A 240034-nucleotide genomic window follows, 5' to 3' on the forward strand; every position below is an offset into this window, starting at 1 on the left:
GGGGTATTTCATTATGTTGTACAAGTTGTTGTTAGAGTCAGATTTCATCAACAATTTATGTGGCATTTTAAGATAATTAATACCCCACAGATATTAAGTATAACATCAAAGACTGGAGCACAATATGCAATCTGGCACTCCAGTGCAATACTGAGGGAGCATGGTACCATTGGAGGCACCATCCTTCAGATGAGACTTTCTCAAGTGAATGTAAAAGACCTCATGGCATGATATTTGAAGAAGAAAAGGCAATTTTCCCCCAGTGTTCTGGAACAACACCCCTCAATCAACTGCAAAAACCTTTGAGATTATTTGGTAATTCTCACCTTGTGAAAATTGGCTTCAATGACAAAAGTGGTTGTGCTTCATAAGTACTTAATTGTGGTTATAAATTGTTCTGGAATGCCCTGTGAAAGGCAATTTATTTTTGACCCTTAATACCATTCCATCTCTTGCCACCAAAATGTAAATGTCTTGCACATATCAGAAGCAGGTTAAAGTAAACAAAAAAAAAGACACAAAGTCAAAGTGATAAATTTTGCCTTTAATTCGATCCTGGTCCAGTCACCAGACCAATACCAACAAGGCCAGTACAGTAATAACAAAAAGCTCCTAATTACATCTGCCTTTTATTCAAAATAAATTAATTGACAGCCAAGAATGCAATTAAGACTACTCAGCAAAAAGAATTAAGGTACACTTATTAACAGCATATAGACAGTGTAGAATTCCAAAAGTGTAAATAAGTCAAAGCAAAATGAAATTTCCAGTGTCTTTATTTCATTACTGGTCTGGTGTTAACCCCTTGTATAAAACACCATTTGCAAATAGATTCTCCTCTGAGCATTTCTGGAAAGTGAAACAAAAACAGAAATTGCTATAAAAGCTCAGCAGGTCTGGCAGCATCTGTGGAGAGAAATCAGAGTTAACGTTTTGGGTCTGGTGACCCTTCCTCAATGAGGAAGCAGTTCTGAGGAAGGGTTACTAGACCTGAAATGTTAACTGATTTCTCTTCACAGATGCTGCCAGACCTGTTCAGCTTTTCCAGCAATTTCTGTTATTGTTTCAGATTCATAGCATCTGCAGTTTTTTCGGTTTTTATCTGGAAAGAGAACTGTTGTTCTTAAGTGCCATACAAAATCAGTGATAAAATATTACATAATGTAAATGCAAATGGAATAAAACCAAAATGCTGGAGAATCTCAGTAGGTCAGGCAGCATCTGTGAGGAGAGAGAGAGTGAGTTGTGAAGAAAAAAATCATTTTGGATTCAAAATGTTAACTCAGTTTACCTCTCCACAGATGGTGCCAAACATACTAAGTTTCACCAGCAATTTCTGTCTTTACTTCAGATATCCTGAATCTGCAATACTTCACTTTTAAAGATGTAAATTGACTCTGCCTCTTCTTCACTTCCAAAGAAATAAATTAAAATCAGTTCTAATGAATCAGTTGCTTTCTTAAACAAATCATTTTTGTCAAATTGCCTTTTCAGAAATTACTAAAGTGAAGTTTTATTTAGGAAAAGAATCAGAGTTACAAATGCTATTTTATCCCACTTGTTCTGAAGAGTTAAATTTGATTTGAACATTACCTTCCATTTTTTTTCTCCACAGAATTTGAACATTTCTGGTAGTTTATTCTTTATTTCAGGCTTTCATTATCTGCAGTAATTTGCTTTAACTTATCCCAAACATTTCCATGCAAAATGTAGCTTGTCAGCTGGTTTTGAAATTTGAGAAGAAAATGAACAAGGTCCCAATGTAAGTGCAAACAGATCGATAAAACATGCATTGAAACTTGGCTTTTCTTAAAAAGGAAGTTAATGCAAATATATAATAATCTAAGAATGTTCACATTGGGTTATGGCACAAACAAGGGAATTCATGTCATTGTACATCTGCCCTTAGGGAACCAGTCTTGAACTGGAGTCACCAGGATAATCTCCTAGACTGGGGGTGAACTGCCTTAAACAAAATCGTGCAGTTGTCTTCAAGCAACATCAGCAATTTAAAAAGCCATTTGACTGACAGTTGGACGACAGGAGTCTGTTCCCTCTGATTTGAGGTGAGATGCCACAAGGTTGGACAATTAATGGTCAGAGATTGGGAAGGGAGGTCTGGATGGGTACAGGATACATGATTAAAACCTCTAGCAATACATCAAACCAGAGTTGGTAAGCACCCCCCATCCCAGTCTGGACACCAATAACATTAAGGTTCGAGATAAAGATACACAGCTTTAGCCCTAATACTATCTATTAATCCCCTCTTTCTTTACTTCTTCTCTCAGGCAATGAGACTGTAAATCCAGCTTTTAAGCAACAAATCAAAGGCTTGACAAAAAGTAAAATAATTCATAAACTGCTCTTATTACACCACAAATTATTATAATTTCATTCTAACATGAATCAACAAAGCATTAAAATGACTAGAAATTGCAGGAGAAACTCAACAGGTCTGGCAGCATTTGTGAAGAGAAAACAGTGTTAGCATCTTGACTTCAGTGACCCTCTGAAGAATGGTCACAAGACTCTCAACATTAATGCTGTTTTCTCTCCTCAGCTGCTGCCAGACTTGCTGAGCTTCTCCAGCAATGTATGTTTTTGTTTATTTCAGGTCTCCAGCATCAACAATTCTTTGTGCTATTACATTAAAAAGACTACCTGACTCAAGTACTTTGTAAAAAAAACCATACTTAACAGGTTTTGAAATTCACAAGATGCAAAAACCAAAACATGTTGTGAACCTTTAGCCCCCCACACTCTTGAAATTCTTATTCATATATTGCACACAGTGGGATATGTAGTAAAATACAATTAAGAGGTGGATACTGTACTTGACAACATAAGCATTTAAAATATTGACGTAATCCTAGTGTTTATATTAAAGTGCAAAGAAGTATTTGAAAATAAAAAAAATCTCTCTACTGCTATTTTGATTGCAAGGGAGTCAGTGGACTAACCCATTTGAAAGGCAAGTGGAGATGCTCAGTGAATGAAGGATGGGGCTATGGAAACCCCAATCCAAATACTGTTGAAGCAAGCGCACAATCAAAATAGCAAAGGGGGCACAGGCAGTTCTATATTCTGAAATAAATCTCCCAAGCAGAGAACCCCATGTTAACATGAGCTACACAATTTGGAAAATGAGAATAAGAAACTGGAAAGTGGGGAACCAATGTTTTCATTATACTAAAGTGACTGCCTTTTTAAGTACCTTTAATGTTGCACACTTCTTGCTGTCCCCAGCACCTCATGCTAGTATGGTACCTGCTTATTCTCACTTAAACTTTTTAAGAAAAAAAAGAGCCCATCTTCACAGATGATGAAGAACGGTCACATGCAATTTCAGCATTTTGTGTGCTCAGACAATGCTATAATACTGTTTTCATAGGGCGTGAAATAGAAATAGGAAGCACTTCCAGTTCTATATCCATCGCTTTATAATCCCTTAAGAATACGTATGCTGGAATTGCAGAATGACTGACAGCTGCCACCCTACGGTGAATTAACTTTCAAGGGTAGATATGGCACTAAGAAAGGAAGCTAATTTAATCAGAGAATAATTTAGAACGGGGCACTGTTCAGGAAGGTCATCCAAAACAGACCAGCTCCCAAATATACATTTCTGAATATATGAATCATTAGTTCTGGATAAAGTCTCAAGAAGAGAGTCAGTACAGGCATGATGGAGCCAAGGGTTCTCCCTATGTCATTGTAGGACTAGAAACCAATGAACTCCCGGTGGACAGATGCTTCAAGTACAGTTAAGCAGGGTAGAGCCTATAAGTTACTGAATAACAATGTATAGAAAAGCAAGAGATACACAGATCAGGGATAAAACCTGCCTCAGTGTCTTCAGCTCAGGACATGGCTCTAATGTTCCACTCTTCTTGCTATCCCCAGAACCTCGTGCGTGTATGGTGCTTGCTTATTCTCACTTAAACAAAGTGGTGTTTAAAATTTAACTGGAAGAACTCTAGTAAACATCTTTCCCTTTCATCTTTAACAGTCAATGCTCATTTCACCAGGTCCGGATTCCAAATCTTACATTTCTCAATAAAATTCTAGACTATCCCAAATAAATTAAAACCTAATAAAAGTAAAATATTACTTACCCAGCTTGTGTTAACCCCTCTCTTACGCACAATTAATTACAATAAAAACCTATAGGGTCAAAATTAACAAATATTTATTCTGAAATTATTTTGCTTTTGATTTGAAGTTTCACCCTTTCTGATCCATAATGTTTGAATGGAAAGCGCTGGGAGATCTTGAATCTGAATTCATTTAATTAATGCTGGACTCCCAACCTGTAAATACTGAAAATTTAAGGACTCAAATTCCGTGTCCCCACCGACCTGACCCTTTACAAAATACTGCTCTGGTTACTTCTTCACAGCTTTGTTCAGTGTTAAAACTCAGATCATTCAACCTTCCCTTTTGTTTCCATCCCAGGTTCATCCAGAGTAATTCACTCTGTCCATGAAGTGTATGTGCGCACAGGTTCCTGACTTCTGACTACTGGAAGGCAACTTATTAGTTTTTGTCATTTAAGAGGTTATTTCAAACGTGCAACAGATTTAGGCACAAATGATGTTTATAACTAAAGTCTGCTCTACAAGCCATTAGAAGCAAGCAATCTTTCAGTGTGGCTATACGTGGGCAAATAATATAACCATAGTAATAGAATGGATTCTCTTTTGATTCTATATTCAGTTCCTGTTGCTTATAGATACAGCACGTTGACTTTAAAAATAAGAACACTGAGCCTGTGCCAGTGACTTGCCTTTGCTTCTATTCTGGGTTAAGATGTGCTTTAGGATATTTGCTGTAAGGTAGATGAACATATAGGGGCCGCAATGAAGACAGAAATCAGCTTGATCCAAAAGTTTCATCAATGGCTGAATCTCTAGCTTCAGTAGGACTTGCACTCTGGCTTGGAAAGGGAAAGATTTACTTACAGGCCACTGGAAACCAATCGAGATCACGGCCGTGAAATCTCTTCCTGGAAAGAATACAAACTTCCAACACATGGTAGTTACACTGGTTGATAAAGCATGGTCCAGGTAGGACAGCAACGTCAATACTAAGCTCCTCTCCGTGTCAGTTCACAGGCTGGGGGTAGCTTTGAGTCAGCTGGACGTTGGCGAAAGTTCCTGGTCACTGGACGAGCTGACCTGCTGCTCCAGTGCCCTTTGACTCTTGCACTTTGCAATCTTGGGACCCACGTCCACCCGCTTCTCGAAGAATCCGACAAGGGCCGGTTCAGTCAGCACGGAGGCCAGAATCTGCTCGAAGGAGATGGACCAATCCATGTCAATGGCACTGGGCCGCCCCTGGACTGCCGCTGCCTGCTCACAGCCAACCAGGACTGTGTCATCGGAGATGTCTTCACACAGGAGGGAACCAGAGCTCACCATGGAGTAAGAGGACATTGAAGTGTCATCCCTTACCTCCTCGTCAGTTAGCAACTGTGCTGCCGAGGCCTCCCTCTTTGTAGCCACACACCCGGCCAGCTCCATGCGTTCCATCTGGATCTTCAAGGTGTCACTCAATACATCTGACTCACAGTCTGCTTTGAGTTTGGTCCGAGCTACTTCAACCGTTGCCTCTTCCAGGGCGGAGACCCCCTCCTTACCCTGGATGCCTAAGCCCTTGTGATCCCCCATGTCATTTGCCCTCCTAGACACTGGGCTGGAGAACTGTTTGCCGACTTCTCCGATCTGGAGCAGCAGTGTGGCAACGGTTGCTATGGCGTGGTACAGCTCTCCCTCGGCTGGGTCCTCACTGAACATGTTGTACAGGGTCTTACACATCTCTATAAACTGTTCCTGCAGCAGAGGAAGTAAACAGAGTGAAAAAAGGAGTGAAAAAAGGAAAGCTCTCAGGTAATAGAGAACAGCGTTAAGAGCAGGAGGGGCAGATAGCATTGAGGAGACAGGGAGGCTGCAGAAGGATTTGGACAGGTTAGGAGTGTGGACAAACAAGTGGCAGGTGGAGTACAATGTGGGGGGAGTGTGAAATCATGCACCTTGGTAGGAAGAACAGAGGCATAGACTATTTTCTAAATGGGGAGAAAATTCAGAAGTCTGAAGTGCAAAGAAACTTGGGAGTTCTAGAACAGGATACTCTCAAGGTAAACTTGAAGGTTGAGTCAGTACTGGATGTAGGTTTGCTCGCTGAGCTGCAAGGTTCATTTTTAGATGTTTCATCAACATATTAGGTACGATCTTCAGTGAGCCTCCGGACGAAGCCTTTGTGTAGCGTCTTTCAAGTTCATTAGCTGCTGTTTTAGTATGTTGGTGGGTTGTGGTCAACCACGATGCCAAAGGGTCTGAGTAGTCTGGCAGTCACTTCCGAGATGTCTTTGATGTAGGAGAGAGTGGCTAGAGTTTCTGAACGTGTTTTGTCTGTTTGTTTAGGTTTGTTGCTGAGAAATCTGCGGACTGTATTCATTTTTGAATGCACTGTAAAGGTGATTTTCCTCTGCTCTGCGTAGTTCCTCTGTGCTACTGGAGGCTCACTGAAGATATTACCTAGTATGATGATGAAATGTCTGAAAATGAACCTTCCAGTTCAGTGAGCAAACCTACACCCAGAACCTCAACCTGAGCTACAAATCTTCTCAAAACTCAATCAGTCTGTAGTTAGGAAGGCAAATGCAATGATGGCATTTATTTCAAGAGGACTTGAATAAAAAGCAGGGATGTACTTCTGAGGCTCTAGAAGGCTCTGGTCAGACCACATTTGGAGTATTGTGTGCAGTTTTGGGCCCCATATCTCAGGAAGGATGTACTGGCTCTGGAGTGTGTTCAGAGGAGATTCACAAGAATGGTACCAGGAATGAACAGCTTAACATATCAGGAATATTTGAAGACCCTGGAACTATACTCAATGGAGTTTGGAAAGATATGGGGGGGATCTAATTGAAACTTAGAAAACTGAATGGCCTGGACAGAGTGAATGTTGAAAAGATGTTTCCATTGGTAGGAGAGACTAGGACCCGAGGGCACAGCCTTAGAGTGAAGGGAAGACATTTTAGATCAGAGACAAGGAGAAACTTCTTCAGCCAGACAGCGGTGAATCTGTAGAATTCATTGCCACAGAAGGCTGCGGAGGCCAGGTCATGGAATATATTTAAGATTGAGATAGATAGGTTCTTGAGGATCAAGGATTATGGGGAGAAAGCAGGAGAATGGAGTTGAGAAACTCATCAGCCATGATTGAATGGCGGAGCAGACTTGATGGGCTGAATGGCCTAATTTCTGCTCCTATGTCTTATGGTCAGGAGGCAGCCATTCAGTATCTCGAACCTTTTGCATCAAAGAACAAGGAGGTTATTCAACTTTTTAAACAACATCTCAGATGATTTGAGCCAAATTTTGATGTCTTACACCCATGAAATGAAATCACATTGAAACTTCTTGATAGCTTTAAAAGTTCTGTATAAATGGAACAATTTTAGAATGTTAACCATATAAAAACAGCTCAGTCAGACCATTGTGACTGTGCTGGTTCTCTGAAGGAGCAAGTCATCTCCTGCCATCCCGACAATTGATCCCCATGTCCTACATTCTTTGCCTTTTCAGATAAGGATCCAATTTACTTTGAATGTCTTCATCGAACATCTGGCATCTCTCAGACAGTTTGCCACTGCTGCTGTTGCCAACTTCCTTCAATCTGTGCCCTCCAATTCTCAATCTTTCCAATAATGGAAACAGTTTGTCCACATCTACTCTGCCGAGATCTCCTATGATTTTGATACTCTTCATTAGATCTCCTTTCAACTTCCTCCTCTCAAAGTACAGTGCCAAATGCTCCAGGTGCTTCTATGTCACTGAAGGTTCCTCATCCCTGGAATCATTTTCTTAAAATATTTTCTGCACTCTCTCTAATGCTTGCACATCTTTCCCAAAGTCCAACACCCAGAACTGGACACAGTACTCCAACAGAGGCGGAACCGTTGTTTTACACAGGATTAATGCTTTTATACTCATTGCAACTTATCAGTGAGGCCCAGAATGGCACACATTTGATGAGTTACGAAGATGTGGGTGTACTGTACCATTAAGAAAATTAAAAGTTTGGGTGTACTGTATTTTTAATAGTTAAAAGCTAGCAGAACTACCTGACAGCACCAAGTGTTCTGAACAAGATTGGTTCAGCAGCTAGTGTAGCTGGTTGCCTACAAACAAAAACAAATTTAAATTAAGTCAATCAGTTTAAATTAAACCAAAACCAAACTTGGAGTTTTTTTTGGTATAATTTAAACTGATTTGCCTAACTTGAATTTGTTTTTTGTCTCCAGGCAACCAGTTACACTAGCTACTGGACCAAAATGTTACATTGTATCTTGTTCAGAACACTTGGTGCTGTCAGGTAGTTCTGTTAGCTTTTAGCTATTAAAAATACAGTATACCCAAATCTTCATAAGAATGAACCATGTTCCCTGTCCTGCTACCTGCAAAAATTTATGCAGATATACAGTCAGACCCCTCTGCTCCTTTACTTTACATGTCTATGTTCTTCATACCAAAGTTACCAAATCCTAGCAGGAAGAGTGGAGATCCTAACACCAATCCCTCGGGAACTCCACCACAAACCTTCACATTAACATTGCTACTGTATCTTTTATTCCATTGAGCTCTAACTTTTCTAACAGGTCTGTTGTGTGCCACTGTATCAATTGCTTTTTGATAGTTCACATTTGCTTGTAACAAATCCACATTGGCTTTCTTTAAATCACTGGCATATGCTCAACTGTCTATTAAATTTATCCCATACTTTTATTCTAAAAGTTTGCCCATCTCGGAGGTCAAAGCAATTGCCTCACAGTTGCTGAGCTTATCTTTGTTTTTGAACAAGGGCGTAGATCTAGTGCTCTCAGGTCAAATGAAGATTGGAAAATTGTGGCTAATGCCTCTACAATTTCCACATTCAGTCCCTTCAGCATCCCCCTTCTCACAGTCAGTTCTGCTGACCTGCCAACTTTTCCATAGCCAACATAAACCTTATGACACAATGATCACTGTATCCTTAAAATTACCCAGCTCACACTGATCCAATTATCCCACTTTATTCCCAAGAACTAGGTCCATCAATGTCTCCTTTAAGTTGTGATTTGTAGGGTAACAATGAGAAAAAAAAAAATTGGCTTCTCAATCATTGAACTTTATTATAGATTAGATTAGATTCCTTACAGTGTGGAAACAGGCCCTTCGGCCCAACAAGTCCACACCAAAGAGCAACCCACCCAGACCCATTCCCCTACATTTACCCCTGACTAATGAACCTAACACTACGGGCAATTTAGGGTGGCCAATTCACCTGACCTGCACATCTTTGGGCTGTGGGAGGAAACCGGAGGACCCAGAGGAAACCCACGCAGACACTGGGAGAATGTGCAAACTCCACACAGACAGTCGCCCAAGGCAGGAATCGAACTTGGGACCATGGTGCTGTGAGGCAGCAGTGCTAACCACAACAGTAATTAATGGCTGCATCAATATTGCTATTGGGGCATGAAAGAAACCCACCTCCTTCCTTTACCCATATCATCAGACCTTGTACCTGGTTCATTTTGGTCAACTCTTTGACGTTGTCCTTTGGGTCTTCTTTCTCATGAGCCCATAGCCTCAGGTGATATTTGTAATCTTGTGAGCCAGTCTTCTCATCTACACAGAGATAAAACTGCTTATAGAGAGAATAGACTTTGACCACAACTACCCTTTCAACAGTGAAGGTAAAACACAACTGTCTACAGGGCAAGGACTTAGTCTCATTCTGTTACTTAGAGGCTTTGACCACATCAACATTTGTCAAAATAAAACAAATTATCTACATTACCCACAAACCAGCCAATGTTTTAAAAAACTAATGCATTGGAATTTGGGCTGAGCATCCCATGTTGCCCTCAATGACTGCCCTGCTGCAGTCCATGTGATGTAGGTAGATCCATTAGGGAGGGATTTCCAGGATTTTGACCCAGCGACAGTAAAGAAACAGTGGTATATTTCCAAGTCAGGATGGTGAGTGGCTCAGAAGGGAACATATAGCTGGTGGCATTCCTATTTCTTTGCTGTCCTTGTCCTTCTAGAAGGTAGTGGTTGTGGTTTGGAAGGCGCTGTCTAAAGAGGCTTGTTGAATTTCTGCAGTGCATCATGTAAATCGTACATACTAGTGCTACTGACCATCGGTGGTGAGGGACTGAATGTTTGTGGATGAGACACCAATTGAGCAGCAGCTTTTTCTTGAATGGTGTCAAGCTTCTTGACTGTTATTGAAGGTCCATTCATCCAGGCAGATTAGGAGTAGTCCATGACACTCTTAACATGTGCCTTTTAGATGGTGGGCAGACATTGGAGAATCAGTAAGTGAGTTACTTTCTACAAGATACCTAGCTTCTGACCTGCTCTTATAGCCATATTATTTGTATGACTAGTCCAGTTGAGTTTCAGGTCAGTGGAACTCAAGGATATTTATAGTGAGTGATTCAGTGATGTTGATGACACGGAATAGTTCTCTCTTTTTGAAAATAGCCATTGCCTCGTATTTATGTGACATGAATATTTCTTGCCACTTTTCATCCCAAACCCAGATATTGTTCAGGTCATGCTGCATTTGGACATGGAATAGCATCTGTGGAGTCCTAAAAGGAGCTGAACATTCTGCAGCCAGTGACCATTTCCATTCTAACCTTACAACGGAGGGGAAATTAATGAAGCAGCTGAAAGATGGTTAGGGCTAGGACACTATCCTGAGGAACTCCTGTAGAGATACCCAGGACTGCCCTCCAACAACCACAATCATCTTCTGGTGTACTTAGGCATTGTGGGTCATTGTGCACATGGACTGCAGCGGTTCAAGAAGGCAGTTCACCACCATCCTCTCAAGGGCACTGAGAGATGGACAATAAATGCTGGGTGAGGCAGTGATGCCCACATCTCACATGTATATTAAAACAAAGCTGACTCCAACCAACACAAAACTTTACCCCTGATACCCAACGACTCCAGTTTTGCTACAGCCCCTTAGTGACACACCCAGTCAAGTGTGAAATTGATGTCAAGGACAATCACCCTCACTTCAAACTTGAAATTCCACTGTTTGGTTCATATTTGAATTAAGGCTGTAATGAGGTCAGAAGCCTGTTGGCTCAGATGGAAGCTAAACTACAGATGCTGGAGCACAGGTTTACAATAATACTGTCAGGACCCACAGTCTGTGCAGTATCCAGTGCCTCCAGTCATTTATTGATATCACATGGAATTAATCAAATTGGCTGAAGACTGCCATCTTTGGTCCCGAGGAGGGAAATTCCTCTCCCGGCTATATTTCTTTCTTAAACTCAAGATTAGATGGAACATCATTTCATAACAGACAACATTTTAATTGAATCATTGATTTAATTTACATACTTGGCTTGTATCATGCTTCAGTGGGGACTTTGTCGTGAGTGAACTGTGCTCTGCATAGTTCCATTTTCTTAATTGGCTATAAAGCACCATAGGATATTCCCAGGATATGCAAGGTGCTATAGAAATGTAGGTCAATCATTTAAAAATAACACTGATATTTAAACAGCCCAGGAACATGCAAAGCTAATGAACAGAGTATCAGCTGATGTGAAATCTGGGGCAATGTACACTCATCAAGTGTTAATGAGGACAAATTCTCAGAATTACTGGGGATTTCCAGAGCTTGGGACTCAGTGATTAGTTGCTGAATCCAACTAACCAATCACCTCTCTCCCAGTGTTAGTCCTTTGTGTGCCAATCCCAACTTGACTCAACCATTCACAATCAATTATTAGCAACACAGGACAGGCTGAGAGGTAGAAAAAAGAAAAATAGCACAAAAATGCCTCTCAACCTCTTGGTTTTATTGTCAGTGACTCCCAACAACACTTCAATTTTACAATTCTACTTTTTGTAATTCATTCCCTTCAGGGTCTCCCCTCCTTTCCAAATCTCTTTAAACCTCCTCCAACCTAACACTATCAAATCAGTGTTCACCTAATTCTAGCCTCTTCATCCCTCAATTTATTCACTAGACTGATCCTTGGAATGGCGGGATTATCCTATGCAAATGTTCCCACTAAGCTGCACAGCAGTGGAGCCATACTAAGGGTCAGTGTAAACTGGATGCATTGACTTTCAGTTTCAGATGTTGCTGCCGCGCATCGTCCTTGGAGGTGGAAAGGTTAAAGGGAACATAGAATGTATGGGAGAGATTGAGGAGACTGGGTCTATATTCTTTCATGTTTAGAAGAAAGAGTGTCGATCGTACTTAAATTCTAAAATCTGGGCACATAAAAATGAAGACAAAGATGAATTTCATTATTCTGGGTGAAATAACTCCAAGGAGGCATTTATCCCACCATTAAAGTCACCCTTTATTTACACGTACACAGTACATAGGGACTGACCAGACAGCTCAAAGCCAGTCCTTAGAATGAAGGGACTCTTGGTCTGCGGTTTATATAATTTTTTTCTTTTTTTTTATCGATAATTGTGTACATCTTATTTATATTCCACCATCAGGAAGAAAGGAGACACCTGGGTGGCCAGTGACAAGCAGTGCCCTTCTCAAAGGGCAATGCTGCGTGATCAAACAGTGAAGGGAGATCTCCTGTTTATCTCTGTCAGCCAGGGCTCCCTGATTGGCCCCAGGTTAACAACCTGACCATGGTTCCAGTCACAGCACAGAAAAAGGTGAATCTCTGAATTTTCTACCCCAGAAGGCTGGGAGGCTCAGTCATTGATTATATTTGAGGCAAATGTCAAGACATTTCCAAGGATTTCCTAGAATCACGTGAAATGGGGAGAGTGCACGGAGGTAGGAAATCAGCCATTTAGCAGAATAGCAGGGCAAGTTTGTTTGGCCAACCCCTCTCATTTCCACTGATTCTATTGCTCTACAAATGGCTTTCATGGCTACGGCTACCTGAGTCCCAAGCTCTGGAAATCCCCAGTAACAACTCTCCTCTTCTCAACCTCATTCTCCTTTTTAAAATCTATCTCTTTGATGAAGCTTTTGGTGATCTCGCCTAACATATCCTTGGATGACTCTTGTAATATTTCGATTTTGTTTTAAACCTCTTGTACAGGTGACTGAAAGATTAGAAGACTCCGAAATAAAATCTTCTTTGCTATCTTTCTTCCAAGTTCAATTGTCCAGCATTGAGATGGATTAGATCATATTGGCCGGGTCAGACCAGAACCTACTCTGAACATCTCCAATGGCAATAGGGCTCAAATGGAATAGAACACTTGTCAATGGCACTCATTTTGTGTGTGTGTGTGTGTGTGTATGAGAAAGAGAGACAGAGAGAGAGAGAGAGAGAGAGAGAGAAAGAGCATGCACATGGGCGTTGGGGGGGATAGAAATGTGCCCAGGAGCGTGGGGGGAGGGCATGTGTAAGCGAAGGCACGCGCGCGGGGGAGACAGACAGACAGCAAGCGAGCCAGACAGCACGAGATTGTGCGTGTGTGTGTTTGTGTGAGCGAGAGAGAGTGAGAGATTCTGTCTGTGTGTTTGAGAGTGAGTGTGTGTGTTAGAAAAGCACAGCAGATTAGGCAGCATCCGAGGAGCAGGAGAATCAATGTTTCGGCTAGAAGTCCTTCATCAGGGGGATAGTGTGAGAGATAGTGTGTCTAACAGGAATAGATAGTGTAAACACAGGAAGGCTGTTCCCAGGGACAGTGAAACCCATAAACAGGGGTCACATGGGATAGGATTATGTCAATGAGAAATATCTTCACTCAGAGAGTGGGAAGGCTGAGGAATTCTCTGCCACTGAAAGCAACTGAAGCCAAAATATTGAATGATTTCAAGAAGGACATAGATAAAGTTCAGAGGACTGAAAGAATTGAAGGTTAGTGGGCGAAAGCACGAAGAGATCAACCATGATCATATTAAATGGTGAAACAGGCTCAAACAGCCAAATGTCCTACCTTGCTCCTATTTTCTACATTTTCAAAAACAATTCACTGTCATAAAATGGCTAGTGAATGTCTTGTCACTGCAGCCGAGATGCTAGGTAAATGCAAGTCCATTCCTGTGTTACCTTTATTTTGTTTACTGTTCCCATTTCCAGTCCCACCTTGCACCTGTTGTCCAGTCACCTCCGCTCCTGCAGCCGCACCTAGAAGTAGTAGTGGTAATAAAAACAATTTTTAAAAAATCACTGATGAGGTCTCAACTAAAACACTGTGGCCAATTCTGGGTGTTACGCTTTAAGATGGATGTCAAGGCCTTAGAGGAGTTGCAGAGAGGGTTTACTAGAATACTCCCAGAAGCAAGGAGCTCTCATTCACTGGTGTGTAGGAGGTTGAGAGGTGATCTTGTAGAAGTTTTATAAAATGAGGGGCCAGGAATAAGGTGAATAGCAAAGGTCCTTTCCTTATGGTGGTTTGAGGTGAGGGGAGGAAGATTTAAAAAGGATATGAAGGGCAACTTATTTCTTTTTTTTAAAACACAGAGGGTGGTTCATGTTTGGAAAGAGCTGCCAGAGGAAGTGGGGGATGCAGGTCCAGTTACAACATTTAAAAGTCATTTGGATAAGTAGATGAATGGGAAAGATTTGGAACGATATGGGCCAAACTCAGGCATGTGGACTAGTTTAGTTTTGGAACATGCTTGGAATGGACTAGTTGGGCTGAAGGGTCTGTGGTCATGATCTATTATATGTACAGACTGGATGAGCTCAGGTTGTTCCCCTTCAGGAGGAGGAAGAGGAGAAATTTGACAAGAATTTTCAAAGCCTTTAAGGGTTGTGATAGAGTAGCTAAGGAGATACTGTTTCAAGTAACAGGTGGATTGGTGATAATGGGGGGGGTCAGATATGACCAAAGAACTTGTGGGCGGGGGGGGGGGGGGGGTGTTGGGACAGAAGAAAGAAGAGAGAAGTTTTATTTTACACAGAATGTTGCCACGATGGAGAATGCACTAGCTGCAAGTGCAGTGGAAGCAGATTCAATCTTATGTTCAATTCCTTTTTGAAAGTTATATTTGAAAAGCGAAAATTTACAAAGCTACAGGGAAAGAACAGGGAGTAGGATCAGTTGGATAGGTTTTCCAAAGAGCTGGCATGGGCAGAAGGAATCAAATGACCTCCTCCTACACTGTCTCACTGTGATTCACTGAAATAAAAATCTAAATACTCCAAAGGCAAATAGCTTTCGCTTCAAATGTGCCATTAAACACTGGGGTGCTAAAACACTAAAACAGTGGGACACAAATGCCTCTGGGAATCGATGTAGACAATAATGAATTGGTAGCCAGCCTCTCTGCTCCCTGAAGTTGCTGCTCAAGATCAATTTATATAGTGTTTCAAATGAAATTGGTTTGGGAGCCGTGAAGTAAAGGTCAGCATCCTGTGACAGAGGTTGTATGGATAAGCCACTCCCCCTCAATCGATGTCTCATCCCTAGAGACGCTTCAGTGTCTCAGACCCACCACAGTGAGTGAACATCACATTTTCCCTACACAACCGATCGCACTGATTCTCCAGCAATGGGTGGGGAGGGGGTTGATCCAACAGGGGCACCCTCCATTCTGTGTAATGCTTTTAATGTAGTGACATACCCCAAGGGGCTTCATGGGGGCACCATCCAACAAGAGTTAACCGTGCCACAGCAAGAGATATCAGAACAACGAACCAAAAACTCGGTCAAAATCCTGGATTTTAAAAGGAACTTCAAAAGGAGAAGAGGGTATAGAATGGCAAAAGTTTCAATCATAAGACAAAGGATTGATAATGGGAATTAGACCAAAAGACAATTAAATGTAGGAGCAGAAGTAAGTTATTTAGCCCATCGAGTTTGCTCTGTTGTTCAATGGGTTCATGGCAGATCTGATAATCCTCAACTTCACTTTCCTACCTATTCTCCATAACCCTCAATTCACTTATTGATTAAAACATTTTATCTCGAGCTTTGAATATACTTAACAAGTCATCCTCAATAGCTCCCCGCAATCAATAATTCCCAAGATTGACTACCCTCAAGGAGATAAGGAGGTAGAATTCCAAAGCTTAGAACCCTGGCAGCTGAGGACACAACACAAGATGAAGCATGGTTCGTTGGTTTGTTGTGAGGCTGGAGGAAGTTAGAAATGGAAGGGGTGGTTAGTGGGTGGTGGTGAGGAAGTGGAGGGATTCTAATAGTTTTAAGAGATGAGAGTTTTAAAGCAAGGTGGTCCCAAATTAAAACCAAATGGAGGTGAACAATTACTGGTGGTGACAGGTGGCTGGGTCTCAAAGTAAATTAAGCCATTGGCAACAGAAATTAGAGCATGTGCAACCTCATGGAGGTGCAGAGCGGGAAGCTGGCCAGGAGACCATTAGAATAATCAAAGTAACAAGGGCACGGATAAGGGTTTCAGCAACACATGAGCCAAGGCAGGGACAGAGCCCGGTAATACAAAATAAGTTACTGGCTAAGGTGGAAAGCTGTTTAATTCTGGGTACTACCCTTTAGGAAGGATGTGAAAGCCTCAAAGAAGCTGCAAAAGATACTTCTCAGAATTGAAACAGGGTTCAGAGACTGAGCTGATTAAGAAGATTTTGAAAAAAGTGTTCAAACTGTGAAGTGTTTTGATAAAATAAGAAGAACCTACTTATGATTAGATTCCCTACATTATGGAAACAGGCCTTTTGGCCCAACAAGTCCACGTCAACCCACTGAAGGGCAACCCACCCAGACCCATTCCCCTACCCTATATTTACCCCTGACTAATGCACCTAACACTATGGGCAATTTAACATGGCCAATTCACCTGACCTGCACATCATTTGGATTGTGGGAAGAAACCGGAGCACCCAGAGGTAATCCACAGAGACACATGGAGAATGTGCAAAGTCCACACAGACAGTTCCCTGAGGAATTGAACCCAGGTCTCTAGCGTTATAAGGCAGCAATGCTAACCACTGAGCCACTGTGCCACCCTTTATGGTGGCAGAAGGGATAAGTAACAAGGTTTAAACATAATTTGCAAAATAATAGAGGCAAACTGTAAAGGCTATTTGAAATGTAGCATTGATTTATTTGAAAGAGAAAGAATAGGGAGTGGGATGAATGGGATCACTGCACCAGGCAAAATGACCCATGTTCATCTGCCCTTCAAGCATTCTAGGATGGAGCTGGAAGTAGGTGGGAATGTGAATGATATCAGAAGCTCAGCTCTGGCTCACAGGATATAGCATTCACTGGATTGCCTGCCAGTGACAGGACAAAATGCCTTTCTTAAATAAAACAAAGAACTGAAGATCTGAAACGAAAACATAAGTGGCTGGAGAAACTCAGCCTGGGTTTCTGGGTCACTGGGCTCGAAAGGCTGACTGCTTTCTCTCCATGGATGCTGGCATTCCCGCTGTGTTTCTCCAGCAATTTCTACGTGTATCTTTCTTGCTGGTCAGGAGATGGCAGTTTGTCACAGATAAGCCCCGAGTAGTGCTGGAGAAGCACAGCAGGTCAGGCAGCATCCGAGGAGCAGGATGTTCATTCCCGATGAAGGGCTTTTGCCCAAAACATCGATTTTCCTGCTCCTCGGATGCTGCCTGACCTGCTCTGCTTTTCCAGCACCACACTCTAATCTTGACTCTAATCTCCAGCATCTGTAGTACTCACTTTCGTACATATGAGCCCTGAGTCAGGTCTGCAAAAGCATATTGCCCAGTATGGCACCCATCAGTATCCAGGTTAGGATAGAAAGGAAGACAAGTTGACATTTACTGTGTAGAACTCCCATTCAAGGTGAAACTCTGTTCCTGGCTACCCGAATCCCTGTTTTTTCCCTTTTTTTTCTGGGGAGGGGAAGGAGTGCAGGAATCTGTTATATTGATATGTCCGTCTCTGCATCTTCAGGTGACAAGCTCTACTCAATTTACACCAGCTTATCTTTGTTTACATCCCTGCATGAATTCTTGGTGGCGGTCACCCATGTGCTTGACAATCTACATTGGTTTTTAAACTTTTCTTGTGTACGAATCCCCCCATTGCCTCAACCACCCTCTCCTTCTAACATTTCCCATCTGTCTGACCAGAGATTTCTACATTCCTGCAGTTTTAGCCTCTTGCATATCCCTCACCTCCTTGCTGCATTATTCAGCCATCCACACTCCAAGCTTGGCAATCCTTTCCTGTGGCTTCTCTCATTAACATTAAGGCTGTCTTATTCGAGAAGACGTAATTACACACTTTTAGAACATAACCTATCCAATTAATTTAACCTTTTAAGCCTGACACCATCTGAACTTCCCAAGGCCAATGCAGCATTCCTGAGATGCAGTGTCCATATTTGAATAGGGCTGCAGCTGGGTTCTCATTAAGGATCTTGTAAAACTGAAGTATCACTTTCTCACTTCTTTACCCTAGCTCCATTGAGATAAAAGGCCAATACTCCTTTTAGATTTGTTGTATCCATTAGCTTTTAGTGCAAGGACACCCAAATCCCTTTGGCCCTTCACAGCTAAACAATTCTCTTTCAACTAACACTACAAAAACGTTTCATTCCCATCCAATCTTGGTCTGATTGGGTGTGAGGTAGACTGCAGAAGCCAAGTAGACGAATGCTGCTTCAAATTCATATGTTCACATTAAAATCTGCTCTCACAATGCAGAGCTGAAGTTAACTAATCTTCAGCATTAATTGGCCAAGGAAAAAACGAACAATCAAAAATTACTTGTGTTACATATGAGAAGGAGCTTGCTTTTGCAATAATATGACTCCAAAGTATCACCAAAATATCACCACTCTCATTTCTCTTGCTGTGTGAAAATTGGGTGTCATGTGTGAGTGGACTACAATAGGGAACAGTCATTTGTTGGTTGTGAAGCACACTGTGACATTGAGGACGTGAAAGGGATTATGTAACTGTTACCCCTTTAACAAAGGTGTTCCATGAATTAAAACCGCTTAAGCTTTCAACACTCCAGCAGATGACTCACTGAGGGAAATAAAAGCATGATCTACAAGATAGCATGGGAAGAATATTCAATGCGCTGGATGGCCTACGTCTCCTTCTGTGTCTTATTGCCTAAAAGGTCGGAAAGTTAAAAAAAAATAAAAATGCAGGACTGACACAGCATACTTGTGTTCACAAACCTGATGCCCCATGGCTGAGGAGGAAATCCATGTCTGACAAAAGGTATGTTGCTGTATTGTGGAAGAGAGGAAAAGAGACTAGAGGTGAGCCATTTAGAGACAAGCGACAGGCAGCTTTTAGATCAAACAGTAATGGAGGACAGAATCAGGAGTCTTAACATTATCCAGTACACTTTATGAAACAGCCACTGCATTCTCACACACCATTCACAAATGCACAGGCAACAGGGAAAGTTTGAAAAACAATTCTTATTTCATTTCTTTCGAAAAATGTCTGTTTTACAGAGGAGCAAGTGCTGGATGTCTTGAAATGCATAAAACTGGATAAATCCCCAGGACCTGATCAGGTGCACCCGAGAACTCTGTGGGAAGTGATTGCTGGGCCTCTTACTGAGATATTTGGATCACCAATAATCACAGGTGAGGTACCGGAAGACTGGAGGTTGGCAAACGTGGTGCCACTGTTTAAGAAAGATAGTAGGACAAGCCAGGGAACTATAGTCCAGTGAGTTCAATGTCGGTGGTGGGCAAGTTGATGGAGGGAATCCTGAGGGACAGGATGTACATGTATTTGGAAAGGCAAGAACTGGTTAGGGATAGTCAACATGGCTTTATGCACAGGAAATTATGTCTCACAAACTTGATTGAGTTTTTTGAAGAAGTAAAAAGAGGATTGATGAGGGCAGAATGGTAGATGTGATCTATATGGACTTCAGTAAGGCATTCGACAAGGTTCCCCAAGGGAGACTGGTTAGCAAGGTTAGATCTCATGGAATACAGGGAGAACTCGCTATTTGGATACAGAACTGGCTCAAAGGTACAAGACAGAGGGTGGTGGTGGAGGGTTATTTTTCAGACTGGAGGCCTGTGACCAGTGGAGTGCCACAAGGACTGCTGCTGGGTTCACTACTTTTCATCATTCATATAAATGATTTGGATGTGAACATAAAAGGTATAGCTAATAAGTTTGCTGATGACACCAAAATTGGAGATGTAGTGGACAGCAAAGAAGGTTACCTCAGTTTACAACAGGATCTTGACCAGATGGGCTGATGGGCTGAGAAGTGGCAGATGGAGTTTAATTTAGATAATTAGTGTGAGGTGCTGCATTTTGGGAAAGCAAACCTGAGCAGGACTTATACACTTAATGGTAAGGTCTTAGGGAATGTTGCTGAACAAAGAGACCTTGGAGTGCAGATTCATTGTTCCTTGAAAGTGGAGTCACAGGTAGATAGGATAGTGAAGGCAGTGTTTGGTATGCTTTCCTTTATTGGTCAGAGTATTGAGTACAGGATTTGGGAGATTATGTTGCAGTTGTACAGGACATTCGTTAGGCCACTGTTGGAATATTGTGTGCAATTCTGGTCTCCTTCCCATCAGAAACTTGAAAGGGTTCAGAAAAGACTTACAAGGATGTTGCCAGAGTTGGGGGATTTGAGCTATAGGGAGAGATTGAATAGGTTAGGGCTGTTTTCCCTGGAGCGTCGGAGGCTGAGGGGTGACCTTATAGAGGTTTATAAAATTATGAGGGGCATGGATAGGATAAATAGACAAAGTATTTTCCCTGGGGTCAGGGAGTCCAGAACTAGAGGGCATAGGTTTAGGGTGAGAGGGGAAATATATAAAAGAGACAAAGGGGCAACTTTTTCACGCAGAGGGTGGTACGTGTATGGAATGAGCTGCCAGAGGAAGTGGTGCAGGCTGGTACAATTGCAACATTTAAAAGGCATCTGGATGGAGATATGAATAAGGGTTTAGAGGGATATGGCTGGGTGGCAGGTGGGACTAGATTGTGTTGGCATATCTGGTCGGCATGGATGAGTTGGACCGAAGGGTCTGTTTCCATGCTGTACATCTCTATGATTCTAAGTCCAATCTTTTGAATCCTTTTTAAGATTGCAAAACTGCCTTTCTCCTGGCATTCCTATCGCACACCAGCTGCGCTAACATTCTGGTAATCCTGCTTTGTCCTCAAACTCAAACAATAATTACATCTTCAAGGAAGAAGACTCTGCACATTTAAGTTAATTCTCAGGGGCAGAGATGATGGTTAGCAATGGTTAAGACTCATCATATCATTGGAAATTTCAATACACTGGAATGAATCAGCTGAAGTTTTCCTTGGCAGTTTAGTAGGTTTCTATTACCTGGATAGCAATTTCACCTTCTTTCACATCTTTCATTGTGGAGTCCCTCAGCAGGATATTGTTACAAGGAACATCCCGATTATCCCATTTAACTGCATATTTGCAGTCACTGAAAGGCTTTGGAAGATTTACTCTTTAATGAGCAGAGAGTAGCAATAGCTCCAATCTTATACCTACTACAAAATCCAAATCTTTAAAGAAAATGTGCAGCTGAAGCATACCTCTTACACAATACAATATATCGTCACCAATTCTGAAACGAGCTACTGTTCCATCATCATTACCCTTTTAAAAAGGAGTAAAGTTCACTCAGAATCTGAATGACAATTGTGCTTATAATAATTAGAAAATCAAACGCAAAATAAGAATAATACTGAAGATGGGAAAGAGTCTCACTGGATAGTTCTTTCAAAGAATTAGCATTGAGTATTGGGCTGAATGGCCAGGTTTTGTGCTTTAAGATCCTAGGATTCCAATTTTTTGATCCATATTAAAATATCTCACAGATAAAAGAAAATGTTTTCTATATAGAGTTCTTTTTTTCTTGAAAACAAAATTATAGTCCTTCCCTGTTCAATAAATTTCAAGTGCTTCCTTTAACCATATCATTACTGCAGATAACTTATTTAACCAAAGTTGGGTCAGAGGAACTCAACGCTGAGACATCTCCAATTCATATTATCGTCCCTGTAACTCAACTACTACTCCTATAGTAGTAGCTCTCTCTAGTTCGAGCGTTGCCACTGAATTGAAAGCATTTTAATGACTCAAAAGGTACTGAGGAAGCCAAGGTCTCAAAAGGCCACTGGGGACAGAATGAAGGAAGCATTGCTTCACTATCAAACAGTAAATTGTGCAAGAGAAGTTGATTCATTTTTCTTAAGAGTTCCGATGGTTGACGATTATCTGATCAATGTCATTAAAATGGTAATGGGATCCAGCAAGGTAACTAGAGAGAGAAACTATTTCCTCTGTTGAGGGAACACAAAACAAAGGGACAGTGTCTTAAAAACATTAGAGTTGGGGTATGAGAGAGTGAAATCAGTAAGCATGCTTTCACATCAAAAGCAGAAGTAGTTTGGAACTCCCTCCCCCAAAAATCTGCAGACGATCGGGGTCAAGAGAGATTTTCAGATTGAGATTGCTGGCTTTATTCCTGGATAAAAGGATATATAAAGCAGAACAGGGGAAGTAGACTTAGGGCATGAATCAGTCACGATCTGATTGAACCGTGGAACAGGATGCATAAATGGTTTCCTCCTGTTCCAGTGATTCTACCACCAGACTTGCACAAGTAAAGGTTAAGGGCAGAATCTGTATTTGATACTGGAGCTTTTCCAGAGCTCCAACGGTTAAGTATTACACTAAATCCTGAGCAGAAACTATAAGTCAAAAGGTATGTTCTCATGGAAGGTGTTTTTTTAAACGGTTACATGACAAACAATGTTGCACTGTTAGAGATCTTCCACTTTTTGGTCATAATGAAGCCTGAAAGAAAGAGTTGCTACAATGTGAATAGCATCCACAGAAAGAGTGGAAATATAATGGGTAGGAATTTTTAAGAGGTGACCAGACACATTCTAGAAGACGACTATAGAGCTGCAGGGGCAAAAGTTGGGGATACGGTACTAAATTTGACAAATCCAACCAGAATTCAGACACAGTCTCATAAGCTGAATGGTCTCTTTCAGCTTAAAATTCTAACCACTTGTTTGTAGTTAATCCCTCAGGGAAAAATGAAACATATGATTTGTGAAAAGTACAACCAAAGGAAGAACTCTGCACACATACCATGAGACACGTCAGCCAAGGGATCTTCAGTGAAGTATTGAGCAGCTTCCAGCGCTGGTTCCTCCTCTGGCCAAAGAGCTGCAAAAGAAATGGGGACATTGAAACCGAGTCACAACTGTCCATAAAAATCCCACGCAGCAAAGAGTTGCACCACAGAGCTCCAGGTTTTTTTAAAAATGACACATTTAACCACATGATCTAAATAATTCTGAAAATTCCTTCCCTAACTGCAACAAGGGGAAAACTAAGAAGCATGTGACTGCAGTCCCATATTGATCAGAGTCCCCAAATTGGAGATTATTCAGAAAACAATTCTGATTCTAATCTTCCCCCATCTTCACCACTCCAACTGAATCGCAATGTATTTCACAATTTGCAGAATTTTTTTTTTATTCATGAGATTCTCAGTGCTAAACCTCTGTTTGAGTTCTTTCCACAAAATAGGACTGAGCCACACAAGTTCATTCTGGATTCACTGCCAGCACTTTTCCATCTTAGCTGAGATGCAGCTAAAGCTTACTCAGGAGTTTGAGAACAAGTGTTCTACCAATGCTTTTCCTGATCACTAGCCCATATTTCCAAACTGGGATCAGATAGGATCTAGGCAAAAGTGAGGATTGCAGATACTGGAAATCAGAGTCTAGATTAGAGTGGTGCTGAAAAAGCACAGCAGGTCAGGCAGCATCCGAGGAGCAGGAAAATCAACGTTTCGAGCAAAAGCCCTTCATCATTCCCGACCTGCTGTGTTTTTCCAGCACTATTCTAATCTAGACTCAGATGGGATCTAACTCAGCTCTGGTGCCTTTTACAGTCAACAATCTGTCTTGCATTCACTGACCAGGGATATTTTTTTTCCATTCATTCACAGGATAAAGGCATCGCTAGCTAGGCCAGCATTCATTGTCCATCCCTAATCTCCCAGATGGCGTTAGAGACTCAACCACATTTTTGTGAATCTGGAGTTGCACGTAAGCCAGACCAGCTAAGGATGGCAGTTTCTTTCCTTAAAGGATATTAGTGAACCTGGGTTTTTTTTCCTGACGATCAACAATGATTTCCTGGTTATCATTAGACTTTAAAGTACATATTTTTAAATTGAATTCACATTCCATCATCTGTTATTGCAGGATTTGAACCCAGGTTCCCAGAACATTACCTGGGTCTCCGGATTAATAGTATAGTGATAATACTACTAGGCCATCATCTCCCTCATGTATAAAAATTAAGTACGTGTGGAATCTAGCACATTCCAGAGGGGAACTGACTAAAGTGGGAAAATACAGCCTTGCAACTGATAAATCAAAGGTGAGTAGGGAAGAAGCATGCATGAGAAAGTTTATTGCTCGTGATCTTACCTGGTGGCAGGTGCAATCTGTACAACAGTTTCAGCTTCTCCACAAGATCCCCATGGTACATTCCACCTAGCAAATAAAATCCAAGTTACATGAAACCTGACTTTCAATCACCCATCATCTCACATTTCAATTGCAGTCAACTCTGAGGGTTCTGAGGAAGGATCACTCAACCCAAAACATTAACTCTGATTTTTCTCCACAGATACTGCCAGACCTGCTGAGCTTTTCCAGCAATTTCTGTTTTTATTTGTGAGGGTTTGAGCATAAAATCTTGGATGAGACTAGGGTGCAATGCTGACAGAGTGCAACACTGTCAGATTTGTCGCATTTTCAATCTGACATTAAGCAGACCTCTACACCTCCTGCCTTGGATAAATGTGGAAAAAAAGAAACGACACAACCTTTATTTTGGAGAATTTCAGAGGAATCCTCTGGATTGGCTAATATCCATTCCTCACCAACATTAGTAAAACAGATCACCAGACCATTCTGGGAGTTCATTGTGTGCTAATTGATAGCTAGGGTTTCTAGCACAAGGACATTTCATAATTGTTTCATCAGCTGTACAGCTATGTGCAGTCTTTGGGACATTGTGAGACTGTGAAAAGTTGCTATAGAAGTGAAAGGTTCTTTTCCTTGGATAGGCTTGAGCTGCTACTGAACTCTACCAACCAGATTCAGCCTCTACTACAAGATGTATTAGTTGAGCTGAGTTACAGAAGGAATCTATTGCAATTGGCTCAATGTTTACATCATTTATATAGGTCAGAGTCAGGTAACAAACTTAAATCCCTGAGTTTGGCCATGACATAAGGACACTTGAGCTAAGATGCCAAATGCCCCAGGAATTCAAGGAATGCCAAAAGTAAGAGAGACAGAGACAGCTGAACATTCCAGTTCAAGACCTTTCATTAGAACAGATGTGACTATTGACCTGTAAAGTTCTCCTTATTAATATCTGGGATGAGTACCAAAATTGGGAACGCAGTCTCACAGACTTGTTAAAAAACAGCCTGACAGTCATACTCATGGAATCATACATACAGACAAAAATTGCCAGTGACACCCACATCCCCAAATTAACTTGTGTTAAGTTCCAATTCATATGAGCCTTACAATTTAGGTTGGATTAGAGCCAATATCAGCACCAAAGACTCCCCAGATACAATAACCTTCTGTTAGTTCATTTTGTTTCTAAAATGTTCATATAGGTACAGTGATAGGAGTTGTCTCCACTTCAAGAATACCCACTTTAAAAGTCTCATCCCCATTGGCAAATGTCATGTTCTTGTCTCTACCCATTTTGTAATTTTCCCTATCCCCACAACCACCTAAACAGCGATGTTGGAGGGGAGATAAATACAGCCAAGACATCACAGAGAACTCCCCTGCCCTTCTTTGATTAGATCCATGGGATATTTCACTCCCACAGGACAGACAGGGTCATTGTTAAACATTTCAGTTCAAAGAAAACACCTGAACAGTGAGATCTTCATTCTGTATTGTCACTGGGAGGCTAACACTCCGATAGACACTCAAATGTTTAGATTGGGCCTTGAACCCATGAACTACTAACTCAGAGGCAATTGTGTTACCCTCTGAACCACGGCTGACACTTCAGTAACAGGATACACACTTACCCCTTACCTAATAGATTGATTGTATTGGTGTCTCCCTCCGCCTCCATGTCAGCTGACATTCACCAAACTCATAGGAATGCAAAGCAGGAGTAGGTCATACACAAGCCTGTTTTGCGATTTAGAAGACCATGTGCTTCTACCAATCTCCACTTCCTGCCCTGCCCTTGTATCTGTTGATTCCTCAGTTTCCACAAATCTTGGACTTGAATTGATTCACCAATTGACCTTCTGCAGCCTTGTTGTTAGGTAGAGAATTCCAAAGACTCCTAACCTTCCCAAGTGAGAACATTTTCCATTTCAGCCCTAAATGTTTAAATCTTAACCTGATATTGATGGCCCCTAGTTCTAGACTAGCATCAAAAAGAACACCCAGTCAATGAGTTATCAGGAACTGTTTGATGTTTCTGTGGGATTGGAAAATGAACACTTACTCAGTCCGGTGACAAATTCCTTAAAGCTGATAAGCGAGTCCCTGTTTTGATCCAAGAGGCGGAACATGCGCCCAGCGAGGACCTGAGAATGTGGTCCACAGGTCCATGGTGATAGCACCACAAACAGCTCCTTGAACTGCTCTGAATCAATGCGATACTGCTCCAGGTAAGGCTGGCTGAGGTCATGTCTCTCTGCTGCACTGCTGCTCCCACCCCAGTAACAGCTCATCAAGTGTTTGGCCTGAGGGGGAAAAGGAAAAAAAAAACATGGATATTTTTATATAGTGGCTTTAACAATGAGAAACATCCCAAGATGCTTCACAGGAGCAGATAGTAAAATTAACACTGGCGTCAGAGGATAGTACTTTAGGGTTGGTAACTTAAAAACTCTCTCTTTGGCGAGGTCTTTGTAACAGAGCACCTTAAAGGAGAAGGGGCAGTCAAAGAGGAATAAAGTTTTTTAAAAAAAGCAAGCCTTGGGACTTAGACAGCTGAAGATGTGTCGGCCAATTCTGTTGTAATTAAAGTTGGGGGTGTGCAAGAATTGGAGTCGTAGTATCAGGGGCTGGAGTAGATTACAGAGTTGGGAGGGGGAGGGTCATGGGATTTGCAGACAATGATGAGATTCTGAAAGGCAAGTGTTGCTGGACCCATGGAGTTCTCGGTGAAGAGGAGACACAGAAGTGTGCTAAATCTCCATTTTCCCATATCAAAATTTATGTTTAAAAGAACTTTTCATCTTGTGACTCATCAGGACATTCGCAAGAATACCAATGCAAAGGGGATGTAAGAACAGCGTTTTTATTTATTTGCAAGTGAATTCCAATTGGTAGAGATGTTGCCATGTAGAATGTACCAGTTTGATGATGACTGACAGTTAACTGCCAATCTTTGTTTAAATTTAAACCATGCAGATTAGAAACACAAACCAGGAGGAACAGATTATGGAGTCCATTAAGTTCACCCCACATGTTTACGGCTGATTCTCCATCTCAATTTCATATTCCCAACTCTCACCCCATACTGCTTCATAGCTTTAGCCTCTAGAAATCTTTTTCAATCTGAAACATATTTAGTAACTTGGCCTTCACAGCATTTTGTGGTAAAGTATTCCTCACGTTCGCCAATGAAGCAAGTTCTCCTCATCTGTCCAAAACAGCCTACGTTTTATCCAGCGACTGTGACCCCCCCCCACCCATTCTATAACCACCTCAAACACCCCTACCACCACCCAGCCAGGGAACAAAAGCCATCCCTGCACCTAGTCTGTTCAGGCCTGTGACAATGAGATCCTCCCTCATTCTTCTAAACTCTAATCTCTCCTCATCCAACAAACCTGCCATCCCAGGAATGAGTCTAGTGGACCTTAGCTGCACTCCCTCGCTGGCAAGTAAATCTTATCTTAGGTAAGGACACCAAAAACTGTACACAATACTGTTGGTACGGTCTCATTGAGTCCTGTAAAGCTGCAGTAAGACTTCCTTGCTCCTCCACATCTTTCTAACTGCTTGCTGCACTTGCACGTTTGCTTTCAGTGGCCAGTGTTTACTCCGATTAGTCAAGGCATAGCTCTGAGGAATGAGCCAGAGAATGTTTTTGTTATTTTGTTACAATGAAACAGGCACAATAGGTCTTCATTCTTACTGACTGCAAACAAACAACTCGACTGAACATCTATTTGTACTAAAGGATACGGAGCAAAGCAGATATATGGAGTTAGGTCACAGCTCAACCATAATCTCAATGGATGGCGGAAAAGGCACACTGAAATAAAAGGGCCGACTCCTTATTCCTGTTCCCAAAGCTCCCTTCATGACAGCATCGTGGTCTATCTAATCCCCCACCCCTTACATGCACAGTTCAAGAAAGCAGCACACCACTACCTTCCCAAGGTGAACCAAGGATGGACAATGAAAGCTGGTCTAACCAGTGACAAACACAACCTGCAAATTAATTTAAAGCATCTCCAATAAGTAACCTGCTACTCTCTCCATATTCTTTAGAGCTTTCTAGTAGTGGGTTACCCAGGATTGCTTGCCATACTCCAAACAAGACCCAACCAGCACTTTATAAATTTTAAATCTCACAGTGTAATCTGTGATTGATTTATCGCGTTGCACATCCACTGACCTTGAACAGTAAATAAAGCTCCTCCAGTTCCTCGATACTGAAGGCAGTTTCCGTCAGGATAGCACGCACCTGGAAAAAAACATGTCATGTGGGAGATAAAGAAAAATTGACAGCGAAAGATCACAACAATTTTGCACAGTGGTTTCACCCAAGATCAAAATGTTCTTGCAAACTATTGTTCTTGTAACTCAGTCTCACTCAGAGGAGAATCTAAATGAAAAGCAAATGCAGAATGTTGACTATTATAACTGTGTTCATTCAGCTGCATCTGATTGAAAGGGTTCAGAAAAGATTTACAAAGATGTTGCCAGGGTTGGAGGATTTAAGCTATAGGGAGAGGCTGAATAGGCTGGAGCTGTTTCCCTGGATCGTCAGAGGCTAAGGGGTAACCTTATAGCGGTTTATAAAATCATGAGGGGCATGGATAAGATAAATAGACAAAGTCTTTACTCTGAGGTGGGGGAGTCCAGAACGAGGGGGCATAGGTGTAGGGTGAGACAGGAAAGATATAAAAGAGACCTAAGGGGCAACTTTTTCTACACAGAGGGTTGTGCATGTATGAAGTGAGCTGCCAGAGGAAGTGGTGGAGGCTGGGACAAGTGGTGGAGGCATCTGGAAGGATTTAGAGCGATATGGGCCAAGTGCTGGCAAATGGGACTTGATTAAGTTAGGATATCTGGTCGACATGGATGCATTGGACTGAAGGGTCTGTTTCCGCAGGACTTATACACTTAATGGGTAAGGTCTTGGGAAATTTTGCTGAACAAAGAGGCCTTGGAGTGCAGGTTCATAGCTCCTTAAAAGTGGAGTCGCAGGTAGATAGTGAGGAAGGTGTTTGGTACATTTGTCTTTATTGGTCAGAGCATTGAGTACAGGGGTTGGGAGGTCATGTTGAGGCTGCACAAGACATTGGTTAGGTCACTACAGGAATACCGCATGCAATTCTGGTCTCCTTCCTATCAGAAGGATGATATTAAATTTGAAAGGGTTCAGAAAAATATTTACAAGGATGTTGCCAGAGTTGGAGGGTTTGAGCTATAGAGAGAGGCTGATTAGACTGGGCTGTTTTCCCTGGAACGTCGGAGGCTGTGGGGTGACCTTATAAAATCATGAGGGACACGTATAGGGTAAATAGACAAGGTCTTTTCCCCAGGGTGGGGTAGTCCAAAACTAGAGGTCACGGGATTAAGGTGAGAGGGGAAAGATTTAAGAAGGATCTAAGGGGCAATTCTTTCACACAGAGGGTGGTATGTGTATGGAATGAGCTGCCGGGGAAGTGGTGGAGGCTGGTACAATTACAACATTTAAAAAGGCATCTGGATGGGTAAATGAATAGGAAGGGTTTAGAGGGATATGGGCCAAAAATTGGCAAATGGAACTAGATTTATTTAGGATAAAAACAGAAGTTGCTGAAAAAGTTCAGCAGATCTGGCAGCTTCTGTGAAGAGAAATCAGAGGTTAACATTTTGGGTCTGGTGACCCTGCCTCAGAAGGTTCTGAGGAAGAGTTACTGGACCAAAACATTAACTCTGATCTCTCTTCACAGATGCTACCAGACCTGCTGAACTTTTCCAGCAACTTCTGTTTTTGTTTCTGATTTACAGCACCTGCAATTCTCTCAGTTTTTACTTATTTAGGATATCTTGGTCAGCAAGGACAAGTTGGACCGAAGGGTCTGTTTCCATGCTGTACATCTCTATTACTTATGACTCTATAACTGGAAAATTTGAGTTGATGATAAACTACGAGGACAGAACGCTACATACTCAGACATATAAATGAGTTCACTGGTGTCACTTTATTTTGGCAAATGTTTAAGGAGCTCGAAAGTTATGGGGAACAAGTCATTACAAAAGGGATGATCTTGCAAAGCAATTGTCATATTGAAGAACAAATTCAGGAAACAGTAGGATATGATGTCACAAGTTGACCATCACTTCTGAGAAAAGCAATCAGGAATTGGACAGAAACTACCACCCAATAAAAGACTGACTATGAACTGTCCATGCACCAAAAAGTCAGTTAGAGTTCAGGATGTCTGTAATTGTGCACAGAGGATAGTAAAAAGCAAGAGTTAATAAGGTCTGATTCTTGAAAAGTAGTAAAAAATTAAAGGTCTGATTCTTAGTGACTTTATGTGCAAGGAAAACTGAAAACAGAAGAATTTCAGTCAACAAAATTGAGAGGTTGTAAAATGTTTTTAATTAAGTTTTTCCTTTCTACTTGTTATGAAAGATTTAATGTGTCCTTTACAACTGTGAAAAAATATTTTTGTAACTAATCAGGGCTAGTAAACATTTAGATTGGTCCTCTGAGACTCAACCAATTATTGAAGTTGACTTGGGCCTGAAGTGAAACCTTAAACTGCACTCCAAAATGTAAGGAATATGGGATCAAATCCGTTTCAGAAACCCAAGCACAATATCCAGGCTGACTCTCCATTCACTCAGTACTGAGAGGTGGTTGCACCACTGGAGTTGAAAAGAAGGATGACACATTAAACAGAAGCTTATTCAGCAGCCTTGAATAAGTTGTGGAAGGGAACCTCCCTCATATCCCAGCCAATATTTACCTCCAAACCAATATCACTAATAGAGACAGGATTCAGTGGGTCATTATCATATTGCTGTTTGCTGGAGCTATTTTGTAAATAATTAATCAGAGTGTAAATTGACTGCTGTGTTTCCTGCATTACAATGTTAACATCAAAAGTACTACATTGGATATTTGAGAGCTTTATAGCCAGAGATGATGCAAGATGCTCCATAAATAAGCACAAGTATATTGTTTATTTCTCTTTGGTAGCTCTTAGCAGAGCAATTTTAAAATCAGGCCATAATGACCAGCCTGTAATTATCTATTTCTGTCAATGATAATGCTGACTTTATAAATACATTAAACTGAAACCAGGAATAAAAATGAAGAATATACACAATTTGAAATTTGCTGATGTCAAACTCAAAGGCATGACAGACATATTAAAAATTATGCCATAGGACGTGGGATGGATAGCAGAAGGGCAAACAAGTGGGAGATGGAATTTAACACAGTGTGAGGTGATGAATCTTGGGCAGTTGGGATAGGGAGATATAATAATTCCATAATGGCAGTGTGTGCGCAGGGACAGAGAACCAAAAGTTCAGGTACATTTGTCTTCAAAAGTGGGAGTTTATAACAGAAGCACGGTTGGAATCTTGACTTCCTACAAAGAGGCATTGAATACATGAGCAGAGATTTTAGCTGAACCTCAGTACAGCACTAGTTAGGCTCCAACTAGACTACCATTTTCAGTTCTGGTCACTGCAATTTATTAAGGATTCAATGAGCTTTGAGGGTACAGAGGAGGTTTATCAGTACGACTTGAAGGATGAGGGAGTTTAACTACAAAGGTTGTGTTGGAGAAGCTGAATCCACTTGCAACAAGAGGGGTTGAGACTATAGGAGATTTGATGGAGATCTAGAAGAATATGACACTTTGAAAAAGGCAGACAAAGAAATGTTCCCGATAACTGATGGTATTTGGACTGGGACCACACACTTAAGGGTTTGGGCAAAGAGAAGCAGGAGTGATGCGAGAAAGACCGTTTTCTTTTAATGTAGTATCCAGTCTGGAACTTGTTCTCCCTGCTTCCATCATCCTCATGAACAATGAATGATCTCAAGAGAATTAGATGAACATTTGAGGGAAATAAACTTACAGAGCTACAGGCATGGAGAACTGGACTGGGGTCTACATAAAAAGGTGGATCAAATGGCTTCCTTTAACAGAACAATAAGAATGTGCTTCTACCAAATTGCCCAGACCAGAATGCAGCATCGAGTGCACATGCGCGGACACAGAACTGAGCAACATCCCCAAGCTTGTTCCACTGGCCTGTGTGGAATTGGTGAATGTCGCCAACCTCAGAGAAAGAATAAGGAACCATGAGAGAGGTAGGGGAAAATAAACAAACACTGCTCTCACATCCAATTCACGGTACCTCTCAAAAAGAACTGATGGATCAAACATGGAGTCAGACTAGCACATGGCAGACAGAGGAAGCAACAGCAAACCTCCCGTTGTTTGTGGAATTGTATTTTTACTGCATCGTGAGGCTTGATCTTCAGTTTCATGGGAATCAAATGTTGGTCTTACCAGCGTCCCTCACACCACATGAATGCTCTAATCTTCCAACAGCCTTTTTTGTGACAAGACAATAGTGAGATGAACTACTTGTTTTCAGGATGGTGCAAGAACTATTTTCCCTTACCACGCTCCGCTTGGCTGTGTCCTCTAGAGTCTGTATAACCTTCAGTCGCTGTTTGAATCGCATCTGCTCAATCACATCCGCTCTGATTGACCCAAATTTCTAAATATAGAGAAAAAAAGATTTGCTCCTGAAAGAGTTGACCTCACCTGATAATTCTGCTCCCATAACTATTCGAAAACACACCTCTTCTGAGGTCACTGCCAGTTGATGTAAGATTTCCAAGGGCTGACATTGAATCCTTTGGTGTCTCCAACAAGACTCCCTCACCATCCCATGCTCAACAACTCTTTAAATGCCGATATCAAATGGGGTTGATGGTGGAGGGCTCAAAAGCAAGGTCAGCAGTAAGTACAACTTCTGCTCCAACATGCCTACACAGGCATAGCAAGCTCCCATTAATTTCAGGGATCGCCAGGTCAGTTTAAAAAAAATACATCAGGGACTGGAGGAGGAGGGAGCCCAGTGAAAGGCAGGAGATGAAGTTGTTGACCAGCCTCTGTCAACTGGCCCCTTAAAGTTTTTTTGCAGAACAAGTCATTATCTTCGAGAAATCAGTCCCAAAGTAAACAATTTAAATATGACGGGATCTTTTGTTTAAGGACTTACCTCATACGATGATTTAATCAGTTCAAAGATGTCTATTTGTTGTGGAAGATCATCACTACTGGTGAGCAAAGCATGTAGATGTGGGATTGGCTGTGATGTACACTGCTTGTTGCAAACATTGTCCAGGTACCTGAATTAGGTTAAAAAAAATTCAAGGGACAATTAATGCACAGGTACAAGAACCAAAATTTGACAGCATTTTACAGCAAACGTATACTCTAGGTTAGGACAGAATTATTTGTAAATTCAAGCAGCTAGTTTCAGTATTAAGTTTAAAGAGTAAAGCTTTCTGCACCATCCCCATCAAATATCCCCAATGGAGTTAGATATCGAGTAAAACTTCTTCTACACTGTCCCCATCAAACACTTACAAGACAGATGCAGCATGGGGTTATACACGGAGTAAAGCTCCTTCCACACTGTCCCAATCAAACACTCCCAGGACAGGTACAGCACAGAGATAAATTCTTTTAAACTGATATTGAAGCTCCTTCAACATCTCCAGGACAAGGATAACATTGGGCTAGGTACAACGCTCCCTTTACTCTTTTAAACTGAAAACTCTCTCTTTTAAAGTAAAACTCCTCGACACTGTCCCCATCAAACACTCCCAAGGACAGGTATAGCACATGGACCAGACAGAATAAAATTCTCTCTTTTAAATTGAAAATAAAACTGCCTCTACACTGTTCCCATAAAACATTCCCAGAACAGGTAAAGTAGGAGGTTAGATACAGAATTATTTCTCTTTATACTGTCCCTGTTAAACACTGCTGGGGTGGGGACAGCACTTTAGATACACAGTAAAATTCCTTATAGGCTGTTCCCATCAAACACTTCCAGGTCAGATGCAGTGCTCTCCCTGCACTACCTGGTCCATCTCAATAATAAATGATATGAAATTCAAAAATCTAACAGTCAAGTTTGATCTTGTGATGTAGAGTGCATCATTTATTAGGAAGTTGATGGCAGTGGAAGCAGATACAATAATGACATTCAAAAGGGAATTGAATAGATACTTGAAAACGATATATTTACAGCGCAATGAAAGGGAAGTAGGGTTAATTGGATAGCTTTTTCAAAGATCTGAACAAAATGATCTGCTACACTAAGAATCTACCAAAGTCTGACAATTCTTCCAGGGTGGAACATGACTGAGTTTGGATTTGGCCAAGCACAGATGGTATTGGTCAGTTAATCACCTGCCAAGAATGGTCATGGCTTCTCCCTCGTCAGAACAATTCAGCAGCTTCTCCATGTTGGCCTCCAATACAGCAAGAGACACCTGGAAGATAACTTTGATGCCCTCATAGAAAAAGCAGTCAACCACTACCACGGCGCTTTCAAATGGCATAACGCTGAGGAACAGCGTCAGGAACCAGGAGAGAGAGATGGTGCTGATGACACCCAGCTCCTGCATCCACTCGTAGAGGAGGGGAAGGTGCTCCCGTGTCAGATCTTCAAACACACCTTGATCCACCAGTGCACCTGCAAGAAAATAAGTTTATTGGACTTATTTCATTAATTTTCTTGACAGTAAAGGATGTGTGGATGGTGCAGGAAATTAGTGTTGACGTAGGTCACATTGGATGGCAGGGCAGGGTCGATAGGCTGAATGGCCTCCTCCTGCCCCTCCTTCTGATGTAACAAGAACACCGAATACACTGGCTTGTTGCATTGGGTTTGGACTCTAACACCACTCCCCAAATATAAACAAACCAATCAAATTCATGGCCCCTATTACCAGACTATCAGTGTTATTCCCACAGCACTATGGGTTAGACGCAACATAACACTTCCTCCAGATGTTCCTATCAGACACACCAGGGCAGGTACATCACACATTAGGCAAGGACTGTCAATTAGGCACTCCCGGGATTGAATATAATGTGATAGACGCATGGTATAGAAGGGGATTCACTGCCATGCAACAGATCAGACATTGTGTTTCTTCATTAATTGTCACTCAAAGGTTCAAGTCCCCCTGCAGGCTTTATTCAGCCAAGTTTCATCCTGAAATTTCCAAACAGGTAACTTGTGTCTGGAAGGGTAGGGTATGGGTGTGCTTCTTAATCAATACTTTGGGTGGAATTTAATGGAGACAATGACTGGAGAGTTTTTTGGGAAGGCCCAATACAAGAGTTGCTAAGTGGGCAGCAACAGATTTTCCCTTGGACCAAGGACCCCAGGAGCAAAGGTCAATCAGAGGTAGACAGCTCATACTGCACCATCAGAAAGGCAGTGGCCTCTGTTGGTAATATATCCATGAGAGGGCAAGCACTGCCCAGGCACAGTCAAGTGATGGTAGGATTTGCAATGGGTTCAGCAGCGAAAGTAGGTGTTAGCCCTCAGTAAAACACTCACTTTCTGATGCCAGGCACTAAGTGCTTGTGAATGAGATATCCTCATTTGGAAACCCACAAGTAACATGAAAAGACCTTTAAGTAGACAGTAAATGCCTTGAGGGCTTCAACTGCCAACAGCCTAAGAAGGTCACCCACAGGCCTTCCTACCATGGGCTTAGCTAAAGCAGAAGGCACTCTATCTCCCCAAAATGCCCTGAAGAATAAGGAACACACAGGATCTAAGAATTGTCATGGTGCAGGAGGAGGCCATTTGGCCCATTGTGTTTGCACATTCTTCAAATGAGCATCATTATCTCGTGTCAATCTCCTGCATTTTCTCCCCATATTTCTTACATGTTATTTCTATCCAAATGATCGTCCAGTGCCGTCTTGAATGTTTTAGCTGAACCTGGCTGGCAGTGCATTCTATACTCTAATTACTCACTGTATGTAAAGGATTGTTCATATGCTTCAGTTCCATTTCTGGTCAATTGTAAATGCCAGGATGTTAATGATTACCAAGTGTATTCAGATACAGCAATGGTACTGAATGACAAGGGATGATGGTTAGATTCTCTTTTGTCTAGGATGGTCATTGCCTGGCTCCCATGTGGCACAAATGTTCATTGTCACATGCTAGCCCAAACTCTCACATTGTCCAGGCCTTGCTGCATTCATACCCAAGGCGGCACGGTGGCACAGTGGTTAGCACTGCTGCCGCACAGCGCCAGAGACCCGGGTTCAATTCCCGCCTCAGGTAACTGACTGTCTGGAGTTTGCACATTCTCCCCGTGTCTGCGTGGGTTTCCTCCTACAGTCCAAAAATGTGCAGGTTAGGTAAATTGGCCATGCTAAATTGCTCGTAGTGTTGGGTGCAGGGTAAATGTAGGGGTATGGGTGTGGGTGGGTGCGCTTCGGCGGGTCGGTGTGGACTTGTTGGGCCGAAGGGCCTGTTTCCACACTGTTGGTAATCTAATCTAATCTAATCATGAATGAGCAAGGTTCAGCACCAGTGAACAACCCCATTTCTGACTTTACAATGGAGGGAAGGTCATTGATGAAGCAGTTGAAGATAGTTGGACCTAGGACATTAAACCTGAGGAAAACCTGCAGAGATGTCCTGGAGCTATGATGACTAACCTCCAACAGCCATAACCATCTCTTCCCTGTTTCCCTGGCAAACAGAAAGCTGTCGAGGTTAGGGAGGACCATCTCAAGCTTAAGATGGAGGTTAATTTATAATTAGCTTATAAAGGTGCATTAATCACAGGCAGACAGAAGAGAGTTACTGATCAGTTTAACTTGTTGCTCCTGTATAACAGACTCGAGGGCTGAATGGCCTCCTCCTGATCCTGTGCAATGGGCTCAGTGGTTGAGTGACCACCTGTTGTTATTCAGCAGGCTTGAGGGAAGCTGAGTAGTTCTGCCTACCTCTAGGCTACAGCTTCATGTTCCAATGCAAATGCCTTGTGTGCATAAAAGAGATTATCTTGGCCATCTGCCCCAAGCAGACCAGTGAGAATTTTTTAAAAATCCAGAAGTGTTATCTGAACTGAACAGTTTTTCTCACCACCATCGAAACACTGAGATCTTTTGTGTCTCAATTTTCAGAACTGATGACGTTTGTGAGCTGTATGAAAACAAAAGTGATCAGACTCTCTCTTCAGAACCGTTTACGTACAGATACCACCAACATCAGCAAGAACACAGGTAAAAGAAACATTAAATTAGCATAGTTAATCAAACCAGTCCCAGTCTTTTAGTGGAAAGAACTCAAGACTACATTGGATGCAGTGTAGCTGATATCAAGATTGAGTATGTAGAATAAAGTTGATTACTTTAGTGCCAAGAGTCAGAGTAAGATTTCCTATTATAGTTTTACTGATTCCCATTAATGTACTAACTACTTATTAGAGCTGTTAGTGAGGCCTCTTCTGGACTACTGTGCGCAGTTCTGGTTGACCTGCTTTAGAAAGGATATCATTAAATTGGAGAGTGTTCAGAAAAGGTTTACCAGATGTTGCCAGGAATGGAGGGTTCAAGTTAGAAAAGTAGGCTGGGACTTTTTCCACTGCAGCATGGGAGGTAGAGGGGTGACCTTTCAGGGGTTTACAAAATCATGAGGGGCATAGATAAGGCGAATAGCAAGGGTTTTTTACTTAGGGAGAGGGAGTCCAAAACTCTCTCATATTTTTCAGGTGAGAAAAGAAAATTTTAACAAGGACACAAGGTGCAACTTTTCCACACAGAGAACGGTTCGTGTGTGGATTGAACTGCCAGAGGAAGTTCATGAATAGGAAATGTTTGGAGGGTTATGGGCCAAAAGCAGGCAAGTGGGAGTAGTTTGGAAACATGGACTAATTGGACCAAAGGGTCTGTTTCTGAGCTGTAAGACTCTAAGATTTTCTACTAACCACCATCAGTAATCACCCATGCAGCCAATTAGATATTTATATGCAAAGTTCATTATGGACAATGCAAAACATCAAAGGTGAAGAGGCGTGGAGAGCGTGGGAAAGGGGTAATCAAAACAGAGTCGGAGGGAGGAATAAAGCACTGTATCCCCCACGGTGCCCACCTCCCTCTAAAGGCATCGAGAACACTGATGGACATTGCATGCTCCCTCTCCAAGGACACCCAGGAAAAATCGTATCCGTGGAAAAGGGGCAGATAGTCAGATTTTACCTCCATGGCCCTGGACCTGTTAAAAAAAACAGCTATAATGTGAAAGGGTGCTTGAATCTTATCCCATCCGAGAAAGTAGAATATCTCCATCTCCCTGATCAACCTAGTTAATTGCCTTAAACATCTCAATTAGATCATTCCTTAATCTCTTATAATTGAGGGAGTACAAGTCTCATCTCAGTAACCTGTCCATGGACCTGGCTGGATGCATGCCTACTCCCTCCAAGGCCTGAAGTACAATGCCCAAAACTGAAGGGAAAAAGACTGTTTCAACTCACCAACTACCCTGGTGTTGTAGTAATCAGGCAGCATCCTCTCACACAGAGCAGTCAGGAGCCAGAACGCTTCCTCCTCATTGCAGTACAGCAACAGGACAGAGGTGACAATATTCATGGCCTATAAGGAATGTGGAAACAGGTGGTCAGTATCTGCCCTGTCAGAGAAGGACACAAGGTTCACAAAATGGGAATGTTTCCCTGCAATGAAGCAGGGAGGGGTGAAGAAGGGAAGAGAGTGGAAGAAAGAGAGAGAGAGAAAGAGAGAGCAAGAGAGACAGAGCAAGAGAGAGACAGAGCGCGAGAGACGAGAGCGCGAGAGACGAGAGCGCGAGAGACGAGAGCGCGAGAGACGAGAGCGCGAGAGACGAGAGCGCGAGAGACGAGAGCGCGAGAGACGAGAGCGCGAGAGACGAGAGCGCGAGAGACGAGAGCGCGAGAGACGAGAGCGCGAGAGACGAGAGCGCGAGAGACGAGAGCGCGAGAGACGAGAGCGCGAGAGACGAGAGCGCGAGAGACGAGAGCGCGAGAGACGAGACAGAGAGAGAGAGTGACGAGAGAGGGACAGAGAGGGACAGAGAGAGAAACAAAGCGAGAGAGAGAGAGAGAGAGAGACACACACACACAGAGAAACAAAGTGAGAGAGAGAGACACAGACAGAGAGGGCGAGAGAGAGGGCGGGGGAGAGGGGCGGGGAGAGAGGGGCGGGGAGAGAGGGGCGGGGAGAGAGGGGCGGGGAGAGAGGGGCGGGGAGAGAGGGGCGGGGAGAGAGGGGCGGGGAGAGAGGGGCGGGGAGAGAGGGGCGGGGAGAGAGGGGCGGGGAGAGAGGGGCGGGGAGAGAGGGGCGGGGAGAGAGGGGCGGGGAGAGAGGGGCGGGGAGAGAGGGGCGGGGAGAGAGGGGCGGGGAGAGAGGGGCGGGGAGAGAGGGGCGGGGAGAGAGGGGCGGGGAGGGGGTGGGGTAAGGGGGTAGAGGAGGGAGGGAGGAGGGAGGGAGGGGGGAGGGAGGGGAGAGACAGAGCTGGGGGAGAGAGAGAGAGAGGGGGGAGAGAGAGAGAGAGAGAGAGGGGGGGAGAGAGAGGGGGGAGAGAGAGAGAGGGGGGAGAGAGAGAGGGGAAAGAGGGGGTGGGGGGGAAGAGAGTGGGGGAGAGAGTTGGGGAGAGAGTTAGGGAAAGAGAGAGATATATAGGGAAGGGGGGAAGAGAGGGAGAAAGACAGAGACAGACAGACAGATGGACAGAGAGACAGAGAGAGAGAGTGAGTTAGGGAAAGAGAAAGATATATGGGGGGGAAAGAGTGGGAGAGAGACAGAGAGAGAGAGAGAGAGATTCACAGAGACAGAGACAAAGACAGAGACAGGGAGAGAGAGAAAAGAGAAAGTGGGAGGGAAAGAAAAAGACAGAGAGGGATGAAAGAGAGAGGAAAAAAGAAAGAAAGAGGGAGAGGTGGAGGGGTGCCAATGAACTCCCCATTAACCAAAAGATAGAGGAGGGGATCTTCCTTGAAAATATCTCACCAAACAATTTACTGCAAGGACATCAGTAATATTATCATAATCCTCAAGAGTGGATAACCCTCTCTTCAAAAACATATTAGACTTCCCTGAATGCTCCCTGCAGAAGCTACTATAAATCACTCTTATTTTAAAAAGATTACTGAGCCAGATAGATTCATGTATCACCAAATGCCAAAGAGACTCCCTTCTCTGCTTGGCAGGAAGAGAGCTTGGTTTGGGAGGATAATCACCTGACAGTACCCAATGTTGGGGTTGCGGAATGCATAGGCTGTGAGCACCCTCCGCAGGGCAGCAATGCCCATCTCGTTCTGAAAGGCTGGGTGTTCAGGCATCGAGCGGTGCAGATCCCTCTCAATCTCCTCAGTCGCCAGGTTATACTTGCCCATAGACTCCTGCACCAGTTCCGAATAGTACCCTGCGTGTGTCACCATCTCATTCAGAGCACCTAAAGGGACCAAAGAAGAAGAGGGACAATGAAGGAGGTGACTCTAATTCATGCAGCCAGTCTTACTGTCAGGTACAATTACTTCCCAATTTTGAAGGCTATGGGAGAGATGAAGACCATGAGTGGTGGGAATGAGATAGGTGGCCTTTAAAAGCAAAAAGACAAAACTGCATTTATATAACCATTTTACTAGGTGCAGGATGTCCCAAATTGCTTTATAATCAATCAATTAAATACCTTTTTATTACAGTGAACATGTGAAGGCAAAGTTGTCATAGTCCCAGAGGATCATAGGGCCACTCTCTCCAATTCCTGCAGATTTTCTCTTTTAATCCACTCAGAATTTTCTTCCGTCTGCCCTATTCAGGAAACTGCCAAACTGCACTGGTGTTACAGGTCTTTTTTCCTTGAAAAATCTGCTTCCCTCTCTCTCACCTGCCCATTAATGGACCTTCTAGATAGTTCTCTCACTCTTTCTAAAACAATAATTGTTTGTCTTTCTCTCTGTGTCACTGTACAGCTTACTGCTATGCAATTGCCCTATTTATTCTCTCTGCCATCTTGTTTTCTTAAGCATTAAACTGTTTACCTCAAGGTTTCTTTCAAAAATACAACTCATTTTAACAGATGTAAATAAATTTCCAGACAACCCAGGATTAGTCACAGAACTAAGTTAAAATGAAACTAAAATTATGCCCTTCCCTCCATAACCTACACAAGTACAAATCAAACAAACCCACACATTATTCTCTTCACTGTAGAACTCTGAGTAATAATTAGAATTAAAAGATCAAATACTTTCAGCATAAGAAAAACCCTTACACATATGCACAATTATTGATTCTGGAAGTTAAGCTTTCTTGATGAAGATTGATGGATATTATTGGGACATAGGTTTTAAGGATGTGGAAGAAAATGACAGGTAAATGGAGTTAATGTTCAAATGGCTATCTGACTATCAGAAGAGGTTATATACACTCCTTCCATTCCCATGTTCTGTTTAGTTTGGTGAATAATGCAGATGACTTATGAACATCTAGAGATTTTCAAAATTAGCCAGAAGAACTCACACAACATAATCCTAATCCTATTACAATTTCAAGGAGATGCAATCATCTAACACTTCATTTTCCCCAAACACGTCAATACCTGAGAATAGCAGCCACAGCTCTCCCCTCAGGGACTCCGGCATCCCCTTCAGCACTAGATCACGAGTTTTTGATGTGCGATACATACAAACCCCACGGCCAAATTCAAAGAAGTGAATGTTCCAGGATTCCTCTTTCATCTTCTCCTTAGCCTGCCCGAAAATAGAGACATTCAGTAGGAAACAATAAGGAACATCTGTAATTCTCCACAGGTGAAGTGTGGAGTTGTGACATGTTGCTTCCACCTGCATCACACCCAACACTAATCCCCACCTCAAGAAGATTTGCATATGTTTTTCTTTAACGTATCAAATAAACACACAAGTTTCAGTGGTCTATTCCAAAGCATTTTCACAGGTTGCCTCTGATTCTTTTGCCAATTGCCTGTAATCTGTGTCCTCTCATTACCCTTTGTCACTAGAAGATGGTTCTGTTTGCTTCACAAAGCATGTTCATGATTTTGAACACCTCTGTCAAATTCCCCTTTACCCTGCTTTGCTCCAGAGAGAACCACCCCATCTTTGTGGGTAACTTCATAAATCTAAAGTCACCCAACCCTCATACCAACATTGGGGAACGTGTGGAATTGCTATCGGTCCATCTAGTTTGCCCTTTTTGGTATTTGGTAATTGTGTGGTACAGCACCAATATAATGTTATTGATTAATCACAGCAACCAATCTGGATCAAGGACGCTACAAAAGATCCAAGTACATGGTGAAGAAATCCCTCTGCCGTTGAGTTTTTTGAAAACCACAGATTCAAAATCAACCATTGCCTAACTGGTATAATCTCTTGGCTCTGCCATCTTTCTCACCAATCCTTCCTGCATCCTCTCCGCGACCTCTACTTTGTTTTTAAGGTACAGAGACTACAACTGTTGGCTGACCAAGGCTCTAACAAAATTTAGAATTGAAAAGCAAAGAGGTATTTGGTCACTTTGGAAATAAACTTTTGTGCTTGGTTTGTTTTTCTTTTAAGGATTATTAACATGCACTGTTAAGTCTTCCCCTCCAATCCACCCTGCTCTTTGGCCCTGACCCACACCTGAACAGGCTGTTCCAGCATCAACTAGTCACTGTTAATCATCGTACCATCTTCGGACTGAGTTCCTCTGATGGCTCTTTTCGGAAGATGGTCATCAGCGCATGGGTGGTGGTGGGTGCGGCTTCGGTGTTGTCCAAGATGACCCCTGGACTTGGTGTGGATGGACTGGGTGAGGACACTTTGCGCTGCTCCGGGACAACCTGAAACAAAAACCAACAGAAAGCTCACCAGAAACTTTGGGTACCCTCATCATCACTTCTCCCTGTCATTAGCACAAGCTCCTTAGTGCCTCAAGGTTCTCTTCAAAAGGTTTAACGTTCTTAGAATGGGGTCTTCTGATTGGGTCAGAGGTCAGGGAAAGGAGTGTGAGACTGCACGTAGGCATTCAGGCCTTCTGGGTCCCCTTGCCTGCCTCATAAACAGTCACACACTCCTTTTCTTGATCAAACTAGAGTAACCAACAGTCAAGGCTATGTTATAAAGATAACAAAACAAAGACTCTCTATCTGAATATGCAAAACACTAATGAAGTAACATTTTGATAGTGCACATTGAAACAAATTTGATATGATCTGAAACAATATAGAGATGTGGCTACCCAGGGTAGTGGAGTTCAAAACTAAAGAGGGCATAGGTTAAGGTGAGAGGAAAAAATTTAAAGGGGACCTAAGGGGCAACTTTTTCATGCAGAGGGTAGGTGCGTGTATGGAATGAGCTGCCAGAGGAAGTGGTGGAGGCTGGTACAATTGCAACATTTAAAAGGCATCTGGATGGATATATGAATAGGAAGGGTTTGGAGGAGTACGGCCTGAATGCTGACAAATGGACTAGATTAAGATTAATGTAGAAAACCTGGTCAGCATAGACGGGTTAGACCGAAAGGTCTGTTTCCAGGCTGTACATCTCTATGACTCTTTGACAGTGTGGGTCCTGAATATAAGGACATTCAAGAAGAATAGGAAGCCGGGTAAAGATGAAGGGACAAGTGGACTGTTCATCAAGAATGGCACTGGTGCCATCACAGTGAGGGACCACACAACAAGCTCTGTGGAAAATCACTGGAAACTGCCTTCCATTTGCAATAACAGCAGTCCATCAATACCCTTTATATCCAGTCACAGACAATTTTGAACCTAGCGTGCCACATTCCACCATATCCCATGGGCTCTAATTTTTCTGATCTAGCTGCCATATAGAAACTTGTAAAATGCTTTACTAAAGGCCATGTAGGTAACATTTACTACATTACCCCCAATCATCTTCGTTACTTCTTCAAAAAATTGAAGTTAGTATCCATGGTTTTCCCTTTAACAAAAAGGATACTGACTGTCCCTGATCAATCCATGCTTTTCCAAGTGACAGAATCAATATTGATTCCAATAACTTGTCCACCGAGGTTAGACTGACCGGCCTAGAATTATTTGTCTTAATCGTCACACCATGTCTTGAACATAGTACAATTTTAACAGATCTCCAATCCTCTTGTACCTTGTCTTTATCTAGAAAGGATTGTAAAATGATCCCCAGAGTAATTGTTACTCTCTCCCTGGTTTCCTAACAGCCTAGAATATAATTCATCTGACCTCAAGTGATTTGCCTTTAAGGACATCAGTCCCTCTAGTATTTTGCCTTACATCATATTTATTTTACCTAATATTTCACATTCTTCTTTTTTAACTAGAATATCTGCAATATCCTTCTTGTTTGTGATACTAATGAATACTAAGTTGAAGTTGCCTGAAGAATGGTACAAGGCAATGTGTGAGAGCAGAACTGGGAAAGGGAAATAAACAGCTTTAAAAACTGTTAAAAATGTATTTGCTTGTCGTACACCACATACACACAGCCAAACAGAGAGACAAACAAATCTTTTCATCAGAAGAAAACCAAATTCAGGAAGAGAATAATTTATGCAGCGATAAAAAAGGAGGGTGCTGATTGGATGGATTATGGTTAGCATGGAGTTGAAGCAGGAACTATTAATCTTAGTTAACTATCTTTGTAAACTATCCCAAGGAGTAACTATCAAACAATTTTATGCTAAACTACGTCAGGATGTATTTGGGCAGATGACTAAAAGTTTGGTCAAACAAGCATTTAAAGGAGAGAGACGGGTGGAGAGATTCATAAAGAAAATTCCAGGGGTTAGGGCGAAAGCAGCAGACACCAAAACTGCAGTGATTCAAAACTGGGGATGTAACGAAAAGGTTAAAGAAATGGAAAGGGGGCAAGATAATGAAGGGATTTGAAAAAAAGTGATAAGAATATCGAATGAAAGAAAGCAGATTCTGATTTACCTCATTCTCCGTGCATTTGGAGTTTTGCAGCTCTTCCTTGATGGAACGTCGCCTCGATGGTGTTCGTTGTAGGAAGTCAGAGATTCTCTGCACCAGAAAATCCCTGTCCTTTAGGTTAGCAAAAAGGAAAGTCATTTTGTTCCTGGTACTGATGGACAAAGGACTGGGTAAAACACTGGAGCTATCTGCTTTCTCCACAATAGTCACCTAACAAAATACACAAAATAAAAAATCATCTTGTACTCATCATAAGATCAAGTCTTGGACACATTAAGATTGAGTACAACTTGGGGTGTAAAGTTTTTAATTCACTCAGCATTTTACCTCATTAAACTGTCAGTATCATCAAAACTTCCCTCGCCCCACAGAGAAGATTCCCAGCATCTTCGAGTTTCTGAATACATTAAGTGGTGTCATTGTTGTATTTCCTTATCGTACCATCTACAATGTCTTTGGTTTTGGTTTAACAGCATGATGATCAGAACCCCACACAAGCGTTGGTCTACCATTTAATACAAATTCAAAATGGATTGTTCTGGAAATAAACTCAGTTCTCACCTTTTTAAAAAAAATGATCTTGGTAATCTGTGTTGTTAAGTTTTACATGAGGTGTATCTGTACTCCCAAATTCTTCTTTTCCACTTCCATATTTAGACAATTATCTCAGCCATGTGTGATTTTCCTACCCTTTCTAAATTACCTTGAATGAAACTCATTTTATGTTTATTTCACAAAATAATACAGAAATTAGATGACAGTCTGCACCTGAAGTTGGGAAAATAACCAGTGCCGGGTCACCTAGAGAGCAAGTGCCTATCTCACCTCACGTAGCGGTATAATTAGATTGCAGACATCCTCCTCTTTACTTGCAAAGCAGATATAATTGTTGGAGACGAACATCTGTCCCATGATGTGCATTTTGTTGAAGGGAGTCCAGAGAGTGCATTCTGTGTGACCGTCTAATCTCTCATCTTTTGGGAGCTGAAACATGGATCTATATCGTTCACTCTTGGCCCGAGCATCTAGGTCCCTACAGGTAAAGGGGAGAATCAGAGAAAAGGAGAATTTTTAAAAAAACATTCTGAAGAGATGACTGAAAAATGAAAGACTAGGAAAATGGCAAGTGGAAAAGTTGCTTATCAGTCTGTATTATAACTTAACACCCTGAACTCTACTTCTGTTTCAAAGCCCAAAACTCATCATGTCTATATTAAAACCAACTTACACCATTAAAGGAAAAAATAAATTGCATTTGTACCTTTCACCACCTCATGATTTCTTTTAGAGATAATAACATACCCGCTGAAGTGTGGTCATTGTCATGCAGGAAGCTCAGTATCCAACTCGCACACAGCAAACTTTCAATGTGATAAATCAGCAGATGAAAATCTATTTATTTTAGCTAAAGGATGAATATTTGATCAGGCACTTTCCCCTGCTCCTCCTCAAAACAGCAGGATTCCCTTTTTTTACATCCACCTGAGGGAGCAGGCAGGTTAGTGCTTCATTTGAAAGTCACCACTTCCAGTGCTTCCCCAGCGATGCTCTGGGATTGTCAGCGATGATCAATGTTATACAAATGATTGAGAGCTTGAACCCATAAAAAGTCACTTTTGAATTGTATGACTCCAACATTAAGAATCTGAACAATGGCTCTTTTAACCCCTCTCACTTTCTTCAGGTCAGAGGGATGGCCATGGGTGTGCACACTGGCTCCAATTGGGCCTGTCTCTTTGTGGGGTACGTGGAACATTCCTTATTCCAGTCCTATTCCAGCCTCCACCCACAACTCTTTCTATGGTATATTGATGATATCATCAGTGTTGCTTCCCTCTCTCATCTGGAATTGGAAAAGTTTATTAAATTCACTTGGAATTTTCACCCCACTCCCACCTTCACCTGGTCCATCTCAGACTCCTCGCTTCCTCGACACTGCTTCCATTTCTGGGGATAGACTGGCCACCAACATCCACTACAAACCCACTGACTCCCACAGTTACCTGGACTTTACATCCTCAAAACTCTGGTTCTTGTAAAGATTCACCCAATTCCTCTGATTCTTCACATCTGTTCTGATGATGGCGAAAGTGAGGACGGCAGATGCTGGAGATTAGAGCCGAGAGTGTGGTATTGGAAAAGCACAGCAGGTCAGGCAGCATCCGAGGCAGCAGAGTTGATGTTTTGGGCAAAAGCCCTTCATCAGGAATGAGGTTTTGAACCGAGAGGGCGGTGAGATAAACGGGAGGGGAGTGGGGCTGGGGGGACGGTAGCTGAGAGTGCGTTAGGTCGATGGAGGTGGGGGTAATGGTGACAGATTGGAGAGGAGGGTGGGGCAGACAGGTGGGAAAGAAAATGGGCAGGTAGGACAGGTCATGAGGGTGGTGTCAAGGTGGAAGGTTGGATCTGGAATAACGTGGTTACTGGTCGTCCAGTTCAGATCCAAATTGTGATGGTCTGAATGTAGTCCGGAGTCTATGTGAGATCAGTCGATTCTGTAGGCAGGAAGGAGATGTGGCTGTGCTGTTCTGTTCAGTATTTTATCCCAGATCCAACCTTCCAGCTCAGCACTGCCCTCATGACCTGTCCATCTTCCTTTCCACCTATCTGCTCCACCCTGCTCTCTGACCTATCACCTTTACCCCCACCTTCATTTACATATTGCACTCTCAGCTCCCTTCCCCCAGCCCCACCCCCCTCCCATTTATTCACCAGACCCTCGGCCCTCAGCCTCATTCCTGATGAAGAGCACTTGCCCAAAATGTCGACTCTCCTGCTCTGCGGATGCTGCCTGACCTGCTGTGCTTTTCCAGCACCACACTCTCAACTCTGTTCTGATGATCTTAACTTCGGGGACTTCCAAAGTGTCCACCTTCTTCCTCAACCGAGGAGTCCCCAGCAGCATAGTTTACAGGAGGCCTCCGCTGGGTCCGACCCATCTCTCACACTTCAGCCCTCATGCCTCTCTTCCCTTCTACAACAGCAATAGGATTGTCCTCATCTACCATCCTCCCAGCATCCACATCCAAAGAATCACTAGCCACGATTTCTGTCACCTCCAGCAGGATGTCACCACCAGTCACATATTCTCCTCCCCTCCCTGGTCAGCCTTCCACAGGGTCCTCTGGATCATCCTGGTACACTCGCCCTTTGCTCCCAACACCCCCCCAACAGCACCTTCCCCTGCAACCACAAAAGTGTAACACTTGCCCATTTACCTCTTCCCTCCTCAGCATTCAAGGGCTCAAACACACCTTCCAGGTGAAGCAGCATGTTACCTGCACTTCACACAATCTAGTCAAATGCATTCGCTGCTCACCATGTGGTCTCCTCTACATCGGAGAAATGAAGCATAGACTGGGTGACTGCTTCACAGGACATCTACATTCTGCCCACAAGAAAGACCCTGAGCTTCCAGTTGCCTGCCACTTTAACACCCCACCCTGCTCCCTGGCCAACATCTCTGTCTCAGGTTTGCTGCAGTGCTCCAGCAAAGCTCAGCGCAGACTGGAAGAACAGCACCTCATTTTCCACTTGGGGAACTGACAGACTTGCTATCGAGTTCAACAGTTTTAAGGCTTGAGGCCCCTCTCCCCATCCCTATACACCATTCCTTGTTATCACATAGTCTGCTGTTACACAAAACCCAATGTTAGCCTCGAATTGTTAATTAATAACTATTCTTTTTCCCAGCCTTATCTACTCCTTTGTTTGTCTAAGTGTTCTTCTCTCTGTTTGGGCTCCATCCCCACCTCTCGTTTACTCCTTACTCCCTCCCCCCACTCTATCTTCTACATATAAACCAACATTTTCCTAGCTACCCATCAGTGCTGAGGAAGGATCACTCGACCCGAAACGTTAACACCGAGATTTCTCCCCACAGATGCTGCCAGACTTGCTGAGCCTTTCTAACAATTTCTGTTTTGTTTCTGATTTCCAGCATCCGCAGTTCTTTCGGTTTTTTTTACAAAGACTTTGCCCCCTTCTCCCACAAGAAGAAATAGTTTCTCCAGGTTGTGCCATGATTGGTACCCTCCAGGAGTGAGGGAAACAGGAATGATAACAGCATCATTAGAACATTCGCAACTCCAAGTGACAGAACATTCGAGGCTCAAGGTGCTCTTCCACTTCCCCAGGAAGGGAGAGGAGAGAAGGCATGAAATAGTGACAAAAAGAAATGGAGACAACCAAAAAATATTTTGAAGATGAGACCAAAGAGCCAGTGACCATATATTCAGATAACCACATGATTGAGACAGGTTTTGTATACAAAAATTACTTTGAAAGACAGTGACTGATGTTATTTAGACAAAAGTGTCAAACCTTTTGTACACAGCCACAGAGGTGATGGATCAGTTTAATTATTTGGGTCTGCAGGTTGAGGAGCCCTAAAACACTGAGGTAAAGTTCCCTCGCTGCTCCAGAAAAGTTGAGCGTTCTCCAACATTTCAGTTCTGATAGTAACAACCTCATGAAAGCTATCAGCTGAGCTAATGGAGCTGTTAACCTAAGAGCTGCAAACTCAGCTCAGATTAGACTGAAGTTGTTATTTCATCAGAGACGGACAGTGAGAAATATTATCACCTCCACCACGAGCACTCAGCTATGGGCTGGCTGCGGTCACCAAACCACATCAAAAGCACCAAAGAATAAAGAATAAACAAACCGTTTAAGCATGGAGACATTTTTGAGCGACTTCTTGAGCTTGGGCAGACACTTGTCTTCGGAGAAGCCCTCATTGTCTAGCAGTTGCCTCATAGCTATGTTGGCCAGTTGCTCCATTAGCTTGAAGGTCTCATTGATGTTGAGGAACATGGAGAGGTAATGTTCCCGGTCTCTAGTGCTCACCTTGATGCATTCAGGGAAGAGAAGGGTGGCATTTTTTTCCAGCTGGGTCACATCAACCCAGCGGATTACCAACTTCACTGGAACAAGAGGAGCAGATTCGTTAGTCAAAATAATTCCTTGTTACTCGATTGATATCTCAAACCTGATTAATATCTCAATCTTCACCACTGCACAACCTTGTAAAGCTGTATCCAAAAAGGACAAGCACAAAAAAATGCTGGAGAAACTCAGCAGGGGGTCTGGCAGCATCTGTGGAGTGAGATACAAAGTTAACGTTTCTGAACTGCAAAAGTGAGCACTTGAGGATTCAAATTTTGGATCCTAGCTGTTGTCAGAAGCAACAAGTGTTTGTAGGCTTTTTATTAACAACAAAATGGCCTTTCAATTTAAAATAACACAACAAAATGGCTGCAAATGATGATTTGACTTTTTGAACCTGTACTGCTGCTTTGTAGAATTAGCTGAAATAGAAGATAAGGCAAACAATGGAGTTTTCATAAAATGAATACTGACACATTAATTGGCCATTCGAACTAACCTTGAACTCCTAGCATAAGATGATGATTTACGTAAAACAAGAACCCTTTCCCAGGAAATATCATTGGATTAGCCTGCTGTCAATTATGTCACCATATTACAGTTGATTGGACTTTTCTTGTAATTAAGGCTGTACTGCCTTTCAAAAGACATATAAAAATGCATAATGTTCAATGTTAATTGTGCAATTTCGCCACGGAGAACAGAAGCTTTAACCTCTGTGTTGCTGGACAGAATTGTGCCAGGCTGCCTTACTTTATTAAACCGATAACCTTGCTTTGTACAGACCATATTCCGTTGATTCTTTTGTCCGATCTCGAAGCCGAGGGGTCCCGTTTAGGATCCAAATCTTCACACTCACTGTATGACTTTGGTAAATCCAACTCCTCCTCCTGTGCCTCTGTAATGACCATATCAACTGGAAACTAGAGCTGTTCAGAGTAACTCCAGGTGTGGTCTCACCAAGGTGCTGGATTTACCACTATAATACAGTAAGTGCTAACCTCTGAAGGAGAGTCAAACTGAGCTTGAAACATTAACTCTGTTCGTCACTCCATAAATGCTGCCAGATCTGGAGTGTGTAGGAGCGGTGTGGTTGTAGGGGCACTGTGAGAGTGCAGGAGCACTATGGTTGTAGGGGCATTTTCTGTGTTTCAAGATTGTACAGTAGTGAACACTGACCTCACGAACATTCAATATGAATTTAACTGAACTAGCCTGCTGTTCAATTTCATCCCTCTAGAATACAAGCCCAGTGCTTTGCTTTGTGACTGTGTCATCGTCACTCACCCGGACTGAAAGGACAATTACGGAATTTCTCACCTTCCTTTCCCAGCAGGAAGGAGTAGAAGCAAAGGTGATTGACACTGAGGTAAATCCATCCCTGACGGGGTACTCTGCCTTTCCAATAACTACACGAGTAGTAGTTCACCAACTTCTCCACCTCTGGCATTCCGAACAGCTTCCGCATTTTCAGTTCCGCCTCCTTGAACTTTCCGGAATCCTCATCTTCCTTCGCCTCTTTGTTTTTGTTTTCCTCAGCGAGGATACCCTGCAATTAGTTGAGAAGATTATGGGGAGATCTAATCAAGGCAGCGCAGATGGTTCAAGGACTAGATGGGGTGGACAGGGAGAAACTCTGCCCTTCAGCGGTGGTGCTGGTGCTGGTGCTGTTGGTCTGGGAAAAACAGTAAAACAGAATGAGGGGGCATGGCCTGACAATCAGGGCTAGAGCAGTCAGGGTGAGGTTGTGGCTGAAAGCATCTCTTCCACAAAAGGAGAGTGAATATCTGCAACACCCTTACAAAACAAAACCGTTGATATTGGGAGAGAAGCAGATGAAAGTATCAAAACGAAGATGACTATTTTAATACTGCAGAGATCGTAATGGAATCAAGATGGATAAATTAATTCAGGATACAAGTTAGCCATGATTTCACACGTACAGCCCAATGGCCTTTCCTGCTCCTACAACAACGAACATTAATCTTGCTGCTCACCAGTACAACGAGGACGAGTTCAGGCTTAAACTCCCTCACTGAAGAACCCAAGCTCAATTTCAACTCCGTTTGTGTGAAGACTGAGCAAAGCACACAACAAATACAGCTCCTAAAAAGCCTATATACAGTGGATGCTGTAAATCTGAAATAAACAGAACGCTGGAAAAACTCAGCAGGTCTGACAGCATTTGGGGAGAAGAGTCATACCAGACTCAAAAATGGTTCTCTCCACAAATGCTAACAGACTTGCTGCGTTTCTCCAGCGTTCTCTGTCTTTTTTAAATACAGATCTGAGGCAATTATTCTCTCAGGGACCTAAAGATATTCCTGTCCTGCCTGGGCACTTAAAGCATCCAAACATAAGGAGACCATTCAGTCCCTATAGCTGCTTCCATAACTAAATCAGATCATGGCTGATCTGCACCTCATTCTTATTTATCAATGTTTGCCCCTTATCACTGAATATACTTAATCAATTAAAATCTGAACAATAATAAGGAAACACAGTCTGCATACAAACCGTGCAGAATGCTATTTGGCTCATTATGTCTCTCTGCTGGCTCTCAATGACCTGTCCAATTAGTCCACTTTTTTGTTCAGCATTTCTTTTCCAGCATTTATTCAATTCTCTTTTCAAAGTTACAACTGAACAGACTTCCATCACCACATCAGCAACAAATTCCAGATCACAACAACCCCAACTTGCTCCTGACAGAAACAAAACCAGAAATTGCTGGAAATGCTCAGCAGGTCTGGCAGCACCTGTGGAGAGAAATCAGAGTTAACGTTTCGTGTCAGAACATAACTGAGGAAGGGTCACTCAACCCGAAACATTACCTCTGATTTCTCTCCCACAGATGCTGCCAGACCTGCTGAGCTTTTCCAGCAATTTCTGTTTTTGTTTCTGATTTACAGCATTCACAGTTTTTACGGTTTCATTTTGCTCATGATAGGAACTTGCACCAGTCTCAGCAATTTAACTCTGCACTCAAATTGTTCCAACCTCTCCCGATCTCTGCAGAACCCTGCACACCCCCAATCCTGGCCTCTTGCACATTTTCAAGTTTTCATCACCCAAGCAGAGATGGCTTTGTTTACAGCAGCGTGGACCCCAAGATCTAGAATTTTCTCTGCGATCTATCATATTATGCTTTCTGAAAGACACTCCCCAAAAATCTACCTCACTGGCCAGGCTTTTGGTCACCAGTCATAACATCACGGGAGGGGGGGGGGTCCAAAAGTGCGGCGTGAGAAAAGCACAGCAGGTCAGGCTGCATCCAAGGAGCAGGAGAGTTGACATTTCAGGCACAAGTCCTTCATAACTACAGCCACGTCTCCTTCCTGAGCACCTGCCTATGCAACCAACCTATCCCACATGGACTCAAGACTACATTCAGACCATCATAATTTGGGCCTGACCAGGAAATAAAGCTCTATCACCTGATGTGGCTCATCATCAAATTTGTTTGATGTGATTCCTGTGAGGTGCCTTGGGACTTTTTTAATAAAGCAGTAAAGGTGCTGCATAAATTTAAGTTGTTGTTGTTGAGTTCATAATGTAACCAGAGGGCATTCCATGACACCCCAGCTGCATTACTGAAATTATGCTTTTATCAGCTGAGTGATAAGGGTAGAGTTTAGTATCAGCATGTAGTTGGATTCCCAAACACATTTTTCAAAAATTCTTTAATGGAGTGTGATCAGCATTTGTTGCTCATCCCTAATTACCCTTGAAATGAGGGGCTTCCCAAGCCATTTCATAGGGCAGGTAAGAGTTAACCACACTCCCTTGTAGGCCATAACAATGGCAGATTTCCCTCCCTAAATGCCATTAATGCAACAGATACATTTTTTGTGCCACCTGACAATAGTGTCATGGTCACCTTAATTGTAACTAGCTTTCAGCTCCATACTTTTTCTGAAGAAATTGATAGAACCGCAGGAGGATTATAGTACAAAGAGAGACCATTCGTGTCTTTACCAGCTGAGAAAAAAAACTGAACTGAAACTAAATTCCACATGGATCTGAATCCATGTGTCCAGATCACTAGCATGGGCCTCTGAATCTCTAGTCCAGTGACATTACCATTATGCCACCATCCCACCTTCACAAGAAAGTACATTTTTTTCAAAGTGCAATTGGAAGGGGGCCAGTAGGGGGCCAAACTGCTGGCCAGCGCCCAGAATTTACATCAATCATTTTGCCACTAACCTGAACTTTCCCCTTGACAAAGGTCGTCACATCATCTTCATTCTCAAAGACCGATAGCGTCTGCAGGAGATTGAGCTCCAGCCATTCCCAGTGTCCTGTGATCTCCTTCCTGGAGGTACCTAAACCATTGGGCAACACACACAAGAAAACATACAAATCATCGCCCTGGATACAGAACCGAAACTAATACAAGATTAGTTACAGGTCACATGAGATGATTTTACATTTATTTTAAAATGTCACAGAGTTGAGCTATGATGATCTGGATTGCTCTGCCTGAAGGGATAATGGAAACAGATTCAACATAAATTCTCTAAAAGGAACTGGATAAATACTTGTAGTGGGAAATTCTGTGTGACTATGGGGAAAGAGCGCAGAGGTGTAGGATTGATTCGATAGCTCTTTCAAACAGTCGGCATGCATATGGCAAACCGAATGGCCTCCTACATTAGTGCTCCTCAAACCAACATTTTGATATTGCGACAATTGACAATAGTTAGCTGAGACAGCTAATGGGCTCCAACCAAAGTTAACCGCTGCACGGCCCCTTCAAATTTTAATAATAGTGGACGTGGTCTAACTGGCCAATCCTCAAGGCCCAACTCCTTCCCTGACAAGCCCAAGTAAAAGGCAGATTCCCTTCACTCAAATTCTCCACAGTGTGACAGCTTCAAAATCCATATTCCCAGCCTCACAGGACACCATCACCACAACCTTAGTCCTTCAATACACTGGTGAGGCCTCTTCTGGAGTGCTGTGTCCAGTTCTGGTCTCCCCGTTATAGGAGGCGTATTACTAAGCTGGACAGGGTTCAGAAGTGATTTACCAGGAATGGAGGAGAGGCTGGACAGGCTGGGACTTTTTTCACTGGAGTTTAGGAGGTTTATAAAATCATGAGGGGTATAAATAAGGTGAGTGGCAGGTGTTTTTTTTCCCCTAGGGTAGAGGATTTCAAGACTGGGGGCATATTTTTAAGGAGAGAGGAAAAGATTTTAAAAATGACACAGGGCAATCTTTTTTAAAAAACAGATGGTGGTTGTGTGGAATAAACTTCTACAGGAATTGGTGGATGCAGGTACAGTTACATTTAAAAGGCATTTGGATAAGCCTATGAATAGGAAAGGTTTGGAGGGATATGGACCAAACGCAGATGTAGTTTAGTTTGGGATTATGGTCAGCATGGACTGGTTGGACCCAATGGTCTGTCTACAAGATGGAGGACTCTATATCTCTCAATTCAGGGGGTCACAGCAACTGACAAGTACCATGTAGTGCAATTCTACGACTGAGGAAGATTACACCAGGGTGGATAGATGGTGGGTGCCGGATAGACAAGGGAAACAAAGGAATAAACTAGAGTTGAGTACATAACCAGATCCAACCATGATCTTATTCAGAGGCAGGGCAGGGTTGAGGGGCTGAATGGCCTCATGCTGCTTCTTTGTTCCCATACAGGATCCTGCTTTTTGTTATTTTCACAGGGTGCCCACTCATTCTTGTTGCTTACCACATGCAATGTTCCAGTACACCTGGGAGTCCTGAGTCTGATGGAGAATTCTATACGGAGCGACGCGTGCGCTCGAGTCCAAAACAACATCCAGGGTGCCCACCAGTAGCCCTATCCAACAGAGAAAGCAGGGGTAAATAATCTAACACAGTCAGCAACCACAACTCACATCAACAAGAGTCAGAGTGCTGGTTGTGGACCACAAAGCAATTGTTTAACATAACCAGGAAAGAGTAATAACTGTTGGTCTTGCCAGCAAAACCCATAATTCATCAAAGGCTGCAGGTTCAAATCCCATCCAGAAACTGGAGCACACAATTTAAAAGGTGACACTTTGAGCACAATTCCATATAACTTTCTCACCAGCTAGGTGGGCATCTGAGGCATGTGATTGGCAGGAACTTCCAGGACCAGACATCACTGCCACGGTTGGCATGCTGGCACCCATTACTACGTGCATGTGAGTGCATCACCACAACACAGCAAAAGTAATTGATTGTGTCCAGCCTTCTGGAGAATCAGAATAGCAGTAATTGCAACTGAATATCTTACTTTAGTTCAGTTTGTTCCATTAAAGAAGAACATCAAGGGTAGAGATCCAAAACTGCTGCATCACCTCTGAACACCTACACTTAGACTTCTAGACCAGGATGGACCCTGACATTCACAGGACTTTTTTTCTCTAGAATACAGCAAACCAAGGCAAGATTCAATAGAGGTCTTTAAGATTACCAAAGGGTTTGATAAATTAGATGTGGAGAAGAAGATTCCATTTGCAGATAGAAACCAGAACTCTTTACATAGTGAATGGTGAAAATATGGGGCTCACTCCTAAAGAAGTCCTTGTGAAGAACAGTGTAGGTACACACAAGGTAAATAGGCTGGAGAATTCGGCAATGCTGCATAACAGCTATTAATAAAGCCGAGAACACTATATGCTTCACTTAGTGCTCTCCCGATCTATCCTGCTATTTCAGTGACCTGTGCACATTTACATCCAGGTCCCTCTGCTCCTGCATCCCCTTAGAAATGGACCCCTATTTTGTATTGTCTGCCAAAATTCTTCCTACAAAAATGCGTCACCTCACACTTCTCTGCAATTAAACTCATCTGGTACCTAATTGGTCATACTGTAGCAAATGGATTTCGAGGCACTTTGCTCTGAAAAGGAGAGAACAGAATACTCACTCCATCGTCAACAGTCTGAGAGTCACCACTGATCAGAAATTTACTCAAACCAGCTATACAATTATGATGGCTACAAAAGCAGATCAGAGGCTAGGAACGTTCTCACAAGTATCTTGTCTCCCAACTCTGCAGTGCCTGTCTACCATCTACAAAGGCTCAAGTGTGTTGGAATACATTCTACAATCCATAACACTCAATACCATCCAAGACAAAGCAGTCTGCTGAATTGGTGCCACCTCCACCCAACTTTAACTGTCACTCGCTCCACAACTGACATACAGTGGCATCAGTGTGTACCACCCACAAGATACATTGCCATAATTTCCCAAGGTTATTTTAACTGCAACTCCCCAATTCATTACCGCTTGTATGTAAAAGCACAACAACAGCAAATACATGAGATCACCGTCAGCACCTGCAAGCCCCCCTCAAAACCAAACACCAGCCTAATTTGGAAATGCATAAATGTTCCACTGCTGTCACTGAGTCTAAATCCCAGAACACCCTCCCTAAGTCACTGTGGGTATAACTACATCACATGGACTGCAGCAGTTCAAGGAAATGGCTCAACCATTACCCCTTCTCATGGGTACTTAGGGATAGAATCATAGGATTCCTACAGAGCGAAAACAAGTCCTTTGGCCCAACAAGTCCACACCGACCCACCGAAGAGTAACCCACCCAGACCCATTCCCTTACTACTCTACATTTACCCCTGATTAATGCACCCGAACTACACATCCCTGAACATTGTGGGCAATTTAGCACGGCCAATTCACCTGACCCGCACATCTTTGGATTGTGGGAGGAACCCGGAGGAAACCCACGCAGATGGGCAACTAATTTCAGCCCAGTCAACAACACTCATTAATGAGTATGATTAAAAAAAATAGACTATAGCACCTAGAGCACAGAATGATGAATTATTGATGTCATGCAGTCTACACCCCTGACAATACCAGGCGCACTGCCTTCACCCTATAACACATTTTTGAATAACCAACCTCAATAACAATGGTCTATTATACAGGGGGGGGTGGTTATGAAATCAATGTGGGAACTGTAAAATAAATAACATTGCATCCTTGCTGGTGGAAACCCAGGCAGAGGCAACGATGTACTGAATAACATATCCCTGAGAAAGGATCTCACTGTGAAAAACACTTTTTAGATTGCTGCAAGTATAAGAGGAGTGTTTCCTGTCTTTTTCAACTTTCCAGTATTTCCAAATATTGTGCTTTCTTTTTACTAATTTTCATCATTCACACATTTCTCTATGGAACTAGTTCTCCTCCTCAGTCTTGCTGACTCTATTCCCTCCTGTGCTCCCACCCAATCCCCACACCTTCCCTCAAACCACCACCCTTGTTCATTGCCCTTTCTCTCATGAACAATGTCAGCTTCTGGTGAGGAACTTCCAACATTCACAGGACGGGTTGGTGAATGGCTGATTCACTGCAGGGTGAGTCACTGGCTAATTTTCACAGGTTGTTTACAAACAAGTTCCAAATCCCCATCTGGCCACTCACTGGTTTGCCAGTGTTGTTTTCACAACTCCCTCCCTCTGAGAGGATTTGTTTCAGCAGCACCTAACAGTATTTTGCCCCAGTGATCATCTTGATAGCGAGTACATCATGGCTATTCCACCGTGGGAGGCATCACAATCAAACTTCCTTATCCCTCATTTGTGGGATGTGGGCATTGCTGGCTGGCCAGCATTTATTACTCATCCCTAGTTGCCATTGGAAGTCCAAATCATTGATTATACAAGGCACTACTTGGGTCAGACCTGGAATACCGTGAGCAGTTTTGGCCACCTTACCTCAAGAAAGATATACTGGCATTGGACAAAGTCAGAGAAGATTCACTAGGTTAATTTGTGGTACTGACAGGTTTTCTTATGAAGAGAGGTTCAGTAGACTGATCCTGTACTCGCCACAGTTTCGAAGAATGAGAGGAGTCCTTACTGAACCTTATTTCATTCTTAGAGGACATGACACTGTTGATGTGGAAGCTTATTTTCCCTTGTGGAAGAGTCAAAGACTTAAGAGTTCAGTTTCAAAGCAAGGGGTTGCCCATTTAAGAAAGAGATGAGGGGGATTTCCACTGAGACAGTTTTGAGTCTGTGAGGTTCTTTACTGCAGACAGCTACCGAGGCTGGATCAGAAGGTATATTTTTGCTTATTCCCTCGTAGGACGTAGGCATTGCTGGCTGGTCAGAAAATCTAGTTACCCTTGAGAAGGTGGCGGTGAGCTGCCTTCTTGAACCACTGCAGTCCATGCACTGTGGGTTAAGCCACAATGCCCTTACCGAGGGAATTCCAGAATTTTGACCCAGCAATATTGCCAAGACAGGATGGTGAGCAGTTTGATGGGGAACTTGCAGGTGGTATTGTTCCCATGTATCTTCTGCCCTTGTCCTTCTAGAAAGGAATGGTTGTGGATTTGGAGGTGCTGTCTAAGGTGAGATTGGTGAAATTCTGCAGTGCATCTTGTAGATAGCAGACTGCTATCACAGAGATAAGTGGTGGAGGGACTGGACACTTGTTAATGTGGTGCCAATTAAGTGAGCTGCTTTTTACTGGATGATGTCAAGTTTCTGGTGGAGAGAGTATTCCATCAGACTTCTACTTAGTGCCTTATAAATGGTGGACAGCCTATGGGAGTCAAGAGGTAGGTTACTTGCTGCAGTATTCCCAGCCTCTGACTTGCTCTTGTAGCCACTGTATTAATGTGGCGAATCCAGCTGAATTTCTGGTCATGGTAACCCTATGATGTTAATAGCAGGTGATTGAGTGATGGTAACGGCATTGAATGTCAAGGGGCAGCAGCGAGATTGTCTCTTATTGGTGATGGTCATAGCTTGGTTTTTGTGTTGCACAAATGTTACTTGCCACTTGTCATCCAAGCCTGGATACTGTCCAGATCCTGTTGCATTTGAACATGGACATTGTTTCAGTATCTGAGGAGTTGTGAATGGTGCCAACCTCGTGTACTTGTCAGCGAACATCTCTAGTGATGGAGAGAAGATCATTGACGGAACAGCTGAAAATGGTTGGGCCTAGGACACTACCCTGAGGAATTCCTGCAGAGATGTCCTGGAGCTGAGAGACAGACAGAGGATTCTGATTTAAGATGTATGACAAAATAAAAGGATCACAAGAAAACCTCATTTTCAACAATGAGTAAGGGAATTAAAGGTTGCTGGAAAACGCAGGAAAATGGAGTTGAGGATTATTAGATCAGACAGAATCTCACTCAACGGGAGAGCAGAGTTGATGGGGTGAAAGGCTTACTTCAGTTCCTACATTTTTAAAAACATATTTCCCTGTCCATCTGCATGCACGGGACTGCAGAGACACCCATGCACTTTATCCTCCCAGGAGAATGAATACATAAACCAGAAATAGGGAAGACATAAGAGCCAACTTTCACAATGATCAGATTACTACATAAATAAAGAAACACAAATGTGGACTTACTGGAAGGAAATCATTCAGACTTTCAACACTTCTCCAGTGACCCATGATCTGAAAATCCACTACTGGAACATATTGTGACAGTGAGAGCATTCATTCCACTTTTATGAAAACTGCTGATTTTTTCAAACACCAAAAGAAAGAAGAACTTTCATTTCTATAGCACCTTTCACAGCTTCGGGCAGCCACAATGCAGCCAATGAATCATATTTGAAATGTTGTCACTGAAAATTTAGAAGCTAATTTCATGTAGCAAGGTCCCACAACAAGAAAAAAAATAGAGAGATAAATGATCAGATCATCAAAATAGGAGTGTGGCAGCATGTGTACAAAAGCAGTTGAGTGACAGGAATCATTTATTAGACTGAACACAAACTGGAGGGTGCCCAGGAGTCAATATTAAGAGCGTTGTATCTCATGGTATGCTAAGTAACCTGGACCTGGATGAACAGAACTCAAAAATTTCAAAATTTTCAGTGAACACAGAAGTTGTAATTATTGTGAACAGTGAGGAGATGGGTAAGGCTTCAAGAGGGACTAGACAGGCAGACGAAATTGAATGCAGGGGAGTTGAAAGATCCTAATTCCTGTAATAGCAGGACCAACGTATGAAGACAGAGTGGATCAGTTAGGACAATAGTCACTGGAGTTTAGAGAAATGAGGAGTGAATCACAGAAACCTACAAAATTCACATATCACGAGCCAGTATACATGTGGGAAGGATGTTCCCAATGACTGGGGAGCCTAGACCACACAGTAATAGTCTAAGGTTATAGGGTAGGCCATTTAGGCCTCAGATAGGAGAAATTTCTTCACCCGGAGTCTGTGGAATTCTCTGCCACAGAAAGAAGTTGAGGCCAAAGCATTAAATGTTTTCAAGGAGAGGTTACATATAGTTCTTAGAGTTAAATGGATCAAACGGTATGGGGAGAAAGTAGGGACAGGAGACTGATTTGAACTGAATGACTGAGTGGGCTCAAAGGGTCCAATGGCCAATTTCTGCTCCTATTATCTGTCTTTGAGAAGAATGAGAAATAGCACTATATAATAAAAGGTATTAATCTAAATCCATCACCGTGGGGTGGCACAGTGGCTAGCACTGCTGCCACACAGCGACAGGGACCCAGGTTCGATTCCAGCCTCAGGCAACTGTCTGTATGGAGTTTGTACATTTTCCCCGTGTCTGCGTGGGTTTCCTCTGGGTGCTCCAGTTTCCTCCCACAGTCCAAAGATGTACAGATCAGGTGAACTGCCCATGCTAAATTGCCCTTAGTGTTAGGTGCATTAGTAGGGGAATGGGTCTGGATGGGTTACTCTTTGGGTTTCCAGGGATGAGAGGCTTCAGTTACTCATACAGATTAGAGAATCTGAGGCTGTTCTCCTGAGACAAGTATGAGAGGAGATTCAATGGAGGTTGGCAAGATCATACAGGGTCAGGACAAAGTAAATAAATCTTGGATGAAGATTAGCGGACACTGATTTAAGATGAATGGGAAAATAAAAGAATCACAAGAAAAACTCACTTTCACCCAAACAGTGGGTATAATCTGAAAGACAATGTCTGTAAAAGTACTGCTGCCAGATTCAAATGTGACCTTCAAAAGATAATTGGATAATTATCTGAAGAGGAAAGGAAAGGGTGACAGAGAAAAGGGGAGTCAGGTTAGTCGAGTTTCTCTGGCTGAGGGCGGACTTGAAAAAAACCGCATGACAAAATTGGAATTGCTGGAAAAGCTCAGCAGGTCTGAGGTCCTTCCTCAGTTAAAGTCACTTGAACTGAAACACTAAGTCTGATTTCTCTCTACAGATGCTGTCAGACCTGCAGAGTTTTTCCAGTCATTTCTATTTTTGTCTCTCATTTACAGCATCTGCATTCTTTCAGTTTATAACAAACTGTGTGACCTCCTTCATTTTAAAAAAAATAACCTATTTTTCTAATCAACCTGTTTAGAGACGTTGTTACACACTTCTGGAGCAAATGGGACCTGACCCTTGGCCTCTCAGTCCAAGAGTGAGTACACTACCACTGTACCATCAAAGGGTCTAAAATATTCCTGGCTGTGGTGGGATGACTGTTCCATGGGAATGCCTTTGGCCTCATTAGAAAGTGGTCACAGGATCTTTTACATCCATTGTGCTCAGTTCAACATTTTATCTGAAAGACAGCACTTCAAACCATGCAGCACTCACTCATTACAAGCCCTCTTGAAAGCAATGCTCGTTCAGTATTCAGCATACACCCAGTACTAGTTTTGAGGGTGTGTGTGTGTGGTGGGGAAGAGGAGGACAACCATCGAAGGAGCGTCGCTCCGAAAGCCAGTGCTTCCAACTAACCCTGTTGGAATAACCTGGTGTTGTGTGATTTTTTTTATTTCACTTAGTACTGGTATGTCAGCCTGGATTAGAGCTCAAGTCAAGTAAACAGCACTACACAGGGATCTAAAACTGGCCTGTGCCAAGGCATCATGTGCAGGTCCTCAAAAAAAGGGAGCTTTGTTCTCCCACTGGTGGGTAAGTTGTAAATCGTTGATTAAACCGTTACATGAATCAGAGGGGTCCAGGGTAGAAGTTGGAAGTAGGGTGGGGTGTGGGAGGAGATGAAATCAATGTTCAAACTCCAAACCCCTCTCACACATACAGTGGGGTTGGGGAACTGTAGACACGATGAGGGAAGGACCCGGTGGACAGGGGCACTGGTCCAGACCAGAGTGAAGGTAGCTGCGACGTGGCAGCAATTCGTGGATAAATGTTGACCAAATGAAGAAACAGATGAAACCTTTTACAGCAAGAACGTTTTTGATGTAAAACTAACAGACAGGGGGTTGCAATGCACACTCGCCCCCTAAATGTAGGGGGCGGAAGAGTGTTTGAATTTACAAGGACTTCACAATTGTTTCCAAACTACTATAATACCTGCGAAACACCTCAAACTCTGAAGGTAAGGTTACAAAACGCAACATTAAAAAGAATACATTGTATCAGAATTGAGCCAGCGCCCGCCTCCCGTCGCCGCTCCCATTGGCCGGCCCCGCGACACCCGGGACTGTGATTGGCCGGCGGGTGCTGTCAATCGAGGCGGAGTGTTACCGCCCGGATACATTGCTCACCGGTCAGTCCTCCGCCGCGGCCGTGACCCTTCCGCCGCTGCAGCACGAAGAAAGGGTTTGCCCGCTCTGTCACCCAGAGCGCGTTGGCCAGCAGCACCTCCTCGGGGCTCAGCCACATACTGCCTGAAGCTGGGCTGGGGGAGAAGGGCACTGCAAAGCCGGAGGCACCCGACCGCCCGTCTCCCAGTCCCCGGCCGCAGCGAGTAAGGCGGGGACTCCACACTGCGCATGACCCAGAGAACCCAGCCCTCTTCCACACTTCATTCATCACCCAAGCAGCAAACATCTTTATGTTGATAGATTTGTTTTTAACATGAAGACTTTTGGCCTATTTCTGTTTCTGTGGCCTACGTAAGGAAATCAGGCGTTCTGGGGACAAAGCAGTGAAGTGGAGTTGAGGCTTACCAGCTCAGCTATGAATGATGGAAGGGACTGGCTGGGATGAATGGGGTGGTTGATGAAGGGCAGTGAAAGTATATTGTCTGAAAGAACTTCTGGCAAAACGTTTGATATTGTATCTCTGCCTTTTCCAGAAGATTGAGTCACACAGAATCTTTGGCAAATTGGATACAATATTGACCTAGTCTTAGGAGACAAGAGGGGAAGTGTAGAGGGACATTTTTGCAATTGGAGGCCTGTGCCCAGTGGTATTTAATAAGGATCAGTGGTGAGACCTTTGTTGTTTATAATATATATATTATATATAAATGGCTTGGATGGTCTGATTAGTAAGTTTGCAAGTGACATGAAAATTGGTAGAGTTGTGAATACTGGGGAAGGTTATGAAAGGATACAAAAGAATATAGATCGGTTGGGTGGAGAAATGACAGATGGAGTTTAATTTGGATAAGTGTGAAGAGAAAAGTATAAAGTTAATGGCAAGACTCTTAGGAGCTTTGAAGTATGGAGGGATCTTGGGGTCCAAATCCATGGCTTTGACAAGGTTGCACATGGTAGACTAATTAGTAAAGTTAGATCACATGGGATTCAAGGTGACCTTGCCAATTGGATCTAAAATTGGCTTAATGGCAGGAGACAGAGTGTGATGGTGGAGGATTGTTTCTCAGACCAGAGGTTGCAGATGACACCAATATTGGTGGGGTATGGCAGACAGTGAAGAAGGTTATCTAAGGTCACAAAAGAGATCTTGATCAATTGAGTTAATGGGCTAAGGAATGGGAATGAAGTTTAATTTGGATAAATGCAAAGTATTGTATTTTGGTAAAATAAACAAGGGCAGGACTAGTACAATTAAAAGTAGGACCTTGGTTAGTGCTGTAGAACAGAGAGACCTAGGGGTTCAGGCACACAGTTCTTTGAAATTTGTGTCACATCTAGACAGGGTGGTTAAAAGGCATTGAGCATGCTTGCCTTCACTGCTCAGACCTTTGAGTAAAGGAGTTGGGACATCATGTTGAGGCCTCTTCTGCAGTACAATATCCACTTCTGGTCACTCTGTTCTAGGAAGGATATTATTAAGCTAGAGTGAGTTCAGAAAAGATTTATCAGGATGTTGCTGGAAATGTAAGGTCTGAGTTATTAGGAGAGGCTGGGACTTTTCACTGGAGAGTAGGAGGTTGAGGGGTGACCTTAGAGGTTTATAAAATCATGATGGGTATAGATAAGGTGAATAGCAGGTGTCTTTTCCCTCTGGTGGAGGATTTCAAGCCTAATGGGCATATTTTTAGGAGAGGAGAGAGATTTAAAAAGTACACAAAGGTCAACTTTATTTACACAGAGCGGTTTGTATGTGGAATGGACTTCCAGAGGAAGTTGTGGATGCGGGTACAGTTTCAATGTTTAAAAGATATTTGGATAAGTTCATGAGTAAGAAATATTAGAAGGGATATGGGCTAAAAGCAGACAGGTGGGACTATTTAGTTTGGGATTATGGTCGGCATGGACTGTTTGAACCGAAGGGTCTGTTTTCATGCCATATGACTCTGATTCCATAACAGGTTACAGGTAAAACTGGGAACAGTCCAACTGGTAAACTTTGAAACATTGTTACCATTGTTTGATAAAAAGGGAATGGAAGCTGAGAACTCCCATTGGAGAAAACAAGCTAAAAGAGAGGAGAAAAAGTTTTGAGATGAGGGCTGTTACAATGAGATTAGTGTAGACTGATGGGCTGGAAGTTCTCTTCTGTGCTGTACGACTCTGTGTGTGTCAACATGAGATACTTTGAGGAGTAATAAGGAGTTTCTTGTCTCAGTGTGATAGATCTGGAGAATTCTTTACCACAGGGAGCTGTAGAGGCTGGGTGGTTGAGTAAATTCAAGGCTGAGATTGACAAATTTTTAATCAGTAATGGCTTCACCATGTCTGACCCTTGAGTTGGAAGCTAAAATGTCAACTAACAGGGAGTGGGTTAAATATTTATAAAGGTGGGATTTGATGTGTGTTGGGGTCAATGGGGGTTGAGGGGGTGTAGTGGATGGCTGGAATGGACAAAACTGCAAAAAGTATAATCCCAGGGGTTAAATAGTTCCTTCACGTCCAGCAATTACACCAATTTCAATTACACTTCTACATTGATTTTGGCATAGAGCAGTTTATACTTCGGTGGAACTAAGTTTAGTTTAGGACAACGTGTCCTTAGGAAGTGGACCAGCTCACAACATGATCACTTGGATTTGGTTCTGGTTAGTCTTGTAATGTTTGAAGTCAAGGTTCGATTTAGCTCTGACTAAAGTTTCTCATTCAGAGTCATCGTCATCCTATCACTGAACGAGAACCCAAAAATACTGGTCGTGTTTAATAAATCATCAGCTGGGGAGTCCAGCCACATCCTGAGCAGTGCAGCGATATCAGGGTTAATATCACTGGATTATAGAGTTATTAATAGTTACAGGGAGGATAAATGAAGGGAATATATAACACTATTGTCCTATTAGTTATTAAGTTACCACACTAATTTCCCCATATCATTCCTTTTTCAAAGAACCCTCTACTCTTGGTGTTCCCTCTTGCTCCTACCGCTTTGCCACCATATCCCTTTCCCCCCCTGTACTTCCCTTCACTCTTGACACCTGTCTCCCCTTTCCCAGTCTCCCTCTTCTTACCATTTTCTCTGCTTCAAATGTCTTTTCCATGCTTCAGCTTTGCTCTTTTCTCTGACCCTGGTTTCCGTCCTTCCTTTCCTCAGATTATCCCCGTTACCTAACCCTGGTTTCCCAAATTTTCCAGCTTCTGGACTGTCTCTTTCCCTTCCCCTGGTCTCCCCACTTTCTCCCTTTCCTTGCCTCCGGACCCCCTTTTTCCCAAAACCTCGTTTGCTCTCCCCAACTTTCCCTGAACAAAGTTTAACCTATCCTCACACCCAGTTTCCCCAATTTCTCCTCCTTGTTTTTTTTCTTTATCCTATCCCAGCTCCCCATGTTAACTTTGAATCCTTGGTCCCCACTCTCTCAATCTTGTTTTCCTCCTGTTCCCCACCCCTTGGTCTCCTCTGCATCTAGTTTCCCTGCCCCACCCTCTTATGAACAATCCCATGCTTCTTGTATTTTGTCACAAAACAGTCATTGGTTCAAAACCACAAACAAAAATACTCAACTACTAAGGAACTCTGCCAAGTTTCACAAAACTTGTAGATATTTCATGATCATGTGGCTAGAATGTCACATACTTTTTATTTATTCATTGGACCAGGCCAGTGTTTCATACACATCCCTAACTGAGTCATATTTAATTCAATCATTTCAGAGGGCTGTTAAGGGTCAATCATTTTACTGTGTGCTTGGAGTTAAATTTAGGCTAGAATAGTGTATCCAAGGTTGGGTTGGATGGATTTCTGATCAACAAGAGAATTAAGAGACGAACAGCACAGTCAGGACTCTGGTGTTGAGGCAACAATCAGATCACTTATGATCATATCAAATAGTGGAGCAATCTCAAGCAGTCTGGAGACAGTACAGAGTAGGCCCTTCAGCTCATTGAGTAGTACGCCAAAGCTATACTAAATCTATACTCATCCCATGTTCCAGGACAAGGCCCATATCCTTGAATGTTATTGACACTTCAAGCACTCATCCAAGTACTTTTTAAAGGTTGTGAAGCTACCTGCCTCAATTCCTCTCCCAGGCAGAGCCCTCTATAAGCATGGCAGATTTCATTGCTTAGCAGATAATAATGTATCAGTAGTTAACAACCTAGAGAGCAGTGGAGGCAGAAATTGAATATGTTCAAGACGGGGTTAGATAGATTCTTGATTGAAGGGATCAAAGGTTGAAGAGGGTACAAAGGGAGGCAGTAGTGTAGTGGTAATAATGCTGGACTAGTAATTCAGAACCCCAGGCTAATGTTCTGGAGGGAAGGGTTTGATGGAGAAATTTGAACTCATTAATTCTGGAATAACAAAAAGAGCTAGGTTAATGGTGATCATCTAAACATTTTCATTATTGTAAAACCCTGTCTGGTTATTTATTGTCCTTAGGGAAGGAAATCTGTCCTTCGCTAGTTTGGCCTCCATGTGACTCCAGGCCACACAAGGCGGTTGACTTTTAGACGCTCTTGGAATTGGCCTTGCAAGTCACTCAGTCCAAGGGCAATTAGGGATAGACAATAAATGCTGGCCTAGTCAGTGATGCCTACACCCCAAACAATTTTTTTTTACACACCCAGGAGAGTAAAGTTGAGGCTATAATCAGATCTCCAATGATTTAATCAAAACCTAGAGCAGGCTCAGAAAGCTGAATGGCTTGCTCATAATTCATATAACAATGTGTGTAGCTTTTAATTTCAGATTTATTTAATCGACTGAATTTAAAACTGCCAGTTGTGGTGGTTTGAACTCATGTCTGTAGATCATTAGTCTGGCTTTACTAGTCTAGTAACACAATCACAATGTTACCAAAACCTTATTCTTCCAGAGTTAGCAGCTTTTCTCCCAAAGTGTATCAACCGACAGGTTTATCCATTAAATCTTCAAATAAACAAAACTGATTTTGACTGGTAAGAGCATATTTGGAAAAATGTGTGGACTTCTGGCAGTTGCTAAATTCTACATTGCCAGTATTGAATTTGCAAACAAGTCTGGAAAGGATTTAAAAGGGCTGTGAATCATTTGATTGAAATCATGATGTAAAAGTGTAGGCATTTGAATTTTATTTGCTAAAGGTTTCCAATTTTGGTCAGAGATACTCCTAGGTATTTTAGCACTTGATAGTCTTACAGTTTCTAAAGACCTAAATGTCCATGGACTTACCCTAACTCCAGATCACAGATGATTAAGCCTTGCACAGGTTAGCATAATTAAACATGGATAGCACTTGGAAGCTTGACCTAAGTTAGTAAATACTGAATTTTCAAAAAAATTCATTCATGGGAACTGAGTGTTGTTGACAGAGACAGAATTACTCCCCATCGTTAGTTAAAAAGGTGGCAGTGAAGGCAGGAACTGCAGTCTAGATTAGAACATTGTAACTTGAGCAACGAGCCAGAAAGGATACAGATAAGCATAGATAAACAACCTTTGTAACCTGGGTGGTAGACAAATGACTTATCTATGGATTTTTTTTCTCTGACAACTTCCTGCAGTTTTTGAGCATAAAAGTTATTGTTACTTGTTGAAGAATTAGAATTGTGTGTGTGCACTTAAATTAAACAGTCATGTCATATTGAAGCCTCTGCTCAGTCCTCATATCGACCACAATAAACTGGGACTCCTGTGGCTTCAATAGTTTGTCAATGTGAAACAAACTAGAAGGCAGGTGTAAATGTACAAGTGGAAAGTATGGGCTCTGCTTTACTCGCGGGTTGTCAGTATGCATAGCCTGAAGATTCATTTTTCCATTCAGGATAATATAGTGTGACCATTTGCTGTGAAAAATCCTCTCATAGTTAAAAATCACACAACACCAGGTTATAGTCCAATAGGTTTAATTGGAAGCACACTAGCTTTCGGAGCGTCGCTCCTTCAGGCAGCCTTCCCAAATATGTTGGCACTAATCACATGGGCAACTTCGTTAGCTCAGATCCTTCTATAAAATGGAAAATAGTCACGTATAGCAAGGTGGCTGCACTCTGATACTTTAAAAAAATTAATTCACAGATGTGGGTGTCATCCCAGATTGCTTTGCGAAACGATATGCTGAACTATCTTCTTGAACTGCTGCAGTTCATGTGCTGTTGGTAGACCCACAATGTTGTTAGGGAGGGAGTTCCAGGACTTTGACCCAGCAACCCTGAAAGAATGACGATATATTTCCAGGTCAGGATGGTGAGTTGCAGGCAGTGGTGTTCCCACATATATGCTGCCCTTGTCCTTCTAGGTGTTAGTGACATGGATTTGGAAGGTGCTGACTAGGGCACTTTGGTGAACATCTGCAGTGCATTTTACAGCTCGCACACACTTCTGTTACTCAGCATTGGTGGTGGAGGAACGTATGTGGTGCTAAAGAGGCAGAAATACAGTAGTTCCAGTATTTTGACCCTAGAATTCACTTCAAATGTGTTTGCAAGTATGATGGCTCTAAACATTGACAATTGCATCTGAGCATTGGTGGAAGAGGGATATGGTGACAAGCTGTGTGTGTGTGCACTGCTATGATGAGAAGTTGCTGCTGTAGCTTGGTAACAGCTGCCAACACTGATTACAACAACCCACAGCATCATGTGGTAGCTTAATTATCAATACTTGTGGCAAAACCTGCTTCTGAAAGATTAGCCTTCAGAACTGTGTGCAAATACACAATAAGTGTGCAAAATGCTGCATTTCCATCAACGCTCATAGATGGAAGAATGCAATGAAGTGGTCCACTTCTTGAAACAGTATGCACCGTTCTTTAAAAGTAAGGTTTAAGGTAAAGGACAGCAGGTTTAGAAGGGACTTAAGGAAGAATTTCTTTACTTGCATCCCAGAAAGCAATGAATGGTCCAGAATTCTCTTTCCCAAAGACTTATGGAGGCTGTGAGCAATGAGTGTTTTCACATTGCCTTGGAGTTGTTTAGATTGGAAGGTTCAGGGTCATATCATCAGCACGATGACTTTATAGGTGAGAGGCAGTAAAAAACCCATTGGAAAGAGAGGTTTGGATGCAATGAATTTATGTTTGGTCGAAGACAAACAGTAGAGTACTCAAACTGTTGCAATCTCAATCTATGCTTTTCTGACTCTGAAACACAGCAGCATGAGACTGTGGAACAACATTGATGGTGGCTGTTAGCCAATTTATTATTTGGTACCTTTAGGATAAATTTCAAAATTGATTTAGACAATGGAAAAGCAACATTAGTAATGTCATGCTGTAGGAAAGCCATTAAGAGGAAATTTAATTGGAATTAATCCACTTTTGAGTCTTAAACATATTGGAACAGGATGTTATTCAAACATAACACTGACATACATCACACACAGTACTTACAGTATTGTCAATATACAATATCAAAAGTTTAAGCATATATTGTTGATATTTTCTTCTATGCTATATGACGACATTGGAATTAGCTATGATTGATCAACCTGTCACCAACTTGCTAAGCATCTGCAACACTGAATAAACAAACCAATACACAACTGTTGTTAGTAAGTTAAAGTATTTCTTATTATCAGTATTTAGTTTGGATTTTAAGTGCCAATTGAATACAACAATTTATTTCAACTTCTTGTATCTAATCTGCACTATACGTCTAAACTTATCTGGGCACAGCGGGGTGTTTACAACTGCAAAATCAACTGGTGACAAATGGACTTGATATCAGGTCTTTTCACCCAATAATTGACATAACTGACAGGGATAGGCTCACACAAGTTATATGTAGCCAAGAACTGCAGAGAAATATTTGCTATGACAGACCAAGACTGTAGGGGTAAATAGTTTTTTGGTTGTATTGAAAGTTTAAACTAAAAAGAATTAAAAATGCCCATTTCCTGTCTTAAAGAAGATGGGACAGATTGTGGATGGAGGGCTGCTGGGGTAGGGGAGCAGCCTTTCAGGAAGCAGCTCCCCTATTAAGATACTTTAATGAGTACCGATGATTCCTCCCTTATTTCCAGTGTTAATAGCTAGATAGCTGGGTTTCCAGTGTTCGAAGCACAGCAGTGGAAGGGAGGCAAGGGCTGCTGCATGGAAAATGCCTTTTTCGCACTGCTGGTGTTCCAAGTGGAATAGGAGTACTTCCCCTGGATCACTAAGCCTTGTTAACTCTAGCTACCAATAAATACACCACTCCCCACCACAGTGATCCAATGCTCCACTGATCTCCAGCCTACACCAAGAGATGTGATCTCCCTCTATCCCCATTTTCATCTGCCGCCTCACAGATTGCCTCTTTCCTCCTCTCCAGTCATGGGCTTCCTATGGAACAGCAGTCAGAAAGGCTTGCATTTACATGGTGCCTTTCATGATTTTAGGATGCCCAAAGTGCTTCACAGTGAATGAAATACTTTAAAGTACGGTCACTTGCTGCAATGCAAAAAGTGCAGTAGCCACTTTTCACCCAGCCATCTCTCACATTTTGCAAACTAATAATGACCAAGTATTCTGCTTTAGGAATTGATCAACAAATAAAATCACCAAGAACACTGGGCAGAACTCTCTACTCTTGGTTAAAATAATTTCATGGGATCATTTACATTCTTCAGGTTGGCTGTAGGTTGGGAGTGAATGGATCAGTTAAATCCAGACTGAATAGGTCTATTGCTCTGAGATGCACTGGGCCTATTGAATAAGACACAAGACCTTTCTTTACTTAAAGTATTTTAATCTGGAAAGGATAAGGAACGGAGTTGGAGAAACACAAGCTCATTTAATGATTTTCAATTATGAAGAGAGATTGGATCAATTGGTGTTTTCCTTAGAATAGTGACGATTGAAAGGAGGCATGATTGAGATGTATAAAATTATGAGGGGCATAGATAGGCTAGACAGGAAGAAACTTCTCCACTTAATGGAGGGCTCAACGATCGACAACATAGATTTAAGGTAAGGGGTTGATGGTTTAAAGGAGATGTGAGGAATTTTTTTTGGGTAGGAATGTGAAATTCACTGTCTCACAACATTTAAGTATTTAGATTTGCACCTGCAATGCTAAGGCAGACAAAGCTGTGCAACAAGTGTGCAGAAATGCAATTAAAATTGTTAGGTGGTAGTTTTTGACCAGTTTGGACGTGATGTTTTTCTTGGTTATAGATCTCTATGATGCTGTAGGTATGTTTCTGAAGATTCTAGAACTCTCTACCAAATAGGGCTGTGAAGGCACTTTCAGTACAAGGACTGTAGCTGTTCAAAGTGTCTTCTTTGGAGCAAAGATATTTTACAGCTTGTGTAGAGGCCCTTCAGCCCATTGTTTCTCCATTGGTCATTAAACTTCAATCTATTCTAATCCCATTTTCCAGCCCTTGTAGTTTGGTATGCGATGCTATTTCAAATGTTCATCTAAATACCGTCATTCTTGATGTCATAAATGTGCTATATGGCAGCCATTCCATCACATCCACAGACACAGAATCAATTTTAAAAATCGCTTTGGTTGCTATTTCCTGTAAAATAATCAAGCTATTTTTTGAAACAGTTGATGTTCAGCAGAGAAAGTCTTGAAAAATGTGTGTTGGTGACAATGATCAGAGCAGATGTCCTCTAGCATATCATCAGAACAGCTCATCTTCATGCTCAGCACTTTTGAATGAACAACAAACTCCTTGAATGAGACAAGCAGGAGAGTTTCATAAAAGTAAAGGAATCAAAGAAACTGTTGAAACATCCCTTGGTAGCCATCAGAACAAAGTCAGTATAACCAGAAGAAATAGGAATAGACTGTCCCGATCATTGAGCCTGCACCATTCAAAACAATCATAGCTGACCTTTGTTTTCCCTCAAGATTTCTTGAGACTCTCAAAACTTATCTATCTCATTCTTGAATATATTCAATAATGGCATATCTATAACTCTCTGCAGAAGAGAATTCTAAAGATTCAAAACTCTTTCATTGCCCCTTATCCCGAGACTGTGCACCATGTCGCAAGTTCTTCAAAAAGAGGGAACAATCTCTTCATGTCTACCATGTTAAGCCTCTAAGAAATCTTCCTACTTCGATTAAATTACCTCTCCATCTTCTAAACTCTAGAGAATATGGCATTAATTTACTCAGCTTCTCAAAAAAAGGACCACTGTCTTTTCTCATGGACCAATGCAGTGAACTTTCTCATGGTTGCCTCCATTATAATGAATGAATGCATGCATCCAACCAACTGGTGGCAATCTTAACTCATTTGGACATTAAATGCCTTTCTTAATATTAGGATGTGCTAAAATACCGCACAGCCAAAGAAATACTTTGAAGTATGGTCATTGATATAATTCAGGAAAAGCAGCAGTCAATTTTCATCCAGCAAGCTCTCATTGTGATAATGACTGTTTCAGGTGAGAGATAAAAATTGTCAATGGTGCAATGGGAGAACTCACTTCTGCACTGAAATAGCGGCATTAGATTTTTTACATTCACTTGTATGGGTATAGTGGGCCTCAGCTTAGTGTTACATCCAAAAGATCATAGCTCCAACATTATTCCTTCTGTACTATACAGGCCTATGGGCCTAGGTAATGTACTAAAGTTTCTGAAGTGAGAGGTGAACCTAAAACCTTGTGATTCAGAGTTGAGAGTGGCGAGTAGTATTACAGTTGATATGGTTTAGCTAAATTATGATTTTAAGAAGCTGAAGGGAAGCAAGGCTGAAAATATTAATCACCAATGATGCAATGGAAGGACAACATACAATTAGTCTCAAAGGAGTAAATGGCAGTTGTAGGGGTATGCATAAACATTTGTCATGTTATACTTGTAGCTCACTCTCACATCCAAGATTGTGTCATCAAGTCCCAACTCCAAAGACCTGAGCCCACACTGTATGACAAATGCAGCACAGCATTAAGGAAGTGCTCACCAGAGACAGTGCCTTTCAGATGAGATGACATTGGAGGGTTCCATCTGCCCTCTGGGCATAAAAGATCCCAATGCACCATTCAAAGAACTCCCATGTGCTGGCTCACATTTATCCCTAAAATATCACAAAACAGATTAAGAGTAATTCTGCACAGAAACAGGTCTTTCAACTCACCATGTCTATACCAACCAGCAAACGTCAAATTATACTAATCCAATCTACCTGCACGTGGTGCATAGCTAACATGTCCTGGCATTTTAAGTGTCCAAAACTAGTTATGCAGATCACCAATATTTACAGGAACTTGCTGTGCACAACTTGGATGTCACATTTCCTACATCACAACAGGAACAAGTAATAAAGCAGCTATAAAGTTAATTGAAACATAGCTTGTGAAATGTACTGTAAAAACATAAAGGCAGGGAAGATGGTGGAATGACGACCTGAAAAGACTTGAATTAGATTAGATTACTTACAAGTGTGGAAACAGGCCCTTCGGCCCAACAAGTCCACACCGCCCCGCCGAAGCGCAGCCCACCCACACCCCTACATCTACCCCTTACCTAACACCTCGGGCAATTTAGCATGGCCAATTCACCTGACCAGCACATCTTTGGACTGTGGGAGGAAACCGGAGCACCCGGAGGAAACCCACGCAGACACGGGGAGAATGTGCAAACTCCACACAGAGAGTCGCCCGGGAAATGAACCCGGGTCTCTGGCACTGTGAGGCAGCAGTGCTAACCACTGTGCCAACGTGCCACCCAAAGAGTGAGAATCTTGAAATTAGTTAACCTGGAGACAGTGGCACAGAGAGAATACAGGGTTTGTAATTTTCCTTATGTAGAGAATTTATCTATATTTGAAAGCTATTCAAAGGACAAAAGAAAATGAAATAATAAGGCTTTGTCAACCTTGGTTGATAGTTCAGGAACTGTACATTAATTTACTGTTTTTATTTGTTAACTAGATATGGAAGTCATTGATAAAGCCAGCATTTACCGTCCATCCCCCATTGCAAGAGAATTGTTAGCCACCAACTTAAATAATTTTGTCAAAACACAAGGACATGCAGATCTCTCTGAATATCAACATGTCCCCATTCCTATCATTGTTTCTAAATACTTTCGCCCCCAAAGTGGAGAAGTTAACATTTTCTCATATTATATTCCATCTGCCATTTTCTTGCCCATTCACTTAACTGGGAGAGATGGGAACTGCTGAGGAAGGTTAAGGAACATGACACCTTAATATTGCATTGCAGTGGAACAATAAACAAGATCTAGGTTGGCAAAGGCATTTGGATGGAAGAGAAGCCTCTCTGTTGGGTTGACTTCCTGAGATTGCAATCTCTGACATTTATGTAAGGGTAGGGTATGGCAAAAATACTGGTGTGGCCACAAAATTTCCCCTAAGTGGATCTTAACTAAATAGGCCATGACAAATTCCCATGCAGCTGTTCAAACATTCTTTTGTAGAAGTTAATATGTCAAGCCACAAAATTATAAATGCCAGTATATGCTGAGTTAACTTGGATATATTTAAGAAAATTGAAATTTGCCCTAATCTGAACCATTGCACACGCTTGCAGGAAAGGTGTAAGTGTGGTACCTTCCTAAAGCCACCATGGTGATTGAAATTGCAGCAATAAATATCAATCTTCCCATCATGACCAATTTCCAGTGAATTGTGGAGCAGCAGCAAAGAAGCATTCACACAAGTGGCACATAATATGATCCTAGTTGTAAATGTGCATTCCCCCGGAATGTAGGTGGGCTATGTGACCCACTTAATCTTGGACCATCTATATCCAAATATTCATCATTGTTAATCACATCTTTTATTTATTCATCAATTCCTTCAATACAATGAGGTAGCCACAATACATTTGACATTAGTTTCAGCCAAATAAAATCCCATTTCACCACATAAATGCCAGTGCTAGTAACTGGCAAGCAATTTGTTTTCTGCCATGGGGGATGAGAGGAAGGAAAGCGAAGCTTGGCAAGCAAGTGGGCTGAATGTTATAGCACAGGGGGAGAATTACAAATTCCTGGTCCCTGTTCAAAAATTCAAGCACTAACTGGGCACAGTTTGAGCAGAATGAAATAAATCACTCCAGCAATTGCGGACATTGAAGGTGGGGTGAATATTTTATGTGCCATTCTCTCAAGTGATTTTCATTACTTTCTATTAAGTTTACATAAAATAACATAACTTCAGTCACATTGAACAATTCAGCCACACACAAAAAAAAACTGCAGATGTTGGTAATCAGAAACAAAAACAGAAATTGTGGAAAAACTAAGGCATGGGAAAAGATGTTCAGGCCCTAAAAATTATTGGTCTCGATATTGAGTCCTGAAGGCTGCAAGGCCCCCAAAGCAGAAAATGAGATGTTGTTCTTCCAGCTTTTGCTGAGCTTCGTTGGAGCCCTGTAGCAAGCCTGAAACAGAGATGTTGGCCAGGGAACATGGTGGTGTGTTGAAGTGGCAGTCAACAGGAAGCTTCACCCATGTCCTCCCTCCAAATAGACCTTGTCATCACAGGGATTGCCACCATAGCCAGTGCAATGTCAGCTACTAATGGCTCCCATTAGCAGCTATTGATTCTCCCAGGCTGATTTTTGCTCTTGCTTTGTTTGCCCAACTGTGGTTTTCTCTCTCTCTCTGGGCTCCATCGCCATCTACTTCCTCCCATCACATCTTCAGCATGTATATCAATCATTTCCTAGCTACAATCAGTTCTGAAGAAGGGTCACTGATCCTGAAATGTTAACTCTGCTTTCTCTCCACCTGCTGAGTTTTTTTCCAGCACTTCCTGCTTTAATTTAACAATACAGGTGGCTTGTGGATAAAAGAAAACACCCGCGATATACAAGTTTCTCAATGCAAATAGCTGGGGTTCCTCATCCCATAATTCTCTTCTTTACCTTTCAAGATTACTGACTGTCATTGGGTTGGGGGTGGGGGCAGATGGCATGGGATGGGGAAATGTACAAATTCTTCTGCTACCAGCAAATCACCTTTGCCTCATTAGATAATTTTTCTGTGCTGGGAGACTTCGAAACATGGAGGATCTCTCTCTTTGCACAACACAACACATGAACACTTCCTGGCATGGTTCACTGGATAGTGATCAGGAATGCTGTCTAATTTGCTCTAAAACGGAAGGTGAAGTCAATTGCGGAGTTCCTCTTCTGCACAGATTCGTATGGCAATGAGATCAAGATAATTTACACTGAGAACTAAATGTGGCAATGCAGTTATTCACTAAATACATTGTGCAAAAATATTTTTAACATAAAAGTGCAGAATTGCCATAGTTTGCATTGATCTTTTAATAAAAATATCAGATTATGTATAATTAGCATAAATAAAATTATAATGAACAAGCTGCCATATTAGAGATGGCAAGGAAGTTTTGTATGTGGCTTTAATGATGCTAAATGCAATTAAATGAACTGAGAACATGTTTTTGAGCTCAAGCCATCTAACCTCTTCAAAAATATCAAACATGATTTACAGTTTTCATTGAACCAATGGCATGCGTACAAGTGTGTTTTCTACAACGTTTAATCTTCTCCTTCAATACTAAAAAAAAAGCCGCTTATATTTAATAAGCAGTTTGAGTTCAGGTGCACCTATACCATGTACTGTCTGCAGTACATAAAACAGGTGTACAGCATCACAGAGAGGGGAACGTGTGCTGCATCACTTAGTGGGGTGCACTGCACTGCGTGGAGTGCTTGTTATTCTGTGGCTGAGGCAGGTGCACTATAATCATTGAGAAGCTGCTACTTAGGTCCAATATCTGCTCATGCTTTCTTCTCTCAAGGAATAGGCCATGCAGCAGTAACTTTCCCACCAGAGAACTCAGACATTACAGGGCAACAGGTTGCTTAGTGGAGAAACACTAAGCCCGTTGCTGCTCTCATATGACGTCTGCACACACCCAAATTCCTAAATTCAGGAATTCTTGGGTGGCGATCAAAAACAAGGAACAAATGTTCATCAATCAGAAATATGGCCTCCTGGTTCATTTCCCATTGCATCAATTCCCCATCTTAATCCAAGAAGCAATGAAGTCAATTTGGAGTTCTTCTGTTGATTTTACTGAGATTAGCCAATCAAGGGACCGCACTGTGGCTTTCTGTTCATTGTGCACTACCATTACCATGAGCCTTCAATGAAGCCTTAATGTCCACATCTTAATACCAAACTCAATGAACAAGCCTTGCAAATCCTAGTTTGAATGTTCTGGTGGAATATTTCAGCAACTCACTCAAGAAACCATGGCAGACAGCAGCAGTGGGGCCAATCAATACTTAAAACAATTTTAATAAACAAGAATCTGTTCTAATTGAACCAACTATACCAAACATGGTGTGAAACTATTCAACCTTACAAGCCTATTTCACCATTTAGTTGGAACAATGCTGATAGACATCTTAACTCCATTAACGGAGCGTAGCTCTATTTTATCCTCAATATCTTATCCAGCAAAAATAGTGTTCTCAGTCTGGAAAGCTCCAGATGACCCCCAGAAATCACAACTTTCTGGCGAGGTGAGAATTTCAGCCCTTCATGAAATTTTGTGCGAGAAACTCTTACTGATCGGACTTCTGAACAGCCTAGCACTAACTTTACAGTTAAAACCCATTGTACTGGATACATGAACCACTGTTTCTCTATACCCAAGTGAATACCTTTGTCATTTTGAACACCTCCAATAAATCACCTCATCATGTTTAATTAAAGGGAAAATAAGCCATCATTGTCCAATCTAGCTTCGTAATTTAACCTTTCAAGCATTTACATTCTGTTTGACTCTGTGTACCTATGTTGCCAGTTTGAATGTACTATGTCAGTTAAGCAGCAGCACTAGGTTACCAAGAAATAAAAGCCGAGTCACATTAATAAACAATATATAGTTATAACATGTGACTGGCCCTCATAACTTAACCTTCCAAGTTGTAGTATCATTCTGGTCTGGCAAGTCCAAATATTCTAGATCTACTGTAAGGAGAACAGACTTAAAATAACTAGAAGAACGGCTGCAGACAGTTTGAGTCAGGAGGTCCACAGAAAATTGGGTCTCTTCCAGGGTGCATATTCAACTATCTCATCATCCACAAGAACCATTGGTTGCCCTCAGCCAATTCTGTGAAAGCTCTAAAATTTTTTGAAACCTTCTGAAAACCAAATCCATTTACACAAACAAGTTCCAATTTTCAACATTGCTGTTCTTTATCAAAACTTGACAGACTATATGCATTCCTACTTCAGGCAATCATCTGGCATTAAGTTCAGGTAATCAGATCCAGTTCCCTCTACATTTGTGCTTTTTATACTGGAGCTGCTGCTAGGAAGTGTATTTTGTAAATATTAGACCTCCACTGCATAAGAACAAAATAAGTCAAAGTGGATTATGGACAGTTATTGGGATCATTGTCCTGTGTCATGCTCACCAGCAAAACATTAAACTAAAGATATTAATTTCTTCTAGGTTTTGTAGGAAGGGGCAAAACAGCTTTCCCCACAATCCAAACATGTTAACCTTCACTGGATACCATGGTGAGGATGAATAATTACAAGAAAAACAAAGTTAAAGACAGGCAGCATGTGGTATTATTTCCCCTCTACACTTTTGTGCACTTAGTTCCATTCCACAAGTAGAGATAACGTTTTGACGATCGCAGTTTTAATTATTTGTGTGCAGTAAGGCTAAGATTGGTTTGGAATCTGATGGTTTGAAATCTGATCCAACTCATGCTTTGTCCTGGTCACTGTGGGCAATGGAAGGCTGAATGGTGGACAGCTCGAGCTCATACAACATCATTTGCCGGGGGCTGGTGTCAAGATGAACATTCTGACCATCTGAAAAACAGAGAAATGAAGTGAGCAAAGTTTTATTCTCGTATCTATGATGATAAGAAAAAGCACAAGCAAACAAATGCTAACTTCCACAAAAAGAAATTATGAGAATGTTTAGTCAATCAACAACAAACCCATGTCTATATTCTTCAATTAAGGATAGGTTAGACACACACTCAAGAGGAAATAAAGGAGCTTTGGTAAACAGGTGAAGTCATTCCCTCCCACAGTGTGGGCATAGTCATTCAATTAGATCATGGCTGATCTGTATCATAATCATTGCTGCTTCTTGCTGAATGTCACTTAACACGCTTGCCCAACAAAATATCTATCACAGTTTTGAATTTTTCAATAGCTTCTTGACTGTTTCTTGGGTAGACAGTTGCAGATTTCCACCATTCCTTGTGTAAAGTCCATCCTAACATCATCCTCAATCAACCTTGTTGCACTTAAATTTTAGTGGATTTATTTCATGCCCCTTTGCTTTGGGCACCCCACCAGAGGAAAAACGATTCTTGTCTGATTGAATCCTTTAATTACTTTAACATCTCCATTAAATCCTTCTTAATTTTTTCTATTCCAGGGAATACAAGCCTTGGCTATGCAACCTTTATTCACAATTATACCCTTTCAGCTGCTATATTATTCTGCTGAATCTAAGCCATATCCTCTCCAAAATCAAAACATATTCCTGAGGTGCGGTACCAATGCAATACGACAAATAAGACTGAACCAGAGCTTTATGAGAGGAAAACCGATAGGAAAAGGTTTCTGTGGAGCATGAACATACATGCATTTAAGGTACATAAAGACCATTTCAACCAAATGGCCTACATTTGTCCTATAAATACTCCATAATAGTAAGTGTCGCCCCCTTGTTCTCTTCATTCAGAAAATGGATCTGACCATTTACTATCACTAGAGTTGCCAATTGCTGACGCACTGCTTGAATTCTATTTGGTGGCCAGCTTTTTTGACCAGCAAAAGCAGTTGTTTGGACTCATTGCCATCGGTCTTGTGGCACTGAGTTAATGTACATCAGTAACAATAGAACCAAGTTGATGATCTTTTGATGATTCCAGACTTTTAGGCTGATTACATTCAACAGATATTTTCTTCTTTGAACCAACCCTTAATTAAATGTTAATTTCTAAGATAGTTACAAAGAAATAGTTAGGAACTTTGAAACTGACCAGTAGCTTTCAAGCTAAAGTTACCAAGAGCTGCAGTATTTTCTGCCAGCCATTCACTATACTTTATACACTTGCAGCAGTGGAACTATTTTTGACAGGTCAACAGACAAGTCAGTCAAATGCTACAATGGATGTCAAATATAGTAGCAAAGTTCTGCTCTCATGAACTTACCTGCAATTAGTGGCAAGTAGTGTAAACCTTTATATTAAACCGTTGTTTCATTTGCCTTACTGTGCATGTACCTCCCCACATCTTCACCACCCTCAATGGAAACAGCTTCCCCCTGCCTGCCCAATTTATTGGGGAATATACTTAAATTTAAATGAGGTGCGTGTACGTGTGCGTGTGTGCACACATGTGCGTGTGTTCACCCGCGTGCATGGTTTAAGGGAAGTGTCCTCGCTGTTCTACCTGGTTTTGTAGGAGGTGCAGGTTGAGGTTCTTGTCATTACAGACCTAGCAGGCAGCAGAAAAACGGAGAATATTAAAAATCCAAAAGCATAAGATAAAAGGATTTGGAAACACCAAATTTCAGGCACTCTGGGGTAAAGAGTCTGTTTAATGCTTACCAGTAGGAATTAAATGTTGATCTTTCTCTTAAGGGAATTGGAATGAAAGAGTGTGAGAGATATGTTAGAATTATATAAAGCCCTGGGTTGACCATATAGTATTGAACTCAGTACTGGTGTGATGATATGGATCATAACTCACCATCACCTTTGGATATACCAAACTTTTAACTGCAACATGTGTTTTTTTAAAAAGAGAAGATTCAGCTAAAAGAGGACTATAGATTTAAATTCAGTGGCTTTCTTGAGAGGAATACCCCTGAAGGTATTAAGGAAGCTTCAAAGGGAGAAATACACTTCAAATAGTACTGCAATCTCCCAAGAGTATTTGCGACTATGCATGACAGAAAAAAAAAAATCAGCAGTTTGGGTGAGAGAAAAGTTTGCATTTGCGTTTTCATGAATACATAGGGACAGGAATTAAAAGCAAGCTCCAACCATGGTATTTATGTGCTGGTGAGCTGAGGTGCTTGTGTGCACTGGTAGGCTGAGGTATTTGATAAGTAGGGTTCAAGCACTGGTGTGCTACAAATCATAGTTAAGGAATCATCCATCAGTTATCCCTGCACTGCAGGTAAACGAGTCTCTCACTGATTGCTGAAAACTAGTTGACAAGGCAGTTTAAAAGGAATTTCAGCTGATCTGCAAAGCCAAGCATCTTGAAACAGATAGCTCAACCAGCAATGTTCCATTAACTACTCATCACAAAGACTGATGTATATATTTGGAACTTCTGTTTTTTAAAAAAAAAACACTTCTCATTTCTAATCGGTCTATGGATAGTGTTATTTATTCTTGTTTTAGTAACTCATCAACCCATTGTTTTACCCAAGAAGGTCTGATTAAGACATTTCCTTTTCAAACCTATATTCCTTTGGTCTGGGAGAAAGGTATTTACAAGTAAAGGATTCTTTCTAAGTTAACCTTGTTGTGACCAACTGAGGAGTCAGGTGAATAAGGGCAGTCAATTCATCCTTCCTCATCCAAAACTTAATGATTTGGAGTATCCAGTCTAGAATCGTACCAAATTGGAGCACCTCACTTGGGGCCTGGTCATAACACTGGGTACTGCACCTCAATTCAGTAGAGATTCACCCAAATTATACCAGGCCTTCATATGGTTAAATTAGGATAATTTGCTTAGCTTGGTATGAACTTCCTTCAATATACAAGATTAAAACTTGCTCTTAGGACGAACATGTCATTTACTATCCATGATAGTGTCCTTTGGAAAGTAAAATGCCTTCTTGAGCACCTCAGTCCATGCGGTGTAGGGATACTCTCCATATTATTAGGGAAGGAGCTCCAGCATTTTGATAAGTAGTAGTGAAGGAATGATGGTGTAATTCCAATTCAGAATGGTGTGGAGGAAAACTTGTAGGTGATGGCACTCCCATGTACCAGCTGCACTTGTCCTTCCAGGTGGTAGAATCTTAGTTTTGGAAGATGCTGTCTAAGCTGAGTTGTTGCAGTGAATCCTTTAGATAGTACACACTGTTACCATTGTGTGTCAATGTTGGAGGAGGTGAATGTTGAAAGTGTTATTGGGGATGCCAATTTAGCAGGCTGCTTTGATCTGAATGGTACTGATCTCCTTTAGGATTATTAGAGCTGCAGCCACACCAAGTGAAGTGTATTTGAATAAACTCCTGACTTTTACCTTGTAGATTGTGGACAGGCTTTGAGGAGGCAGAAGGTGAGTTGAGTCATTTGCTGCAAAATTTCAAGCCTTTGACCTATAGCCACAGTATTTATATGGCTAGTTCAGTTCAGTTTCTGGCCAATAGTAAGTTCACTGCCCTTATTCACCTAACTCCTCAGTTGGTCACAACAGGTTAACTTAGAAAGAATCCTTTGCTTGTAAATACCTTTCTCCCAGACCAAAGGAATATAGGTTTGAAAAGGAAATGTCTTAATCACACCTTCTTGGGTAAAACAATGGGTGGATTCAAGGATAGTAACATCATTGAATGTCTGTGAAAGGCAATTGGATTATTTCTTGTTGATGACACTTGTACTATTGGTCAGGCAGCAACCTTCATCAGGAATGTAGGACTTTTGCCTGAAACGTCGATTTTCCGGCTTCTTGGATGCTGTCTGACTTGCTGTGCTTTTCCAGCGCCACTCTAATCCACACTCTGATTTCTAGCATCTGCAGTCCTCACTTTTGCCTACCTGTACCATTGGTTCAAACCTTAATGTTGTCCAGGTATTGATGCATTTGTACGTGTTTCAGTTTCTGAGCAATTTACAATTCGTCAATCAAAACCCAACCCATTTTGACCTTATGATGGATGCAATGTCATTGATGAAGGAGCAGAAAATGGTAAGATCTACACCAGGGATATCCTGTGGTTGAGATGACTGTTTTCCAAGAAGCAAAAGCATCTTTCTTAACCCAGGTACGAGCCAAACCAACACCAATGACTCCAGTTTTGCAGAGGCTCTTGATGTCACACTTGGTTAAATGTTGCCTTGACATAAAAGGCCAGTCACACACTCATCTCCTCAACTTTGCCTTTTGGTCCAAGGCTATAATAGGGTCAGGAACTGAGTGGCTTGGCAGACCGAACTGTGCACAGTGAGCAAATTACTTTGAAAAGAGCTGCTTGATAACACTGTTGACAGCTCTTCCATCATTCTGATGATTTAGATTTGACCAATGAAGGGTAATTGGCGAGATTAGATTTGCTTTTTTTTTGAGGACTAGAGATACCTGATGAAAACTTCACACTGTTACATAACTCAGGGGTAGCTGTACTGGAACAATTTGGCTACGGATATGGCTACTTTGAACATATGTCTTCAGTACTATGGCTGGAACGTTGTCAGGGCTCAGTCTTAGCAGTTTCCAATGTCTTCAGCAATTTCTTGACTTCACACGGAGTGAATCAAAGTAATAGAAGGCTGATATTTTGATGCTGGAGTTCTCAAGAGGAGGCCAAGATGGGTAATTTATCCAAATTTCTTGTTTCAGTCTAGTATTTTGCACTGATGCTGGGTTCTTCTATCATTAAAGATGAGGATATTTATGGACTGTCCTCCAGTGGCTGCTTAATTATCCAACACAATTCATTATTGGATATGGCAAAACTACAGAGCTTAAATCCAATTTGTTAGTTGTGGGATCATTTAGCTCTGTCCATCACTTGCGTACAAGTCGCTGTGTTGTAGCTTCAATGGGTTGATACCTCATTTTAAGTTATGCCTGCTGCTATTCCTGACATTCCCTCCTACACACTTTATTGAACGGAGGTTGAACTCCTGGTTTGATGGTAATGGTAAAGTTAGGGAGATATAAAAGATATTTCTACTGCTACAGATGACTCACCAGCTCACGGATGCCTCATCTTGAGCTTCTAGACCTGTTCTAGAGCTGCTCCAATTAGCTCCATGGTAGTGTCACAAAATATGATGGAGGTTATCCTTAATATAACAGCAGGACTTAATCTCTGCAAGGACTATGTGGTGGTTATTCCTACCAATACTGTTATGGACAAATGTTTCATCAATAAGTAAACTGACAACAATGAAGTCAAGTAGTTTTTCTCCTTGTTGGTTTGATCACCACCTGTTGCAAGTCCATTCTAGTAGACATGTGTTTTAGAACTTGGCCAGCTTTGTCTGCAGCAGTGACACTGAGCCACTTTTGATGCTGGTCATTGAAGCTCCCCGCCCAGGGTACATTCTGTCCCCTTGCCATCCTGTGTATCCACATGCTGTTCAACATGAAGGAGTACTGATGCATCAACCAGGTGGTTAATGGGTGGGTGGACAAAGATGGATACAGCAAGTGGTAATTACCAATTGCTTTTGTTGCCCATTTTTGACCTGATGCATTTTATGGAGCCTGGAGTTAATGTTCAGAATTCACAAGGCAACTCCTTCCCAACTGTTTACTACTGCTCTGCCACATCTATTGGTGTGGTATATTATCCATAACAATTTCCTGAGATTGGTTTTTAGGATAGCTCTCTCAATTTTGGCCCAAGCTCCCAGTTATTCGTAAGGATGATTCTGCAGGATGAACTGTCCCAGTGCCTTGGTTTGTACTGGGTAGCACATCCAGTTTCATTCTATTTACAAGACAATTTAGTGGCTCGCTGGATTAGTTGAGAGAGAAGTTAAGTATCAATCATACTGCTGTGGATTTGCAATCACATATGGACCAGACCAGATTCTTTCCCTAAAGAATGAATCAGATGAAATTTTACACCAGTTCACAATGGTTCCATGGTAACCATTCAACTATCTTTGAACTTCAGCTTTATTAAACTTTACCATTTGCTGTGATAGAATTTGAAACTGTGCCCCTAAAGCACTAATAACAAAAACCGAAATTGCAGGAAAATCTCAGCAGGTCTGGCAACATCCGTGGAGAGAAATCAGAGTTAACGTTTTGGGTCCAGTGGCTCTTCTTCAGAACACAAGCATTAACCAGGGTCACTGGATTAGTAATTCCACTGGTATTACCATATTATTGCCACCCCTTAATTAAGATGTTTACAATAATAACGGAATTTGATAGGGTGCATACAGAACAACTATTACTTCTTCAGGGGTGAGCCCAGAACAAAAGGGTATAACCTTAGAATTAGTTTGTTTGGGGTGATGTCAGGAAGCATTTCTTCATATGAAGGGTAATAGAAATTTGAAATTCTTCTGAAGCATTAGGAACCAAGGTGAGGAGATGAAATTCAAATCTAACTGAATGGAGGGACACACTAAAGGAATTGAATAGTTTTCTCCTGTGTTTCTAGGTCCTCATTGGAAGTGGATATAACTTCTTCATTAGTTCTGATGAAGGTTCTACATAAAACATCATCTTATCCATTGTCTCCTCAGAGGCCAATTGAAGATCTTTGTGTTTCAGGCACATTTTCCTTAAACACAAAGTAAAGCTGCAGGTATTTGTCAGCCTGTTGGGGTTACTCTCATTGGCTTCCAAATTAAATTGGAAAAATCAAAGCACTCTTTTAGAGATATCATTAATGAATGACTGGAATTCTTCCAATGATACAGGCAACTTCATGATTTAACATGGATCAGGGCTTACGTCTTCAGTACATTCTAACCACTCGAGTTAAAATGCTCCTCCTGAATTCTCTACTGGAATTCCTGGTAATAATTTCATACAGATGGTGCCAGTTATGCTCTTTCACACAAGAGAAAATATTGACACCATTGAGTCCTTTCATAGTTCTAAATTACCTCTATTACGTCATCCCTCAGACATGTTTCAACAGAAAGAGAGAACTTGTCAATGCTTTCTGAATAGTATACACATGCATTTCTGGAGTTATCCTCATCTCTGTGCCCTCTCCTATTTTACAATTTAATAACTGGAAATCTGGTCTCAAAACTGCCAGAACTGTGGAGTTTCTCCTCCATTTTGTGTTTGTTTCATATTTCTAGTTCTTAATGCCATGAGAGGTTTTGGTTGAGAGCTAAATATTGCCAGAGCATCAGTGAGAGCTCTTCATCAAAATAATACCACAGGATCCATTGCAGAGATTGAGTTCAATCCCTCATTTGAAAGTTAACCTGACCAATAGTGAATTCTCCCACAGTAAAGCACTAGTAATAACAGTATGGGGCCTGAACAGACAACAGAAGTGAAAGTGCTACTAATTAAGCTGCAGGTGACATCTAAATGATCAACATCTGTTAAGTTAACCATGTCTTATTGAAGGAAACATAAACATCAAAATACCAAAATGAGTGCAAGGGCGGTCTCAAGATTAAAATATTTAACTGATGAATATTTTTTAATAAATACCAGTCAAGTCACTGCAATCACCACACAATGAAACTATCACAATGTTTAGTTAATATATTTCAACATTGAAATCAATATTATGGTGGAAACAAACTCTCAGCTGAATATATTGTTGGAAGAGTAGGTTATACAAACAAATAAAGCACAAGTTAATGAACTCAAAATACTCAACTTACCAATCATGTTTCTCTAAATTTTGCCACTGGCATCAGCAATCACAAGACACTGATTTATGGTAACTGACAACAGAATTAGAGGAAAATTGTGGAAAAGTATTTTCTGCATGCGGTGTGTTACAACATTGTGGAATACAATGCCTGAAAAGATGGAGCAGGCTCAACGATAAGTTTAAAAATAATTAATTTACTTGGAAAAGCAAGAACTGCATAGCAATGGGTCAACATCTAGGGAGTGGGAATAAATAGATAGCTCTTTCAAAAAGCTAACAAAGTATATGAGCCTTTGTACTCTATATAGTCAGTAACACTGATAGAAATTCTCCAAAATTTATTCCATATCGCCGAAGCTTAGGACTCAAATTCTATTTCGTTCCACAGCTTCACACACCATAGCCTCTGTAGTGACGTTATTTTGATGAAGTGCAACTTCCAGAGTTCAGATTAGAACCATTGTTTTTTGTAGAATTGTTAGTCAAGAGCATTTAATTCGAAACACCGTTCGGCCTTCGTCCAAACATTAACAGAAGAGCTCAATTCTAAAAATGAGGCGAAAGTGACCAACACCGACATCAAAACTGCATTTAATCAATGACATCAAGGAGTCTGAACAAAGCTGAAATTAATGGGAACCAGAGGAAAGGTCTGAACGAGCTGGCTTAACAGAAAAACTGAGGGAGGTTGTTGTGGTAGTGGAGGCCAACTATCTGAGTCCCAAGATATCATTGTGGATTTCCTAGTCCAACTATTTTCAAGTAATGAATCAATGACATTACTACCATCACAAGGTGCAAAAGGAATATGTTCGCTAATGATTGCAAAATAATCAATTTCATTCGCAACAATTCTGATAATGAAGCAGTTCTTGCTTACATTCAGCCAGATTGGACTATCATTCAACTTTTAAGTCCCTTCACCATCAATGCACTAGCAACATTATGTACTGTTTATAGGATGCAACTCACCAAGTTTCTTCCGACAGCAACTTCCAAACCTGCAGTTTCTACCCGCTAGAAGGATAAAGGCGGCAAATGCACGATTACATCAACACCTACAGTTTCCTCTCAAAGCCACATTCCATCATGACTTGGAACTATATCATCCATCCTCTGCTGTCACTAGGCCAAAATAACATCCTTCCTAACAACATAGTGGATGGCTTTGTCGCCCAGAGACAACCGCAATTCAAGGAGGCAGCACACCACCACTTCCTCCAGAACAATTAGGGATAGGAATTAAACAGCTAGCAACATCAATATCCCTGGAAACAAATAAAAAAAAATTGTTTGACTTCAGGAGGCTGAAGCATTTTCTGCTGGAAGCAGAATATGAGAAAATAATGTTGTTGGATGTGAACATTTATTTTCTTATTTGTAAGTTGTTCATGATTTTGCTCATTTGCGATTCTTGCACACTACTATTTATTCAAGGAAACAATAACAGCATCAGATTCTTTAGATATTAACATATGTACATAAGATGCGGGAAAGAAAACTCCAAGGTTGCATAAAATTAATCTAATTGGATTGAGACTGTATCTGTCTCACAACTTAAAATTATACTAAATTAAAATTTAATACTTGATCTTCAAAGTATGCATCCCTCAGGAGTAGGAGAGATTCCCCAACAGCAAATAACTTTCCAGCAAATTGTTTGCCAGCAATTAAGGAATCTCAGTATAATGAGTGCACAGACAAAAAAAAGCATAAAACAAATGTGGTTCCTTTTTTTATTGAAAGATATTTCTTACAAAGCTTTAATTGACGCATGTGAAAAAATAACATATAAAAAATAGATTTTGCTTTAGCAAAACTCTAGTAAAAGGAAGACATTTCCAAATTGTTTGTTGCAACAGCAGGATTGGATTCAATAGCCCAGAGACCTGTGAACAGAAGGAAAACTTTATTAAAAATCATGCTGTAAAAATTTGGTACATTTAGTCTTTAAAAGAAGCTTTTTAAATATATTGTTCTTTTATATTTTAACTGAACTGATATTTTGAATACAGATCAAAGTATAAACTTTGCTCAACTGAAGCAGGATTTGTTCTGTAAAATTCAAAACTTGTTATTTTATGTATAGAAGAACCATTGTAAAACGAACTAAACCTCAAGTTAAACATCAAAACATATCTGCTTGCCTCGGTTTGGTAAAGTCTCACCTCAAACAAAGTTATGCATTCAACTGGGACACTACTTCGACATATAACCTATACAGACACTTTATTAACTATATTGTGCTTTTTAAGAGGTACTACCCTTCTTTTCTGATCATATCCATTTGCACAACAATCAAAATCAAAAATCCTGTTTGTTCAGTTGGATGCAAAGATCCATGCTATTAGTTTGAAGAGTCAACACCTGGGCTCGGGCCAAAAGCTCTTTTCAAACCTTCTGAACAGAAGCAGCCAAGTGATCTTAGGCATACAACAGAGGAGAAAACATTTGGAATGATGAGCTCATCTGCAGAGTATTAAATTCTCACCTCAGTTTTAGGCAACCAGCCCATGTCCCACTGGGATTGCATGGCTAATAAAACAGCTGTACTTCATTCCCTCATGCTTGCCTCAAGGGAGTATTATACTTATTGCAACTGTACTATTTTGCAATATCCATACTGATATCTTGTTTTAGTATCAGGAAAGCTTATTAATAGTAATTACGTGAAATTTAACACAGCAGAGGTACCTGATACATAATAACGTAGGGAGCTTCAGGGTATCTATTTAAGTCTTTGAAATTCATTTGTTTTTTGTGGAGGGTTAATAAGAATCTAGTAACTCTAATTTTAAACAAAAGAAAAAAGGACTGCAGATGCAGGAAACTAGAAGCAAAAACGAAAATTGCTGGAAAAGCTCAGCAGATCTAATAGCATCTTTTTTTTGTTTAAAATTAGAGTTACTGGATTCTTGTTAACCCTCAACAAAAAACAACAAATGAATTTGAGGTTTACAAAATTATGAGGGGCATAGATAGGATAAATACACAAAATATTTTCCCTGGGGTAGGGGAGTCCAGAACTAGAGGGCATAGGTTTAGGGTGAGAGGGGAAAGATATAAAAGAGACCTAAGGGGCAACTTTTTCACGCAGAGGGTGGTACGTGTATGGAATGAGCTTCCAGAGGAAGTGGTGGAGGCTGGTACAATTGCAACATTTAAGAGGCATTTGGATGGGTATATGAATAAGGAGGGTTTGGAAGGATATGGGCCGGGTGCTGGCAGGTGGGACTAGATTGGGTTGGGATATCTGGTCGGCATGGACGGGTTGGACCGAAGGGTCTGTTTCCATGCTGTACATCCCTCTGACTCTAATGTCAAAGACATATAAGCTCAACCATGTAGAACCTGAAGCTCCTTATATTATTATATATCAAATACCTCTGCTGTGTTAAATTACACATAATTATTATTAAGCTTTCCTGATATTAAAACAAGATATCCATATTAATATTTGCAAAATACAGTTGTAAGTATAATATGCCCTTGAGGCGAGCAGGAGGGAATAAAGTACAACTGATTTATCAGCCAGAATCTGGCTCAGCAGTTCTGAAGAAAGGTCACTGGACCAGTAACGTTAACTCTGCTTTCTCTGCACAGCTGTTGCTAGATCTGCTGAGCTTTTCCAGCAATTTGTTTTTGTTACCTCTAATGATAACATGCAATGATGTTGCTTATTTCTTACTTCCCTTTGACAACTAAAATATAAATTGATTTCAGTAGTAAATCTAACGTATGGAATTTCATAAGTATTTAATGCGGGATAAAATCTAACTATCAACTCAATGATTTTCAAAATTACAATTAAAATATACATAATAGGAGAGAGTCAAAACACATGAATGAAATATTAATTCTATTTCCTTTTCCTTGGCCCTTTAGCAAAACATGTTAGGTCAATTACACATAGACAGCAACCTCAAAGCCATATTTCATGACTAGAAATTTTATGGAAAATGTCATCATCTGACTTTTTGATATTCATTCACAGAATGTTGACAAGGCTATCATTTATTGCTCATCCCTAACTATCCTTGAGGCAACTGAAAAGGTTCTTAGGACATAACAGAAGACATTTGTGTCAGTCCTCATTCTTGTGGATCTGGAGTCACCCATCAGCAAGTACTAAGGACAGCAGATTTACTTCAGTATAAGATATTAGTAAATCAGTTGGGGTTTTGGTAGATTCATGGTCATACACAGACCCTTCAGTTCAACTAATCCATGCCAATCTTGTTCCCAAACTACACTACTCACACCTGCCTGCATTTGATCTATATCACTCCAAAACTTTCCTATTCATGTACTTAAAAGACATTTGGATAAGTGCTGAAAATGTATCTGCATCCTCGAGCAGTTCATTCCGCGCACTAACCACTCTAAAAAAAATTGCCCCATATGTCCTTTTTAAATCTTTCTCCTCTCAACTTTAAAGCCTTAGGGAAAATACACCTATTTATCCATGCGCCTCATGATTTTATAAACATTATAAAAGGTCATCCTTCAGCCTCCCATGCTCCAGTGAAAGTCGTCCCAGTCTATTTTTATAACTCAAACACTCCATTCCTGCCAACATCCTCGTAAATCTTTTCTGAATCTTCTCCAGTTTAATTATATCCTTTCTATAACAGGGTGACCAGAACTGCACACAGTACTCCTGAAGAGACCTTATCATTGTCCTGTACAACCTTAACATGATGTTTCAACTCCTAAACGCAAAGGTCTGAGCAATAAAGGCAAGGCTTTTTAACCACCTGATCCACTTGTGATGCAAATTTCAAAGAATTACGTACCTGAATTGTGTAGGTTAGGTGCATTAGTCAACAGTAAATCTACAGTAATAGGATAGGGGAATAGGCTTGGGTGGGATTCTCTTCAGAGGGTTGTGTGGACTTGTTGGGCTGAAGGGCCTGTTTCCACACTGTAGGGATTCTTCTTCTTCCATATACCACCAATTTTGGTGTAATCCACAAACGCTCTGACCATGCCTCCTATTTTCTCATCCAAATCATTTGTATAATATAAAAAACAAAAGTGGACCCAGTACGAATCCCAGTGGAATGCCACAGTTCGCAGGTCTCCAGTCTGAAAAACAACCTTCCATCACCAACCTCCGACCATCAAGCTATTTTGCATCCAGTTGGCAAGCTCACCTGAATCCCATATAATCTGACTTTACTAATTAGTCTATCATGCGGAACCTTATCAAAGGCTTTAAAGTAAAGAACGTCTACTGCCCTGCCCTCAAAAAACTCAAACAACTTAGTCAGATGCAATTTCCCTCTCACAAACCATGTTGACTATCCCTAATCATTCCTTGCCTCTCCAAATGCATATACAGTAAATCCCAACTTTCAAAAACACCTCCAACAACTTACCCAACACAGACATCAGACTCACAGTTCTATACCTTCCAGGCTTCTCCTTACAACCTTTCTTCAATAAAGGCACAACATTAGCCACTCTCCAGTCCTCCGGCACCTCATCCATAGTTACAGATGATACAAATATTACTTCTATAGGCCCGGTAATTTCTTCCTGAACTTCCAGCAACATCCTGGGATACACCTGATCAGGTCCTGGAGATTTATCTACCTTTATATTTTCTAAGACTTCCAGCACTTCCCCTTCTGTAATGTGAACTTTTCAAAACACCAATAGTTATTTTCGCAAGTTCTTTAGCCTCCACTTCTTTCTCTACAGTAAAAACAGATGCAAAAAAAATTTTAAATATCTCTCCCATCTCCTGAGGTTCAACATAAAGACAACCTCGTTGAGCTTTAAGGGACCCTATTCTCTCTCACCAGTTGCTCCTTAGCTCTTAATATACTTATAGAATCTCCTTGGATTACCCTTAACCTTATCTGCCAGGAGTATCTCATATGCCATTTCTGCCTTCCTGATTTCCCACTTAAGAATGCTCCTATGCTCTTTATACTTCAAGAGATTCATTTGATCCCAGTTGTCTAATCTAATATGTTTTTTTTATTCTTGGCTAGAACCTCAACATCTTTATTCATCCATTGTTCCCTAATCTTACCTTTCACTCAAACAGGAACATAATGCCTCTGATCTCTCATTATAGAACATAGAACAGTACAGCAAGAACAGGCCCTTCAGCCCACGATGTTGTGCCGACCATTGATCCTCATATAAGGTAAACCTAATGTACGAACCCTCAATTTTCTGTGACCATATGCATGTCCAGCAGTCTCTTAAATATCCCCAATGTCCTCGCTTCCACAACTGCTGCTGGCAACGCATTCCATGCTCTCACAACCCTCTGCGTAAAGAACCCGCCTCTGACATCCCCTCTATACTTTCCGCCAAACAGCTTAAAACTATGACCCCTTATATTAACAATTTCTGCCCTGGGAAAGAGTCTCTGGCTATCAACTCTATCTCTGCCTCTTATTATCTTGTACACCTCAATTAGGTCCCTTCTCTTCCTAATTTTTTCCAATGAAAAAAGTCCGAGCTCAGTCAACCTCTCTTAGTAAGATAAGCCCTCCAGTCCAGGCAGCATCCTAGTAAACCTCCTCTGAACCCTCTCCAAAGCATCCACATCTTTCCTATAATAGGGCGACCAGAACTGGACACAGTATTCCAAGTGCAGTCTAACCAAAGTTTTATACAGCTGCAACAAGATCTCACGGCTCTTAAACGCAATCCCCCTGTTAATGAAAGCAAAACACCATGTGCTTTCTTAACAACCCTGTCCACTTGGGTGGCAATTTTAAGGGACCTATGTACCTGCACACAAAGATTCCGCTGTTCCTCCACACTGCCAAGAATACTGTCTTTAATCTTGTACTCAACTTTCAAGTTTGACCTTCCAAAATGCACCACTTTGCATTTATCCAGGTTGAACTCCATCTGCCACCTCTCAGCCCACCTCTGCATCCTACAACAGTCCTCTTCTGTCAACAACACCTCCAACCTTTGTGTCATCTGCAAACTTGCTAACCCATCCTTCAATCTCCTCATCCAAGTCATTAATAGAAATTACAAAGAGTAGAGGCCCAAGAACAGAGCCCTGTGGAACACCACTCACCACTGACTTCCAAGCAGAATACTTTTCTTCCACTACCACTCGCTGTCTTCTGTCGACCAACCAATTCTGTATCCAGACAGCTAAATTTCCTGTATCCAATTCCTTCTGAACGAGCCTACCATGGGGAACCTTATCAAATGCCTTGCTGAAGTCCATATACACCACATCCACCGCTCGACCCTCATCAACTTGTCTAGTAACATCCTCAAAGAACTCAATAAGATTTGTGAGGCATGACCTGCCCCTCACAAAGCAGTGCTGACTGCATTTAGTCAAGCCATGCTCTTCCAGATGGTCATAAATCCTATCCCTCAGACTCCTTTCTAACATCTTGCAGACGACAGACGTGAGACTGACTGGTCTGTCATTGCCGGGGATTTCCCTATTTCCTTTCTTGAAGGGAGGAATTACATTTGCCTCCTTCCAGTCCTCAGGTACGACTCCGGTGGAGAGCGAGGATGCAAAGATCTTCACAAGTGGTGAAACAATCACATTTCTCGCTTCCCAAAGCAGCCGAGGACAAATCTGGTCTGGCCCAGGCGACTTGTCAATGTTAATGTTTGTCAAAATTTTCAGCACATCAGCTTCCTCAATCTCTATCCGTTCCAGCATGCTTACCTGCTCCTCAATGGTTTCATTCACTACAAGGTCCTTTTCTTTAGTAAAGACAGAAGCAAAAAACTCATTTAGGGCTTCCCCTACCTCCTCAGACTCTATACACATATTCCCTATGCTATCCCTGATTGGCCCTACTTTTCTTTGATCATTCTCTTATTCCTTACATACATGTAAAATGCCTTTGTGTTCTCCCTAATCCTTCCTGCCAAGCCTTTTTCGTGCCCCCTCCTGGCTCTCCTCAGATCACTTTTGAGCTCCTTCCTCGACTGCCTATAATCATCTAGAGGGGAGCAAGACCCTTGCTTCCTCCACCTTATGTAAGCTGCCTTCTTTCTTTTGACAAGAAGCTCCTCTGCTCTTATCATCCAAAGTTCCTTTATCTCACCCCTTCTTGCCTGTCTCAGAGGAACACATTTTTTATGCATCACTCACAACTGTTCCTTAAACAGTCTCCACATGTCTATAGTGCCCTTTCAATGATTCAATTGCTCCCAATCCACGCTTCCCAACTCACATCTGATAGCATCATAGTTTCCTTTTCCCCATTTAAATATCCTCCCATTGTGCCTGCTTCTCTCCTTCTCCATAGCTATGTACATCGTGAGGCAGTTGTGGTCATTATCACCAAAGTGCTCTCCCACTGCAAGATCTGACAGCTCATTGCCGAACACCAAATCCAAAATGGTCTCTCCCCTCGTCAGCCTGTCAATGTACTGAGTTAGGAAACCCTCCTGAACACACCTTACAAAAACAGCTCCTTCCAAACCATCTGCTCGAAGGAGGTTCCAATCAATATTAGGAAAGTTAAAGTCACCCATTACAACAACCCTACATTTACACTTTTCCAAAATCTGCCAACCTATGCTTTATTCAATCTCCCTGCTGCTATTGGGGGGCCTGTAGTAAACCCCTAATGAGGTGACTGCTCCCTTACTGTTCCTAATTTCCACCCATACTGACTCAGTAGACAGACCCTCCTCGACAATGGTAACTTCCATAGCTGTAATACCCTCTCTGATTAGCAGTGCTACATCCCCTCCTCTTCCCCCCCCCCCCCCCCCTATTCTTTTTAAATGTTCTAAACCCTGAACATCCAGCAACCATTCCTCTCCCTAAGAAACCCACGTCTCTGTTATGGCCACAACATCATAGCACCAGGTTCCGATCCATGCTCTAAGCTCATCACTTTTTCCTTGCATTAAAGCAAACACACTTTAACCGATCCCTTGGTTCTTTCCCAGGAAATTCCTTCCCACTGGCTGCGCTCCCTCTTGCTATTGCCTCATCTCCATCAACTCTCACCACCAGTATATAGCTCAGGTTCCCACCCCCCCCCGCCATACTAGTTTAAACTTGTCATACCTTTGAAAACCTTCCACTTGTCAATTGTCCCTTAACCTGAAAATAGTCTACTCCGACCAACTGTAGAAAGTCACTATTACTGATTAATTAGTTAAATTTAAATTCCACAACTGTAGTGATATGATTCAAACTTTCTCCAGATCTCTGACTATCAGTTCAATGAGGTAACCGTAACACTAAAATATTCCCTAATTGGAAAATTTAAAGATGATAAAACATTAAAGAAATCATCAAGAATGGCCTGGATAAAAGTATTTATTTACATATTGAAAAATAATAAGAAGCTCCGTATGGAGTATTCAGTCTCTCTCACTCACTCACTCACACACACGAAGTATTTGTTGCTTCTTTTGAAATTTGTCATTCTTGTGTTTGTCTTGATGAGTGCAAGATGAAAAGCTTTGACAACATGTCTCTTTGTTTTCAGCAATGCTTTCATTAACCCTTTTACTTCACTTTCATAGAGTTTCAGAGGACACAATAGTTTTGAGGTGCACATCTATAGATCTTTATCATTAGTGAGTTAAAATCTTGGAACACCTTAAACAGCATTGCGACAATACTTTCACCACATGAACTTGATACTTCAAAGTTATCTAACAAATCTTTCAAATACAGCTGCTGATGAGCAATAAATGCTTTGCCAGGCTAACCTTGAGGCAGACATTTAAAAAATTCATTAAAAAATGTGGAAGAGAGTAAACTAAAGTCATGGGAATTATGAACGAAAACAAACAATGACAGAACCAAACGATGTTGCAGCTGTGGAGCGAGTTTGGTTAAGTCCCATGTTTCGGCTTTGTGAAAATTATTAACTTATAAAGAAGCAACACAGCTTGTAAACTGGGTAGAGGAAGGAGAAGGAGGAACAATCCGAGCTTGGAGGATTGGAAATGATTTAAATTACAGAAGCAATAATGGAATGACTAAAAAGTGAGAAATTAGAGAAACAGGATGCTGTATAAAGAGTCTCGGAGATATATGAATGATTATAGCAGAGAGAAAGGCGAGATTAGAAATTCTGACAAAGCCGAAGAAAAGGTTTAATGGAATATAGCAGAAGGTGACAGCCAGGGTAACTGGAGTGGAGTGTTGTCAGAATTTGTTCCTCTTCCAGATTTCTAGCATCTAAAGTATTCTTATGTCTTATAAATTATGACGTGGACGATGACATGCTGAGATTTTAATAGCACAGATTCCAAAAAGAAGCAAATACTAGAGGATTTTCTGTGAACAAATGAGCTATGTAGTTTGTGGCACTTATGAGCCTTGAACAAAATGCTAGAAAGTTGAACATTTTAAATAACTTAGTTGGAAATCTAGATCAGAAGATCAATAAACATAATATTGCAGGGAATTCTCTCAGTCCCTTTAGCAACATTTATCATCAACATACATAATTAAAGCAAGTTATCTAGTTATTAGCTGTTGCTGTTGAGGCTCTTGCTGTGCCCAAATTGGCTGCCATATTTACTAGATTACAACCACAACTATGCTTCAATAAATACTTCACTGGCTAAAGGTTCTTTGGGTATATCAAGGCCACAAGAAGTACTAAAAGAATTGCAAGTCTTCCTTGAACATTAGAAAGAAGATGTGCACAGTATGATGAGTCATCGCTTAGAAATAAGTGTGATAGATGGATCACATATGAATTTCCAGTTTTTCCATATCCTACATCTAGATATATACAATGTTTGAGCAGTTTACTTAAAATACTGCTGCATTTTGGATATGCCACAATTGGACTTGCTAGACTATTAGAACATTTGCCATAAAAAAAGTTTTTGGCTTTTTCAATCATCCGCAATGGTGTGCAACATGAAGGATTGGATATTAAGGCAGTGTGATCTGGCAGATTTCCTACACTTTGTGCACAGTTAAATCAGCAATGGAGATGAGATGAGACGATTATGAATGAAAATAATCAATATGAAGAGACAAGAGAAGATAGGGCTCAAATTAATGGAAATATCCAGGAAATGAGCCATTAATTCAAAGAGGTCTAAATTAATTGATTAGGAACAATTTGATGAAAAAAATAAAAGATTATTAAAGATCAGTGACCTTTGAAAAGATTTGAAGCTTAGCTTAATTACAGATGTATAATCATATACTGCTTAAAGACAATGAGCGAAATTTAATGTTTCTACCAGGAGTCTGTTGGGAGCTATGGGGCAAGATGGTGAGGATTGGAGGGAAGGTCAAGGACAGTTTTCCCACCTGGAAGCCAGCTGAAGGCCCTAAGTAACTACTCTAGTGCATCATACTTCCACCATTGATGGATGGGGCCACATGGACATACTGAGGTGAGCATGCCTGCTACTTGGTGGCAAAGATCCTTCATACTTCGGTAGCCTGTACTTAATGGAGAGGTCCATTAAAGGCAATGGCCAATCACAGGGAGGCTCCACTCTCTCTTTCAATAGTACCTATTCTCGCTCTCACTGGGCCTCCCCGACCTGCCCTAATGACACTTTTCATCCAGTAACCCACAAGGATTCTACCTACTGCATTAATGAGAGCAGCCATTATTATTGGAAATGCTGCTGGTACTGAAGATTGCTTGCCTCAGATTGGCACACAGTTGTCAGGAGGTGGGCCATCTGAAGATGTAGACAACATTGTTAACAAGTACCTGTTTCCATTACATAACTTGGGAAGGTGCAAGGGGGGCTGTTTTCTTAAAAAAAAAGTATTTCACAGCATGTGGAATTGTCAGGACTTGTTATTCATCCCTAATGTCCCTTGAAAAGGCGATGACCTATCTTCTTCAACCACTAACATTGTTCGGGAGGGAATTCCATGGCTGTGATCCAGTGATAGTAAAGTTATATAGTTCCAAGTTAGGAACTATAACCATATTTACATGGCTAGTCCAATTCGGAATCAGGTCAACAGTAACCCTCATGATATTGACAATAGGGTTTCACAGCTAATAGTAATGACATTGAATATCAAGGGGCAACAGTAAGATCCTCTTCTTGAAATGGTAATTGCTTGGCCCTTGGATTGCCACTTATTAGCTCAAGGAGGGTATGAAACAATTGTCCAGCCAGCGGACAATTCCACTACTCCATGTGGTAAGTTTTAAATAGATCCTAAAACTTGACAGGTGAAATAAAATAGGAAACATGAAGAAATATCGCACAAAATATTTTTACACATCATTATCACCACAGGCAAATACTCCAACATACTTTCCTCTGAACTGGAACTGGGTTATCCTTTAAAACAAAACCTTAATTTACAGGGTTCCTAAAGCTCTCAGTGGGAACAATTCAGTCATGACAAAGCACTTTTACACTTGCCCCAGAGAGACAGGGTTTGATTTCTTTTTACATGTTTTTAAGGTATAACATACTATCACTAGAAGAATCCATTTTCAAGAGGCTGTCAAGGTGAAATGTATAGTTCAATTGCCATCCTCCCTCTGGATCTAATCCACTAAAATGTATTTGAAAAGGATGTTTTCAGTGAATCCTATAGAAAAGCATTCATCCAAAATCAAACACCTTTAAAATTGATATGGTGAAAGTCCATTGGCAAAGTACTCGCCATGGTAGTACTTACCTATTCAATTATCTTCTTTCATTTCCAATCTTTCACAACTGTATTGTCTCACTTTCATATCTAAAATGGGAATCATACTGTTCACTTAACTAGTGTAATCTCAATTTAATTGAATGATTTCAGATCATCTGCCTTTTGTAGGTTGTTCATAACATGCAAGAGTAAATAATTTTCAGAAATTCCAAATCATATCTACCTTTCTAAAAATAATCCAGTAATAGATACATACAGTTTAGTTTCAATTCATCTGCTACAATTTATTGTTTGGAAATCAATGACCTCAAACAAGTCTTAGGCTAATTTTGGATCAATTATACCATCATGTCTAATGGCACAATAAATATTTGATATTTATATCAGTTTACCATAGTCGGAAACTGGCAGTTTCTTTCTGCTTCCCCATGATGAATGGTGTTTGTTTCCATCCTACTTGCCCGATTTTAACATTCTAGCATTGACTGAAGTCTCCTGGGCTTTGAAAAGCATTAAGTGTACAGATAGTGTGTGTCCAGAACGAGGACTTCAAAATCAGAGGCATGACATTCAAGAGAGAAGCTGGGAGGCAGTTCATGCACATTGTGAAAGAAAGTGGGACCCCCTCCCAGAAAAAGCAATAGGTGTTAACTCAATTAATAATTTTACACCTGAAATTGATAGGTATCTTACGAGACATAAGTTAAGGAATATGGAGACAAGGCAGGTAGATGGAGTTAAGAGACTGATTAGCCATGATCTTATTAAATAGCAGAGTAGACTTGAGGGGCTGAATGGTCACCTGCTGTTTTTTTTGAGTTGTTTAGGGATGTGGGCATTGCTGATAGGAGAGCACTTATTGTCACCCATAACTGCCCTCAGAAAAATGGTGGTGAGCCACCTTCATGAATTAATGCAGTCTATATGGTCCAGGTATACAGAGTATTGTGAAGGAAGGAACTGGAGAATTCTGATCCAGCGACAGTTCCAAATCAGCATGATGTGCAACCTTGAGGGAAACTTGCAGCTGGTGGAGTTCCTAAGCTGTCTTGGATGGTATGGAACTTCTTGAGCATTATTGGAACTGCACTCATCGAAGAAAAGTGGATGACTTCGCATTTCTGAGGTTTTGCCCTGCAGATAGCAGGCAGGCTTTGGGGAGAAGTGCTCGTTACCAGAACACTCAGCCTATTGCTCTAGTAGCCAGTGTTACATAAGTGTAAAACTGAAATGAAAAGCTATGACAATCTTTTGCAAACAGCCCCACTTTGCAATTTTTGACAGTAGGGGATTCAGTGATTCCATTCGGCCATGGAGAGATAGTTAGATCCTCTCTTGTTTGTGATGGTCATTGACTAACAATTATGTACCTTGTTTGTTCTTACCAATATATTGTTTAGAGGAACACAGGGCGACCCCATATCCGTGGAATCGTTTTCTGCGGTTTCAGTTACATATTATAGGGAACCTTCCAGAACCAGGGAGCTGCTGGGAACGTATGTTTCCCATTGAAATTAATGGGTTCGCTCCTATCTGCGGTTGGTCTTGGAATGTATTCCCTGCGAGTGGGGGGGGGGGGGGGGGGGGGGGGGTGCTTCTACTATACTTAGTTTCCACTCAGTTTGCTGTTCTTAAATGTGTGAAAGAAATGTGATAATGAATAGCTATCGACGATGATGACACTGTAAGCAGCCAGAAAGCTGCTGGCCATCTGACTACATAGAAATTTATCACCTCTGCTGCGTTGGAACTAGTATGATATAATGAAGGGAATGCCAAAACACACCTAATTTCCTGCATTTCTTCATCATTAAACTTATCAGCCTGCTTTGGATTTTTGAGGTAAAAACAATAACTGCAGATGCTGGAAACCAGATTCTGGATTAGTGGTGCTGGAAGAGCACAGCAGGTCAGGCAGCATCCAACGAGCAGCAAAATCGACATTTCGGGCAAAAGCCCTTCATCAGGAATAAAGGCAGTGAGCCTGAAGCGTGGAGAGATAAGCTAGAGGAGGGTGGGGGTGGGGAGAAAGTAGCATGGAGTACAATGGGTGAGTGGGGGAGGGGATGAAGGTGATAGATCAGGGAGGAGAGGGTGGACTGGATAGGTGGAAAAGGCGGGTAGGACAAGTCCGGACAAGTCATGGGGACAGTGCTGAGCTGGAAATTTAGAACGAGGGTGAGGTGGGGGAAGGGGAAATGAGGAAGCTGTTGAAGTCCACATTGATGCCCTGGGGTTGAAGTGTTCCGAGGCGGAAGATGAGGTGTTCTTCCTCCAGGTGTCTGGTGGTGAGGGAGCGGTGGTGAAGGAGGCCCAGGACCTCCATGTCCTCAGCAGAGTGGGAGGGGGAGTTGAAATGTTGGGCCACGGGGCAGTGTGGTTGATTGGTGCGGGTGTCCCGGAGATGTTCCCTAAAGCGCTCTGCTAGGAGGCACCCAGTTTCCCCAATGTAGAGGAGACCGGATCGGGAGCAACGGATACAATAAATGATATATTAGTGGATGTGCAAGTAAAACTTTGATGGATGTGGAAGGCTCCTTTAGGGCCTTGGATAGAGGTGAGGGAGATGGTGTGGGCACAGGTTTTACAATTCCTGCGGTGGCAGGGGAAGGTGCCAGGATGGGAGGGTGGGTTGTAGGGGGGCGTGGACCTGACCAGGTAGTCACGGAGGGAACGGTCTTTGCGGAAGGCGGAAAGGGGTGGGGAGGGAAATATATCCCTGGTGGTGGGGTCTGTTTGGAGGTGGCAGAAATGTCGGCAGATGATTTGGTTTTGGTTGGTAGGGTGGAAGGTGAGCACCAGGGGCGTTCTGTCCTTGTTACGGTTGGAGGGGTGGGGTCTGACAGCGGAGGTGCGGGATGTGGACGAGATGCGTTGGAGGGCATCTTTAACCACGTGGGAAGGGAAATTGTGGTCTCTAAAGAAGGAGGCCATCTGGTGTGCTCTGTCGTGGAACTGGTCCTCCTGGGAGCAGATCCGGCGGAGGCAGAGGAATTGGAAAAACGGGATGGCATTTTTGCAAGAGGTAGGGTGGGAAGAGGTGTAATCCAGGTAGCTGTGGGAGTCGGTGGGTTTGTAAAAAATGTCAGTGTCAAGTCGGTCGTCGTTAATGGAGATGGAGAGGTCCAGGAAGGGGAGGGAGGTGTCAGAGATGGTCCAGGTAAATTTAAGGTCAGGGTGGAATGTGTTGGTGAAGTTGATGAATTGCTCAACCTCCTCGCGGGAGCACAAGGTGGTGCCAATGCAGTCATCAATGTAGTGGAGGAAGAGGTGGGGAGTGGTGCTGGTGTAATTACGGAAGATCAACTGCTCTAGGATTTTTGCATGACTGAGCTCCTACGTTCTTTATTAAAATTCAATCTTGGGACGTAGGTATCATTTTGGCTGGCCAGCATTTTTGCCCATCCCGAATTTCCATTGAGAAGATGGTGATGAACTGCCTTCTTGAACAAATGCAATCCTGAACTGTAGGTAGACCCATAATGCCATAAGGATTAAGCGATGGTAATGTCATTTTGTATTAAAGGGCAGTGGTTAGATTGCTTGGTGTAAATGTTACTTGCCACTTTTCATCTCAAGTGTAGATATTGTCCAAGTCATGTTGCATTTGAACATGGGCTGCTCTAGTATCGGAGGAGTCAATATTTAATTTAGCATATATTAATCCTTCCTATTAGAAAGATGTTGTGAAACTTGAAAGGGTTCAGAAAAGATTTACAAGGATGTTGCCAGGGTTGGAGGATCTGAGCTACAGGGAGAGGCTGAACAGGCTGGGGCTGTTTTCCCTGGAACGTCGGAGGATGAGGGGTGACCTTATAGAGGTTTACAAAATTATGAGGGGCATGGATAGGATAAATAGACAAAGTATTTTCCCTGGGGTAGGGGAGTCCAGAACTAGAGGGTATAGGTTTAGGGTGAGAGGGGAAGGATATAAAAGAGATCTAAGGGGCAACTTTTTCACGCAGAGGGTGGTACGTGTATGGAATGAGCTGCCAGAGGATGTGGTGGAGGCTGGTACAACTGCATCATTTAAGAGGCATTTGGATGGGTATATGAAAAGGAAGGGTTTGGAGGGATATGGGCCGGGTGCTGGCAGGTGGGATTAGATTGGGTTGGGATATCTGGTCGGCATGGATGGGTTGGACCGAAGGGTTTGTTTCCATGCTGTACATCTCTATGACTCTATAAATCAGAGCGTACCTTTACTGTGTAGCCAGATCTGTAAGCAGTTAATGCTTGGATGTAAATGTAGTTTTTCTTTTAAAATATCTGTAACTGGATTAAAGGTGTTAGCTCTGCATTAAAAGGCCAATGATCCAAAATCATGATGTGGTAGGTGCCAGTATTGGACTGGGGTGGACAAGGTCAGAAATCAGACAACACTAGTTTACAGTCCAACAGGTTTATTTGAAATCACAAGCTTTCAGAGCATTGTGCCTTCATCAAGTGAACTGATCCAAAATCAGTTTGGTTCACCTGCTGAACCAGTTCTTACTGGATTCAATAAGTTGGTACCATTATATTATGCAAATATCCAGAAATAAATTGCATTACCACCCTGGGGAATTAAGAACAAACTATAATCATTAATTCTGAATGGCCAAAGTGTTACTTGTTTTCCATTTATTAATTTTCTTTACTAGGTGGGGTTTGAACAAGCTTTTCGGAGTAGATTACAAATTAACAGAGTTTAGATTAAGTAGTCAAATAGTTAAGTGAGAAACATTCTCTGTCTCATAACATTCACTGAGAGTACAGGCAAAAAACCTCCAAAAAGGCAAGCTACAAATCAACATAATCCAAATGTCACCTAGAAAACATATATGAAATATAAAATGGGAATTGACTGAATACTTACTCATCTTCTGCTGTGCCTGTGGTTGCTTTGATTATCATGTAGAAGAGAGTGAGAGCGCTAAGCACACCAAAACTTGCGATAATAAGCCATTCTTCTGTTAACAAAGGAAAAGTAAATCACTCTGGGCACGGTATGTGAAAAATGATGTGAACCCCCTATGCAGCAGCAGCGGTGGCAGCACAAGTGAGTATGTCTAAGAAAATATCGATTAGACATGAAAGCAGAATCAACAACAGTGCAGTGCAAGGGAATGATGAGCAGGTTTGACAGGCATCCAAAAATCACACATTGGTCCTACTTCGCACCTTTCCAGTCATGTTCAATGACAACTATAAACGTTACCATTTAAAATGATTCCTGTACATTTCTAAAATACAACAGGTTTTAAGCAAAAGGACCAAGGACATTGCTAATTAATTAACTAACTCTCCTATATTCCAATGACCAGCCAGTCAGTTAGAACACCAATATATATTTAATGTAGTGCATTAATTTCCAAAAGACACTTCGCAGTACAAAAATGCAATATTTTCCATGGGTTCAAAAGGTGACAGTTAGGCAGATGGCCAAGATGATAGGTTTTAAAGACAGCAAGAGAGATGGAGAGCTCAAAGGAGAAAATTCCAGAGATTAAGACTAAGGTACATGCATACATCACCACCAACAGGGACATTTAGGACCTCAAATTAGCAAAGTGATGAAATCTTGGCAAATTGTAGGTCTGGAGAAGACTGTAGAAAGAGAGAACAATGCTGGAAACATTCAGCAATTCAGACAGCATCTATGGAAAGCAACAGATTTGACAAGCTGAATTTCAGAAAGTCAAGTTGACCTCAGGAGCCCTTTAAATATGACTGGTATGCCCTGATGCAGGATTTCTGATCTTCTGTCCAGGTTTTCTAAACTTCAGCAGTGCATTTCAAGTGTACAAGGTGGTTCAGGTCACAAAGAGTCCTCATTCATGATACCTCAAAAGGTGCTGTGAATCATTATTTACAGGGAACCATTTCAAAAGTGTTCAAAAGGTTCACCTCATGTACCATTCTTCCTCTTCCATCCACTTCAATGATGCTTCATCCCCCCATGTGTCAAATGGCATGGTGGCTCAGTAGTTAGTACTATGGTGTCACAGCGCCAGGGACTCCAATTCTATTCCTTCCTCAGGCGACTGAGGGTGTGGAGTTTGCACATTCTCCCAGTGTCTGCACGGGTTTCCTCGGGATGCTCTGGTTTCTTCACACAGTCCAAAATTGTGCAGGTTAGTTGGAAGGGCCATGCTGAAATTGTCCAGAGTTTTCGGGCAGATTAGCCAGGGTAAATGTGGGGTTACGGGATACGCTGGGGAGGTGGGTCTGGGTGGGATGTGCTTCGGAGGATCTTGTAGACTCTGTGGGCCAAATGTTCTTCTGCAATGTAGGGATTCTATACCACTTCATTTCTACTGATCCACTTTATAATGTATAGAACCAAACATCACTATTGTAACAATACTATAAGTAAACAAGCCTTTAAAAATTTACAACTATCTACTAAAAAAAAATTGTTCCTTTACTCCAAGGCAATAAAGTAACAATCATCCAGATCCTTTATGATGTCAATAGCATAAGCCTCAAATTCCCATAAATGAGTATGGTGTAATGGACAGCAGAGATCAGAAAGCCAGGGCTGTCAATGAAACAGCATTTCCTTGGAACACTGGTGTTGCACTGTGATAAAGGATTTCTGGGCTCAGAGTTTGTTAGGCATTCTTCTTTCCTGGTCAACTATCCCAAATGCATTCTTCAGCTGCAGCACGCCTTCTGGGCACTTCCTCTTGAGGATTTTCCCAAGTCCTCTATCTGCTTCAGTGTTAAAAATCCAGGCCAACGTTTTTAGGTCAAAATAACCTTTCATCAGAATTGAAACATTAACTCAGTTTCTCTTGCAGATGCTGCCTGATCTGCTGAGAAACCCCAGACTTTTTTTTTCATTTTTATTGCAGATTCTCAGAATCCACTGCATTTTGCAATAATATGATTAAAAGCTAGTTGTTTTTTGACAGGTTAGTAAGCACAGGTGTAATTAAGGAGTTTAGCACGATCTCAAATTTAGAAGATAGATTGTGGAGGGCCTGTCAGAGCTGTCCTGGAATAATGTATATAGACATGGCTAACTGTTTCCAGCAGCAAAAAGGTGAACCAAGTGTAGATTTGGGTAATGCTGCTGATGTTGTAAGGATTGTGTCTTTATTTTTGCGTTTGTAAAACTGTGACTGAAGTGAGAAAGAATTGTTTTCTAAAACAATTTTTTGCTGACAACAAGCAGTTGAGCGAGAGAGAGCTTAGCAGTCTCGGTTCTCTGCAGACAAAATTCACTATAAACCTGAACAAAACCAGTTTGCTTTTTCCGAAACAGTTGTGTGCTGCGACTTTTCACTGACATGTCAGAAACTTTTAGATAAGTGTACTGGCCTCCTTGTGTCCTGCCCGAAAAGTCGACCCTCTTGCTCCTCAGACGCTGCCTGACCTGACCTTTTTCTAGCGCCACAGTTTATCAACTCTGATTTCTCCAGCATGTGCAGTCCTCACAGTCTTCTAGCATCTCTCACCAATGAGCAAAATAAACTGCAGAAAGGTGACAAATGACATGCTGGACAGCAGAAAAGTCATAAGGAATTGAGTGAATTGTGAGAGAGAGAGAGAGAGAATTTATAAAGTGTTCAGAGTTTTAGTTAGTGGTGTTATATACTGATTTCCCTGTAATGAAAGTCTAATTACTTAAATAATAACTCTTGTTCAATAGAGAAAGTGGTTTGTGTTTTCTATCAATCGGAGTCTGAAAGTCAGGTAAACTGGGAAACATGTATTTTTCAAATCTTTAACTTTTGTTGTGATTTCAGGAATAGCGGGGCTTGATTTCCAATGTACTATCCCAGTGAGTCTTAACAGTATCAAACATTGTTCAACACATCCTAATTTGAGTTCTTTAGAAAACAATCTGTTAGATTACATCAATGATCATTTATGTTGTGGATCAGGGACTAGTTTCTCCTCTTTTGAGTATACGGGGCACTGAAGTGAATCACATTGGCAGAAAGAGACTTAGCTGTGATCATTTAATTTATGATAGACTTGAAAATATATTGTAACTGGTTCATTTACTTGCTGAATCATGAAGAAATCTTGTATGTAAGTACAGTTACATGTAACAGGAGATCAGGATCAAGCAAGCTACAATTTTGCAATCAAATTGCTAGCTGACAATTCATCCTTCAGGTTAAGTGTGAAGAATCATTAAAAGTACTGGAAGACTATTACAGCCTGTGAAAACATATCCCAAAGTCCACATTGCTGGAGGAAACACATTCACACAGCACATTACACACAAAGAATTAAAGACGAAAATATGAAAAAGTCAAAATGTCAAAACAGTGCAGCCCAGATAGACCATCAGTATTTTGAAACATTTTAGTCTGTATTTTTAATGTGATAGAAGTTTGACACAAATGCACTTTGTGAGCAGTAAACTCAAACTAAGAAGAGTCAGTCTTTCTCATCAACTTCATGATTGAGATCAATAAGAAACATTTTTCATCTTCCCAAATACTGTTCGCAACACAAAATCTCAACTTGAAAGTTTGACATTGCACAGGGTTCCACAAAGCACTGAATTTCCCATCTGAGGGGCTAACCTCCAACCAGTTTGAAATTTTCACAAAATTGAGAAGTGGGAACATCTCATCTTCAGAAGATCCAATAAATTTTGTTCTTGGATTCTCTTGGCATGTGGCAAGGTTGATCAAGAATGAATCTCAAGCATTTGCCTTGCTATCTCCCCAAATGTTGAGGTTTGGAATTGAATGAGAACGCAGTAAATAAGTAATGAAGTTCAGTTACAATTCCACAGGGATTCTGAGACTCCATCGCATTTCAATCAAAACCAAAATGCACTTGCCTTAATAACACATTACTTTGTTGCCTAATAGTTAGGATTATACAACTCAGGTACAGAAATGCAACAACATTCTGAACCTCACCTGAAAAGAATTATAGTTATTTGTCAAGTGTCAGCTTGGCTCAGCTGGTGCTAAAAGCTAATGCGTAAAAGCAGAAGATTGTGGGCATAAGCCCCATATCAGAGTACTTGAGTATTTAATTCAGATAGACACTTTATACACTATTCTCCTAGGACTGCATTAGTCAGAGTTCCTTCGGATGAGGCATTAAATCAAAGCTATCTGTGTCCATTTAGTCAGGTGAAAGCGCTACCCAACCTTGCCTTATTCCATAGGCAACTTTAAACTTTGATGTTTCAGTTACTATCCCTGAAATGTTTCCCCTCCTGACACACGATTCACTTGACCCACCTCATTTCCCAGAACGAAATGCCTCCTTCCTAATTGGACTGAAAACATACAGTACAAAACATGCATGTCGAGAGTTATTTTCAGCACTCTCGAGAAATACTTGGTCTTCTTTGCCCTTCACAATCTCAGTCTACATTAGGATAGTTAACATTTCTTAATTATAAGAAATTGGTAATTCTTGCATCACCTTGTAATATCCTTACAAACTTGCTACTTTATATCTATTCCACTAGTTGACAGCCTATAGAATAAACTCAAATGTAGGCAAGGAATTTAACAGCCCATCCTCAGGGACAGAATCGAGCAACAGGGAGACCAATTGAGATCCTGGAGTTGTTAATTAATAGCCAATTTAGACTCTCTGCCAATAATGGGAGTTTTCTACAAAAAGGGAGGGTAGTACCAAATGTGAATGCTGACCTCTCACTTTCCTTGCCCTGCTCTGTAGCTGCTTAATGATATCCTTGTTCCTGACACAAGGGAGGCAACATATTGCATAAGTGCCAGTTTATTTCTTAATCAGCTAATCCCATAACACAATTGCCTCTACACAGCTGAGCCAGACATGCTGCCATAAATGGGACCTCCAGAGGAACCATCCATCTCAGTAACATTCAAGCAAAGTACGAGCTGGAGAGTGAAATGTATTCAAAGTCATCATGCCCAGTCCTTCTGGAATGCCTGATGGTCACAGATTTCCTATCTGACTGCGTACTAATTTCACTTTAAGATTATGTCTACAAAAATAAACTTGCTATCTCAAACTCTCAAAATGTACCCATGTGCTGCACTGATGCCAGTTATTATTCAAGCAGATAAATTTAAGAACTAAGAGCAGGAGTAGGTCACCTGGCCCATCGAGCCTGCTCCGCCATCGAAGATGATCATGGCTGATCTTTTCGTGGACTCATATCCACTTACCCACAATCTCACTGTATCCCTCAATTACTTTATTGTTCAAAAAAAATCTACCTTAGCTTTAAAAAAGTTTACTGAAATAGCATCAACTACTTCACTGGGCAAGGAATTCCATAGATTTACAACTCTGAGTGAAGATGTTACTTCTCAATTCAGTTCTAAACCTGCTCCCTCTAATCTTCAGGTTATGCCCTCTTGTCCTAGCTTCACCTGCCAGTGGAAACATCCTCTCTACAGTCTTATCTATTCTCTTCATATGTTTCTATAAGATCCCTCCTCAATCTTCTGAATTCCAATGAATATAATCCCAGTTTACTCAGTGTCTCCTCATAAGGCAACCCCCTCAACTTCAGAATCAACTGAGTGAACCTCCTCTGCAGTCCCTCTATTGCCAGTACATCCTTTCTCAAGTAAGGAGACAGTACTCCAGGTGTGGCCTCACCAGCACCCTGTACAGCTGCAACATAATCTCCCTGCTTTTAAACTCGATCCCTTTAGCAATGAAGGACAAATTCCATTTACCTTCCTAATTACTTGTTGTACCTGCAGACCGACCTTCTGTGATTCGCGCACAAGGACACCCAGGTCCCTCTGCACAGCAGCATGCTGGAACTTTTTATCATTCAAGTGATAATCCTTTTTACTGGTACTCCTACCAAAATGCATGACTTCACATTTATTAACATTAAATTCCATCTGCCACACCTTTGCCCACTCAAAGTACCTATGTTCCTTTGCAAAATTTCACAGTCCTCTGCACACTTTGTTCTGCCACTCATCTTAGTGTCATCTGCAAACCTTGACACACTATACACGGTCTCCAACTCCAAATCATCAATATAAATTATGAATAATTGTGGTCCCAACATTGATCTGAGGCATACCACTAGTCACTGATTGCCAGCTAGAATAGCACTCATTTATCCCAACTCTTTGCTTCCTGTTAGTCAGCCAATTCTCTAACCATGCTGGTACTTTACCCGTAAAGCCACGTATCCTTATCTTATGCGGCAGCCTCTTGTGAGGCACCTTGTCAAAGGCCTTTTGGAAATCTAGGTACACCACATCCACTGGGTCCCCGTTGTAGACCTTGCTCATAATGTCTTCACTGAATTCCAAAATATTTGTCAAGCATGACCTGTCCTTCAAGAACCCATACTGTGTCTGCCCAACAGGACAATATTATTGAGTCGCCTTGCTCTTTCTTCCTTGATAATAGATCAAGCATCTTGCCCACTACAGAGGTTAAGCTAAAAGGTCTATAATTCCCCAACTTTTTTCTACGTTTCTTTTTAAACAGTAGCACCACATGTACTGTTTTCCAATCTTCTGGGACAGCCCCAGAGTCCAGCAAATTTTGGAAAATCCACTATCAAGGAAAGGCCGTCAGCATTCTTAAAGACCCATCCCACCCTGGCAATGTTTTTCTACAACCTCTACCATCGGGGAGATGGCACAGAAGTCTGAACACATGCACCAGTTTCTACCCTATTGTTGCAATACTGAATGGACTCAAATTCTCAGGACTCGCTTGTACCTGTGTTTTTGTTTCTGCCGCTGTTTTCCTATGCTACTTAAGTATGTGATTTGCCTGTATTGCTCGCAAGACAAAGGTTTTCACTGTGAATCGTGTCAACTCAGGTCAAGTCAGATTCAATTCAATTGTTATTTTTCCTGCCATCTCTTTTAGTACCCTGGGATGCATTCCATCATGGCCAGGAGACTTGTCTATCCTCAACTCCATTAGCTTGTCCAACACTACTACTTCCGTAATAATGACTGTTTCCAGGTCCTCATTTATTTTCATCTCTTTGTCAATTACTGGCATATTATTCATGTCCTCCACAAGTAACTACATGGTACAAGTCAGGAGTATGACAGAACATTCTCCATTTGTGTAATGAGTACAGATCCAACAATCTCAAGACATTTGGCATCATCAAGGTCAAAGCAGTCTGCTTGATTATAAGTGGTGCTATTGACTCCCCTCACCAATTCACAGTGGCAGGTGCACTATAAAAACTCAAAGGGTCCTTTAACAGCACTTTCCCAATCTGCAACCTCCACCAGCTCGAAGAGGCAGCACATTTATGGTAACACCAGGATTTGCAAGGTTCTCTCCACGTCACTCATCATCTGCCCTGGAACTATAATCACCATTCCTTCACTGTTGCTGGGTCAAAAGCATGAACTTCAGTTATTCAAGAAAGCAGCTCATTACTATTTTCTTGAGGTCAATCAGGGTTGGGCAATAGATGCTGGCCTAGGCAGATATTTCCTCATCCCATGAAAGAGTAGAAAAAAGGGTAGCTCTTCATTGACCTGCATAAATTTGTTAAAAATAAAAGATGCACCTAGACCTAAGTGCGCAAAAAAGTTTTTAAATGATGGAATTTTATTAAAATTTAAAAATTAAATTTATTCACCGGCAGTGTCTATATGTGCTTTACAAGCAACTGGCATTTCTTAGTTTCTAGTATACCAGTTACATTGATAGTTATCTTTATGTGCAGCCAAATAATTTAGAACAAAAATGAATTTTGACAGAAGATATCTTTTATTTGAATCTCAATTCATTTTGCAACATGCCATAAACTATACGAATCACAAAACAATTGTGGAGGCTGATGGCAGTACTCTGAGACCAGGACATAATACCAGACCATACATATTTAGTAATGATAAAATATTGATGACAGCACAGCCACACCTTGTGGAACTCTGGCTCACATGGAAGCTTTCATCAACATCCAAAGTTTATAAGCAATCCAATCTTTCATTCTCCATTGGCCACTCTAACTATTGCATAACAGTTTTAATGCTTGGCAGTAAAATTATAATTAAAATTCAATGCTGTAAACCTTCTTGCTTCTTCAAGATGGATAGGTCTCTTTAATGTTTGAAATAAATAAATCATTTGCATTTATTCTTATGTCGAGGGGGTCTCACAAATGTTATGCTGAAAATGCAACTCCAAAAATGAAGGCTACACTTGTTGGCTTGTGAAGTCAAATTTTACAGAAGATGTTCAAAAGGTTGCAAGATGTAGGCCATGAGTCTACTTTTGGAATACAAAGTCAGTTATTTTCCTGTTGCGTCTGAAATTAAAGTTTCTTTTGAAACATTAATGGTTAAAAAGACTTTTCAAAAAGTTAGATTCAGCAGAACGTGAAAATTTTTATTTTGGCCACTGTCAACTTGCTAACTTGATGAGGGACTGTCAAAGAAAAATTACTTTGAGATGCTTTTATAACAAACAGAACCACCCAGAGATGAGCTATACAATTTCTAGTGGCTACGGAAAAAAAAACAAAAGTTGTGTTTAATACACTCAGAGGTATGAAAGATCTGGAACAAGGTCTTGTTCATTATATGGAGATCAGAAAACATAAAATTTCCTGATGGTCAGAATATCAGTTCTTCTTCCTGGGGTCTGGACTTCAGCTACTTTTCTGGTTTCAGTTTAGGTGAGGAACAGCTACCTAACTGCAAGTAGATTGTTAAGTCAATTAAAAAGGCTAATTGCAACTGGAAGGGTCAACTGGTTTGGAAGCATGCCAGATATCTGGAGGTACTTTCCAGCAGCTCCTGACATGGTGGGGTGTCAAAACCAATATTTTAATCCTGATGTCAAGAACTGACCCATCAAACAAAATCTTGCTTCTTGTCTCATCCTCCTATAAGAGCTGGTTTTCAATCTATATAGTAACAAATTATAAAGAAAAAAACAAAAATGAAGACGCAAACATGATTGCAAAAGTAAAGCACTGACTCAAAGAGCTTGAGACAATAAATCTACTTATAAAAATCTTTGAACCAGGCATAATGTGCACAACTATCAAAGTAGAACAATATAATTTAAATGCATAAATAAAAACTGGATCCTTCGTTGAAACTGCTTTGTAAAAACCGCTTTTATATAAGTTGTCAAAGGTTTTGCATACCGTTAAGTACAAGAGGAAGCCATTCAGTCCATCATGCCTGTGCCAGCTATTTGAATGCTTTTCAATTCATCCTACTCACTTTGCCGTCTCCACATAGTGCTATACTTTTTTCCCCCCCTTTTCAGTATTTATCCAATTCCCTTTTGAAAGTTATTTTTGAATCAGTTTCCACTACCCATTCAATCAGTGCATTTCAGATCATAAGGCATGGCATAAATAAACAAAAATTCTCATTTCTCTTGGGTTGTTTCATCAAGTTCTTTAAATGTGTCCTCTACATTGATAATATTGCTACATCAAGTGTTACACGCATAAATATCAAAAATTTTACAAACAAAATACTTGCAACTAGAAAGATTCAGTTATTTTAGAGTTTCTCAGAAACTTCCACATAGTTTACTCTGTTGTTTCACACAGATTGACCCTGCACAAAATCTCATGGCAGCTTTGCAGTTTGAGTAGAGGCAAAAAAGATGTTGCACAAAATTAGTAGCTTGTTAGAGTGACGAGCAAGTCACTGAGCCAGCAGTGCAGCTACAAAGCTTAGTAAGTGCATGTCAGCGGTATAACAGCTTATTTCAACGACTGATATAAAACATAAGAAAGTATTCCACAATAATCAAATCAATAGATCATAGTCCAATGAAGATGAATACTTCAAGGCAAACTTTGCATACAAGCCCTAATTCTATCCATTAAACCACTCATTTTCAGACCATCAGAGATAATTATGAAATCATTGTGGTAAAAAAAAAGCCACATAAATGCAAAGAGAATAAAACAAACACTAGGATACATTACCAGTTGAGCATTATTCTAACTCAATGGAAATCTTCAAAACATAATAACTAGCAAGTTTTGTTTTGTTTAAAATGCACCTTAAATTTCCTTTAAACCCTCATGAAAGTGAACAAGACTTTTTGGGCAAGGTGTAAGAAGAGAAGGGAAACAAAAAAATTCAAAATAGAAACAATTTTGAATGCAGAAAAACCAAACTACTCACCTTATGTTGGAAAAATTTATTTTGCCACATGGTGGCAGCAAACGACACTTCAAAACATCTCTGCATTTCATATATTTTTGAATCATCAGTTCACAGGTGTTTCTACACATCACTGGAGATGAGACTGGAACCCAGGCCACCTGGTCTAGAGGTAGGGACACTATCACCACACCATAGCGCCCTTAAACTTCTCATTTTTAAAAATAGCTGCATCGTTGAATTATATGGTCTTAGATCAGAAACAATCAAATGGTCAGCCTTCCTTTTTGTTAGGTATAATGACATAATCTAAAGTAATAATTTTGATGGACATTTTCAAAAGAAAATGTCATTCGGACCAAAAAGTATTAAATGCTCCATGTGATAGAAATGGAATATCTCACTATATCACTTGATGGAATACATTTCCAGTTACTTCTGTATGCACCCTTCTTTTCAAATAAACAAACATAAAAGTTGTATTAGTGGCAACATCAATGAATTGGCTTATTCTTTAAGAGGGGAAAAAAACACCATTGCTTCATACTTTGTTCCCTTTATCTTTCTGTTATTGACTATGGTAAACCTTACTGGTTACAGTGACGTTCATTTCTCTAGATCGTGGCACAGATTCCTCTTCCTGACTCAACGGTGAGCTTCCCAGAAAACGGAGTGGTTCAAGATTGATGGAACCATTACTCGTCACATCAATAGGCATGGACCTCTGATTGGAGGGCGATTCTCTGACCGATCTCTCCATATCAAGCATTGAATTCTCTGCGCAGTGTACATCTGGCTGCAAGACACCAAATAACTGTTTATTTAACCACTGACAAGCACATAAAGGAAAAAATGCTTTAAAAATATTTTAATCTAAGACGTGGACATTATCCTGATTTAAGCCTCCAGGCAATATTGGTTTGAAGGCCCAGGCTTCCTGGACTCTAAGCTACAAATTACACAAGACCAAGCTGTAATTACCTTTGTCTGCTTCCATGTGCAAAACTCTCACAATGATAAAGTTAAAGAAAGGAACATTTCCACAGCAATATGGCATATTTGGCATGTTCCAACACAAGTATAATCTATTGCCTTTTATCTAGCAAACTGAATTTGTGACTCACACAATTTCTGTTTCTAATGGCTCTTTCTCCAAACTCTATGATTCCCTATTTCCCTACGTACTAAAGTGCTTTTAGTTGCCTTGATTTGTAAATATCATTATTGATTCAAATAGCTTATTGAAATAACTAGAGATCTTCTGTCCCCACGAAAAGTTTTAAAAAAAAGCCTACCATTGTGCAATTTTTACCCTTTATAACTTAACTTTGACCTCATTAGACATTGGTCATGTGGTTGAAAGAATAATTAAAAGGTCTGCTTGTATTTGCACTTCAGATGCTTTCATTTCTATTACATTTAATACTTGAAGTCTTAAAACTAAAAAGCCATACCTCTAAGACACATGAGGTATGGAATCAGATATTTACAAATATTTTATTTTATATAAACAAATTATTCCCCCCCACCCCCCGTCAATCTCAATTGAGGAAATGACTGTCCCTTTAAAACTTGCACATCCTTCATGGTGAAGTTAGGCTACCAAGCTTTCAACCTTCGCATAATTTACAGTGACTTGTTCCATTAGACATTAACCACTTAATTTGAAGAAGTTTGCTGGTGTGGATTTTTTCTTTCATCTGCAAGCACATATTTAACTCTCAATCCTTGAGACATGTTTAGCTGGCACAGCAACGTGACAACCAAAGCTGGGTATCAAATTTCAACAGAGCATTATGGAATTGTGATAGAAATTTTCTCAAATAAATATCTTAATGAGAGAATACAAAAACACTACCTTCATCACGCCAGTACAATCAAGCTGAATAGGATGGAAAATTTGTAAGTAATTTAAGTTTATTTACAAATATAAAACTGCCTGCCTTGTTTTTTTTAAACCGTACCTGCTCCCTCACTGCTATATTACTGAAGTCTGTCTAGAAAGCGCATGTAACATAGCCTCAGCTCTAGGGGAGTTTCATATCATTTTTCTGCAACTTTTAGTACACAAAAACTGTATAAATAGATTAATAAAACTTGCTTTTACCCCTAACAGCAATCCAAGGGCTTTCAGGATGTTTTGTTTGCAGATGGGGCAAGTGTAATGTTCATTCAACCAGGGATCAACACAATGTTTATGGAAGACATGCCTGAAACAAGATAAAGCATAATTAGTTTTGAAAGACTCATGACAGTAAGTGCTACAATATATTAAAAGCTGTTTTACTCCATTCTAAAAGTCAATTAGCAACATGAATAAACAAGTATTTTAACTGTGTAACCAGACTATTACATTAAGAATGTTTCAGAATAACATTCTTCTCAGATTAATTGTTAGCAAGATTAGTTTAAAAGACTCCAAAGAAATGCTCTGTCATTGACTCATGACTACTCCCGTTCTGATCAATCACCCTCATTTTCTGGGCTGCACTTACCTGGACTCCAAAACTGCATTCCAGCACTCATTCACAAGCATAACTCCAGATCTTCTGATAATAAACAACGGTTAACTACATATCTACAGAATCTGCCTGTTGTAGCAGACTGAATCAACAACAAATTCTTAATCCAGCTGACACATAATACAAAGTGCAAGATAGTTAGGAAGTTATAATAGGCAGAGACCAACAAGCTAGGAGCAAATCTGCGGTTCATAGATTTCCTCAAAAATGCAGCATACAGTGATATTATTTTTGAATAGTTATGCTTAGCGCAATTAACTTGGAGTTTACCAATTTCCTTAAGGAACTGAGAAGAATTTTCAAGAATTGTTCCAAAATTAAACTTTGGCAATGATGTCTTGTCTGACAAAGGTTTAGTACTTTTAAAACTTTGTTTACAACGTGCAGGCATCACTGGCAAGGCCAGTTTTTATTGCCCATTCCTAACTGCCTTTGAAGTGGTGGTGAGCAACTTTCTTGAACTATTGCAATTTGTCTGATGTAGGCATACCAACATTGCTATTAAATAGGGTGGTCCAGACCTTTGACCCTGAAACAGTGAAGGAATAGCAATGTACTTTCAATTAGGATGAGGAAAAATTTGGAAGGACCTTTATTTTCATTACACACCTCTTCAAATTTCTAGGCAGTAGAGGTCACGGATTTGGAAGGGGTTTCGAAGAAGCCTTTGAAAGTCATTTAAATGCTGCTGTGTAACGATGTGCCAGTGGCAAACTTAAAACTTAGTGGAGGATTCGTACCAATCGTATGGTTGTGTTGTCTTTATGTTCAGCTGTTTCTGTGCTATAAAAATTAATCATGTGAAGGTGCCTGCATTGGACTGGGGTGGACAAAGTCAAAAATCACACAACACCAGGTTATAATCCAACAGATTATAGCTACCTGATGGAAGAGCAGCGCTAGAAGTTTGTACTTCCAAATAAGACTATAACCTGGTGTTGTGATTTTTGACTATAAAAATTGAGTTCAACAAGGAAGTGCAGAGCATTCCATCATACATGAGGAAATACAGTGAAGAAACAAGTGCAGCTGGATAGTTCTATGCTGTTAGAACCCAGGGATGAGTGAGCAGTTAACTGCTGCTAGAATATAGAACGGAGGATGAAATCGGATTAGCCTTGATTTTATTGAATGACTAAGTAGACTTGAAAGGCTGAGTGACCTACTTTCGTTCCTCATTCATATGAAGAAATCAGGACTCCACAGAATTCGTGGGGAGCCAAGGAAGTGACTTTATATTAGAGGAAGCCATGAGGAACTCAGAATCCCACATGCCACACTTTCTGAGTGCAACTGAGCAAGAAAAAAGTTTAGGCAAAGACCCAGAGGCAATTCAGCCTGGTGAAGCCAGCTGTCAGGCAAAGATCTGGAGTTATGCTTGTGAATGAGTGCTGGAATGCAGTTTTGGAGTCCAGGTAAGTGTAGCCCAGAAAATGAGGGTGATTGATCAGAACGGGAGTAGTCATGAGTCAATTTCAGAGCATTTCTTGAGAGCGAGGTTCAAGGTCAGATGAGTAAACAAAGAATTGTAACCTATTGTGAAATTTAGTGAGATTTGATGTCCCATTTTTAGATTAGATTCCCGACAGTGTGGAAACAGGCTCTTCAGCCCAACCAGTCCACACCGACCCTCGAAAGAGTATCCCACCCAGACCCATTTCCCCTCTGACCATTGCACCTAACACTATGGGCAATTTAGCATTGCCAGTTCACCTGACTTGCACACCTTTGGACTGTGGGAGGAAGCTGGAGCACCTGGAGGAAACCCCCACAGACACGGGGAGAACGTGCAAACTCCACACAGACAGTCGCCTGAGGCTGGAATTGAACCTAGGACCCTGGTGCTGTGAGGCAGCAGTGCTAACCACTGAGCCACCGTACCACCCCCATTGTGAGGTATCTGCTATGGTTTGGGGTATCGATCTCACTCTAACACCCATATTTGCCAGATGCTAATGTGCATTAGAAATAACTCGTTCATGTATCATAGACTGTATTATAATAATATGTGAACCTATTCTTCCTGGACCTGTACAAGGAGGACCACCAATAACCTGGGCGGGAGGTTTGCCAGAACTCTATAGGAGGTGGAGAATCAGAGATACTATCACAGTTGCAGAAAGGGAGATTGTTGAGGAGGGCTTGTCTACAAAGTCATTATGGGTGAAAGTCAGAAACAGGAAAGGAGCAGTCACTTTATTGGGAGTATTCTACAGTACCCCCATAGTAATAGAGATATGGAGGAGCAGATTGGGAGGCAGATTTTGGAAATGTGCAGAAGTAACAGGGTTTTTGTCATGGGTGACTTTAACTTCCTTAATATTGAGTGGAATCTACTTAGTTCAAATAGCTTGGATGGAGCAGTTTTTGTCAGGTGTGCCAGGAAGGGTATCTGAAGCAATATGTAGATAGGCTGATGAGAGGGGAGGCCATAGTGGATTTGGTGCTTGGCAACGAACCATGCCAGATGTCAGATCTCTTGGTGGGACAGCATTTTGGTAATAGTGCTTACAACTCCACGACCTTTACTATAATCATGGAAGGGGTTAGGAGTAAACGGAATGGGAACATATTTAATTGGGGGAGGGGGAATTACAATGCTATTAGGCAGGAACTGGGCGCCTAAATTGAGAATAGATGTTATCGGGGAAAGGCACAATAGAAATGTGGAGGTTGCTGATTGTGCTGAATAGGTTTGCCCCACTGAGGCAAGGTAGGGATGCTAGGTTGAACGAATCTTGGAAGACAATGTATGTGGACCAGCTAGTCAAGAGAAAAAAAGGAAGCTTACTTAAGGTTGAGGAGGCAAGGATCAGACAGTGGATGTGGTGTACATGGATTTTAGCAAGGTGTTTGATAAAGTTCCCCATGGTAGGCTCATTCAGAAAGTAAGGAGGCATGGGCTACAGGGAAACCTGTCTGTCTAGATACAGAATTGGCTGGCCCATTGAAAGAAGAGGGTGGTAAACGGAAATTATTCAGCCTGGAGCTCGGTGACCAGTGGTGTTCCACAGGGCTCGGTTCTGGGATCTCTGCTCTTTGTGATTTTTATAAGTACCTTGGATGAGGAAGTGGAAGGGTGGGTTAGTAAACTTGCCAATGACACGAAGGCTGGTGGAGTTGTGGATAGTGTCGAGGGCTGTTGAAGGTTTCAATGAGACATTGACAGGATGCAGAACTGGGCCAATAAGTGGCAGGTGGAGTTCAACCTGGAAGAGTGTGAAATCATTCACTTTAGAAGGTCGAATTTGAATGTAAAATACTGGTTAAAGGCAGGGTTCTTGGTAGTGTGGAAGAACAGCGGGATCTTGGGTTCCATGTCCACAGATCCCTCAAAGTTGCCACCCAGGTTCTTAGGGCTGTTAAGAAGGCGTATGGGGTGTTGGCTTTCATTGGCAGGGGAGCTGTGAGGTTACGCTGCAGCCTTACAGAGTCCTGGTTAGAACCACACTTGGAATACTATGTTCAGTTCTGGTTGCCTCATTATTGGAAAAATGTGGAAGCTTTAGATAGGGTGCAGAGGACATTTACCAGGATGCTGCCTGCACTGGAGGACTTGTCTTCTGAAGAAAGGTTGAGGGAGCTAGGGCTTTTCTTATTGGAGCAAAGAAGGATGAGAGGTGACTTGATAGAGATGTACAAGATGTTGAGAGGCACAGATAGAGTGGATTGCTAGAGACTTTTTTTTTCCCATAACGGAAATGTCTATCATGAGGGGGCATAATTTTAAAGGTAATTGGAGGAAGGTTTAGGGGAGATGTCAGAGGTAGGTTCTTTATACATAGAGTGGTGGGTGCATGGAATGCATTGCCAGCAGTGGTGGTAGACTCAGATACATTAGGGACACTTAAGTGACTTTTGGATGGGCACATGGAAGTTAGTACAATGGAAGGGTATGCAGGTTAGTCTGATCTTAGAGTAGGATAAAAGGCCGGTACAACATCAAGGACCAAAAGGGCGTGTACTGTGCTGTACTGTTCTATGTTCTTTGTATTACTATTCGATTATTGTATAGCAAAGTTTACTTTGTTTGTTCAAAACCATACAATTTTGTGGCTTTACTCTCTTTGAAAGTCCCCTGGATGTCACATTTTGTCTACTTTAAACATAAATTTACTGGTTCGTAACTAGGTCGTAAATTTGGCAATCAGCTCCAAGATTGTAATATTCTGTCTTGTGCATTCATGTTTTCCAATCAGTCAATTTTTGAAGCTAGTGATAACTTCTGGAACCTTTCCCTCCTGTTATGTGTTTAATTGTCTGTCATTCACAAATGGATGCGTGGGAGTTGCAAAGCTTTGATCTGATCCATAGGATATGGGGGAATCTCTTGGCTCAGACTATAGCACCCATTTTCAAAGTTTAGCATACATATAACCTGACGTTATAACTTCACCAAACTGGCATTTCGTTTTAATGATGCCTTTTCGGCTGTTCCTGTTATACCTATCTACACTTCTCATGGTTTACCAAGAAGGCAGAGTATCATCTGGGTTCAAAGTGAGGGAAATAAGGACCACAAGGTTACAAATCATGATGGAATACAATTTTGTTGCTTCTGATGGCCCACAGTTCATAAGTGATGTTTTGTTTTGAGTGGTTAGGTCTGTTCTGAATCTATGCCATTTCACAAAGTTGTAGTGTCACACAAGATAAAGTTGGTGGCTTTTTTTGTGGGTAGATCTGGTTGAGAGAAGGTTTGCAGAGGGAAGCATTTTCAGTTTGCCATCAGGCCTCAATCTCCATAAAGATTGAACTTTTAATGTCATTATCGTTGTTGGTTGTTCCTAGATTTGCAGATGATGCCTACTTAGAATTTCTGCTATAGATCTTCATGTGACTAAGCAGCCAGATTCTCAACCCACAGATCCAGAACACACGGGACAGAATGTTCGATGAGACACAAGGTCAGGATTTGCTTCTTTTTCTTTCCTTCTCAGCCACCTTTCTACCTCGGCGTTATGCTGTTTGGATTCAAAGCATGTTGGAAAGGTTGTTGCCATTTTGATTGGCTCTTAGCAAAATCCTCCTAGGCGTTTGTGTCATGCTGCTGCACTTCTAGAAAAGCTTCAAAGTGTCCTTGAAACATTTAATTTATTCTCTCCTGGAATACTGGCTATAAAGAATTGAAAAGTCAAGACCTTGCAGTGAATATGGTTCCTCCAATCCAGAAACCATGAAGACTTTGCCTGTGTGGCCAAATTTTGTCCAAATTCCATCTACAAGTTCACTGACAACACTACCATTGTAGGCCAGATATCAAACAATGATGAGATAATGCGCTTGGTGGCATGTTGTAACAATTACAATCCCCATCTCAATGTCAGCAAAACTGAAGAGCTGAGCATCGACTGGAGGAAGCAAGGAGGAAGGCACGCCCCTATCTATATCAACAGAACTGTGGAGGAGATGGTCAAGATCATCAAGTTCCTAGGAATGACGATCACCAACGATCTGACATTCAATCTGGATGCACCATGGTTTGGGACAGTAACTGCTCTTCCCAAGACCATAAAAAACTAGAGAGGATTGTGAACACAGCTCAATCCATCCTGCAAGGCAACCTTCCTTCCATTTACTTTATCTTTACTTCTCACTGTCGCGGAAAGACAGCGATCAAAGACCTCTCCCCACTATGGTTGTAATGTCTTCTGTCAGGCAGAAGATAGAAAAGCTTAAACACATGTACCAACAGGTGCAAGAACAGTTTCTTCCCTGCTATTATTAGACTTCTGAATAGATTTGAAATTTGAGAGATCCAATGTTGCTTTTTGTGCACCTTCTTTGCAGCCATAACTTGGTATTCCTCGCTCTGTTCTCTCACCCTATGATTTTTATATGGTATGATCTGTCAATACTGTACACAAAACAAAAAACTTTTCACAGTACCTAGAAGTACACATGACAATAATAAATCAAATAAAATAAAAACTTGCAGAACTGGCTTCAAAAAGATACTAGCCTTTGTTCCCTTACTGAAATTGGAAGATGTGCCAGAGGTATTATCTCGAGCACTCCTGTGTTGCTGACACAGTCCAGATCTCACTGCAATATAGTATGATCTGCATGCTGGCAATTTTGTTGACTTGCAGAGGTCTTTGTTGTTTAACACTCAGTACTGTAGTCCATTGAAGATTGTTGTGGCGCAGCTGACCTGTCGCTCAATCTCCTTGTCATTGTTGGCCTTTTGAGAGGTGGAATATAAATATTTAGATCACTGACCGTCATGTTACATGGATTTGCGAAAGTTAGATTTGACAGGAATAAGGCTAAAGTGGGTACTGCAGATGCTGGAGATTACAGTCAAGATTACAGTCGTGCTGGAAAAGCACAGAAGATCAGGCAGCATCTGAAGAGCAGGAAAATCAACGTTTCGGGCAAAAGTCCTTCATCAGGAATGAAGCTGGGAGCCTCGGGGGGGGGGGGGGGGGGGGGGGAGGTGGAGAGATAAATGGGAAATGGGTGGGGTTGGGGAGAAAATAACTCAGAGTGCAATAGGAGGAGGCGGGGGTAAAGGTGAGAGGTTGGAGAAGAGGGTGGAACTGATAGGTGGGAAGGAAGATGGACATTGGGACAGGTCATGAGGATGGTGCTGAGCTGGAAGGTTGGAACTACGGTAAGGTGGGGGGAGGGGAAATGAGGAAACTGGTGAAGTCCACATTGATGCCCTGTGATTGAAGGGTTCTGAGGCGGAAGATGAGGCATTCTTCCTCCAGGTGTTAGCTGGTAAGAGAGTGGTGATGGAGAAGGACCAGGGCCTGCATGTCTTCGGTAGAGTGGGAGGGGGAGTTGAAGTGTTCAGCCACATGGCAGTGGGGTTGGTTGGTGTGGGTGTCCCGGAGATGTTCTCTGAAGCACTCTGCGAGTAGGCATCCAGTCTCCCCAGTGTAGAGGGGACTGCATCAGGAGCAACGGATACAGTAAATACAGCCTTAAATATCAATTTTCCTACTCCTCAGATGCTACCTGTCCTGCTGTGCTTTTCCAGCACTACGCTAATTTTCACAGTTCAGTTCAATAGGTTTTACCTTGTACTCTTTACTCACTATCTGCTGCAAGCCCAGACTGGTAACTCTATTCTTCAGGGTTCAGCTAGTCCAGTCAGCAATGGAGTTATCATGGTATACTTGGTTATCATCAGCATTTCTTCCAGATGGTGTTAAAGAGGGATTAATGATTTATCAAACAAGCAAGGGCAGTGGGTGGTAATGGCCTAATGCCATCAAACTTCAGAGTCAGAAGTCCATGTTAAGGAATCTCAAGATCACTCCCCAAAGTCTGTTAACCAGCTACAAGGCACAAGTCAGGAGTGTGATAAAATACTCTCACTTGTCTCAATTATTGCAGCTTCAACTCGTGTGAGACAAAACAACACATTTGATTGGTGCTCATTTAACACAGTAAACATTCATTCCTTCCATCAGTAGCCCACTGTGGCAGTAGTACCATCTATAAGCTGAATGCAGGAACTCAAGATTCGATATTTCCTTTCAGACCAGTGACCTCCACCACCTAAAAAGGACAAGGACAGCATGTGCTTGGATCACCACCACTTGCTAACTCCCCTTCAAGCAATACATGATTCTGAACTTGGAACTATATTGCTGTTTGTCCATCAATGCAAGGTCAAAAACCTAGTACTTCCTTAACACCACTGTAGAAGCCATCGTAGCTTTCAGTACTGAGATCAAAGCAGGTGGCTTTACAGATTGATAATGAGTAAGAGGCTCCTTAGATTATTTCAGAAGACATTAAAGACCTAATCACATTGCTATGGAACTGAAAGGGTGATCAGGTTTGATTTTCTTTATTGATTTTCTTCAATAAAAATAAATTAGTGATCTGGATGGATTTTTACAAGGCCTCAGTATCAAGAGCTTAACTACAAAGCTATTGTCCATTAGGATTGCAAATGGGTGAGCAAAGCGGCAATGAGTGCTGTTTATGCATGTACGCTGCATCTGAAAGTCAGACTTGATAGATCAGATGTACTTTTCCTGTTACTTTCCATATTTTGTCTTTTGGATGATTATGTTTTGTTTAATACTAAGATGGATAACATGGAAGAGCAAAGTTATGGTAAAATACAATTTACAACAACATTTTCTGGTAATATAATTAATACCACATGCAACATTTGACACTTGCAGGTGATCATTCAACTTTTGATTAGGTAGATCCTTGATAAGGATGTGGAATAAAGGTTATAGTATTTTTTGTTCTTATTGTCAGTTTCAACCCATTGAAATTGAGAGCAAATTTTCCAAATGGAAGCTAATTTCTGTACTACGATACTGGGGAGAGATGTGTTCTGTGTGAGGTCAACTCCCATCAATAAAATGTTGCATCTGGATGATTCAAATGCAATAAGGCTTTGATAAAACGGTCATTATTCTGGTCGAATTACTAAAACACAGGAGGAGTACACTTAAACATGTTCATTCCCAGAAGGGAAAAAATAACAACTTCAATATTGATTATTTTTTAAATTGGATTTCTTGAATTTATTTCTTTTTAAGCAGACTTATGTAAAACATTGGCAACAATAAGACATACTGCACTGTAGATTTAGCGATAGTAGCATTTTAACAAGTATAGAATGACTTAAAGCTGAAAAATGCCCTCCTCTGGTTCTGTTGTTTTCCGGTTTAAGTTTACAATCATTATCTTGGCAGACCTTGAACAGCTAGAATCAGGGCATAGCTGCACAATCTTAATCTCAAAATAAGAGCATACTCTGCAAATATGCTCAACACTTTTATTTAGGCTCCGAAGTGAAGGAACTATACCCAAAAATCAAATCACAATTCAGCTGAAATGTCATTGCTTTATTTAAAGAAAACAGGAAAAGGCTATTTAGACTCTTATGCCTGTTCCACAATTCAATCATTGCAGATATGTACCTCAACTTCATGAACATGTCTTTGCTCTGAATCTCTCAATAACATTTGTAAAAATCATAGCAAGCTCGATTCTGAAAAAAAAATACAATTGGCCCCAAAAATCCAGAGTCTTACAAGGGGAGGCGTTTCAGATTTCCATGACCCTTTGTAAGTGTTGCTTCCTGACTTCGGTTAAGTAGTCTCACTCTAATTTGATGATTGTGTCCTCATTGTTCTGGACTCTAGTTCCTTACCAGAGGAAATTGTTTCTATCTATTTTACAAAGTTCTTTAATCATTATACACATTCCAATGAGACCATCCTTCGACTTTCCAAATTCAAGGAAATACAAATCAACCTGTGCTTATACATTCTGGTATGATTTTGCACTGCACCCCTGCAAATGTCAACAAAGGTCATTCTGGTATAATGCATTTTCTTTAATGTGAATTTGCTGTAATATGATCGACAAATTGGGGACAGTGGTTCTAAGGCGCACGCTTTTAAAATGTGTATTGGCTCTAACGCGATTACATTGTCAACACTTTAAGTGCTGTTTCTAAAGCACGATTCTTCTATAATTCGGGATTGCATAAGAATGCAACCATCGCATTATAGAATACCCAAAATTAAATTCAGCATCCTAGGCAAGGCTACATCTGATTAAACCATCAGTTCCTCACTTCTGAACTATAAACCCAGAACTAAAGGGTGATATTTCAATACCACGAGAATTAAATCCTGAAGAAAAGGTCGTTCCTCCTTGCTTTGGTTACTTTTAAGATCATAAGACATAGGAGCAGAAATTAGGCTATTCAGCCTGCTCCGCCATTAAATCATGGCTGTTTAGTTTCTTAACCCCGTTCTCCCGCTATCCGTAATCCTCGATCCCCTTGACAATCAAGAATCTATCTTAAATATACTCAATGATCCGGTCTCCAGAGCAATCTGTGGCAGTGAATTCCATAGATTCACTACTCTCAAAGAAGTTTATCCCTTTTCTCTAGGGCTATGCCCTCACATCCTCATCTCTCCTACCAATAGTAGTAGATTAGATTAGATTACTTACAGTGTGGAAACAGGCCCTTCGGCCCAACAAGTCCACACCGCTCCGCCGAAGCGCAACCCACCCATACCGCTACATCTACCCCTTATCTAACACTACGGGCAATTTAGCATGGCCAATTCACCTGACCTGCACATCTTTGGACTGTGGGAGGAAACCGGAGCACCCAGAGGAAACCCACGCAGACACGGGGAGAATGTGCAAACTCCACACAGTCAGTCGCCTGAGGCGGGAATTGAACCCGGGTCTCCGGCGCTGTGAGGCAGCAGTGCTAACCACTGTACCACCATGCCGCCCATCTTCCCAATGTCCACTCTATCCAGGCCATTCAGTATCCTGTAAGTTCCAATTAGATGCCCCTCTCATCCTTCTAAACTCCATGAAGTATAGGCCCAGGGTCCTCAAACATTCCTCATAGGTGAAGCTTTTCATCCCTGGAACCATTCTCGTGAGTCTCCTCTGAATGCGCTCCAGGGCCAGTACAACCTTCCTGAGATATGTTTGTTTAATTATATTACTGAACCACCTTCTAGTGAACTTGTCTCCTTTCTTACAATTTTGTCACCTATTTCCATGTCAAACTTGCTTTTGAGAATTTAATATTAGTGAAGGTGGGGAGGCAAATACAAATGATTCCCATTTCCAGAACTCAAGTCACATTCCAAATTCTAAATTCAAATATAGTTTGGCTAAATGCAGACTCATAACCTCCAGAGTATCCTAATAATGCACTACCCCACTCAAAGCCAAAGGAAAATTACCATAATTTTGTGCTGTTTGCTAGTTCTTACATTGATCCTCAGATCATTTTAAAGGCTGAAAGGTACTGATCCAAGTTCAGCAGAAATTGCACTGAATGCTAAAGAAAAAGTTCGAAATAAAACCCTTTGTTCACTCTGCCTCCACCTGATTTTAATTTTACTCTCCTGGTGTTGGTGCTCTACTCAAATTTTCTTGCTATCTTTTCTCAATTAAATTTACCACTGGGGCCACCTATTCCTTTCTCCCTTATATCTTTACTTACCTTCTCCTCAAATACAATCATACAATTCTCTTCAACCACTTAACAACGATCATGACTCACTGGGTAGCATGCAGGAAATCAAGCCCAACTATTCCCAGCATCATCACAAATGTGAATAAAAATTAGTCAATCTAACCAAATTCCCCAATATTCCTGACCAACAAACATGATTTAAAATACTGTACTTAACAAGAAAGTGGCTGCTCATTGTGAACTATCTTTAACCAATGGAATTGTTAATTTAAGTTTATAACTTAAAATCCAGCTTCTCCTAAACTCTCCCCTTCGGAAACACACAAAGATGATCAGGCATAGATATGAAAAACAGAGGCAAAAAAAAAAAATCAGGGGAGCATTCTGATAGCACCAGACCAGACCACTGGAGTTGATGAGTTATTTCCTTTCATTCCTTATGATTCTTTAAATGTTCTTGCACAATATTCTTTGCACACTAATGTTCAGTCTTTTAAATCTCTCTATCAAGTCATCTCTCAGACTTCTTTTTTCAAGAGATAAATAGGCTGAACAAGTCAATCCTCTCCCAATTATGTGAACACACATTTCTGGCACTGTTTTGAAACTCTTCACAACATTCTCTCCAATGATTGAGTGTATTCTAATCAAGATTCCATTCCAATTTAGCGTATACTTCAGCTCCCTATACTTGAGCTGTGTCAGCAACCTTGTCAGCAACATTCTGTAACTATCCTTCTAAAGTCTCCAACTCATCACCTTTAATATGCATATCTTTAACTATTTTCCTTGCAAATTCCCTTACTTCTCTTCTAATGTTTCTGTATTCATCGCTTTTGCCAAGAACTTTGGCATATTTTCATTGTTTAAGAGGCATATAATTACTGTTTTAAAATAATATTACATCAGAAAGACAACATCATCCTTTCTTGCAAACATGAAGTGGCAAGTGTTAGCACACATATGGAAGAGCTTACTTGCATGGCAGAATCCTAACCACATCTTTAGATTTGTATCCCTCTATGCAGACTGCACAGTGGTCAAACTCTGGGTCAGTTTCCTAAAAAACACAAAAATGTACAACAGAGTTAATAATTACTTGCAGTTAATAAGTTTTCACTTCTTTTAATAAAAGGAGTTCTAATCAAAACTGCTCTTATCAGATACTGCTTAAATTATACATTGGTATAGAAGGATGAAGTATATTAATAATTCCAATATTGAAGATAAAGTCTTTCAAGTATAGAAATCACAGTTTATGTTACCACCTATGAGAAAGGAACATGCTAGATCACAATTCCTTCAACTGTGGATGCACCTAGATCACACGACCTGCAATTGTTCACTGTAACAGTTACCATTATTTTCTTACTTGTAGTTCTCTATACAGTTCAGAAGCACAGCCTCCACCACTTCCTCTGGCAACTCATTTCATACACCCATCTGTGTGATAAAGTTACCCTTTAGGTCACTTTTAAAGCTATCCCCTCACACCTTAAACCTATGCCCTGTAGTTTTGGATTTCCCTACCCTGGGAAAAAGGCCTTGGCTATTCACCCAATCCATGCCTGTCATGACTTTATGAACCTCTAGAAGGTCACCCTTCAGCCTCCAACGCTCCAGGGAAAACAGCCCCACCCTTTTCAGCCTCTTCCTATAACAAACCCTTCAACACGGGCAACATCCTTGTAAATCTTTTCTGAACCTTTTCAAGTTTCACAATATCCTTAGTATAACAGGATTCTATTAACCAAAATTGTACTTAGGCTGTTAAGTAACAGGTGTAACTTTATGCAAGTTCAACTGACCATTAATGTTAAAATGCAGAACCAATGCAAGGTTGAGATTGGAAATGCTCTACTTATGGTGTGGATTATAAACAGAGTGGGCTCCCAGTATCCCTGTAAGATTGTCTCTGCTTAGCCAGCTCTCACTGCTTTCATTTTTTTGGGTGATAGCCCTGTAATAGATTGAATTCCTGTCACGTACCAACCTCAAAAGCAGGTCAATCTCAAAAGCAGGTCCTGCCACAAAGCTGTCAGCAGTCAAGATTAGTAGTTCGAGGAGTGCGACCATTGTTGGTGCTAGAGGTAGGCCAAAGAGGTTGCTTTCAGCAATCGATTTTAACATCTATGTACATCTGAAATCTTGCTGGGGCCAGGCTCATCCCTGAAAAGGAGAAAGTGAGGACTGCAGGTGCTGGAGGTCAGAGTCGAAAAAAGTGTGGCACTGGAAAGACACAGCAGGTCAGGTAGCATCTGTGCAGCAGAAGAATCAACGTTTCGGTCATAAGCAGGAATCACCAGTCACATTCCTGATGAAGGGCTTATGCCCAAAATGTAGATTCTCCTGTTCCACAGATACTGCTTGGCCTGCTGTGCTTTTCCAGTGCCACACTTTGACTCTGATCCCTGAAAGGGGGTGATTTGTGACTGAACAGTACAGAGGGTGAACATGCAGGGGGTAAAGCTTTGATGAGGGGCGTTCAAAGGGCACAGGATAGTTAGCAAGAAGCACTGTTTACCCCTTAACTGGCTAGCAGTCCAAAGTAAAACAGCCAGTCTGCATATGGAGCTCCAGCAACTCCTACACATCAATCAAATCAGAGCATTAATCACCCACTTAAGGGTTTTGATGCTCATAAAATTAAAGTGGGGGTATGGTGGCTCTGGTGGAGTGGCTGGCACCAAGGCACCCTAATTTACAGGTGCACACCCCTGCTTTCCTTTTTATGGATGGCCTATAAAATTCATGTTATGTTTTCTCTACACAAATTGCTGGAAATTGACACATTAATATGGACATGCACATTAAGCTCACCACTAGTTTGGCAGCAAATTTTAGTACATATTAATCCACTGAGAATCGTTAAAATATGACAGATGCATTATTCATTTTCTTTATTTAAAGAAAGGTAGTGTTCATTACACATTTCACAAAAGTACCATAAGTCAAGGTTTGAGCCAAACTTGCAACATGATGCCAACCAATCACTACCTTTAACATGTCAGCTACAATTAAATTATTGGTCATTATTTGAATTTGAAAAGCCATTTATAAATTATAAGATGACTAGATAAAGGAAGAAATGGTAAAATCAATGTCTAAAGCATTTTTCAATTCAATTCATTGTCTGCATATAGGAGTCAGTAAAAAGGCTATGGTGGATTACCATTTTGAATGAATGCATGTATGGTTTTTGCTGTTTGAGGCTGTGTGGTAAAGCGACCATTGGCCCAAAATTAGACATTCTAAATTGACCCACAGCCAGAGAAATGGGGCTGGACCGAAAATTAAATAAACCAAATTAAACAGCAACCATCAGCTACAGAGAAGAGTGGAAACCAAGCTCAAAAAGAGGTCAGGATGATTTTCTGGGAGGTGGGGAACCGGTCATAACTAGCCAGAGGGTTGTACGTTGCAGAAGCATTAGACTTTCTGGCATCTAGATTTTCAGATACTGCCACAGAAAGTTCACTTTACACATCCTTGGCATGGAAACTATGAAGGGTGCTGGCACAACTTTACTGGGTACTTTGAATCTTGCTCATGACCTCTGTGGTCTTTGGTGGAAGACTTTACAGCAACCCAAGACCACTCAGGAGATCTGCCCTGAGCTGCTAGACTCACCTTCATGGAAGAGAGCCAGCTTTACATCAGACAGGAAGGGCTCAGCATGGATCATTGCAGGTAATATCATCTCTCAGACATACTGAGCTAGAGAGAGTAAATATTGTAGGAATTTGGGAAATAGTCATGTCTTAATAAGGAATACTTTGCTGATAAAGTTGAATTGAACCACAAACTAAATTCTGTGTTCCTTTGTCTTCCTCGCTGACAAGAGTACTTGGGTCAAGTGTTTTTAACAAAATAAACTGACTATGGTGTCGCAAGCACAGTCAACAACAACAAGAATCAATCACAGTACCAAAAGTACTACGGCAGTAGAGTCAAAAAATAACAATTAAAATTAGGTTTCCTGCAAATTCTAATATACAGGAGAAGTTGAACATTTAATCCCCTCGAGTCTGCTGCACCATTCCACATTCCCATCTACCCTCAATGCCCCTCTATTCCCTGGCCAAACAAAAATCTATCCACCTCTAACTTTAAAATATTCAATGACCCCATCCACACCTGCTTTTAGAGGTGAAGCATTCTGAAGTTGCCTGGAGAAAATAACTCTCATCCCTGACCTGAAAGAATGAACCTTAATCTTAAAAGCATGCCCCTTAGTTCTGATGTGACCTATAAGAGGAAACATCCTTTGACAAATATCTTGTCAAGATTATGCAAGATCTGATCAACTTCAATCAAATCACTCCTCGCTCTTCTAAATTGTAGTGGAAATAAACCCAGTTTGTCCAATCTATACTCATTAGATAACTCATTCAGTCCAGAACTCAAAGATGACCTTTCATACATGTTTCCAATGAACAAGGCTATTTACTTAAGATGCACACTATAAATAGGATCATAGGATTAACTGCATAATTCTATTCATTTCTCAAAAGTACAGAGGGAAAAGATCACAAGGATATTATAGCTCAGGCTAAAAATAACAAAGCAAATTTCTGTTTTCTTTTCCTAAGGAGAATTTTTGTGGATAGTAGTACTGTCCCTACCTCTAAGCCACAATGTCCGGACCTGAATCCCACATGCCTAGGGGTGTGTTAAAATACCTCCAAACAGATTAATTAAAAATATATACAACTAGCAGATAAAACCAGCAATAAATTCTTAATTATTGGTGTGTACTTTAAATGGGTTTCGAGATGGCATTGGAGATATTTCACATCCTTTGATGATCTTATAGAAAAATAAAATAGATAGATGTAAAGGCATATAATTTTAATTTCTAACATATTGGGTGGAATCTTCACGCTTCTCCACATTAAATTTCATCTACCACATATCCACCCATTCCAATAACTTGCCTGTATCCTTCTGAGTTCCACATTACATAAGAATTGTCAACTGTGAGGAAGATTAAGTTTTGTCTCATCCATAAACTTTAAAAATTGTGGCCTGTACACAGAGATCTATATTATTTATACATCAGGAAAAGCAAAGGTCCCAATTGACCCCGGGGAATCTTCTTTCCAAACTTTCCTCTAGCTTGAAAACTATTCATTAAACACTAATCTTTACTTTCTGTCTCTCATCAAGTTGAAATCTAGGTTGCTACTGACCATTACATTTCATGAACCATAACTTTGTTCATTGGTCTGTGGCACAGCACTATATCAAATGGCCTTTGGAGACCACCTTACCTACTGCATTGTAGTCATTCGCCCTCCTGTAGCACTGTCAAAATAATTCAGTGATTTAGGTAAACAGGACTTTCCCTTATGAAATTGAAGATGACATTCTTTAAGTAATCTGCATTAATCCTTGTGACTGAATTTTGACAAGAGCTGTTGTTCTCTGTATTCTCTGTAACTTGGCCATTTCCTGTCTTTGTAATTTCATCCAGTTTTTACAACACCACACTGCTACCTCAGCCCAGGAGATTTAATCTAATTCCAGCCTCTAACGCATACTTGAATTTACTTGCCCCTCCACTGGTGCCTATGCTTTTAGGCCGATAAAACCCAAATTTGAATTCCCTCTCTGACCCTTAATCTCCTCCTCTAAAGCATTTAGAATTTCTCTTTGAGCAAGCTTTTGGTGATTTTCCCAAAGTGCTCCTTACATGGCTTGAAATCATTCTGTTCAATTTAGCCTCTGCAAACATTTTGTGCTGTTCTCAAAAATTAAGTGCTGTATAAATGTACGCTATGGAGCGGTCATATAAAACAGTAGTTAGGCCACACTTAGAGTATAATTCTAGTTAGCACAATAGAGTAAGGCTGTAATTTTACTACAGAGTATAAAAGGAGGTTTGAGAATATAGTCAGGAATACAGAAGGTTCGATAAGCTAGCTTGGGCTGTTTCTTTCATGTAGAGGAGGGCAATAGGACATTTAGTTGAATTATGTAAAGTAACAAAAAGGTCTAGAGCAGGTGGGAAGGGCCATTTCCCTTTGCTAGTGTCAAAACAAAAAAAAATTCCAATAGTGGATAAGTTGGATTAGACTGGAAAGTCTTTTTTAGGCTGATAAAGAAAGTGGATTGAATGACCTCCTAGGATGAAAATACAATTGTTAACTGTGCCAGAGTGAAGAAGAAACAGTCACATATTCTAACTTGGACCAGGATGATCTCAACTCATGGGTAGTTTTGAAACAGAATGCAACATGGGCAGAAATTAGCATAGGTTTAAGGTATTGATATATGGAGACCCTAGAACAGAGCAAGTTGGAGGTCAGTAAATTAAGAGAACAGCAAATTTGGTGATAGATATTGGGATGGTAGAAAAAAAGATGGAGAAAGGGGCTGCAAACTCCATTCCCCAGCATAAATTTCTCTGTCATCACTACCATTTTGATTGCAAGATGGTGCCTAATTAACATGTGGTCTAGCTAAAGTGCTCTCACAACTTCCCACAACTGAACATGAACTCAACTATAAGATGGACACTCACCATCACTATTCAAATTGATCCTCCAGTCCTTTCAGTCTAGTTGGTAATTCAATTCTACTGGCTACTGCTATGTTTGTAGACATGATAAAGATATTCTACCTCTATTTACTGAGAGCTACAGCGAGTGGCACACATGGCGAAAGCCTTGGTCCTCATTTCAAGGGCTCTGCTCACACCATTCACTTCCAAACATAGGTGCTATGAACTTTATTCCTCTTAGCCAACAGAATGACATAACTTCGGTTTTCCATGTTCTGCAGTTTCTGGGCATCAGCAATAAAATCAGAAAATATTGGAAAATTCCTCGGTACGTTAGGCAGCAGGTTATGTAATTGGGGCAGAAGCTATTAACTGCAGTCAAACTCTCAAAATTTTCAGATTTGAATGGATACTTTTGGAGGACTCCAGATATTGAGGAACTGTGCAACAGGATCTTCAATTTACTGGGCAATTCTCTCAGAGTCTATAACATGTATTCATCTGGATCCCAGCATGCAAGCTCCATCCCTGCTCCAGAAATGTCTTTCTGACTACTGGAAAATCTGGGATACTACCTTGAAGTAGCTTTGTTCTGCTTGTCATGCACATGAACTGACATTTTATTCACGAAGTAGTGATGGACACTGAAATCAATTAAATATGCTGCTACAAAATGATGCATATGAAATGTAGGTGGAGTCTCATTCGCATAATGTGATGATTCAAAATCATTTCTTTAGTTTGCCTTAATATGAAATACAAAAACTGGGTTTGTTCACTTCAAATAGGACAAAAAGAGGCTATTTGACCCAATAGATTCAGGTTTGTACTTACTTGGAGCAAGTTCCCATCTTTCCTCATCTAAAAAGTGTAATAATCCTTCCCATCTACCCGAGATGCTATTTAACTTATCTGTAAATGCATCCATACTATTTGGTTCAATCATTTTATACGATAGTGAGTTCTAGCATATAAACCATTTTCTGTTCTGATCCACTGTCAGTGCACAGACTCCTGTGCATCTGCAACCAGTTTAAATGGGCCTCGGGGGCCAAGGTAAATCGAGGCAATAGCGAGGCCATGCTCTTTGGAAACTGGGGTGACCAATCTTTTCTCCCCTTCACTGTCAGGACAGACCATCTGAATGTGCTGAGTATTTGGTTTGGAGGGGCTGGGGCTTGTGCCAAGCCCTGGGAGAGCATGTCACTAAGATCAGGCAGAAATTGGGCAGGTGGGAGCACCAGTTGCTCTCCATGGCAGGAAAGAAAAACCTGGTCATCAGATGTGAGTACTTTCAGTGTTGTCATATGTGGCACAGGTCTGGCCTATTCCCCAAACCTATTCATGTGGAAATTGAAGCTGAACTGCATCCGAAGCGACACCATATACAAAAGGTCTGGACAAAAGGGGGGAAAAAACCACACCCAATGCTACCCTCACACTGATGGCCACCTTTGTGTGTGGCTGCACCAAGCTGTGTATGGATCCTCGATATGCAAACACCAAGTGTCACTGTTTACGGAGGTTCTACCTGTCCCTGGTGTTGTGAAAGATGGGCTTGGCCTTGCTGCCGCAGAACACTCCAAATAGTTGGGCCGCTCAATATCACCTGTCCTTCAGAGAGAAATTTGTGAAGGAAAACACCTTTGACCACATGTCCATCAGGAAGTGGTCAGCACAGTTTCCTTGAGACCCTTTGCGAAAAGGAGAGGGCAGATTCTGTTGAGCGGTTCCCTGTGCAGACTGTCAAAGTCATTTGGCAGAATGCCTAATCGCCAGAATTTTTAAACAAGCACCAGGACATTGCTTGGTTGGTGGTGAGAAGGGCTCTGCCAGTGAGATCCTTTATGCATGCCCAGACACTCTGAGCCACTGCACGCTGCCCCCGAGGGGACGACATAGTCGCACACCTTCTGGAATGTGCCTCTGCAAAATAAATCTGAAGAGGAATGCAGTGGTATACGTCGAGGTTCGCCCCAAGTAGCTCCGTGACGCAGGATGGTGTGCTCTACAGTCTGTTCCCCAGGATGCACACTAAGACAAGCATCAACTGTGTCTGGAGGATCATCAACTGTGTGGAAGACGCTCTTTGATCTACCCAAAACTTGCTGCTTTTCCAGTTGAAGGAGTTGACCACAACGGAGTCTTGCAGACACGCACATTCTAAAGGTCCAGGACTATATGCTGATGGATGCTCTGAAGCTTGGGGTAGCTGCCACCAAGGCACAGTAGGAAAGACTACTGTGTAAGATCCTTGTGCTGAAGAATAATGGGGCCCAATTACTGAATAATAATTCAGTAATTGGGCCCTGCTGACACCTCAGCTAAATGCCAAGAAGTTGACTGGAAATAGAGAATGGTGAACATTAAAGACAATTTGTTCTCTGAGAGTGTGTGTGGAACTGAATGGTTCCATTAACTGTACATGTACCAAAGATTTATTTCTATGAATAAAGTATTTTTGCAATTAAAAAATATGATAGTGAGTTCTACATAGTCTTTGGGTGAAGATATTCCTTGTGAATCGAATTTTTTGGTGAGTACCTTAAATTAATAGTGTCTAGTTATCCTCTTCCCCACAACTTTATACACATCAATTTGGTGCAGAAGTGGGCCATTTGGCCCTTCCAGCAAACTCTGCCATTCATCAAGGTGCTTGTTCCAAATTCCACATTCCCACCTACCCTTGATGACCTTTGATTCCTTTACTGAACCAGAATCTAGTTACCTTCACCTTAAAAATATTCAAGTACCCTGCCTCCACAGCAGGGCTCAAAAGTCACAAACCCCTCAAAAACATTTCTCCTCATCTTATCCCTAAATTTTAACAGCATACCCTCATCTGGATTCACCTGCAAGAGGAAACATGCTTTCCACATGCACCTTGTCAAGACCATTCAGGATCTTGTATACTTCAATCAAATTACCTCTTAGTCCTTAAAACTCCATTGGAAACAAGCTCAGCCTGTCCAACCTATCCCCAGAAGAAGTCGCGCTCATTCTAGGTATCAATCCATTAAACCTCCTCTGATCCATCTTCAATGCATGTACACCCTTCTCTAAATAAGGAGACTGAATCAAGATATGGTCTCATCAATGCCCTGTATGTATAAAGCACAACATCCTAGCTTTTATGTTCAAATTATCTCATAATAAAGGATAGTATTATATAAATCTTAATTACATATTGCACCTGCATACTCAGCTTTTATGACTTATGTAGAATACCTAGTTTCTTCTGTACCTTGAAATTTTGATATTGTTGTCAATTTAAACAATATTCTGAATTTTTTTTTTCCTTCCATCATGAACAATTTCATATTTTCCCACCGTATTTTATTTCTGCCAGATATTTGCTAATTTGCATGACCTATCAGTCTGCATTCTTGTTAGGTCACGATCTCAATAACTTTCCTTCTAATCTTTATATCATCTGCAAATTTAGTTATGATGATCAATTGCCATCATCCACATCATTACCACAAGAGATTGTAAGAAAAACTGAAGACTATGTGCAATCCCAGGTGTCACATCCTACGAATCTGAAAATGACCCATTTGTGCATACTATATTCTGTCAGCCAGGCAGCTGATCTTCTATCTATGTCACTGTGCTATATCCTACACCATGAGCTCCTTCTTTGCACAATAACATTTTATGTGGCACCTTGACAAATGCCTTTGGAAACCTAAGTGCAGTATACCAACTAGCTTTCCTTTATCCATAGGATGTTACTTCTTCAAATTACAATAAATTGTTTAAATATTACCTCCCTTACAGAAAAACCACGCTCTCTTCACAAATACCTTGAGTTTTTTCCGATTGGCCAGTTATAATTCCTTTAGATCAATTATAATATCTTCCCCGTGACAGATGTTAAGGTAATTTGGATATAGTTTCCGGTTTATTGGCCCTCCTTCTTGCATATTTGCTACTTTATGGTAATGGAACCTTTCTAGAATCAAATGATTTTTGCAAGATTAGTAGCAACACATTCACTACCTCATTAGCTCCTGCTTTGAACTTCACCTGGACACAGACTTAAAAAGGTGTCATTCCAGTTTGCTTTGTATTGGAACCTAGTGAACATAATTTCATCCAGAACCTCTCTTCTCAACCTCCTAATTTATAGGTATTACTGGGATGTTTTTGGTATCCTCTATAATGAAGACAGAAGCAAAATACTATTCATTACTTCCTTCATTTCTTTACTATCTACAATTAACTTCCCATTCTCACAATCTAGAGAAGAAACACTCCACTTACTGTTTTCCTTCTTAGATGCCTTTATAAAATTTTGCTTCTGTAGGAAATTCTTACAGATCTCTGCCACAATGCTAATTTAAGACCTTTGTCACCTGACTATTTATCCATTCCACAAGGAGAGGGATCCATCCCAGTTCTTGTGATGCCAATTCCATTGGTACACCACCTTCCTGTCTTACAACTAGCGCCAGTACTCCATAAAAAAGGAACATCTCCTTTCCTCCTTTTCTTTTCGTAGTTATTCCCACTAGAAGAAGATCTATGACATTGACTTTCCACTGACTAACAATGGACTTATACTTTGTGAGATCCCACACTCTTGACAGGCAACTGTCCACTTGCCTTCCTAAAATCATGACAGTTCCCTGGATGTGTCAAACAGCTCGCTTATCCACTATTTTAATTACTGTCATTCTAACTTGCTCAGATAGGAGAAAGTGAGGACTGCAGATGCTGGAGATTAGAGTGTGTAGTGCTGGAAAAGCACAGCAGGTCAGGCAGCATTCGAGGAACAGGAGAATTGATGTTTCGGGCAAAAGCCCGAAACATCAATTCTCCTGCTCCTCAGATGCTGCCTGACCTGCTGTGCTTTTCCAGCAGTACACTCTAACTTGCTCAGATAGTCTGCCTCAGCTATTCCAGTTTCATTCACTTAGAACAGTATAGCACAGGGATAGGCTTTCAGCCCATATCTGTGCTGACCATGATGCCACTCTAAACTAATCCCACCTGCCTGCACATGGTCTGTATCCCTCTGTTCCCTGCCTGTTCATGAGTGTATATAAATGGCTCTTAAATGTTGCTACCATACCTGCTTATATCACCTCTCCTGATAACGTATTCCAGGCACATATCAATCTCTCAATTAAAAACAATACTTGCCTCACACATCATCTTTAAAAGTCTGCCCTCTCAATTTAAACCAATGCAGAGTATGGAGTGACATCCCATACAATAGTAATTGGAGAGGAGTGCCTTGAAATTCTAATGACACTGAATTCTTACAGTATCTTTTTTCTGGGGGAGGGGTGTGATATTGCTGAGAAATATGTGGAATTTATCATCATTTGTTGCTATTTCATGTGGACTGTGGGATGGTCCACCATGCTTATCTGTTACCCAAATTTGCCTCATGTTAATTTCAGGGATGTTTGAACAAATATGCAACTTGTTGTTGGTTGGTTCGCCAAGCCAGTTGATTTTCCTGTAAATGTTACATCGCCTGACTGGGTGGCATCCTCAGTGCCGTGTAGCTTCTGGATGAAGCACTATTCTTGTGATCTGCCCAGAATTTATACAATCCTGTCTGTCAAGGCAGGTGGTTCTATATTTTTTCCACAGTTTAAAAATACAGGGTAGACCATTTAGGACAGAGAGGAGGAGAAACTTCTTCACCCAGAGAGTGGTGGCTGTGTGGAATGCTCTGCCCCAGAGGGCAGTGGAGGCCCAGTCTCTGGATTCATTTAAGAGAGAGTTGGACAGAGCTCTCAAGGATAGTGGAATCAAGGGTTATGGAGATAAGGCAGGAACAGGATACTGATTAAGGATGATCAGCCATGATCATATTGAATGGTGGTGCAGGCTCGAAGGGCAGAATGGGCACCTATTGTCTATTTTTGCTATGTGTGCTGCAGTAGTCTGGAGATGGAGTCTATTTCAACATGTTTGTTTACGGAACCAGTGGATGAATATCAGGCCTCCAGGAATTCCTGAGCTGGTCTCTGTCTTGCGTGTCCCAGTATCATAACACTGTCCCTGCTGAATTGGTGTTATTCATTGTCAGTGTGTATTAATGTGAGGGAGAACTGGTTGTGTCGTTTTGTTGCAAGCTGATGCTCATGTATTCTGGTGGTCAGTTTCCTGCCCGTTTATCCTATGTAATGTTCCTCGTAGCTGCAGCATGGTTATTGTACACACCGACAATGAAGGACACCAATTCAACGGGGACAATGTAACAAAACTGAAACATGCAAAACAAAGACAAGCTTGGGAATTCCCAGAGGCCTGGTATTCCTCCACTGGTTCCTAAAATAAACCACTACAGCACAAAACTGGAAATAAAACTACCCACCTTGTCAGCTAGAACCGTATAAATTCCGGGCAGCTCATAACAATAGCGCTTCATCTGGAGGCTACACAGCACTGAAGAAGATGTCACCCAGTCGGGAGACAAAATATATTTGCAGAAAAATCAACCAGCTTGGCTGAACAAGCAACAACTTCAACCACAACCCAAGCTATAGATTTTCACAGAAACCTTAAATATACGCAACATGTTTACTAAGTTTAAACTTTCCTTGTCAATAACCTTTGTATATTTCTAAATTTTATTTGTAATGAACTAGTTAAATTAAAGAAACAGGTTTGAATTGCTTCTAATCAGATACTACATCAGATACATTGACCATATCATCACCGTAGTAAAATTTAAACTGTTATGACCAGTGGAAAAGTGGAACCAGAAAGGAATTAGTATGCCTCTCTAACCTTAGTCATAACAAGGTTATTAAACAGCTCATTCTACTGTAAAATGATGTGGAACAACATACCTTGCTGAGATATATATAGAGAGCTGTAACTGACTTTTTTTAAAAAAAAAGGCATTCAGTAGACATCGCTGTCAAGGTCCATATTAATTTCTCATTCCCAATGGCTCTAGAAGCTTTAAACACTGTGGATCATGCGGGTTGAGGTTTTCTTAGCGGTCTTGATATATCTGAATGATTTGCTTGGCTATTTCCAATGGCAGTTAAAATCAGCCACATTGCACTGGGTCCCCAGATTAGCTAAGAATGGTCAGATTTCTTTCCATCAAGGACAGTGGAAATTAAATTTAAAATCACAAATCAGTAGTTCCACGATCACCATCACCGGTAGTAAATAAAACTGGAATTAAAGTTAACGACCTTAAAACCCCAAAAATGTCATGGTGGGTAATGAACCCATGGATTACTAATCTAATAAATAACCATTATGCCACTGTATCTTCAGGCTGGCCCCAAATCATGCTACATTTGACTCAAATCAATTCAGAAAAGCACAGAATTAAATCGGACTCTACATCTTGGATTACACTCAAGAGCACATGCCAAATGGGGCAGGTACTGGCATAATGGTAATGTCAAAGGACTAGTAAATCACAGGCCCATGATTTTGCTCTGGGATCATGAGTTCAAATCTCACCAAAACAGCTGCTGGAATTGAAATTCACCAGATAAAAATCTGTATTATATAATGCTAGTCTCCAAAGACCATGGCAACTATCATCCATTGTTGCAAAACTTTTCTGGTTCATTAGGTGATTAAGGGAATGAAATCTACCAGATTTGGCTCGTGTGACTGAAGACTCTGGACTCTTCTGGAATGGCCTAATAAGTCATTCACTTCAGGGTAATTAGGGTTGGGTTACAAATGCTAGCCTTGTCAGCAACACCCACATTCCACAAAAGTATAAAGTAGATTCAGAAAAGATCATGATGCTACTTACTTGTTCATTTGATCAAATGGGTGTGCAAAACTGAGGTTTGTAACTCTTGGAAGACAAGACTTTCCAATGAAAAATAGTTTAAAGAAATGCACTCTGTCTCAAGAGGGTAGTGTGTTTTCTCAGGGTCAGAGAATTGAGCAATGACTTGAATTCATGCAATGCTTCATGGCAATTCTCAGTAATGTCTCAGAACAAATTGCAGTGAATTACATAGACAAAGGCATGAACAAGACTCTCAATATAGCAATGAGCTGGACCACAAGCAATTTATGTTTGATGCTGTTCATTTAAGAAGGAACAATAATCTAGGATTATGAGAAATTCCTCCTGCTTTTTGAATAATACCATGAAATTGTTAATATTCAGTGAGGCCTTGATGACACATCAGGCAATACAGCACTTCTCCAGTGGGGCACTGAGCATTAGCCTAATCAAAAACAAAAAAAGACATGTAGTTTTAAAAGGCAACTGCCAACTAGAGGAGACTTGGACATTAAGATTTTTATATTGAGGTTCACTCTTCAGCAGTATCATTTCAAGGTAGAAATCTTCAGGAGCAGCATAACTCCATTGATCCTGGCATTTACACAGTCCAAATATCCAGCTCACCCAACATACTCTCAGGTTTGATCCGCAGACGGCAGAAAACATCTAAAAATGTTTGGCACTTTATGGCAGTGTCAGGCCACAAAAGATGCCATGGGCATGATGGGCCAAGTAACCACCTTCCATATTGCATCACTCTATGAAATCCAAATACCCAAACTGTTTGGAGTTCACCATCCACACTGCCTCCTAGGGAGATAGAGTTAAGAATAAAATGGAATTAAATACTTCCACGTCATTCTGTTACTTGCACTCGAGTTTCCTCTCAAATGTGAAGCTCAACTGTATATGTACAGGGTTGCACATGCTATGTAAACTAGTGCAAATGAGAGGTATTGAGCCTTTTCCCAGCAAGACATATCAATGCTATGGTCAAACAATTCAGCAATTTGAAGAGCACCAAGAGTGTCAATGCTTACCTTATCACCCTTTTTAACAGTTCTAGTGGTTAGTTTGCTGGTAGCTTTTCTGGCAACATCTCCCAGTTGACGCTGGATTCATATAAAGAAAAACAAAGAGAAAAAAATTCAAAGCATGCTTCAAAGAGGAATGCAAGACTTAAGAAAATTGCAGATCTTTGGTACAATTCTACTTTAGAGGCAGTGCTTTATTCTGAATGAAATGATGACTCATCTAATAATTAGTCAATTTGAATACCAGTCATCACTTCCACAATCAGAATTCCATAATTCACTGCAGACTATGCTGTGTTGAGTTCGTTGGTGTTAGTCAGGATTTCAGTAGAGGTACTAAAACTTAATAGAGTTTTTAAGACAAAGGAAATGGGCCAAGAGCCTGCTGCTTAAAATGTACCTATGAACACAGGACTAAGCACTAAAATGCAAGTGAGGACCTTACTCACACTTTGACTTGACTATTAGGCTGGTAGAAAGTCAAGAATTTTTTATTTGTTGAATTTCTACATCTAAAACAGACCAGTGTAAAATTAAACCTAACATTTTGTTAAGAGAGGCAGTGTTGTGGTGGTATTGTCAGTAGTAATCCAGATTCCAGGCTAATGTTCTTGGTACATGGGTTCGAATCCCACCATGGCAGACAGTTAAATTTGAATTCTATGAAAATCTGGAATTGGAAGCTAGCCTAGTGGAAACCACAGGCAACTGCTGCTTGTTGTTAAAACCCATCTGATTCACTACCCTTTAGGGTAGGAAATCTGTCATACTTACCTGGTCTAACCTGCATGTGATTTTAGATCCACAGGAATTTGGCTGACTCAACTGCCCACTGAAAGGCCAAACAAGCCAATCAGATCAGGGCAAGTCGGGAATGGGCAATAAACATATCCAGCAACACCACTTCCCATGAACTAATAAAAGGAAAATCATTTTAATTTGAGACAAAGATTACATCTGAGGCGATAGTGTGCAGTGATCAGAACATCAATCATGGAAAACTACCAAATACAGAAGATGCATCTCCAGTAGAAACTGCAGATACTGAAACCTAAAAATACACCATTTCCATTTGATGCAAAGAAAACTTTCGGATCCACAAACAATTCAATTATGTACATTTTATAAGCAAATATTTTAATAATTAAATAAAAAACAAAAGCTGGTGAAAACAAAATTATACATGATCTAAAAATATTAAGAGTAATTTCTTTCAGATGTTTGATAAAATGCCAGATTGTAATCTAAAATCAAAACCAGATTAGCAGCTCTTGGGATTTGGACAAAGTTCACTGCCATGAAGAATGCATCTCATGTTCTAAGTGTTCTTTACAATTTTGAGCTGACTCAGATCTCCTCTATTAAAAAGTGCAATGAACAAAGTCAGCAACCCTGAAACTGCAGCAAATCACCCAACTTTTAAAATTTGATCTTTTGGGGTTACTAAACTCACTACTTTTTTAAACATTAAAATGTTAGCAATAAGTCATAAAACATGAACTGAACATTTTGTACTAAAAGCAGCCTATTACTGGGTTTCTTTCAGTTCTTGTTCTCTGCCAAAAAATTTATTTTTATCATATGCATTAAAGAAATTTTCCAAAATTTCAACACAAAACCCCTCTGATAACGATTGATGAATCATTAAAATATCATAATTTTCAGATGGATAGTCTTATGAATTACTATACATTAGTGACGGACAAAGACAGAGTACACAGAACTGAACCCACAAAGAAGAACTTCCTGTTTCCAATGAGGGATTTTATCCAATGGGTTCACTTCCTCTAATCAGCAGCTGAAGTGTGGAATATAGGAAGACAAGATTGTGAAACATCAAACATGAAGTGTTTTTTAAAAACACTGTTAATACAATTAGCTCAACACTTATGCATGTCGGATATTACAAGTGATAATACCTCTGCAACCTCGATATTCAAACATGCTTTCTGCACACATTTTAATAATATGGAATGGGATAAAGTACTTTGGGTATATTTGTGCTGTGCATTTATTTAACTGTATCATGCGACTTCTGTATGTGACAGTATTAATCATTCACATTGCTGTGCAGAGTGTTCCGGTCAGACATCACAAGAGAAGTACGCCAATGAATGCTTTAAACTTGTAATACTGTTATTCCATGAGATCATGGCTGATCTGAAGAATGGACAATTCTTTTGAAAGCAGTTTGCACTTCTGCTCATCTATGGAGATATTCAAGCACTGAGGTAAGAGTCCTTGAATATTTGGAAGGCTGAGGTGGATAGTTTCTTAATAAACAAGGGGGTGAAAGGTTATTTGCAGTAGGCAGGAATGTAGATTTGATATTACAATGTCAATGATTTTATTGAATAGCAGAGCAGGATCCAGCAACTGAATGGCCTACTTCTTGTTTATGTATTTGTAAGTAGCACAGGTTGTCCATACCTTGTAGTGAGACTGCTAATGTTTACCTGACAGCCTCACATATGCCTCTGTTTGGACTCCTTCTGCCTTGTGGAGACAATTCCCCAAAGAAATTGTTGCATTCTTCTCCCCTTCCTCCATCACACAATCACAGCCCCCTCATTCCCTTTCCAGATCTACCAACTGACCCCAGTAAAGCTGCCCTCAGTTACCGCCGGATACAGCCTCAATTTCTGTTCCTTGTGGCAGGTTGCTGCACTTTCAGCTGTGGCCACTACTCCTGCATTGCTGCAGATACTGTATGAAGCCAGCTCTGAATTGCCAATTACTCTTGCAGGTGAGACATTCTTTTACATTGTGGAGGAAACCACAACGTTAATAGCAGTTAATAGCCTGTTAAACAGTAAAATCTCGTAATGGCTTTGTAACCTGGCGTTTTATGAAAAATTCCAGCTATCCTTCCAAAACTCTTCTCCCCACTATGGCTACGGCCTTTTTTATACCACGAAAATCACACGCAAACTGCTTCATCCACCACTTTCAATGGGTTTCCCGTTAATACACCAATGGGTGTAATTATGGCATTGTACTGAGGAAAGGATTCCTCATTCTTTTTCTCCTGCTCGAAGTTTCAGGAGTACTGACCGCACTTCAGCTTTTTTCTGAAACATTCAAGCTATTTGACCACAGTGAAACTTGGAAAGAGTGACACCAACAGCCTGAGTTCAATGCCTGCACCAGCTGAGATTAACATAAAGGGCCGTTCTTCTCATCTCTCCTGCTTGAGGCATGGCGACCCTCAGGTTAAACTAGTCATCTCTCTCACTCTCTAATTAGAGTAGCCCTATGGTCTTCTCGAGGTAATATTACAGCAATTTTATTTGTCTCCAGCTCCATAGTAATGTGGTTGAAGGGCATGAGGGATGAGCAACAAATGATGGTTTTGCCAGCAATACTCCCATTCCATGATGAGGAAAATAATTACATCAAGTTTTGAATAATTACATCCTTACTCTAAGTTTCAAAAGGTAGACACAGCAATACATCTGACAATTAACTTGTTATAGAACAATAATCTTAAAACCCCTTCCAGAGTAATACAGATCAATTTTGAGCAGAAACGCCATTTTGGGATTATAACTTAAGCCACAAGCAGACTAGCACAGGATAAATATAAAGTCAAGGAGTTAAGTGTATGGTTGAAAGATTGGTGTGGTTAGAATAGTTTTTGTTTAAGGGGTACTGGTTCCAGTACTGGTGTAGAAGGGAGTTGCTCTTTAAGGATGGGCAATTCTTGAATTGTTCTGGCAAACTGAATAACTAGAGCTGCAGACAGATTGGGGGCAGAGGCTTGGGAGAGGGGAATGAAAGTCTTCAAAGCACAAGGTTATGGCAGCATGGTATGACAGTTATTTGGTTAATGATATCTGGAGTAGTACATGAAGGGACAGAGTATACAAACATAGAATAACAGCAGCAAATGTGGTCGGGGTGGAGGGGGGTGCAAAATGTGCAGTGTGTTTGGACCAAAAATAATAAATTAATTAATGCCACAAAAAAAATTAATGGAGATGGATTTTATCATCATCACAGAGACATGATAAGGAGATCAAAGTTGGGAAACTAACTTTCAGCGATATGTGACTTTTCAAAAAAATAAAGGCAGGAACAGTTGAGTGGGTAAGTAGCTTTGTCAGTATAAGATGGAATAAATTATAGCAAGAAATCATCTTGGAAGATGTAGAATCAATAAGGGTGTAGGTAAGAAATAATAAGGAGAAGATGACACTTGTGGAAGCAGTCTAAAAGTCTCGTAACAGTAACTATACTGCAGGATAGAATCAAATTAGGAAATAATAAAGGGCATGCAAAAAAGGCAGTACATTAAATCATAGGTATGTTTAAACTTCCTGTAGATTGGGAAAATGAATTCTTCCATGCCAATTTGAGTGTGGATTCTGGACATTTTCCTCAAAGAACATGTTCTGGATCTGGTGATATGTAATGAGGCAGATGTAATAAATGATCTCAAGATTAAAGGTCTCAGAAAATGAGTGATCGTAACATGGCAGCATTTAGCATTCGATCTGAGGGGAAGAAACCTGGCTTGGAAACAACTGCGAAACTTAAATAAGGCTAATTACAAAAGGAATGAGGGCACAGGTGGCTGAAATGGACTGAAAAAGGAGTTTAGTAGAAAACATGGTTGAGGAACAATGGCAGACATTTAAGAAAATAGGTCATGTCTCACAACAAAAGTAAATCCCATTAAGGAACAAGGATTCAAGGAAGGAGAGACCATAATTAAATAAGGAAGCTAAGAATGGCATTAAACTGAAAGAAAAAAAAACATTGACAAAGATTATTGGTAAGCCAGTGGATTGGGAAAGTTTTAGAAACCCAACAAAATAAAAAGGAGAAAATGAACCTAACAAGTAACATCAAAATGGACAGCAAAGCTGGCAAAATAGCAATAGGAGATGAATAAATTGGCAGAAGAGATGAATAAATACTTTGCAGCAGTCTTCATTTCAGGAGACACTAATACAAATCTAAAAAAAAAATCAAGGGGAAAAAGGTGCAAAAGGAAATAAACACAATAGGAAAAATACTCAGATTAAGTGGGACTAAAGGCCTATAGTATATATAATATACAAGTAGCACAGATAATGGATACACTGATAGTAATCTAAACCCTCAAGATTTTGGAAACCCACAGGGTTGGAAAATTGCCCATGTAACCCCCTTATTCAAACAAGGGGAAAGACACCAAGTAATTAATGGCAGTGAGCTTAATATCTGTCAATGGGAAAATGCTAGAGTCTGTTATAAAGGATGTAATAGCAGAACATTTTAGAAGCATAGTCAAGTAGACTGAGCATGAATTCATGAAGGCAAAATCATGAAGCCTTAAAATTTTATTAGAATTCACTTAAGAGGTAACTAGTAGGACAGAAAAGGGGAACCAGTAGATGTAATATACTTGGATTGTGAATTAGTAATAGCATAAAGGATTACTTTCACAATGGCAGCCTGTAACTAGTGATGTACACAATAATCAGTTCTGGGATTACAACTATTTGCAATATATTTTGATAACACAGATGGCAGAAGTAAATGCAGTATTGCCAAGTTTGTGGGTCACACAAAAATAGATAGAAAGGCAAGTGGTGAGGATGACAGACAGACAGATAAGCAAACAACAGAGGGATGTAGACAGATCAAGGGAGTGAGAAAAAACTTGACAGGTGGAATACACTGAGGAAAACTGAGCGGTTATGCATGTTGATAGGAGGAATAGATGAACTGAACATTATTTAAATGGAGAAAGGCTGCAAAAAGCTGCAGCAAGCAGGGTTTGGGGCCTCTTTGCATCAATCACAAAAACTGGCATACAAGCTCGCAGCTGATAAGAGCAGCAATTGAATGGAATCAATATAGAATCCCTACAGTGCGGAAGCAGCCATTTGGACTATTGGGTCCACATTGTCTAAACAGCAACCTATCCCTGCAACATTTCCCAAGGCTAATCCACACAGCTTGCACATTCCTGAACACGATGAGCAAATTAGCATGGCCAATCTACCTAACCTGCACATCTTTGGACTGTGGGAGGAAACCGGAGCACCGGGAGGAAACCCACGTAGACACGGGGACAATGTGCAAACTCCACACACAAGAGTGTGGAATCAAACCCGGTGCTAATCACTGAGCCACCATGCTGCCTTACAAAAGGGAAGTGTTGCTGAAACTATACAAGACGCTAGCCGTACGACACTGGAATACCATGAACAGTTTCAGTCCTCATAGCTAAAGGAAAGATATAACGACATTGGAGACAGTCCAGAAAGGTTCACTAGATACATCGTTGAGTATGGTGGGCATTTATAAAGACAGAACAAATAGTTTGGGTGCTCACTTAAGCTTAAAAGAATGAGCGAAGACCTTTATCCCATAGCCCAGACTTCATGTTCTTCAATATTACTATCCTTTTGAGGAGAAAATACACAATTTTAACCAATTCTATCTACACCACTGTCATAATTGCTATGTGTAAGTACAAAACCCTAACAATATTCATAATCTGGGGGAGTCCTTTAAACTTATGGGGGGGGGGGGGGGGGGGGGGGGGAGGGGGGAGGAGAACAGTTTAGCAATTCAGGGAGACCAATAAAACTGGTTTCATTTCTTTATTTCGACTATAATTTTGAAGCTTTCTCAAGTATGTCATCGCTGGTACAGTTTCACACTAAATACATAAAGTATTTATATAATAATATATATATAATTGATATATAATAATAAGGAGCTTCAGGTTCTCCATGGTTGAGCTTATATGTCTTTGACATTAGAGTCATAGAGATGTATAGCATGGAAACAGACCCTTCGGTCCAACCCGTCCATGCCGACCAGATATCCTAACCCAATCTAGTCCCACCTGCCAGCACCTGGCCCATATCCCTCCAAACCCTTCCTATTCATATACCCATCCAAATGCCTCTTAAATGTTGCAATTGTGCCAGCCTCCACCACTTCCTCTGGCAGCTCATTCCATACATGTACCACCCTCTGCGTGAAAAAGTTGCCCCTTAGGTCTCTTTTATATCTTTCCCCTCTCACCCTAAACCTATGCCCTCTGGTTCTGGACTCTCCTATCCCAGGGAAAATACTTTGTCTATTTATCCTATCCATGCCCCTCATAAATTTTCTAAACCTCTATAAGGTCTCCTCTCAGCCTCCGACACTCTAGGGAAAACAGTCCCAGCCTGTTCAGCCTCTCCCTGTAGCTTGGTTTGGAAATTCCAGTATTTTCCTTGCAAGTTATTTCTCAGAAATGGACACACTAAAATGAAGTAATAAAATTTATTGTTTAATATATCATAGAGTCAAAGAGATGTTCAGCATGGAAACAGACCCTTCAGTCCAACTGGTCCATGCTGACCACATATCCTAACATAATCTAGTGCCATTTGCCAGCATTTGGCCCATATCCTTCTAAACCCTTCCTATTCATATATCTAGATGCCAGTACAGTTTATTTTTTGATTTTATTCATTAGTTGTCATCTTTAGATGAAAGGATCAGCAAGTGATCTGCAGATCTCCCTTTGATACAAATTCTGTTCCAAGCTCATCCAACAGAAAATGTACTTAGTGGAAGGAAAGAATCAGCAATTTGTAGACCTCCTGTAACATAAGATAACTCTATAGCATAAAGAATCCTATTTTGTAGCTGGGCCAAAAGCGGATACTAAATGGAACTTTGGGTAGCTATCTGCAATTTCCAGTTAACTATTAAAACTGAAAAATTAAGTTTTTGAATAAGTAAACTATTCTTTGCATTTACTTACCACTAAAGATCATAATTTAAAGTTGACAAATACTATAGCTGGCTCTGCCCCTAAATATGCAGTGATATTTGTTAACTCACAACTAGGATAGCACATCAGGGATAAAAGGTACATGCTGTATCTTAAGACACTACCTGGTAGCTGCTCCACAATCTTATGCTGGCAACAAAAGCCAAACTAAAGTCACAGTTTGTTTCCCATTAAGGATGAACTACATACTTGACCAATTTTAACTCATTACAGCTGTTTCTCTTTCCTTAAAATTCTTCTTTCTTCAGTGGACTAGAGCATGCTTACCTTTATATGGATACAAACCTAATGGAAATAAGTTCAAACAAAGATCCAGATTTGGATGTTAATAGCAATATAATGTACTATTGCTAACACTAAAGCTATGTATAGACCAAGCTTATTGGAAAAATTCCACTGATTATCAAAATCAAATTCAGGTAAACCTGCATAAAATTTCAGCTTTTGAAACAAAACGATTTGGAACAGAAAAATGCATTCAGCCCCAACAGTCCATGTTTTGACTTATTTCAATCCCACAGTTGCTCAATACCCCTCAATTTTAATCTCTGCAAAAAATATTTAATTGTCTTCTTAACCCATTCATTCTCATTCCTTATATCCTGCTGCATGATTTGAGAGGTATGGGACATACCACCTAAAACTTTCCTTCTCGAACTTACTCATTTTAAAGTTTGCATCTTTTATCAGAGCCTTTCACCAGAATGATAAATGTTTGTAGATCATTCTGTCAATGTGCCCAAAGTCTGGAAAATTTGAATATCATAGTTGTGAGTTTTCAAATAAAAAGCCTAACTTTTTAACCATTGGTACTCAACTTGGATCTAGTATTGCTGCTTGCCCCTTGGCTGCTTGAGGGCCAATATTAAAAACAGAATTGCACACTAAATGTAAATGATTCTAACTAAATATCTAACACAGCAACAAACACATTATTTCTTCTCAATTACTCAATTAATACTATACAGTAGCATCCTAAGTTTTCTTTTAAATTTGGATTATGTAGTTTAAAGAAGGATGTCTAACTGAAGGAAAAACCAAGTGTTTTTGTATGATCTTACTGGGATCTAAGATGAATAAAAATAGAGTTGCAAAAAGCAGAACTAATGATGAATGATTGATCTGCACTGAACACTCCCATTGGAATCCTTACATAATACTAAATTTCTAAATCTACTGTAGTGATTGATGTTTGCATATCCATTAAGTAGATTAAAAACTATTTTCCCAATCTCAATAATATGCAACGTAACATTCTACAGTAAAACTTTATTCCAACTTTGTACAGCGCTTTGAATGCAAAACATGAAGGTGACATCCAAAGACATTAATACACTCATCAATTACACTATTTTATGGTAGAAACTTAATCTGTATAATGAAGAGACATTAGCAAAATGAAAAATGACAAAATGCTTTTTACCTTTTCTAAGTTGCTTACTAATGTGAAAAATTAAAAGCCAGGTTTAACTGGAGAATACAATTTAATGAATGACATGGAGTGGAATTTATAAGTCAATCAATCTGGAAAGCTAGCAATCACAAATTTAAAACAGTGACTTGCTATGCAAAAATTCAAATAAAATTAACCAGTACAATAAGTATAAATCAACTGTCAGATTTTCATGAACGTGGATCAGGAAAGACCCAAGGAGAGAGAGCAAAGAAGAGCCAGGAGGTGTCATGAGAAGTTTTTGGTACATAGGATCAAGGAAAACCCTAAAGCTTTCTATAGGTATAATCAAGAATAAAAGAATGACTCAAGTAAGATTAGAGCCAATCAAGGACAATAGTGGGAAGTTGTGTGCATGGAATCTGAAGAGATAGGAGAAGCGCTAAATGAATATTTTTCGTCAGTATTCACACTGGAAAAAGACAATGTTGTCGAGGAGAATACTGAGATACAGGCTACTAGACAAGACAGGATTAAGGTTCATAAGGAGGCGGTGTTAGCAATTCTGGAAAGTGTGAAAATAGACAAATCCCCTGAGCTGAATGGGATTTATCCTATGATTTTCTGGGAAGCCAGGGAGGAGATTGCTGAGCCTTTGGCTTTGATCTTTATGCTGTCATTGTCTACAGGAATAGTGCCAGAAGACTGGAGGATAGCAAATGTTGTCCCCTTGTTCGAGAAGAGGAGTAGAGATAACCCTGATAATTATAGACCAGTGAGCCTGATCTCAGTTGTGGGTAAAGTGTTTGAAAAGGTTATAAGAGATAGGGTTTATCATCATCTAGAGAGGAATAAGTTGATTCAGGATAGTCAACATGGGTTTGTGAAGGGTAGGCTGTGCCTCACAAACCTTATTGAGTTCTTTGAGAAGGTGACCAAACAGGTGGGAGAGAGTAAAGTGGTTGATGTGGTGTATATGGATTTCAGTAAGGCATATGATAAGGTTCCCCATGGTAGACTATTGCACAAAATATGGAGGCATGGCATTAAGGTTGATTTAGTGGTTTGGATCAGAAATTGGCTCACTGAGAAAAAAAGAGAATGGTGGTTGTTGGGAAATGTTTACCTTGAAATTCAATTACTAATGGTTACTGCAAGGACCTGTTTTGAGCCACTGCTGTTTATCATTTTTATAAATGACCTGGATGAGAACAAGGATGGGTTAATACATTTGCGAATGACACTAAGGTTGGTGGAGTTGTGGACAGTGCCAAAGGACATTGTAGGTTACAGAGGGATATAGATAAGCTGCAGAGCTGGGCTGAGAGGTGGTAAATGGAGTTGAAATGTGGAAAAGTGTGAGGTGATTCACTTTGGAGAGAGCAACAGGAATACAGACTACTGAGCCAATGGTAAGATCTTGCTAGTGTAGATGAGCAGAGAGATCTCGGTGTCCATACATTGAGCCTGAAAGTTGCCACTCTGGTTGATAGGGTTGTTAAGAAGCCATATAGTGTGTTAGCTTTTATTGGTAGAGGGATTGAATTTTGGAGCCATGAGGTCATATTGCAGCTGTACAAAACTCTGGTGCGGTTGCACTTGGAGTATCGTGTACAGTTCTGGTCACCATATTATAAGGGGGATGTGGAAGCTTTGGAAAGGGTTCAGAGGAGATTTACTAGGATATTGCCTGGTATGGGGGTGGTGGTGGTGGGGCGGGGAGGGGAGGTCTAATGAGGAAAGGCTGAGGGACTTCAGACAGAGGTGATTTAATTAGATTAGATTAGATTAGATTACTTACAGTGTGGAAACAGGCCCTTCGGCCCAACAAGTCCACACCGCCCCGCCGAAGCGTAACCCACCCATACTCCTACATTTACATCTACTACTTACCTAACACTACGGGCAATTTATCATGGCCAATTCATCTGACCTGCACATCTTTGGAGTGTGGGAGGAAACCGGAGCACCCGGAGGAAACCCACGCAGACACGGGGAGAACGTGCAAACTCCACACAGTCAGTTGCCTGAGGCGGGAATTGAACCCGGGTCTCTGGCGCTGTGAGGCAGCAGCGCTAACCACTGTGCCACCGTGCCGCCCATAATTGATACCTATAAGATAATCAAGAGGGTTAGATCAGGTGAACAGTGAGAGCCTTTTTCCTCAGATGATGATGGCTAGCACGAGGGGACATAGCTTTAAGTTGAGGGCTGATAGATATAGGACAGATGTCAGGGGTAGTTTCTTTACTCAGAGTAGTAGGGGCATGGAATGCACTGCCTGCAACAGTAGTAGACTTGCCAACTTTAAGGGCATTTAAATGGTCATTGGATAAAATATGGGTGAAAATGGAATAGTGTAGGTTAGATGAGCTTGAGATTGGTTCCACAGGTCACACAACATTGAGGGCCGAAGGGCTTGCGCTGTAATGTTCTATGCTCTCTGAAAAAGCTGAGATTGGAGGTGGTGGTGTTTGGCTTTGGGAATGGTGAAAGGAAGTAAGTGTGAGAGCAAAATACTACAGTCAAGTTAACTACATCCATGGCATCTTGCCATAGATGAGCAGCAACTTATCTTCATCAAAGATCATAATGTAAATGTGCCACAAGTTTTGAAGTTCATAATTTAATAATGCACTTATTTTAGAGCACTATGACTTCAGCAGTAGCTTAGCAAGGTAAATCAGACTCCTGCCTGTACAGCCAAAAGGATATCTATCTTTTCTAGCCACTAACAGATTTCAGTGACCTAGGTTACATGTGTGGCTAGCGTTGCATTTCAGCTCCTATACCCAATATCTTTGGCAACTTCCAAGGAAGGTTCAGTTCTCAAAAAATGAGTGAAAAATATATGTTAAGTAATGCTGGTGAGTGGTGGGCACAAGTTGTCATGTGGGAATATGATACGGTGGAAATAAAAATATAGCTCAAAGAGGCAGATTGTGAAGAGAAGTGGAAAGAGAGAGACCAAAATGATCCTGACCACTTAATACAGAAGTACAAGGCTTTTGGTTTAATGGACCAATAGGACAACAACATTTTTTAAAAGACTGAGATAATAAAAGTGTGAAGGGCAAATAAATGAAGGGACTTTTAAAATGCGTACAATAAATTTCTTTCTACAAATTACTTCTTATAAAAGCAAAACACTGCAGATTCTAGAATCCTGAAGTAAAAATAGAAAGTGCTGGAAAAACTTAGAACAGTCAGCAGCATCTGTGGAAATGAATTAAAGTTAACACTTCAAGTTCTTTTTGAAAAACGGACACTTTCAGAAAAATTTTCTTTATCAGTTGATTGCAGTCTAACAAGGAAGGAAATACCAGAGGATCTAATTGGAAAGAATGAGTTGGGGGAAAATGTATCATGTTTCAGTCAGGAAAGATTTAGGGATGAATGATCATAATATTGTCAAGTTTCGGGTAGTTTGGAAAAGGACAAGAAACTATCAAACATTGAAATTCTTCACTGGAGTACAGCTAATTTCAGCACATTGAAAGATATGACCGGGAAACATCAGAAATGTTTTTGAAGATCAACAGACAAAATCAGTAATTAAACAATGGGAGGTTTTTCAAGAGATTGACAAGACAAATTCCTGTAAGGATGATAGGAAATGCATTCAAAGTTATAGTTTCCAAGATGACTAAAGATAAAATGAAACAGCAAAAAAAAAAGCTTATGACAAATGTATGGTTCATAAATCAGCAGAGAACCAAACAGAATACACAATTAATACAGAGGAAAACCTAAAAAGGATAAAATCAGTTTGAGAACAGATTAGTAGCTAACATTAAAGAGAATCTAGAAGTCATTTACTAGCAGATAAATATTTTTAAAATGATCAAATAAAGGATGGGGCTGATCAGAATCCAAAAAAGCAGGCACAGATCAGGAGGTACTAAGTGAGTATTTCATAGCTATCTATGTTACCAGAAGAGCATACTGCTCATAGAACAGTTTAAAAAATGGGAGGGCAGCGATTTTTAAAAAAATCAATTGTGATGTGGGCATCACTGACTGGCCCAGCATTTATTGCCCATGCCAATTTACTCTTGAGAAGGTGGTGGTAAGCTGCCTTCTTGAACCCCTGCAGTCCACATGCTGCAAGTAGACCACGATACCTTTGGGGCAGGAGTTCCAGGATTTTGACCCAGTGGCAGTGAATGAATACAGACATTTTCAATTCAGGATGCTGAATGGCTTGGAGGGGCACTTGCAAGTGATACTGTTCATATATATCTGTCGTCCTTGTAGATGGTAGTGGTTTATAGACTCAGAAGGCACCATCTCAGAACCTTTCGCAAATTTCTGCAGTTCATCTTGCAGGTAATACTTGCTGCTACTACTAAACATCAGTGGAGGAGGGGCTGGATACATGTGCTGTTTTGTCCTGGATACTGTCAAGCTTCTTTAGCATTGTTGGCGCTGCACCCATCCAGGCATGTGGTAAATATCCCATCACGCTTCAGTCTTGTGCCTTGTGGATGATGGACAGGCTTTGGGAAGTTGGGTGGAGAGATACTAGCCACAATATTCCTAGCCTCGGATCGGCTCTTATAGCCACTCCAATTACATTTCTGGTCAATGGTAACCCCCAGGATGTTGATAGTGGAGAATTCAATGATGATAACACCACTGAATGTCAAGAGACAGTGTCTCTGAATGCAGATGGTCATTGCCTGGCATTTTTGGACAGAAAATGTTAATTGTCACTTGTCAGCCCAAACCTGGATATTGTCCAGGTCTTGCTGCATTTAAACATGAACTGATTCAGTATCGGAGTTGTAAATGATGCTGAATATTGTGCAATCAGCAGCTAACATTCACACTTCCGATATAATGACGGATGGAAGGACATTGAAGAAATGGTTGAGCCTTGAACATTATCCTGAGGAACACTTGAGAGATATCCTGGAGCAGAGATGACCAACCTCCAGCAACTATACCCATCTTCCAATGTGACAGGTTTGACTTCACCCAGAGAGATTTCCCTCCTGATTTCCATGACTCCAGCTTTGCTTGGGCTCCTTAATGAAACACAGTCACACGCGGATTTAATATAAAGTGCTGTCACTCAGCTTTAGAATTCAATTCTTTTGTCAATGAACGAAGCCTCGAGACGAAGGCTGTAATGAGGTCAGAAGCAGAGTGTCTCAGGTAGAACCCAAACTAGGTATTAGTGAAAAGGTTATTCTGTGCAAGTGTTTCTGAAGAGAACAGGTGATGTCACCTTCCATTATTTTAGTGATGATGGAGCTTAGGCTGAGGCAGTAACTGGTCAAGTTGGATTTGTCCTGCTAATTTTTGTACAAGACCTATCGGTGCAATTGTTGGGCAGATGCCAGTGTTGTAGCTGTACTGGAAGAGTTTGGCTAGAGGTGAAGCAAGCTCTGGAACACAAGTCTTTAGTATTATCGCCCGAATGTCATCAGAATTCATACGCTTTGCAGTATCCAATGCCTCCAACCATTTCTTGATATCACGTGGAGTCAATCAAATTAGCTAAGGTCTGGGGACTGATGCTGGGGACCTCTGGATCACCTACTCAGCACTTCTGGCTGAAAAATGTTGTAAATGCTTCAGCATTATCTTTTGCATTCATGTGCTTGGCTCTCCCATCATTAAGGATGAGGATTTTGTTCAAAGTTTGGTAGAAGATTTGTAGCTCGGGTGCTCGTTGTTGTGGTTCTGTTCGCCGAGCTGGGAATTTGTCTTGCAAATGTTTTGTCCCCTGTCTAAGTGACATCCTCAGTGCTTAGGAGCCTCCTGTGAAGCGCTTCTGTGCTGTTTCCTCCGGCATTTATAGTGGCCTGTCTCTGCCGCTTCCGGTTGTCAGTTCGAGCTGTCCGCTGTAGTGGACCCAATATACCAGCCCCTACAGTGGACAACTTGAACTGACAACCGGAAGCGGCAGAGACAGGCCACTATAAATGCCGGAGGAAACAGCACAGAAGCGCTTCACAGGAGGCTCCTAAGCACTGAGGATGTCACCTAGACAGGGGACGAAACGTTTGCAAGACAAATTTCCAGCTCGGCGAACAGAACCACAACAATGAGGATTTTGTGATTCCTTCTCCTCCAGTGAGTTGTTTAATTGCCCACCATTATTCACAATGATGTGGCAGGATTACAGAGCTTATTTCTCTCAACTAATGGACCAGATAATTTAGCTCTATAACTTACTGCTTATGCTGTTTGTCATGCACTTGTCCTGCTTTGTAGCTTCACCAGGTTGACAACTAGTTTTATTTTAAATTAGCTACACCTGTTGCTGCTTGTGGCTTGCTCTCCTGCACTCTTCATTGAACTGGGTTTGATAGTAATGATCGAATGGGGGATATGCTTGTCCATGAAGTTGCAGTATGATTCTGCTACTGCTGATGGCCCATAGCACCTCACTGATGCCCAGTCTCAAATTATTGGATCTGTTCAAAGTCTGTCCTATGCAGCATAACATGATGCAAGGTTTATCAATGTGAACATGAGACTTGGTCTCTACAAGGACCATGCAGTGATCACTCTTTCTAATACAGTTGTTATGGACAGCATCTGCGGTAGGCAGGTTTAAGAAGATTAGGTCAAATAGATTTTCTCTTCTTGTTTGTTCCCTCATCAGCTTCTGCAGGCCCAATCAAACATCAATGTACTTTAGACCACAACCACCCTGATCAGTGGTGCTACCGCTAAGTCACTCATGGCAGTGGACATTGAAATCCTCAGTGTTTCCTCCAAGAGTTGTTCAACATGGAGGAACATAGTCATCAGCCAAGGGAGGATGGTATGTAGTAACTGGCATAAAATTTACTAGCCCATGTTTAACTTGACTGCATCAGACTTCATGGGGTCCAGAGTCAATGTTAAGGCTCCCAGGGTAACCCCTGACTGTATATCAAAGTGCCACCACCTCTGCTTAGCCTTTCCTACCCATGGGTCAGGACAGATCCAGAAATGTCTCAGACATAGTAAAGCATAATTCCATGAGTATAACTATGTCAGGCTGTTGCTTGGCTAGTCCGAGACACAACTCTCCCAACTTTGACACTAAATCTCAGATGCCAACAAGGAGGACTTTGCAGAGCTGACAGGCTTATTTTTGCCATGGTTTCTTTTTTGATACTTCATAGCAATTATTATAAGTGAGTAATCACGCAATCATTTCAGAGCAGAGTTGAGAATCAACACATTGCTGTGGGTCTAGAGTCACTTGTACGCCAGACTGGGTTAGGATAGCAGATTTCCTTCCCTGAAGGATATTAGTGAAACAGATGGGGTTCTTCGACGATTGACAGTTATTATTAAATATCTGGAATTAAGAGTCTATTGAATTCAAATTCCACCATCTGTCATGGCAAAATTCAAACCTGGGTCCCTAGAACATTACATGACTTTCTGGATTAATAGGCTAGCAATACAGCTATCACCTCCTTGTTGGATAGATCAAAAATAAAGAGCATGTACTTAAAAGGATGCAGTCCTGAAATTAAAAAAGGGTCATCCAGATCACATGGGGTACAAGGGAGGACATAAAGGTGGAAACTTGCCAATCCCCCTTAACAATGTGGCAGTGTCAAAGGTCTGAAGACTGTAAACATGATCCTACTGTTGAAACAAAGAGAAGAGAGATAAATCCAGCAGTTACAAATCACTCAGTCTCATGGATACTCATTATGGATACTTGAGGTCTAAACAAAAACAGAAAATGGAGTAACTTAACAAGTCTGGCAGCACCTGTGGAGAGAGAAACTTTGAGTTCAACATAAAATAAATAAAAGAATAAATAAAAAGAATACAGTATATGCTGGAAATCTGAAGCTAACACAATGTTGAAGAAACACAGGTCTGCCTGCATCTATGGAGCAAGAAATAGACTTAATGTTGAGTCTGATATGATCTTCAGAAATTTGTATTTGAAACACTGACTCTTCTTCAAAACAGTTTCATCTCAGTGATGGGACACTTCTGGAAATAATACTGAAACAAAATTAAGTAGCATCTGAACCAGTATAAATATACATTTTTATAATCAACCTGCTCAAACATGTCATGACACCATGCTGAAGCAGGTGGTACTCAACTTAGGCTTTCTGACCTAGACATTGAGACACCACTACTGCATCACAAGAACCCCTCCTTGGATCAGAAATAGCTAATGAATGAAATCAGCATAGATGTATTAAACACACATTGTGTTTCACTAACTTGGTTCAAGTTCTTTCACAGCTTTTGGCTACTCTTAAAAGACTCAGGCACAATTAGCATCTTTCTGTGCTGTAACATTTTGTGATTTCATTAACAGACTTACTCAGCTGCACAACGCAGCAGCTTTGGAAGAATTATTTTTAACCACCGTCAAAAACGCTAGAGTGGTTGAAAAAAAAAGGGACGATTTTTCAGCATAGGTTGTTGTTCCGTCATTTAATTAGAGCCACTGTAATGCCATAGTTGAAGTGGGAACTTAATTGGACCCAATCAAATGTGGCACTGAAAGACAAGTGACACAGATTTGGAAGGTGAGGTCATTTGTACCAATCCTGTTGAGATGAAATTTGTCCTTCCATCTGCACAGATGCAGATGAAATGGAAGAAAAAATAACGGCTTTTAATTGCAGATTGTAGAATTTCCATAGACCTATTACATGTGGAAAAACAAACTAATCAAGTACATAGTTAAAATTTTAAAAAGACACAAAAGATTCATTTGGCATGGATTCTCACTGTCACTCATTTTAAGTTGAGAAGCGTAAATCAGAGAGGTGTATAACCAAACCAAAGTTATAAATTGCGATTAGATTTGTCAGTTAGAGACCACTGGCTTCAAATATTGCAAAGTGGAATTAATAGTAAAGACTGAACAAACGCCGACTTACAGACTTGGAAACATGAATTTTAACTTTTAAAATCAGATCAATGTATATTTTTCAGCAATTTACCAAAGTAAGAGATCAGTGTTAGAAATGCAGGATCTGGCATATTTTCCTTTCTACATCTAATGTGAAGTACTCCCTAGGCCACTAAAAGAGTCAGCTTTTTCAGCAATGAGAAAAGGTCCTTAGGATATTAACCCAACATATCTAGTCTCTTTTCACAGCTAAAATTGCTCCAGTCCATGTAACATCTTGGTGAATCTTCTCTGCATTCTCTCTACGGTCACCACATCCTTCCTTTAGTGCGGTGACTAGAACTGCACATAATACTCCTAACCAACATTATGTACAGCTCCATCATCACCTTGCTGCTCTTGTCTAATGCCTTGACTAATAAAAGGTAAGTATCCCACATGCCTTAAACATCCATTGTATCTGTTCTCTAAAACAGCATCATGACATAGTCCGTTTTCTGATCCCTTCCCCATAACCCTGCACATCATTTATATTTAAATGGATCACCGAATGCTCTTTTGAATGCTTCAATTGAACCTGCCTCCACCATACTTCCAGGTAGTGTATTCCAGGAATGTGTGTGTGAATAGAAGTTTCTTCTCACATCACATTTACTGTTTTACCTGGTCTGGCCTATATGTGACTCCAGACCCACAGCAATGTAGTTAATTCTCAATGCCCTCTAGGCAAATTAGAGCTGGCTAATAAATATTGGTTTGGCCAGTGATGTCTGTGTAATGAATGAATTTAAAAAATGTTTATTCTTGATCCTTTTCTGATCAGGAATAGTTTCTCCCTGTCTACTATCCAGACCTCCCATGTGTTTGGGCTTGCTTGTCCAGAAGACAGAAGGGCAGTGATTTCCATGTAAAGGACACTAAGCTCTTTCTTCCAATGATTAATTAATTTTAAGTGTTCCAGCAGATTTTAATTACATAGCAACAATGTTCCTTGTACAATAGCCTATGCAATTGATTGTTGGGATAAGACATCGAACTTCATGTGGAAATCTCGGTTGTTATCTGTTATTGCTGCTCATGTGCCAAGGAGGGCTTTGGTATTTTCCAACAAAATTAAAGATCAATGATTAGAAGCTGACTCATGACTCATTTTGAGAACAGATTTGACAGTCAGTGCTGCTAAATATATTAGTTAAGGCACAATATACAAATTTGGGAAGTACAAAAGATGATTTTTCTTTATCAAGTCAAACCAACATTTAATCGAAATTAATATAGATGTATTCTTGAAATGATCAGTGTTCACACCTCTTAAATAAGATAGTTCATATGTTTCAGCTGCCAGCTTATTTAACTGTGGAACTTTAGCTTTTAATAAAGCTTTGATCATTTTTCTTAACATTTTAAGGCATCAAGGTGTATAGGGAGAAAGCAGGAATATGGTATGGAGATAAAGGATCAGTAGGAGCAATCTCTAAGAGCCAAATGGCATACTCTTAATTTGTAAATTTGAAGAAGGAACATCAGTGTTAGTCCTCTTTGTAAGTAGAGGAAAACAGTGGTGAATTTATGCAAACTAAGGTACATCATTGCCTTTGCAGCAAAAGACAAAACAGAGACATATGAAAAAGAGTTCTTGATTCAGCCGGTTGATCCTGTCCAACAATTTAAGATGACCATGGTAGCTGAACACTTCATCACTGACCCACACAATCCCCACAATTTTTTACAACATTCCTAATCATATCTATCAAACTCTACTTTATATATGCGAAGGATTGAGCTTGAACAGCCCTGTGAAGCAGGTTAACAATCCTCTGATATAGTCTAGCCAAGTTTTTATCCAATTGAACTAAGATGTCACTGGTTCTGTACTCAAATCCTCTTGAAATAAAGGCTAACATTCAAGTTGCCTTCCTAACAGCTTGCATGTTAGCTTTCAGTGATTACTGACAAGGTCACCCTAGATAGCAGGTGGCCACCCATGATTCTAGGTGTTCCTTCAGCAATTTTAATACAAGCAGTGTTAATTGCTTTAATTCAAGACTTCTGGTATATTAGGACTGCCTTTGTTTTCAGTGAAACATCCTCCCAGCAGCAGAAGGGGTGAAGTCTTCAAGTGGCCATTAACAGACATCCGTAAAATATCATGAGTCAAGGACGAGCAGATAGGAGATTAAAGGCAACCCATTGGATTGGATATGCCCCACCTTCAAATCTGGCAGCAGGCGTAGATAAAAGCCACCACAAAATGAATTAACAGCTTTCCTTAATAAAAGATCTTTCTGATCAAAATTGAAAATTTTCAAGGACGTGAGCTCCAAAAAGTAATTTGATGTAGAGCCACATAATGCTCTAACACCTTGGCACTCCTGAAAATTGCTGCTAGGTTGAAATCTCTCTCATAAGTCCTGTTTTTTTTTAAAGAGGCAACATATATCTATTTCATCAAAATACAGTTTTAATCTTCAGACTCTTACAACCTTCTGTACTTAATATGGAGTTCAACACCTTCAAATGGTGAATCAATTCCCAGTCCTTCGTTTTCTTTTAGCTTTACCTGTTACATTCTGTCATTATGTCCTATTTTCTCTCCCCCCAACCTAGTGGGATTGTCTATTCTTTCCACTCTGGCAATTAGACACACCATTGTTTTGTTATTCTCACATCCTGATCACTTAATCTGAACTACCAGCATCCTTTTTACCCCAACACTCCAACCCGCCCTCTACCCAGACTATTGCAGAAATGCTGCCCCCTCCACACTTCACATTAGCTCTGATGACTAGACTTGAAACGTTAGCTTGCTCTCTCTCCATGGGTGCTGCCTTATCCATTCCGACCTTCAGCATTTGTTGTTTTCAGAACAGTTTTCAGAGGTTTGCTGCTGACGCCAGCACATCCAATCACTGCGACCGCCGGACGGCTGCTGCTATCATTATGCAAAAGGTCCATACTTGCAGTAAATGGCATGCAGCCACTGCCTTTGATCACTGAGAGGAGCCAGGGAAGAACTGTGACTGCTACTGCCACAAAAGCCCAATCTCAGGGGTGGTAATGCTCCTCCGAGCAATCAAAGGCAGCAGCAGTATCATCAGCAGCATCATCAGCCGCACCAAGAACATAGCAATCAATGTGAGGCTCATCAGCTGATCTAGACTCCATGCCATGACGAGGTGCAGGTGACTATATCAGTGGTTCAGTGTTCCAAACAACATTATGGAGATAAGACTTTAGACTTTAAGATTTGGACCGGTTCTTTATTTGTTGGTTTTTTTGTAACCAAGATAGCACTGCAGAATACACTTTTCACTGTATTCAGTATTCCCACAATTGAGTTCACGTGCCAATAAAATCTAAATTCCAATAAAATCTAATACTAACTCTAAGTTTCAATCATTTCGATTTATGTAGGTCATTGAAACCATCAAAATCAGACATTGAACACAGAAGTTGAGAGTGCGGTGCTGGAAAAGCACAGCAGATCAGGCAGCATCTGAGGAGCAGGAGAATCGATGTTTTGGGCAAAAGCCCTTCATCAGGAATGAGGATTGTAAAGTGAAAAGCCAAGGCATAACAAAATCCTTCTACAAACAATATTGCAGCATATTTTCTACAACTGATTATGGAAAGACCTTTTTATTTAAGATTCAGATGGAAACCATTCTCACATGCCCTGTACTCAAAAACATCCAAGACAGACAGTTGGAAGCAGGTTATTAGCCCATTCTCGGGCAAGAAATATCAAAGAGAAATAAAATAGAACAATGTGATGAAATTGGATTTTTAGCCCAAGTTTATAATTACAGCATACATTTATATCGTCACATGAAGATGTGATGGACTTAATCCAAAGTCTGATAATATTAACATTTTGAATACTAGAGTAATTTATTGGAAGTTGGGTGAAATACTCATTTCTGTAAGTAAGGGCACAGGAAATAAGATGCTCGGTTACAAAGCCATTAGACTCTGAACTTAATAAATAATACATTATGATTTTTACTGTTAATTACATACTAGACAATTGTGAGATGATACAGGGTTAATTAGTAAGTAGAAGTAGAGTGGAGTAGAAAATTCTGTGGAAACATAATAAAATGCACATCAAGTTTGAAAATGATGCATTTAATCCAAAACTATGGTCTCAGTTTAAACACAGCCAATTAGAAATGAATTGGCTGAAATGTATTGCGAGATCAGTTAAAAGGTGTAATAATAGCTAATTAATATACACTTCGAGAAGTAACTTGCAATTCTTGAATATAACCTGTATATTCCTTTAAAAAGTTCAACCAGAAAAGTTGCAAGTAATTAAGTAGATGTTAAATATAGTATTAGATCAAAAGAGGTTTGCAATGTTTCCAAAAATAAATTACAGAATTGTTACAGCACAGGAGGCCATTTGACCCATCATGCCCTCACTTGTTCTATTACCTAGTGCCAAGCTCCTGCTTTTTCCAAATATTCCTGTGAGAATGTGTATAGGGTATAAGCAGGCAGGGAAAGAGTTAAGTTCCGATTTTGTGAAACAAGAAGTTCAGCTGAGCATGACTCAGATCAGATAAGATCTTACAGTTAACAATGGTGTGCTGGAGGCAAGGGTAAAGGGTTAATAAGGTAGAAAAGCATTAATTATGTAGAGCCATTTAACAAGATGAAGAAGCATTCGGTATGTAACGTCAGTTAACAAGGTGAAAAGTATTCATTCCATCAAGCCAGTTATTCATTGTGTAACAGCAGATGGATTAATCCTTATTATTGACACTTGCTGATAGTAACGGTCACTGAATCAATATGTATGTTGCCTTATCTGGATGCTCCTCTCTGTAAAGTGACTATATATAATTCATTAAGAAACTGCTGTTCCAGAGAAGACCGTGAACTCCTGTCCCTGTGCGCACAGGCGTTCATTCTATCTCCCTCCAGGGCCCGGAATAAAGATGAAGGGGGTAAAGCTATACTGTGTCTGAGCGTTTTGCTTCGACTGAGGGGGAAAGTGGTATACCTGCACACTATTATATAATTAATTAAATGGCCTTTTGAATGCCTCAATGGAAACAGTCTTGACCACATTTCTAGGCATGCATTCCATACCTTAACTACTCACTGTGGAAAAAACATTTTCCTCACATCACCCCAGCTTCTTTTGCACATCACTTTAAAACAGGAATGGGAGAGTTTTCAAAACCAGAAGAAAATGCCTAGGAAATTTATAAAAGAGGCGTAAAACAAAATTGGAGAGTAAATTAGAAATATTAAAAAAAAGTAAGGCCTTTTGCAAGTATTTTAAAAGGAAAAACCATTAAGTGTTAGTAGCTTACAGCTGTCATAGACAAGGGAGGAGAAATTAACAACCTCTCAATCCATTTCCCTCATTATCTGCAGTGTGGTTGTTTTGGAAAGGTAGAGGAGTGTGTTTTATACCCTGTGATGAGTAATCACTTTAAAGAAACAGCAGATTCCATAAATTTAAAATAGGTTATTTATTCTCACACACCAAGGACATCTAAATCATCAACACAGTATAGAAACACAGAATTCAAAAACCAAAACAATAGTTAACAGTGTTAATGGCTAGCTTGTTTTTAGAACAGTGAATCCCAAAGTATGGTAGGTCAGCATCCCACATGGGGTCACAAGCTGAAATTATGGGATCACGAGCTCTGAGCTGGCAATGGTCAAACCCCTATTCCCTTGATCTAACAGATGACAACCTTCTCCTCCAGGTGTCACAACAGTTTAAGCTTCAAAATGAGGTCAGAGGGGAAGAGTATTTGGGAAGTACAGTCACAGCAAATCAGTTGAATTGAGCTTTGTAAAGAGGAACCTTTTTCTGCACTCAAACTGTATAGTTGTTGGGTTCAAAAATAGTAGAAATCAATGATCAGCTGGTCACAAAGTTAGGCACTTGCAGTTAGTAAGTTAGATTTCTTTGCAGATGGCCTTGGAAGTTTGGAATCAGGCTGGGAAGCTTTTAAAAGGAAAACAACCTTTTTGCTGCTTTCAATCTACTCTTGAGTAGCATGCAGTTTTAAAAACTTGGTATTTCTAGCTAGTTACAATCATCGGACCAATATTAGTACTGTCTAAACAGAATAGCTTGGAAGTCTAACAACACTATTACACAGACAGATGGTTGTCTTTCACACTTGCTCTGTAGGCAATTGGTGTCTCTAGCAGTTTTTTTGTGAAGCATTGACATTGATGAGAAATCTATAAGTTAAATCGATTGCACTTGAGATGAACTTTGAATGCTAACTGGTATAAATTACATAAAGCGTCGCTGTCAGTTATTTCAATTCCAGGGAAGGCCCCAACAATGGATGACTCAGAATTCTATGATTCTATGAGTCATCCTTGGTTCTATGATGACTTATTGGAAACTTTTTAAAAGCTTGAGAAATTGTGTTAAATACGAAAAATGTCACTGGACTCCTGGCAACCAGTCCATTTTCAAATTAGGAAAGACCGCTCCAGAAGCTTTCACATAAATACAGTTCATGTTTGAAGCTCAGAATAGGACATGCCTTCATTAGCCATAACACCAAGACAAGAGGAAGTATAATTGGGAAGAACAACATAATGGACCCATTAAAAATAAAAATCGTAACTATGAAGTCAGACATCAAAGAAGATAACAGAAACTGAAGAACCTAAGCTATAGCTCTGTAAGGAGAAAGGTTGGACGCTTACTCAGCTGGTGATACCCTGCAATCCTGTCTCTATCCTAGACAGTCCACCTGAGTATTTTTACATCCAAGACATGGTTATAGATGAGAGACAGGCCTGAGGAAGCTCAGAGATAGGCGAACAGTGAAGGTGACAGATTAGAAGGTTCATCTATACTTAAAACCAGAACATCACCACACGTAATCATAACTGTTAGATCCCGGAACTCGAAGTTTCTCCAAATACCAAAAGGGAAGCCATAAGGCTTGTATTTTCAGAACTTTAGGAAACCCTTTTCAAAAGGCGTAGTGAGTGCAGAAAATAACAAATGTGGCAATTTTCCCCCGAGTAGCTACTGGAAACATCCTCTCAGCATCCTCTGAATGAATTGCTTTTGGAAAGAACTCAAATGACGACTACAAATATCCAAATGATGCTGTCAAGTTATACTAGGAGTCAGACTGAAATTTCATCTGGAGTTTTTCATATCATATATATTTTCTTCAAGAACTATTAATTACTTAGGAAAAAATAAAAATTATGGTTTAGGTATTTACAATCAAAGTTTGTGACAAGATTTGTAGCTCGGGTGCTCGTTGTTGTGGTTCTGTTTGCCGAGCTGGGAATTTGTGTTGCAGACGTTTCGTGCCTTGTCTAGGTGACATCCTCAGTGCTTGGGAGCCTCCTAGGAAGCGCTTCTGTGATGTTTCCTCCGGCATTTATAGTGGTTTGTCTCTGCCGCTTCCGGTGGTCAGTTCCAGTTGTCCGCTGCAGTGGCCGGTATATTGGGTCCAGGTTGATGTGTTTGTTGATAGAATCTGTGGATGAGTGCCATGCCTCTAGGAATTCCCTGGCTGTTCTCTGTTTGACTTGTCCCAGTCAAATTCATGTTGCTTGTCATCTGCGTGTGGGGCTACTAAAGATGGCTGGTCGTGTCGTTTCATGGCTAGTTGGTGTTCATGGATACGGATCATTAGCTGTCTTCCTGTTTGTCCTATGTAGTGTTTTGTGCAGTCCTTGCATGGGATTTTGTACACTACGTTGGTTTTGCTCATGCTGAGTATCGGGTCCTTTGTCTTGGTGAGTTGTTGTCTGAGAATGGCTGTTGATTTGTGTGCTGTTATGAGTCCTAGTGGTCGCAGTAGTCTGGCTGTCAGTTCAGAAATGTTCTTGATGTATGGTAACGTGGCTAGTCCTTTGGGTTGTGGCATGTCCTCATTCTGTTGTCTTTCCCTTAGGCATCTGTTGATGAAGTTGCGGGGGTATCTGTTCCCCAGAGCCTTTCCATTAACTGTACAAGTCCTGCCCTTGCTCATTTTACCATAATGCAACACCTCACATTTATTCAAATTAAATGACATCTCCAAAATTTGCACATGCTACTAACTCATGGTAGTATTTTGTGTTATTGTCAATTAACAGGATGTTGTCATCAAATCAAAAAGACGTTCTGCCCAGAACACAAATTAATAAGGTGTTATATGAATTTCTGTGTAGGTATATTTAGGCTGTAAATCTTCATTACTGGTGGATCGTGTCAAACAAAGAGCAAGTGTCTTCAGTCCTTTTTTTAGACTTAGAAAATTATAGATAAGTTAAATGTGTTTATGTAGTTGTGCACCTTTAGCTAAATAATCCCAAATGTACTAAGAATTATGCCAACAACCAATTCAAGGTGATCAGTTGAGTTCAGAACATGGTTCACTGATGCTTGCTAGAAACCAAAATATTCTCCTACACAGACATCTGAAAACAAAAACAGGCAAAAGCAATATGTGCTGGAATTGCACTTTTTCTAAACTGAACAAAAAAGTATGGTGGGCATGGGGCACTGTGGACAGTAGTTCTCTGGCGCACTCTTTGGACAGTGTCTTGACCAGAGTTGACTCTTCTCCTTCTCTTTCACCCCCCCACCCCATAAATTGTCGCTCCCTCTATAAGTTAGCATTCTTACATGAGTGCAAGACAAAAAGCCTTGACAGCAGGCCTTTTTTTTTTGTTCAGAAATAGCAGTGATATAAATGTGGTTCCACTTTATAAGAAGGGCTGCAGACGTAGACCATGGAATTACAGGCCACTGAGCTTAATAGGGAAACTATTGGAAAAAGTAATTGAAGGAGAAATTAATCTTCATTTACAGAGGGAAGATTTGATCAGGGATCAGAGGGAAATTTATGCCTAACAAATCTGGTGGCATTTTGAGGAGGTGACCAAAGTAGGGCAGTTGATGTAGTTTATACAGATTTCAGCAAAGCCTTTGGCAAGTCCCACATGGGAATCTAATAAAGAAGGTAAATGTTCACGAGATCCAGGGTAACTTGGCCAAATGGATCCAAAATTGGTTTAGTAATAAGAGACAGTGGATGTGGTTGAAGACCATTTGTGTGACTGTAGCCTGGAGTGCAGCGCTGCACAGGGATCAGTGTCGGGTCCCTTATTGTTTGCGATATTCACAAATGGTGTAGATGAGAATGTGGGTAAGAATCATAAAGAAGTTTGCAGAAGAGGAAGTGGGTACAATTACAATGTTTAATAGACAAATTAGATCAGTACATGAATAAGAAATGTTTGAAGGGATATGGGTCAAGCGCAGGCAGGTGGGACCATTTAGTTTGGGATTATGGTCAGCATAGACTGATTGGACTGAAGGGTCTGTTTACTTGCTGTATGATTCAATGACAAAAAGATTGGCCATGTGATTGACAGTAAAGACAGGTGTTGGGTTACAGAAAGATACACACAGATTGGCACAATGGGCAGATGGAATTTAACCCAGCAAGGTGATGGTGTGTATGATCTACAATGGTGTGTAGATCTACAAAATACACTGTAGACATACAAAGATCCTTAGCAACTTTCAAATCCTTAAACACTTTCATCTAGAAGGCCAAGGACAACAGGTGCATGTGAACACCACCATTTGCAAGTTGTCTGCCAAGCTACTCACCAACCTCATTTGGAAATATATCGCTGAGTCAAAATCCTGGAATTCCCTCTCTAACAGCATCGTGAGCCTAGCTACAGCACATGGGCTGCATCAGTTCAAGAATGTAGCTCAGCACCACCTTCTGAAGAGCAAGTAAGGGCAGGCAATATATAATGGCCTGAGCCAGCAAAATCCATATCCCACAAGAATATTTTTTAAAAAAAGGCACAGGAATATGACACTAGAAAGCTCAGGAATTCAGGGATCTTGAGGTGCCTATCTACAAGTCCCTGAAGAGGGCAGTTAAGATGGCATACAGGACACTTGCCTTTATCAGTCATGGCATAGACATTAAGAGCAGGGAAGTCATGTTGGAACTGCACAGAACTTTGGTTAGATCACAGCTGGAATACTGTATGCATTTCTGGTCACCAGATTATAGGGAGGACATGACTGCACTGGAGAAGATGTAAGAGAGACACAACAAAATGCTGCCTGGGATGGAGCATTTTAGCTACAAAGAGAGGCTGAATAAGCTCACTTTGTTTCCTTTAGATCAGAGAAGGTTGAGGGGAGACCTGATACAACTCTATCAGATTATGCGGGGCCTAGATATGGCAAATAGAAAGCAGAAACAAAAACAGAAATTGCTGGATATCTGGTAGGCATGCTTGAATTGGACTGAAGGGTCTGTTTCTGTGCTATACAGTTCTATGACTCTAAGTTTAAAGTGAAAGGCAGGAGGTTTAGAGGGGATTTGAGAAATAACCTTTTCCACAGATGGTGGTGGGGTCTGGAATGCACTGCTGAAAGGGTAATTGAGGTGGGAAACCTCACCACCTTTAAAATATATTTGGATAAACATGAACTAATCATAACATTCAAGGCTATGGACTGAGTATGGGCAAATGGGATTAATATGGGTAGAAGTGTATTTTTGACAATACAGACTTGATAGGCCAAAGGTCATCTTCTGTACTATCAGTCTTTTATTTGTAAACACATAAATGTATTTGTAACAACATCCCAACAAAAAAAAACTGATTTCATTGACAACATAGAAACAATAATTAGCACCTCCACTTTCCTTAATTACTAGAGTAACTCCATTCAAATATGAAAATGCAGCATGGAAATGGCATTTGCAGGGCAGGACTTGAGATTTCCAAGCTCACTGATGCTGCTGTTAAGACAGAGTTAGTAACATCGTATTCACCATTGTTTTTTCAAATCAGTTCCTGAAAAGTAAAAACATCACATTTCACTCAGTGCATTTTTCAGCTCTGTGCTGAATGGGAAAAGGAGTGGTGAAATTTCACCACTAAAACCTGTCTCCTTAAATTTGGCTTTGTCCACCATCTTCACAAAATCAAAATCATACATCAGTAGTATATGAAGTCTCAGTCAATCTAAAATCTAAAATTTCAAAAATGAAAGTCACTGACCTGGTTCCGCCCACGCAGGTTTGCATATCTGAACTTCTGGATGAAATAGAAGATCAGCCAAGCCAAAGAAATGATCATCAGTACAATAAATGAGATGGACACAAAGACAAGAGAGCCACGGCTGTACTGTGGAAGACGTGCTGCTCCAACCGCTATAGACATCAATACGGTGAAGTTTTTTTCGATGTAACTCAGAATCTCACGACCTCTACGTTCAGAAATCATGACTGCGACTATGTTACCAGTGCCTGAAATAAACAAAAGAAAATCGTAATTAGTCTCCAAGAGATAAGCAACAGGCCAAAAATTCCAAAAACACAAGATTGACACGTTTTACCTTATTTCTTTGTTAGAATACAGCTCCTTCCACCCCAGCCTCAAACTGGTTCAACAGTTAGATACAGGATTTCACATGACATTTCAGTTTATTTTTAAACTTGTAGTTAGCCAACATCCTCCCTAAAGAAGAAACCACATTACCCAAGTTCACATGGGAAGAAGATCGAGTGGCGGGTGTATCAGGATGTCAAAATTAATTGATGGTGCTCTTGTACTGCAAAGGCCATGATGAATGTTTCCTGCCTTCTGAGCCTTTAACTAATTCTTGCAACATAGTTGGCCATCACTGATCAACATGCCTAAAACTGGCAGACCAAACAGGAGAGATAATAATTGCATTTTATCTTGGAAGTTCTTTTTTAAACTATTTGACTTTATTAATATTAATAGGGCAAGTATGGTTAATATGCTATGGACTAAGTGCTGGTAAATGGGATTAGTGTAGCTTGGCGTTTATTGGTTGGGAGACATGGTGGGCCAAAATGTTTGTTTCTATGACTCTATGATTATGACAAAAAAAAAGAACATTTCTAGAGAATCTATGAAAAGAAGGAAATATGTAATATGTTAAACAAGATTATTGAATTGTCAGTGGTATTTGAATCATCCTTTGTGCTCTAAATGTAGGAAAGATACAGAATTGTTTTCTTCCTCATCAACCAATTAAAATTATAGTCACACACCACAGAAACAGACCCTTCAATCCAACTCTTCCATGCTGACCAGATATCCTAAATTAATCTAGTCCCACATGTCAGCATTAGGCCCTTATCCCTCTAAACCCTTCCTATTCATATACCCATCCAGATGCCTTTTAAATGTTGTAATTGTACCAGCCTCCACCACTTCTTCTGGCAGTTCATTCTATACGTGCATCACCCCCTGCGTGAAAACATTGTCTGTTAGGTCTCTTTTAAACCTTTCCCCTCTCACCTTAAACCTATGCCCTCTAGTTTTGGGCTCTCATACCCCAGGAAAAGGATCTTACCTATTCACCCTATCACTTATTTCTCAAACAGTCAAGTATGCAACAAATGGCATTACTCAAAACACAGCTATGTAAAACCAGGGGAGAGTTAAATATGCAATGAATGTCATAGTCAAAAACATGGATGACAATACAGGGGATTACACAGAACAGGTCAGACAGTGTGATTTGGTCCAAGTGGCCAATGATTAAGAGTGTCTCTTTGTTAGCATCCAATATATTTAACCCAGTTTCAACAGCCCTCTGCAGTATATAATGCCAAGACTTCACTACTCAGAAGTATTTGGTTCTCATCTTTATACTAATCAAATGACCCTTTAAAGATTATGACATTTTGTGGTAGACTCTCCCACAAGGGAGAACAACCTCTCAGCATCTACACTCTCAAGCTCCCCGTGAAGAAATGTGACAATAAGGCCACATCTCATTCTTCTCCTCAATTCAAACAAGTACTAGCCCGACCTATTCATCATATCTTCAAAATGATCCCTTAATACTCAGGAACAACTGAGTGAACCTACTCTGGAGTTCCTTCACTGTTCTCAAAATTCTATTGTAGTCTAACCTATATAGTATTAGCAATACTTTTCTATATTTATACAGCCAGTTCTGCTATTACATGTCTTTCGTTAATACAAATTGCCTGTAATGCATTTGATGAATAGGGAACTCTGTTTCTAAAATGCAAATTTGTAAAACGTATGTTGGCTATAATGCAATTATATCGCCAACACTTTGCTTTATTTTTATTGTGTGATTTTTATATAGTGTGGAATCACACAAGAACAACTACTGAGTTATAGAAGAAATGATTGTTCTTCATTCCATTTGGCTATTACCTGCTGAATTTGTATGTTAGCTTTTTGCAATTTATGTACAAGCATCCTCAAATTCCCATGCTGCAAATTTCTCCAGTTATTTCTCCAGTTGGTTAATACAGATGAACCTCGATTATCTAGCATTCGACTATCCAAATATCGGATTATCTGGCCAGATTGCAAAGTCCCGATACTTGTCTAAACAACGTTATCCGGCATTCGATTATGTGGAATACGATTAACTGAATGAAATACTCCCCGCCCATGCTCCTCGGATAATCAAGGTTCTTCTGTATTCAGCTCCTTTATTCTTCCTGCCAAAATAATCTCACATTTTCACACATATTCCACATGTCAAGATTTTGCTTACTGACTTGAACAGTCTATAAGCCCTTTGCAGATGCTTTATGTCAGCCTTACCACTCACCTTCCCACATATTTCTGTACAATCTGCTACCTTGGTACATTTACTTCCCTCACCCAAGTCATTTTTAATCTATTAGTTGGCTACTTCTCTATACATTTCAATGTACCACTCCAACACCAAGGGCTCTTCTGTAAGCTAACATACAGTCCCTTATTGAATCCCTTTTGGAAATCTAAATATATTACATCTGCTAGTTCCCCTTTATCCATCCTGCTGGTTATTTTCTCAAAGAATTCTAATAAACGTCAAGTATGATTTCCTCTTTGTGAAGCCTCATATGTACTTCTAAATATTATTACTTCCTCTATAACAGACTCTAGCACTTTCCCAATGACAGTTGTAAAGCTAACTGGCAGTAACCTTTTTTTGTCTCCCTCCCTTTTTGATTAAGGGCATTACATTTGCAGTTTTCTGAGCCTCTGCGTTTTTTTTCCAAAGTCTAAGGATTCTTGGAAGAAGATTACTGCTATTGCATCCATTATATTTGTAGTTACTAATGCCCTGTGATTATTTCCTTTGGTAATGAGCTCCATATTTTAAACTAACTTCATCAGGTTCATCAACCTCCTGATGAGTAGCACTCAAAGAGCTAGTGCTTCTAAATAAACCTGTTGGACTATAACCTGGTGTGATGTGGTGTAATGAAAAAGGGCTCATGCCCCAGACGTCAATTCTCCTGCTCCCTGACCTGCTGCGCTTTTCCAGCAACACATTTTCAGCTATAACCTGGTGTTGCATGATTTTTAAATTTGTACATCCCAGTCCAACACCAGCACCTCCAAATCAAGCTTGCAAAATGACAAGATAATTAGCAAATAGATCTGAAATGCTGCAGTGCAGTGGCTAGTATCCTTGCCTCTAAGCTAAGAGATCTGGGTTAAGTCTCAAGGACTTGACAGCCAAGGAAGGTGTATTCATGACACAGCCAAATAGGTTAAATATCAACCTGTACATTCTTCCAATATACACATGGTCTTTCACTGCTCTGATCAAAAATACATGCGTGAGGAAAGGTGGATAAAATATAGGTCGGGGAGAAAAGGATTATAGGATTACTAAAATCCAAAGAAAGAGCACAAGGAGCCCATTCGGCTCCTCAAGCCTGCTCCACTATTCACTAATGTACATGAAAATTTCAGGAAGAGTGACCACTGCACAATGCTTATGGAGAAGAAGTTCTGTATTCACATTGAGAATACCCATCATGTTTGTGGCACTATCACAGTACCAAATGGGTCAGATTTCGAACAGAAACAGCAACTCGAGACTGGGCACTCATTAAGTGCAGTGGGCCATCAACAGAAGCAGAATTGCACTCCATAACAATTTGTAATCTCATGGGCCTGCATCCCCCACTCAAACATTACCATTAAACCAGGGGATCAACCCTGGTGCAATGGAGAGTGCAGGAGGGCATGCCAGGAACAGCAACAGATATACCTAAAAAAAAAGGTCAATCTGGTGAAATTGCCAAGGGACTACCTGCATACTAAACAAAAGTAACAAGTGAGAAACAGAGCTTATCACTCCCATAACCAATGAATCATATCCAAGCCAGATAGTTCTGCCTCATTCAGTCATGAATGACACAGAACATTTTAAAAAGTCAGTTGAAGTGGCAGCTCCACAAATATCCACAACCCTCAAGATAGTGGAAGAGCTCAACAAATCATTGCAAAAGATAAAGTTTAAGCATTCAAAGCAATCTTCAGCCAGAAGCGCTGAGTGAATGATTCATCTTGACATCTTCTAGAGATCCCCAGCATACAAGTACCAGTCTTTAGCCAGTTCAGTTCACTCCACACCACATGATACCAAGAAACAGGTTGGAAGCACTGTACAGTTACAAGTCTGGCATCTACCCAACAATGTGGAAAATTGACCATATATCCTCTTCACCAAAAAGCAGGACAAACACAACCTGGTCAATTTGTGTCCCATCGGTCTACTTTCAGTCATCAGTAAGATGGTGGAAGATATCAACAACATTATCAAGTAGAACTTGCTCCACAATAACCTGCTCACTGACATCCAGTTTGGTCGTGTCCTAGACCCAGCCATCTTCAGCTGCTTCATCAATGACAGGAGATGTTCGCTGATTGAGCAATGTTCAACACCATTCACGACTCTTCAGATCCTGAAGCAGTCCCATGCTCAAATGCAACAAAATCTGGACACTATCTAGGCTTGCGCTGACAAGTGGCAAGTAACATTGGTGCCACACAAATGCCAGGCTATACATTTCTTGGTGATGGTCAATCTCACCACTGCCCCTTGATATTGAATGGTATATCAATACCTGAATACCCAACTATCAACATCCTGGGGGTTACCACTGACCAGAATCTCCACTGATGCACTCACATAAACACAGTGACTACAAGAGCAGATCTGAGGCAAGGAATATTGTGACGAATAGCTCATCCGCTAAATTCTCAAAGTTTATCCGTCATCTGCAAGGAACCAGTCAGGAGTGTGATGGAATACTCCCCACTTGCCTGAATGGGTGCAGCTCCAACACTCAAAAAGCTTGACACCATCCAGACAAAGCAGCCCACTTGATTGTCACCACAGCCACAGCATTCAACCTCTCCACTACCAATGTTGAGTAGCAGAAGTGTGTACTATCTACAAGATGAACTGCAACAATTCACCAAAGATCCTCAGATAGCAACTTCCAAACCTAGAAGGACAAGGACACCAGGTATGTGGGAACACCACCAACTTCATGTTCCCCTCTAAGCCACTCACCATCCTGACTTGGAAATATATCACCATCCCATCACTATCGCTGAGTCAAAATCCTGGAGTTCCCTCCCCAATGACATTGTGGGTCAACCCACAGCAGGTGGACTGCTGCAGTTCAAGAAGGCAGATCACCACCATCTTCAAGGACAACTAGGGATGGGCAGTAAATGCTGGCCAGCCTGCAATGTCCACATGCCACAAATGAATAAGCAAACATCTGAAATCTGGACAATCCCTCAGTGATTATATCTCATCTCTAAACAAGCAACTATATAAACAGACAATAAAATCTCACACCATTATACTCCGAAGGATAACAGTTGAACCAATTGATAAACAGAATGGCTGCACACAACTGAAATTTGAGCAAGAGAGGAATGGTTGAATAATGGACAAATTCTTTCCCCCTCACCCCAAGCAATAAAAATATTTCTGGATAAAGGACTGGATTTTACACATATCCATCAACAGAAAGGAATTAAATTGATAGTCAGGGTAGCATTAGGCATTGTCTCTCAGTGGATCAATTGAGGCACTTCTGGGTTATCATCCCACCACTATTGAGAAATTTAGCAAGCACCAAAACAAAGCACCAGCTTGTCAGATTTCCCTGTAAATGTTAAGAGGCACAGGCAGACTTTGATCCTTAAGAAAAGGTACCTGGACCTACTGGACCTCCATATCCTGCAATGAACTCTGCCGAGGACATTTCAAATTCCAGATTCCCGAAAACTTTGCTAACCTGCGTCTACCAGCATAGCATCTGGACAGACCTCATAGACCCAAACACTAATCCAACACTACTTAGCTCAATCCTTAAGCACTGGAGAGTTGCCAGCTTATGATTAAAAAAGGTAGGTTAATAAAAAAGGTAGCATATGCTAGGTACAGACAAGATAGATCGAATGAGTCCTTAGAGTATAAAGGCAGTCGGAGTATACTCAAGAGGGAAACCAGGAGAACAAAAAAGGGGAGCTGAGATAGCTTTGGCAAAAAGAATGAAGGAGAATCCAAAGGATTCTTACAAATGCATTAGGGACAAAAGAGTAACTCGGGAGAGTATAGGGCCCCTCAAAGATCAGCAAGGCGGCATTTGTGTGGAGCTGCAGTATGGGTGGGGTGGGGTGGGGGCAAGATACTAAAAAAGTTTTTTACATCAATGTTTACTGTGGAAAAGGATATGGAAAATATAGAATGCAGAGAAATAGATGGTGATATCTTGCAAAATGTCCATATTACAGAAGAGGAAGTGCTGGATGTCTTGAAACGCATAAAAGTGGATAAATCCCCAGGACCTAATCAGGTGCACCCAACAACTCTGTGGGAAGCTAGGGAAGGGATTGCTGGGCCTCTTGCTGAAATAATTGTATCATCAATAGTCACAGGGGAGGTGTCGGAAGACTGGAGGTTGGCTGACGTGGTGCCAATATTTAACAAAAGTGGTAAAAACAAGCCAGAGAACTATTGTAACAATGGTACATATTAGGATACATTTTAGCTTGTTTGAAACTGATAACTAATATGCTAAACTAAATGGTGTCAGGGCAAGGTGTGGTTAGCTTGGACATGGGCCTGTAAATAAAGAAAACTACCGTGAACAGCAAGATAGCTAGTGCACGTGACCAAAGGCGTGTCCCAACATGTCCCAGCAGTAACTGAATTGGGAGCAGTTGCACACAAAACTGCAGGAAACTTATCCTTGTGGCCCTTCACTAGTGACAGGCCTGCAGTCTGAAAGTCAACCCTCCACCACCACCACCCTCTGTCTTCTACCTTTGAGCCAGTTCTGTATCCAAATGGCTAGTTCTCCCTGTATTACATGAGATCTAACCTTGCTCACCAGTCTCCCGTGGGGAACCGTGTCTAACGCGTTACTGAAGTCCATATAGATCACGTCCACCGCTCTGCATTCATCAATCCTCTTTGTCACTTCTTCAAAAAACTCAGTTAAGTTTGTGAGACATGATTTCCCACACACAAAGCCATGTTGACTATCCCTAATCAGTCCTTGCCTTTCCAAATACACATACATCCTGTTCCTCAGGATTCCCTCCAACAACTTGCCCACCAGCGAGGTCAGGCTCACTGGTCTATTGCGTTAAAGCTCACTTGGCTTTCCTACTAATAACGAGAGAACAAGAAAAATATATTAAAATATTAAAGATCCTTTATTGATTGCTTCTCAATCCCAGCAATCCTGCGTGTGTGCTAACACACCAGGCAGTGCTGCAAACACTTTCCCGTGTGATTACTCAAACCAAGACTTTTTATACTTTTTTTTAAAAAAAAGAGCGTTTTTAAAGGTGCTGCATTTTTGGAAAGCACAACTTATCAGGACGTATACAATTAATGGTAAGATCCTAGGGATTGTTGCTGAACACCCAGGTGGAATCAGATTGGGTTGGGATATCTAGTCGGTCAGGACGAGTTGGACCGAAGGGTTTGTTTCTGTGCTATACATCTCTATGACTCCGACCATTCTGCAGCTCTCAAAAGCATGATTTTAGTCCAGAAGGATAGAAATCTAATTTCAAATCAGGATGCTGGTGTTCCCCTAGGTAGGCTCCTCTCTGATTTGTTAATCAGGGTAGGGAGGACATTTAAAACTAAAAACTTTAATTATTCAGCCTATGGTTGCCATAATAAATTAGTGTATGCTAAATCAACAGAAGTAGTATTCTTTTAATTATAACTCTGAAATAAAAACACAATATAAAATTTCATTAAGTGAATAGTAAAGTCATTACAGCTTTACCTCTGTTTCCCTCCACTGTCTGATCTGCCAAGATTTTCAGCATTTTCTGCTCACATTTGAAAAAAGGAAAACACAGAGTAAAAAAAGAAATTACTTAGAAGTTTTGAGAAATAAACTATTAAGTTACCCATAAAGTCAATTGAAGAAACATGAATTTAAGAAACAAATTTGATGCATTTTGGAAAGTGAACTGTTCTTGGTTTGTTAATATGCTGCTATACTAGTGCATGTTCTACTTCATTCATTCATATACAAGGGTGCAAAAGAGGTTTTCCAGGATGTTGCCTGTATTGGAGTACATTAGGTATAAGGAGAGGTTGGATAAACTTGACATTGGTTTCACGACAGCATCATAGGCTGAGATAGAATATACATATTTTTTGAGGTCATGGATAGTTTGAGTCTTTTATCCAGAGTGGAAATATCAAATACAAAAGGGGACATAAGTTTAAAGTGATAAGAGAAAGTTTTAAAAAAAAAACAGATGTGCAAAGCAAGTGTTTTTTTTTAAAACATAGAGGGTGGTACGTCAAGAGTGCAGTGCTGGCTTTTGTCTGAAATGTTGACTCCCCTGCTCTTCAGATGCTGCCTCACCCGCTATGCTTTTCCAACACCACACTCTCTATTCTAATCTGCAGTCCTTACTTTTGACTAGAGAGGGGTAGGTGCCTGGAATGTGCTGCCAAAAGGTGGTAGAAGCAGATCAATAGCAATGTGTCTGTCTAAACGCCTTTTAAACATGAACAGACAGGGAACAGAGGGATACAGACCACATAAAGCAGACAGGATTAGTTTAGAATGGCAACATAGTCAACACAGGCACAGTGGGCTGAAGGGCTGAATCCAGTACAATGTTCTAGAAATAGGAGCTAGGAACATCTCTCTGTTCAGTACCACCTTACTCTGACTCCAATTCCTTTGCCTCTCATCTCCTGTTCTTCCTCAAAATGAATTATGTCCTTTCAGGACCTCACCATCTTCAAGCCAAAATTCCACACTATGACGACTACAGTAAGTTATCACATTGTCCAAGAATATGCAGGAGAGTACTGTTGGGCACTTGGCAAGTCCAGGAACAAAATCTCCGTATTTACAAGTCCAATGGCCAGCTCAATCTTTGTCTATTGGATCGCCTCTACTTCCAGCCCTGATCCAGAAGAATCATTCATGTATTCTAGAGACTGGAATGAAACTCTGGACGGACAGTGGAAGGAATCACGGCAGAACCTGGGATAACAAGTACACAAAAGGAGGAAGCTTTTGTTATGAAGCCACTGAATTCAAAATATTAACTGTGCTTCCACCCCATAGATCCTGCTGAGATTCTCCTGCAATTTCAGTGTTTGTTTCAGATCTTCAGCATCTGCAGTGCTTTATTTTAAGTAAGTTTCTGCATACAAGATAAATGCTGAGGGAGTGCTCGAACATGAAATGTTCATGGCCACAGACGAAAGTGTTGTGAATACTGCCTTAAGATCTTCAAAAATGACATCACACCACTGGTGTCACTTCCACCAATCTTTTCTTTCCCATGCCCTTCTTCTTCTTGGAGTTCTACTTATGCTGCAAACAGTTCATTCCCATTGGGACCAGATTTGCCATGCTCATATGTCAGCTGGAGCTTCCTTCAAGTCAGTTGGGTATCTTTGCAACCTTGCTCTCCTGATTTTCTTCCCACAGCGTTTCCAAGGGTGGGGCTGAAAATAAGGGTTGGGCAGAAAAAATGGAAGTGAAATAGTTCCAACCCTAATCCCTGGTGCTGTATCCATTTGCCAAGAATGGAGTCTTGCTTTGTCACATTGTCCCTCTTATGGGATTGAGATGATGTTCTGGGAAAGTTATGATTGGCTTCCCACTCTAAGCCTTAAATTTGTTCTACAAATAAAATGGCAATAGGGTTTTAATTTTCATTATCCCATTTATTTAGATAGAAAAATATCCACTTTGAGTTTGAAGAATGGAACACTTTGGTGAACAACCATTACTTTATTGTCTAAAAATCAGTGTCAAACAAGACTGAAATGGAATCTAACTGAAAAACAATGTATGCATACAGACCAAAAATGCAAATCATAAAGTCAGAAGTGCACCATTCATCATTATGCTTAACTGAATCAACATTATAAAGCTGTAATTCAAGTAATCTGAAAAATAATTGATTACAGGGTCATAAAGCTAAAGCTGAAGAAATGATTAACAATAAATAGGTTCAATAAAAAAGATGCAATGACTCCTGCTGGATAATGTACAAGCAGTTGACTGTTTAATTAGTGATTATGCTAGCCATGAGTGTTTATTAAACATGAGCAATAAACCTCTCATTTGGCAAGATAAAGAATACCTAGTACTGGAAGTTATATTCCAACAGGAGTCAGTACACCAGGAGAAAAAAGTACATAGATCCAGTTGTCTGTTGTTATTGAAGATTAAAATAATAAGCATTTTTTAAAAAACCTTTGGCATACTGGTATGCCAAGGTACAAGCATCTTGAATGTATTATACAGAGTAACTGAAGTCCTGTGGTAGAAGACATGGGGAGTTAAGACCAATAGCACATTTTCAAGTCAAACAGGGTTAACGGCTGTGAAAGAACTAAAACATATGCTAGAAAGAAAAAGAAGAAAACACAAGGAGGCAGCCAATGATCAAGCAGGAATGGAAAGATCAATACTATTTGACTCAGAGCAAACAACGGTCTCCCATGATATGGTGGCAAGTAGGAAAGAGCATTGAGCAATTAGTTTTTGAATGAGGAAGGAGTGCATTATTGCAATAGAAGTTTCTCTTGAGCTTTTGGTTATTTACATAAAGTGAGAGACAGGGTAACCTGTATCCAAAAATATCCATCTTTTGTTTACTTTTTTGAACATATACAAAAAAGTTTGTTAAAAAAAAAAGGACCAATCTTTGCAGCAACACTCCCTTGATACAAAAATAATAACACTTGCATTGAGGAGTTCAGTGAATAAGTGTCTGAGTAGATAGGCTCTCCTCCAGAATAAGTTTCATAAACATACTGTAATGAAAAACCTCTCACCACATCCCCCACTACACCCCTCCCCCCACCCCAGCTGAAGCATTTCTACATTCCTCTCCTCTTACCAGCTTCTTCTGCTGTTTCTTTCATCTCTACATCACCATAAATGTACGTCTGCAAAAACCCTTGAACTGTCACTCCAAAACTCCTCTGACACAATCTAAGCTAACATTTTTAAAATTGTGAGAAATTAGTCTAACAATATAGTAAACAACCAAATTGCTATATGTTGTACTGTAACTTGATTAGAGTAAAATTTGCAAAGTTCAGCCTTTATAAGGCAAGCCCACAGTATTTGCTTGGGCTATTGAGTCATAAGAGTCATAGAGTCTTACAGCACGGAGACAGGCCCTTTGGCCCAAACTGGTCCATGCTGACCAAAATGTCCATCCACACTAATCCCCATTTCCCTGCACTTGGCCCATACCATTCTAAACCTTTCCTATCCATGTATTTGTCCAAATGTCTTTTAAATGTTGTTAATGTACCCATCTCAACCACTTCTGCGAGCAGCTCATTCCATATGCGTATCACCTTCTGTAAAAAGTTGTCCCTCAGGTCAGTGAAAGTATACTCATCACATGAAAAACTCTGAAAACTTGAAATTTCTGCTTAATTATTTAGGCCTTCTCTAAAAGCTGTCTGAATATTTCACCAAATTTGTTTGAGGTCAATCATCAAATTCGACACAAGCACTTCTGCAGGCTGTAATCGTCATGCTTATCTTTAGCAGCACATTTGAAATAAATAGGCATGTCACTGGTGGGAATGACACCCTCGTTGCTGAGGAGTTATTTTTAGGTTCTCAATGCTTTCTAATATGTGGTCAATTATAGCTTCATCAAAAAATGATTTGGAGATGCCGGTGTTGGACAGGGGTAATACAAAAGTTAAAAATCACACAACACCAGGTTATAGTCCAACAGGTTTAATTGGAAGCACTAGCTTTCGGAGCACCACTCCATCAGGTGGTTGTGGAGGACACAATTGTAAAACACAATTTATAGCAAAAGTTCACAATGTGATGCAACTGAAATTATACATTTGAAAAATACCTTGATTGTTTGTTGAGTCTTTCATCTGTTAGAATACCATGATAGTTTCACTTTTTTCAATGTAAATCACAAAACGTTTAAGTTACATCCTCAGGCTAACTGTAACAATTGGTGTTAGCCAGATAATATGTTGAAGGTGTTAGCCCCCTGTGTTCTCTGCCTATGCCATAATGTTTAGACTGATTCTAATCTAAAAAGTGAGTTCACAGTTTTACATGAATTCATACAGTTTTTGAGCAAAGTACAATGTAACTCTACAAGTACAAATTCACCCCAAAAACATATAGATTTATGTTTGCACGCTTCTCTGTCTGTCTGTCTGGGGTGGGGGGGTTGAGAGTGCGAGAGAGAGAGTATATATGTGTGCGTATGAGAGTGTAGAGTGTCTAAGTCTGTGAAGGGATGCATGTGCGATTGTGGGAACGTGTATGTCTGTAGGTGTGCGTGTGTCTGGGGTGGGGGGGGTTGAGTGTCTGTGAGAGAGAGTGTACGAGTGTGGAGTGGTCTAAGTCTGTGAGAGGATGCATGAGGGAGTGTGGGAGCGTGTGCGTGCGAGTGTCTGTGTATACGTGTGTGTGTGTGTGTGGGTGGGTGGAGGAGTGTCTGTGTGTATGTATAGTTCAATGGTGGTCACCTGTAGTGTGACATGAACCCAAGGTCCCAGTTGAGGCCTTCCCTATGGGTACAGAACATAGCTGTCAGCCTCTGCTCGGCCACAAAGAAGTGAAACTATCATGGTATTCGAACAGATGAAAGACTCAACAAACAATCAAGGCATTTTTCAATGTATAATTTAAGTTACATCACACTGTAAACTTTTGCTATAAATTTTGTGTCTTATAATTGTGTTCTCCACAACCACCTGATGAAGGAGCGGCGCTCCAAAAGCTAGTGCTTTCAATTAAAGCTGTTGGATTATAACCTGTTGTGTGATTTTTTAACCTCAAAAAAATGAATATGTTGTGCATAAATTTGAAATAAGGTGCTTTTAAACATAGCTTAAGTTATCCAAGTCAATTATTTGACTAGAGGCTTCAGTGTGTTTCACCAGACAAGAAAATATCAAATTCTGCTAAAATCATCAAAGAAAAAACTATGCACAAAAACTAGGTCAATTAATATTTTAAACTTTGAGGATCACACTACAAAGCCTAAGCAATAAAACAGTTCTAGCACATGCTGCAGTGCTCTGCTTCATTTTATTTAACAGCATGTGACAGTCTAGAAATGTCACAGTGTGCATCCACTAGAGCTGCAATGTCTCCAATTCCAACTGCACTGTTTTGAAGTCTTTAACAAAACATTAATAGTTAACTCTGGTTGATGGATACAGGGACGGAAGTGATTAAACTCAATATAACGAGTCAAGACAAAGCTTTAACCTGGATGGGCCATTTATTCTTATGTTACTAGAAAACAGAGAAGAAAAAAGACTTGCAAAATGACCATGTTTTCTATTTTTAGACCTGTTTTTGAACTCTGGTCCCATTGATAAGCTTGCTATGTTTCATAGGCCACATTTGGAGTATTGTCAACAGTTCTGATCTGTATATGATAGGAAGTATATGGAGACTTTGAACAGGGTGCAAAAAAGGTTTACCAAGATATTGTCTGAACTGAAGTGTGTTAGCTAGAAGGACAGCTTGGATGAACTTGGATTGTTTTCGCTAGAGCGTTGAAGGCTGATGGGCCACTGGATAGAAGCACATAAAATTATGAGAAGCATGGATAACATTGATAGACAGTCTTTTTTTCTCCCCAGGGTGGAAATGTCAAATACTCAAGAGGTATTGATTTAAGGGGACAGCAGAAAAGTTAAGGGAGATGCAGGAGCAAAGTTGCTTTCTGTTAGAAAACAGAGTGATAGGTGTCTGGAACACCCTGCCAAGGGAGGCAGTAGAAGCAGACACATGAGGAAAATTTAAGAAGCTTTTAGACAGATGTGGAAATAGACAGGAAAGAGAGGAATATGGATCATATGCAGGCAGTTGGGCTTAGTTTAGAATGATGCTGGAGCTGAATGATTAAATGAATCACTTTAACACCCAGAGCCTACTTCCAATACCAAAGGGTTTATTAATGTTACACCAGTAAAAAGAAAACCTCAGAGTCCAAAAGCTTCTTCACTGAACAAAGGAAAGACAAACATTTATACATTTATTTCCAGCCTGCCCAAGTATGGATATATATGTAATCAGGATAATCATTTGTCTGAGTGGTAAATGATGGACAACTTAAGGTTTTCCCATGATCTCAGGATATCTTAGCAGACATCCTTACTGCCTAGCCTTGGACCTTCACAATGCATCTTATTCAACCATACTTCTTGTAACTTATACTAATTCACAAACTTTGAGCCAGCTGGTAAAAGGTTCCTCTAAAAATGTTTTTCAAGGATGTCCCTTATCAAGGGATGTCCCGTATCTAAAGCTGACTCAACAGAAACTAATTAAATCACACACTCACACACACACTATATATACAATCACCGAGAGGATCCATTACACTGAGAGTCAGGCTTTTCTCATTCTGTCCCATATTAAATAGCATATTTTAAAATAGCTTGCAAAATGGCCTTTAGCAGTGTTTCCCTAATCATAAATCTCTGTGTAAGCTGTAGCTACATTTTTGCTTCTTCTTCTTCTTAAGATACTATTGTGTGATTTCTATGAGACAGTTTATACTCTGCTTGCTATGAGAATGAAGGCTACAATTCTGTACAAATTACTACTTGGCTAACTACCTTTTCCATCATTTTTATGTTAACCGAGAACCATGGGCAGCCCAAACACCTATAAAGTGCAGGAAAAACAAGAGAGTGTCAATATTGAGAAAAACATCTATGTCTGGGGAGGAATGTAAAGTGACTGTTATAAAAACTTTCAGAAAGACAATAGTCTACTTATTCAAAATTTGTTCTGCAGTTTGTATTTCATCTTTGCCCTTACAGTGGCATCATAGTTGGCAGAGACATGGTGGTCCAAAGGGCCTTTTCTTGTACTATATTGTTCTATATTCCTACAAGTCCACTCGTTCTACATGTTTCAATTACCTTTTGAACCAACTTCATTTCCAAGAGCTCAAAAAAGCTTGAGAGATTTACTAAGCTAATTTGTTTTAAGAATATCTTTCCACTCCATTGAATTAGGAAAAGTAAAACCGGTTGGAGAACTCGACATCTACCTAGGCGTCAAAAAGATAATAGCAGGAACAGCATTGCTGACCTTACTAAATTCTCCTTTCAAACATTTGGAGACTAGAGTCAAAATTGGGAGAGTTGTTTCACAGACTAGTCCAGCACCAGCTTGACCTAGTCATATTCACACAATCATGTCTTCTAGACACCGCGATCAACATTCTTAGTGATGTACTATCCCACTTCAGGACACATCCAGCAAAGATGGTGGCACATATATGGTATAATATTGAGGATTTGCCTTAGGAGACATCAACATTGATTCTGGACGCCTTGAACCCTCATGGCTTCAGGTTAAACATGGACAAGGAAACCTCCTATTGATTACCACCTATACGGAGAGGGAATTGACAACAGGGAAAAAGATTTTGACCTTAACCATACCAATCTGCTGACAGTAGAAGTATCTGTCTAAATTAGAGTGGTGCTGGAAAAGCACAGCAGTCAGGCAGCATCCGAGATGCAGTAAAAATCGACATTTCAGGCAAAAGCCCTTCATCAGGAATCATCTGCCCATGACAGTATCATTAAGAGTGTCTACTACACAATCCTTGTGGAGACAAAGTCTCACCTTCACACTTCAGAACACCCAATGTGTAGTGTGGCACTATTACTGTGCTGAATGGGAGAGACTTTGAATGGATCTAGTCACACAAGGATAGGCATCCATGAAGCACTGAGAGGCAACAGCTGCAGAGTTGCCCTCCAGCATAACTGCAACCTCATGGCCCAGCATATGCCCTAGTCAACCATCATCATTATCAAGCCAGGGATCAACTTTTGTTCAATGGAGAGTGCAGGAGGGCATGCCAGCAGCAGCAGCATCAGGCTTACCTAAATTTGAGGTGTCAAACTGGTAAGGCAACCAAACAGGACATTTGCATGCCAAATGGCATAAACAGCAAGTGATAGACAGAGGAGAAAGTGAGGATAGCAGATGCTAGAGATCAGAGTTGAGCATGTGATACTGGAAAAGCACAGCAGATCGGACAGCACTTCAGGAGCAGGAGAACCAACATTTTGGGCATAAGCCTTTCTTCAGGTTCACAGCTTATGCCCCCGAACTTTCGACTCTCCTGCTCTTCGGATGCTGCCTGACCTGCTGTGCTTTTCCCGCACCACTCTCTCATGAGTGATAGGCCAAGCCAAGCAACCTCACAACCAAAGGATCAGATCTAAGCTCTGCAGTCCTGCCACATCCAGTCATGAATAGTGGTGGACATTTGAATAACTCACTCCAGGAGGCAGCTCCACAAATATCCCCATCCTCAATGATGGGACGGTCCAACACATCATTGCAAAAGATAAAGCTGAAACATTTGCAGCAATCTTCAGCCAGAAGTGCCAAGTGGATGATCCATCTCAGCCTCCTCCAGCATCATAGATACCAGTCTTCAGCCAATTCAATTCACTCCACTTGATATCAAGAAACAGTTGGAGGAAACTGCAAAGGCTGTGGGTCCTGACAGCATTCCAGCAATAGTACTAAAGACTTGTGCTCCAGAAATTGGCTGGGGGAGCGGCAAGTTCTTCCAATACAGTTACAACACTGGCATCTACCGATATTGTGGAAAATCATCCAGGTATGTCCTATACACAAAAAGCAGGACAAATCCAATCTGGTTAATTACGACCCCATCAGTCTCCTCTTGGTTCATCACTAAAGGGATGGAAGGTGTCATCAACAGTCCCTGGTCTGCAGTAAACTGCTCGGTGATGCCCAGTTTGGTTTGCACCCCCAAGGCTAAGCAACGCCTGAGTTGAAAAGTATGGTGATGGAAAAGCGCAGCAGGCCAGGCAGCATCAGAGGAGCAGGAGATTCTCCTGCTCCTTGGATGCTGCCGAGCCTGCTGCGCTTTTCCAGCACCACACTTTTCAACTCGTCTCCAGCATCTGCAGTCCTCACTTTCTCCAAGCAACAACTGCCCTCATTACAGCCTTGGTTCAAACCAGGGGGAAATAAAAGGTGAATTCCAAAGTGAGGGAGAGTGAAAGGACCTGACATCAAGGTTGCTTTCATCAGAGTATGGCATCAAGGAGCCCTAGCAAAACTGGAATCAATGGATATCAGAGGGCAATCTCTCCACTGGCTGGAGTCATACGCGACACAAAGAAAGATGGCTGCAGTTGCTGGAGGTCAGTTATCAATGTGGTGTCCTAGGCTATTTCATCAATGACTTTCCCTCCAGCATAAGGTCAGAGGTAGGGATGTTTGCAGGTGTTCACAAAACATACCCTCACCATTTGCAATTCCTCACATCCTGAGGCAGTCCGTGTTCAAATACAACATGACCTTTCGTTTCCAAAGAGACAAATCTAACCACCTCCTTTAACACTGAATGATGTTACACTGTGGTTCATCAGTACAAATTCACTAAGGCAACTGACAAATAGGGGATGCTGTTTCTAAAGGATGAACTTTGAAACATGTGTTGGCTATAGCGCGATTGCAATTCCAACACTAAGTATTTTTCTGTATTGCGCAAATCTTGTATAACACAGCTCACACAGGAACGCAACTATCACACAATAAAAAAAAAGACTGTACTGAATCCTCATTATCAACATCCATGGGAGCTATCACTGATCAGAAACTCAACTGTACCTACCACAAACACATTGGCTACAAGAGCAGGTCAGAAGCTACAAATGCTGCAGTGAGTAAGTCATCTCCTGACTGTCTAAAGCCTGTCCATCCTCGACAGGGTAGAGTCAGGAGTGTGATGGAATACTCCCAATTTGCCTGGATGGGTGCAGCTCCAACAATATTCAAGATATTTTGACATTATCCAGGACAAAGCAGCCTGCTTGATTGGCACCAAGCCGCAAATATTCAGTTCATCCAATACTGATGCTCAGTACACATCATTTCTACTATCTATAAGATGCATTGCAGAAATTCAAAGATCCTCATGCAGCACCTTCCAAACCTACAACCTCTTCCATCTAGAAAGAGGAGGGCAACAGATACATGGCATTGCCATCACCTGCAAGATCTCCTCCAAGCAACTCACCTTAGAGTCATACAGACGTATAGCATGGAAACAGACCCTTCGGTCCAACCCGTCCATGCCGACCAGATATCCCAACCCAATCTAGTCCCACCTACCAGTACCCGGCCCATATCCCTCCAAACCCTTCCTATTCATATACCCATCCAGATGCCTTTTAAATGTTGCAATTGTACCAGCCGCCACCACTTCCTCTGGCAGCTTATTCCACACACGCATCACCCTTTGTGTGAAAAAGTTGCTCCTTAGGTCTCTTTTATATCTTTCCCCTCTTATCCTAACCTATACCCTCTAGTTCTGGACACCCCCATCCCAGGGGAAATACTTTGTCTATCCATGCCCCTCATGATTTTATAAACCTCCCTAACATCACCCCGCAGCCTCCCACGCTCCAAGGAAAACAGCTCCAGCCTATTCAACCTCTCCCTATAGCTCAAATCCTCCAACCCTGGCAACATCCTTGTAAATCTTTTCTGAACCCTTTCAAGTTTCACAACATGTTTCCAATAGGAAGGAGACCAGTATTGCACGCAATATTCCAAAAGTGGCCTAACCAATGTCCTGTGCAGCTGCAACATGACCTCCCAACTCCTGTACTCAATACTCTGACCAAGAAAGGAAAGATTACCAGATGTCTTTTTTTCCACTATCCTATCTACCTGTGACTTCATTTTCAATGAGCTATGAACTTGCGCTCCAAGGTTTCTTTGCTCAGCAAGACCCCCTAGGACCTTACCATTAAGTGTATAAGTCCTGCTAAGATTTGCTTTCCCAAAATGCAGCACCTCACATTTACCATCCTGACTGGGAAATATATCCTTTACTGGAAAGTAAACCCTGGAATTGCCAATCCAAGAGCATTGTGGGTCAATCTATAGCATTTGAACTGCAGCAGTTAAAGGCAGCAGCTCACTACCAAGTTCAAGGGCAAGTAGGGATGGGCAATAAGTCCTGGCCAGTCAACAACACCCATGCCCCAGAAGTGAATAAGAAAAATTATTAGGCAATCAGATTGAAAAATTCCCCACAGCCAACAGCATAAAGCATGGAATATGAATACAATTTTATCTAAAATTAAGTACAGCAAGTGAAATAAAAATTTATACATCAATGAGATTAAGGGAGAAGCTGAAATATCAAAATTTTAAAATTATTCTTGTTTTTTTAAAAATCACGGATTTTAAAAACATGGCTAGTTAATAAGACACCACACTTTTAAAATTAGGTTTTTTTTCCAGGGCAGGAAAGGCTCAGCTTTTAACTTATGACATTAAAAATCTAGCAATTGCTGATTGAACAAAGCTCAACATTTTAATTTTTTTAAAAGCTCATGCAAAGTCAGTGATCCTATGCAGACTGCATCCACATCACATCTCATGATGGTGCAGGTGTCACTTGCAGTAATTATGATAATTGTTGATAGTTTTATCAACATATTTTGGACCAGTGTGTTTTTGGAAGCAATTTCCCAAATTCTGATCGGAGATGTGCAACAATTAAAAGTATGTAGTGCTGAGCAGCATCATTAAAGAAACTATCTTTAAACCAGAAAGCTGGCAATGCAACAGAATGAATAAATAAAGTTATATTGTAAATGAACCAAAACCATTATCAGTTCACTTTGAAATCACGTCTCAGCAAATTAGACTTTTTGGGAACACAAAGCATTAACTAAATCACACCTCAATTAATTATAAAATTCAAATTACTTAATTGAGTGTCTTTTATAACAGATCACCCAAAGTATGTTGGACAAAATATATTTTAAGTATGTTGACCCTTATTATGACTAAAGATAAATTCCAGGAAATAAAAAATACAGAAAAGACAGACTTAGTGGTCTGAAGTAATGTTCTGGGGACCCATGTTCAAATCCTATCATGGTGAAATTTGAATTCAATAAAAATCTGGAACTAAGAGTCTAATGATGACTATGAATCCATTGTTGATTATTGGGAAAACCCACACCAATGTAGTTAAAACTTGATAATTAGGGAAGGGTAATAAATGCCAGTGACACCCTCATCCTGTGAATGGATTTTTAAAAATCAGCTTGCAAATTTGTGCTGTACTGTGAAAGCTCTAATATTCTTTCATAGATTGGTTGAATCCCCACTATATGAAAACAGGCCACTTGGCCCAACAAGTCCACACCAACCCTCTGAACAGCATCCTATTCTATCCCTGCAACTCTACCTCCCATGACTAATCCACCTAGCTTACAGATAAGGGAGTAGTATTTTTGATAAGGGATAGCATTACAGCTGTGCTGAGGGAGGATATTCCTGGAAATACATCCAGGGAAGTTATTTGGGTGGAACTGAGAAATAAGAAAGGGATGATCACATTATTGGGATCGTATTACAGAGCCCCCAATAGTCAGAGGGAAATTGAGAAACAAACTTGTAAGGAGATCTCAGCTATCTGTAAAAATAATATGGTGGTTATGGTAGGGGATTTTAACTTTCCAAACATCAACTGGGACTGCCATGGTGTTAAAGGTTTAGATGGAGAGGAATTTCTTAAGCGTGTACAAGACAATTTTCTGATTCAGTATGTGGATGTACCTACTAGGGAAGGTGCAAAACTTGACCTACTCTTGGGAAATAAGGCAGGGCAGGTGACTAAGGTGTCAGTGGGAGAGCACATTGGGGCCAGCGACCATAATTCTATTCGTTTTAAAATAGTGATGGAAAAGGATAGACCAGATCTAAAAGTTGAAGTAGTTCTAAATTGGAGAAAGGCCAATTTTGATGGTATTAGGCAAGAACTTTCAAAAGCTGATTGGAGGCAGATGTTTGCAGGTAAAGGGACGGCTGGAAAATGGGAAGCCTTCAGAAATGAGATAACAAGAATCCAGAGAAAGTATATTCCTGTCAGGGTGAAAGGGAAGGCTGGATGACTAAAGAAATTGAGGGTTTGGTTAAGAAAAAGAAGGAAGCAAAAGTCAGGTATACACAGGATAGATTGAGTGAATCCTTAGAAGAGTATAAAGAAAGTAAGAGTACACTTAACAGGGAAATCAGGAGGGCAAACAGGGACATGAGATAGCTTTGGCAAACAGAATTAAGGAGAATCCAAAGGAGTTTTATAAATATATTAAGGACAAAAGGGAGAGAATAGGGCCCCTCAAAGATCAGCAAGGCAGCCTTTGTGTGGAGTCACAGAAAATGAATGAGATACTAAATGAATATTTTGCATCAGTATTTACTGTGGAAAAGGCTATGGAAGATATAGACTGTAGGGAAATAGATGGTGACATCTTGCAAAATGTCCAGATTACAGAGAAGGAAGTGCTGGATGCCTTGAAACGGTTAAAGGTGGATAAATCTCCAGGACTTGATCAGGTGTACCCGAGAACTCTGTGGGAAGCTAGAGAAGCGATTGCTGGGTCTCTTGCTGAGATATTTGTATCATCAATAGTCACAGGTGAAGTGCCGGAAGACTGGCGGTTGGCAAATGTGGTGCCACGATTTAAGAAGGGTGGTAAGGACAAGCCAGGGAACTATAGATCAGTGAGCCTGACCTTGGTGGTGGGCAAGTTGTTGGAGGGAATCCTGAGGGACAGGATGTACATGTATTTGGAAAGGCAAGGACTGATTCAGGATAGTCAACATGGCTTTGTGCGTGGGAAATCATGTCTCACAAACTTGATTGAGTTTTTTGAAGAAGTAACAAAGAAGATTGATGAGGGCAGAGCAGTAGATGTGATCTATATGGACTTCAGTAAGGCTTTCGACAAGGTTCCCCATGGGAGACTGATTAGCAAGCTTAGATCTCATGGAATACAGGGAGAACTAGCCATTTGGATACAGAACTGGCTCAAAGGTAGAAGACAGAGGGTGGTGGTGGTGGAGGGTTGATTTTCAGACTGCAGGCCTGTGACCAGTGGAGTGCCACAAGGATCGGTGCTGGGCCCTCTACTTTTTGTCATTTACATAAATGATTTGGATGCGAGCATAAGAGGTAGAGTTAGGAAGTTTGCAGATGACACCAAAATTAGAGGTGTAGTGGACAGCGAAGAGGGTTACCTCAGATTACAACAGGATCTTGATCAGATAGGCCAATGGGCTGAGAAGTGGCAGATGGAGTTTAATTCAAATAAATGCGAGGTGCTGCATTTTGGGAAAGCAAATCTTAGCAGGACTTATACACTTAATGGTAAGGTCCTAGGGAGTGTTGCTGAACAAAGAGACCTTGGAGTGCAGGTTCATAGCTCCTTGAAAATGGAGTCGCAGGTAGATAGGAGAGTGAAGAGGGCATTTGGTATGCTTTCCTTTATTGGTCAGAGTATTGAGTACTGGAGTTGGGAGGTCATGTTGCGGCTGTACAGGACATGGGTCAGGCCACTGTTGGAATATTGCATGCAATTCTGGACTCCTTCCTATTGGAAAGATGTTGTAAAACTTGAAAGGGTTCAGAAAAGATTTACTAGGATGTTGCCAGGGTTGGAGGATCTGAGGTACAGGGAGAGGCTGAAATGGCTGGGGCTGTTTTCCCCAGAGCGTCGGAGACTGAGAGGAGACCTTATAGAGGTTTACAAAATTATAAGGGGCATGGATAGGATAAATTAGCAAAGTCTTTTCCCTGGGGTTGGGGAGTCCAGAACTAGAGGGCATAGGTTTAGGGTGAGAGGAGAAAGATATAAAAGAGACCTAAGGGGCAACTTTTTCACGCAGAGGTTGGTACGTGTATGGAATGAGCTGCCAGAGGATGTGGTGGAGGCTGGTACAATTGCAACATTTTAAGAGGCATTTGGATGGGTATATGAATAGGAAGGGTTTGGAGGGATATAGGCTGGGTGCTGGCAGGTGGGACTAGATTGGGTTGGGATATCTGGTCGGCATGGTCGGGTTGGACTGAAGGGTCTGTTTCCATGCTATACATCTCTATGACTCTATCTGGACACAAAGGGCAATTTAGCATGGCTAATCCACCTAACCTGCACGTCTTTGGATCTTCTTCCTACACATGCTGACCAATGCTGCATCATACTGTTACAGGCTCATTATTACCCCTCGAGTGTTGCACTTTAAGCTTCTGTATCATTGTTCTGTGAACCTTCGGTGTCCTCTACTTCCATATCGTTAAGCCTAGTTTAATCATAATATAATTACTGCAATTGCTTGTTTAAATCATGAGGGGCATGGATAGTTTAAATAGACAAGGTCTTTTCTCTGGGTGGAGGAGTCCAGAACTAGACAGCATAGGCTCAGGGTGAGGGGGGAAAAATTTCAAAGGGATCTAAGGGGCAACCTTTTCACACAGAGGGTGGTGCATGTATGGAATAAGCTGCCAGAGGAAGTGTGGAGGCTGATACAATTACAACATTTAAAAGGCATCTGGATGGACATATGATTAAGAAGTGTTTAGAGGGATATGGGCCAAGTGCTGGCAAATGGAAATAGATTAATTTAGGATATTTGGTTGGCATGGAGAAGTTGGACCGAAGGATCTGTTTCCATACTGTACATCTCAATGACACAAGAGGCCAAAGCACATTACCTTATACTTACTGATAATGAATTATATTTGCCACTACTTTACCTATTCCTCAATCTGATCATTATCCACCTCATATAGTTAATTCTATGGTTCAAAGGTAACTACAACATCCATTTCTTTTGGTATTTTTGTAAAATCTAACACTCTTGTCTGTTGGACACTATTCAATCATCGATGTGTACAATGAATAGAAGTGACTCCAGAGTTAAAGTCAGAGGGCTACCACCACTGCCATCACCAATGTGCGGAAAAGTAATCATTAACTTGGTCTCTGTCTTCTTCCAGTTTTTATGCAGTCCCTTGTGAAGAGTTTCTGCTTTTTGGGGAGGGGGGGGGGTGGAATTCATTTAACCAGTATACGGTTAAGCTAAAAAAGCAAAATGTTTATTTTAATTTATACTTTCATTTGAGCATTATTTAATATTACACTTGCATGTTCTGGCTTTGAGCTTACACTCAGCTTTTATTGGTGTCAGTAAGCCTTCACAAACCTGACGATGGATCAGGCAGGTTTGCAGATTAAGCCCATTTGAACTACAGAAAATACCCAAGACTACAACTCTGGATTCTGTGCTTCCAAACAAAAACTGCCTGCTGAACTCTTGAAGCGTAACATGTGTCACTGTTGGTGGCAATGCTGGAAGCAATTGTGAATGACAAATTAAATGTGTTGCACAGGCAGTATATTGGCACACCACTAAACTTGGTTTGCTTACGTTTTGCTATAAAACACTGATATAATGCACTAACGCTAACCAAGACTAGTTAAAGTACCCTACTTCTACAGAACCTACTGCCTCTGGACACTTAAAAGCTAGATCATTTTATAAACTTCATCAATTTGTTCTGGAAAAACAAGCTTGGATCCATGAGCCTTTCCTTTTTTATGCTCTGGATTCATCTTTATCTCTGCCTACTTAGGGAAAGATGTTTAAACTGGATATGATATTTCAAAGAAAGCTATAAATCATGAGCAAAACTGAGACTAATTGATTTTGACAGAACAAATGACTGTTCCCACCAGCGGAGAAACAAGCCATTTGGCCCAACAAGTCATCACTGACCCTCCAAAGAGTAACCCACCCAGACCCATTGCCCTATCCTATTACTCTACATTTCCCCTGTCTAATGCACCTAACCTACACATCCCTGAACACTATGGGCAATTCAGCATTGCCAATTCACCTAACCTGCACAACTTTGGACCGTGGGAGGAAACCCATGCAGACACAAGGAGAATGTGCAAACTCCACACAGACAGTCACCAGAGGCTGGAATCGAACCTGGGTCCATGGAACTGTGAGGCAGCAGTGCTAACCATGAGCCCAAAACATATCTTACTGTAAAATGAAAGTAAAACACTAGATACTTCAGACATTAATAATCTGAAATAAAAACTGAAAAATACCATACTTGAAACAGTCAGCAGATCTGGCAGCATATGAAGAGAAAGAGATAGAGTTAAAGACCTCTGTCCTTATCCTAAAACATTACCTTGGGCTCACTCTTGAAAGAGAAGATTTTGATGCTACCAAACATGCTGAGTATTTCCAGGATTTTCTGTTCTTGTTGCAACCTATCGTATTAGATTGGTAACGGTGACTGATCAAGTGGAAAGTTTCAATAATCAATATGTAAACATATTAATCTTTGCTAAATATGCTTTCACTTTGCACATATTTATTGCTTCATATTCAAATACATATGGCATTAATGTACATCTGCATTATGCAAACTCCTGTTTAACTGAATCGACCTCAGTGAATTTGAATGGTCTCCCAACTGCTTTGTAAACCCACACCCTTAAAGTTCAATTCCCCAAGAAACCTAGACAAGGTTGTACAGTGACTATTTTACTAGACTGGCAATCTTCAAGCTTGAACCAATTATAGAGTCATATAGCATGGAAATAGACCCTATCATCCAATTCAGCCATGCTACCAGGTTTCCCAAACTAAACCAGCCCTATTTGCCTGTGTTTGGCTCATATCCCTCTAAGTTTCTCCTATTCATCTACTTGTCTAAATGCCTTTTCAATGTTGTAACTGTACCTGCATCTACCATTTCCTCTGGCAATTTACTCTAAATACAAACCAACCTCTGTTTGTAAAATGTTGCCCCTCAGGTCCCTTTCAAATTGTTCTCCTCTCTCCTTAAATTTATGTCCTCCAGTTTTGAACTCCCAAACTTTGCTATTCATCTTATCAAGACCCCTCGTGATTTTGTAAACTTCTATAAAAGATCATCCCTCAACTTCCTATGCTCCACTGGAAAAACGCCCCAACTTAGTGGGCGGCACGGTGGCACAGTGGTTAGCACTGCTGCCTCACAGCGCCAGAGACCCGGGTTCAATTCCCAACTCAGGCGACTGACTGTGTGGAGTTTGCACATTCTCAGTGTCTGCGTGGGTTTCCTCCGGGTGCTCCGGTTTCCTCCCACAGTCCAAAGATGTGCACGTCAGGTGAATTGGCCATGCTAAATTGCCCGTAGTGTTAGGTAAGGGGGTAAATGTACGGGAATGGGTGGGTTATGCTTCGGCGGGTCTGTGTGGACTTGCTGGGCTGAAGGGCCTGTTTCCACATTAAGTAATCTAATCTAATCTATCCCCATAACTCAAACCCTCCAATCCTCATTACATCCTTGTAAATCTTTTCTGAACCTTCTCCAATTTAATAATATCCTTCCTATAGCAGGGCAACCAGACTGGACACAATACTCCAAATGTGGCCTCACCAACATCCTGTACAACTCAACGTGACATCTCAACTCCTATACTCAATGGTCTTAGCAATGAAGGCAAGCAACCATGTGTTCGAAAACACTCCCCAGAGACCTACCATTAACTGTACAAGTCCTGTCTTTGACCGTCTTACCAAAATGTAAGGCCTTGCATTTATCTAAATTAGTAATACTGGCCAGTCAAGGCTTTCCTGATTGGGGTTTTTTTACCTGAGCCAATCAAGAACCTTAGACCATATGATCATGAGGCAGAGGAGCAGAAATTAGGCCATTGAGCCATTCTGCTCTTCCATTCAATCATGGTTGGTGCATTTCTCAACCCCATTCTCCTCATAACTTTTAATACTCAAGAACCTATCTCAGTCTTAAATATACTCAACGACCTGGCCTCCAAAGCCTTCTGTGGCAATGAATCACATAGATTCACCATTCTCTGGCTGAAGACATTTCTTCTTACTTCTGTTCTAAGAGGTCTTCCTTTTACTCAAGTCCTTTTACCATCAGGTCCTAGTCTCTCCTACCAAGGAAACATCTTCCCAAATTCTCCTCTGTCCAGACCATTCAGTACTCCATCTGCTTCAATTAGATCACCCCTCATCTTTCAAAACTCCATCAGGTAGAGACCCAGAGTCTTCAAATATTCCTCATATGTTAAGCTTTTCATTCCTGGCACCATTCTCGTGAACTCCTCTGAACACATTCCAAGGCCAGTACATCTTTCCTGAGATATGGGGCTAAAAACTGCACAGAATACTCCAAATGTGGTCTGACCAGAGCCTTATAGAGCCTTGGAAGTATAGCCCTGCTTTTATATTCAAATTCTCTCAAAACAAATGCCATCATTGCATTTGCCATCCTAACTACTGACTCAATTTGCAAGTTTAACTTTAGAAAATGCTGGACTAGAACTGCAGAGTGTCTTTGCACTTCAGACTTCTGAATTTTCTCCCCATTTAGAAAACAGCTTATGCCTCTATTCTTCCTATCAAAATGCATCACCTCACACTTTCCCACATCGTACTTCATCTGCCACTTCTTTGCCCACTGTCCTAACTTGTCAAAATCCTTCTGCAGCCTCCTCGTCTCCTCAGTTACCTGTCCCTCTAACTATCTTTGCATCATCTGCAAACTCAGCCAGAAAGCCCTCTGTTCCTTCATCTAGATTGTCAGTGTGTAAAGTGGAAAGTTGTGGTCCCAACACGGAGTCTTGTGGAACACCACTCAGCTGCCATCCTGAGAAGGACTCCTATCCCCACTCTCTGCCAGACAGAGAAACGTCTATCCATGCTAGCACCTTGCCTCTAACACCATGGGCCTTTATCTTACACAGTAGCCTCCTGCATGGTGCTTTGTCGAAGGTCTTCTTGTAGTCCAGGTAGATAAGATCCAGTGGTTATCTTTGGTTTAATCTGCTCATTACTTCCTCAAAAGAATTCTAGCAGATTTGTCAGGGGTCACCTCCTCTTGATGAAACCATGCTGACTTTGCCCTGTTTTACCATACACTTCGAAGCATTCAGAAGCCTCATCCTTTACAGTAGATTCCAGGATCTTACCTACAACCGAGGTTAAGCTAAATCAATCAGAGTGTAATTTTCTGCCTTTTGCCTTAGTCCCTTTTAAACAGGGGTGTCACATTAGCGATTTTCCAGTCCTCTGGGACACTTCCTGATTCTCACAATTCCTGGAAGATCACCAGTAATGCCTCCACTATCTCTTCAGCTATCTCCCTTTGCCATATGGGCATGCTTGCCTACATTGGTCAGGGCACTGAGTGTAGAAGATGGCAAGTCATGTTACAGTTGTATAAAAGCTTGCTTAGGACACCTTTGGAATATTGTATACAGTTCTGGTTGTCACACTTTAGCAAGAATATGAAAGCTTTGGAGAGTGTGTAAAAAGAGATTTACCAGGATACTGCCTGGATTGGAGTGCATTAGCTATAAGAAACGCTTGAACAAATTTGGGATTGCTTTTGCTACAGCATTGGTGGCTGAGGGGCAATCTGAAAGCTTTATATAAGATTATGATAGGCATGGATAGGGTGGAGAGTCAGAGTCTTTTTCTCAGGGTGGAATTGTCAAATACTAAAAAGGACTATGTTTAGCAAGTAAGGTTATAGAACAATGGATGAATAAAGGTAATGAGGTTCAAGTCAAGAGTTAAAAAAAAACATATATTAGATATAGACAACTGGGTTAAAATGATACTCTTGAAGAGTAGAAAGAGTGTAGGGGCGATCAGGGAGTTGGAAACAGAATAGGAGATAGCCTTGGCAACTAAGGTTAAGGATCATATAAAGAGATTCTCCAAGTACACTAAGAGCAAGAGGCGAGTCTTAAAGATCAAAGACGTTGCCTTTGTATTGAACCTCAGGAAATGGGAGAGATATTAAATGAATATTTCACGTCAGTTTAAAAGGTGAAAGAGTGAAAGTTTAGAAGAGATGTGCGATTCAGGTTTATTTTTATAAAAAGAGTCAGAGGAACAAGTTGCTTGGGAAGGTGGTAGTAACAGAAATGATAGCAATGTTGAACATGCATTTAGACAGACGAACAGGCAGATTGAATTAGTTTATAATGGCATCACAGTCACTGCAGACATAGTGGGCTAAAAGGGCCTATTTCTGTGCTATGCTGTTTTATGTTGTATAGACGAGCGAATCTGACGTTAGTAGTGGGGAAGCCCATTAGAGTCCATTATCAAGGATTTTACAGCAGCACACTGAGAAAATAGTGGTAGAATCAGACACATGGTCAGCTTGGATTTACAAAAGGGAAATTATGCTTGACAACCCTGGTGAATTCTTTGAGAATATAACTAGTAGGAGTACAATTGATCAGAGTAGAGTAGTGGATGTGGTTGTGGTCTATTTGTTGAAAACTTTCTAAAAGTCCAAAGTCCCACATTTTAAAAAAAAAGTAAAATTAAAGAACATGTATTGAGATGGATAGAAAATTGGTTAGCAGACAGGACACAGGAGAAACAAATGGGTCTGTTTCTGAATGGTAGGTAGCGACTAATAGGGTACCTCAGATCAGTACTATGACCCCCAGCTATTCACAATGTAGGTTAATGATTTAGACGAGTAGACGAAATGTAATATCTCAAAATTTGCAGATAATAAAAACTATTTGGAAAGGTGAGCTATGAAGAGGACATATAGACGTTTCATTGTGATTTAGACAGGCTAAGTGAGTAAACAAATGCATGGCAGAATGAAAGTGGATAAATGCAAGGTTATCCACACTGATAGCAAAAGTAACAAGGCAGATTGTTATTTGTTGGCTGGAAATTGAGAGTGGGGAAATGTTCAACAAGACCTGGATGCCCTTGTGGAGCAGTCGTTGAAAGCAAGCATGCAGGCATTAAAGGCAGCAAATTGTATGGTGGCCTTCACTGTCAGAAGATTTGAGTCAAGGAATAAGGACGTCTTGCTGCAACAATACAAGGCATTGGTGAAGCCATACCTGATATTTACAAGTTTGGTCTCTGTATTTGATGAAGGATGTTCTTTTGACAGAGGTGCAGCAAAGAGTTACCAAAATCGATTCCTGGGATGGCAGGACTGATGCACGAGGAGAGATTGAGTCAATTAGGACTGGATTCACTGGAGTGTAGAAGAAATGAAAGGGATCTCAGAAACCTATGAAATTCTCAAGAGGCTAGGCAGGTTAGATGCAGGATGTTCCCGATGGAGGAGTGGCCCAAAATCAGGGATCATAATTTAAGGACAATGAATCAACCTTCTAGAACAAAGAAGAGAAGTTTCTTCACATGCAGTGGTAAACCTGTGGAATTCACTACCATTGAAAGTAGCTGAGGCTGAAAGACTGTGTACTTTCAAGAAGGAGATAGACACAGCTTTTAGATGAGATGAGAGATTCCCTACAGTATGGAAACAGGCCATTTGGCCCAACAAGTCCATCACCACCCTCCAAACAGTAACCCAACCAGACCTAACCCAACCCTTACCCTATATTTAGCCCTGACTAATGCAGCTAACATTATGGGCAATTTAGCATGGCCAATTCACCTGACCTGCACATCTTTGCATTATGGGAGGAAACCCACGCAGACATGGGGAGAATATGCAAACTCCACACAGACAGTTGCCCAAGGCAGGAATCGAACACGGGTCCCTGACGCCATGAGGCAGCAGTGCTAACCACTGAGCCACTGTGTCCCCTTTTATGGCTAAAGGGATCAGGGTGGGAATTAGGGTATTGGTGGGTGGGAATTAGGGTATTGAGCTCAATGATCAGCCATGATCAGTGAATAGCAAAGCAGACTTGAGGGATCAAATGGCCTGCTCATATCTTCTAGGTTTCTACATATCCTATGCAATGCTAGGAGATGGCTCAAAGAGAAATTCAGAGGAAAACATCAAGGAAGACAATATTGCTGTAACAAGAGCAGATGCTTCTGAAAAACTGTCCAGTGGTAATATATGGACTGAAGTTAGAAATAAAAAAGTAATGATCACCTTGATGGAATTATACTACAGGCCCCCTCAATAGTCGGAGGGAAATGGAGGAACAAATATGTAGAGAGATCTCAGATATATTTAAGAATAATAAGGTTGTAATAATAGGTGATTTTAATTTTCCAAACATTAACTGGAATTACCATAATGTTAAAGATTTGGATGGTGAAGAATTTGTTAAATGTGTTGAAGGAAATTTTCCCACTAGAGAAGGAGCAAAATTTGACTTTGTCTTAGCTAATAAGACAGGGCAAGTGACTAAAGTGATAGTACAGGATCAGTTTGGGTTTAGTGATCATAATTACTCTAAAATAAATAGATTTATGGAAAAGGATAAACCTTCCATAAAAATTAAAGTTTTTAATTGGAGTAAAGCAAATTTTAATGGTAGGAGACAAAAACTTTCAAAAATTGTTTGGAGTAGACTGTTTGCAGGTGAAGCAACGTCTAATAAGTGGGAGGCTTTCAGAGGTGTGATAACGAGTTCAGAGTTTAGGTTCCTGCTGGAATGAAAGGTAAGGCTGGTATAATTAGGGAACAATGGATGAATAAATATATTGAGGTTCAAATGGCAAGAATAAAAAAAATAAATATAGCCAACTGAGTTCAAATGAAACTATTGAACTATATATATATATATATAAAAATAAAAAAGTGCAGGGAGATCAGGAAAGCAAAAAGAGAATATGAGATAGCCTTGGCAAATAAGGTTAAGGATAATCCAAAGAGCTTCTACAAGTACACTAAGAGCAACAGAGCAACTACAGAATGATAGAGCCCTTTAAAGATCAAAAGAAGTCATCTTTGTGTTGAACCTCAGGAGATGAGAGATATTAAATGAATATTTCACATCAGTGTTTACTGTGGAGAAAGAAATGAAGGTTGGAGAACTCAAGGAAATCAATATTGATGTTTTAAAACAGTTCATATTACAAAGAGGAAGTGCTGCAAGTCTTAGAAAATATTAAGGTGGATAAATCTCCAGACCTGATCTAGTGTATCCCAGGACTTTGTGGGAAGTTAGGGAGGAAACTGCGAGACTCCTTACAGAAATATTTGTATCATCCATAGCTAGGGGAGAGGGGACAGATGACTGGCAAGTGGCCAATATTGTGCCTTTGTTTAAGAAGGGATGTAAGAAGAAGTCTGGGAACTATAGACCTCAGAGTCTGGATGAAGGTTTGCTCGCTGAGCTGAAAGGTTCATTTCCAGACGTTTCATTACCCTACTAGGTAACATCTCCAGTGCACCTCCAGATGAAGCACTGTTGATAATTCCTGCTTTCTATTAAATGTTTGGGTTTCTTTGGGTTGGTGACATCATTTCCTGTGGCGACGCCATTCCTTGTTCTTTTTCTCCATATCAACAAACACATCTGGACCCTATCTACCACCCCCTGAGAAGAACAGGAAATGACATCAACAACCCAAAGAAACCCAAACATATAAATAGAAAGTAGGAATTATGAACATTGCTTCGCCCAGAGGCCCACTGAAGACGTTACCTAGTAGGGTATTGAAACGTCTGGAAATAAACCTTCCAGCTCAGTGAGCAAACCTATATCCAGAACCTCAACATGAGCTACAAATCTTTTCAAAACTCGCTAACCTCAGAGTCTGATTTCATTGGTGGGTATGTTGTCGGAAGTAATTCTGAAGGGAGGAATACACATGCATTTGGAGTAACAAGGAATGATTAACGGCATGGATTTACAGGAGGGGAAATAGTGTCTCAAACTCAATTGGCTTTTTTATGGAGTAACCAAGATTGATGCGCATACAGCAGTAGACATTGTTTACTTGGACTTTAGTAAAGTCTTTGACAAGGCTCCACATCGTAGACTAATTAGTAAAGTACGATCACAATGGATTCAAGTGAACTAGCCAATTGGTTACAAAATTTGCTTAATGGCAGGAGACCGAATGTGATGGTGGAGGGCTGTTTTTTGGACTGGAAGCCTGTAACCAGCAATGTTCCACAAAGATCAGTACTGGGTCCACTTTTGTTTGCCATTTCTTTAAATGACTTGGATGAGAATATAGAAGGCATGGTTAGTAAGTTTGCAGATGACTCAAAGATTGGTGATATAGTGGACAGTAAAGAAGCTTGTCTAGGATTAAATCAAAGTCACACGACACCAGGTTATAGTCCAACAGGTTTATTTGAAATCACAAGCTTTCTTCAGGTGCTCCTTCAACTGATGAAAGAGCAGCTCTCTGAAAGCTTGTGATTTCAAATAAACCTGTTGGACTATAACCTAGTATCGTGTGACTTCCGACTTTGGCAACCCCGGTCCAGCACCGGCATGTGTTATCCACATCATATCAAAGATTACAAAAAGATCTTGATCAATTAGTTCAATGAGCTGAAGAGTGACAGATGAAGTTTAATTTGGATAAATACAAAGTACTGTACTTTGGTAAAGCAAACAAGGACTGGACTAGTACAATTAAAAGTAGGGTCTTGGGTAGTGTGGAAGAAGAGACCTAGGGCTTCAGGTGCATAATTCTTTGATGTTTGCAGCACGTGCAGATAGGGTAGCTAAGGAGGAGTTTAGCATGCTTGCCTTCATTGCTCAGACCTTTGAGTATAGGAGTTAGGATGTTATATTGAGGTTGTACAGGACATTGGTGAGACCTCTCCTGGAGTATTGTATCCAGTTCTGGTCGCCTGGTCATAAGAAGGATATTATTAAGCTGGAGAGAGTTCAGAAGACATTTACAGAATGTTGCCAGGCATGGGGGGTTATAAGGTGAGGTTAGAATTTTTTCCATTGGAGCATAGGATGTTTAGGATTGTCCTTACAGAGATTTATAAAATCACAAGGGGTGCAGATAAGGTGAATGGCAGGTGTTTTTTCCCCATGAGTGGTGATTTCAAGACAAGGGGACGTATTTTTAAGGTGAGAGGAGAAAGATAAAAAAAAAAGGCATTTGGTGCAACTTTTGTTTTAAAAACAGTGGTTCGTGTGTGCAATGAAGTTCCAGAGGAAGTGGTGGGTACAGATACAGTTATAACAGTTAAAAGACATTTGGATAAGTACATGAATAGGAAAGGTCTGAAGGGATATTGGCCAAGCGCAGGCAGGTGGGACTAGTTTAATTTGGATCGAAGGAGAGAATGAGGACTGCAGATGCTGGAGATCAGAGTCAAAGAGTGTGGCGCTAGAAAAGCAGAGCCGGTCAGGCAGCATCCGAGGTGCAGGAGAGTTGACATTTCAAGCATAAGCTCTTCATCAGGATCGTTGGACGATAGGGTCTGTTTCTATGCTACATGACTTGAGGCCATGCAGGGGGTAGCACCAATAATACGTTAAAATGAGGTGTTGAACTGGTGAAGCTACAAAACAGGATTACTTTTGTGTCAAACAGCATAAACAGCCAGGGAGTAAGCTAGACAGAGTTAAGTGATTTCACAACTAACTGATCAGATCTTACTTTTGTAGTCCTGCAAATCTAACCATGAACTGTGGTGAACAGTTAAACAAGAGGTGAAGGCTATACAAGCATCCTCCTCAATAGTGGGGGCATTTGAAACAATCTTCAGCCAGAGAGATGTTGATCATCATCTTGCAAAAACTCAATTCACTCCATGTGATCTCAAGAAACATGGGGAGCACTAAATACCGAAAAGTCTCAGAGCTTTGACAATACTTTAGAAGTAGTACTGAAAACCCGTGCTCTAGAGCATGTTGCCCTAGCCAAGCTGTTCCAGTACAGTTAAACTACTGGTATGTAGCCAAGTCTGTGGAAAATTGCCCAGGTGTGTTCTGTACATAAAAAGCAAGACAAATCGAACCCTGCCAATCACCAACCCAATGGGTCGACTCGATTGTCAGTAAAGTGATGAAGGTATCATCAACAATGCTATTACGTGCCTAACAATAGCCTGTTCGCAATTGGGCTCAACCAGGACCACACAGCTCCTGACATCATTACAGACTTGGTCCAGAATAGCTTAATTAGAGGGTGACGAGACAGTGACTGTCCTTTACATCAAGGCTGCACTTGACTGATGTGGCATCAAGGAGACAGAGAAAAACTGGAGTCAATGGGAATTGGGAGATAACTCTTCACTGGTTGGAGTCATATTTGACACAAAAGTATGGGATTGTTCTGGTTGAATCAGCCAGCTCAGCTCCAGAGTTTCACTGCAGGAATTCCTCAGAATAGTCACTTTCTAATCAACTAATCTGTTTCAAGATGTTATTGTACATACCTTTAGAAGGAGGTGGGACTTGAACCTAGACCTCCTAACTTAGTGGTAGGGACACTACTATACTGCCACAACAGCCCAGAGTTCCTCAGGGTAGCATGCTTTGCTCAACTATTTTCAGTTGCTTCAAAGACCATCTTTCTATCAGAAAGTCAAAAGAGGGGGTATTTGCTGATTACTGAGAAATGTTCAGCACCATTCATGACTACGCGGTGAAAAAGTCCATGTCCAAATTCAGCAAGACCAGGAAAATATTTAGATTTGGGCTGAAAAGTGGCAAATAACATTCACACGTTCAAGTGTCAAACATTTCCATTTCCAACAAGAGAGATTCTAACCTTTGTCCTATGGCATCGCAGTCATAATGCCTCATTATCGACATCCTATAGGTTACCATCCACCAAAAACTGGATAAAGCATATTTATATTATGACTACAAAGGGCAGATTAGAGGCTAGGAATCCTGTGGTAACTCACCTCTCGACTCCCCAAAGCCTGTCCACCATATATGTGGCACAAGTCATGAGTAAGGTGGAGTACTCTCCACTTGCCTGGATGAATGCAGCTCTATATAACATTCAAGAAACTAGAAACATCCTGGACAAAGCAGTACTTGATTGGCACCACATCCATGAACATTCAGTCCCTCCAACACTGACACTCAGTAGCAGTATGTAAATTCTACAAAATGCAGTGTAAACATTCACCAAGTCTTTTTTAGTAGCATCGTCCAAAATCACCAACACCATCTGCAAGTTCCCTTCCTCCTCACATTCCATTCAACTTGGAAGTTTATTACCAATTTATTGGTGTTCCTAGGTCAAAATGCTGGCACTCCCTTCCTAATGGTGTTGAATCTAACTATAAATGACCTGCAGCAATTCAAGGTAGTAGCTCACCCTCAAACACAACTAAGGATGAAGCAAATACTGGCCCAGCCAGTAACGCCCACATTGCGAGTGAGTAAAAAACAAAAATCCCTGATTAGCCTATACCCCAAATGCCTATTAATATTTCATCAAAAACTTACACAAGGTTAAATAATTGACAATTTTTTTGTTCCTTTTTCTTAAATAGTGGTATAGTATTCATTACAATATAGCAAAGGATGGGAAGATAAACCATCATTTGCCAGTTCCAAGACTCTACACCCTACCATGGTGCTTAAACAATCTCAACTTTCTTTTTGGTTCCCACCTTTGCAAATGACTATGTTCTTGTCTTTAGCACACTGATATCATATTAACTATGCTGACCCAACATAATTTTCCTGTGTATTAGGTTTCATTGTTGTCAAACAATAATTTTTCTCTATGTATGATTGCCTCAAGGAAATAAAAACGAAAGACAACAGTGCAATCACATGCAGCCAAATGGTATGTTTAACTGTATGCTGTAACAACTAAAAGCAATCATCCAACAAGAAGATTATGTACACAGAAAACTCAGATCGAAATTTTAAGTAATCAAATCTAATACAGTTGAGATACCTCATGAGAACTTTCTCAAGGTATTGTTGCATTCCAGTGAGGTATGAATGTAGCCAGAAGTGTACTCCTTTTCCAGAGGTAAGTTTACAACTGTTGGCTAGAAAAATAAATTAGGAAATAGTGCAACACCCAAAACAATGGATAAGAAGTGGCACAGTCAATGGCCATTGTACTTTCCAACACTTCATAGATAAATCAACTTCATGGGGATTGACCAGAAACTGAACTGACTAGCCAGATAAATAATTTAGCCACAACAGCAGGTTACCAAAGCTTATCCACTATCTACAAGGCACAAGTCAGGAATTCAGTGGATAGAACACCCCCCATTTGCCTGGATGAGTGCAGATCTAATAACACTTAAACAGATTGAAATAATCCAGGACAAAATAGACACACCCTCATTCACTCCCTCCACTGATGCTCAGTAGCTGCAATATATACTATGTGCACGATACACTGCAGAAATCCACAAAAGTTCCTTTAATAGCAATGCCATGAGTTTGGAAAATGTTGTTATGCAGAAGGACAAAGACAGGAGATCCTTTCGAACTTCACCATCTGCAAATAGGTCCAAGCCACTCACCACACCAACTTGGAAATATACCACCGTTTCTACAATGTCATCTAAACGTGAACTATACCTTGCAGAAAATATTTGGTCATCTTCTGATGGAGTAAATTTGGCTTGACCAGGAAAGTTACTTTTCCTCCTTTTAAAAAAAAGAGGCATGACTACCTGCACCAAATGAAGCACAGCAGTTCACAGTCACCTTAACGGGCAAATAGGATGAGCAAATGATAAATGCTGAACCAGCCAACAAAACGCACATCCTCTCAAAAAAAGACTCTGATAGACTAAAGTAAATATTTTGAAGATTAACATTGGGACTGAATCAGTTAATGATATACTTTTTAAAATGAACACAAATACTGGGAAGCAAAGAGGACTTGTACACCTAGAGTTAAGAGTTTAAAATAAAAACTGTTGTTGCTGATTATGTAATTGTACAGCTGTGTAGTCATGTTGGCAGCACTGTACAAGATGTTCTGTGATTTCACTAAGTTTCAAAAAGTTGCTATCAGTTATGGACTCACATTTTTATCTCTAGGACTCAAATTTTTATTTGAAAATATTTATTTCTATAGGTGCAATACTTAGGATACCACTTTTCTTCAGACTCCATCAACTGATTGCATTAGTGTAAATAGCAGAAGTAGTAAGATAACTTTTCTCATAAATACTGCTTCCCACTAAAACAGTGATTCAGAGATAGCTTCAGATGGTTTCTCTAGAACAGTCATGTTCACACTCCTTTCGTTCCTTTGTAGCACCATTGCAATCAATAATGTATGGCAATATTGCCAATCAGAATCCATATATTGGGACTGGTCAATTGTAAAACGTGCAGACTGCATTGTTTGAAAAACTAATTATCTCATGTCTCATAAGTAGCCTTTCACTATATTGTCTCTTTGTTTCCATCTTCCTTTCCTGGATACACAACACTTCCAATGAATTGAAGTCCAATTTGTAGGCAATGGTTAGCAACAATTGAATTCAAATTGCAACTTAGGTAAATCAGTCAGTAATTTTCTGCAGTCAGTCAACACTATTTAAACAATTGTTGATTTGAATGTTCAGGTTATGGCCACAAAACATCCAAAAAACTAAGAATTATAGTAAATAAAACTCATTTTAGGCTTGTGGGCCTTTGTCAGAGTATTAACAAAATGTTTAATTTTATTGGACTAATACTATTGAAGTGTGAACTGATTAATTGGAGACGACTTCAAATTAATCCCAGGTGCTGGAATTTGAAGTAAAGAGTTAATTAAATCTGGGGGAAAAAAGGTCAGTGTCAGGAATATTTACTGTCCATCTCCATATACTCTTGAAAAGATCACAAAATTGTTATGGGGCAGAAGAAAACAATTCAGTCTATCATCATGTCTGTACCAGTCAGGCATTTTGATTTAATGGCAATCTCCTGTTTTCTCCCTGTAACCTTGTACGTCTTTTTCTAGTTGTGAGCCATTTTCTTGAATGCATCCAAGTCATTTGTGGGCTATTCCAGAAAGCAGTTCAGAGTCAACCACTACTGTGGATCTGGAGTCACATACATATTATATAGAACAAGACTGACAAATTTCCTTTCCTTACCTAAAGCCATATCAGTGAATCAGAAGGGGTTTTACAACAACTCTAGTAGTTCTAATTTGTTACAAATTCTAGTTGTTTAATCTAGATTTAATTAATTAAGTTAAATTTCCCATGGTCCCTGGTGAGATATAAATTCATCATGACTGGATATTAGTCCAAGCTTCTAGATAACTGGCCTAGTAACAATGTTCTGGGGTTTGAATCTTGCCACAGTAGATGGCAAAATTTGAATTCAATAAAAAAAGTCTGTGATTAAGAATCTACTAATAACCATGAAACTTTTGTCGATTATTTGATATTAGTTCATTAATATTCTTCAGAGATGGCAATCTGCCCTCCTCACCTGGCCTGGCTTATATGCAACTGCACAACAGTGAGGTTGACTCTCAAATCCCCTCTAAAATTGCCTAGTAAGCTATTCAGTTGAACCAATCATTACAAAGTCTCTTCAAGGGCAACTAGGAACAGGCAATACATACTGGCAGCCAGTGACGTCCACAACCCACAAATAAATTTTTAAACATGCACACACAATAGCTGTTGAATCATCCTTTAAATTGTGTTGCTGCCAGACTACTTAAATTAATTTAACTTTCAATCCAAGAGCAGCTGCTTGAGAACTGTCAAAATTTTGGAACATTGATTTTAATGAGGGCAGACTTATAGTCATGAAATCTTTGACAGTATCGGCAAGTTAAAAAACGGAGTGGTGTATCAGATCTCAGGGTACTTTTCCATGGCCTGAATCAAATTTCCTGCACCATGTTATAATAGAGTACAGTGTATTCCATACAGCACCATTACAAATGTGCAAATTTTCAGAAATTCAGGGCCATTGATTAAGTTTAATTTACCAAATCGGGCTGATGGATGCAATATAATGTATCTGTTAGAGGAGTTCTCAGTTTGCAGGAAAGTACTGAGCGAAGTACACCAGGAATTAATGTCAGGAAGTTAGATCATACAAAACAAAATACAGAAAGCTCAAATTTTCAAACAATAGAAATCTAGAAGAGGCAGTCAAATCAGATGCGACTGAGGAGCAATTACAGAAGGGCTTGGACAAAGGTGGTAAAACAATGGTTGACATCGTTGAATATTGACAAGAGTAACGGAAGAAGACAATGAAGTATGTGAAAATAGTGAGGGTGAAGGTTAAAAAGAAACCAGACGGCCCGTGTAGAGACAACATAAGGAAGGAATCAAAGCTGACAGAATGCAATGCCAAAACAGAATGTGTGTCAAAAAGAAGCTATGACGTAACTATGCATAGCTTCAAATTGCACACAATTTGGGATACTTCAAGGAGGTATTTTAATCATGGAGACAAAGAAAGGAAGGTATGCTAAAATCTTTAAACATTGATTAGGCCCCAATTTAAATAGGTTTTCAAAACTGGCCACCCTGTGTTCTGTCAAGGCCTTGGAGAGGGTGAAGAGGAAATTCAGGTGAACAAAACTAAACCATCTCCATCTGCAGTTATGTAGAGAGACTGACTGAAGAACAAGGGCAATTTTTATCATGTCAGAAATGTTAGGAACAGAATTAACAACTGTTCAAAATTCATTTTTGGTTTTGATAGAAGAAATTGGAAGAAATTGTTTCAGAACAGAAAGGTTTGGAACCAGAGAATGAAGAGCAAAGATAACTGACAGAAATAAGCAGACAATAGCAGGCCAAAAATTATGATTATCTGGAACACACTCGTTTAAAGAATATGCATTTCCTTGTTTCAACAGATCTAAAGCAAAGAAATCTAAACAGATCGAGGCTTCAGCTCCACCACAAACATTTGAATATTACTTCCCCTCTGCCAAAATGATCTATAGGTACCAACGTACCAATTAATCTGGCAAGTGTGCATTACAGTTCTGAAGGGGTCACTGGATTCCTCTTCACAGATGCTGCCAGACCTGCTGAGTTTCTCCAGCAATTTGTTTGTGTTTTAGATTGACTGCATCCACAATTCTGTTTTATTACATTTTCCATTTACCACAATTATACATCAACTGAAATCAAAGAGTTTTAATTGTGCAAGTGTATTCAAAATCTCAATGAGCCCACTTTAAAAGCATGAGCTGAAAATGTGTTGCTGGAAAAGCGCAGATCAGGCAGCATCCAAGGAGCAGAAGAATCAATGTTTCGGGCATGAGCCCTTCTTCAGGAATTGGCAATTTAAAAGCATCACTTATTAATGAGCATCACTTGAAGCATACGCAATAAACATGTGCCCAATGGCAAGAGAAGCATCAGGAATGAACTATTTTAAGATTAGAGAGCTGAAACATCTATAGGCAAATTAGTATGCATAATAAATTCCGTATTCTCATTCACACTTTCCAAGTCATTCTTCACACACCATCCCCCTCCTCACGCCTCCCAGACCATGCTAGCCTTCTGACACATCCCCTCACTTTCCATATTCATTTCAATTGTGTCCATCACATACCCACCCCAATCACACGTAATCCCAATTACCATACACCACTCCTGATGCAATTTCCTCCTTCGTATTCCTTTCTGATCCTATTCCACCACATCACCTTACTTCCCATGCAGTCCTTGTCCCATTTATCTCTCTAGCATCATTTAACTGTCCTCCAACACCACTGTCCCCAATTTTCCAATTACAGGCTTGAAACACTGATATATCAAAGTTTACAAAAATGAATTGTTTTTAAAAATCAGCTGTAAAAATTTGTGTGCAAATTCAACAACACACAGAATCATACAGTACAACAAGTATGTCCTGTTAAAATATCCTACTACCTGCACTAAACCAACCTACCCCCGCAACCTCAAATGTTGACATTTCAAGCACTCATCCACTTTAAAAAGGCTTCCTGCCTCAACTACATTCCCAGGCAGTGTAATGTTAAGAGATTAAATGGGACTCTCTCTCCACACATTAATGTAACATTAAAGGGTTAAACTGCATGGTCTTTGAGCGGGAACAAAAGCCATGAAAGAACGCAGATGACTGTAACTTACACTTCATTGAAACATTACTCTCCTGCTGTCCCTAATGTTGTCCCACTTTTCAAAAAGGGAGGGAGAGAGAGAGAAAACAGGGAATTATAGGCCGGTTAGCCTGACGTCAGTGGTGGGTAAGATGCTGGAGTCAATTATACAAGATGAAATTATGACTCATTTGGATAGCAGTAATAGGATAGGTCAGAGTCAGCATGGATTTACTAAGGGGAAATCATATTTGACTAATCTTCTGGAATCTTTTGAGGATGTAACTATGAAGATGGACAAGGGACAGCCAGTGGATGTCGTGTACCTGGACTTTCAGAAAGCCTTTGATAAAGTCCCACATAGGAGATTAGTAAGCAAAATTAGGGTACACGGTATTGAGGGCAAAATACTGAGTTGGATTGAAAATTGGCTGGCTGACAGGAAGCAAATAGTGATAAACTGGTCCCATCCAGAATGGCAGGCAGTAACCAGTGGGGAACAGCAAGGTTTGGTGCTAGGACTACAGCTGTTTACAATATACATTAATGATATAGATGAAGGCATTAAAAGTAATATTACCAAATTTGCTGATGACACAAAGTTGAGTGGCTGGGTGAAATGTGAGGAGGATGTTATGAGAATACAAGGTGACTTGGACAGGCTAGGTGAGTGGACGGATGCATGGCAGATGCAATTTAATGTGGAGAAATGTGTGGCTATCCACTTTGGTGGCAAGAACAGGAAGGAACTCCATTTACTATCTAAATGAAGTCAAGTTAGGGAAAGGGGAAGTACAACGAGATCTAGGTGTCCTTGTACATCAGTCAATGAAAGCAAGCATGCAGGTACAGCAGGCTGTGAAGAAAGCTAATGGCATGCTCACCTTCATAACAAGAGGAACTGAGTATAGAGGCAAAGACATCCTTGTACAGCTATACAGGGCCCTGGTGAGACCGCACCTGGACTATTGTGTGCAGTTTTGGTCTCCAAATTTGAGGAATGACATTTTGGCTATTGAGGGAGTGCAGCGTACGTTCATGAGATCAATTCCTGGAATGGCAGGACTTAGTCTCAGAGATGTACCGCATGGAAACAGACCCTTCGGTCCAACCTGTCCATGCCGACCAGATATCCCAACCTAATCTCGTCCCGCTTGCCAGCACCCGGCCCATATCCCTCCAAACCCTTCCTATTCATATACCCATCCAAATACCTTTTAAATGTTGCAATTGTACCACCACTTCCTCTGGCAGCTCATTCCATACATGTACCACCCTCTGCGTGAAAAAGTTGCCCCTTAGGTCTCTTTTATATCTTTCCCCTCTCACCCTAAACCTATGCCCTCTAGCTCTCGACTCTCCAAACCTGGGGAAAAGACTTTGTCTATTTGCCCTATCCACGCCACTCACGATTTTGTAAACCTCTATAAAAGGTCACCCCTCAGCCTCCGACCCTCTAGGAAAAACAGCCCCAGCATGTTTAGCCTCTCCCTATAGCTCAAATCCTCCAACCCTGGTAACATCCTTGTAAATCTTTTCTGAACCCTTTCAAGTTTCACAACATCCTTCTGATAGGAAGGAGACCAGAATTGCACGCAATATTCCAACAGTGGCCTAACCAGTGTCCTGTACAGCTGCTACATGCCCTCCCAACTCCTGTACTCAATACTCTGACCAATAAACAAAAGCATACCGAACGCCTTCTTCACTACCCTATCTACCTGTGACTCCACTTTCAAGGAGCTATGAACCTGCAGTCAAAAGGTCTCTTTGCTCAGCAACACTCCCGAGGACCTTACCATTTAAGTGTATACGTCCTGCTAAGATTTGCCTTCCCAAAATGCAGTACCTCACATTTACCTGAATTAATTCTAAGAGAGTAGTAAGAGTATGGAATGCTTTGCCTGCAATGGTAGTAGATTCGCCAACTTCAAGTACATTTTAGTCGTCATTGGACAAGCTTATGTACGTACATGGAATAGTGTAGGTTAGAGCGTATGACAGATCGGCGCAACATCGAGGGCCGAAGGGCCTGAACTGCGCTGTAATGTTTTATGTTCTAAACTCCATCTGCCAATTCTCTGCCAATTGGCCCATCTGGTCAACATCCTGTTGTAATCAGGGATAACCCTCTTCACTGTTCACTACACCTCCAATTTTGTTGTTATCCTCAAACTTACTCACTGTTTCTTTTATGCTCACATCCAAATCATCTGTGTAAATGACAAAACGTAGAGGACCCAGCACCGATCCTTGTGGCACTCCACTGGTCACAGGCCTTCAGTCTGAAAAACAACCATCCACCACCACCCTCTGTCTTCTACCTTTGAGCCAGTTCTCCCTGTATTCAGTGAGATCTAACCTTGCTAACCAATCTCCCATGGGGAACCATGTCGAACGCCTTACTGAAGTCCATATAGATCACATCTACCACTCTGCCCTGATCAATCCTCTTTGTTACTTCCTCAAAAAGCTCAAATCAAGCTGGTGAGACATTATTTCCTACGCACAAAGCCATGTTGACTACCCCGAATCAGTCCTTGCCTTTTCAAATACATGTACATCCTGTCCCTCAGGATTGCCTCCAACAATTAGCCCACCACCGATGTCAGGTTCATTGGTCTATAGTTCCTGGCTTGCCCTTACCACCGTTCTTAAACAGTGGCACCACGTTAGCCAACCTCCAGTCTTCCAGCACCTCACCAGTGACTATCAATGATACAAATATCTCAGCAAGAGGCCCAGCAATCACTTCTCTAGCTTCCCACAGAATTCTAGGGTACACTTGATCAGGTCCTGGGGATTTATCCACTTTTATGAATTTCAAGACATCCAGCACTTCCTCCTCTGTAATGTGGAGATCATTCAAGAAGTCACCATTTATTTCCCTACATTCTATATCTTCAATGTCCTTTTCCACAGTAAATACTGATGCAAAATTCTCATTTAGCATCTTCCCCATCTTCTGCAGCTCCACACAAAGGTCGCCTTGCTGATCTTTGAGGAGTCTTCTCTCCTTAGTTACCTTTTTGTCCTTAATGTATTTATAAAAACCCTTTGGATTTTCCTTAACTCTATTTGCCAAAGTTATCTCATGTCCCATTTTTGACCTCCTTATTTCCCTCTTAGAATATAAAGGCAGAAGGAGTATACTTAAGGATTCACTCGACTTATCCTGTCTATACCTAACAGAAGGTTCCTTCTTTTTCTCGATCAAAGCCTCAATTTCTCTAGTCATCCAGTATTCCCTATACCTACCAGCATTTCCTTTCACTCTAACAGGAATATACTTTCTCTAGACGCTCGTTATCTCATTTCTGAAGGTTTCTCATTTTCCAGCCACCCCTTTACCTGCGAACATCTGACCCCAATCAGCTTTTGAAAGTTCTTGCCTAATACTGTCAAAATTGGCCTCCTTCAATTTAGAACTTCAACTTTTAGATCTGATCTATCCTCTTCCATTGTTTTCCATCATTATTTTAAATCTAATAGAATTATGGTCACTGGCCCCAAAGTGCTCCCCCAGTGAAACCTCAGTCACCTGCCCTGCCTTATTTCCCAAGAGTAGGTCAGGTTTTGCACCTTCTTTAGTTGGTACATCCACATACTGAATCAGAAAATTTTCTTGTACACACTTAAATTCCTCTCCATCTAATCCCCTACCATAACCACCCTATTATTCTTACAGATAGCTGAGATCTCCTTACAAATTTGTTTCTGAATTTCCCTCTGACTATTAGTGGGTCTATAATACAATCCCAATAAGGTGATCATCCCTTTATTTCTCAATTCCACCCAAATAACTTCCCTGGATGTATTTCTGGGAATATCCTCCCTCAGTACAGCTCTAATGCTATCCCTTCTCAAAAAGCACCACTTCCCCTCCTCTCTTGCCTCCCTTTCTGTCCTTCCTGTAGCATTTGTACCCTGGAACATTAAGCTGCCAGTCCTGTCCATCCCTGAGCCATGTTTCCGTAATTGCTATGATATCCCAGTCCCATGTTCCTAACCATACCCTGAGTTCATCTACCTTCCTTGTCAGTTTCCTTGCATTGAAATAAATGCAGTCTAATTTATCAGTCCTACCTTGTTCTCTGCTTTGTCCATCCCTACCCTGACCGTTTGACTCACTTCTGTTCTCAACTGTACCAGGTCTCAGAAGGAGTGCAGTTTCAACAACATTCACAAGACTCAACAACAAAGGCTTGCTTGATTGGCACACCTTCCACCATCTTTAACATTCAATCTCTTTCTGATTCATGCACACTGGCAATATTGTGTATCATCTACAAGATGCAAAGGAGCAACTCGCCAAAACTCCTACAAAAGCACCCTCAAAGTCTGTGACCTCTATCACCTAGAAGGATAAGGATAGTGGGCACTGAGGAACATTAAGCAAGTTTCCCTTCAATCCACACGCAAGCCTTACTTGGAACTACACGGATGTCTCTTTGCAGGCGATGAATCAAAATTTCAGATGGCCCTTAGTAACAGGACTTTGGATGCACTAACACCACCTGGACAGCAGCAGTTGAAGATCGTAGTTCACTGCCTCGAAGGTGTGATAGAAAGTCCTGGCCTATTGCTTGATTTCCATGTCTCGTGAAAATAAATAAGAAAACATAGAAACAGGAGTAGGACATTCAGCTTTTCAAGTCTGTTTTGCAATTCAATGAGATCATGGCTGATCTGTGGCCTAATTTTATCTCCCTGCCTTAGACTCATATCCCTCAATATCTTTGCTCAATAAAAAGATTACCTCAAATTTAAAATTAACAATTGATCTAGCATCAACTGCCATTTGTGGAAAAAAAAAGTTCCAAATCCTTACCACCCTTTTTGTGTCAAAGTGCTTAACAGCTCTGATCAATGGTCTGGCTGCAATTCTCAGGCTATGCCCCCTAGTTCTAGAATCTCCAACTAGTGAAAAGTGTTTATCTTTATCTACCCTGTCTTTCCCAGTTAATACCTTAAAGACTGGGATCAGATCACATTTTAACCTTCTTAATTCTAGAGGGGAAAATGCCCAATTTGTATTATCCAGTCTCATATCCAGACTTCAGGATTTATCATTTGTGTAACCTACCCAACACTCCCTCCAAGGGTAATACATCCATGCTAAGGTGTGATGCCCATATCTGCTCAGTACTCTAAATTGGGTCTAACCTCAAGTTCTGAGGAAGGGTCACTCAAATGAAATGTTAACGGATTTCTCTTCAGAGATGCAGCGAGAACTGCCTTTGTTTTCTCTTCAAGATCAAATATCTTTGAAATATGGCTGATCCATTTAAAGAAACTGACTTCAAATAAAACAAAAAAGGGAGAGAAGGACAGTGCCATATAAGTAAAGGAAGCAATTTGAAGGACAAAACCGCAGTCTACAATCTTTCGATCAAACTGATATCCTCAATCAATCATTTCTGTGTAGGAGCAAATTATTGCAGATGCTGAAATTTGTACTGAAAACGAGAAAGGTGCTGGAGATCACAGCAGGTCAGGCAGCATTCATGGAGAGAAAGCTAAGCTTTCATTATTCTGGCTGCACGTAATCACAAGGTAGGAGAATAATGTTTTGCGTAAGCAACCAAGTCCAGCCAGTTGGAAAACAAAAGTCAATCAAAACATTTCTGGTTTCCATGCTTCAACTACGCAGTGCATCCGGATGGAAATTGCTGACCAGAGCAGCATTCCATTCTTATACGATAGCTGAATGCTTTCCACAGATCACCATTCTTCAAACTTACATGAGAAGAATAGAAGCGGTATTCACACTGCTACACCTTGGCATGAATTGCTAACTAAGAGAAAGTGAGATTTGCAGATGTTGGAGATCAGAGCTTAAAAATGTGTTGCTGGAAAAGCGCAGCAGGTCAGGCAGCATCAAAGGAGAAGGAGAATCGACGTTTCGGGCATAAGCCCTTCTTCAGGAATGAGGAGGGTGTGCCATGCAGGCTAAGATAAAAGGTAGGGAGGAGAGACTTGGGGGAGGGGTGTTGGGAATGCGATAGGTGGAAGGAGGTTAAGGTGAGGGTGATAGGCCAGAGAGGGGGTGGGGGCGGAGAGGTCGGGAAGAAGATTGCAGGTAAAGAAGGCGGTGCTGAGTCTGAGGGTTGGGACTGAGAAAAAGGTGGGGGGAGGGGAAATGAGGAAGCTGGAGAAATCTGCATTCATCCCTTGTGGTTGGAGCATTCCTAGGCGTAAGATGATGAGTTGCTCTTCCTCCAGGCGTCGTGTTGCCATGGTCTAGCGATGGAGGCGGCCAAGGACCTGCATGTCCTTGGCGGAGTGGGAGGGGGAGTTAAAGTGTTCAGCAAGTAGGCGGCCTGTCTCCCCAATGTATAGGAATGTTTCAGAGAACACTTCTGGGACACCCGCACCAACCAACCCAACTGCCCCGTGGCTGAACACTAACTCCCCCTCCCACTCCGCCAAGGACTTGCAGGTCCTTGGCCTCCTCCATCGCCAGACCATGGCAACACGACACCTGGAGGAAGAGCGACTCATCATCTTCCACCTAGGAACGCTCCAACCACAAGGGATGAATGCAGATTTCTCCAGCTTCCTCATTTCCCCTCCCCCCACCTTTTCTCAGTCCCAACCCTCAGACTCCGCACCGCCTTCTTGACCTGCAATCTTCTTCCCGACCTCTCCGGCCTATTACCCTCACCTTAACCTCCTTCCACCTATCGCATTCCCAATGCCCCTCCCCCAAGTCTCTCCTCCCTACCTTTTATCTTCGCCTGCTTGGCACACCCTCCTCATTCCTGAAGAAGGGCTTATGCCCGAAACGTCGATTCTCCTTCTCCATTGATGCTGCCTGACCTGCTGCGCTTTTCCAGCAACACATTTTTAAGCCATGAATTGCTAACTTCAGAAATAGATCAGCAGAAGATTACAAGGGGCATGGTGTGGGGATCCAGAATAACATTTGTCTTTAGGAAAATGTGAACTGCATCATGGATAAACACGCTGCCTGTATTCGAGCATAATAAAAATCATGAAAATTATCAAAGTGTAAAAGAAAGTCTTACATGTTGTTTGATATCTTCAAATTTCACCTGTTCCCAGTTCCTGATTGTTTTAATATATCTAAGTACTAGTTTCTTTAGATCCTTTATTTTGGTAGGTATTCAAAATTCATTGTTCTCAGCTCAACAATGCCAACCCTATCTGCTGTTGCTCCTCTACTCTATGGTTGTGATATCTAAAAAAAACAAATTCCCAAGTTTAATCGTGGTTCCTGTTGATGTTTTAATATTTTCCAGTCTTTAAATTGGCAGGGTACCTCGAATTTTACTGCAATAGTAGGAGCCTAGACTGGAATCAGACAGGAATGTTGACAATGTGACCCAAACACATTCCCATTCTCAATGCTCAGCTGCAATCAGAAAAACAATTCCTTGTAGTACAAGCAAATGCACGCATACCATGAAGAAATTTCATGTTTTGAGCATACTACCTCTGATCATTTGACATTATGCTTATCTGTTCTTTTTATTGCACAAAGAGATTTGGATTACTACACAGGTTATGCATTATTCATTTCAAAATTTGACTAATTCCACTCCAATTAGCCCTATCAAAGAATAACTACTCCTATGCGCTTGTAAAAATATAGTGAATCAAGATTCCTTCATCAAATATTTGTTATCCAATCAATCAAATTATTTGGCACAATATACTGAAATATACATTATTACATCCCACGTTCTGAAGCCATGAATCTTGGGATTGCTTTGAGCAAAGAAGGGGAGTTAAATTAATGAACCTCAGCAGTGATGACCCTGAAAATATTCTACACAGTATATGTTCTTTGCATACATTGATCTAAGTATCCTCTTTAGAAGTGTGAATGTAACGATGATTAATAAACATTAAACTACTGGAAGTGGCTTCTCTACTTCAGGACTGTCAGCTTATTTTATGTGAAACAAAGCCAAACAAAAACAAAACAAGGAGCGCAAAAAACTGAATTAAAAAATCATATGCTGGAAAAATATCAGCAGGTCTGGCGGTATGTATGCAGAGTGAAACAGAATTAACTTTTCAGGTTGATTCCCTTTCATCACCTGGTAAGTGATGGAATTTTAAGTGAGTGAAGTCAATTTGTGTTAGGCGGAAGAATAGAGTCATGAAATAACAGTGAGAATAGTCAAAAGGCATGACACTGGTAAAGTAGGAAACATGTTTCTAAAAGAATTGTGAATTGCACAATGAACAGGCTATACAGAAGCACAAACTAAAATTGCTGATTTCAAATGTTGATTCCAAAAAATAAAAAATGTATTTAATTGAAAGTGAAGATTCTGTTACTCGAGTTTACATTGAGCTCTATCTTTGGCTTCCATTTCACCCAGAGAGGTCAAGGTGAAGACTGAGAACAACTGATGATCAAAGTTCAGTGTCATGCTTAAGAAATGAACCGAGGTGCTTTGCAAATAGGTCACCCAATGTGACGCTAATCTGCTTAAATGTAAATCAGTGAGTACAGCAAATGCCATTCAACATGACAATGTTACACATTGCTTCATTTCAATTTTGTTCCACATCTTGTTTAGCATCACAAGATTTAGTTTTAATTCAGTTTTGCATTTACCAGCCAAGTCACACGATTGGACCATGGCCATTTTGCAGAATCTCTGCTGCTCAATAACCTTGCTGCTTGCAATCCAACTTGTGGCCTCCCTTGCAGAATCCCCTGCTGCCTTCCACTGCCACCCCTCCTTCTTGAATCCTCTGGAGCAATGCTAGGACTCTGACAAAGTAAGTAAAGACACTGACTATAAGATTGCCACCATGGCACTATTACATCAGGACCTGCACTTTCACATATTTACAGCTGTGTCTTCAAAACCAAAGTTCCCACTTAAGGAAGGTACTAGGTCCAGATCTAATCTGAAGCAGAGCTCTGGGGTTGTGAACCAGAGAGTGCTGACGTTGCAGAAGCAGCTAATGTTAGTATCCAACCCTGTTAAATAGGATGCTGGCTGCCTAGGAATTGTAAGTAATAATGCAGATATTAGGAATTAATAAGTTAATTATATTAAAAAAGCATCAGGAGGGTGTTTTCAAGTACAACCAAAAGAACATTAAAATGTACAAACCCCATTCCTGACACTGGATTTTTGGAAAAAAAAATTGCAAAATTAAATAAGGTATACAAAATTATGAGATTGACAGTTGATCCTGAGAATCTGATTGTCATGGCAAGTGTGTCCAAGAGCAGAGGGCGTAAATGCATGGTGATAAGCAAGTGATTTAGAAGAAACTTGGGAAAGAATGTTTTCTTCCAGAGAATGATAGAAATATGGAATGTTCTACCTGAGAGGGTGGTGGAGGCAGATAGTCTCACAACATTTAAAAAGCATCTAGATGAGCATTTAAAATGCCAGGGCAGAGTAGGCTATAGACCAAATGGTATTAGTGTAGTTTGGTGTCTTTTTGGTCAGCAGTGACGTAGTGGGTTTTTGGGCCTAGTTTCTGTGCTGTAGGACTATGACTCTAAAAGAGAATGTTAAAATGTACAAGGACTAGTGGTGCAGGGTAGTGGATCTCTTTCTGAGAGGTAGGAATGAGTTCACAATCTCACCTGCTCTAGAGGTGTGTTATAATAAGTATGAACAGGTTGGTTAAAAGCAAACTTTAAATGTATAGGGCTATTCTGGGGCAATGTTAGTGTCCCAACTTCTGTGTTAGGTCCAACTTCAGGCTGCACCTGCCCTGGAGAAGTGCCAAAACATGCCTTAGCAGGATGATTAAAAATAAACCAGCCCAGAGGGAAAGAAAGTGTATCTGCATTGACAGGCAATGTGAAGAAAAAGTTGTCTAAATTACAGTAAACTCATTATCTGGGACCCAACCACCCAGAATTCTCATACAACTGGCAAAAATTTCAAAAGTAAATTTACCATTTTTATTAAGTTTCTTCAAAAATGCCTTTCTGAACTTGCATGACAAATTCTGACGCACAGCCATTTACCTGCCATGCTGCTCAAGATGCAAGTTGCATTAGGTTTGTTGATGACCTTGATGAAATACAATCAACTTTTCTAGAACTGAGGGAGTATATTGTTCTCCTTGTGACATTTAGATTTACAACTTTTTTCCTCCCCAAAAGAGTACGAGAGAGAGAGAGAATACACTGCATTTCATTTCTAGAAGGGTATTGCTCATGCATCTGGTACACCCATTCCCTATACATATCGTTTAACATTCAGCTTGCTATATTTTGGTCTCAATACATGCTTCACTAATAATCTAGGATTCTCTAACACTGAGTCGGGACTTCTGTAAGATGCCCTCACTACAGTTTCATCCCCAGTGTCCCCTCCAGAACACACTTTCACAGCAAGGTTCAAAAAAGCAAAGTGGAGAGATAGGAGCAGGATGTTTGGTGAGAACAAAAGGTTGTGTCTGATAGCAGAGTCCTTCAGAAGGGTCTGCAACAAGCAGGCCAGTCAGAGATCAGGATGTGTAGGGAACAGGAGGTTTGGTAATCAGAATTGGTGGTAAGCAGGCTCAGCAATGACCTGTGGGTTAACATTGCTTCTACGGAATATTTTACCAATATAGGTCTTTAGCAACAAAATACTTCAACTTAGAGCAAAATGATTTTTTTTAAAACAAAGTCCGACAGAACCCAAGTTATAGCTTTTACATTGGTGTTAATAGAAAATCATTGCAAGTCCTTTCAGTGTAAGGTGAGATTGTCAGGAACACAACTGCAAGTTGAAGTGAGGACAGTGAGTACAGTATACTTAACTGAAAGATAAAAAAGTAAACTGTCTCACCAAGGAGGAATGTTTAAGGTAATGGATGATCAAAGGAAGGATGAAAAGGACAGATTTTGCATCTACTGTACTTGCATGCTAAGGCATGGGAAGGAGAAACTGAGGACGGACCAGATTTCATGGAGAGAGCAACCCCTTTCGAATGCTGGAAAAAGAGGGAAAGATGTGTTGGATGGTGACATCACTGGAGGTGGTTGATTAGAAGACAATGATCTGCTGAACATGGAGGATGAAAGGTGACAGGAAAACCCCTTCAGTTTTGGTAGGTCAGTAAGGAGAATTATTAAAACTGCATGAAATAGAATGGGTACAGTACAATTTTGTGTCAACTACAAAGGGGATACTTTCAGCTGAGGAGAAAGGAGAAGAAATTGGAAGTAATGTATGAAAGAAATGTTTCATTATAACAAATGCAACAGAATAGTTTTGTGCAAGGGAAATCGTCTCTCACAAACGTGACTGAGTTTTTTTGAGGAAGTAACCAAAACGGTAGAGCAGTAGGCATTTTATATGCAGACTTTAGTAAAGCATTTGGTAAGATTACTCATTAGCCTACTATGTGGAAAGTTAGAACACATGGGATTCAGGGGGGAGCTTGACAACTGGATACAAAATTGACTTGACAGTAGGATAGAAACGGTCGTGGCAGAGGGTTGTTTATCGGACTGGGGGCCTGTGACCAGCAGTGTTCCGCAGGATCGGTATTGCATCCACTTTTGTTTGTCATTTATGGAAATGATTTGGATGAGAATATAGAAGACACCTTTAATAAGTTTGCAGATGACACCAAAATTGGTGGTAGAGTGAACAGTGAAGAAGGTTATTTTACGATTACAAAGAGATCTTGACCAGTTGAATCAATGGGCTGAAGAGTGGCAGATAGAATTTTATTTGGATAAATGCATGGTGTTTCAGTTTGGCAAAAACAAACAAGGCAGGACTTACAGAATTAACGTAGGGCCCTGGGTAGTGTGGTAGAACAGAGAGACCAAGGGATTCAGATACTTAATTCTATGAATTCTGCATCACAGGTAGACAGGGTCACAAGGGTGGTGCTTCGCACTGCCTTCACTGCTCAGGCCTCTGAACATGGGAGCTGAGATGCCTTACTGAGATTGCACAGAAAATTGGTGAGGCTTCTTCCGGAGTACTGGGTGTAGTTCTGTTATAGGAATTATATTATTAAACTAGAGAGGGTTCAGAAAATATTTACAACAATGTTGCCTGGAATGGAGGATTTGATTTATACAAACAGACTGGATAAACTGGGATGTCTTTCACTGCAGCATAGGAGATTGAGGTGTGCCCTTAAAGTGGTTTACAAAATTTTGAGGGGCATAGAAAAGATCTTTTCCCCAAGGTAGGGGTTTTCAAAAACTAGGGGGCATATTCCAAGGTGAGAGGAGAAAAATGTAAAATGGACAAGGGGCAATTTGGGTTTTTTTGCACACAATAGTTTGTGCACAGAAAGAACTTCCAGAGGAAATAGTGCATGCAGATACAATTAAAACATTTGAAAGATATTTGGATAAGTACATGAATTGGAAAGGTTTGGAGGAATATGGGCCAAGCGATAGCAGGTGGGACTAGTTTAGTTTGGGAACATGGTGGGCAGGACTAGTTGGACCGACGGGTTTGTTCCATGCTGCATGACTCTTAAAGGGTAAACATAGAATGAAACATATGATGAAGTGTAGTTAAAGTAGCTGTGGGTGTCAATGGATCTAGAGTGAATACTGGTTTTGAACAGAAACAGAGGAAAGGAAGCAAAATTGGAAAATAGTCTATGTGAAAGAGAGAAGGATAAAAAATGTGACATGTTTAGTTCAGAAAACTGGACCAATACATCAATGTAACAACAAAATGAAAAAAAAAACGCAAGAAGGAGATGGTTCCTGATTAGGAATGCAAAGAATATTCCACATATCCTCAGACCAACCTCGTGTGGAGTGGAGGTCAAGCAAAATTAAGTGTTCATTGCAGGAAGGTGATGCAAGGGCAAGGAAACTGGAAACCGTTAATGAGAAATTTTGGGGGCGGCACTGCTGCCTCACAGTGCCAGAGACCCGGGTTCAATTCCCGCCTCAGGCAACTGTCTGTGTGGAGTTTGCACATTCTCCCAGTGTCTGCATGGGTTTCCTCCGGGTGCTCCGGTTTCCTCCCACAGTCCAAAAAAGAAAAAAGTGCAGGTTAGGTGAATTGGCCATGCTAAATATTCTTGTAGTTTTAGGTGAAGGGGTAAATGTAGGGGAATGGTTCTGGGTGGATTGCTCTTCGGAGGGTTGGTGTGGATTTGTTGGGCTGAAGGGTCTGTTTCCACACTGTAAGTAATCTAAAAGATCTAATCTAATCTAATCTAAAAGAGGACATTGGAAGAGTCTCAGATGAAGGTGGGAAATGACTGGACATAAGCAAGATAAAAGTAGGAAATGGGATTAGTTCAGTGGAATAGGAACAGACTGAAACAAATTGGAGTGCCAGGATGGTCCCAACTGGGGATCTTGGAAAGGAAATAAAAATGGGTTATTCTGAACTGGAGAACAGAGATTGGACGTTGTGATTGGAGAAAACTTTTAGAGGAGTTAGGGTCATGACGGTCTTGGAAATGCTTTATTTAGACACGTAGAAATAAAATGTATATAAAAAGTATTGCACATTTCTCCTGCATACATCTTTAAGCTACATGCAAGGAGACATAATGGGCCAGAGGATATTAAAATTTCATCCATACAGTATTCACAAAATACAACAACAGCAGTATAGCAGGAGTAGCAAGGCAATAGCTTATCGTTTTTTTTTGGGGGGGGGGATGTGGGGGCAAGAGCACAAAATATTGTTCATTTGCAATTATTTAATCCTCCATTAGGAGAAAAAACAAATCATGAAAAGACATAATATAGAGCTGTCAGTAAATTCTGAAACAAAAGAATTGGCCAAATTCATACATCAGCAACTTGCTTATAGAGGCACAGAGATGTACAGCATGGAAACAGACCCTTCAGTCCACTCGTCCACGCTGACCAGATATCCCAAACCAACCTAGTCCTACCTGCTAGTACCCGGCCCATATTCCTCCAAATCCTTTCTTTTCATACATCCATCCAGATGCCTTTTCAATGTTGCAATTGTACTAGCCTCCACCATTTCATCTGGTAGCCCATTCCATATACGCACCACCCGTTGATTGAAAACAGTTGCCCCTTAGGTCACTTGTATATCTTTCCCATCTCACCCTAAACCTATTTTACCCCTCAGCCTCCGATGCTCCTAGTTAACAGCTCTAGTTAATCTCTCCATGTCTCAAATCCTCCAACCCTGGCAACATCCTTGTAAATCTTTTCTGAACCCTTTCAAGTTTCACAACATCTTTTCAATAGGAAGGAGACCAGAATTGCACGCAATATTCCAAAAGTGGCCTAACCAACGTCATGCATAGCCGCAACATGACCTCCCAACTCCTGTACTCAATACTCTGACCAATGAAGGAAAGCATACCAAACGCCTTCTTCCTATCTAACTGCGACTCTACTTTCAAGGAGCTATGAACCTGCACTCCAAGGTCTCTTTGTTCAGCAACACTCCCTAGGACCTTACCATTAAGTGTATAAGTCCTGCTAAGATTTGCTTTCCCAAAATGCAACACTTCATATTTATATAAATTAATCTACTTCAAATATGTTATTAGTCATAGTTCAGTTACCAATATTTGAAGCACTTTTTAAAAAACAGACTGTGGCAATAAACAAAAATGATAGTATCAGTCAACTGAAACAAACAAGATCTAGAATGGAGGTGGGGATGGGGTAAAAGGAACAGCACTGAACGCAACATAAGAGGGACAAAATATTTCACATATTACAGGTGAGGAAAGTCAGCTATTTGTCTATTTTAGAAGAAAAAAATGACAACCTCATGCATTCTAAATCATAATTATCAATAAAAATTAAGGTCACAATACAGTTGTTACAGCCAATGTGTACCACAGACTCTTCTTCAGAAAACTACCTTGGAAGTCAAATAACAAAGTGCAATTTAGTTTCTGCTAAGTCACACAGGAATTCTAATTTAACTGTAGTTACAAACATTTATTTGCAATGTTGGAAAGTTCACAAGAAACACAGTTGCAAGAATTGGTCATTTCTAATGAAGAGCTTATGCTCAAAACGTTGACTCTCCTGCTCCTCAGTTGCTGCCTGACTGGCTGTGCTTTTCCAGCACCACACTCTCGATTCTAATCTAAGGCTGTCCATTCTATGTAAACTCTCTAGCCACATACTCAATTTTTGTATTCTCATGCTCACTAGCACATGGCACTAGTAATAACCAGAGATTAAAAAGGGCCCCAAAGGCAGTTTTCTCTTTCCCAGTTCCCTAAAATGTGCTTTCAAGAGGCAAAATTAAAAAAAAGTAACTCTAACCTATGGCAATGATACAATGCAGATCACAACTGCCGGTAACACTTCCTGTAGATGTGCTAGTCTGAGCCACATGGTGTCCAGGACTTTCCATATGCTTTATAGCCAAACATCCTGCCATATACAAACTATTTATTACAAGTAGAATAACCCATCAATCAGGTTTTTCCCCTGTAATGAAGTTGCCTACAGTCATACTAGTCTGAAAACGCCCGATCTCGGAAGGTAAGCAGACTCAAGCCTGGTTAGTACTTGGATGGGAGACCGTCTGGGAATACTAGATGAAGTAGGCTTTTAAAAAAAAGGGTGGCACGGTCACTCAGTGGTTAGCACGGCTGCCTCACAGCACCAGGATCCCAGGTTCAATTCCAGCCTTGGGTGACTGTCTTGTGGGGTCTGCACATTCACCCAGTGTCTGCGTACGTTTCCTCTAGGTGCTTCGGTTTCCTCCCACAGTCCAAAGATGTGCAGGGCAGGTGAATTGGCCATGCTAGATTGCCCAGTGTTAGGTGCGTTAGTCAGAGGGGAAATGGGTCTGGGTGGGTTGCTTGTCGGAAGGTCTTTGTGGACTGGTTGGGCCAAAGTGCCTGTTTCCACACTGTAGGGAATCTAATCTAATAATCAAGTTGAAAAGAGGCAGGAAAGTTAACACCTGATTTACATCCAGTTTCCCGTTCAGTCCAAGCGATTCTCAGATTGGCATAATGATACCAAAGTCTCAGAGATACAAACTCTGGTATAACTACAGAAATCAGTGCTTCCAAATAAACCTGTTGCACTGTAACCTGGAGTTGTGTGATTTTTAACCTTGACCACCCCAGTCCAACACCAGCACGTCCAAATTATAGAAATCAGATTAAACTAGATAACTAACTTCAGATGCTCTTCAATTGAAGTCCATGTATCCTATCTAAATTTGAAGGAAATACAAACTTTGCTTTCAAAACAATTTTTATAGTTAAATGCAAACTTTGCTGAATCTTTAGAAAGAGATTGAACCACAAGATTCCCTCAAAGTTGCAGCTTCTCATTCCAAGCCACACACTTCACATTTACAATACACACAGAAAAACAGATCTCACGGAGCGAGTTTGGAGAAGATTTGTAGCTCAGGTTGAGGTTTTGGACGTTGGTTTGCTCACTGAGCTTGCAGGTTATTTCCAGACGTTTCATTACCCTACTAGGTAACATGTTCAGTGGGCCTCAGGCAAAGCAATGCTGAAAATTCCTGCTTTCTATTTATATGTCTGGGTTTCTTTGGGTTGGTGACATCATTTCCTGAGGTGATGCCACTTCCTGTTCTTTTCTCGGGGGTGGTAGATGAGGTCTAACTCGATGTGTTTATTGATAGAGTTCTGGTTAGAATGCCATGCTTCCATGAATTCTAGACTACTCAGACCCCTTGGCATTATGGTCGCCCACAAACCCACCAATACACTAAAACAGCAGCTAACGAACTTGAAAGACCCTATACAGACGAGCAAAACTAATGTCATTTACAAAGTACCGTGCAAGGACTGTAACAAACACTACATTGGACAGACAGGCAGAAAACTAGCCACCAGGATACATAAACATCAACTAGCCACAAAACAACATGACCCTCTCTGACTAGTATTCTCACATACGGATGAGGAAGGACACCACTTCGACTGGGACAACACACCCATCCTATGACAAGCCAAATAAAGAATTCCTAGAAGCATGGCATTCCAACCAGAATTCTATCAACAAACACATCGAGCTAGACCACATCTACCACCCCCTGAGAAAAGGAACAGGAAGTGACTTCACCACAAGAAATAACATCACCAACCCAAAGAAACCCAAACATATAGATAGAAATCAGGAATTTTCAGCATTGCTTCGCCTGAGGCCCACTGAAGACGTTACCTAGTAGGGTAACGAAATGTCTGGAAATGAACCTTCAAGCTCAGCAAGCAAACCCACATCCAAGATCTCACATTTGCATTGAATATATAAAATGACAAAGAAAAATATGTATGTGTTGTTCAGCCTTTCATGATTCTGGTGAAACTAATACCATACTGCTTTGAGATTCACTTTAATTAAGAATGACTATGCTGGAATAAAATCTAATAATGTTTCTTAACCTGGTGATACTTTATCTTTCAGTACATATTCTAAATCAAACCCAAATGCTCCAATGAGAGTCAACATGAACAGATATATTAAGCTTGGACATCTCTGCAAACATCCCAGTTTATGGAAAGTGTAACACTGACAACAATGAATGCCAGTAAATGAATGGTAGAATTTTTAAAATATAAATTTGGGGACCTTCCCAAATTAAAAATCAAGCATAAGAATGATTAAGGAATGCAGTGTCACATGCTTGTTCACAGTCTTCTTAAATTAGTTTTTGTCTAAATTTCAAATATCATATTATACCCTCCACACTAACAACCTGCTGTTTTAAGCTACTTATAAAAAAAATCACTATTTCAAAAACCATTAAATATCATCCATAATCACAAGTTAAACCAAACTAACATGATTTTCAAACAAAAATGTTTTCTATGAAAGGGCAATGTTTCTGAAAGTCAATCAAAAGGCATCACATTCCTCAGTGTAATTCATACATTAATATTTATAAATAACTGCATGAAATACAATCACAACATGGGAGGTTAATTTTCAATCATATATGAGTGGCAGCTTAGCAATAGATCAGCAAGGACAGAAGTTTTAACCAAATAGAAATTTCTGCTTTCTACCACCTTCATCAGCAAGTTCTGCAGACGAGTAAATAAACAAACATATCACATAAATAACAATTACATTAAAAATTTAGATACAAATTCATACCTTTACGTAAACTTTATGTTTATGCAATATTACGTTCATGGTATTGTGATTCAGCACATTCTCAAGACAAGATATGGTTTCTAAATCATAGCAGGGTGGAAATAAGTTTCCAACCCCCATTGCAGAACATTAGATAGTCATCAGAACGCATCTTTATTCACAAAGTAATTGCCTTGTTTCTCCAGGGTTGTTCATGGCATAGCATTTGCCCACCCATTATCTATTTCGAGCCATAATTTACTTGGAGCAATTTCATTATTTCTTTTCTTTATGGGAAAAGGCATTTTTGGAATGTAGGAATTACTGGAAGGAGGACCAAGGTCCATCCAGTTGGTTTTTCCCCCAACTTTCCTGACAGTACAATAAAAATGCAGTTGATGACTCACCATAACAATAAATTTTGATCATCAAATGCAGGCAAGAGGTGAAAAAAAAGCTCCAGTAATCAAAGGTGGCAGATTTCAACAAACAGCAGTGTACCAACTGACCTGTAGTCTTACATTTTTAAAAACTAATTTATGGGATGAGGGCATTACTAGTTTTGGCACTTATTGCCTATCCCTAATTGCCCAAGGAGCGTTAACAGTGAACCACATTGCTGAGGATCTGGAGTCACATGCACACAGATCAGCCAAGGATGGCAGTTACTCTCCCTAAAAAGGTAATTTGTGAACCAGATGTATTTCTCCTGACAATGAATTCATGGTCAGACTTTTAATTCCAGATTTTTTAAAAAATAGAATCCAAATTCCACCATCTGCCATGGTGGGAGGTGAACCCAGGTACCAGAACATTGCCTGGGTCTCTGGATTTACAGTTCAGCCACAATACCATTGCCTCCCCCAAACGATGTCAACTGATCAGGGATAATGTAGGCCCTAAACACTAGGAAGAACCACAGTACACTGCCCTTCAAAATATTGCATTTTTAAACTTGGAATGCAAATGAGGTCTCAGTCTAATAGCTCATCAGCCTCCAACAATGCAGAGCTCCCTTTATACTGCACTGGCTGTTAGCCTAGATTTTTGTGCTGAACTCAGGACTTGAACTTTCAATCCTCTATTCAGAAAGGAACAGTGCTACTAACTGTACCATGGAAGCCAATGTCTTAATTTGATGTAAACTTCACGTAAGAAGTGCTTATTCCTGTGTTATTATCAAACTTTTAGAAAAAAAATTACACTCTCTCCAATACAACACTGAATAGCTTCATAACATTTCATTAGGTTCGCTGATGCCCTAGTGCAAGTACGAGTAAAACAGGTGCAAATGTTGTGGGAAATTCAATCCAGAGCAATGAAACAACAGTACCACAAGAAACAAACCTTAATCTTGAACATCAGTGACAACTGAATGAGAAGCGCAAATGCTGCAAAAAACAAAAATGCTTCTTGCAACAAATTACACTAACCTGTAGTTACAACACATTCCCTGCACTACAAATGGGGTTTCCGTTTTACAATGCGAAAACGTCCTTTTTTTAAAAAAAACTGGACTACAAATTTAAACTTTACAAGTGAGCTAAGCTCTACTCATACCCATCTTCTCAATTGCACCCGCTTTATTGAGCTTGGACCCTTCACTTAAACAACATCTTAAGCTGAAACAAAGAGAGCAAAAAAAAGCCAATGTCAGACAAATAATCTGAACCAAGAGGATCTGAGGGGTGCAGGGGAAAACTAACTTATCAGCTTTAAATTGAAGAGATTTGGTTGGCTTACAGAATTATCTCAAAAGCTATTAATTTTAGAAAAAGACTTAGAAAGGCAATTATTGCGTTTTAATATTAGATATTTCACTGCCACCTGGACGGTGGGATGCAGAGCTTTGTATGGCATTCAAGAACAAATGCAAAGGTCTTTTTTGTACCCCAATGAGATGAGGATGCCTCACAAACATTATCTCAAACATCAGAGAGAAAACCCACATGAGTACCAAAACTAAACAATTTTGCAGCTGCCAGGCATGACTGATGTATTGCAAAGCAAAAATAAGGAATAATGCAACAGCGAGTTAAAAAAAAAATCACACAACACCAGGTTATAGTCCAACAGGTTTATTTGGAAGCACTCGCTTTTGGAGTGCTGCTCCTTCATCAGGTGGTTGTCCATCTAATGAAGGAGCAGTGCAACGAAAACTAGAACTTCCAAATAAACCTGCAGGACTATAACCAGGTGCTGTGTGATTCTTAACTTTGTACACCCCAGTCCAACACCAGCGTCTCTAAATCATGAAGACCTTTTTGAGAAGTTGATGGGCACTACTTACACACACATATTTCACATTTAAGATTTTCAACATCTGAAGCATTTACCTCGTATTATGAATTCCACTGTCACAATCTGACATTGAAACTCTGCGCCACACATGAAATGGGAACAATATTTTCACTTTTTAAACTCCCCTACCACCTCCATGTTTAGCTCCTCGCTACATTATTCACACGTTGCAGGGTTATCCATTCCTCTCTATGTATTTATACTCCCTCTCTATTCTTGTAATATTCTCCAACCTATGCCATCTTCTATATCTCGGTAACATTCTCCAGTCTCTACAATGCTCCCTATTGACGTAATATTCTCCAGACGACACAAGTGGCATTAAGTGTGCCATAACCTTGATTCCCCTTAATGTCCCCATATCCTGCTCAATGTAGTCTCTGTGGTGATCTGCAGCTCTACATCCACACAGTTGCCTGGAGTCTAATCCAGTCACCTCCATATCTGTAACCTCCTCCAAAGCTAAATCCATTCTGCCCACTAAAATTCAGCGCACGTCCAACTATCCTTAGCATCCTCCAGGCCATGAATGCCTCCCTCTTTACTTAACCTCCATCCTTCCCTTTAACCCCCACTATCGCTGAGACACTCCCTGTATGTCCACCTGCTGGGTAAATTGTCCCCTCCCCACCTCTCTCTCAAATGTGGTGGTTAATTCCGATCCATCTCTCAGCTGGAGATCCCCCACCTCCTCTCCACTGCATCTCTGACACTTCCCAGCTGAACTACCCCCTGCCCCTCTGCTGCTGGACCAGCTCTCGGCTTTACCTGAGCGCTGGCTATGGTTAACGTGGCACCCCCCCCCCCGAGTTACCTTCGTGGGACATGGTGATGGGCTTCTCGCCCGACACGTTGTGGTAAATGACCACGGCCGCCGCCTTCTGGGCGGCCGCCAGCAGGATCTTCTGCTTGAAGGTGCAGTTGCCCCGGCTGAGCAGCGCGATCCAGCGCCGGGTGTCGGGCGGCACCGCGAACCGGGTGCGCGGCTCGCAGCCCTGCAGGTTGCGGGCTCTGCCGGGCGCCCGCGCGGGCACCAGCACCGTGCCGCCCTCCAGCCCTTCCTTCGGCGAGTCGCGCCCGTAGCGGCCGTGCTCGCCGCGGTCGGGCAGCAGCACCCGCTGCCCGCTGGCCCGGTCCACGTAGGACACCTTCACCGCGGCGATCACCAGCTCGTCCTTGACGCTGTCGTGGTCCGGGGGCTCGGTCTGGCTCTGGCTCTGGCTCCGGGCCCGCCCGGGGAACACCAGCAGCAGCAACAAGTAGGCGGCGGGAAGCACGGGCGGCGGCCGCGCGCGGGTCGCCCGCTCCATCCTCGAGCACGTTTCCAACCGCCGCTTTTCACCTCCCTCGGGCCGCCCACGGTAACACAACAAAACGATCGCGTCCCCGATTAAAACCGGCACCACTTCATCTCAGCATTGTTTTTTTTCTCTCTCTCTCTTCCCTCCATCGCCCAGACAGAGACGTTGTCGATTTAAAATTATTTTTTAAAAAAACCCCGAATCCCGGTCGGCTTGACTTCCCGCGTGCCCCCGTCCAACACTGTCGCCCCTGGGCTTTTGACAGCCCGGGCACCGAGAGCCCAGGCGCATGCGCGACACCCAGGCGGGACTCCCCTGCACACCAAAACCCCCGCAACCAGCCGAGCATGCGCAGCCCTGCCCCCCCCCGTCCCACCTGCCGTCCAAGCGTCCTCGCCCCCGCCCCTTTCCTCCCCTATCCGCCCCGCCCCTTTCCTCCCCTAATCGCCCCGCCCCTTTCCAAGTGAAAGTGAGGAATGCAGATGCTGGAGGTCAGGGGTAGAGGGTGGGATGCTGGAGAAGCACAGCAGGTCAGGCAGCATCCGAGGAGCAGGAGAATCGACGTTTCGGGCAAGAGTCCTTCATCAGGGATGAGGCTTCTGAGCCGAGGGGGTCGAGAGATAAATGGGAGGGGGCTGGGGCTGGAGTTGGAGGGGGGAAGGTAGCTGATAGTGATAGGTGGATGGAGGTGGGGTAATGGTAATAAGTCGGAGAGGAGGGTGGAGCAGAAAAGGTGCAGGAAGATGAACAGGTAAGGACACGTCAAGAGGGCAATGCCAGATCAGAACTGGAATAAGATGGGGGTGGAGAAATGAGGAAACTGGTGAAATCCACATTGATGCCATGTGGTTGGAGGGTCCCAAAGGGGATGAGACATTCTCAATCCTGGCATCTGGTGTTTAGGGTGTGGTGATGGAGGAGGCGCAGGACCCAAATGTCCTTGGCAGAGTGGGAGGAAAAGTTTAAGTGTTCAGCCATGTGTGGTGGGATTGGTTGGTGCGGGTGTCCCAGTTATATTCGCTGAAGCACTCTGAAAGTAGAAGTCCTGTCTCCTTAATGTAGAGGAGACTACAGAGGGAGCAACAGATACAGTAAGTGACATGTGTGGAAGTGCAGATAAAACTCTGATGGATGTGGGAAGGCTCCTTCAGGGTCTTGGATGGAGATGAGGGGGAAAGTGTGGGCGCACGTTTTGCCATTTCTGCAGTGGCAGGAGAAAGAGCCAGGAAGGGAGGGTGGTTTTAATTGGGGGGGGCATGGACCTGACAAGGGAGTCATAGAGGGAATGGTCTTTACGGAAAGCGGATGGGGTGGGGAGGTAAATATACCTTTGGTGGTGGGGTCTGTTTGTAGGTGGTGAAAGTGGCAGAGGATGATGTGATGTGTGCAGAGGTTGGTGGGGTGGAAGGTGAGGACCGGGGATTTCTGTTCTTGTTGTGATTTGAGGGGTGGTTCGAGGGCAGAGGTACGGGAAGTAAATGAGATGTGCTGGAGGACATCATCGACCACGTGGCAGGGGAAATTGCAGTCTTTGAAGAAGGAAGCCATCTGGTGTGCTCTCTGGTGGAACCAGCCCTCCTGGGAGCAGATGCGGTGGAGGCAGAGGAATTGGGAATAAGGGATAGCATTTTTCTGTTATTCTCAATTCCTCTGCCTCAGCTGCATCTGCTCCCAGGAGGACTAGTCCAACCACAGAGCACACCAGATGGCCTCCTTCTTCAAAGACTGCAATTTCCCCCCCCCACATGGTTGATGATGCCTTCCAGCACATCTCATCCACTTCCTGCACCTCCGACCTTGAACCCCACCTCTCCAGCTGCAACAAGAACAGCAACTGGTCCTCACCTTCCATCCCATCAACCTCCGTATACATCACATCATCCTCTGCCATTTCCGTCACCTACAAACGCACTCCACTACCAGGGATATACTTCCTTCCCCACCCCTATCCGTTTTCTGTAAAGACCATTCCCTTCACGACTCCCTTGTCAGGTCCACGCCCCCCACTAACCCACCTTCCCCTCCTGACACCTTCCCCTGCTATCGCAGGAATTGCAAAACCTACGCCCACACCTCCCCCCTCATCTCCGTCCAAGGCCTCAAAGTAGCCTTCCAAATCCATCAGAGTTTTACCTGCACTTCCATATATCATTTTTTGTATCCATCGCTCCCGATGCGGTCTCCTCTACATTGGGGAGCCAGGATACCTTCTTGCACAGCACTTCAGAGAACATCTCCAGGACACCCACACCAATCAACCCCACTGCCCCGTGGCCGAACACCTCAACTCCCCCTCCCACACTGGCAAGAACATGCAGGTACTGGGCCTCCTCCATTGCCACACCTTAACCACGCAACGTCAGAAGGAAGAATGCCTCATCTTCTGCCTTGGGACCCTCCAATTACATGACATCAATGTGGACTTCACTTGTTTCCTCATTTCCCCTCCCCCCACCTTATTCCCAGTTCCAACCTTCCAACTCGGCACCACCCTCATGATCTGTCCTACTTGTCCATCTTCCCTCCCACCTTTTCCGCTCCATCCCTCTCTCGGATCTATCAACATTAGTCCCACCTCCACCTACCTCTTGCGCTCTCAGCTCCCTTCCCCCAGCCCCAACCCCCTCCCATTTATCTCTCTAACCCCTCTGCTCACAATCCTCATTCCTGATGAATGTCTATTACCCGAAACGTCAATGCTCCGGCTCCTCAGATGCTGCCTGACCTGCTGGACTTTTCCAGCACCACTCTCTCAACCCCACTCCTTTCCAGCTGAGTATGCGTACACAAGCCTCAACCCTGCCTACTGAGCATGCATCCTTGCCCCCACCCCTTCACTGTTGACTGGATGTAGTGCATGTGCACTGCTGTCTTTCGAGCAGGTGTGCCTCCTAGCACAGGTGGATTCTGACATCCATGGGCGATTATGTACCACAACAACAACTTGCATGGAGACTGCAGTTTAACAGCAACTTTAAATACTTTTA

General features: G+C 41.0%; 2 protein-coding genes and 1 pseudogene across 7 annotated transcripts; 1 reads left to right on the top strand and 2 right to left on the bottom strand.

Moving 5' to 3' along the window:
- Window positions 1–523: 523 nt before the first annotated feature.
- LOC140491902 (TBC1 domain family member 9B-like) lies at window positions 524–63823 on the bottom strand. 2 transcript variants are annotated; one of them, XM_072590348.1, is made up of 22 exons: window positions 63590–63823; window positions 55815–55925; window positions 54308–54426; window positions 51419–51647; window positions 49878–50136; window positions 46037–46244; window positions 45215–45421; window positions 42965–43117; window positions 41873–42023; window positions 40509–40723; window positions 38769–38886; window positions 34663–34948; window positions 33461–33590; window positions 32855–32953; window positions 28605–28673; window positions 26475–26715; window positions 24404–24469; window positions 23049–23126; window positions 19111–19161; window positions 14072–14149; window positions 9574–9677; window positions 524–5834 (listed from the first exon to the last, which is right to left on the bottom strand). In XM_072590348.1, the coding sequence occupies exons 1-22, from the start codon at window positions 63705–63707 to the stop codon at window positions 5136–5138; spliced, it is 3789 nt and encodes a 1262-aa protein (XP_072446449.1). In that variant the 5' UTR covers window positions 63708–63823; the 3' UTR covers window positions 524–5135. The 2 variants fall into 2 exon arrangements, with proteins under 2 accessions (XP_072446449.1, XP_072446450.1); XM_072590349.1 differs by lacking the exon at window positions 19111–19161.
- Window positions 63824–70734: 6911 nt separating this feature from the next.
- On the bottom strand, window positions 70735–237365 carry rnf130 (ring finger protein 130). Of its 5 annotated transcripts, XM_072590350.1 has the most exons (9): window positions 236561–237364; window positions 173500–173747; window positions 144439–144510; window positions 130133–130215; window positions 117796–117898; window positions 116280–116484; window positions 105500–105593; window positions 100669–100728; window positions 89781–89947 (listed from the first exon to the last, which is right to left on the bottom strand). In XM_072590350.1, the coding sequence occupies exons 1-8, from the start codon at window positions 237054–237056 to the stop codon at window positions 100701–100703; spliced, it is 1329 nt and encodes a 442-aa protein (XP_072446451.1). In that variant the 5' UTR covers window positions 237057–237364; the 3' UTR covers window positions 89781–89947; window positions 100669–100700. The 5 variants fall into 5 exon arrangements, with proteins under 5 accessions (XP_072446452.1, XP_072446455.1, XP_072446451.1 ...); XM_072590351.1 differs by lacking the exons at window positions 89781–89947; window positions 100669–100728 and adding an exon at window positions 70735–80350; XM_072590352.1 differs by lacking the exon at window positions 100669–100728 and having other exon boundaries at window positions 236561–237363.
- LOC140492338 (5S ribosomal RNA) lies at window positions 230822–230930 on the top strand (annotated as a pseudogene).
- Window positions 237366–240034: the final 2669 nt, after the last annotated feature.

The sequence above is a fragment of the Chiloscyllium punctatum genome, chromosome 20 (genome assembly GCF_047496795.1).
Source record: "Chiloscyllium punctatum isolate Juve2018m chromosome 20, sChiPun1.3, whole genome shotgun sequence".
Classification (NCBI taxonomy): Eukaryota; Metazoa; Chordata; class Chondrichthyes; order Orectolobiformes; family Hemiscylliidae; genus Chiloscyllium; species Chiloscyllium punctatum.

What these genes read in the sequence shown, in the direction of transcription:
- LOC140491902 (XM_072590348.1), bottom strand. Translation starts at nt 63,707, where the DNA reads ATGTGGCTGAGCCCCGAGGAGGTGCTGCTGGCCAACGCGCTCTGGGTG. An exon ending in AGCTTTATTTACTGTTCAAG is followed by an intron (nt 26,716 to 28,604) that starts GTCAGTGGATGT and finishes TTTCCCCCTCAG; the next exon opens with GCCAAACACTTGATGAGCTG. An exon ending in CTTGGCTGACGTGTCTCATG is followed by an intron (nt 19,162 to 23,048) that starts GTATGTGTGCAG and finishes TCCACAATACAG; the next exon opens with CAACATACCTTTTGTCAGAC.
- rnf130 (XM_072590350.1), bottom strand. Translation starts at nt 237,056, where the DNA reads ATGGAGCGGGCGACCCGCGCGCGGCCGCCGCCCGTGCTTCCCGCCGCC. An exon ending in GTTAGGATTCTGCCATGCAA is followed by an intron (nt 117,899 to 130,132) that starts GTAAGCTCTTCC and finishes ATCTTGTTTCAG; the next exon opens with GCATGTCTTCCATAAACATT. An exon ending in ACAGGCACAGCAGAAGATGA is followed by an intron (nt 100,729 to 105,499) that starts GTAAGTATTCAG and finishes TTCCCATTTTAG; the next exon opens with ATATGAAAGTGAGACAATAC.